This window comes from Juglans microcarpa x Juglans regia, chromosome 4S (genome assembly GCF_004785595.1).
Source record: "Juglans microcarpa x Juglans regia isolate MS1-56 chromosome 4S, Jm3101_v1.0, whole genome shotgun sequence".
Taxonomy (NCBI): domain Eukaryota; kingdom Viridiplantae; phylum Streptophyta; class Magnoliopsida; order Fagales; family Juglandaceae; genus Juglans; species Juglans microcarpa x Juglans regia.
This window is the reverse complement of record NC_054601.1, coordinates 17,465,974-17,748,403: the sequence shown is the minus strand read 5'-3', so window position 1 is coordinate 17,748,403 and position 282,430 is coordinate 17,465,974. Positions and strand designations below refer to the sequence as shown.

Here is a 282,430-nt window from a genome sequence, read left to right as displayed (position 1 = left end):
ATTAGAAAAATTAAACATTAATAATATCGCATCTACTTCAAAACAACCTCATATTAATGTATTAAGTAAGACAAACTCACATATATTATCTGATTCTGAAATTAGTAATATTGAAAACCAATTTAAAAATTTAGATTTACAAATAAATAAGATTAGAGAAGATCATGTTAATAGTTTTTTGGCTAGAGATTCTGAACATTATGTTTCTATTACTCGTAATTGGTATTTGAGGCCTACTCCACTGAAGAAAAAAAACATATAGTAAGATCTGCTTTTTCACCAGATGTATGAAAGAATATTTCTGTTCTTTATAATGTTTAATAGCTACTTTTGTTAATAATTGTAATGATTCATAATTATTATTTAAACTAATAGTTTTTTCTACCGTTTTAATAGTATAATTAGTAAGAAATGATAATTTAGAAGCAAAAGTGGATTGTTTGTATATTTGATTTTTTGGAACATTAGAAATTATCCAATTTTGTAAATTTTTTTCTATATCTATTATACTATAATCTTTTTGATTGATGTTATTAAGTTTTATGGGAATACTAGTAGTGGATTCATCGGATTTGAATAAAGAATTCATTGAAACAGGTTTTTAATGCAAAAATTTCCTATATTCAAAGAGAAATATGTAGAATAAGATCTTGAGGGAACACCGACGGGATCACCATTAAAGCTCTCCAGCATAAATGGGCTGACCAACGGGTTTTTCATGGCTTACCAAAACAAGCCTCCCAATATACTTCATTTTTTTTTTCTATAGATTATCTTTGTTAAAAATTTGTATCAATCATTCTTTTTTTTTTTATAAAGCAAGGATACTCAAATGGTATCTTATACTCAAATGATTTATCCATTCCTCTATTGTCGCTTGTCTACTTTGAAATACATGATATTTAGTCATAATTAATATATAATTTTGTTTCATTAATTGTTGTTTTCTCTTAAGATCTTTTATATTATTCATTATTACTTTTGATTCTAATCTTGTATTATAATCTATTCATCTTAAATCATATAAATCTCGATAACCAGCACTATGAGCAAAATAATATTCCATAAAAACAGTAGATATCATAACAACAATAAAATAAATAAATACTAATATCAATTGCTATGATACCAAAAACGTAGAAAAAATCTCGAGAACATATAGTAATATCTATTTTTTCATCAGATGTATTATATGAATAGAATATAGATGGATTATCCAAATATGAAATATTAAATCATTTCTAAGAAATGATTATGATTACTAATGTTTATAAAAGTAATAGAAAAACTGATCAAGTAGCTCATATTATTGTTACAGGTTTTACTGACCAATTAAAAGGCTGGTGGGATCATTATCTTTCACATGAACAAAGAATAAAAATATTAACTCAATGTAAATATGATGAAAATATGAAAATCATTAAAACAGAAGATGGTCAACCATTAGAAGATACTGTTAATACTTTAATATTTGTATTAACCAAGCATTTTGTTGGTGATCCGATTCAATTTAAAAAAAGAACTAGTGATTTGTTAATTAATTTAAGATGTCCTTAATTATCTGATTTTCGTTGGCATAAAAATATATTTCTAACTAAAGTTATGATCAGAAATGACTGTCAACAACCATACAGGAAGGAATAGTTCATAGTCGGACTTCCATATTACTTCGCCCAAAATGTACGAGAATCATTAGTAAAACCAAATGGTACTATTAATTTTATTAATCTCACATATGTTGATATAATAACTACTATCAATATAAATGGTTTAATTATGTGTAATGATCTAAAATTAAAAAAGTAAATGGATAAAGAAAAGAAATTTGCTAAGAAAAAATTAGGGACCTTTTACGAACAGTTTGGTTATACTCTATTATTGACTCTTTCAAGAAGACACAAAAAGGGAAAAATGATTTATAACAATTATTCTAATAAAAACGAAAATATAAAAGACATTATAAAAAGACAAAAGATAAACAAATATATAATAAACCAATAAAAATACAAAAAAATATAATAAAAAGAAAAAAACCGATTGTTTGTTATAAATGTGAAAAAATTGGACTTTACATGTCAAATTGATAAATTAGATATACCTGAAACATTAAAAGAAAAATTATTAAATAACTTTATAATACATTCAAATGAAGAAGAGGAAAGCTCTTTAGAAGGAGAAGAAATCTATCAATTAAAAGAATCAACATTTTCAGAGCAATCTTCTGATAGGGAATCAAAAGAAGATAAGGTACATATTTGTAATTGTCTAGATAAGAATAATTGTATTTGTAATAAAATCATTAATGTACTCTCAAAACATGAAGATATTATATTAGAATTAATTGATAAAATTAATGATCCATAAGAGAGAAAAGATTATTTGGTAAAACTTAAAGATAATTTTACTAATCAAACCACTTCAGTAACCACTTTAGCACCTTATAATTTTTCAAAAATAGTAAGTAGATTTAAAATAGAAAAATAAAAAAGTTACATTACAAGATCTACAACAAGAAATTAATGAAACAAAACAAGCAATTAGAAATTTGAAAGCAATATCTAATCTTAGATTAGTGGTTTCAAATGAACAATTACTATAAAAAATTATATTATTAAAAATAGATAAAAACATAAATACTCCTGGTAAAGAACAATAAGAATGTTCAACAATAGTTATTAAAGATGAAATGGATAATTTTATTAATATCCTTAATAGGATAAATTTTCAAAAACTGTATACTGAAGTAACAATATCTATTAATCAAGAATTTTCTTTTACTACAATTAGCTTATTAGATACAAGAGCAGATTTAAATTGTATACATGAGGGATTATTACATTTTAAATATTTTGAAAAAATAAAAGAGACATTATCCCAAACTAATGGAATAAAATTAAACTTAAAGTATAAATTATCAAATGCACATATTTGTGACAACGGAAATTGTTTTAAAACAACATTTACTTTAATAAAAAATATTAACATCAAAGTAATATTGGGATATCTATTTCTTGCCTTACTTTACCATTTCTCTGTAATAGAAGAAGGAATTTCTACTAAAATACTTAGACAAGAAATTCAATTTAAATTTTTATTTCTCCTCGTATCAAAAGAAATTAACTCCTTAAAAGAAGTTTCATTAACCAAAAAAATTAATTTTTTAACAAAAAATAAGATTAAAAGAAAAAGAAAAACAAATAAATTTCTTAAAACAAGAATTAAAATATAAAAGAGTTGAAGAACAATTAAAAGATCCGTTATTAATTCAAAAAATTAATAATTTTAAAACTATAATTGAAAAATGAGTATGCTCTAATTTGCATAATGCTTTTTGAAATAGAAAATATTATATAGTTGAATTACCTTATGAAAAAAGAATCTTCTAAAAATAATATTCCTACTAAAACTTAGACCAATTCAAATAAACAATGAATTATTAGAATTCTGTAAAAAAAAAAATTAATGATTTATTAACAAAATGATAAATTAGGAAAAGCAAGTCGTCATGAAGTTGTGCTGCCTTTTACGTTAAAAAACAGACAGAATTAGAAAGAAGAGTTCCTTAGTTAGTTATCAACTATAAACTATTAAATAAAGTATTACAATGAATTAATAAAAAAGATTTATTATCTCGTCTTTATAATGCTATTGTATTTTCAAAATCTAACATGAATGAATTTTGGCAAATCCAAATTGCTAAAAAAGACCGGTATAAAACAGCATTCATGGTTCCATTTGGACATTATGAATGGAATGTTATGTCATTCGGATTAAAAAATGCTCCTAATGAATTTCAAAATATTATGAATGAAATATATACTTCTTTCACTTATTTTTCAATAGTTTATATGGATGATGTATTAATATTTTCCTAATCTATTGAACAACACTAGAAACATTTTAATATTTTTGTTCAAGTTATTAAACAAAATGGATTAGTTGTTTCATCACCAAAAATAAAATTATTTCAAAATAAAATTAGGCTCTTTGGACATGATATTTATCAAGGAACTATTACATCAATTAGTAGCGTAATAGAATTTGCTAATAAATTTTCTGATGAAATAAAAGTTAAGCAACCGTTACAAAGATTTTTGGGAAGTATTAATTATGTTGTAGATTTTTATAAATCTCTCAGACCATTATATAAACCATTATTCAAAATCTTAAAAAAGAATCAAGCCCCATAGATAGAAAAACATACAAATATTATAAAATAAATTAAGTCTCACGTTAAGAAATTACCATGCTTAGGACTCTCAATACCTCATACTTTTAAAATTGTTGAAACAGATGCATTGATCTTGGTTATGGAAGAATTATGAAGCAAAAGTTATCAACTGATTCCGAACAGATTATTCGATTCTATTCAGGATGTTGAAATCCTACCCAAAAGAATTATTATACTATTAAAAAAGAAATTTTAGCTATTATATTATGTATTTCTAAATTTCAAGATGATTTGTTGAATCAAAATGTTAGGACCCTGTTGTGATGGTGATGTATGATTGAATGTAAATAGGGAATGATGTATTTACATCTGGAATGTTGTAGGGAATGGAATGGAAATGAATAGAAACTGTTTGAAGAAATACCTCAAAGGGGCATACGTATATTAATAATGGGAAATAGTTCGAGGCAAATTCCAACCTCTAGATGATCAAGCTCTTACAAGCAAATTCATAATAATCCTTTCATGCCATCACTTCCTTTCTTATGCTCTCCAGGAATAACAAACTAAACTAATCAACACAAGACACATGTACTGTAAAACTAACAAACTACTTAGAACAAACTGGTAATTGAATAACACTCTGAAAATAACTATATTCTAGATGACTCCACTGAACACAATGTTTTATTCTTCTCAGCATGTTCACTCTTTTCTGCACCTCAACACTATGTTTTGACTCTAAAGCTTTTATGTAATGGAATGGACTAGTGGCATAACACTTGAGCTCTCTCGTGATCTGCTTGTTCCAACTGAGCTTCATTACAAACTCCCCCACTTAAAGAACCTTGACCTCAAGGTTCCATTTTAGCATTTCGTAATCCACAGCTTGTTTCTTCTCTTTTGACAACAGCTACTGTTGTCCTCATTGCCATGGAGGGTCATAAGATCCTCTCCCCTCAAAAAAACCTTGTCCTCAAGGTTAATAGCAATGGCGCAATTGTCACCCACACTCCAAGATAAGAATATTGAAAGGTATAGAATAGTGTAGAAGAGTATAGATTGCAGACTCTATGCAATCTTCTGAGATCAAAATCCAATCCTCATCCATGCACCAAAATCATTATGAATCATCTATCAAACATAATGCCAAGCTTCCCAATCACATCAACTAAAACAAGAGGAGGAAGGAAAACACAGGTTTCTTTAGCATGGATTCTTCAACACAAACTTTTCAACACCGAACATTGCCAATCAAATTGCGGCCCCCTAGCCAGAGCACGAGGCTAATGCTTTTAGATCAAATGATCAAGAACCTTGCAGCTCCATCCATTTTCTCAAGGAATTATGGCCTACTGAGTAAAGAAGATGTTGAGGAAGATGCCAAGATATTTCTTTTGGTATTGCAAATCAACAATCTGTGAATGAGCCAGATGGCGATGAGAATTCTATTGTGCAAATTTCTGCTAAGGAATCAAGTAAGCTTATGCTGGAAGTTCTTAAAAGAGGCCCCAGAACAAAGGAGGATGGAGAGGTTATGATATGTGAGAAAGTTATTGCTGCTAATGAAATAGTCTTTGATATATCTGGTGGTCGTAGGGCTTTTATTGAAACAAGAGGAGGCAAGTACTGGTCACTAGCTTTAAGTTTCTCCCTCCATTTCTTGAGAGCTTCCAACTCATATCCAAATAAGCACACATGGCCAAAAGTGTACTGTAGAGAAACTACATTTAACCTCATTTCTTTTTCCTTTCCTCTGTCAAAGGGCCACAATATTTGTTCCTCTATTAGTTCCCAAAGTTGTGGCAAATTCATCTCATACCACTCAAAAACATCCTTAAGTGGCAATATACCAAGCAGTTGAGGGGCACTATTCACCCCTCATCCAATTTGTCACCAACATTCGAAAGAGATACTTGCCACATAAACTGTGAAAGAAGCAAGTGTATAGCACCAACATTGAAATTTTTACGCTTCAAATGGACACGAATCAGACCAAGAAACGTCTTCCCACACAAAGTCAACTGCACACATGAAATACCACCCGTATCCAAATCATTAAAAGTGAATGCTAGTCCTTTATCACAAAAAACTTCACCTCCATCATTACAATACTCACAAATCTCTCTACTAATCCCAGAAAAATTCCATTATCCCAGGGTCTACCTCTATCAAAAGGTGCAAAAAAAAAAAAAAAAAAAAAAAAACTTAAGGGGCAAAATATCAAGCAAGTGAGGAGCAAGGGTCATATCTACTGATACTTGCTACCCTCTCCTAATTTTCCATTCCCCTCCACCAAAGATTACCAACAAAGTGTAAGAGACCACATGTATCTCAAAATTACCTTCAATATGTCGTGCACTCGAATTTCGACAGACACTGAATATGTAGATAAGGTAATTGTGCTTCAGATCTTCACTGTAGTCCTGCTTGTGCATGAATATAATCCCACCAATCAACCTCAAGATCGAGTTATTTGTAATTGCCAAATCTACTAACCATGCCTTCAGACTAGAGATAGTTGACTCCTTGTTATCAGGGCTAGAGAGATAGAGCGCGAACCATTTTACAGGTTGGAGAGGGGTAGCTACGTAGTTGTCGATCTCGTTGATGACGAGCGGATAGCTGCCGAAGGTGATGTAAGAGCGGTAGACTAGGTAGTCGTACTCCACAACATCATCAAGAGAGAGATTGGGGACCATAACGTAGTGTGTAGTACTTTTCTTCTAGCTACTATCATTTCTATGAAGAAATATGGTCTTGTTGAGATGCAGGAGTGGCTCGAGACCCCAAGCAGCAAAGGCAATGATACCGGCAGCAGGAATCAATTTAAGTGCAGGAGAGATTCCATGTAGAGCATCATATGACCTTTTCAAAACCACAGCTGCAGAGTTCAGAAAAGGAATCTCATTTCCTCCCCCGGGAACTACAATAGAATGACACTACAAAAATTACATTTGGAAGATACAGGAAATATTACATCTGCTTCTTTGAGCTTAGCTGCATCAGACGCCACTGCTTCCTCTTGGATTGGAAATTTCTAGATCTCACCAACTTGCTTGGCTATCTCAGAGGTAAGGTTGGACTTCTTGGCTAGCTCCATCACTGGTGCCTTTTCTTTTCCCTTCTCCACGAGTACATCTTCATTCTTTGCTCCATTTTCTTCTGTCGTCGCAGTTTCCTTCCCTTTTGTGAATTCTTCTAATCCAAAGTTTTCACTCATCATATCAAGAAGAAGATAGCCATCATCAAATACCGTCGTCTCTCTCAACATAACATCATCTTCTAAAAGAATTCCTATGTGCCTCACTTCTTGTTACTCCAATGGATAGATATTTCTCCCGTAAGCATATTCGATATTGAGCTTCACATAGTAAATAATGAACGAAGAATCGACTAAAATTTTTAGGTTTTTACCTTTAGAAGAAGCACCATTTGGCCAAGATATCTATAGAAATCATCACAGAGTGCACGGTGATAATTTTGAAAACATTCATAAAGTTCTTCATTACTCAACCTCCTCCAGAAGAACATTTCCATCTTTCAATATTTGTTGTTCCAGTGGATAGATATGTCTTCCATGTGCGTATTCAATATTCAGTTTCACGTAGTAAATCATAAAGGAATGTTCAACCTGGCTCTGATACCACTTGTAATAGCTCCATTGTATTGATGATTGTAGTAAGGAAATGTAAGGGTTGTAGAAGCTGTTGGTCTGAATCCTGTATTAATGGATTGCAGTAATTGAAATGAAGCTACGATGATGAGATCAAAGGTAAGCATAGCAGGTGCTTGAAGAAAAGCTCAAATGATCCACAAATGTATTGCTACGGGTTCTTCGAGGGACCCAACCTCCTTATAGAAAATTACTTCAAGCTACAAAATATTCCAGATTAAGCTCCATGGCAAGATTATGGGCTCTCTGATACCATTTGTTAGGACCCTATTGTGATGGTGATGTTATGATTGAATGTAAATAGGGAATGATGTATTTACGGCTGAAATGTTGCAGGGAATGGAATGGAAATGAATACAAACTATTTGAAGAAATACCTCAAAGGGCCATACGTATATTAATAATGGGAAATAGTTCGAGGCAAATCCCGACCTCCAAATGATTAAGTTCTTACAAGCAAATTCATAATAATTCTTTCACGCCTTCCCTTCCTTTCTTATGCTCTCTAGGAATAAGACACGTGTACTGTAAAACTACCAAACTACTTAGGACAAACTGGTAATTGAATAACACTCTAAAAATAACTATATTCTAGAAGACTCCATTGAACACAACGTTTTATTCTTCTCTACATGTTCTCTCTTTTTTGCACCTCAACACTGCGTTTTGACTCTGAAGCTTTTATGGAATGGAATGGACTGGTGGCATAACACTTGAGCTCTCGCGTGATCTACTTGTTCCAACTAGGCTTCATTATACAAAAGTTCTTACTTAAAATAGATTGTAAATTAGGTAAGGAAATTTTTATTAAAGATGTAAAAAGTTTGGCTGCTAAACAAATATTTGCTAGATGGCAAGCTATATTAAGTATTTTTTATTTTGATATTGAACATATTAAAGGAGAATCTAATTCTCTTCCTGATTTTCTATCCTGAGAATTTTTACAGGGAAAATCATGTCATCCTCAAAGTCAAGAATAAAATCTAAATCTTTTTATGCTAGGCCATCATCTCCTCTCTATCATTCACCTTGTCCTTCTGTAACTTCAAAACCATACACGGTATTGGTAGATTATCTTCCTAATTTTCTATCCCGAGAATTCTTACAGGAAAAATCATGTCATCCTCAAAGTTAAGAATAAAGTCTAAATCTTCTTATTTTAGGCCACCATCTCCTCTCTATCATTCACTTGTCTTTCTGCAACTCCAAAACCATACACGGTATTGGGGACATTACCACAAAATATTAGGCCATCTTATAACTCATTATCACCATTAAATTCTCCGAAATTACCAACATACTCCAAAGTTGTTTCTCATTCTTCCTCTACCCATTCTCAAATTATTAATCATCCACTATTATCTCAGTCTTCTACATCGCTTATTATCATTAAGACTCACTGGCATCCAATATTCCTTATTGAGTCTGAAATCCAGCACCTGTCTGATCTTCAAAAATTACTTGATGTCTTTCTCTTACCAGATTGGTATTATGTTCCACAAAACATTAAGAAAACCCAGAATTTTTATGAATTCATATTAGTAGACACGTATTCCATTATTTTTTTTGAAATAATTTGTTCTCTTCAAACTCAACATTCTTCACCTTCATCCCAATTATTGTCTTTCACAAAGTTACTATTAAACAAGTTCTCACACTAGAACAATGGAAAAAAAATTCATATTTAACAAGGAAATTTTCTCAACCTTATGATAATCCATATTATGATTACCAGCAAGAATGGACAAAAATGTTTCTTAAACAAAACAAAAATTTGCGTCATTCCTGATTTTTCCACTTTGATAAATTACAAGAAATCATGACACTCTCACGATAGTTTTTACTATGACGGAATTATTATGGACCTAAGCTCCTTCTTCTTCATATCTCTCTACAAGAAAATCCTCAAATTTTTTCTTCACAAAATGATTATCTACTCTCATTAAAGCATTGTTCACCACTTCTTTTTTCTTTCTCAAAACAAAATTAAATTGGATTATGAAGTGGGAATACGTCACCAAACTTCACCCCTCTCTCGAAAAATTATGTTTTTAGCCCGTCAAGTCTCTGTCAATGGTGGAAAAAAAACAATTACGATCATGTTTTAAAAATGTTTTCAAAAAATACCAAAACCTCTGAAGTTCTAGTCCAGTGGAGTAGATTTTAGACTCAATTAGCATATATTACCAGAAAAAAGGACTTGAAAAAATTAGCTGAGGCAATGTCACAAGTATCAGACAACAATGATGAAGAAGATGCACAACATCAAGTCAGATTATCTCCATTACAACAACCAAGATTATCACCAGCTCAACAGACATCTCCTTCTCAATAGGAGTCTCCTTCTCAAGACAACTCATCCTACCATCCAGTATATCTGATGGATTCTCAAGACCCATTTGATCTAGAACTTGTTGATTATGACCCTCAGATTATATGATTCCAAAAGATTACTACTTTCTCAATTATTCAACATGGGAGATGAAAGCTGTCAGAAGTATTATCTCTTCAAAGAATAAAGGCAAACAATTTTGTTCATTATCAGATTATTGTTTACTGTTCAAAGTCAAGACAAAAGTTACTATTCAAGGTCAAGATTATTGTCTACTAAAAGACAAACAAGTTTGTATATACTATTGAACTCCGCTTATTATTAGTTAAGGTAGGAATATAAAATGTCAAGCATGTATTATTGATAGTTATTATTTTAGTGTCTATAAAAAAGAGTCTGTAAACAAATGATGGCATTCAGAAACTTTCATTTGAAGCCAATCCTTCCATTCTCTCAACTCTCACTTCCGAAATACTCTTTCTTTTGTGTAAACTTTCCTTCATGTATTTTACTTCCCAATCCTTTTGTTGAGTTGTAAGGAGATGCCTGTTGAGCAGGTGATAATCTGGGTTGTTGTAATGGAGATAATCTGACTTGATGTTGTGCATCTTCTTCATCATCACTGTATGAGACTTGTGACATTGCCTTAGCTAATTTTTCAAGTCCTTTTTTATATTAATGGAGTCTAATTGAGCCTAAAACCTACTTCACTAGACTAGAACTTCAGGGGTTTTGGTACTTTTTGAAAATATTTTTAAAACATGATCGTAATTGTATTTTTTCCACCATTTAATATAGTATTATCACTAACATATTGATATAGTAATACTACTAGTATACTAGTATAGTTATTAATTATAGTACTATATCGTAGTCTATACTAATAGTATTACTATATACTAATAGACTAAGGGTGTGTTTGGTTACCAAACTCATCTCAACTCATCTTAACTCATCATTACAACTTTTTCAAATTTCAACATAAAATATAATAAACAATTCAACTTTTTCAAATTTTAAAATAATAATAATATTAAAAAATAATATTCTAACAATATTTTATCATCACAACTCAACTCAACTCACTTCAACATCCAAACACACCCTAAGACTGCGTTTGGATGTTGAGCTGAGCTCAGTTCTTTATGAATATTAGTGAGTTGAGTAGTGAAGAGAGTTATGTGGGACCCATCTAACCTGAGTTTAAAGTGTGTTTGTATGTTAAAATGAGTTTAGTACTTTTTATGGGAAGTTGAAAAAGGTCATGGGTCCCACGTGTAAAGAGATTTTAAGTTAAGATGTATTTAATAATTTGAGAGTTGGGTATTTGGATGTTAGACTCAGCTTAAAATGAGACTGAATTCAGTTGAACACAGCTGAGTCTTGTAACCAAACGTAGCCTAATAGTGTAGTGCTAGTATATATTAATATATTATAAGAGTTATAGTATAATATATCATATATGTATAATAGTATAGTTAACTTAATATGTTAGTATTAATATCATTATAGTATTACTATTACTATTAGTATTAATATAGTCAATAGTTATTTAGTATTACAATATATATTAATTTTGATAAATACATTAGTGTATTAGACTTTATTATGTATATTTTAAAGTATGAGGAATTTGGTGGAATGTAATTTTAAAGAGTTGGAAGAGACTGAGGAGCAGGAGGAGGTTATTCTTGGTGCAGGTTCTCTTGCCATGACGAGGTAACACTTGGTGAGTGGGCCTTGTGGAGATCCAAAGTGTGTTGTAAAATTATGATCATAAATGACTGTCAACAACCATACTGGAAAGAAAAATTCATAGCCGGACTTCTATATTATTTAATCTAAAACGTACGAGAATCATTAGTAAAATCATATGGTACTATTGATTTTCTTAATCTCACATATAGTGATATAATAAATATTATTAATAGAAATGGTTTAATTATGTATAATGTTCTAAGGTTAAAAAAGCAAATGGATAAAAAAAAAAAATTGCTAAGAGAGAATTATGTACTTTTTGTAAATAGTTTGGTTATACTCCATTAGTGTATTAGACTTTAGTGTATTACAAATATTTATATATATTAATATGTATATATCAAATATAAATATCATAGTATAATATACTATAAATTTTAGTGTGTATACAGTATATCTATTATCTATTATATAAGTGGCTATATAACGACAATAATGATTTTTCTTGTTTTTTCGTCCATTTGTCTTATTTTTCCGTCAACTCTGTTTATTTTTCCGTTATTCGTTTTCCCTTTTTGTCCCTCTGATTCTTCACTTTTATCGATTTGTCTTTTATCCATCAGATTTACTTTCTTCTCTCTTTCCCTCACCACTTTCTTACAAAACTTTTTCTCTCCTAACACCCTATCTTCCAAATCTCTCTATAGCTTTATCTCCCTCTTTTTCTCTCTGTTACTGAACCACACTACCTCTCTCTCTCTCTCTTTTTCATGTAGTTGAAGCTCGTTTGAGGATTGTAGGTTTTTTTTAATGTTTTGATCTTGGTTTGAAGATTGCAGTTTTTTTGCAGGTTCTTTTCTCTGTAGTCTTCACAAAAACATGCGTAGATCGGCTATGAAGAACTCGCTGGTTTAGGAATCTATAATAAAATTTTGACAATTTTATTTGTTCCAGTTTTGCCGTCATGTTTTAGTTGTTTTCCTTTTTTATCCATCAGTTTTACTTTCTTCTGTTCGCATGTTTACATTTTGGCCCATTTGCTTTGTTTCTTTCTTAAGCCTCTCTCTCTCTCTCTCTCTCTCTCTCTCTCTCTCTGTGCATTGCTCCCAACTACGACTCTCTCTCGTTCACATGTTAACAGTTGCTCTTCGCCTCTCTCTATCTATTTGTCCATCACATATCGATAGGGAAATGGAGAGATCTTCTTCATTTCCTACAGATCTGAACAGATCTCATTGTATTTCTTTTTTTTCCCCCTCATTTTGTTGTTGTTCTTTATTTATTTTTTATTCCTATAGATCTTTTGTTGATGAGGTGGCTATGTGGTTCTTCCACGGCGTCACGCACTCGCCATAAGGAAGACCCATCGACCTGCCAATCACCGTTTGGAGCAGATCTAGCCTCCGGTTTTGGCTTGGACCACCATGAAAGTGTAGCCATCACCCACACATCAAGATGCACCATGAGATCCAGCCCCAACGCCCTTCTCTCCTATGCATAAATGGACGAAATGCAAACCACTCACCAAAATGGAAGCAACAGAAGCAGAGTTTATATGGATCAGAGAAAAAGTTCCGAAGGTCTTCAAAATCGCGAGCACGAGACTGCCATAGAGAGATATTGTCTCTCTCCTGCTCAACCCATGGGTTTGCCGCTCTTTTGTCTCCTATCCCTCTATCTGTTTCGTAATTTTTTGTTTGCTCGTGCTTTTTTATTATTCTTTCTTTATAATGAAAATTATATCTGTCTGTGTGCTTTGGGTTTTTGTTTTACAAAGTGTAGATTTTTCTGAAATGAGTTTCTTCGGTTACAGGACGCGAATCTGATGAAAATGTATAGCAAAGTCTTCAAATCCCAATTCAAGTTCCCCATTTGGTTTTCGTGCGAGTCGAAGCGATTGATCTCCAAGCTCCTTATCCCTGACCCAGATAGACGCATCACGATCCCGGCCATAATGTGCATCCCTTGGTTCCGTAAAGGGATTACTAGGCTGGTTTGACCGGTCGTTGCCTTTGAGATTATCAAAGAAACAACGCAATTAGAGGTTGTGGGGTATAATCACAATCGTGCGCCTCCGAAGACTCCAACATCATTAATCGAAATCATGGAGCAAAGTTTTATAGTCGTCTTGACATAAAATACGGTACTGTAGCAGATTGATTTGGTCAAATAAGTTTACTAGGATTGAGATAAATGTTGTCGGCCCTTACAAAAACTTTAATGCTTGTCAATCAGCCCTTACAACAACTTTAATCCTTGGTCATTATCTTTGGTCATCATCTTTCTCAATGCAATGAAAGCATCTTTATTATATATTTTAATATGCTTACTTTTTTTAAATGGAATGTACGAGGTTTACCAAAATATCATTTCTCTTTTAAAAAAAAAATACATTTAAAATAATCTCTCTTTATCAAATATCCGGTGACAAAAAACAAGAATATAACTACTTCAGAAAATCACTTAGAGCCAAAGTAATTGAGTAATTGTCTGCTTATATGTTAAAGTTTGTATATTTTTAATTTTTTTTTTGTTGGATACATATGTCAATTTTTTTAATTAAATTGCTTGATAGACATCATTAAAAGACTAATTGGGACTAAAAGCTTACACTTCACTCATAAAAAGGTTAGGCATAGCTAAAGAGAAAAAGGGTCATCATTTTAAAATTAATTATGAAGAAAAGTAGTTTTGACATATCCATTTTTATACGAGTAGCGTGGCCATGATCATTCAAGTTGGCCAAAGATGTTCTTGAATGGAAAGAAGATTTGCCAAAATATTGAAAAGATAACCCAACCTGACAGCTTGTGTGGTATCCAACGTACTCAAAAGCAATTAAGCAGATAATATAGTTAAAATGACTACCTTTTTATGTACTATCATAATTAAATAGAAAAAATATGTATTATGAAATGAAAAATGATACTCTCACCCAACTCTAATTGGATCTTAACAAATTTTATTTATTTATTTATTTATTTTTAATGATTTGTTTCAGATAAATATATATTTATTTATTTTTCACTTTTTAAAGTAGGGTTCATGATCTAAGCAATAATAACAAGAAAACAAAAGGGTAAATCTAGGTAGCTCCAAATTTTGTAGCATTTATTGGGTTGCGGCATTTTTTTTTTGTTCAATAGTGCAGCAGGCACCTCAAGTCCCACCCATATCCCGACAAAAGCTTTATAGCCTCGAGCCGTCGGATTATATTAGTCATATTAGCCATAAGAAATGCCCTGCTTTGTCTTTTATAATCATATTAGTCATATTCGTAAAAGCTTATGAAAATGAAGATACATATCTTTGCAACCCATGGACTTTACTGTTTACATTCGCGATCACTCATAGAAAAAGGAATGCGGCCCTAACATTTAAATCATTGCAAATTTAAGTTTTTTCATGCCTTTTTTTTTCTTTCTTTTTACATGCATTATGTACCCCATTAAATGGACCACTTAATAGAAGCTTTGTCTTTCTCTTTCTCCATCAATATTAATACATATGGCTACTGAATTAGTAAACTCATTGTACTCCATTTATAATCAATATTTTGATTTCTCTCTCTTTCGATATTAATACATATGACCACTAAGTTATTAAACTAATACTTGTGAAATCTTGGAGTGGAGGGCTTCAAAACCATCAAAACATTATCTTATCACTCGCTGCACATTGGTTGTCTTTCTCATGTATGCTCATGAGCCAGAAAATTATTATTAATAATAAAGTGGACATTTTACTCTTCTCATGATAACTTGACCTTGATTACCATGATCGATCTGTTTTACCTAACCTAGATTAAGGTACATGACCTATATCTGATTTACCATCATAATGAAAATTTTAATATTTTGTAAGATAAAGACGCTATTACTTTTTTTATTATTTAAGAAATTATTTTTTAATGAGTTTGTAATTATTTTTTAAATATTTAAAATGATATAAAAAAAGACAAAAAAATAACATACAAAAATAAAGTAAAATAAAATACACTTACGGACAGAACCCTCAGGGCCAACCTAACAGTTCCCTCTCTTTAATTCATGTGGACGATATAGTTATTTTATTCTAACATTGTGCACAATAGCTGTATGTGAAATCCAACAACTGTATGTTAAATAAACCATTATTACAAAATCATCACAGTTGAGGCAGAGGCGGAGGACGAGGGAAAGCGTCTGGCATTTGAGTGAAAGATAGCAATTGGCCGTGTTGTGATTTATAGAGAGAGGACCGGAGAGCAACACGAACTGTACTATAGTCTATCGTCAAAAGCCTACCACTTTCTCTTTTCTACTTTTATTTTACCACTACTATTCCCTCAGGGATGGCCGACATGTTGGAAAGCCCAAATATTTGTCAGCATTGTCGCTACCAATTAAGATAAACATATAACTCGAAAGGATATTATTGATCATCTAGAATCATTATTATTGAACACCCACCCGTGTATATAAAATATGTCTTGTCAATTTATCCTTAATCATTTTTTTAAAAAGAAGTTGCCCTTGAATTAAATAGAGACATCAAAGAAAAGATAAATGATGACGTTCTATATTTGTTAAAATTTATTTTTTGTTTTCATTCATTAAATTATTTATTAATCTTTTATTTTAAATCATAATATTTTTGTAAAAAAAAGTGTTTCACCCAACTAGGCAACGTGCCTCCTACCTAGTATATGTATCATATATGTATATATACTGCATTAAATATGTATATATTTATATAGGTATTAAAGAAAAGACCAGCGGGCCAGAAAGCCCAGTGGACTCAAAAAGCCCATCTGCCCAGCAGCCCAAACTACAGGAAACAATAAACCCTAAAATCAGCCCCAGGCCCCGAGTTGATTCCCCTCAGTTCCCTTCCTTCCTCTCTGCCTCACTCGTCACTCACGCAGCCGTCGGCCCGTTGCACATAGACCCTCACATCTCGCCGTTGCCCCCTCAGCCTGAGTCCCCTCACCTCTCGCCGTCGCACCGCTTCACACAGACCCTTACTCTCGCCGTCGCACCTCCCCTCACCTCTCGCACCAATCGCCGTCGCACACAGCCCCTCTCACAGCCACGTATTTCTCACGGACCCACGGTACTTTCTCTTCCTCTCTCTCGCATTTCTCTCCCTCATCAGTCATCACATGAGCCACGATTATTTATGATTTTTTTGTTGTTGTAATGTAACTTGTATTTGCTATTTAGTATTTACATAGTCACTACTCATTAATCTGCTACTCTGCTTGTTCATTTTAATTTTTGTCAATGATTCTTGAATTTTTTTCATTCTGTGACTGTGACTATGTTTGGTTGGTGAGAAAGCGTTAGAAATGTGACTTTGAGTCTGTGACAATGTTTGCATTGTTTGGTCCAACCTTGTAAACAATATATGATTGGATTAATGCTATCTACTAATCTTTCTGCCCCTTTGTAACAAAATGAAATTATTTGTAAAATTATTTAATTACCATCTGTTAATTTATTTAAAAATGGGGTGTCATGACTGTTTTTAGTGAAGAAGGTTCAGCCATTAAATATGCTCGTAGGCACCCAAATTCCAAATATCTGTTTTTTGTGAATCATCACTGTTGTTTGATTATGCACTATTATAGCTCAATTTCACTGGACCCCAATTTCAAATTCCATATGCACTTCTAAATTAGTTATTGGATTTTTTTTAGTAATGCAGATTTTTGTAATAGTAATAGATTTTGGAATAAAACAGATTTTTTTTAAAGCAGTTTTTTTTTTTATATATATTTTTTTTTATAAACACATTTTTTTTTTACAAATTTGCATTTTATTAAAATTGGATCGAACTGGACCGGAACCAGTAAAACCGGAAGTACCAGTTTAGGGGGGTAACTAGTGCGTAATCGGTTTTTGAAAATGCAAAACCGGTACATATCGGTTCGGTCTTAAATTTTGTCCAAAACCGGACCAAACCAGACCGGTTACACCCTTATTGATGGTGCACTTAGAAAAATGAAGGCTTTGAGGCTGGATGGAATACATAAAGAGAAGAAGATTTTCTGCAATTTGATATTTTGCTTTTATAAATGAGATTTTGATTATATACTGTAATGTTGATTGTGATGAAATATAATTGTGGTCTTTATATACCCAAAAAATTATTGATTTGTTTATGCCTCTCTGTTGTATTCACTTCAATTAATATAAAATTTGCTTTCCAATTTTGCTCACTTTTGAAGGAAGTCCAGTTTCTTTGCTATCTTGCAGTTGTTGCTGGTGATTTAATTCAACATGTCGTCTCTAAGGAATGCTATCAGTAGACGAGCTCACAAAGAAAGATCTCAACCGTGAGTCGGCAGACTCACCCTTCGCTGCACATTTCAAATATATAAGGGGAAACTATATTTTTCAAAATGAACTATAAATATTTTTTTTTTTTACAATTTGTATTCCAAACTACCAAAATTTTCAATTTACACCATAAGACTTGATGGTTTAGAGTGATGTTTTTTCAAAGTTTATGGCTGCAAAATATTTTTTTATTGATATATAGTTATTTTTCATTAACTACTTATAAAAACAAAATAGTTATTTTTCATTAACTAATAAAACACTTAATTGTTTCCAATAATTGTTGACGATCCTTGTTCTAATTTTTAGGCATTCAAGGAGAAAATTTGGTCTTCTTGAAAAGCACAAGGATTATGTCGAGCGGGCACAAGTTTTTCACAAAAAGGAGCAGACTTTGCAGGTAAAGTTTCAAAGTTATTCATGCTGTTTTCTTGATGTTTAGCTGGTCAATGGGCTAAATATATATATATGTTAACTATTTTTTATTCTGAACATATTTGCTCAACAGAAACTTAGGGAAAAAGCTGCTTTCAGAAACCCAGATGAATTTTACTTCCGGATGATGAAAGCAAAAACTGCTGATGGAGTCCACAAATTAGAGTAACATATGAATAAATTATGATGCTTTGATGTTTTGGCTTCTTAGCTGTGAATTGTAGTTGATTTGTAAGCTTCTGTTATAGGAATGAGACAAACAAATACAATGCGGAAGAGCTTATGCTTATGAAGACCCAAGATATGGGATATATTCTTCAAAAATTGCAGAGTCAGAAAAAGGTAGATGAGTACTTTTACTGTAAAGCTTATGGTTTTTAGATTACATTTGTTTTCAAGTAGGTTTTAATTATGGATTTTCATTGTCCAATGAAGAAACTTGAAAAGCTTACTGCCGTTCTGCACTCTCTTGATAGTCAGCCATCTAATAGACACGTTTACTATGCTGAAGACAGGTTTGAACTTCCTAAATTATAATTATTATTTGTAATGTGTTCATATCCCTTATTTGCATATTTGACAAATTGAGGTATTATTTGAAGCATGGGATTTTTTTTCTCTTTTTCTAAAATAACTGCGGCATTTGTCTTTTCTCAGTTTTCTCTCCGTCGTCTCTCCGCTTTTCTTACACGTAACACCAATTTGTTATAAATATCTGGTGTTTTCATAGATCATCTATAGTGGAAACTTCCCAATTATGCTGTCAATAAGAAGAAAATTGCTTTTAGGAGTGCCTTGGTTCTTCGTATACTCCATGGGAATGGGTTTGCATTATGCATAATGTGAGACCTATAGAACAAGCTGACAGTTAACTTCCTTTTTTTTGAAGGACTCCCAATAAGCCTCTGTTTCTCCCACCCTCACGCTTATCTTGTAGTTAGGGGGATCTTGTTAACAGAAGGTGCCCTATTGCTTGGAGAGTAGTGCCTCCATGTTTGATGTGGAGCATTTGGTTTTAACAAGCGAACTAGCAGTCTTGGGGGAAACTCAAAATGGGTTTCCTTGTGTTTATTTTCTAGTTTTCTTGATGCTTTAAATCTTATGCCTTGATTGTGAACTTTCCTTTTGTTTTTCTTTGCAATTTTATTAGTTTCTCTTTTGGGGGCGTTAATTTTGGGTATTCTTGTCACTTAGTTGAGTTTTAAGCTAAAGGAAAAGAAGTGGAAATTCATCTCTTGGCTCACTCTTGTTGTCATTAAAGTCATTTCTAACCCTCCCTCATTTTCCAAATTATTTGCGGTGTCAATATTATTTTCAAGTCCTGCTTTTTTATTTTGAAGTTGAAATGAAGTATTTAGATCTATTTATCCATTTCTTATCCTTGCAGGGAGGAGGCTAAAGAAATACAATCACGTTTAAAGAAAAGGGGAAAAATGCCTACTTCTGATAATGTTTTCGATGATGATATTAGAAGGTAAAGGCAAAATGTAACAAATTATTGATATAGATTGATTGACAAAATTATTTTTATTCATTTGGATCTTGAAATTTTGCTCCTCTTACATGTGATCATTCTAGGATCTAATTGATTAACATTGTATTCATCTTTCAGTTACATGGTAAATGGAGTAGAATTGTGAATTTATCTCTTTTTTTCTCGACTTTCTATAGTGGAAGTTAAATTTCCCTTTAAGAGAGTCCGTCAAATGTATTTTCCAATGATTCATATGCACCTCTTCTTTATGAGTACACTGTCAATTAAAGGCTCTGTGAAGTTATGCTTGGTTCTTTATTAAATTAGCCAAGTTCAACTCAAAGTTAGGCCCATTTATTTTGTGCCTCAAGCCAAAGTCAAAATAGGCTTGGCTAGGAGGCTCATGAGTCATAATGGAAGTCTAAATATTCTTGAGATCTGACGTATAATGAGTTAAGTAACAATTGGTACCTCTCATTTTTTCTTCTGCTACTCCAATAAAAATCCTTTCCTCCCTAACACCAAAAAACTCGAGCAACAAATTCATACTCTCTCTTTCACTCCATGGTTATTCTATCTCTCTCTTTTGCATGCATATCAAACAAAAATCTCTTTTGCTTGATTTTTTTTCCCTCCTTTTCACTGTTGCTATCACCCTCTTCTTGTTTTGAGTGATGACACCACTGTTAGGACATAGAGCTGGAGCAATGACGGTGGTGAGGTTTTGCAGATATTGTATGACTGGGTTGCGAGGATATGTTGTGTGTTATGTAGTTGTGTAGGGTAGGACCAGTGGAGTGTTGGGATTGAAGAATAAAACACAATGGAGAAGCTATAGGGTTTTCATGTTACTACTGTACCATTTTGGCCTTATCCTCATAAAGCTCCAACTTTCCGATTAAAATTACTGCATGGCCAAAATGTATCTATGTATGCTGCACACGTGTCTATGATAGCAAGGCAGTGGTAATGAATCCCGACAGTGTTGGTTGCAGCAACCATATTGGAGAGAGTGACTATGGGTGTTGGTGTATGATTAGTGTTGATTGCCATAATTTTGTTTTGGAGTTATGTTTCCATTAATTTATGTTTTCTTTTTGTAAAATTTATTACATTTAGTAATTGCTTTTGGTTCTATTGTTGCCTTTTTATGGAAACAAGGCAAAAAAAACATAAAATATCAATGAGGCGAAATGAACCCGAATTTTTCATTTCATAGGGGCAAAAGTTGCATAGTGTTCTTTAAAACCTTGAATTCTAATGTCTATTTGATGTGTGAAATGCTTCTTAATTCCTATATTTCGTTTCTCAACTCTGTTTAGCTTTATACTATTGTTGTTGTTCGCATGATGATTATTAGGAACCAGTTGTTTGTTAGTGACATAACCTTGATTTCCACATGTAGCAAAACTGCTGTTTCCTATAGAGAACTGGAAGCAAGGAGGAATAGAGTGAGTCAGTTGGAGAAACTCTATATGGATATGGCATTGCAGAAGGAACTACAGGTATTTACCTCTTAAACTCCTTGCCTTTAATTCTCTATTGGTTGGCAGGTTGAAGTTTTGGAAATAAAAACATCTCATTTAATAAACAGAAAAAGGGCCGGAAGCGCAAATTACGTGAAGATGAGCTTGCTGGTCCCACTTCTAAACCAGTATACAAGTGGCGGTCAGAACGGAAGCGTTGAGAAGGTAGTTATATACTTATTTAATGATATGGCCTCTGTCTGCCTTTTTATCTTTGTCGAAATAATTGTTATATATACTTGGTACTAACCCTTAAGGGTTTGCTCAAGTGGTAAAGGTCTTGGGCTTTGGGATATGCTCCCCCTAGGTCTAAGGTTCATTTTATTCTTGGGTGTAAATAATTTTTAGGGGCCATCGGACTGGGGGGTTTTTCCCTTGAATTACCCTAGGTGCACTTGCTGGAAACCTTTAGCCGAGGGCCTGTGCACCCCCGGGATTAGTCAGGATACTGTTCCCTAACACCCGGTGCCAATAAAAAAATATATATACTTGGTACTTATACTGATCTAATATTCTGAGAATGCAGTGTCTTTAGGCCACTGAGATTTGAATTGTTATCAGTAAAAGAAAATGCAAACAATTAGATAAATTGGTTTGTCACAAATTTTTGCTTGCATTTTCTATAGCTTACATCTCTAACTTAAATGTAGGTGTTTGGTGGGGTTTTTATAAGGATGCTTCGCATCTAAAAGAGCAGAAGGCACCAGCATTTTGTTTGTCAGATTGGAGGAGTTTCAGTTTTTCCTTAATTTTGTAAAGTAGCTTGTGCATTTCTTGCGGCTTTTCAGAAACAATGATTGTCCAATCATCTGAGAATTCTCATATTTTTATAGAGTAATGATATTCATTATCTCAATTTTCATCATTCTCTCATCGTCCCTTGATGTGGCATTAGATGATTGAAAATTATTTGTTATATTTCACTTGCGAACCTATTATCTAATGCCCCATCATGGGATGATGAAAAAATGGATGATGAATAGATTTTTTTTTTCTTTTTAAAATCTGCTAATCAAACTGCTTGGAAGAAACTTGAAAATGAGTGATGCATCTTCTATCAAGATTTAGGGGAAATTATAACTTGCCTCAAACTATTATCTCTTTTGCAACATGACTTCCTAACAAAATTGCGAATTTATTGACCGTTAAAATAGAGAAAAATTAATCACTGTATGGAGTAAAATCCTAACATAGTAATATTAACAAATTAAACTTATGTTTTGACTTGGAAATCCAAGTAGCTTATGTTTTGATTTGATTACACGAATTGCCTAGTTTGTTTTTATCTCAACTCATTTTATTTAATCATTACAATTTTTTTAAATTTTTATATAAAATAAAATAAATAATTCAATTTTTTTAAATATTAAAATAAAAATAATATTAAAAAAATAATATTTTAATAATATTTTATTTAACGTTTAATTTTAATTTTAATTTATTTCATCTACAAATCTTATCTACGAAAATAAATGAGAATTTATTTCGTCAGGATGTTTATTTTTCTTGGAAATGAAGGTTGAATCAAAGCCAATGAGAAACAGAACAGAGATCACTTCCTCTCCTTTTACTTTACTTTTAGTTTTTCGGCTCTCATGCATGACTTTGATTGTTCTTTGGATAATTGTTAAGGTTTTCATATATCTCTATGTACAGTGGATGATACTTTGTAGGGATAAATATATAAAGTCGCCTTGAAATACGATTAAAATTGCAATCATGTGACAATCATTCCCCCTTGGACTACCAAAAAAATTGCGGGGTATCCACTTTTCCCTTCTAAAAAAATTACCCCTAAAACTACTAAAAATGTTACAAATAATCCTATTAAGAAATCTTAATTATATATCTTTTTAAAACATTTTTAATCTTTTTTTTTTCTAAAAAATCATTTTATCTAATTTTTATCAAGGGTATTTATGTCAAATTTTTATGGACGGGTACATTGTGATATTTTTTTATTGTTTGAGGGGAATTGCCAAAATTAATAGCTTATGGGTGATTACAAATTGGTTGGTAGTTTGAGGATGTTATTTATATTTATCCATGTTTTATTTATTTGATTATGAAAAATAAACCTTTTATACGCAAATCGTTATTGATTATGAAAAGATCATTACTGAGACTATACCTCATCATATGAATGTTGGGGCTACAAAGGAAATTTAAGAAATGCTACTTATCATCCTCATACCACATACCAACATGTGATTTATCATTTTTGTCTTTCTATTTAAATACAAATATTTATACATTAATACATATGTCCATGATGTCAAAGAGCAGTATAGGAAGGAAGCCTTATATTAGTACTTCCTTCCGAGGCGGAGAGAGAGGCATTGGAGCGGAAATCTAGGGACATTTTGGTTCGTTTAGGATATGGGTATGCTGGGGATGGAGAGGATTTTAGAAGGAAGGCGGAGACGTTTGGTTCTCTAAACGTGAGAGCCATTATCAGAGATGCAAAATGGGCTTGGTAAGCACATATAAGAGCATTCGCATCCCCTTCTTCATAAAATTTCTCAAATTTTAACTAAAATACATCATTCCCTAAATTTTATCCCAAATCGCCAATGGTAACATTTTTTGTACTTTATGCAATGATAACGTTCTTCTCAATTTCTCTAACGGTAACATTTTGATGATCCTTTCGCCAACGGTGACATTTTTTGTCTTCTCTATAACGGTAAATAAGACTTGACACCATAAGCAATGACACAACACATAGCATTCAAACAGCAAATAAGCATTGACACAGCACAAGGGCATTGAAACATAACACAGCATTGAAACATAACATAGCAATGGGTCTGCATAGACCAACCCAAAGCATTGACATAGCACATGGCATTGAAACATAACACATCATTGAAATAGACCATAGCAATGGGTCTGCACAGACCAACCCAAAGCATTGAAACACAGCACATAGCATTGAAATAACACATTGCATCGAAACAACACATAAGAGCATTCGCAGCCCATTTCTGTATCGACACAACACATAGCATTGAAACAACAAATAAGTATTGACATAACACATAGCATTGAAACATCAAATAAGCATTGACAGAGCACAAGGGCATTGAAACATAACACAACATTGAAATAGAACATAGCAATGGGTTTGCACAGACCAACCCAAAGCATTGACACAACACATGGCATTGAAACATAACACATCATTGAAACAAACCATAGCAATGGGTCTGTACAGACCAACCTAAAGCATTGACACAACACATCGCATTGAAACACAACACATAACATTGAAACAGCACATTGCATTGAAACAACACATAAGCAATAACATGACACATACCATTGAAACAACAAATAAACATTGACACAGCACATAGCATTGAAAGTAGCAAATAAGCATTGACAGAGCACAATGGCATTGAAACATAATACAACATTGAAACAAAACATAGCAATGGGTCTGCACAGACCAACCCAAAGCATTGACACAACATATGGTATTGAAACATAACACATCATTGAAACAGATCATAGCAATGGGTCTACACAAACTAACCCAAAGCATTGACACAACACATAGCATTGAAACACACACAAAGCATGCAAACAGAACATAGCAATGGGTCTGCACAGACCAACCCGTGGGTGTACAGACTAGTCTTGGCATCAATCGAAACATCACATAGCAATCAAACCAAACAGAACATGAATAATCTCAATGGACATAGCAGTAATACCCATTTCCAACAAGAAAAATGTACAATCGAAATCACAGGTGAAACCCGAGAGAAATCTGGGGTTTTTTTTCAACCATGGAGGAAATCCAGCCTAGATCTCAAAATACAGCCATGGGGGAACCGTATAGGGGGTCAAATGGGGTAGAGAACCTCGGTGCAAACAACCATGGAGGATCCCAGATGGAGAAGAGTTCTCCATGGAGAAAGCCAAACAGTCGTGACTACACAATGGGCATGGGGGAACCCATGAAATGGAGGAAACCGAATGTGAGGGAAGGGATTGGACTTACAGTGATGAGAGCATGGAGATGATGCCGTCGATGGTGGCCATGGTGAGAAGGAGGGGCCAAAACAACGAATGCAGCCAACAGTCGAAGGAGGGGGACGCAAGAGGGAACCCAGAAACCAACCAACAAGAATGGTTTGGAGATGAACAGTCGATCCCCATATTTGGGGATCACTGTAGCATCCCCATCCATTCACCACAAAATGGGGAATGGGATGGGGAGGGGTTTGAGGCAAAATTCCCAAATTTTTCTCCAAAATTTGGGGATTTAGAGAATGGGTTGCGGATGCTCTAAACAACGTCAAAACTCTAATTGAAAGAGGGAAAATCGTATTTAGGCGGACTAAACAATGTATTATTCCCACGAGACACTGGTGTCGATTTATAATTTATATTTAGGAAAATGCTAGTCATCCTGCTTGTAGCTTTTACTGGATGTTTTTTAATTTTTTTTTATTTAATGATTAAAGAAGTGATTTTTAATGATATTGTAAATTTTTTTTAATATTTAAAAGTGTTAAAAAAATACATATGAAAAAAAAATAGATAAAATGTACTAGCGGGGGCCCCTTAAGCTTCCAACCTACCGCCACCCTTACATTTAACTGGCTAGTAGACCATTCGCATAATTTTTTAGCTAAAATTTAGCCACAAAAGCCATCTTGACTATTCTATATAATCTATTTTCTATTAAATAGAGGTAAATGTGACGATTGTATCATTTGGATTCTTGTCGAATTATTTGAGTTTGGGTCTCTTGAAAGTGTAAATCCTAAACAAACTCGAATAACTTAATATTCATACTCGTACATTTATTTTTCAATAAATCTATTTAAAAACACAATTATTGTATGATTTAAATTATTACTATGCATGGATAAAAGATCTAGTTTCTCCATTAATACTTATTAATTAATAAAAAAAATTAAAATTGACAACAAAGTATAATTTTTTTATTTGAATTTTTATAGTGTCCACTGTCCAATGGATTTATATATTTTTTAACTTACCAAACATGACCTTGATTTTTTTTTTTCATTTTCCATGGAAGAGATGAGAAAGAGTAATTAAAATTAAAATTGACAACAAAGTATAAGTCTTCTTCCTATAACTTCTCGCCCTTATTCACACTTTTTTATGTGACAAAATTTTAAGTAGTTTCATTTATTAGCTACTTAAATAGCAGGTGCTTACAATATAATACGTCAACAAGTGTGATTGAGGATTAAAAAATTTGAAACGAAAAAAAAAGAAGAATGAGCTTTTATTGTTTATTTCATCTCTTAATTGAGTAATATTTACTAACTTGATAATGCCAAAATGAATAGTCAATTCATAAACTTTTTTTAATTTAATTATGCAAAAAGTGACAAATAAATAGGAATACTAAGAATATCATGTGCCATAAAATACTTTCGGAATAATGAAACGATTTTATTTTCAAAATACAAAAATTTCTAACTTTGCACTCCTCTCTCTATCCTAGGTTCATCCATATATATTTAAAGAGAAACTCTACTTACAACCACCCTTGCGGAACCCGTGCAACCGGCGCTACTTTTCATGAAAAATTTTATTTTTTAAAGTCATTATCATTTCGTTCCCTCTCTCTTTCTCTATCAATTGTTTTTGACCTTATTCTTCTTCCTTCCTCTACATTTCTCTCCTCTGCGCATGTTTATGTTTCATGCACGACTTGTTCATCTCAGACGCTCTCTATCTCCTATTTTGCAGTAGCACTGAAGAAGAAGAAGATGAAGAGGATCTTCCAAAGCACACTATCTCAAAGTAATTTTTGGCTGCGGCGGCCTTGCCGCCTCTCCCAGCTAGCCCATAACCATACCCAAAACACACTCGAAGAAGAAGATGATTTTCTCGTGCCCAAAATACCCTATTTCGACTACATTCCTCCCCCTTACACTGGCCCATCTGCATCTGAGATCTTGGAGAAGCGTAAGGAGTACCTCAGCCCTTCTATATTGCACTTATAGAAGTACATCTGCATCTGCGAATGATATTTGGTAGTGAAAAAGTTTGTATCTTGTTTTACAGTTAAATTTGGTAGATGGGAAAATGCAGTATTTGTTTGATGAAACTAGCCGTAGATATTTGGATGCCTTCAGTGGGATAGCCACTGTCTGTTGCGGGCACTGTCACCTGGATGTGGTGGAAGCAATTGTTAACCAAACAAGGCGCTTGCAGCGCTCTACGGTTCTGTATGTGCATCATGCCATTGCAGACTTTGAGGAGGCTCTGGAGGCTAAGCTGCTCGTAGATCTCAAGCCATTGCAGACTTTGGAGTTTGGATGACCATTCAGATTGTTTTCTTCTTCGTCGGGAGGAAGAAGAAGGTAAAAAAAAAAAAAATTGATAGAGAAGGAGAGAGGGAACGAAATGATAAGGACTTAAAAAAATAAATTTTTTCATGAAAAGTAGCGCCGGTTGCACGGGGTTCTGCAAGGGCGGTTGTAAGTAGAGTTTCTCATATTTAAAATATAATTTATAATGTTTTGAAACAAAACATTTATATAAAATTGAGCCGTATGAGTTGACTTGAAAATCATCAAGTCAACTCGAATCTGATCCATTTAGTATCCCGGCATATTGGGTTGATTGGATTGACCCAAATTTGAATATGCAGAACTTCAACCCAATTATTTCATGTCATGTTTGTATCAGTTTTACGAGTCTTCTCAAATATTACAAGCCCTACCTATACATCCCAAATTAGATTATCTACAAAATTGATTAAACTATTAAAATAATGTTTTTAATATTTCTTTCATATTTTTATACTTTAAATATTTAACAGTCATATTCCAAAATTTAACGGTCATGTTTTTAAATTCCAATAGTTATATTTGTTATTTTATCTAACCATCTTTTTATATAATGATCATTATTTCTAACGGCAACTTTTATATAATAGTCATTTTTATTTAATGGTAATTTTAAATACATATCAAGTCAGAAGAGATTGTGATTGTAAATTTATATCATTTGATGACGTGCATTCAACTATGAATATGAATATATTGTACTATTTTTAAAATTTATATTTAATAATATAAATATTTTTGAATAATATAAATGGAGAATTATATAGATTCCAGAACTTAGGATTAAAGAAACAAAATAAGATAAAATAAAGATTCAATAATATGAGATGGGGAAGTGGAGGAGTGAGTAAAGAAGGGAAAAAAAAGATTAGAGCTATAGCATCGAACAAATTTGTTAAATATTACATCACAAAGTTAAATATAGCCACATTTTATATATATATATAAATGTTGAAGGAATTTGATATATTTTTTTTCCTAAAATTAACCTTGGTATGTATCATACACATGCCAATACCACTCGGAATGCTATTTTTGTTTATGTAACCCTCATCACAAGTATCACGCTAGTGACGCTACAACTCCACCAAATACCTGGACTCAAATGTACTCGCAATAAATAAAATGTCAAATGAGTCTCTCTAAAAGGGTAAGAGAAGGCTATGTGTAGACTAGGGCAGTGCAAAAATCCAACTCCACTCCGTTGCATAGTTCGATAGAATGGAGTTGGAGTTAGAGGATTTTTTCATTTAAAGTCGGAGTTAGAGTCGAATTTGTTGTCTGACTGACTCTATTCTGACCCAAGTTTTGAAAACCGCTCCGTTCAAGCCAAAACGGCTGGAATTAGCCGTACCAGAACAGTAATTGAAATGGTGACAGGATATTTTGTACCAAGTTAAATTTCAGTCATTTCAGTGCATTTTGGATAATTCTGGCCAGATTCCAAAATTCCGGCCTTAACGACTATTTCAGTTCCGAAATCTAACTCGTGATTTTTTGTAATTATCTTGAACCCCATGGCATATCCGTAATTTACCTCATTTTCTTATTTCCCTGCACCGATTTCTTTTCTGATTTCTTTCTCCCCTTTCCCCTTACGAACTCATGTCTCAGACTCAGAAAATAAAAAATAGATCAAGCCCTAGGTTTTGATATGTGATTTTCACCTCTCCACACTCCGACAACCGGTGTCTACTCGACAATGCCACCTCCACAACGTCGTAGCGCCCTCTTGTTGCTCCACACCCTCGTGAATCGTGAGTTGTAGGCTTGCAACTCATGTTGCTCTATGATGCCACTTCCACCGCCACAACTTGTGTCTTGGACTCTGCTGTTCCTCTGCCGTAGCCTGTAGATCCCCTTTTTGCTCTGTGTATTGAGAATTTGAGATTGATGTGCATGCTATTATGGTTTTTTAATTGATCAAGAACCCACATAGAGCCCCTGGATAATCCCTGAAATTGCTTTGTAATTTTTTATTTGTACGCAATGCTTATAAGATCAGAACAGAAATAGCCATGGGGAAAGGTGGATGGGACTATGCTAGTATACTGTTAAGATCTGAATAAATATGATCAGTTGAATATGGTTTATCATCAACATTATGATGGAACCCTACTATATATTTGTGTGTATGTATATGTATATTCAAGGTCAAAGTAATTATTAGCTATATATCACACAGAGTAGATTTATAGCTGACATATATGTATATATGCATGTGATATTATATATATATTAGCTATAAGCTGGAATCCATGCTCGATCTTTTAGCATATATAGTGCATAATTGGGAGATTTGACCAATCGAGTTCTACTCAATATATATATATATATATATATATATATATATATATATATAATACAAATTAATTACTGATTCCCACCCAATTAAAGTAATCTTTGTCCTGCGTCTTGCATGTTTGGATCAAAAGTCCTTGCTTGCTCTTGGTCAATGGTTGAAATTGTCTGCCATTTGGTTATGATTAAATTTTGGTTAAATGTGAAATGTCAAACTATAAGTTTCTCCCTGTATAAATTATTTGCATAATTTTCATTTCCCTTACCATGCATTCTTGAGTATACCAGGTTTGGAGTACGGGATGAGAATTTTATGTTTTGTTTAAAAGTTTAAAATATTATATTTTAATATTATTATTATGTTGGGATTTGAAAAAGTTGAATTGAGATTTGAAAAAGTTGAATTGTTATTATATTTTGTTTAAGAATTTGAAAAATGTGTAATGATGAAATGAGATGAGAATTTTGTGTCTCATCCATTAATGGAGATAATGGATATGGTGATGGTTACAAGCATGGAGGTTTGTCTTGTAATTAAATGTTGTTTTTTATTCTTTGTAATTAGACTGATGACTGTAATGTTCTATTGCTTATGGGTTGAGACAAGTGATTTACTGATAATTTATAGTGATGCATTTAAATATATTCTAGTACTATTATTTAGATTTAATGACTCATTTCATTTCTGCTGCAAATTTTAACTGCACACCATCTTTTTGCATGTACACACATTTATCACATAGTGCAAGGGGTGTATGACCCATGTGGCCAACATCCCAACGTCGCGGTCCTTGTTGAGGTAGGGGCCGGGGGCGCCACACATTGGTTAAAGCATGAACTTGATGGTGTACTTAGAAAATGGAAGTCTTTGAGGTTGGATGGAATACATAAAGAGAAGAAGATTTTCTACAATTTGATATTTTGCTTTTATAAATAAGATTTTGATTATGTATTGTAATGTTGCTTGTGGTTAAATATAACTGTGGTCTTTATAGACTTATAAAAAAATATTGATATGTTTATGTCTCTATGTTGTTTTCACTTCAATTAATATAAAATTTGCTTTCCGATTTTGCTCAGTTTTGAAGAAAGTCCAGTTTCTTCGCTATCTTGCTGGTGGTTTAGAGCATTGGCATTGGATTAGTCAAATGCCTTTTCATCTTTAAATTTAGCAAATATCATCCATATTTGCTCCACATTGAATTAGCTAAATTGTTTTCATCCAAACTATAAGCTACAGTAAATCCATTCTTCTTTTCAAATATGAAAAGAACTATAGCAAGTCTAAAAGTATTTTTTGAGATTATTATATTATAGATATGAGATTTTTATTCATATGAAATTTTACCATCTATATACATATGAGATTATTATATTATAAATTGTTAGATTGTGAAAATAAAAATAAATATGATTTATTGGAGGTTATTGAAGATTATGAAAATAAAATAAAATAATATAAATAATAAAAAATAATAAAATTTTATTATTATAGAGAGTGTGATGACTAATCCAATGTAGACTTCAAGTTTTGAATGATTAGCTAAAGGTAAAAAAGTTACATATTAGTCAAAATTTAAAGAATATAATGGCCAATCCAATGCTAATGCTTAAATTCAACATGTCGTCGCTAAGGAATGCTATCAGTAGACGAGCTCACAAAGAAAGATCTCAATCGTGAGTCAGCAGCCTCACCTTCACTATACATTTCAAATATACAAGGGGAAACTATATTTTCAAAATGAACTATAAATATTTTTTTTTCCAATTTGAACTCCAAACTACCAAAATTTTCAATTTACACCATAAGTCTTGATAGTTTAGGGGATACTTTTTTCAAAGTTTACGGCTGCAAAATATATTTTCTTTGAAATATAGTTATTTTTATTTAACTAATAATACACTTAATTGTTTCCAATAATTGTTGACTATCTCTATTCTATTTTTTAGGTATTCAAGGAGAAAATTTGGTCTTCTTGAAAAGTGCAAGGATTATATGTCAAGCCACGAGTAGCCACATGTTTTTAAAAAAAAGGAGCCGACTTTGCAGGTACAATTTTAAAGTTCTCCACATTGTTTTCTTGATGTTTAGCTTGTAGATGGGCTAAATATATATATATATATATATATATATATATATATATAATTTGTTAACTATTTTTATTCTGAACATATTTGCTCGACAGAAACTTAGGAGAGAAAGATGCTTTCAGAAACCCAGATAAGTTTTACTTTCGGATGATGAAAGCAAAAGCTACTGATGGAGCCCACAAATTAGAGTAACATATGAATGAATTCTGATGCTTTGATGTTTTGGCTTCTTGGCTGTGAATTGTAGTTGATTTGTAAACTTCTGTTACATGAACGAGACAAACAAATACATTAAGGAAGAACTTTTGCTTATGAAGACACAAGATATGGGATATATTCTTCAAAAATTGCAGAGTGAGAAAAAGGTAGATGAGCACTTTTACTGTAAAGCTTATGGTTTTTATATTAAATTTGTTTTCAAGTAGGTTTTAATTATAGATTTTCATTGTCCAATGAAGAAACTTGAAAAGCTTACTGTTGTTCTGCACTCTCTTGATAGTCAGTCATCTAATAGACATATTTACCATGCTGAAGACAGGTTTGAGTTTCCTAAATTATAATTATTATTTGGAATGCCTTCATATCTCTTATTTGCATATTAGACCAAGTGAAGTGTTATTGGAAGCATGGGATTTTATTTTCTCTTTTTCTAAAATAACAGCAGCATTTGTCTTAGTTTTCTTTCCATCGTCTCTTTGCTTTTCTTACGCATGTAACCTTCCCTTGAATTATCTCTTTGCCCACTTATGTTGTCATTAAAGTCATTTCTAACGCTAACTCCTTTTCAAAATTATTTGTGGTGTCAACATAATTTTCAAATCCTACCTCTTTATTTTGAAGTTGAAATGACGTATTTAGATCTATTTATCTATTTCCTATCCTTGCAGGGAGGAGGCTAAAGAAATACAATCATGTTAAAAGAAAAGGAAAAAAATGCCTACTTCGGATTATGTTTTGGATGATGAAAAAAAATAAACGTGATTGTATTTCTTTAGCTTCCTCCCAACAAGGATAAGAAATGAATAAATAGATCTAAATACTTCTTTTCAACTTTTTCTCTATCCTTTTTCAATACCCAATAAATACTTAACTCAAACTATCTCACTACTATTCACAGACCTTCTTACTACTATTCACAAAATTCTCATCTCATTTCATTCCCAAGCATCCCTAATAAGCCTCTCTATGTTATCGACTTTACGCATACAATTTGGAATTGCATCCATAGAAAGAATGCCATTTTAGATGGCAACCCTACTCACCATAAACAACTACAAGGGAACATCTCTCTTGCAACAAATAAGTCATATACAAACCATTAATCTCAAACCAACAAGCCCCACTCGGCTTCTAACTCAACACGAGACACAGTAAAATTTAATCGTAGGGACTTTTCATATGATCCCAAGGTAGATAACATTTGTGAGGTTCCCATACAACCATTATAAGCTAGAGAAGCTAGATAAACAACCAATGGTTACAATTAAAATCCCAAGAAAAGAGAAAACTAAGAAAAGACAAATGCTGTTGTTTTTAGAAAAAGAAAATAAAATCCAATGCTTCCAATAAAACCTCACTTTTTCAAATATGCAAATAAGGGATATGAAGGCATTACAAATAATAATTATACATTAGGAAGCTCAAACCTGTCTTCAGCATAGTAAATGTGTCTATTAGATGGCTGACTATCAAGAAAGTGTAGAACAGTAGTAAGTTTTTCAATTTTCTTCATTAGACAATGAAAATCCATAATTTAAACCTATTTAAAAACAAATGTAATCTAAAAATCATAAGCTTTACAGTAAAAGTACTCATCTACCTTTTTCTGACTCTACAATTTCTGTAGAATATATCTCATATCTTGGGTCTTCATAAGCATAAGCTCTTACTTATTGTATTTGTTTGTCTCATTCCTGTAACATGAGCTTATAAATCAACTACAATTCACAGCTAAGAAGCCGAAACATCAAAGTATCAGAATTCATTCATATGTTACTCTCATTTGTGGACTCCATCAATAGTTTTTGCTTTCATCTTCCGGAAGTCAAACTCATATGGGTTTCTGAAAGCAGCTTTCTTCCTAAGTTTCTGTCGAGCAAATATGTTCAAAATAAAAACTCGTTAACATACAAACATATATATATATAGCCAATCTACCAGCTAAACATCAAGAAAACAACATGGAGAACTTTGAAACTTTGCCTGTGAAATCTACTCCTTTTTGTGAACTTGTGTACGCTCGACATAATCCTTGTGTTTTTCAAGATGACCAAATTTTCTCCTTGAATGTGAAAAAACTAGAATAGGGATAATCAACAATTATTGGAAACAATTAAGTGTTTTATTAGTTAAATAAAAATAACTATATATCAAGGAAAATATATTTTGCAGCCGTAAACTTTGAGAAAAAATCACCCTAAACTATCAAGCTTATGGTGTAAGGGATAAAGTATCAAGAACATCAAGGAAATGCCACACACCCAGAACAAAATCAGTCTAATGCAAAAAACAGAGAAAAGAGATGGAAAAGAAACCCAAGAATCACTTGTATTAATTCTTGGACTAAGTTTTCGAGGAACCTTCAACCTCTCATACAATTAACTTCAATACTTCAGAGATGAAACTTATCAGAGTTCCCTCTAGGCTTTTATACCAGTTTCCTTTACTAAGAATACAAAAACTACAACGTATTGGCAGAACAACATCCTACGACTCTTATTCTCCTAACGGCAAAAAACACCGTATCACTAATGCCTTCAACGCACTGCTTAATCTTTCAAGTCGTTAATCTCTTATTCACTTAATGAAGTGCAGCATTTTGTTCACCACTTAATATGTTGAGGGATGCATCAATCACTCTCCAAGAATCAGTAGTAAGAGCATTAGCATTGGATTATGCAAATGCAAATGTAAAATTTGCTTAATATGATATGATTTTACATTTGGCTATTCCACTCAAAACTAATTCCCACATTAGATTATCCATCTATTAGCCAAAATAATGATAAAATATTATTAATTTAATATTTTTATTATTTTTTTACCTAATTTATTTTTATCATATTTTACAATTCTACAGTTCATATCTTAATTAACAATCAAATCATAATTAAATTATTTCATCTAATTGCACAAATTCGAGCAAAACATACGACCTTAAGAATTTAAGCTCCGAGGCCTTGGGTTTTGGTAGGGGTGTTAATTGAAACAAAGACTATATCAGCCTCAGCAACATGTTTCTCCACATCAATAGAGTAGAAGAGGTTCTTTCCTCTGCACTGCTTCAGTAGATTTTAGTTTAAATTAGAAATATATGATATAATTGAAAGTGAAATTGAGTAATACTAAGAGAGAGGGAGCAATTTTTCTATCCCCAAAGTGGAGATCACCATAAAAGTTACAGATTTAGAGTTTTCAAGTAGAAGCACATGAATAGGTAATATGTAAATGAATTGCACGCGATTGTCTCATCTAACACAACTAAAAAATGACATAAATGAAGTTCAAATATCATATTCACACCAAAAACATGACAAACAGGAACACATTTGCCCATAAACAAACCCATATGCCCACCATAACAAAAACCCAAAATTTCCATCGCAAATAAGACAAAAGAAACACAATATTATAAATCTCTCAAAGCAGAAATCCAAATCAAACACAACCCACGGTAATTAATAAAAAAATATGTAAATTGGAATGCCTAAATATTCACAAAATTTATAACATTCTCGTACAAACCAGACATATTACTAAAAGGGTCTACTGATCATTGAACCAACAGAATCATCAAATACACTTGAAGCTACAAGAACACTTGATAACCACATGGGTTCTTGCTTATCATTTCAACAATAACACATTATAAGCAAATACAATATTTGTTCCTAATGTCACCAGGTTATGCATTTGGTGCAGTACCAGTTTAGAACCATTCGTCCCAAGAATAACTCCATAAACACTGTTGAGCAATATGTTACCATGCAATGTTTGTATTCCATCAAGTTATGCAATATTTGCTGTAAATCTTTTATCCAATTCAAAATCCATAAAACAAAAAATCTAATATAAAAATATAACAATTTCTTACTACCTTAGCATTAGACCTCTCTGTAGTGAGAAAAGAAGTAAGAATGGTAAAAGGGAAAAAACTGCAGCCTCATAGCACTCTTCTAATTTCATGGAATAAACACACATCGAGAATCTAGATTTTCAAAATTCTAGGGTAACTATAGGTTGGGCTTCTTAACAATTTAGTAAGCTACGATAAAATAAAGGTCATCCGGGAGTGGTAGATTATGGGACTTTTAGAACTATACTGTGCAATTTCCTATAAACCCAGAGAATCCAGAAACACAAAGCAAATAGATCAGCAAAGATCATCAAATCCGAGCAATATCAGATTCATCACCCAAAGAAAAAATCGATAACAACACCGTGACTAGAGCACAAATCGATATGAAAACAACATGTTCAACATTCTGATTATTAACATCATCAAAATGTATGATTTTGGGAGAAACATTAAGGGAAATGCTGTCTGTAAACAAGGGGATTTTTTCTTAGATTCTTCCAAAGCACAAAGAAAAAAGGTAAAAAATATTATCGAAAAATCATCATCATTTCTTGTAACGAGCTACCTCGTCATCGTTGGGTAAGAATCCCGTGATTCGACCTGCCGAATTCTGGTACGCATACATGTTAGGTGCGGCGCAAAAGGAGGAAGATGGTCTAAACTCACTCAGGACTGTTCATCCTGGTTTCGGACAGGATATCCGGGTATACCCAGCCCGGAACCTGAGTTTCAGACCCGGTTTGGAACCCAGGTGAATCTGGATTTTTTGAAACTCAAAATCCGGGTTCCGGCCTATACACTTATATATATATATATATATAACAAAAACCCATATCATTTAGATGCATTTTTTATTATTATTCTAAGAGCCTATATTCTATTGTAAATTTTTCAAGAAAAAATGTTCATATTCTTTTATATATAAAACTAATTACCTTTATAACTAAATGCATCTAAAAAAAATATAATGCAATCACTACATATTTCATTATTTAGTATTTATACATTAGATTACAAAACACAAATTACAATATATAAAATTACATATCAAAAGTGGATTACATAGAGCCACCAATACATAATATGTCTGCTGCATGCAATCAATGCATTCCTCCACAATTGAGTTTAGTTTCTGATGAATTTCTTCTCTCAAAACAGCCATTGTTGGCCCAAGCTTATCAGCAAGATGTATTCAACAGAAAGGTAAAAACTGCAACCCTGTGGCATTAGTTGAATTGGGGACTACATGACCATTCCTTCATTAAAGAAATAATTAAAACATCTATACAAAGGAACAGGAAGTGGGAAACCAACCACAGGTAAATAATTAAAACATACTTAAAGAGACTAGAGAAAGAGGGAGACAAAGACCCGCAACATATTGCTGACATTGTTAGTGCCAAAAACCTTGTGAACAATGACAAACTTTTGAGGGTCATCAGAAGGGACAATGCGGACTCCATTTGGGTCTTACACTTGTACAGTTACATGTGTCCATTACACAACAAACAACATACTTGGTAACCAGAAAATATGTCCATTACTCAACAAATGAACATAATGGCATAAAAGAGTTCAGAAAATACCGAGTCTCCTACAACCAACTTCTTGTGGTTCATGAATGTACTCCACCCAATCGTCAACAGAGCATAATGGCATAAAAGAGTTCATATAGCAAAATAACAAAAAAATCCATGTTTAACAGCATATACTTTATACCCATGTTTAACAAAATAACAAAAAAAAAAAAAAAAACCCCAGATCTATCAAAGATTATTCCATTCAAACATTTTCATCAAAACAGACCTAAATTAATAAAGTAATAAAACGAAAAAGCCCTAAAAAAACTGTTGCAAAGAAAGCAAGCCAAGACCAGCACTACTTGTTGCTCTGAGGGTGAGTTTTTTTTTCCCCTTTTCATTTTCTATACATCACTCCATTCTGGGTCGTTATTCATTTTCTACACAAATGTTACAAAGAAATATTGCCTTGGTTCTTCGTTTTCTACACAAATGTTACCCAAATCACAGAAAACAAACCTTGGGGTCAAGAGGATGACTGCGAGTCAGCAATGACGATGAGGTCAAGAGGATGACGGGATTACTTCGATCGGTACTGAGGGAGGGAGGCTAGGGTTTCTTCAATTAGCACTAAGAGAAGACCTTCAATTCACTCTCTTCAATGAGCGACGGAGCTTTGCTCAGCAGAGACACTACAGTTTCAACGTGAGCAATGAGAGAGAGAGAGAGAGAGAGGGAGAGGGATGGAGACGGATGTGAGATAGAGAGAGAGACGGATAGGAGTCTAGGAGAGTTAGAGATGAAGGCTGAAGCGGCTAGGCACTAGGGTTACGTCTCTTCGAATTTATATAAAACCAGGGCGGTACCGAGTGTTTATTATGGAACTCGGGTTTCATACCCGGGTCTGGACCGGATGAAAACTGTTATTAGAATGCGGGTTTCGGCTGAAAATCGTAACCGGAACTCGGTTATCCGGGTTCCGGACGGGGCCCAAAAAAATCCAGCGCAGATGAACAATCTTAGTCTTAAGGCTTTTTAGGTTTCTTAGGAGTTTATATATGTTTGGTCATTATTTAATTTCTTATGGGCATTTATGTAAACTCACGCATGAGTCATGTGCTGGGTCAGTTATTAGAAATAAGCTTGGGTAATGAGAAGTGTTGAGAAGAGTTGTGAATAGTAAAAATAAATTAATGAAAAATAATAATAGAATATTGAATAGTAGTGAAAAATAATAAATAATAATAAAAAGTAGGTGAAAAGTAATAATAAAGTAATGAATAATAGTGTAGTATTATGAGAATACTTGAGGTATTCTTAGTATCTAAACCTAAGTCTGAAATCCGTTTAGTTAAGAGGCAATGTTGGGCCACGTTTAGATAGTGGGTTAGTTAGTTATTATTTCAGTTGTAGAGTCCATGTTACAAATAGCAGTCCCTGTTTACAAGTTGAATTAATGAAAATCTCGATTTCATCCAAATGAGTGTGTGGGGTTAGAACCAGAGTTCTTATGTTTTTATATTCATCACTTATGGGTTACACTTAACAGTTCTTAGAGCCACATTCCTGCGACATAACGGAGGGGGCTAGGCATGCCCAGCTCGTGGAGACAATCTTAGTATTAAACGGAGAGAATACGCACCTACGAGAAGAACATGAGAGACAAAAAGGGATGTTAGAAGCAATGTTAGAGCAGCTAAACAATTTGGCTTCCACATATGAGCAACTAGCCGTGATGCACAACTCAAGTGAAGGATCTTCTAATCAGAACCCAAAGATTAGTAACAATCCTTTATTTGAAGGAAATAGGTGTATAGAAGCTAGATCTCTTAGATTGAAACTCCCCAAGTTTAATGGGGCTAATCTAGCTGAATAGATTTTAAAAGCAAACCAATTTTTCTCCTATTATAACACCCTAGAGGACCAAAGGCTTCAAATAACATTCTTTCACATGGAGGGTAAAACCCTCTCATGGTATTCTTGGCTCATGGACTCAAACCCAATTTCTACTGGGGATGCGTTTGTTACTGCATTAAGGGTAAGGTTTGGACCTTCAGCCTATGATTATGGATCCATATGAATGAATTGCAAGAGAAATCCCATTACCTTCACTGACTTAGGTATCTGAGGCGTTCCCCCAAACCCCCAAGCCTATTTTCTCTTTGGTTGCAGGTGATCGTGTGTGAGAAGTTGTGAAACATATCCTTAACAGTTGGCACCGTCTGTGAGATCTGTTTGTCCTACAACCAGTGTGTTTTTCACATGTCCATCACTACTCGATCTCAAGCAACCAGAGACTAGGAAGTGATGTGGCGAAATATGGAGGGAAGGCTCGCATAAATAGAAGAAGTAGTGAAGAAGCTTACTACCAAGGTGGTGGAGTCACTGCAAAAGAGAATGAAAAAGATGCATCATGGCCTGCGCTGCCTAATTGATAGGTATGAGGAGATGGCAAAAAAGATAGGGACATCTTCCTTGGTTGATCAGCTGCTAACCAGCACCAATCTATAGCGTAGAAATCATGGCGATACCGTTGCCACCAAAATTCACAGTCTCATCAATAGATATGTATGACAGATCTAAAGTCCTAGTTGAGTATTTGGAAACCTTCAAAACTCACATGATGCTCCATGGGTTCCCTAGAGAGATTGCATGTATGGCTTTCCCTTTGACTTTCAAGGGAATGGCCTGAGGGTGGTTCGGGGCACTGCAGCCAAGATCCATAAACAACTTTAAAGAACTGCGTAAGTAATTCTTAACCTAGTTTATGGCCAGTAGAAGGCGAAGGAGGCCGGCAGCATACCTACTGACAGTAAAGCAAAGGGAAGAGGAGAGCTTGAAAGCATATCTGCCATGGTTCAATAAGGAAAGAATGACAACTGATGACCAAGATGAAAATATCATGTTGGCCGCTCTACTAGGGTGCATTTGGCCGATGAGTCCTTTTATAGTCGAGTTGGCTAGGAAGACCCCCTCCACTTTACTAGAATTTATGGACAAGACAGACGATTTCGTCAATGCCAAAGATACGCTAATCGCCTTAACTGCTAGATCACAATGAAAGAAGGAGCATGTGTTGAAGGGGGGGGGGGGTCCAAAAAGAGATCGAAAAGGAGGATAGAAGGTGAGAAGAGGCCAACACGAAGGAAGGCGAGACACTCACATAGGGCGACATAGCAGTAATCATGTACACTATTCTAGTGTGCATAATCAAGATAAGGTAAAAGGGTCCAGGTGTGGTGATGATACGAATGGAGTGAGAGCCCAAAAAGAAGGGGATCACCAAAAAAAGGAAGGAGATCGCAAGAATCGTGAGATTGGCGTCCTAGGCAGGACATGGATCAAAGACATCTACCATTGGGAGAGATACCAACGATCATCGGAGAATATGTTGAAGGTGGCCCAACTTCCTCTGGGAGGAAGGCGTATGTTAGGTGGGCAAGGTACGAGAAAGTATACAATGTAGAAAGACCTATCAAGCAACCTCGAATACAATTCTCTCCCACGATCTCTTTTGAAGATGATGATTGACGAGGAGTAGTTTATCTGCATGATGACACGTTAGTAGTGACAATGCTGGTGGAAAATTATGCCACATGGAGGATATTGATCGATAATGAGAGTTTAGCAGACGTCTTGTTCTGGGATGCCTTCACAAGAATGGGAAATCAGTGTAGACCAGCTATGCCCAGTGCCGACTACATTGAAAGGTTTCACTAGGAAAGTAGTACAACCCATAGGGTCTATCACGTTACCGATGTCAGTAGGGGCAGGACCCCCCCGCCCCCCCCCTCCAAAAAAAAAAAAATCGTATAGAGAGTAAAATTCAAGCCATCGTAGCCTTCCTTACACAAATCGAACCACCACCTCGCTAGAAACCACCACAGAAGACGCCGCCAGTAAATCTTTCCTCCACCCATGCGTGCATAGACCCATCTGTAACGTACAGATCCTCAAATTAGGATATAAAATAGTTTTAGTCTATTTATTTAATTTAAGTATAGTTATTATTCAACGTTTTTTATATATCGAATACTATTAATATTATTTAAGAGATAAATGTAAGTAAATTATGAATTTAGATTTTTGCTAAGCTTTTTTTTTTTACTAAACAAGTTTCCCTTAAAATGTACTTCTAATTTTTATGTTAAAGTCTTAGCAACCGGATAAATTTTATGTATTTATTTAAGAAAAAATTTTCTTACAAACGATTTTGTATGCTAATATCACATATAAGATATTCGTTTAATAAAATAATATAAATTAAAGATAAAAATAATTTTCGTAAGATAAAATACTTTATTCTTCTCTCAAATTTTATTTTTTTATTTATTTCTTTATAATAAAAAGAATTATATAAATATTGATATACGGTTTTGGTGCCGCAAACCGCTTCTGAAAAACTCTAAACACTGGTACAACCGTGGATTTAGATGGCCCCTCCATCTCCTGCTTCGCGCACGAACCGTAAGCCCCCTCCTTCTTCGACGCCGAACCCTAACCCTCACCCACGACAGTCGCAACAGTTCTTCTTGGTCATGGATTCATAGTCGGCGGCTTCTACTAGCAGACAGTGAGTACTTCCTCCTTCCTCATGGATTCATTTTCATTTTCGTTCGTTTGTTGGCAAAATGGGGGATGTATTTGTTGTGCCAAACGAATCCAAGGTAACAGGAGCAAATGTTAGGGACGGATTCGTCCTGACTGGTACAATTGGTTTCTATGCTTGCTTCTGGTTCACAAGACTCATCTACTCATCAGTGAAGATTGATTAGTTGTTTTCAAAGTGACAATGGAGTGGCCGTTTGGTACTGGCTGAGGAAGCACACAGTTTCACTTGGGATGGAAAATAGCATGAATCCTTCTGAACTTACCAGTTGGGTTCAGTTTTGAATTTTAAATCACAGAAATTGCTATTATTGTTAGTTTTCCCTATACAGGTTCTTTGGCAGTTCTAGTTCTCACGCTTCTTCCCAAACCCCACCTCTTTGTGTTTTTTTTTTTTCCTCTCTCTCTCTCTCTCTCTCTCTCTCTCTCTCTCTCAATGTTATTGCTCTGTATTAGACATTTGAGGGTGTTGTTAAGCAATCCCCCGTCCAAAATGCTTATTTTCGAATGAAGAATGAATTATTTTGTGTCAATGTTGCTGGTTGTTCTTGTTCTGCCATTCCTTCCCTCTGGATCCTTCACAATATTGTGGTCCGTATTTATACTGGCATCAACACGCTTTTTAGTATGATATAACTGAAAAGTAGTTAGAAGTTTATTCAGTTCAACCTCACAAGCCTCGGGTGTTTTTTTTAATAATATAAGCGCTGACGGCGTGCACATGCAGGCACAACTTGTGCCTGTATGTAGCAGTAGAACCAGTGCTTTCCATAATTACATAGATTCCTTTTAAAACTAAATTACCTTACTGGCCTCGCACCCTTTCTCTTTCATCTGCTTTACTCTCACCGAATACCACTTGCTTTCTTTTGCCTTCATTTGCTTTATTCCAGCATTTGGAGTTTTCTAGAAAGAAATTTTGTGTTTAGGAAAGTGGGCGTTGGGTTTAATTCCCGTCGGTCATCCGGCCGAACCCCTGCTAGTTGTAACCCATTACAATGATGGTGTAAGCTAATTACTATTGTTTAGACTGATTTTTATACACTGGATTTTTGGTTGGTGACAAATGATCGTAGTCTGAATGTGTGTAACTTTTTTTATCTTGGTTTTGTGTTAATTTTTGAGTGATTCTAGTGATTTTTTGCTGCCCATATTGTGTTTGACAGAATGTTTACTTCACCAAATAGATATTGTTTTTGTTGATCGAATGTAGGGATGATGTGTGAGGATGATGGTTATAGTGTCTGATTGTGTGTAATTTTTTTTTTTTTTTTTTTTTTTTTTTTTTTTTTTTTATCGTGGTTTTGTGTTGATTTTTTAGTGATTCTAGTGATTTTTTTGTGTGCACATGTTGTGTTTGACATACTTAATATTACTTCACCTTTCATCAAAAAAAAAAAAATTACTTCACCAAATGGACTTCCATGCCTTTTAACTCAGAAAACAGAAAAGGTAGATTCTTCATTTGGTTCCATGCCTTTTAACTCAAAAAATCAGATTACCAATTGAATAATATCAATCCTATAATATAATTCTGGTCTTTATATACTCATAAAAAAATATTGATATGTTTATGCCTCTCTGTCGTATTCACTTCAATAATATAAAATTTGCTCTCTAGTTTTGCTCACTTTTGAAGGAAGTCCAGTTTCTTTGCTATCTTGCTGTTGTTGCTGGTGATTTAATTCAACATGTCGTCGCTAAGGAGTGCTATCGGTAGACGAGCTCAAAAAGAAAGATCTCAACCGTGAATTGGCAGACTCACCCTTCGCTGTACATTTCAAATATATAAGGGGAAACTATGTTTTTCAAAATGAACTGTAAATATTTTTTTTTACAATTTGTACTCCAAACTACCAAAATTTTCAATTTACACCATAAGTCTTGATCGTTTAGGGTGATTTTTTTTCGTGATTTTTTTTCAAAGTTTACGGGTGCAAAATATATTTTCCTTAATATATAGTTATTTTTCATTAACTAATAAAACACTTAATTGTTTCCAATAATTGTTGATGATCCCTGTTCTATTTTTTAGGCATTTAAGGAGAAAATTTGGTCTTCTTGAAAAGCACAAGGATTATGTCGAGCGGGCACAAGTTTTTCACAAAAAGAAGTAGACTTTGCAGGTAAAGTTTCAAAGTTCTCTATGCTATTTTCTTGATGTTTAGCTGGTCGATGGGCTAAATATATATATATATATATATATGTTAACTATTTTTTATTCTGAACATATTTGCTCGACATAAACTTAGGGAGAAAGCTGCTTTCAGAAATCCAGATGAGTTTTACTTCCGGATGATGAAAGCAAGATCTGTTGATGGAGTCTACAAATTAAAGTAACATATGAATGAAATCTGATACTTTGATGTTTTGGCTTCTTAGTTGTGAATTGTAGTTGGTTTGTAAGCTTTTGTTGCATGAATGAGACAAACAAATACAATATGGAAGAGCTTATGCTTATGAAGACCCAAGATATGAGATATATTCTTCAGAAATTGCAGAGTGAGAAAAAGGTAGATAAATACTTTTACTGTAAGGCTTAAGGTTTTTAAATTACATTTGTTTTCAAGTAGGTTTTAATTATGGATTTTCATTTTCCAGTGAAGAAATTTGAAAAGCTTACTGTCGTTCTGCACTCTCTTGATAGTCAGCCATCTAATAGACTTGTTTACTATGCTGAAGAAATGTTTGAGCTTCCTAAATTATAATTATTATTTGTAATGCCTTCATATCTCTTATTTGTATATTTGATAAAGTGAGTTGTTATTGGAAGCATGAGATTTTATTTTCTCTTTTTCTAAAATAACGAAGACATTTGTATGTTCTTCATTTTCTCTCTGTCGTCTCTCTGCTTTTCTTACATATTTATAACAAACTGGTATTACATGTGTAAGAAAAGTAGAGAGACAACGGAGAGAAAACTAAAAAAAGACAAATGCCACTGTTATTTTAGATGAGAAAATAAAATTCTATGCTTCCAATAACATCTCACTTGGTCATATATGCAAATAAGGGATATGAAGGCATTGCAAATAATAATTATAATTTAGGAAGCTCAAACATGTCTACAACATAGTAAATGTGTCTATTAGATAGTTGACTATCAAGAGAGTGCAGAACGGCAGTAAGCTTTTCAAGTTTCTTCATTGGACAATAAAAATTCATAATTAAAACCTACTTGAAAACAAATGTAATTTAAAAACCATAAGCTTTAAGTACTCATCTACCTTTTTCTCACTCTGCAATTTTTGAATAATATAATCTCATATCTTCGGTTTTCATAAACAAGAGCTCTTCCTTAGCGTATTTATTTGTCTTATTTCTATAACAGAAGCTTACAAATCAATTACAATTCACAGCTAAGAAACCAAAATATCAAAGCACCAGAATTCATTCATATGTTACTCTAATTTGTGGGCTCCATCAACAGCTTTTGCTTTAATCATCCGGAAGTAAAACTCATTTGAGTTTCTGAAAACATCTTTATCCCTAAGTTTATTTCTAGCAAATAAAAAATAGTTAAATATATATATATATATATATATATATATTATTTAGCCCTTCTACCAGCTAAACATCAAGAAAACTGTATGGAGAACTTTGAGACTTTACCTGCAAAGATGTAAATACCAGTTGTTCCGTATCCATATAGAGTTTCTCCAACTGACTCACTCTATTCCTCCTTGCTTCCAGCTCTTTATAGGAAACAGCAGTTTTGATACATATCGAAATCAAGGTTATGTCACTAACAAACAACTGGTTCCTAATAATCATCATGCTGACAACAACAATAGTATAAAGCTAAACAGAGTTGAGAAACGAAATATTGAAATTAAGAAGCATTTCAAATATCAAATAGACATTAGAATTCAAGGTTTTAAAAAGCAGTATGTAACTTTTGCCCCTATGAAATGACAAATTCGGGTTCATTTCGACTCATTGATATTGTTTTTTAGCTTCGTTTCCATAAAAAGGCAACAAATGATAACAAAAGCAGTTACTAAATGTAATAAATTTTACAAAAAGAAAACATAAATTAATGGAAACATAACTCCAAAACAAAATTATGGCAATTAACACTAATCATATGCCAACACCCATGGTCACTCTCCAATATGGTTGCTGCAACCAACACTGTCGGGATTCATTACCACTGCCTCACCATCATACACGTGTGCACCATACATGGATACATTTTGGCCATGCAGTAATTATAATCGGAAAGTTGGAGCTTTATGAGGATAAGGCCAAAATGGTACAGTAATAACATGAAAACCCTATAGCTTCTCCATTGTGTTTTAATCTTGAGTTAGTCTAATTTGAAAACTGCTAATGCAACTCTATGTAGTTATATTTTAAAAAAATTTAAAATTACAATAATATTTATTTTAAAATGATTTTTTTTTTATTCTCATTTATCAATAAGATTGCATACACAATCTCTACTTAGAACTACAAATAGAATTTCTCTTTATTTTTCAATCCCAACACTCCACCGGTCCTACCCTACAAAACTACATACCACACACAACACATCCTTGCAACCCAGTCTTACAATATATGCAAACCCTCACCACCATCATTGCTCCAGCTCTATGTCCTAACACCGATGTGATCACTCAAAACAAGAAGAGGGTGATAGCAACAGTGAAAAGAAGAGAAAAAAAAAAAGAACAAGCAAAAGATATTTTTGTTTGATATGCATGCAAGAGAGAGATAGAATCATAGAATAACTATGGAGAGAGAGAGTATGAATTTGTTGCTCGAGTTTTTTGGTGTTAGGGAGAGGAAGGGATTTTTATTGGAGTAGCAGAAGAAGAAATGAGAAGTACAAATTGTTACTTAACTCATTATAAGTCAGATCTCAAGAAAACAATGTAACTGAAAGACGAACACAATGTTAATCAATTAGATCCTAGAATGATCACATGTAAGAAGAGTAAAATTTTAAGATCCAAATGAATAAAAATAATTCAGTCAATCAATCTATATCAATAATTAGTTATATTTTGACTTTGCCTTCTACTATCATCGAAAACATCATCAGAAGTAGGCATTTTTCTACTTTTCTTTGAGAGTGATTGTATTTCTTTAGCTTCCCTGCAAGGATAAGAAATAGATAAATAGATCTAAATACTTAATTTCAACTTTTTCCCTATCCTTTCCCAAAACTTAATAAATACTTAACTCAAACTATCTCACTACTATTCACAAACCTTCTTACTACTATTAACAAAATTTTCATCTTATCTCATTCTCCAAGCATCCCCTAATAAGCTTCTCCAAATTATCGACTTTATGCATACAATTTGGAATTGCATCCATAGAAAGAATGCCATTTTAGATGGCAACCCTACTCACCATAAACAACTACAAGGGAACCTCTCTCTTGCAACAAATAAGTAAGATAGAAATCAAAGTTTTAAAAATCGTTTTGTACCGGCCGGTACTGCCGATATTTGCCGTACCGGCCACTGGGCCGGTACAGATACTACCTGTATTTCGTACCGGCTTAAATACCGGCCGTACCGGCCGGTACCGACCGTTTCGGTCTAAATTTCGGCCTTCATTTTTTTTTTCTATTTTTTCAAACTACAAGTTCATTTTTTGACCCCTAATTTAGACTAGACTATTTATAATTTATATATATGTATGTATTTATATATAATTTATTTATATATAAACTATTATTTTAGAATATAATTGTTATATATATTTATATATATAATTTATTCATATATCGACTATCCCGAAACGGTACACGAAACGGTATCGGTACCGAAATATTTCGTTCCAGTGCCTTGACCGGTACGCTATCCGGTACGGTATTCAAAACATTGATAGAAACAAGTAATCTCAAACCAACAAGCCCCACTTGGCTTCCAACCCAACACCAGACAGTAAAATTTAATTATAGGGATTTTTTATATAATCCCAAGGTAGATAACATTTGTGAGTTTCCCTTACAGCCATTATAAGCTAGACAAGCTAGATAAACAACCAATGGTTCCAATTAAACTCCCAAGAAAAGAGAAAACTAAGAGAAGACAAATGCCGATGTTTTTAGAAAAAAATAAAATAAAATCCCATACTTTCAATAAAACCTCACTTTGTCAAATATGCAAATAAGGGATATGAAGACATTACAAATAATAATTATAATTTAGGAAGCTCAAACCTGTCTTCAACATAGTAAATGTGTCTATTAGATGAGAGACTATCAAGAGAGTAACCTTTTCAATTTTCTTCATTGGACAATGAAAATCCATAATTAAAACCTAGTTGAAAACAAATGTAATCTAAAAACCATAAGTTTTACAGTAAAAGTACTCATCTACCTTTTTCTGACTCCGTAATTTCTGAAGAATATATCCCATATCTTGGGTCTTCATAAGCTCTTCGGTATTGTATTTGTTTGTCTCATTCTTGTAAGAGAAGCTTATAAATCAACTACAACTCATAGCTAAGAAGCCAAAACATCAAAGCATCAGAATTCATTCATATGTTACTCTAATTTGTGGACTCCATCAACAGTTTTTGCTTTAATCATCTCGAGGTAAAACTCATATGGGTTTCTGAAAGCAGCTTTCTCCCTAAGTTTTTGTCGAGCAAATGTGTTCAGAATATAAAAAATAATTAACATATATATATTTAGCCCATCGACCAGTTAGACATCAAGAAAACAACATGGAGAACTTTGAAACTTTACCTGCAAAGTCTACTCCTTTTTGTGAAAAACTTGTGCTTGCTCAACATAATCCTTGTGCTTTTCTAGAAGACTAAATTTTCTCCTCGAATGCGAAAAAAATAGAACATGGATCGTCAACGATTATTGGAAACAATTAAGTGTTTTATAAGTTAAATAAAAATAACTATATATCAAGGAAAATATATTTTGTTGCCGTAAACTTTGAAAAGAAATCACCCTAAACTATCAAGACTTATGGTGTAAGGGATAAAGTACCAAGAACATCAAGGAAATGCCAGACATCTAGAACAGAATCAATCTAATGCAAAAAACAGAGAAAAAAGATGGAAAAGAAACCCAAGAATCACTTGTATTAAATCTTGGATAAGGTTTTCGAGGTACCTTCAACCTCCCATACAATTTGTTGTGAAATGTTGTGCAAAACACACACACCAACGATGGCAAATAAAGTGAAAGGAACACAATCAAACACACGACGTACAATATACGTGGTTTGGCAAATTGTCTACGTCCACAGAGCTGCAGAAATCTTATTAACCAGAGGAGATTACAATCACTCAATCTCAACTCACACTCTATAGGGTTTTTTGCTCTCTCACACATTATGCACTCACTAGACAATTGTTCTCTCTTAAAATATGCTTGAGGCCGTATAAAACAAATCTAATATGATATATTTATAGAAAACGGCGCTGAAAACCCTAATCTGGCAAAATCTGTGTACTTTGCTCGAGCGGGGTGTTAAGGGAACAGCCAAATCAACATTGGCTCGAGCGGGGTGTCGAGTGGGTGTCGAGCGAACACTAGGATTTGTGTCTCGCTCGAGCAAGGTGTCGAGCGGGACTCAAGTGAACTCTCGAACTTGAAGACTGGGTCTCCACATGCCAGCCATTGTTTTCAGCCAAATCCTATCATCTCTGCAGCTCACAAGTTTCATCTTTAAGCTTGAAGACACACTGAAGTCAAGCCCAACTTCAGTCTTCCACATACATCACCCTTAGTCAACATATCCATAGGGCGACTCACAACTCCCACTGCACTAAGAATATCCGGTCTCGAACCGATCTTGGCAACCTTAGCCAACTTTCCCAGGCTTTAATGAGGAATGACAAAGCTGACTCACTTTGACTTCCTCACATGTTTTGTGCAATTAAGCTTGCCGTTTTGCACTCTTTTATTACCCTGCACTTCACTGAACCCTGATGTTAAATACAAAGAGTTAGATCTCTTACCATACGCTAAGACCAACGCACCTTTAGTTATCTTCCAAGCTCTTTCAGAGAATGCTACTACAAAACCTCTGTCATCAAGCTGTTCCACAGAGATCAGTTTTTTTTTTTCAGATTTGGAACATGTCTGACTTGTTGTAAAGTCCACACGCTCATGTTTGGAAGTGTGATGTGCACATCACCCACTCCCATTACATCCAGTGCCTCTCCATTAGCTGTATACATCTTCCCAAAATCACCAGCAACATAATTCTGCATGATTTCTCGATGTGAGGTGCTATGGAATGAAGACCCTGAATCCAATACCCAATCATCAATCGGATTGTATACTGCAAGAAGTAAAGTATCATGAATTTCTTCTGCGACTACATTCACAGCATCATCCTCAGCACTTTCTTGATTCCTGTCATATCCTCTGCCCCTATTGTCAACAATCAGGGCCGATCCAGAACCCTATGACTCACCCGAGTCTCTCCTACGTATCTCTTTAGCAAGTACCATGTCACGTATGTTGTCATAATTCAGTTTCGTCTTGTCAGCTAAACTACTCACAACTATCCTCATGGCCTCCCAACTATTTGGCAACGATGCCAATAGAATCAACACTCTGATCTCATCATCAAACTCAATCTCTACAGAAGACAGTTGATTTGTGATCGTATTGAATTCAATCAAGTGTTGGGCTACAAACACACCTTTCGACATCTTCAAATTGAACAATTTCTTCATTAAGTGCACCTTATTGTTCGCAGATGGCTTTTCATACATACTTGACAAAGTCGCCATGAGATCCACCGTGGTTCTCTCCTTACTGACATTGTGTGCCACTATTCTGGACAAGGTCAGCCAAACAAACCCTAGAACCTATCGATCTAACAGGGTCTACTCAGCATCATCCATGCTCTCCGACTTTTTTCCCAACAGTGGAAGGTGGAGCCTCTTCCCATAGAGATAGTCCTCGATCTACATCTTCCAGTACCCAAAATCAGTGCCGTCGAACTTCTCGATCCTGGGTGCGATCACTTTATCTCCAACCATCATCCTTTAAATCTAACCTTGGCTCTTGGTACCAGTTGTCAAATGTTGTGCAAAACACACACACCAACATTGGCAAATAAAGTGAAAGCAACACAATTAAGCACACGACGCATAATATATGTGGTTCGGCAAATTGCCTACGTTCACAGAGTTGTAGAGATCTTATTAACCAGAGGAGTTTACAATCACTCAATCTCAACTCATACTCTCTAGGACTTTTTGCTTTCTCACACAATATGCACTCACTAGAAAATTGTTCTTTCTCAAAATATGCTTGAGGCCGTACAAAACAAGTATAATATGATATATTTATAGCAAACGGCGCTGGAAATCCTAAATTGGCAAAATTTGAGTACTTCGCTCGAGCGGCGGATCGAGCGCTCCTCGAGTGAACAACCAAATCAACATTGGCTCGAGTGGGGTGTCGAGTGGGACTCAAGCGAACTCTCGGACTTGAAGTTCACTCGAGCGGTATATCGAGTGATGTCGAGCGAACTTCGCTCCAGCGCACTGTCGAGCCAACTTTCAGCAAACACCTTTTTCAGCTCCAAAACCAGTCTCCATGTACACCCCTACACAACCAACTTCAATACTTCAGATATGAAACTGATTAAAGTTCCCTCCAGGCTTTTATACTAGTTTCCTTTACAAAGAATACAAAAACTACAACATATTGGTAGAACAACATCCTTCGACTCTTATTCTCCTAACGGCAAAACGCACCGTATCACTAATGCCTTCAACACACCGTTTAATCTTTCAAGTCGTTAATCTCGTATTCACTTAAGGACGTGCACCGTTTTGTTCACCACTTAATGACTTGAGGGATGCATCAATCACTCTCCAAGAATTAGTAGTAAAGTTGTATACCTCAACTTGGTAATGCTGCAGAGAATCGAAGTACATGATTTTAACCACCTTGAAGTCATTGGTGTTGAGATCAATACCAAAGTCGAAATCGAAAAACGTGGGGCAAAAATTAGGCGGGCGAGGAACAAACGGAAGCCTTTTTGATTCTCTGGTTGCAGGATTCCAAGGCACTATCTCCCAAGCCCGGTCTTGAGCAATATCAACACTACAATCTATTCCATTACAGGAAGCGAAGAAAAGTACTGGGTCAATATCTTCTGAGAACAATTGTGGGACGAGATGTATGTTGCCGGAAAACTCTAGGGTGTCATTAGAGTGCATGGAGAAACGTGGGGTAGTTGTTGCTCGTCAATGCTCAAGGATGACTCGACGGTAGTGATTGCGATTGTGATCAGAAATGGCGAAAGTGTGGTGCTTTGTGATGAAATGAGGGTTTTTAATGAGAGCATACTAGGCTTTATGTTAAGAACCTTCCCAGTTGATACACTACAGTCTGCTTATGATGTAAAATGCTGCAGAAACAAGTAACCAAATGTTGTAAGCTATAAGGAAATGGATGCAAAGCAAGTGTTTGATAAAAATCCTCAAAGGGAAATTGTATTTTCACGTTGGGAACATTCGAGGTATCCCTTCCTCCAAATTGTTTCTAGAGACAAGAAGATTCTAGATCATTTTCTTCTGATCTCCCCGTCTCTCCTATATCCCCCTTTCCCGTAACTAATTCTTGCCCCTTTAATAAACTTAGATACAAAGCTGGAATGGAAATAACAGTAACTAAAGTGCACTATTTGGGACAACTCTAGAAACGTTGCATTTTACACTTATGAAATAAACGACGGTTGCTAATTAAAAAAGCTAAAAGACAGCAGCTCTCCACTCCCCAAATGGTGAGTTTTGAGTCCCAATTTATTCTTTCATTTCATCCATATTCAACGGCGCCGTTTCTAGTTTAGAAGACTTCAAATCTTTTCACTTCGACTCGTTGAACTCAGAACCCCTTCCCACTTCGACTTCATCACTTCAGTTCCAACCTAGGGTTCCTAACACTTTACTCACAGACTTAAATCGTATCAACGATTTTACCGGCAGTGTTGATAGAATTTCAGTCACCACGTCTTCTGGGATATGACGGCTCAACATTCTTAATTTCACCACCGGTTGAGAGTACAAAAAAGTATTACTTATAGTGGATTTGAATTTAATTTAAAGCTTCCCATTTCTTTATAAAAATATTTGCTACCTGTAATTTAAGATTTTCTGTAAAGACGCTTTGCTGTAATGTTTTAACCCTTTTTTTTTTTTGATAAGCTGTAATGTTTTAACCCTAGACATTAAGCAATTCCATACTTGTCGTTGCGTTGTCAATCTGTGCAAAACCAATGCAATAAATGCTCATATCTGGGCAAGTTTTGTCCTTAATGTGAGTTTTAATGATAGATTTAATGCTGAAAATTTATATAAGATTATTTATTAGAGCTTTCTATATATTAATTTCTCTTTTATTTTACCGATAAATTAATAAGATGCGATTGGTTCAGATAAATAGAAATGTTCTGACTTCAACTTATCATATGAATAACTCATATCTCAACGTAAAATTTTAATACATTATTAGTCCCGTTTGGTTATCCATATGAAATAAAAGTTAAAAGTCGAATAAAATATTCTTAAAATAAATTTTTTTAATATTATGTTTATTTTAAGATTTGAAATAATTGAATTGTTTATTATATTTTATATGAAAGTTTAGAAAAATTATAATAATTAGATAAGAAGAAATAAAATGAGATAATTTGTGTTATGTAACCAAACGATCTGTAAAGTTCGACTTCGAATAACTTGCACAAGATTGATGATTAAATAATTTTGAATAATACTATTTGGTCATTTGAAACTTACCACTCAAATGACCGCTTGAAGTGGCACTACCATATGATGCCATGTGGTTTATTAAAAAAATTAAAAACAAAAACACAAAAATAATAGAGAAAACCTAGAGTTAAATCTTCCCTTTTATATTTTTAGATTCCGTTTTGTTTAGAAGATATATATATTTTTTAATTTTTTTAATAAATTATGTTGTGCTATAGATACTAAGTCAAGCGGTAAGTTTAGATGGCCAGTAGTCGTACTTCTCAATAACTTTTAATATTAGCTATCAAGTTTCATTTATCCTAATATATATATATATATATAATATGTATGATAGTGATAGTGTAGTGTGTACATATAATTTTTTTTTTTAAAGGTGTGTACATATAATTGATTATTACTTTATTAATATTATTTTTAATAGATTATTAGTCTATTAATATTCTTGAATTTAACTATATAAGCTTTAAACTTTTTATATAAATATATATGATCAACATATAAATATATATATATATATATTTTATGAATAGTACAGTCTATTCATATTCAATAGTTGAATACATGTCATGAAATGATATAAATTTAAATTTACAGTCTCTTCTGACTTGATATGTATTTAAAATTACCATTAGATAAAAGAAATAACCTTATAAACGGTCCGACTATCGATTCCCAAAAAGGCCTTCCAATAGAAACGTGTCACGTACGCTTTCCATTTTAGCTACGTTGTGACGGCACCCCAGCAGAAAACCTCTCACACTTTAGAATCTCAGATCTTAGTCCTTTTGTTCCCCCTCGCCCACCCCTCACCTCCCTCTCGGTCGCAGCTCGGCAAAACTCATAACAGAATTGCAACAACCTCTCGCCCACCCCTCGCCCACCTCTCGGCAAAACTCAGAACAAAATCGTTGTTGTTGCTTTTTTGTTGCTGTAATAACTGTGTTTGATGATGAGAAATGCTGAAAGTTTGAATGAGTCGAACTTGAGAATCCATGACATTTTTTAAGCTGATATTGTTTGACCTTCAGTCTAGTTTATTTGTTGATATAAAATTCATGCGTTTTTCAGGTTTTAGAATATGATATCCCAGAGAAACTGCTGTCAAATGAAGAAAGTGCTTTCTCTAATATGGTTCAAAGTACAGGGGCAACAAATGCTCAATACTTACATAGCTTGGTACTTAGGGTAGAAGAAGAAAACAAGTTGGCAAGAGAGAACAACCGGGTTGATAGGCAGAGGAGATGGCTTGCATCTTCCCGACGGGCTGTTGCTACCAAGTTTGTCGTTGCTGTTAGCCTTACCTCATTAAAGAATGATCTTCAACATTTGGAAGGAGGGTAGGAGATGTGTTCGTAGATTTAGCTTGAAGACTTTTCAAGAAAGGTTGAAGAAATATTGGCAGGAAAAAAAAAAAAAAGGCTCCAATTGATCTAGTGTAATAAGCTTCATGCTGGTTTGGTAGACTTGCTAATGTGTTGTAATTCTAACTGAAGGATGTTAAGGCTAAAAAGCAGCCCGACCGGTCCAAAGCAAACCTGTAGATGAAAATGACTATTATATAAAAGTTACCTTTAGAAATAACGATCAATATATAAAAGATTCATAAAATAGCAAATCTAACTATTGAGTTTTAATGTTTCAAAAAATAAAAAAACTATTGAGTTTTAAAAACTTGACCGTTAAGTTTTGAAATATGACTTTTAAATATGTAAAATATAAAAAAATATCAGAGAAATATTAAAAACATTATTTTAATGGTTTAATCAGTTATAGATAATCTAATTTGGGATATATAGGTAGGGCTGGTAATAATTTATACGACTCGTTAAACAACATGACACGAAATAATAGAATTAAAGTTGTGCATATTTAAATTTGGGTCAATCCAATTAACCCAATCTGACAGGATACTGAATGGGCTAGATATGAGTTGACTTCGGCGATTAATAAGTCAACTTATGCGACTGATTATATATAAATGTTTTTTTTAAATAAGATTATAAATTATATTTTATATAATATATATATATATATATATATGAGTCGTGTTATACAGAAGAGTAAAGGAGTAAAATATGGAAATTAAATTATAAAATTAAATATTTTTAAATGATATACAAAAATGTGAAATTTATGTCAGAATTTTTCGGTGAACCTACTATAGAGAGGAGTGCAAAGTTTGAAATTTTTGTATTTTCAAAAGAAAATCGGTATCAATATTCTGAAAAGTATAGTTACTTTTTGCATAGTTTTGATATCGATTTTCTTTTGAAAATACAAAAGATGTGATTTCAAATGAAATCATCGAGAAATGCTTCTTTTTTTTTTTCATTTCAAATTTTTTAATCCTCAATCACACTTGTTGATGTATCATATTGTTAGCACCTGCTATTTAAGTAGCTAATAAACGAAACCACTTAAATTTTTAGTATTTCTCTTTTCCAAGCCAATGCCATTTTCTTGTTGACCACATCTAGAGCTAGTTTCCATGATTTTGTCTTGCCTTCGGCTGTGGAAGGACTTTATTACACCACCATAAGGGCCCGAGGGATAGTATCATGGGGCTTAGGTCTCAGTAGCCCCAATAGGGTAGTCCATTTGGGGCCCAAAACACCTCCGGCCTGACAAAGTTCGTACCAGCTTGCTAACCGCCTAAACGCCTGCCCATTTATCTTGGGAAAGTTGGGATATTCATTAAAAATAAATATATAGCCCGAATATCCCATGGTTCAAAATTCAAATGGTTGTTCCAGATGAACAAAAGTCCTATTTAAAGAGTTCAGGTACGCTAATACGCCTCTGGGATATCTATTGATACGAACTTTGGCATCGGAGGTGTCTTCTAACCCCCCAAGCCACTTTACTCTTTGGTTGCAGGAGGTCGGGAGCGCATAGCAGTGAAATATGTCCTCAACAATTGGCGACATCTGTGAGATGTTCTATCCTAAAGATTAGTGTGCTTTTCACATGCCACCATAATTCGATCTCAGGCAACTAGAGACCAGGAGGAGACATCTCGAAACATGGAGGGAAGACTCGTAGAGATGGAAGAAGTGGTGAAGAGGGTCACCACCGAAGTATAATTGTTGCAAAAGGAGAATGAGGTTCTTAAAGCAAAGAATGGGTCATCAGGAGAAGATGCAATGCCCAGCTAGGCTGATAGAGTGGAAATGGAGGGCCACAGCGCTGGTGTAGGCAAAACACTCCAAGAGAACGAGGAGACAAAGAAGATGCACCATGATTTGCGTAGCCTGATGGACAAATATGAAGAAATGGCCAAAAAGATAGGGACCTCATCTTCAATTAATCAGCTGCTGACCAGCACCAACTTTCCATACAACGCAGAGATCATGGCGGTACCACTACCACCGAAATTCAAAGTTCCTTTGATAGAAATGTACGACGGCTCCAAGGACACAGTGGAGCATTGGAAACTTTTAAAACCCACATGACTCTTCATGGCTTCCAAGGGGATATCGCATGTAGGGTTTTTCCTCTTACATTCAAAGGAACAGCTCGGGGCTGGTTTGAATCATTACAACCAGGCTCTATCGAGAATTTTGAGGAATTGGGAAGGCAATTCATCACTCAGTTTATGTCTAGCCGGTGACGAAGATGACCAACAACATATTTGTTAACTGTAAAGCATAGAGAAGACGAGAATTTGAAGGCATATTTGGTGCGATTCAATAAGGAAAAAATGACCACTGATGACCAGGATGAGAAAATCATGTTGGCCACACTGCTAGGAGGAATCTGGCCAAGGAGTACTTTCATGGCCGAGCTAGTAAGGAAGACCCCCTCCTCCACTTTGCGGGAATTCATGAATCGGGTGGATGACCTTGTAAATGCCAAAGATACTCTGATTGCCATAACCACAGGCTAGGACAAAAAGAGGGGAGCACATTGAAGAAGGGCCCTAGGAAGAACCAGGAAAATGGTCAAAAACCAAGAAAGAACCAATATGAAGGTAGGTGAGATACTTATGTAGGGCGATACAGTAGAAATGATGTACATTATTCAAGTGTAAAAAACCATGACAAAACAAAAGAAACAAGGCGTGAGGAGGATTGCGGGTGACAGACTCAAAGGTATTGTATGTACCACAAGGTGAATGGTCATCAAACCGAGGATTGTCACACACTCAAACAAAAAATTGAGGAGATGAAGGATAATGGGGAGTTGGAGCGCATTGTCGCTGAAAACGCTTCTCCACCACGGCGTTTAGACGATTGGAAGCAGGGGCGTAAACCTAGACGGAGCGAGAGCTCAAGGAGGAGAGAATCATCTAAAAGAACAAGGAGATCGCAAGAACTAGGAAACCACGGACCTAGACAAGAAACGAATCGAAGAAACCCAACTTTGGGGGAGATCCGTACCATTGCTGGAGGTTACGCAGGAGGAGGACCGACCTCGTCGGGAAGGAAAGCCATTGTGAGATGGGCGAGATATGGAGAAATATACAGCGTGGAAAGGCCCATGAAGTAGGCGCGAGTACATAACTCTCCCCCAATCGTTTTTTATGATAATGATTCTAGGGGAGTGGTATACCCACATGATGATGCGTTGGTAGTGACAATGCTGATAGCAAATTACACAATACGGAGGATATTTATAGATAATGGTAGCTCAGCATACATCCTGTTCTGGGACACTTTCACGAGGATGAGGTTGAGCATGGATCAGCTTCGCCCAGCACCGACTACATTAAAGAGGTTTACAAGAGATACAGTTCAGCCCATGGGGTCTATTACGCTACCTGTGTCAGTGGGAGCTGACCCTTACCTCACCACCACCATGATTGATTTCTAGTGGTAAAGACACCGTCCGCCTATAATGCCATTATAGGCCGACCATTGTTGAATGCCTTAATGGCAATCACATCAACTTATCATCTGAAGATGAAGTTCCCCACGAAAGCAGGAATTGACGAGATACGTGGCAAGCAAGTACTCTTCCCGGGAGTGTTATGTGTAGGAGCTGAAAAAACGAGAGCAAGATTTGAAAGCTGTAGAGTCACAGGAATGCAACGGTGGAAACCTCCCACCCCTACCACCTGAAGTTTTCATAACAAAGGCAGAAACAAGGGACAAGGAAACACTGAGACAAGGAGAGGTCGACGAGCCACTGGAACTCATCCCCTTTGATCCAACCCAGCCGAACAACCACATGAGGATTGGAACGACGATGGCGAATGAGTAAAGGGACCGGCTAATCCAACTCCTCTTTGAACACAAAGACATCTTTGCATGGAATCATCAGGATATGCCAGGGATAAACAAAGAAGTTATAGAGCACCAATTGAACGTAAACCCAAACGCAAGGCTTGTGAAACAGAAGAAGATAAATTTCAGCACTGAGAAGTATAAGGAGATGGTAGAGGAGGTGAATCGACTTTTAGCAGCGGGATTATCAGAGAAACCCAATACCCTGATTGGTTGTCAAACGTTGTATTAGTGAAGAAGTCCAATGACAAGTAGCGAATGTGCATAGACTTCACAGACCTCAAAAAAGCCTGCCCAAAGGACAACTTCCCTCTTCCTTGGATAGACTTGATAGTCAACGCCATGGTAGGTCACAAGGTGTTGAGTTTCATGGATGCATACTTTGGATATAATCAAATTAAGATGAGTTAGTCAGACCAGGACAAGACGGCTTTCATAACTGATTGGGGCTTGTACTATTACACAGTCATGCCCCGGGCTGAAGAATGCAAGAGCAACTTACCAGAGGCTGGCGAACAAGATGATCAAGAGTCAAATTGGCCAAAACATGGAAATGTATGTGAATGACCTTTCGGTAAAGAGCATGGAGTTTGGGCAACACATGGAAGATTTAAGGGAAGCTTTCGGGGTACAATGTCAATACAGGATGAAGCTCAACCCAACCAAGTGTCCATTCGGGATGCAATCGGGTAAGTTCTTGGGCTTTATGGTGTCCGAGAGGGGTATCAAACCAAATCCCGAGAAGCTCAGGGCGATTATTGAGATGAATTCGCCCACGACTTTTAATGAGGTCCAAAAGTTGGCAGGGAAGATAACGACCCTCAACAGGTTCGTGTCCCGATCATCGGATGCACGATGTGAGTAAGCGTTTACACATCTAAAAGAGTACTTGACCCACCCGCCGCTACTTAGTCAAACCAAGCAGGGGGAGCCTTTATCATTGTATCTAGCCGCCACCCCAGACTCTGTTTCAGCTAAAGAAGCAAAAGCTGGTGTATTATGTCAACAAATCTTTGAGGGGGGCTAAGAGGAGATACCCGAAGATAGAGCTAATCGCTTTCGCCTAAGTAAACAACAGGCGATAGCAGAACAATCAAGACAGATGGAGATGTTTGAGCATCTTTGCACTCATGTGATGGATGCGGATGCTCGAGGAAGGCTTCATTTTCGACGAGCATTACCACATGATGAACGACAACCGTGGAGTAGCTCAAAGGAAGTAGAAAGAAGAAATTGGCACAATTTCGATCCAAAAGCATAATCGAGTCACGTAGCAGAAGAACGAGCAAGTCGGTTTGTACCCTTCGAGACCTTAGATACGTCTGCGGATCGTATTTGTTTCCATGAAGAAAGTCAACTAATCGAGGACACGGAGCTTGAGATAGAGCATAGGTTAAACGAAATGCGAGTCAATATGTATTTTGATCACAATTTGGAAGCTATATTTTACTTTTCACAGGATTCCATGACTGTGGAGGTAGATGAAATGCCCTCATCCTCAACATCGTCTGAGAAGTCTATGGCCGCTTATGAAAGAGGTAGTAGCTTGGTATTCTTCTTATGAGTGTTTTGATTAATGGTTGCGGTGCCGATTTCGGGGACAAAATCTTTTTCTAAGGAGGGGAGGATGTGATGACCCGAGTTTTGTCTAGGCTTGGCTCTTAGAATTTGTTCTAGGTTGCCATGGCATTTTAGGAGCCTTAGTTACTTTGGAAGGCCTTAGAACTTTTGATGTGGTAACTTGAGCCCAAGAGGAGAGTGGCCCTAGTTTTACTTTGTAATTTCGGCCCTATTTAGAAACCCAGGTCCAATGGTTTAGGCCCATGACCCAACTCTAAGTCACTAGTGCCATGTGTCATGAGAATGTTACACCTTGAATCTAGTCTTGCTAGTGGGTTAAGGGGGAACGAGAGGTGTAGGAAAACACCAAGAATGGCTTGCACACCTAGCCCATTATTTTGTCCAGAATTCGAGTTCCAATGTAGATTTCTTGGAAAGAGAAGTCCAGGGAAGTGAAATGGAGCTTTTCTAGAAGTTTTGCATAGGAGACTGAAGGGAGGCACACAAGATTTTGAATTTAGTCAGCTTTTTCCAAGTGTCAAGCATGCACTAAGATTCTAGAAGATTATGTGAAGTGACTTTTGTATCAAGGACAAGTTTGCCCTTAGGGTTTTGGCTAGCACACTCTCAAGCATCCCATTCACTTTCCACTTGTCACTTAGTGTATTTTGGACCAATGGTACATGAAATGTCACCTAGGGAAGGATTACTTGGAAGATGAAGCAACATTTTGGGAAAGGAAGATGGAGAGGACGGCTAGGGCTATGGCACACGCCCAATATCACTTGTCATCCATGCCAAATGTTACATGTTGGGAAAAAAAAGGCATGTATTGTTTTACCAAGTTACCCTTGAAAAAATATTTACTTGTTTAAGGAAAGAAAGGACATAAAGGGGAGAGAAGGAATTTCGGCCAAGGAGGAGAAACCCTACACGCCACCCTCTAAAATGTCCCTTCCTAATGCAATCCAAGTGGGAAACTCCAAGAGGCATTTCGACAAAAGGGAAAGGGGGAAGAAGAAACCTTCCCACTTGTCATCCATGCAAGGATTTTGGATGTAACCAAGGAGGGAAGTGAATGGTCTCCTATAAAAAGGAAAGGGTTCACGCCAAGGGGCTTTTCCCTTGCCATTTTTCAGAATTGCATGAGCTCTCACTCTTTCCCCACATTTCTCTCATGTTCATTTGAAAGTTCCTTCACTTTTTTGTATTTTCTTTCCAACCAAACAAGGAGGATCCTTGTAAGAGAAGGGATTTCGGCACCACCAAGGATTAGCAAGGTAAGGATCAATTTCCTCTAAGTCCTGCACACACATGTCATTTCTCAATCCGAAAATGAGATTCAAATCTCATTAGATTTTGAGAAAGATAGAACACACACACTTTCTAACGTTTTCTTGGAAAAAATGACTTAGGATTTTTAAGAAAACCCTTGAAGCAGATTAGTAAAGGGGGAGTTCATCCTCCATGTTTTCGACCACCACATATATCTTTGCTTACTTTAGGTTTTGTTTTATTTCGTGAGTGAAATGACGGGGTTTAAACCCAAAAACCTTAGAAGCCGAATGGTTTAAGACCAAGTGATGCCCTAGATATCCATACACACACTCAAGAACATGAGGTAGGGTTTTAGATACTCTCTCTAATATAGTATGTTCTGATTCACAACTTGTTAGTATTTCTTTACATGAATTTTTGTAAGTATACACTCAACTTAATCTTGGCTAATGCTTGTATATATTTGTGTAAATCATTTCATCGTTGTGTTTGCTTTGTTTGCTATCTCTTGATTGTTTGTTTGAATATGCTAATATGATCTTGAGTAACTCTGTGGAAGGAATTATATGTTTTGGACTTGTAATGAAAATGCCATGAAATACTCCTATAAGTTTCGGTTTTCACTTGATTAAGGTTGATGGTTTATGCAATATGATGTTTTGGTTCGCATATGTCTTGGAAGTTTTGGACCTTGGTCAAAAACCTATGATTTCATGTTTTGTTTCACTATGCCTTGATTTCTATAATATATGCTTGAGGTTTGGAACATGTTTAAGTGATGAATTTTCATGTTTTTGTATCTATGAGTTTCGGCCTAAGCAAGTTCCCATGGTTCCATGTATATATTTTGATATCCCTTATGGTTTATGTTATCATGCTATGAAATGAACATATTATGCTTGGTTATTTCATGCATGGCATTTCATATGTCATATGTCAAGTATAAGTAAGCATGTCATAAGTCTCATGTTACATGCATTTGAGGAAAAAGTGTTTTCAAAGAAGTGTTTTCAAAAAGTGTTTCCAAAGAAAATGTTTTCAAGGAAAAAGTTTATAAGTTTTATCACGACCCCAAGTGCTAGGGCGGGGGAATGTCCTAGTGGAACTCTTCTGTCCACTCTGTAGTATTTAAGAATGGAGTGGTAACCCCTGGGTCGACAAAGTACCGTCGACGAGTCTCGAATGGATTCTTTTCAATGGATACCGGAGCGAGGAAGCGCCTAACGCTAGTGGGTGCATAAGGCATGTAACCTGACGAAGTAAGGTCGAGTTAATATGAATCTCTGTTTATGACGTATTCATCATGGTGCACGGACTGTTGATGATGCAGTAACTAGCAAGAACATACGGTGCTAAGAAGAACCATGTTGTATCCACCCTCTGAACAAGAATATGAGCCTAAGTGCTAAGGATCACTCGATGCAAATATTGTGATGTGTTATGTTATGATAAGGCAAGTTCTGAATGAGTTCACGTGAACAAGAAAAAGTTAAGAAGTTTTTATGAAAAGCTTAAGTCTCTGTTACAAGTCTTTTGAAAATAGTCAAGTGCAGAAGTCAAATTCTGGTCAAAGGCATAAGTCAAGTACATGTCCATGCATGCATTTCATAATATACCTTTTGTATGCTTGTGTTAACTGTGGTATGTTGTGTGATTACTTGTTGAGATTTCTTGAAATCACATTGTGGTAGTTTCCACTACCATTCTATAACCGGAATGATAGAAGTTGTGACAGATTTAGTAAACGACGACCATGACCAAGAGGAAGAGAATGGCACCTCCTCCTCTAGAGAGGATTGTGCCTAAGATAGTTGTGAATTGGCCCGAGCCCTCCATCCTGGAGCAACTCGAGGCCATTAACTGGGAGATTACTGGTACACTTGAATTCATTGTGGAGTACAAGCGATGTAACAACCGGGACAAGGACAAGGCTTTGGAAAAACGTGTGAAGCCCGAATCTTTTTGAAGAATATGGGAGCTTAAGTTATTTTGAAAAAAAAAAAAAGAAGAGAAAAGGAAAACAGTACTTAAGGCAAACTTATGTGGAACTATGTTTTTTGAGGAGATCCCTTGTTTTGGGAGTTTTAAACTATGCTTTATGATTTTGGGATATTACACATTTATGGCTCATGTTTACGTTTGGACAATGTTTGGGATATAAATTAGTATGGTGCCATATATTTTGCAATTGCTTATCGCGTTGCTTAGTTTATTTGACTTTTACTATTTTTTTCCACTGCTATGTTATTACATATTGCTAGTGTACTTAGGTGCATAGTATTTATCTGTCATGTACGAGGGGTGTGTAGCCTTGTGTTACATGTCTCGTCGTTTCAGTCACCGTTCAATCCCAAATGGGGGTTGGGGGTGCTACATGTGCAAGGTGTGGAGCTTATGTCTAGAATTTTTCTTTGCAGAAACCCATAGGGGTGGAAAAATGGTGCCAACCCTCTTCAAAAAGAGTACAATTAGAGAGTACATGATTAGAACTGTTCACAGACCATCCATGCAATTGTTACACTTAGAAGCCAAATAAATACAACAATGTTGGATCTTGTCATCAAAAGTAATACCTTTGTTGCATGGTTTTGGTTAGAATATTACTATATTTACGATAGAATATATTCATAATATTTTAACATATGTATGATAATATGACATATTCTCTAACATAGTTAGTTTATTGTATAAATGAATTATTATCAAACAGCATATTTGACTTATTGTAATTTCCTTCTTTCTACGCCTCATTCATCTATAAATAAGGTCTTATATTTAGGGCTGAACATTTAAGTTGTGATTCCCGACCCGACCCGACCAGACCCGAATTAACCGACCTGAAACACAAAACGAGTAAATGCTTCCATGTCCTTTTTGTTCCGTTTAAAATGGTTTGGTATGGGGTAATTCCCCGATACCCGCAATACAATTTGGCGATGGGGAGTGGGGGCTCCACCACCTCCTGTTCTTCTTTTACTTTTTTTTTTTAAGGGGCCCTCTGCCATACACAACTATCATTTATTTATGGGCCACATCACAGCTTTTATTTACTTTTTGTTCATTTTATTTTCTGCAATTTTTTTTTCTTTTTAAGTATTATTGAAACTCGACAACTATTCCATTGCCCCAAGGAATTTAATAAACCTAACGTTTTGCTTAGAAAAAAAAATAATAATGATCTCATTTCAGTAGTCATATTTCATTCTTATATTAGAGTAATAATATCCATAAAACTTTTTATATAACTATATTTTAAATTGAAGATATTTTTATAAATTAATTTTATTTTTATAAATTTGAATTTAATTTAAAATATAATTGTGTAAATAATTTTAAATAATTATTTTAATTACATTGAAATTTACAAACAAACAGATTCTGCAAACTAATGCACGATCACAACCTCTTATATAAAATCACAAAAGAGCATTGAAAGAGACTATTTCAAATTTTTGTATAGAATAGTAATCAAATTTTTCTAGTGTATATATAGATCATTTAAAAAAAAAAAAAAACAAATTGGGTCTGGTCGGAATACCCATTTCTTCCAAACGGAATGCCCCTAGGTCAGGTCGGTTGGGTAGGAATGTTAGTTTTTAGACCAGGTCGGGTCGGGTGAACAGTCTTGCTTGTATTGTATAGTTTGACACATAAAATACAAGTTATTGTCTATCAGTCTCATTTCAACTTGTATTCATGACATTAGGCAACTAATTTTCTAATGTCTTTTGCCGTATTTTTTTCCAATTCGTGATACAAACGGGCCCTAAGAGCACTGATATGGGTCTAGACTAGTCAAAATTTGGTTAGGTAGCTCAAAAGTGGGTTGCATTGGACTAGGCAAACATCCAAAACTCCACTTTTAAACTACAGTAAATCTATATCTTTCTTCAAATTTGACTAGTCACTGTTTATCTCCAAATTATTATTTCACTCTATAATTATTCCAAACCCGTAAGCACCATAGTCCTCCATGGTTGGAAAACAATAAATTTAAGTAAAAATAAATTATTAATTAATATATGGGGTGTATTTACAAAATATAAAAAAATATTATTAAAATATAATATTATATTATTATTTTGGCTTTAGAATGGCTTGTCCAATGTGGATTACCCTTTCCAAAAGTTTTGGCTATAGCCAAAACCTCAAATTTTAGTCAAAATTTAGACTTAGGCCATTGCCAATGCTCTGAGACCTCTTATAGTTTTTCTAAAGATTGTGGGGCCTACCAAAAGACTTTGTCTCTAGCAATATATCATCCGCATCTATCGTTTGACTCTGCCTTGATCCATTTTTTTTCTTCTAAATTTTCAAATTTTAACTAGTTTTTATTTATAAAAAATTTCAATAGTAAAAAAAGTAAAAATAAAGGGTTGTTTGGGAAGTTAGATGAGATGTCAAAATTTATCATAATTTTATTATCAAACATCACTTAAACATAAAACACATTTCAATTTCAAATTTTAAACTTTTTTATCTAAACATTATCTAATCATTACAACTTTATCAAATTAAAATTAAAATTTAACTTTATAATATTTTTATATGATCTTTTCTTATCCATTTTCTAAAACTCAATAAAATATCTTAACTTAAACAATTTCATTACTATTCGTAGAATTTTCATCACATCTCATTACACAAACATGCCCTAAATCTGTCAAGCATTAGGTACAACAGGGCTGAATCTGGTTCCTCGTATAAAGCAAGCATTAGTTACAACGGGGGCTGAATCTGGTTCCCGATATAAAGTATATATACTCCTTAACAAAGTGGGAGAAAGAATGACCTAAATCGGTCAAGCATTAGGTACAAAGGGGCTAAATCTCATTCCCTGTATAAAGTATGTATATATATATATATATCTATATATATATATATATATTATTTAACAAAGCGGGAGGAAGCATGCCTTAAATCCGTCAAGCATTAGGTAGGGTTGACAATTAATGTCGTCGATGCAGCTTCGTCCAAAACTGACGCCACACCGACAACTTTTTAAGATATTTAGAATCGGCCGGAGCAAACTAGCAACCTTAGTGTTGACGTGATTTTGACTGATTCTTCGATTTGCTTTCGGTGGTGCTATGAAGGAGGAGGGGAGCTGAGGGCTATGCTGTTGGTGGTGCCAATTCTAAACTCTGAAAGAAGAAGTAGAGGGAAGAAAAAGAAGAAGAAGGGGGGGGTTATTAATCCCAAGTCGAAACAACACCGTTTCACATAATTGTTTTTTATAAACTTCAAAACTAAAACGATGTCATTTCACTTACCGTTTTATATACGTATAATAATAATATATATATATATAATCAGCCGGTTCGGCGGTTTGATATTGGTTCAAATCGGAACCTAATCAGCCGACATCAGTTTGAGTTATTTCTATCGCTGATTTTGGCCGGTTCCGTATTCTGGTGGCCGGTTCGCTTTGGTGAAGGCCAGTTTCTCAGTTTTTGTATAGCCCTATCATTAGGTACAACTATGATTGAATCTTGCTCACCATATAAAGATATATATTCCTTAACAAATTAGGAGAAAGCATTCCCTATATCAGTCAAGCTTTGGGTACAACTTGGGCTGAATCTCATTTTCCGTATATAATATATATATATTTCTTATTGTTGAGTCATGCGGTATAAAGGTCGTGTAAACACTCAGATCCTTTAGAGAAAAGAGAAAAAAAAACATTGAAGAATCTAACATGCATCCAATCAACAAAGAAGATAGATACATGCATTCTCTCTAATAAGACTCCCCATTTGGTTACGCAGTTCAGATGAGATGAAATGCGATGAGATATTTTGAATAGTAAAATATTTTTGAGTTAAGATAAGATGAGATGGTTTGTAAAAAAATGTGTGAGAGATGAGATATATTGTAAAAATGAGTGTGTTTGGATAGTGAGATGAGATTGTTTTAACTTTTTGGGGATTTGATAAAGTGGTGGGGACAACCAATTATTAGAAAGTAAATTTAATATTGGATGGAAAATATAATGACTATATATATATATATATATATATTTAAGAAGAGGACAGTACTCCAATTTTATTAAATGCCCTCACTTGTGACAGAAGAAAGCCATGGTTACAATTAGACACCTAGGAGATACAAATAATCATAAAAGGCAAAAATCCAAGCATCAAAAATCTAAAACACCCAACCAAAATGCAAAATACTAATGAATTTCAGGGTAAACACAAAAACCAAATCTATACAAAGGAGAGAACGAACCCTAGACAAAAATAGATAAAAACCCTGCAAGAAAAAGGCATATGCAATTAAGAGTAACAAAGCAAATAAACCAAAAGCATCTTACCAGGAAGAACACTATGAGATCTGTAAGTAAGGAAGATCAATTATGTCCATACGAAGAAGACCTCTTAACTTTCTGGGCAACATATATCACTATTATCAGACCAATCCGAATTTAAACCATCAGCTCCCCGCTTGGCAAGAAAATCAGCCACAATATTTCCTTCATGAAAAACATGACTCATTCTATACTCCATGCAAGCAAAATAAACATGTAATTCTTCCCAAAAATCCTCTAAATAGCAGATATTACAATCACCCATAGGCCTCGTTTATTTTCACAATTCCTCTCAACTCATCTCATCTCATCTAATCATTACAACTTTTTCAAATTTTCACACAAAATAAAATAAACAATTCAACTATTGAAATCCAAAAATAAAAATAATATTAAAAAATATATTCTAATAATATTTTATTCAACTTTTAACTTTAATCTCAACTCATCTCATCTCATATGCGAAAACAAATGAGGCCTTAGTAATCTAATTAACAAAAATTTGAGAATCAGTTTCAATCTATACCTGAGAGAAGCCAAGCTGATAGCACCTTCGAACCCCTTCCAACAAACTTCTCATTTCAGAAAATTGTTTGAACCCTGGCCCAAAAACACAGAATAAGTTGCATGTAACCTACCACAGTCATTACGAATAATACCCCTTGCTCCTGCCGGGCCAGGATTTCTAAAACTACTTTCATCAGAATTAAGTTTCACCCAACCCTGTGAGGCCGAGTGCACCTCACCACACGAACCTTCTTAGGTTTAGGTAATAAGACCGGAATATCTAGTCTATTTAAAATAGAAACATCTTGGGTTGAGATCCTAGAAACTTTCATGATCAAGTGCATATGAGGTCAAGGCAACTTTGGATCAAATGGCCCCAACAAAATCTCCTGGACCTGATGGAATGGCGCCTGTCTTCTTTCAACAATATTGGCATATTGTGGGTAATGAGGTTACAAATGGAGTGTTGTCCTCCCTTAGAACTGGTACTCTTCCTTCCTCTCTGAATCATACTTTTATAGTTTTGATTCCAAAGAAGAATAAGCCTAGGAAAATTTCTGAGTTTAGGCCTATTAGTTTATATAATGTTTTGTATAAATTAGTGGCTAAAGTTCTTGCAAATAGGCTTAAGAGTGTGCTTGATGTAATTGTCTCAAAAACTCAATGTACTTTTGTACCGGGAAGGATCATTACTGATAATATTCTAGTGGCATATAAGGTGATGCATTTGCTGAGAAATAAGAGACAAGGCAAGAATGGTTCTATGTCCATGAAGTTGGAAATTAGCAAAGCTTATGACCGTGTTGAATGGCCATATTTACAAGCGGTTATGGAGGCAATGGGATTTAATGCTCGATGGATCCATCTCATTATGATGTGTATCAAAACTGTTTCATTTTCAGTTTTGATTAATGGTGAGCCAAAAGGTCCATTTGCTCCTTCTAGAGGTTTGAGACAATGTGATCCTCTTTCCCCTTACTTATTCTTTCTATGTACTGAATGTTAGATTTCATTGATCAAACATGTCGAGAGAAGAGGAGAAATTTCAGCTGTGAAGATTTGTAAAGGTGCTCCGAAGATCTCTCATCTACTTTTTGTTGATGATTGTATTTTATTTTGTAAGGCTAATATGCAAGAAAATCAGAAAATTCAGTCCATTCTCAACTGCTACGAAGCATCTTCTGGTCAAATGATAAATAGAAGCAAAACAAGCCTTATGTTCAGTTCAAATGTGCAACCACCAACTAAGGATGCAATTCTGGAATTTTGGGGAGTGAAACAAAGTCAGGAGTATGAAAAGTATTTAGGACTCCCATCATTTGGTTGGAGGTCTAAATCTAGAGCTTTTTCTAAAATAAAGCATCGAGTGTGGAGAAAGTTGCAAGGATGGAAAGAAAATGTACTCTCGGCTGGTGGAAAGGAAGTTTTGATTAAAGCTGTAGCCCAAGCTATTCCTACCTATTCTATGAGCTGTTTCAAGCTTCCCTCTTCCTTGTGTCATGATCTTGAACAAATGATGGCAAAATTCTGGTGGGGGACAGAAAAATGAAGAGAAGAAAATTCATTAGAAGAGTTGGCCAAAGATGTGTGCAACAAAAAAGGAAGGTGGGATGGGATTCAAGGATTTGAGGATCTTTAATGATGCTCTTTTGGCCAAGCATGGATGGTGAATAATGTCAAATACAGATTCATTGCTACATAGTTTGTTTAAGGCTAAATATTTTCCATAGAACCATTTTCTAGATGCTAGTTTGGGAAGCAATCTTTCCTACGTATGGAGAGGAATTTGGGGCACAATTTCAAAGCTGAATGATGGGTACAGATGGAGAATTGGTTTGGGGAACACAGTGAAAGTATGGACTGATGTATGGGTACCAGGGTTTAAAAGGATTGCTGATATGAACTCTATGTCTATTATAGGTGCAAAGGAAGCTACTGTGAATTCATTATTTGTCCCTGAGTAGACAGAATGGGATGTTAACAAAATTACAACCATGTTCCCTCTTGCAGTGGCACTACATATCATTAAGATTGTGCTTAGTCAAGGAAATTCAGATGTGATTTGTTGGACGCTTGAAGCTCATGGGAGATACACAGTCAAGAGTGGCTATAGACTTTTCAGATCAGCAAATATGGTGACACAAAGTGGTGAAGCATCAAATATTGCTCTTATCAGGAAATTGCAGAAATCTATCTGGGCTACAAAACTCCCTTCTAAAGTAAGAGTGTTTGCATGGAAGGCTGTCAAAGGAGTATTAGCTACTAAGCATAACCTTTGGAAGAAACATGTTAATATTGCAGAAAATTATGTTTTCCGTGATGATAGTAGAGAAGATACCTTGCATGTATTACTCTCCTGCCCATCAATTAGAGAAGTTTGGATTAAAAACTTCCCAAAGCAGTTACAGATTAATGAGTCCAGCTTTTTTATTGATGTTGCTCTTAAACTGCTACATTATAATTGTGTCGAGTTACTGGAGTTGTTCTTTTTAATATGTTGGAGCTGCTGGTATAGAAGAAACATGAAGATTTTTGAGGAAAAAGATGTACATGTTGATGCTGTGTTGGGAAGTGCCTTGGCTATGCAGAAAGGCTTTCGTGAATTGAGGAACAATCCTCTATCTGTAATTAGGCATCATTACAGATGGAAATTCCCACCACCTAGCACTTTCAAATTGAATATAGATGGAGCCTTTTCTCAAGATGGATCTGTGGCAGGTATAGGTGCTGTATTGAGATATTCAAATGGTGAAGTTATAATGGAGGCAACAATAAGAGAAAGGGCAAGTCAAAATGTAATCGAGCTTGAAGGCCTTGCAATCCTTAGACGGCTACAACTATGTCTTCATCTTGGTATCCATCATATATCAATTGAATCAGATTCTCTCTTGGTTGTAAATGAGTTCAATCGAAATGGACAGTCTATGCCCACCATGGGGAACATTGTCAGTGAAGTTAGGAAGTTAATGCATCGATTTTCAAACATGTGTTCTAAAACATGCAAACAGAAGTTGCAATACAGTAGCTCATACTCTTGCCAAGCTTGGTTTGAGTGTCTTGGAAATTAGTTTATGGTGGGGTTCTTACCCGGATGTAATTGCTAATTTCCTTTAGATTGATTCTTCTTTGTAATTTGTTTATTTTATGAATGAAGATTGGTTTTCCCTATCAAAAAATAAATAAATAACATGCCAAACTGACTCAACCATGTCAACCTTGTCTTCGTACAGGTCTTTGCAGTGCCTATCCCAAAGCTTCCAAGAGACAATTGATGGGAGAAGACCAAATATAATTCACAACTGGGAAGACTTGCCAGCATGGCGAAACCAAAAATTAATTTGTTCCTACCAAGTTTGAAAAACTTCCATATGCACACCTAATTGAACCGCAGCCAAGTGCCAAATTTGTCTAGCAAAAAATCAGTACAAAGCACATGATTCAGATCCTTAATATTACCCATAGAACAACAATTACATTTAGAAACTATAGGGATGCAAATCATTTTAATCTTATCATCAATGCTCAAACAATTATTAGAAGCCTTCCACATTATAATGAAATTTTTTTTAGAAGGTTGGTATGTCAAATCCATTGAGCCCAAGGTAATGGAGGTGCCCAAACCCTAATATAATCCCAAGCACTTCCAGTAGTAAAATTACCACCATTGTCCTTCAACCAAATTAAGACATCTTGCTCACCCTTCCGCCTAGCCAAGAACTAATACAATTCAGTAGCTTTTTGTTGACCCACTAACCTCTCTAAAAGAGGAATATCCTATTCATTTTCAATACAACACTCTTTTTGCTCAAGCACGAGGTAATGGCTACTAAGTGGACCTCCCTCCTCCCAATTATCATACTAGAAAGAGATATTACCCTCTCTCACAATCCACTTAGAGCTATTTAAAACTTCCGGAATACTACAGACAATAGATTTCCAAAAACGAGTACCCTTATTAGGCACCAAAAGGGATAAATGATTACCCTTAGCATACTTGCCTCTGAAAAAATCCGCCCATAAAGATTTACCCTTAATGTGATGCAAAGCAAGTTTCTTCAATAGGTCTACAAATATCTTTCCAAGCAATCTATTTCCTCTTACATTTTCCTTCAGATTCACCCTAAAAGAAAGAGCTCAGAAGCCTGTTCAATGCTATGAGAACTACATTTGGGACATGTAAAACAACATGAAGATGAGTGGCCATACTCGACAATACATGACGCAAAAGAATAGTTCTACCGCCTGCAAAGAGCATTTTCATCTTCCAACCCACAATTTTCTTTTTAACTTTCCCAAGCAACTCACCAAAGTCACAAGCCTTCAGTCTACCAACCACAATAGGCACACACAAATACTTAAAAGGAAATGACCATTCAGAAAAATAAATAGCTCTTTTATCTTTATTAAGGACTTGACCCATCCAAGTTGCATAAAGATTTAAAACCTTCATCAAACCTCTCATAGACCTCTTACCACCATTAGCAAAATAACAATATCGCCAGCATACTTAAGATGGGAAATAAGAGGGTACCTCTAGTTTGAGTAAACTGGCCAATTTTTCCAATCTCAAAGAATTGCTTGAGAAGGCAAGAGAACACCTCTTGCATAATGATGAACAAATAGGGCGAAAAAGGATCACATTACCTTAGACCACGTTCACCTTTAAAGAACCCCACGGAGGTGCCATTCATCATGATAGAATACCAAGGTGTAAAAATGCACAACTTAATCAGATCACATATTTGAGAAGAAAAACCAAAAGTAGCCAAGATATGTAATAGAAAACTCCAATCCACTCTATCATAAACCTTAGACATATCAAGCTTAACCAAAACATTACCACCATTAGAACTTTTGTGGATAGAGTTGATCATCTCCTAGGTTAAACTAATATTCTTAAAAATACTATGACCAGGAATAAATGTCCCTTGCTCCTGAGAAATCATCTTAGAAAGCAAGTTCTACATACGGCCCATAATAATCTTAACGCAAATGTTGTAAATCACCGAGCAGAGGCTAATAGGCCTGAATTTATCAAAACCAATAGGCCTATCCACCTTAGGGATCAAGACTATAGAAGAAGCAGTATAAAATCTAGGAAGCGAATGATTTTAGAAAAAAATAAGAAATGGTTTCCAGTAAATCATCTTTAACAAGATCCCAACAAACTCTAAAGAAACCAGAACCAAAACCATCCGGACCAAGACTGCTATCAATGGGAATACTAAAAAGAGCATCCTTTATTTCATCAAGGGAAGGGTCTCTACAAAGCACCAAGTTCTCATCATCTGTGATCATAGAAAGAATCAAATCACTTAAATTCGGCAAATCACGATGACTACTATGACCCAAAAGTTGTTGAAAACACTCAACAACATCCTGATGAATATCAAAAGGAGTATTTAAATAGTACTATCAGCCAAGCACATATCACTAACCCTTTTATGATTCTTAGCATTCAGATAAGCATGAAAAAACTTTGAATTTTGATCCCCTTTTTTCAGCCAACTTTTCTTGACCATATGAGAAAGACACGTGTCCTTTCTTTCCATCCAGGTTAACAATTCCAGCTTAGACACCAAGAGATCATTTTCATCTTCAACATTAAAACAAAGTTGAAGGCAATTTTCCAGTCTATCAATGTGTTGCTCTAACTCTTTGATAATGACATTAGTCCTACAAAAAACATATTGATTCCACTCCCTTAACGTCACCTTAACCCTTTTCAACTTAAAAGATAAATTAAAAAGCCCAAAACCAAGCCCCTCTTGCTTCCACACCCGTTCCACAAGACGAAAAAAGTTCATATGATCAGTACACATAAACTGAAACCGAAAGGGACTAGGCCCATACCTAAAAGGGTCCTCACCCATTTGAATCACCAAAGGGGAATAATCTGAGGTGGTACGAGTCAAAACTTGGTAAAAGGCATTAGGAAAACCATTAAGAAAATTAGAATCAATAAAAAATCTATCTAACCTTGCCCAGCTATGAGCCAAACCGCCTTGGCCATTGCACCAAGTCATCCTCGGGCCTTTAGAACCCATATCTAGCAAACCACAATTTTGAATGCACAGATTAAAGTCTTCCATCGCAGCAAATTGACGGGGATGACCACCTCTTCTTTCCGAATCATCTTTGATAATGTTAAAGTTAGCACAAAGAACCCACGGAAGACTACCATTACTAGTAGCCTCCAGATCCTCCCAAAGAGTTTCATCTCTAACTGATTGCACTTATCATAAACAATGGAAAGAATAATGACATACTCATTCCCCTCAACTTTTGCAGTCAGAAATTGACTAGACCTTGCTAGCCATTGAACTGAAACTGCCGACTTCCACAACAACCAAATTTTTCCATCTTGCGCTTCATTAGTGACAAAGAACTCACAACTGAACCGGCCTAAAAAATTAAAAAAAAAAATTCCTCCAACAAGAAAGGCTCAGCCAAAGCTAAAATATTAGGCCTATATTTTTTAATAATTTTTCTCAACCGCAACTGAGAAGTTCCAACTCCCCAAATATTCTAAAAAATAATAGGACTAATCATAGATTAATCGTATCCCTCATAAGCCGAATTCTCAACACTATCATCAACATTTCCCACAATCATGATCTACTCCACTCGAACATGCAAACTGGGCCCATCCTCACCAATGTCCGTGGTAGCGACCAAAAGCCTAGGACCTGCTGAAAACATCTTGATGAAAACATGTGTCAAACGCTTCATAGATGAAACCACATGCACACTGGACAGACCCCATCAACTGAGGATAAAGGATCTAATAGCATCTAAAGATGGCCGCTACCGGAGGAACTTAAGCACCATAGAATAGAGGAAAGTTTGGGCCGTTTTTTCAATCTCCTCCACTGAAAATGTAAAACAAAACTCACCATCAATGATCTTCAGTGGACGAAAAGGAACATCCATCGCTGGCAGTGGTTGCGGCACAACAGAAACTAGGTCGGTGAACGATTGAGGATGGCCTGTCATGAGCAACAAGGCATTGACGGCCGCCATGCAGCCTACGTAAAAACCTTAGTAGGAAAAACAAAAGCGCAGAAAAACCCTAGTGGAGCGTTTTTTGTATTTTTTGAAACTTTTTGGTACATTTTTGCATGATAGTGGATTTTGAAATTTTTGACCCATTTGGGCTCTTGAATTGACTCGATTCGTTTGTGTAACCCCCGCTCCTTTCTTCTTATGTAAGCTTTTTTCTTTTTTACGTAAAACTCCTCCTTTCTTACATAAGCAAATTCCGATGACGGAATTATGCAACAGTCTGCCATTCTTTCTGGCGACTGCGAGCATCGTCATGTGTGCCGAATCATGACGACGTGACTCTCGAGATATTATGTGACTTCTAAGGCACGCCCAGTGTTTTAAATGTACTAAAAATATTTATATGAGGTATTTCTAGTATCGTTGAGTTAAAACTTGTTTTTAAATGAGACAATTATAATATTTTAAAGAGCTCCAAAATATTATAATTGTCGGAGATCATTTTAATATTAATTATTAAAATGATTCCAGTTATTTAAAATATTATGGGATTTAAATTATATTGAAAGCTTTAATTAATTTAATGGTTTTATTCTCTTAAATATATTAAATAAGACTTCATCATTTATTAATGATGAAGAAATATTATTTTATAAACTAAAATTAGTTTAAAATAATATTTACCTTAATTCCTCTAAGTGCTTTTAATTAAGTTAACGTTTACGCATTTTCAAATCAGTATTTTAATATCTCAACGTTAGATCGTTTTGAGGACCCCCAAGACGAAGGGACAGGATTATATATTTAGACCCCTCTATCTTTCCCTCACTTTTCCCTCCCCTTTCTCTCTCCTCCTTCTCGGCTTGCACAGCACGCAGCACCCCTCTCTCCCTCGCCGAATGCTCCATGCCTCAGCCCGGCGCCGCCATGCGTCGGCAGCCCTCACCGCCAGCACCACCAGCTCCACCTCACTCTGGCGAGCTCCCCCATCCCGATATCTCTCCCACACGCTCTCTCTTCCTTTCACTTGGAAGTGCAAAGCCCGAATGAGCTTGATGCACATAGCGCCGCCGTGCACCACCTACTGGCGCCACCACCGCCACAACAGCCTCCCCTCTCACTGGTGAACCCCTCCCATGGAACCCAAGCCTTGGGAAGCTCCCCTTCCCCTTCGTCGCACGCACGCATGAAACCCATTTTTGGGTTTTGCACGGCTTCAAGCTACCGATGCTGCTAGCGCTGCCGTGCACGACTCCCGCAGCCACTAGGCACCACCATGAGCCTCCATTTCCCTTCCTCTTCCCCCTTCACGTGACCCATGGCCAGTAGCCCTCCTCCATCACACGGCCTCCCTCTCTCTCTAACTCATGGGTTGCACACCGTGCACCGCCACCCACGGTGGGTAACCACCGTCATCAGCCTCCTCAGGCCACCACCAAGCCAACCCAACCTCCCACGGCCCAGATCTATCACCCATGCATGCACACTCTCTCTCACTTTCCCACGGCTTCTCTTTCATCGTGCGCCAGATCTGCCGCCGTGAGCCACCGTGGTGCCACCTTGACGCCACCACGAGATCCACCGCATTTCCCTTAGCTAAGCTCAAGGTCCAAACTATCACTTTACGTGGTGGGTAATTACTGCACGTGATGGACAGTCACTGCGCGTGACTGACCGCCACTGTACACGGCTAGAGCCTCCATGTAATGCCCTTCACCACCATCACGAGCCCTTCCAAGACGACACTTAGCTATCCAAAACGCTCAAACGGTTCCCGTACGTGGTGTAGCCACCCCGTACATCTTTTTCGACGTCATCGACCATGACGGTCAACGGGCAACGCACGGGTTATCCTGTCAATGGTATAACTCTCTATCCCTCGTTACTTATGTTAGATATTGATTAGTGGACTAAGTTGTGGACTGTGCTATTAGTATTAGGGGAATGACTGTGTAGTATTGAGATGCGCTGTGTAGTGCGCTGTGAAGTGTTGGGCATATCTGTGTAGTGTGGTGATGTGATGTGCCGTGTATATGAAGTGTTGGGATCATTGTGTAGTGTGATGTGAAGTGTTGGGCATTCTATGTAGTGAAGTGTTGGGCTTATCTGTGTAGTGCGCTGTGAAGTGTGGAGCGTAGTTGGGAATTGTGCTGTGCAGTGTTGTGGACTGTGCAGTGTAGTGTGGTTGCGGACTATGTGTTGTATTGGTGTTGTGGCATGTGGAGTGGGAACAGGACACGCTGAGTGTACTTTGTGTGTGGCGTAGTGTGACATAAAGAGAGTGTATGTAGAATATACTCTCCTGGCGTATTGTGGAATGGGAAGAGTACACGTAGAGTGTACTCTGTATGGCGTGGTGTGTGATTTGAGTACACGTGGAGTGTACTCTTTGTAATGGAGTGACGCACCATACGGCAGGTACGCCATAATGGTGATGTGGCTTGGTGTGTATGAAAGGAGTACATGTAGAATGTACTCCGTATGGTGGAGCGATGCACCATACGGCGGATATGCCGTAATGGTGATGTGGCGTAACGTGTATGGAGTATACTCGAAGTGTACTCCATGTGGTGGAATGATGCATCGTATAGCGGGTATGCCATATTGATGATAGGTTGTAGCGTGTGGAAATGGAGTATACGTAGAGTGTACTCCACGAGGCACCGACTCCGTGTGGCGTGTTATAGAGATAAGGATGGTTGTGCAGTTGATGGGCGTAGAATGTGGTGATTAGTGTCGGGAATTGTGGAACAATGTCCCGAAGTAGTTGTGGCGCAGCCTGTAGTCTAAGGTGACAAGTGTCACCGTGATGGACGTATGGTTAAGAGTATGCGTGAAGTAGCAGAACAAGTATAAGAGTACGCAGTAGAAGCATGACTGGGCAACATCACGAAGTGACGAGGTTATTGACAGTCATGCTTATGATGGGTGAGGAATTAGTGCAGAAATGGCGTAGCGGGATCGTGACGAGATGTCACGATGAGATAGGATTACGTGAGGAATTATACTCGTGATGAGTTAGAAGTTGGGGTAGAAATGACGTAGCGGGGTGTCAGGTGATGTGACAAGGTCACTGTGTAGCTTGGGAATAGTCTTGAGCTATATGATGTGATATAAGGCGTAGTTGTGAATGGAGCCTTGTCGCACTAAGTGTTGGGATGAACTGTAAGAAGGGACGGATAGCATGAAGAGTCATGCTAGCCGAGTTAAGAGAATGTTGGTATCGGAGTATGACCCTTGTCCTTCTGAGCAGGTGATCAACATGTTATATGTTGATCTTAGGTGATAAAGGGGTAAGGTACATGTGTAATCTGGTTAGACACATGTGCCGGACGGATTCACCATATGTAATGGGTAATCTATCCTAAGCACAGTTACACAGTGCTTAACCCTCAGAGTTGGCTATGGATGGGAATGAGGATTAGTATGGGCTAGGATGTATGAAGGTAGTGACGAGTGTATTGTCAAAGATTGGGATGCGTGACTTAGTAAGTTGGAGTCATGCATCAAGATGAGTTCAAAAAGGAGAATAAGACGAATGTCTTAGTGTCTTAATCCTAAGGTGAATCATAGGTTCACTTTAGTGAATGGGCACTCGAGGCAAGACGTTGAGTTGGAAGATGTGGTGACCGTAGTGGTTCCCGAAGGTTTTAACGTAGTAAAGGGCACGTAAGTGCATGGGATAGAAGGAGAGTGTTCTAAGTATAGCGTAGTTCTATTTATAGTTTATATTGCTTATGCATTAGATAGAAAATGACGTTAAGGTTATGTACGCATGTAGGTTGCCAGCTGACACGCGCATGAATGGACTGCATGGTATGAAAGTAGCATGGGGTCCAGGTAAATATTACGTTCATGCCCTTCTGGAGTTTTCTAGAAATTACGAAACAAAAATGAAAAGCTCTTCTCTTTAAGAAAATGTTTTCGAAAGAAGATGTCATGCTTTCAAACGTATAAGTACGTACGGCCCCTCCATGAAAGCCCCTTTTTATGCACCCAAAGTTATTAATTGTACGCATGTGAATGGATGACTATAAGATGTATCTATTGTATGTATTTTCAAATAAATGAACTGATGAAAATGCACGAAAGATGAGCTTGAGCCGACGCCTTCAAGGATCCTACGGACCGATGCTGTCGCGAGCGCCGCGAGGTGATGCTCATCGACGCCGCGAAGGCCGACGTTCAAGGTGATGCTTACGGATGCCGCGAAAGGTGAAGTTTGAGCCCGTGCTTTATGTTTTATGGACGGTGCGAACTGACACTTTTGTGAAGGCCGCGAGGTGATGCTCGTGGACGTCATGAAAGAGGACGTTCAAGCCCATGCTCACGAAATGACATTTTCTCATGAAAAGAAATGTTTCTCATGTTAAATGAAAGAAAGAACTGAATGAATGCTCCAACTCTTTAGAGCTGGCATGAATGAATGAATGAAAGAATGAAATGAAAGCATGAAATGTATGAATATACGTAACGGCCACATGAATGAATGAAAGGGTACCAATGAATGGGCAGATTGCAATGCCGGGCAATAGTACTGGTAGTGCACCCAGTGCTGCACCCTAACGGAATGAGATTCCAACCCGCGGCCACGGGCGAATCCATTAGTCATAGGGCCGCTAATGCTAACACATGGAGTGTAACAGTGTGTACCGGCCTATGAAAGTGAAAAAAAAGGATGTATGTATGTACGTATGTACGCATGAATGCATGAACACACTTTAAGAAATGAAGGCACTGACGGGTGACACGTTTTATGAAAAGAAAGGAAAATCTTGTCCAGTGACGTTTTCAAATGAACGCACGTATGCACACATGCATGTAAGTATGGTATGTACGAATGATGAATGCATGAATGAAAACCTATGTTATTATATTTTAACTGCATGAAGTAATGCTTACGAGTCTTCGACTCATTTTAGTTTTTATGCAGGTCCCTCCCTCCCCCCCAACAGGGAAGGAAGTGAATTACACATCAAGACGGACACGGCCCATAGGGAAGAGCATGGAAGTCTAGGCACGACTTTTAAATGTAAGAGAGACCTTTTTATTATTAAAATTGATGTTTTCCACTGTAAACCTCTTTTATTGTAAAAACACATTTTTATTTTATAAACGTAGAGTCTTACACCCTGGGAAGAAGCAAAAAGTTTTAAATCTGACGGTAATTCCCGTCATCCTTTCTCAAAATATTTTATAAAAAGACCCACCACAAGGACGAAGATTTGTCACAACCCCGTCCTATTACTAGAATGGAATTGCGATGCGTGACCTGTTCTTTCCCTATTACTATTAGTGCTATTTTATTTATTATTATTCTTACGTCTATGTATATACTTATGTATATTTTTTTTCCTTTTTTTTTTTGTAGAAAGGGACATGCGTGAACATGTCGTGCCTGCACTCTATACTTCTAATTTAACAAGGATACCTGATAAACAGTTTCGTTAATATTCTAAATAAAGGACTCTCAGAGTCCATCATCCATTTACCAAACATAACAGTCCTAAGGAAAGGGGACTCAATCCCTACAAACCATACAAAAGGCATTTAACCATCTTATGTGGGGTTACCATCACCCCACCATAGAAGTTATGTCATTACCATCACCCCACTATAGTATTTACATCATGCCCATAGGCATATTATTTATAAGTCAAACCAACAAAACGTCCCAACATGGGACCCATCATAGAACCTAAAAAGAAAACATAACCATCCTCATCATGGTCAAACCATTAGGGAGACCCTAAGTATCAGCCCCACCCTCCTCCGCAGTGCCCTGCTCCACAGCCTCATCGTCTGTACCTGGACGTTTAAAACATAAATACAAAGTGAGTCTAATACCATGTCGTTAACTTATTACTCACATAATCTTTTCTTTTGAAAACATGCATACATAACATTTACAGTTCTTGCCATTACTTCCATGCATAAATAATTTAAGAATTAACTATCTTTTCATGCATAAACAGTCTAAGGTATAGCTATACTTTCATGCTTAAACATTTCCTAAATGCATTCTTTACTTTACATTCCACTTTCATAGGCCAGTACACACTATTACGCCTCGTGTGTTGGGGTTAGAGGTTTTTTGGACTTGGATCCCGCCCGTGGCCACAGGTTAGGAATCTCTTTTCATAGGAGGCAGCACTGGGTGCACTACCAGTACTACTTACCCGGCATTGTAATCTGCCCATTCTTTTGGTACCCTTTCATTCATATGGCCGTTACGTACATTCATGCATTCATGCTTTCATTTCTTTTCCTTTCCTTTCATTGGAAAAATCACTTTTTCATTATCTTCATTTAATGCTAGTGCGTATGCGTTTCTTTGAAAAGAATGTTTCATGTCATGCTACATATAGGTAAGGCATAATTACTTAAGAGAGAGCATGCATAAAATCTCATGATGCATTACCTTATATACACACAATGGTAATTATTAAGGTACTTAACAGGGGTTACCAAGAAAGGCTTATACATACTATACATGCATCTATTCTTTCATAAGAGAAACATTTGGAAGGAGAGAGAGAGAGAGAGAATTTTTCATAAAAGAGCTTTGTGTGTAAGGAGCATGGTCATAGCTACTTACCTCGATGCTTTACACTTAAGTTCCTTGATTCTTGAAATAGACTCCTATCCAATAAAATGAAATGAACGTATTAAAAATTCGTTTCATATCAGTCTCGCTATCCGACATCCTCACGTGCTCACTTAATCCCATATTGGAACCAAAATGTTTTCCTTAACCCACTTAGCTACAACATAGCACTAATTCAACCCTTAGTATCCTTATTCCAATCTTTAAGAAACCCATGAAAGTACGAAGCTTGCTTGCTGTCCCTTTTTAAAGACTACTATTTTATACACAAGGGATCGGTAGGAATCATGAGTCAAAATGTACAGGACGGTAGGGATTTATTTAGGAAGAGGTAAGGAACGAAGAGGTACTATAAATCTGGAATTTTCATAAGGAAAGGCATTTTGACAGTTTTGCATCATCATGTGGAAGGTAGATCCAACAAGGGGTAATGCTCATAAAAGAGTCGACTTATGTCACTTATTCCTCAATGGTTTTTCATGCTAAAGTTTATCTTTAGTTAAACCAAAAAGGGGTGAAGTTAAGCAAGGTTAAGTGGGCTGGTTTAAGCTTTCAAAACAGAATATATTTCCAAGTTTCCGTAATACATGGACAGCTAGCAATCTCAGTGCATTCATGGTCTTAAACATCCTTTATTTAACCAAGTCTCAATCATATAATTTAATATCTCAAGAGTAGTAAAAACTCAAGAAACCTTATGTACATATATTCTGAAAACGGTAAAAGAGACACAACTCTTGGCAAAATAAGAATTCTTGAGATAAGCTTACTAATTTGATTTGAAAGTCTTAGTGGCTTACTTAGGCCATAAATCTTAGGGAAAATATGCCTAAACTATAAGCTTTAACTCCATTAATAAAGAAATGACTTTAACAAGATTTGAAACATGGCTTGAGCTTGATAAAACACAAGGATGGACCAAAATCATGCTTTGTGCAACACACCGTGGAATACCAAAACAAAGCCTAACACACACACACGGCTTCTTGGTCCACATAGATATATCTATATATTAACATACCAATTAATCAACACTTGAGGCCAACTAAACTAACTAAGAAACATACCATTTCCATAATAGGGAACACACGGCAAAACACCTTCAAGGTGCTCGGTTTGCCCAGAAAACAGAGGTTTTGGTTGCTGCCCACTAGATCAACTAGTAGAGGAATTTAAATAGGAAATTAGTGTAAGAAATACCACACAAAGTCAGTTCACACGGAGGTTTTGAAACTCAAATCACAAGAAAATCCCATGGAAGGTGTAATACCTGCTTGGGTCCCTCTTGAAGCCATGGAAACGCACAGCAACAAGAAGAGGAAGAGAAAATCCAAAGGATTTAGGGCTGGAACACAGCAGAAAATTTTTTAAAAACAAACCCTAGATTAAACCTATAAATCCGAAACTTCAACTAGAGATTAGAGCCATAGAATTTACTTATAGGGTCAATTTTCCTTGAGGATTTAAGGTGGAAAATCTTAGATTTACGATGATAGAGATCGGCTTTGAGAGAAGAGAGAGACCGCACTGTTTGGAGAGAATTGAGGGGTGAATGGAGAAGAGAGGGGAAATCACTTACTTGCCTCGAAAGCTTTCGTGTAGGGGAAGAAAATGAATTCACTTGAATTCTTGTGGAAGCCGACGGTGAAGAGAGGGATGAAAAAGTCAATAGGCTTGTCTCATAAGCCAAGGGGCTGAACGGTTAGGATTAAACCTTGGGAGATAATTTCTCCCACCTACCCATCCAAGGGTTGAAAGGGTTTGGGTCACTTCTCAATTAAATAAAAGTAAAAGGCTTTAAAGAAAAATATTATAAAATCTTAAAACATATCCTTAAATTATTTTTAATGACCTTCATAAAATAAAAGCACACACTCCTTAAAATAAATAATGAGATAATAAAATAATAAAAATCCTTATTTCAAAATATTGACTTAAAAATATTAGTAGATGACGTAAAGACCTACGTAGTAGGATTCGGATATTACAACTCTTCCCCCCTTAAAAATAATCTCGTCCTCGAGATTAAACATACCTCAAGGAAAAAGGCTGGGATATTTATTCTTCATGTCATCTTCGTGCTCCCACGTCGCCTCCTGTTCCATATGGTGGTTCCATAGTACTTTAACCATCGGGATTGATTTGTTACGAAGTACTCGAACCTCCCGATCCAAAATTCGAACCGGCGTTTCCTCATATGAGAAGTCCTTATGCACCTGGAGAGGCGCATATTCCAACACATGGGTAGGGTTGTGCACATATTTCCGGAGCATAGAGACATGGAAAACATCGTGCATGGCTGAGAGCTGTGGAGGTAGTGCAAGCCGATATGCCACTGCTCCAATCCTTTCAAGAATTTCAAATGGGCCTATATCTTGGAGCTAACTTGCCCTTCTTACCGAATCGTATAACTCCCTTCATTGGAGCCACCCGTAGGAACACTTTATCTCCTACCTCAAAGTGTAGATCCTTTCTTCTACGATCGACATATTTCTTCTGTCTTTCCTGGGCCAGAGCAAGCCTTTTCCTGATGATAGCCACCTTCTCTTGCATGTTTTGAACCAAATCAGGGCCTAGAATTCTTTTCTCACCAACCTCATCCCAATAAAGGGGCGATCTACATTGGCGTCCATACAAAACCTCGTATGGTGCCGCGTTAATGCTCTCTTGATGGCTATTGTTATAGGCAAACTCGACCAATGGCAAGTATTTCATCCAGCTCTCCTTGAAATCCAAGACGCATGCCCGTAACATATCCTCTAGAATTTGAATTGTCCTTTCGGACTGGCCGTCTGTCTAAGGATGGAAAGCAGTGCTATAAGCCAATTCTGTTCCCAGGTTTCTTTGCACACTCTTCCAAAAAGCTAAAGTAAACCGTGAGTCCCTATCTGATATTATCTAGGACGGGACTCCGTGTAGTCTGACTATCTCTCTGACGTACAACTCCACCAATCTACTCATTGAGTAGGTCATCTGGATTGGTATGAAGTGGGCTGACTTCGATAATCTATCGACGATCATCCACACTGAATCTTGTCCTCCCTGGGCTTTAGGAAAACTCGTTACAAAATCCTAACTAACTTCATCCCATGGCCATACTGGGATTGGCAGTGGTTGTAGTGCTCCTAAGGGCCTTTGATGTTCAGCTTTAACCTACTGGCACGTTAGGCACTGAGCTACGAAATTTGCCACGTCTCGCTTCATCCCGTTCCACCAATAGTGTCGTCGCAGGTCTCGGTACATTTTGGTACTGCTCGGATGCACTGTGTATAAAGACCTATGCGCTTCCCTTAGTATTAGGTCTCGTAACTCCTTCTTAACCGGCATGCACAGTCTTCCTCTGAATCATAGAGATCCATCTTCAGAAACCACAAAATCAAGGTGTTTCCCTTCTGAGACCTCTTTCTTAATCCTTTGGAGGTCAGTGTCTTCGCCCTGAGCGGCTTTGATCTGATCCAATATTGTTGGACCAAGGACTAGGCTACCCAGTCTTGCTTGCACATCTCTCACCATCTCTACTCCCAGTTTTTCCATATCCAGGATGATAAATTTCTGGGGAGTGTACATACTTGTGCCAGAAGAAGACTTTCTACTGAGAGCATCTGCAACTACATTGGCGTTGCCCGGGTGGTAATTGATACTGCAGTCATAATCCTTTAATAGCTCCAACCACCTATGCTGCCTCATGTTCAATTCCTTCTGAGTAAAGAAACATTTAAGGCTCTTGTGATCTGTATAGATTTCGTAGCATTCCCCATAAAGGTAATGTCACCATATCTTCAAGGCGAACACCACGGCAGCCAATTCTAAATCATGGGTCGGGTAGTTGTGCTCATACTCCTTAAGTTGCCGTGAAGCATAAGCCACAACTCTCCCATGCTGCATAAGGACACACCCTAACCCTTTGCGTGAGGCATCACTGTATATCCCGAATCCCTCCGTTCTTGAAGGTATAGTGAGGACAGGTGCCGTCACGAGTCTCTTTTTGAGCTCTTGGAAATTCTCCTCACATTCCACAGTCCATATAAATTTCTCCCCCTGTCTGGTCAGATTTGTTAAGGGAACTGCAATGCAGGAAAATCCTTCAACAAATCTCTGATAATACCCCGTAAGACCGAGGAAGCTTCTGATTTCGAAGACTGTCTTTGGTCTAGGCCATTCTACTATGGCCACCACCTTTGCAGGATCCACCAAGATACCATCCTTGGACACTATATGGCCAAGGAAGGAGATCTTTTGTATCCAAAATTCACATTTACTAAATTTGGCGTAGAACCTCTTCTCCCACAGCACTTGTAATACAATTTCCAAGTGCTTCGCGTGCTCTTCTGGGGTTCTTGAGTAGATAAGAATATCATCAATAAATACGACCACAAACTGATCAACATAATCTTTAAATGTACGATTCATCAGGTCCATGAAAGCCATTGGTGCATTAGTCAATCCGAAGGGCATCACCAGAAATTCGTAGTGCCCATATCTTGTTCTGAACGCGGTCTTTGGAACATCCTTTGCTTTAATCTTCAACTGATGGTATCCCGAGCAAAGATCAATCTTTGAAAATACTCGGGATCCCTGTAGTTGGTCAAACAAATCGTCAATTCGAGGTAAGGGGTATCGATTCTTAACGGTCGCCCTATTCAGCTCTCTATAGTCAATGCAAAGCCGCATCGACCCATCCTTCTTCCTTACAAAGAGAACCGGTGCACCCCACGGTGATACGCTAGGGCGAATAAAACCCTTCTCTATCAGCTCTTGCAACTGTTCCTTCAGCTCCTTGAGCTCCACATGCACCATCCGATATGGTGTTTTGGAAATGGGCGCCGTACCTGGAATGAGATCTATAGCGAACTCGATCTCCCTATCCGGAGGTAAGCAAGGCAGCTCATCCGGAAAGACATCAGGAAACTCCATTACTACTTCAATGTTTTGTAACTTGTGTTCGTTTGGTGGCGGCGTTACCAAACTAGCCAGGAACCATGTACAACCCTTCCTTAACATGGTGGTAGCCTTCATTGTAGAGACTACCCTTAGCATAGGGCGCTTACCCACAACACAGAAATGGAACTCTGCCTCGCCTGGGGGTTTGAAGATCACTTCTTTTCTGAAGCATTCGACACTGGCATGGTATCTGGACAACCAATCCATGCCTAAGATCACATCAAATTCCTTCATGTCGAACAATATCAAGTCGGCAAGGAGGTGTTGACCTTGTATCTCTATTGCGCAGTCCTTTAGCACAGACTGACAATCTACGGACTTCCCAAGGGGTGAGGAGACAGACATCACAGACTCTAAAGATTCAGGTACTCTCCCACTCAGACAAGCATATTTACGAGATATAAATGAATGTGTAGCACCAGAATCGAATAGCACTAATGTGCGATGTGAGAACAGGGGAAGGATACCTGTCACCACATCGGGAAAGGCATCAGCATCATCCATGGTGAGAGCAAAAACCCAAGCTAGTGCCAGGTTCTTCTGCCCTGGGTTCAGTGCTTGAACATTGAGAGCTGTAGACATTGGACAATCTCGTACCACGTGGCCTGTCTTACCACACTTGAAGCAGGTGTTAGTCCCCATCAAACATTTTCCCGCATGAGGTTTGCCGAAGGTTTGGCATGTAGGACGAGGAGCTATGATACCACGCTGAGAAGCTTTAACCATCTGAAGAGGCCTGGGTGCTTGGCTGTGCATGGGCCTCTTGCTCTTATTCTGTTCAAAGGCCTGGAATTGTCTTTTCCTTTGATTAAATTCCCCCGCCTGGACACGTAGATTTTCCTCCAGAATTACTGCCCGATCCTCTAAATCAGCGAACTTCCTAATTTTTAGTGCTAGGAGGGAGTCCATGATCCGAGGGCTCAGACCTCGCTCAAATTTCTCGGCCTTCAACGACTCTGTAAGAACCAAGTGTGGAGCAAACCTTGACAGCTCTACAAATCTAGAGGCATACTGCCTCACAGTCATGGATCCTTGCTTGAGATCAGTGAACTCTCTAGCTTTAGCCTCCCGAACTGATAAGGGGAAGAACCGATCATTGAAAACCTCCTTAAATTTGTTCCATGTAATTGGGACGGTCTCACCCAACTCTTGTTGCAGAAGCCCATGGGTGGCCTTCCACCACCCATTGGCTACATCGGCCAGATTATAAGTTGTGAACTCCACTTTCTGCTCTTCCGTGCAGGTAACTACACTGAAGATCTTTTCGAGGCGTTCAAGCCAATTGTCAGCTTCTATCTCAGTACCCTTGCCATAGAACAATGGGGGGTGCTGTTTACAGAATCTGTCAAAGGCAGTTAGGTGCGGAACTTGCACCTGTGTTGCAGTCTGTCCACTAGTAAAAGCCTCAAGAAGGCGTGTCGCCACATTAATGAGGTCTCTAGAATCTCTGGGGGCCTCTAGCTGGTCATCAGAATCGCGAGCACTGGCCCGCCCTCGTCTCTTATTATTGGTGTTCCGGGTTGCAATACTGGAATATGTATGACAATAGTATTAGCAATAACTTGCACAAATAGACATACGTAACTGGTAATCCTTTACAAAATTCATAACGTGTAATAAAATAACATATGAACCTGCTGCGGAGCTTGGCATACTTTAGATAGGGGGCTTCAGCCTAGTTATCCCTAAAGTCTATAGGACTCTTTAACCTTTGCTCTGATACCAAGATTTGTCACAACCCCGTCCTATTACTAGAATGGAATCGCGACGCGTGACCTGTTCTTTCCTTATACATACAGCAATAGCTGCATGCTAAATGAGGAACGGATTAGAAACGTTAGGAAGACTGTAATAGTAAAGAAAATGCATAAATGACTACGAGTTAAGTTAGGACTGAAACAGAAAACGAGATGACGACTTCAAGTTTCGCCATCGAAAATGTTAGAGTGGAAGGTACGAACGCTATGTGATGAAGGGACTCAAGTACTATGGACTGACACTAAGCATGTCGATGGAGGAATGACAAGACGTGAAGGCAAGTATCGTACAAGACATGACGAGATACCGAACGTACGCGGTGACGCGTCAAAACAACGGGATGACATGTACGAATGGATCCCTAATAAAGATGAGCAAATCCTTAAAATGCTGCGCAAATTCCTAGAATGCTAAGCAAAATCTTAGAGCGTTAAGCAAACTCCCTATAACCTTAAGCAAATTTCGAGGATGAAATTTATATAAGCTGGGGAGAATGTAACCCCCGCTCCTTTCTTCTTACGTAAGCTTCTCTCTTTTTTACGTAAAGCTCCTCATTTCCGACGTAAGCAAATTCCGATGACGGAATTATGCAACAGTTTGCCATTCTTTTTGGCGACTGTGAGCATTGTCATGTGTGCCGAACCATGACGACGTGCCTCTCGAGATATTAGGTGACTTCTAAGGCATGCCTAGTGTTTAAAATGTAATGAAAATATTTATATGAGGTATTTCCAGTATAGTTAAGTTAAACTTGTTTTTAAATGAGACAATTATAATATTATGAAGAGCTCCAAAATATTATAATTGTCGGAGATCATTTTAATATTAATTATTAAAATGATTCCCTTTATTTAAAATATTAAGAGATTTAAATTATGTTGAAAGCTCTAATTAATTAAATGGTTTCATCCTTTTAAATATATTAAATAAGACTTCATCATTTTATTAATGATGAAGAAATATTATTTTATAAACTAAAATTAGTTTAAAATAATATTTACCTTAATTCCTCTAAGTGCTTTTAATTAAGTTAACGTTTAAGCATTTTTAAATCAGTGTTTTAATATCTCAACGTTAGATCATTTTGAGGACCCCCAAGACGAAGGGACTGGATTATATACCCAGACCCCTCTCTCTTTCCCTCACTTTTCCCTCCCCTTTCTCTCTCCTCCCTCTCGGCTTGCACAGCACGCAGTACCCCTCTCTCCCTCGCCGAATGCTCCATGCCTCAGCCAGGCGCCGCCGTGCGTCGGCAACCTTCACCGTCGACACCACCAGCTCCACCTCACTCCGGTGAGCTCCCCCATCCCGGTATCTCTCCCTCAAGCTCTCTCTTCCTCTCCCTTGGAAGTGCAAAGCCCAAATGGGCTTGATGCACGTAGCACCGCCGTGCGCCGTCCTTCGGCGCCACAGCTTCCACGGCAGCTTCCTCTGCCACCAGCCTTCATCCTCCACCGAAGCTAGCCCCTGTTACGCAGCCCTCCCTCTCCTTCGACGGCAAGTACCCAAAATGGGTTTTAACCCATTTCTCCACCGTGCGCGACTCCCACGGCCACCAGGCACCACCGTGAGCCTCCCCCTTCCTCCTCCCTTGGACCCGAGGCCCATAGCCTCTCCTCCATGCACGGACACTCCTCACGCACGCACGACTTTGCACTCCTCCACCATCGTGCACCGCCACCCACAGAAGATGACCGCCACCTTCAGCCTCCTCAGGCCACCACCAAGCCAACCCAAACACCCACGGCCCCGATCTGTCATCCATGCACGCACACTCTCTCTCACTCTCCTACGGCTTCTCCTCCACTTCACAGCCTTGAACCGCCACCATGGCGCCACCTCGATGCTCCACGAGTTCCACCGCATTTCCCTTAGCCAAGCCCAAGGTCCCAAACCACCACTTTATGTTGTGGGTAACCACTGCACATGATGGACAGTCACTGCGTGTGACTGACCGGCACTGTACACAGCTAGAGCCGCCATGTTATGCCCGTCACCACTATCATGAGGCTATCATGAGCCCTTCCAAGACCACACTTAGCTATCCAAACGCTCAAACGGTTCCCGTACGTGGTGTAGCCACCCCATACATCTTTTTCGACGTCATCGACCGTGACGGTCAACGGGCAACGCACGGGTTATCCCGTCAATGGTATAACTCTCTATCCCTTTTAATTATGTTAGATATTAATTAGTGGACTAGGTTGTGGACTGTGCTGTTAGTATTAGGGGATTGACTGTGTAGTATGGAGATGTGTTGTGTAGCGAAGTGATGGGCGTTTTATGATGTGTTGTGTAGTGAAATGTTGGGCTTATCTATGTAGTGCGCTGTGAAGTGTGGAGTGTAGTTGGGAATTGTGCTGTGCAGTGTTGTGGACTATGCGGTGTTGTGGCATGTGGAGTGGGAACAGTACACGCTGAGTGTACTTTGTGTGTGACGTAGGGTGGGATAAGGAGAGTATATGTAGAATATACTCTCTTGGCGTAATGTGGGATGGGAATAGTACACGTAGAGTGTACTTTGTATGACGTGGTGTGTGAATGGAGTACACGTGACATGTACTCCATGTGGTGGAGTAATGCACCATATGGAAGATATGCCATAATGGTGAGTGGCGTGGTGTGTATGAAGGGAGTACATGTGGAATGTACTCCATATGGTGGAGTAATGCACCATGTGGCGGATATGCCATAACGGTGATGGGTCGTAGCGTGTATGAATGGAGTACACGATGAGTGTACTCCATGTGGTGGAATGATGCATCGTATGACGGTTATGCCATATTAATGATAGGTTGTAGCGTGTGGAAAGAGAGTATACGTGGAGTGTACTCCATGAGACAGCGACACTCCATGTGACGTGTTACAGAAATAAGGATGGTTATGCAGTTGATGGGCGTAAAACGTGGGAAATAGTGTCGAGAATTGTGGAACAATGTCCCGAAGTAGTTATGGCGTAGCCTATAGTCTATGGTGACAAGTGTCATCGTGATGGACTTATGGTTAGGAGTATGCGTGAAGTAGCAGAACAAGTATAAGAGTACGCAACGGAAGCATGACTGGGCAACGTCACGAAGTGACGTGGTTCCTGACAGTTAGGCTTATGATGGGTGAAGAGTTATTGTAGAAATGGCGTAACGGGAACGTGACGAGATGTCATGATGTGACGAGAGTGCGTGAGAAACCGTACTCGTGATGAGTAAGAAGTTGGCGTAGAAGTGACGTAACAGGATGTCAGGTGACGTGACAAGGTCACGGTGTAGCTTGAGAGTAGTCTCGAGCTATGTGATGTGACGCAAGGTGTAGTTGTGAACAGAGTCTGTCGCGTTAAGTGTTAAGATGAACTGTAAGAAGGGACTGCTAGCTTGAAGAGTCATGCTGGCCAGGTCAAGAGAATGTTGGTATCGGAGTATGGTGCTTGTTTACACAAGCAGATGATCAACGTGTTATATGTTGATGTTAGGCGATAAGGGCAAAATACATGTGTAATCTGGTGAGACACGTGTACCAGACGGATTCGCTATATGTAATGGGTAATCTGTCCACAGCATAGTTATACGATGCTTAAGCCTCAGAGTTGGCTTAGAGCTGTGTGGCTTGTATGAATGGGAATGAGGATTAGTATGGGCTAAGATGTATGGAGGTAGTGATGGGTGTATTGTCTAGGATTGGGATGCGTGACTTAGTTGATCTAAGTCATGCATCAAGATAAGTTCAATAAGGAGAATAAGACGAATGTCTTAGTGTCTTAATCCTAAGGTGAATCATGGGTTCACTTTAGTGAATGAGCACTCGAGGCAAGACGTTAAGTAGGAAGATGCGGTGACCACAATGGGTCCCCGAAGGTTCTAGCATAGTAAAGGGCACGTAAATGCATGAGATAGAAGGAGAGTGTTCCAAGTATAGCGTAGTTCTATTTATAGTTAAGTTGCTTATGCACTAGATAGAGAATGATGTTAAGGTTATATATGCATGTAGGTTGCCAGCTGACACGGGCATGAATGGACTGCATGGTATGAAAGTAGCATGGAGTCCAGGTAAGTATTACATTCATGCCCTTCTGAAGTTTTCTAGAAATTACGAAACGAAAACGAAAAGCTCTTCTCTTTAAGAAAATGTTCACGAAACAAGATGCCAAGCTTTCAAACGTATAAGTACGTACAGCCCCTCCATGAAAGCCCCTTTTTACACACCTAAAGTTATTAATTGTATGCATGTAAATGGATAACTATAAGATGTATCTATTGTATGTATTTTCAAATAAACGAACTGATGAAAATGCACGAAAGACGAGCTTGACCCGACACCTTCACGGATCCTACGGACCGACACTGTCGCGAGCGCCGTGAGATGATGCTCGTGGACACCGCGAAGGTCGACGTTCAAGCTGATGCTTACGGATGCCGCGAAAGGAAAAGTTTGAGCCCGTGCTTTATGTTTTATGGATGGTGCGAACTGACACTTTTGTGAAGGCCGCGAGGTGATGCTCGTGGATCATGAAAGAGGATGTTCAAGCCCATGCTCACGAAATGACATTTTCTCATGAAAAGAAATGTTTTCTCATGTTAAATGAAAGAAAGAATTGAATGAAAGCTCCAGCTCTTCAGAGCTAGCATGAATGAATGAATGAAAGAATAAAATAAAAGTATGAAATGTATGAAGATACGTAACGGCCACATGAATGAATGAAATGGTACCAATGAATGGGCAGATTGCAATGCCAGGCAGTAGTACTGGTAGTGCACCCAGTGCTGCACCCTAATGGAATGGGATTCCAACCGTGGCCACGGGCGAATCTATTGGCCATAGGGCCGCTAACCCTAACACACGGGGCGTAACAGTGTGTATTGGCCTATGAAAGTGAAAAGAAAGAATGTATGTATGTATGTATGCATGCATGAATGCACGAATGCACTTTAAGAAATGAAGGCACTGACGGGTGACACGTTTTACGAAAAAAGGAAAACTCCGTCCAGTGACGTTTTCAAATGAATGCACGTATGCATGCATGCATGTAAGTATAGTATGTACGAATAATGAATGCATAAATGAAAACCTACGTTATTATATTTTAACTGCATGAAGTAATGCTTATGAGTCTTCGACTCATTTTAATTTTTATGCATGTTCATCCCCCCACAGGGAAGGAAATGAAGCACGCGTCGGGACGGACACGGCCCATGGGGAAGAGCATGGAAGTCTAGGCACGAGCATTTAAATGTAAGAGAGGCCTTTTTATTATTAAAAAATGATATTTTCCGCTGTAAACCTCTTTTATTGTAAAAGCACATTTTATTTTATAAACGTAGAGTCTTGCACCCTGGGAAGAAGCAAAAAGTTTTAAATCGGACGGTAATTCCCGTCGTCTTTTCTCAAAATATTTTACCAGAAAACCCACCACAAGGACAGGCGTTACAGTTTGGCCTCCTATCCTCCTTTCATGTCAATTTCATATCTATTTTCTACAAAATCCCACACGGATCAATTTTCAGGTCTAGAAAATATAATGAATATATTAAAAATAAGTAATATCTATTATTAATTTAAAAACTCATAAATATTTTGACTTTCCCAAAATATAGTTTTTATACTTGGCCATGATTATTTCAATATTCCTAAATATGAACGCATTTCTTTGTTAAACTAAATTATTCTAATTATGACCTTTTTATTATACTATATTTTACAAAATTTGAAATATATTTTTCTAATTATATATTACAATAAAATAAAAAATTCTAATACATAATTATATATATTAAAAATATGGTAGTTAGCATTATTGTAGCGGTTCTGTAAAGGTAGATGAAACTTTGTAGCAGATCAAGTGTAGCGATGGTTGAAAAATAAGAGATGTGATTAAATTTTGTATTCTACCACGTGGATAGGCAGATGAAAGATGAAGTACAACTCAGATTATCTCATCTGGGCATCCAAACTGAGCCTTAACAAAATTAAATTTAAAAATTAATATAATTTCCTGTGGTGCATTAAATTGAATCATTTTATTTTTTTTATAGTAAAATAAATGTGATGTATCATATTAGACCACATTAATTTATAAAATTATTTTATATATAGATGTAATCTTTCTAAAAAACTATACCTACTACAAGGTGTGATTTGTAGATCCTTTGTCATATATAACAAAGGGAAACGTTTATCAATAACACCTCGGGGATGACATTGAAATGTTTTATTTTTTGAAAGAATAATGTGGAACATGATTATAGGACACAATATAAATCGAATTCGATATTGACTTAAAAAATGATCATTGGTCGCAATTATATATAGAGAGAAATACTTTATCTAGATACATTTTATTATAAAAAAAAAAAAAAAAACTTACAAAATAACGTGGTTTGATATGATATATTGCTAAGAATATAATAGAAATAATTAAATCTATCTTAAGTTTTTGGGACAAGTAGTGCTTTAAAATGGTATCGGAACAGAGGTCTTGAATGTACTCTTGATTTTGAATCTTGATTCTATACTCTATACCAATTAATTATAGATTCCATGTGTTGAGCTCACTTATTGAGATAAAGTGTAATGACCCAGCCCAATAATTTTAAGGTTGGAATATTGGTAATTTTACTAGGCCTAAATTATATTTAATGGGCCATATTGGATAAGCTCACGAGCGATAAATTAGTGAGGTTGGTTTGGAGTTTTAATTAGGCTCAATAATTAGGTTAAATCTCATTTATTATTTATTGAATGAAATAGACTTTTTTTAGAATTTAAAGATCGGCCATTAAAAATCTATTTCAATTTAAAATCATCACTGATTAAAATCCCCTATGCAGTCTTAGTCATTGCTAATCGTACATTGAATGAACTACTTGATTATATTTTTAAATTCAAGCTCTCTTCTTGAATGATCATGACTGAGTCCAACTCAAACTCGAACTTGTGGCACCCTCTCTCAAATTTCTCTTTAAATGTCTCTATTCCGTGTATTATTTGGAAAAAACCATAACCCTCTGTAAGTGCAGCGCCTGAACCCAAGATACCCAATCCAGCACCGTGCGTCTCGCACGTTCACGGCGCCAATAGTTGACTTCCCCATTCCTCTCACAACATCCCTCACATTTTCTCTCTCCTTCTAGTTCACATGATCGATTTCATACCGAAAATATTGGATTAATGCTATAAGATAAGTAGTTTGATTATAAATTAGGATTAACATACGTTAACTAGTTATGTGTATATATATATATTATTATTAAAGCTAGTTTTTTGAAAGCCAATGTTTATGTACCACGCACGTCATGATATTTGCAAGCCTGTCAATAATCATGTTTTATTCTACACGTTATAGTTATGTATGTATTGTTGCATAACACATGCAAGCTTTCATAAGATCAAGTGTAATATCAGAATAGGTTGATAAGATGATCATTTAGATGGTACCGATGCAATTTATGGGTGGATGTACAAGCCACGGAGCTAAGTGTGGTTTACCATAATATGCTTGAATACCATCAGTGGCTCCCTTTGCGGTCGCGGGATGTGAGGTTTGTGCACAACTTTGCACACATAGCTAAGTGTGTGAGAAAATATGATTAGTAAGATAAGTCAGATAAGCCAAGATAAGTCATGCATGTCATAGCATAACATGCATGTTAAGTATGATTTTAACATGTCATAGCAGAACATGCATGGGTGGATGTACAAGCCAAGATAAGTCAGTTATGATTTTAAGTTCTCAACATAAAATATTTTATGAAAAATCTTATGTTAAGTATGTTTACGTCATAGTGGGTTTCTTACTGAGTAATCAACTCATTTTAGTTTCTTTTTATGTTTTTAAACCACCCAAAGTTGGAATATTTATTAAGGTAGAGTGGTAGGATGAGACTTAGATCAGGGTGGAGTGACAGTGGCCTAGATCATGTGCACAGATGTGAAGTTATGATTTTATAGCACATAATTTGATAAATTTTAATAACTGCTTCCGCGCACTCTCATTTATAATTTCTGTATTTTTAATACAAAAAGAATCTATTTATTATAGGGAATGTTTGTATCTGAAATTTCTGTAAGAAAAATTTTTAAAGTCATGGTCAATACTAGCACTCTGGTTCCCGAGAATTTTAAAAGTGACTTTACTCTTAACCTTGGGGGAGTGGGGTGTTACAATTGGTATCAGAGTTAGGTTGAAGGTTCTGTAGACTTTTCTAAAATAAAAGAGGAAAAAGTTTTCAAAGAAAGAAATTTTAGGAAAAAAAAGAACTTTTGTTGAAAAACCGAAAAGAAAAAAAATAAAATAAAATCCAAGGCCGAAGTCTCCCTATAACATGTCCTGCTCTGCAGTAAGTATTTTTAACTGTTACTATTTTATTTTTTTAATGAAAATTATGAATGAAAATGTTTTCAATACATGCATGTCAAAGTGCATTTACTACCTGAAAGGGTTTTAACGCATAAGGTAAGGAAATTTCTAAATATAAGGTTAGGAACATTTAGTTTTAAGATTGATGTTGCATCTTGTTTATGAGGAAATAGTCTTATATTTTGTAGATTTTTATTTGAAGAAATTAGTAATGAATTAAGTAGGTTTTGAAGTTATGATATAGATTAATGTATAGTGTTTGGTATTTCATGATGATTGGTTATACTCTTATGTTTTATAGGTAACACGATTCTATTGCCAAGTATGAGTTGTAAGATTTAGGACTCAGACTTTGGAGAGTCTAAGACCCTGTACGGATACAGAGATGGTTTCATCTCATCTTATCTCATCATTACAATTTTTTCAAATTTTCACACAAAATATAATAAACAATTCAACTTTTTCAAATCTCAAAACAATAATAATGTTATAAAATAATATTTTAACAATATTTTATTCAACTCATTTAAAACCATCTCATCTTATCTCATTTCATCTCACTATCCAAGCGAGCCAGGTTACGATTTATTGAGATTATTATTTTAGGTGGAGAATTTTATTATTATTATTTCATGTGGAGAGTTTTATCTATGTGAAGATCGATACTTACTATTGTACGTGGAATTAAGATGATTTTTGGGTGAATCTATTATTAGGCTTTTAAATCAATCTCATTGTTATGGTTGATATTTGTTGAATTGAATTTGGAGTGTATGATGGTTGACACGTAGCGTGCTAATGTGTGCGCCTAAAGGATTGGTAAGACATCGGATCAAAATATGAGACGATCATAATTTTTTTTAATATTAGGTTCGACTAAATGATTGAGGAGTCAAGAGATATTAAAAACATCTGGTAGATAAGTACGTAAGTTATTTGAGGTAAAGAAAATTCCAAGGACATAATTTCTATAAGGAGGGGAGTTTGTAATGACTCAACCCAATAAATTTAAGTTTGGAATATTGATCATTTTTATTGGGCCTAAATTATATATAATGAGCCATATTGGATAAGCTCACGAGCGATAAACTATTGAGGTTGATTAAAAGTTTTAATTAGGTTCAATAACTAAGTTAAATCCCATTTATTTTTTTATTGAACAAGTTAGACTCCTTTTAGAATTTAAAGACCGGCCATTAGAAATTTATTTCAATTTCAAATCATCACTAATTGAAGTCCCCTATGCAATCTCAATCATTGTCAATCCTACATTGAATGAACTAATAGATCATGTATTTAAATTTAAACTCTCTTCTTGAATGATTGCTACCGAGTTCAACTCGAACTCGAACTTGCAGCACCCTCTCCCAAATCTCTCTTTAAATATCTCCATTCTGCGTGTTAAATGTCTACAAGAAATAAAGCATCTTGTATTTCTTCACCCATCTTGTTCATGGCATCATTTTTAGTACTTTTTTTTATTTCGGCAGTCTCTCTTGATGTGGCCCGGCTTGCCACAACTCCAACAAGTGATATGCTGCCAATATCTCATCCTGCTCCTGCCCTTATTCTTGGACTTGACAAGTTCCTGGCCCCGATCGTAACACTTAAAGCCAAGCCGGTACCAGAAAACTCCCTAGAGTCCTTTCTACATACATCATTTGCAAGGATCATGTCACGTACGTCATCGTAACTCAGTTTCATCTTGCTGGCTGGGTTACTTATTGTCATCCTCATGGTCTTCCAACTAATAGAATCAATGCTCAAAATGTATCATCAAACTCAATCTCGACCGACGACAATTGATTTGTGATAGTGTTCAATTCATTCAAGTGTCAGGAAACAGGCATACCTTCTGACATCTTCAGACTGAACAACTTTTTCATTAGATGCACCTTGCTATTCGCATACGGCTTTTCGTACATACCAGACAAAGCCGCCATGAGATTCGCTATGGTTATCTCCTTGATAATGTTGTACGCCACTGATCTGGACAAAGTCAGCCGAATAACCCCGAGAACCTATTGATCCAACAGATTCCACTCAGCATCATCCATGCTCTTCGACTTCATTCCCAATAGAGGAAGGTGGAGCCTCTTACCGCATAAATAATCCTCGATCTTTATTCTCTAAAAACCAAAGTTCGTGCCGTCAAACTTCTTGATCCCAATCTTCATGTCACGTCTTTTCTAGACATCGTTAAGCCCCAAACTCCAACTTTGGAGCTTTGATACCAATTGTTGTGGTATAAAACACCAGAGTTACCACACCCACACACAAAGATATCGAGATAGACAATGAAACAAATTTGAAAACACTGGAATCGAGCACACACACACGACACACAGAGCTGTAAGAGATTTTTTTCCAGAGGATATTACTATCACATAGTAAGTTACAAGAGCATTTCTCTACTAAAAAAAAAAAGAGCATTTCTCTACTCACACAATCTAAACTCTCTCTTTAAGGCTTTTTCTCTCGCACAAAATGCTCTCACACCTTTGTCTCTCTTTGTTCTCTGTGAAATTGCTGAAATTCATATACAAGAGATCAAAACATTATATATTTATAGAAAAATGCATTGGAAACCCTAAAACGGCAAATTGGGATTCTTCGCTCGAGTGGCGTTTCGAGCGCGTCTCGAGCGAACAACCAATTGAACATTAGCTTGAGCAATCTATCGAGCATTGCTCGAACGAACACTAGGGTTAGTGCTTTGCTTGAGTCTACTGTCGTGCAAAGCTTGAGTGAACAATCTGTCTAACCTTCGCTCAATCCCACTGTCAAGTGCACCTCGAGCGAACTCATGGGTTGAGCTTCACTGGAGCCAATGTCATGGGAAAATCGAACAAACTCTATGTTTGTGCCTTTTCTACTCACAAACTAGACTCCACATACAACCCAACATAGGCCACACAATAGGGAAATTGATAAGAATATAATACAAATAATTAGATTTTTATTTTTCCATTAATTTAAACTTTTAGAATAAAAAATAAATTCACAAAATGATAAATTGTAAAATATATTTTATTATAAAATAAATTTAATGATTATTAATATGTAAATTTACTTTTATAATATCTAACACTTTTTGAATATATCGCAACTGTCATTAGTCTTTGAAAATTATATCGTAGGCAACGACTTTTTGGTTTGATGGGTGGTTGTTAATTGCAACCAAAAAAGAACCAAAACAAAAGACTGGTGGATGGTATTTTTTTCTCCATTGACTCTTTGGTTTTTGTTGGTCGTGATCTGCTCGTTTCTCTCCCTGATTCATTGTTCACGTTGGCTGCTATAGCCATTTTACCCTATGCGCTGCTCCAACAGTTGGACTTGCGAACACTGACCCTTGGCGTTTTAAAATCGATTCCATTGAGCGTCATTGTTTGGCAGTCTTGATATTTCAGAGCAGCAAAAGAGAGGTACGTACGTGCTTCTAATTTTGTCCATCTCTATAACTTGCTTTGGTTCCCAAATTTATTGTAGTCATCACCAGATTTAATATATCGGTCGAGTCCTTTAAATAAAATGAAAAAAAAAAAAACAACATGCTTTTCTTCGATCGATTGGGCTATAGAGTTTTTCTAGATTACTATATAACTCAAGTTTGTTTTTTGTTTTCTATATATGGTGATACCTTGATTGAATGTGTTAAAGTGATCGCAAAAACCACAAAAAAAGTACTAATTTAGACTTTTGCCTCAGTACAGTTCCCATCGGTGAACATGTATATAAGTTACATGGATTTGTGGGTACAAACTTGTTTTCAGAGATGAACTTCTACAGACGTTCAGGGGAGTCTTTGTTGCATGCCTCATAGCTCGTTAATTAGTGAAATACTTTCACCAACTTCTTCCTGGAAGGGAAATCCTGATTATATGAGGCTTCACCCATGCAGTACCATTCCCCGGCCCCATAGGCAGACTCAATTGCAGATCTAGTTTGTGAATATATATATATATATATATATATATATATATATATATTAGGTGTTTTATGCCTACTTATAATGTCAATTTAAATTATTCAACACGTCAGTCTCTATAACATATGTAAATATCCAAGCAGAAGCTCAACTTTTGTTGAGTAATGCAATAAATTATCATGAATTTGGTTATTTATGTTTAAAAGAACTTGAAAATTCATGTCAATAAATATTAAACAAACTAGAATTTTGAAAGTTTGATCGATTAATTCATATATTTTTTAACTTAATTATGAGCTCTAACCCAACTCACGACAAAAAGAGTGTTAGATTAATACAAACTTAAATTTATCTCTTCTCAACATACTGTTAGGACAAGTGATGATTGTTTACATGGTATTAAAACAGGAGTTTTGAGTAATCCTGAGGCCTCGTTTGGTTATGCAGATGAGATGAGATGAGATGAAAGTTGAATAAAATATTATTAAAATATAATTTTTATTTTGAAATTTGAAAAAATTGAATTGTTTATTGTATTTTGTTTGCAAGTTTGATAAAGTTGTAATGATTAGATGAGATGAGATAAAATGATTTGTGTAAACAAATTACCAGGCTTGACTCTATATTTTACTCTATTTAATTAAATATTTCACTTGTCTTGAACCAACTCATTAAGTAGTACTTCATGTGCTTCTCACAGCTACATCAAAAAGTTAGCAAATAATGACCCTTTGGTATAGCTTTCCAATTCAAAGGGTTATTCAGCTGTTTATTGCCCCCCAAGCATTACAACGTTCTTTGAAATTCTTTTAAGGACACCATCAACTCTCAAGTTTGGATTGAAGGAATCATACACAACTTTATTTCTGGAAATTACCATATACTGTCCGTGGCAACAATAGCAAAAAGTTGAAACTGGTGCTCTTCAAGTGAAGGGATGTCGAGGGAATTTGAAGGGCTTAATAAGCACTTTAACCAAGTAATAATCCTTAGAGCTGCAAAACAGGAAATGTCCAGGGACCCTTTAGAAACAAATGAGTGGGAGTTAAATGTGTGAGTACTCTCGCTTATGGAAAAGTAATTTTTCAACAAAGACTTTGTAGGAATAATATTGAGCTGAAACAATTAACGAAAGTAATTAACTGCAACAAATAATAATAATAATAATAATACGGTCATGACCTTGTTTTCGTTGGCATCCTCCGTAATCCTTAGCTTTTAAATTATATTCTCGTATTACCAATAGATTGTTTTTTTTCTTGGAGCATATTTCATTACATATATATATATATATATATATCGAATTCTAGTGTTTATAATTTTGCCACCAGCTTGATTTCTGAATTACACACTTTGAATCTACAGAGCTACTCTGGATTGAAGGGGATGACGAAGAATTGATGGAGTACTTCATGTGAAAGTCAAGTTCTGTACCGTGTTCTAGTATTTGTTTTTTGTTTACTAAAGAAAAGAATTACAAAAGAGATCAAAAAAAAAAAAAAAAAGAATGGAGATTTTTGTACAAATTGTAGCAAAAATGGCCGAGTACACGGTGGCACCAGTTGGACAGTGGCTAGGTTATTCGTTTCGCTACAGCAGCAACGTTGCGAAGATGAAGAATCGGGAAGAGAAGTTGCGGGGTGTTAAAGATAGCGTGCAACATTCCATTGACGCTGCTGTCAGAAACGGTGAAGAAATTGAAGATGGCGTTAAAAGGTGGTTGACGGAGGTAGATGACATTACAGAACAGGCAAAGAAAGTTCATGAAGGCCAAGGAGAAGTGAAGATGAGGTGCTCTGAAGGGGTGTACCTGAGCTTGAAGTCACGACATCAGCTAAGTCGGAAGGCTAAAAATCTAGTGAAAGTTATTGGCGAAGCCCTGGAAAACGGCAAATTTGACAGAATTTCATACCGACCTGCTCCACAAGGGATAGTGACTACGAGATACACTGAATGCATGGAGTTTGTGTCAAGAATGCCAACTTTGAAAGGACTTAAGGATGCACTCGGAGATGCTAATATCAACGTTATTGGTTTATGGGGGATGCCTGGTGTGGGAAAGACTACATTGATGAGAGAAGTTGCCAGGCAAGTCAAGGAAGATAAGCTATTCGACGAGGTGGCTCTGGCAGATGTCACACAGAGCCAAGACCTGGGACGAATTCAAGGAGAAATCGCAGACATGCTAGATCTCAAGCTTGATGCGGAGACAATACGCGGACGAGCGATTCGTCTACGGGAGAGGTTAACAAAAGAAAAAAGGATACTTGTTATCCTAGATGATATATGGGAGAAACTCAATTTGGAAGCAATAGGTATTGATCCTTATAAGGGATGCAAAGTAGTGCTGGTATCCAGACAACACGATTTATTATCTTGTGAAATGGGTACCCAGAAGGATTTTGGAATTGAAGTGTTACCCAAAGAAGAAGCATGGGAATTATTTGAGAAGATGGCGGGTGATTCTGTTAAAGACCCCAATTTACGATTTATAGCAACCGAGGTAGCTAAAGAATGTGGAGGTTTGCCTATTGCACTTGTAACAGTTTCTAAGGCATTAAGAAATAAGAGTTTATATGAATGGAAGGATGCCTTACAGCAACTCCGGCGTCCTGCTCCCGAACATCTCACAAGAATGCAGTCAACTATATACTCTTGTATAGAGTTGAGTTATAGACATCTTGAAAGTCAGGAGATTCAATATTTATTTTTGCATTGTGCTGAAATGGATTTTTGCATTGGCCGTCAGGACTTGTTGAAATATTGTTATGGTTTAGGTCTATTTCATGGAATTAACACATTGGAAGATGCGAGAAATAGACTATATAGACTATTTCGTAACTTGAAAGATTCTTGTCTGTTGCAAGATTGTCCTCACGAATCTGAGCTTTGCCATATGCACGACGTTGTTCGTGATGTTGCTACGTTAATTGCTTCAAAGGATTGCGATATGCTTTTCATGAGAGATGATGGAGGGCTCAAAGAATGGCCAGATATGGATGCACTAAAAAGATGCAAGGCATTTTCTATTCGTGGTGGAGATATTCATCAACTTCCAAATGAATTGGAATGTCCTGAATTAAGATTTCTTTATGTTAATGGCAGAGATCGTTCTTTACAAATCCCAGCCACTTTCTTTCAAGGGATGGAAAAGCTCAAAGTTTTGGATTTGACGGCAATGAAACTTTCATCACTTCCTTCGTCACTTCTTCTTCTTAGCAACCTGCAAACATTGTGTCTTGATCAATGTGAGTTGGGAGACATATCTGGGATTGGAGAACTTAAGAATTTAGTAGTACTTAGTCTTCTCGATTCCGACATTTCAACATTGCCAAGAGAAATAGGGTTGTTGAGTCATTTGCGGTTGTTGGATCTGACTGATTGTTCCAAACTTAAAGTGATTCCACCTAATGTCCTATCTAGCTTGGTGGAATTAGAAGAATTGTATATGGAAAATAGCTTTGTTCAATGGGAGGCTGAAGGACTCATCACTGCAAGATCAAACAATGCTAACCTTGCTGAGTTAAAGTATATGTTACGTTTGACTACTTTGGAGATACATATCCGAGATGCCTGCATGCTACCGAAAGATCTGCGGTTTGGAAAATTAGAAAGATACAACATATTGGTAGGAGATGTCTGGGACTGGTCTGATAAGCATGAATGCTCAAGAACATTAAAACTCAAGCTGAAGACAAGCTTTCAATCAGAGGTTGGAATTAAAATGTTGTTGAATAGAACAGAATGTCTTTATTTAGATGAGTTAAAGGGTGTTAAGAGTGTTCTACATGAATTAGATCGAGAAGGTTTTCAACAACTGAAGCATCTTCATATACAAAATAATGATGAGATCCAATATATAATTATTAGCTCTCCAATGCATATCTCAATCATTTCCTTTCCTGCCCTGGAGACATTCCTTCTAAAAAATATGACTGGTTTGGAAGATATTTGTCATGGCCAACTTCATTCAACATCCTTTCGTGACCTGAGAGTTGTAAAAGTGGAAAATTGTGAAAAACTAAAATTTGTCTTCCCATCATCCGTAGCAAGGGGCCTTTCACAACTCCAAGAATTGCAGATAAGAGAATGCAGCATCATGGGTGCAATAGTCGTGAAAGAAGAAGGCGAAATAGAAGACACGGATATGATCTTTTTCCCTCAACTGCATCACTTGGCATTAGAGCATCTTCCAAAGCTTATGAGCTTCTTAAGAACAAAAAATTCATTGGGAACTGAAGCTGGAGAAATAGTTTCGGAGGGCACACTTGATTTTGACATGCCAATTCTACAAGAACAGGTATGCTAATGTTTATTTTCCCAAGTAATAATTCCACATGCACAACATCTGTCAAAGAAAAATGCTACAAGCCACACTCAGTTTTAATTTAGTCTTTTTCTCAAGGCTCAAATGGAAGAACCTGTTGTGGTATAAAGCACCAAAGTCACCACATCCACAGACAATGATATTAAGATAAACATTGAAATAAATGCAAAAACACAGGAATCAAGTGCGCACACATGACACAGAGTTTAACGTGGTTTGGCAACAACGTGCCTACATCGATTGAGCGGCAGGGGATTTTATCCCAGATGAGATTACAATCACACACAATTAGTTACAAGAGCACCTCTCTACTCACACAATTCCAACTCTCTCTCTCTAGAGCTTTTTCTCTCTCACAATATGCTCTCACACTTTGCCTCTCTTTGTTCTCTCTGAAACTATTGAAATTCATATACAAGAGATCAAAACATTACATATTTATAGAGAAAATACGTTGGAAACCCTAAAATGGAAAATTTGGATTCTTCACTCGAGCGGCGTGTCAAGCACTCCTCGAGTGAACAACCAATCAAATATTGGCTAGAGCGGTCTGTTGAGCGCTGCTCGAGCGAATAATAGGGGTAGTGATTCGCTCGAGCCTAGCATCGCGTGAACTTTGAGCGAACAATCTATCTTACCTTCACTCAAGTCCACTGTGAGCGCACCTTTAGCGAACTCACGGATTGAGCTTTGCATCTAGTGCGAACTCAGGGGTTGAGCTTTGCTCAAGCCAAGGTCAAGCAAACTCTATGTTTGTGCCTTTTCTGCTCCCAAACTAGGCTCCACATGTAACCAAAAACAAAGTTTTTATGGATATAAAAATTAAATGTTGTTGCAGGTTGTGTTCCCCAACTTGGAAAGGTTGGAACTATCCTCAGTAGACTTGGAAGAGACACATCACAACCAACATGGGGCAAGTTTGTCTTGTAGATTAACAACCATGGAAGCAATGTTGAGGTTTCAGAATTTGTCAAACTTGGAGGTGCAGGGCTCTTGTAATATGAAATATCTACTGTCATTCTCTACAGCTAGATTTATGGTGCATCTGAAACATCTTCACATATCGGAATGTAAGGCTATGGAAGAGGTCTTAGTCACAGAAGAAATAGCAGCTGCTGGTGAAATTACAAAGGAGGTGTTCCCTCGACTAGAATGCCTGAGGCTAATAGATCTTCCGAACCTCAAAAGATTCTGTGTAGGATGTAACATCCAATTTCCATCCTTGGAGAACCTGTGGATAGACCATTGCCCTAAATTAGTGACATTTATATTCAATCCTGCTAGTTCAGGCGCAACAACCTGCCAGGAGATCATTCAAACCAATGCAGAGGAGAGGCCTCCAACTGCTGTGCAACCTCTCTTCAATGTAGAGGTAATATCTGGCTCCTTTTTTTTTTTTTTTTTTTTGGATAGATATCGTTTTAGATCCTGGTTACTTATTAGATCCTCTATTATGTGAGATATTATGCTCAGGTATATTATATCATTGATATATGGGATTAACCTTGCAGGTTGCATTCCCTTGTTTGAAGAGAATGGCAATCCGTCGCATGGATTACCTAAAACTCATATGGCAGAACCAATTTGTGGAAAATTCCTTTGGCAATCTACAAATAATAAAAGTTGAACTTTGTGAAAATCTTGTGAGCATCTTTCAATCTGATATGCTGACAAGATTCCAGAGTGTAGAGGAACTTTTCGTAGCTGATTGCACCTCACTACAGCAAGTATTTGAGCTGCAAGAGCTAAATGTTGATGAAAATCAAGCTGTAACAACCATACAGCTGAAAGAGTTGTCATTGGCTCGTCTTCCACAAATGAAGCATGTATGGAGTAAAGACCCCAAAGGAGTTTTCAGCTTTAAAAATCTAAAACGAATACAGGCTGGTGGATGTGAGAGTTTGAGAAGTTTCTTTCCAGCCTCTATTGCTAGAAGTCTTATGCAATTGGAGAATCTTGTGATTATAGATTGTGGGGTGGAAGAAATTGTTGAAGGTGAAGGGAGAGAAGATGTAATAGAAAGGTTTGTGTTCCCTCAAGTAACTCTCCTAACTCTTGAGAGGCTACCAAGACTCAAGTGGTTTTATCCAGGAGTGCATACTTTAGAATGTCCAATGCTGAAAGAGATGTGGGTGGAAGGATGCCAGAAAGTTGACATATTTGCTTATGGACTTCTGAGCTTTCAAGAAACACTTCGAGAGAGCCGGCATGTGATCTCCACTCAGCAACCCCTTTTCTTGGTTCATGAGGTAAAAAGGGCTTAATTAATTAATCTCTATTAAGGTAGAAATCTTAGAACTGACAATGTTTCTAAACGTAAGAAAAGTATAGAAAGAAAAGTATACTCATAAATCTTGAACATAATAAAGGGCCACAAAATTGAGCAAAATTTACTTGCATCGAACTTGATAATGAATTAAAATGTCATATTTTGTCATCAACATGCAACATCACACAACTATGGAAGAAATTTATAAGCCAAATTTGTAATCAATGAGAAGACGGTACTCCTTTTGCCAATCAACAATATTATAATACTATTTATTTTATTGAAGTAGCATAAACCTGTAATCCACTGTTATCAGTTTTTATTTGTCTAGATCTAAATTATCTAATACGAGAGACAGAAGTATGGCTGGGTTTCTTAGGAAAATTGAGGAACGGGGAGGAAAAAATAGAGGAAATGCTTGTAGATATATAGCTAGAGGTTTTTTGAATACTCCAAACCTGTCTTCAGGGGTTTTTCCAAAGAGATTTTCAGCCAACAGAGTTAAGAATGCTTGAACACTCCATAACTTGGGGGGTGTTTGCTTGAATACCGATCAAATCATCAAGAAACGGTGGGGAAAAAAGACTTCGATTAATGTAAAAATTAACTGAATTATCAAAAAGTAATTCAGTTTCCGTTTGGCATTTTATTTCGGATTCCAACACTTCAATGTCTTGTTTATTTTGATGTCATGGCTAAAAGAGATCAAAATTAATCAAATCGATGCTTTGGTGGATGGGAATATATAATATTTTAACACATTAATTGGGATGAATTCACAGGTGGCATTCCCAAGCTTGGAGAATTTAGTAATTTCACATATGGATAACTTGATAACCATATGGCACGACCAAGTCGCAGCAGATTCCTTTTGCAATATTCAAGAACTTGTGATTGAGTTTTGTGAAAATGTTTTGCACGTATTCGACTATGATATGCCTAGAAGATTCAAACACCTAACGGTTGTACGTATTAGTGACTGTGCTTCATTGGAGGAAGTATTTGAAGTAGCAGTGCAGGGGCGGAATAGTAGTGTCGAAGCGCATGCTGTGACAACCACTTATTTGAGCAAAATGAATTTGGTGCGTCTACCAAGATTGAAAAATGTATGGAATAAGGATTACCCAAATATTTGCAGCTTTCAAAATCTACGTAAAATTTATGCCGAGGGATGTGAGAGCTTGAAAAGTTTCTTTCCAGCAGTCTCGATGGCTACAAGTCTCACGCAATTGGAGGATCTTCAGATAGTCAATTGTGGGATTGAGGAAATTGTCGCAAGAGGACTAGGAGAAGAAGCAACACCAAGGTTTGTGTTCCCTCGTATGACTACACTAAATCTTGGAGGGCTGGCAAAACTCAAGTTGTTTTATCCTGGAGTGCATACTTCAAGATGGCCATTACTGAAACATATGAGGGTGGATGGATGTCAAAAAGTTGAGATATTTGCTTCAGAATATATGAGCTTTCAAGAGGCACTTGAAGAAAGTCGACAAAGCAAGATCTCAAGTGACCAACCCCTTTTCTTGGTTGATCAAGATCAGGTAATAGCTTCTCAACTAGTACTCTTTTAAGATGTTCACATTTGAGTACAAGATGTAACAAGAATGATGAAAAACGCAAAAAATGATTATAAACTTCGAAATATTTGGCCCTTTTAATGTTATATATATTGATTTATGTCAAGTTATGCAAAAAAAAAAAAAAAAAAAAAGATTTATATGAAGTTATGATGCATGCTTAGATTTGTCACTATTTTGACACCTATTGGATGAATCCTACTCCTACAGGTCGCATTCCCTAGTTTGGAAATACTGATAATCTCCCACATGGATGACATGAAAGTTATATGGAATACCCAATTCGCAGCAGATTCCTTTTGCAAACTTCAGATGATGAGAGTTGAATCTTGTGCAAATCTTAATAGTATCTTTCCGTTTAAGATGCTTAAAGTCTTCCAGAGTCTGAAGTTGGTGAATGTAGTCGGTTGTTGTTCTCTAAAACAAGTGTTTGACCTACAAGGGCCAAGTTTTCAAGAAACAGGTGCCGTAACAGTCACGCAATTGAATGACTTATATTTGAGTGATCTGCCAAAGCTGAAGCAAATATCGAATAAGGATCCCCGTGATATTTTGAGCTTTCAAAATCTACGTGATGTGCGTGCCAACGGGTGTGAGAGCATGGAATGTCTCTTTCCAGCTTCCATGGCCAGAACACTCACGGAATTGGAAACTCTTGAGGTAATTAATTGCGGGGTTGAGGTCATTGTTGAGAAGGAAGAAGCAGAAGGGAGACTTGTGTTCCCTAAACTAACTTCTCTGGCACTCGGGGCATTGCCAAAACTCAAGTGGATTTCCCCTGGGGGGCATAATTTAGAATGGCCAGTATTGAAAGAATTGAAAGTGTGGGGATGTGATAAAGTTATCATATTTGCTTCCAAATTCTCGAGCTTTCAAGAAAAAAGTCAACAGTGTCTACCTGAGAGTTCCATTCAACATCCTCTATTCTTGGTTGAAGAGGTAAGATGCCAATCAATTAACTCTTTGAAATAGCACGAGTCATATTGTATTCTTCCCTCTCTCGAGAAAAAGAGTCCCGTAATGGATAGTTCTCTAGAAAATTGGATGCTAACTTCATTTTTTTTTACAGGGTACATTCCCGAAATTGGAGGCTTTGAAATCGAACGTTCATCAAACCACTTGGTGTGACCAGTTTTTGGTAGAGTTCTTCTGCAAGTTAAAAGTTTTAGAGGTGAAATGCAACCATGATACATCGGTTCTTTCTTTGCCTAATTTACTAAAAAGATTACAGAATTTGGAGAAACTTGTTGTGAGCTGTACATCCTGGCAAGAAATAATCCAGTATGAAGATTTTATAGGCCCAGAAAAGCATGCTAGGATATTCCCACAACTAAAAGAACTTAGGGTGTCTAAAGCACCAATGCTGACACATTTGTGGAAAGAAGATGTCCAGGAATCTCTAGTTTTTCATGAAGTACTGGAAATTCTAGCAGTGTCAGAATGTCACAAATTGAAAAGTTTAGTGCCATCATCGGCACGTTTCCACAATTTGACAGATCTTGAGATATTGAGTTGTAATGGATTGATCAGTTTAATAACATACACGACAGCCAAAAGCTTGGTGCAGCTGAGAAAAATGAGTGTAAGTTCATGCGAAGGAATAACAGAAATTGTGGCAAGGGGGGATGATCAAGCCAAAGTGGTGATTACATTCAGCAAATTGACTTGCTTAAAATTTGATTGCTTACCAAACTTCACAAGCTTTTGCTCGGGAAGTTATTCTATTATGTTCCCATATTTGGAGGAAGTAATTGTGGGAGAATGCCTTGTGATGAAAACTTTCTGTCACGGAGTCCTAAGCACACCAAAGCTAAAAAGTGTACAAGTAACAAGAGGAGAAAAATCACATACCCATTGGAAGCATGACCTGAATATCACAATACATTCGCTTTGGGAGGACAAACCAGTTTGACAGCCAGCATGTAGTCTATTCGAAGAAAGGCAAGTCGTATTAATATTTAATGCATTTCATATTTCCAGCACCACTAATTTTTTTTATAATCCTTAATCCTCCCAAAACATGCCATGGTACTAAAAATATTGTAATATTTTGAATTTGGACACTTAAATTAGGTAGCAAACATAAATTTGTAGGGTGTAACCGGTCAGGTCCGGTCCGGTCCGGTCCGGTTTTAGACAAAATTTAGGACCGAACCGGTATGTACCTGTTTTGTATTTTCCAAAACTGATTACGCACCAGTTACCCTCCTAAACCATTATCTCCGGTTTTACCGATTTCCGGTCCAGTCCGGTCCGGTTTTTCGGTTTTTTAAAATGTAAGTTTGTCATTAAAAAATAAAAATATGTTAATAAAAAAAATTGCTTCAAAAAATCTGTTCCTATTACAAAATCTGCACTACTAAAAAAATATGTTTTAATAAAAAAATCTGTTTTAGTAAAAAAATTAGTATTAGTTATAAACTTATATTTTAGTATAGCTATATAATACATTAGACTATATAATAGTATTAATATTATACTATTAGTATAGTTATATATTAGTATTAGTCATAAACTGAAATATTAGTATAGTTATATAATATATTAGACTATATATAATATAATTTAATATATATATTTTATATTTAAAGCATATGATCAATTAAATTTTCATCTTCAAGATTAAACTTTTATTTTATAAATTATAATAACATTATCTTATATATAATTATATTAATAACATATAATCAAACAGATTACAAATGTTCATATTTAAGATTAACATTTTATATTATAATTTATAAATTATAATATGAAATTATTTCATATATGATATATAATTATATATATTATATATAAAAATTTCACATATAATTATATATTATATATAAAACTTATATATAAAATATTAATTTTTATATTTTTTTCCCCCAACCGGTCCGGTCCGATCCCGGAAATCGTAAAACCGGAACCGGACCGGTTCCTGCCGGTTTGCATAATTTAAGAACCGGTTCCGGGCTGGACCGATTCAAAACCGGTCCATTCCGGACCGGTTTTCCGGATTAATTTACACCTCTATAAATTTGTATCTTTCTCCGACTTCTGAGGAAATCAACGAAATTAATAATTACACGGAGGATTTCGATAGTTGGGGCATGGGAGCCGATGCACCTATCATTCCTCTTATTGTTTGGCTCACTGTTAACACTTTTTTTTCTAAATAAATATTATTTAAAAGATTAATTATTCTTGAATATTGTTGGAATTTTATTGATAAATTATGTATAAATCAATTGTGTTATACAAGGCAGCCTATATATAGGAGGCCAAAGACTATACACGAGCATTACTAAACCAATGTGGGACTCACATAACACATATACACTAACAGCCCCCTCAAACTCAAGATGGATGGGAAACTACATTGAGGTTGTCAACCAAATAATGAAACCGAGCTGTAGAATGAGACTTTGTAAATATGTCGGAAAATTGATCTTGAGAGGAGACAGAGAGTAACTGAAGAAAACCCTGTAGCAAATTATGATGAACGAGATAACAATCAATTTCAATGTGCTTGGTCCACTCATGAAAAACATCATTATGAATAATCTAGATGGCACTGCGATTGTCACAATAAAGAGAAGTGGCAGAGGCAATAAAGAGGAGTGGCAGAGGTAAGAGGTACCCCTAAATCTTGCTATAACCATTGGAGCCGAACGAGTTCAATGGTGGTGTCTACCAAGGCACGATACTCGGCCTCAGTGCTGGATCGAGACAGATTTGGAGATGTTGGTTGTGTTATGCTTTTCTAATTGTTTAAGTGTGGTGACTTGGGTTGATGTGTGGCGAATGGAGTTGATTGGTGGTTGTACGGGGTGAAATCAGGTAGCCGGGGTTGTTCTTGGTTGCTTGTGAGATGATATATTTTGGGTTGTTTGTGTTGGACGTGTGGTAAGTTGGGTGGATGCTTGCAGTCAATGAATTGGTTGTTTTGGGGGTATATGTGGGCTGTTGAGTTGACGAGTGGTTGGGTTTATATGTTAGTAGTTGAGTTGATGAGTGGTCTTGGGTTTATATGCTGTTTGAAATGATGTTGGTTATTTGGGATTGATATTCATGGTTGGTTGATGATTAAATAAGGCGGTTGTTGGGCTGTTTATAAGTTTAACGGCTTATACGCTTGTTTTGCTCTATTCTTAGAATGATGGAATTCAGTTAGCTAAGGTTATGTGCTGGTATGGGTTAATAACGTGTGTACAAATATTTTTGATTTAGGTTATCATGATGCAACTAGACTACGGTCTCAAAACATAGAGAATACACTACCAGAGTTAGGTAAGCGAGTTTCCTATACCAGTATTTGCATAAAAGAAAAGGATTGAGGTTGATTTCAAAAATATGCATGTTTGTTTTGAAAAGAAACATGAAAATAACCTCAGATATGTGTTCTGCATACTCATGAAATTTGTATAAGAATGAAGTACTTTCTGCCATGACTGATGTAGACATGAGTTTATTTTAGCATTTTGTTTTCTAAACTGCGAAAAAGGGCGAATATGAGATTTAAAATGTTTTTGCTTTGATTAAATGAAAATGCTTTGATTTCTATTATTTTGAATATGTGAAATGATCTAAAACTATTCAGTACTCTATTTTGATATGATGTGTCATATGGAAAACCTTGGCAAGAATATCTTATTTATGTTGCTTCCATTCTGTTTCTTTAAAGCTCTGCCACAAGCATAATAGTGGTATACGGCCTTGTTACGGGTATAATAGTGGCATATGGCCCTGCCACGGGTATAATAGTGGCATACGACCCTGCCACAAGTATAATAGTGGTATGCGACCCTATCACAGGTATAATGATGGTTTATAACCCTACCATGGGAGTTAAACATGGTATACGGCCCAGCCACAAGTATAATAGTGGCATACAGCCCTGCCACGAGTGTAATGGTGGTTTATAACTGTACCACGGGGGTTAAACATGGTATCTAGTCCGATTTGATGCTCGGATACGATATTGTGGATGACATTTCAGTTTGATATGGGAAATGATTTTTGAAATAAGATTGTTTTTTGAAAGTTTTCTCTTTGATATTTTGTAACATTTTTTATTCTGCATTCTGGAAGTAAATGTTTTGTTTCTCATTCTGAACATTATAAATGCTCATGTTTACATACTAGTATATGTTATTTGCTTACTGAGTTGTTCATAACTCACCCATTTATCTTCATAATATTTTAGATGATTTTGATGGTTCAGCTGAGGATGAGTGATAGAGGGCATGGGCAAGATTAGCTGAGGATAGTAGTTGAGTACCTCGGGGTAGTATTGCTGTAGGGTGATTTATTTTATTTAGTAGATGGGTTTTAGAATGTTTAGATAGTTTTTGGATACTTATGTAAACTCTATTTCAACTTGTTATGTAAATTAAGACATGGAGAAATTGATATATTTTATTTGGGTTACTGTAATTGAGGATCTGATATATGGAATTAAATTAGAGGTATTTATTTTTTATTTTGGAGTCTTTAGAAGTATATGTATAGATTTGAAAAATATACATTAGCATTGTTGAAGTTGATTATCAGGTGACAGGAGTTAACTCCTTAGATCTCTAGGCTCCGAGAGTGCCAGAGGACGAAAGAAGGAGAAACAGATATGATAGCAGAAATACCAACGGGTGGGCCAGGAGGAATTGAAGGAAGATGCAAAGTGTTAATTGGAAACATACGCTCCACTCTAGAGCCTGTCTTAAGTGCCTGTCTCGTCCGTGGATCCTGCATAGTACAACCAGAGTAGTAAAAAATAACACGGTAGCCAAGTTAAGCCAATTGCCCCCACAAACATCAAGTTATAAGAGAGTTTAGGAACATGAAGCATTTTAGAAATGGAAATGTTGGATGTAGAGATAGAGCCTATACTAGGAGCAAGCATAGTGGATCCATTGGCAGTGTGTATAGCAAGTGGTGGAAGTGCATAATGCATTTTAAAGAACAAGGATGATGAGAGTGTTATATGATTGTGATAGGCAGAATCCATAAGCCAAGAGAGAGACTTACCAGACAGAACAGAAAGAGTAGAGGAGGATGATGCATTACCAGACCGGATCAGGATCTAATTAAGGAGGTTCTCCAAGTCAATTATGGAGAGAGTGACAATGGATCCAGAAGATTGAGGCGCATATCTAATGGATTTAGAGACCTGAGGAATGTCTGAACTAGCAACAACAGTAGTAGGAGTTCCTTTCTTCTTACGACGGAAACAGGTCTTGATGACATGGCCAGGATGTTTACAATAACGACAAAAAAACTTATTGGAGCGGTGGTGGCTAGGACCATGCTTTCTAGAACCAAGAAACTGAGTTTGTTCTGAGTCTGTAATATATGCAAACGAGTTTCCTCATAGATAAGCTCATTGACAATAATATATAGAGAAGGAATCGGAGTATGATTAAGCAGTTGAGCACGGATCGACTCAAATTCATCCTGTAGGGCCTTGGGAAACTAGTAGAGACGATGCTGATGAGATGAATGGCATACATGTCAGAATTAGTGGGATTCTTCCAGAGTGGGTCAGAGAGATCAATCTGATTCCAATATGACATAGACGATCAAAGAAGTCATTGATGGATCGACTAGGCTCCTGTCTAAGCTGATATAACTCAACCAGAATTTGGTACTCTCTAGACCCATGAGGAGTAGCATAACGCCTGGCTAACATGGTCCAAGCAGTTAGAGCATCATCATAGCTACCAAGTAGATTGGAGATAGTCGAAATGGAGGTGTTGCGCATCCAAGTAAGGATATGGTGATTATGGCTATCCCATTTAAAAAGGAACTATAGAAATTGTTATGCACGTTATCTCCTTTTTGCAATGATTTTTTTCAATCACCCGTGCAATAAAACCAAAGTTCACGGCCTTTAAGAAAGCTGTGAAAGGACTGAGACCACACCAAATAATTTCTACCATCTAATATAACATGAATAACACAAAGAATCTCATTTTTTTTTAGCCATTATGAGGCCAGATGTGCAAAAATAGACTAGAAAAATGAGATTAGCAACCAAAAATATGCAGAAAACACCTGGATAGGAAACATCAACGTAGTAGTCAAAGTCAAAGGTCAACAGTGCTGACGTGGACGACTGCTGATGTGGCACTTGGCGGCTGATGTGGCAGCTGACAATACTAAGGTTGACGTTAGCGACATGTGGCGGGTGTGTGCATGTGTGGCTCGTGGAAGTAGAGCTGCAGAGCGCATGTGGCGCGTGGGCAGCACGGCAGCAACTTCCGTCTGCGCATGGTGGCGGGTGTGAGCTCCAATCTAACTGATTTTTTCGGCGTTGAGTCGGTCTCAACGAGATCTTTCCAAGGATATTTTGCGTAATCAAAACAAAGCTCCAGGCAAGATGATTCCGAAATTTTGTAGTAGTCCTCACAACAATTGCAACTATCTGACAACAGTAAGCAACACTTGAATGGCTTAGCCATAGAAGACAGAGGAAGCAGAAGAATGCTTAGAAGGATGAAAACTAGTTTTACTAAAGGGATCAGAGTAGTGGCTCTGATGCCATGTTAGAATTGTATTGGTCAATTCTATATATATCAATTGTGCTATACAAGGTGGCCTATATGTAGGAGGCCAAAGACTATACAAGAGCATTACTAAATCAATGTGGGACTCACATAACACATATACACTAACAAAGATTAAATCAATGTGGGACTCACATAACACATATACACTGACAAATAATTGTAAGCATTTGTTTCTAGATAAGGAGAATTAAACTACAGTCACTACAATTGGTTGTTGACTTTTTTATTTTTTAATTTTATTGCAGAAAGGTTCCTGCATGAATATAACATTTGGAGTTTTGGGTGAAATTCTTTCAAATGTGCAAGCTTTGTATCACTTTATTTTGTAATATTCTTTTGTGCAATTATTTTGCCTCTGTTTCGAAGATGAACATATTATTTATTCCCCCTTTTTCTAATATCCTGAACTGGAGGTAACCAGGCCTTGTATTTCAATGTAGGTAGGTAAAATGAAACTTTTTCATATGCTTGGGAAGTTCAACCATTCGTTACATCTCCTAGAATATGCAAGCACAAGGGTGGAACTATAAGAGGCTTGGGGAGCAGCTTGGCTCCACAAAATTTTACTTGTTTGAGGGGTTTCATTGAGTTTAGGTGAGCTTGAGGCAAATTAGAAGGTCGAAGTGGTCTTCAACTAATGAAAAGAAAAAATGGTTTGGAAATGTGATTTCAAGGTTGCTGCCTCTACTTGAGCCTAGAGGCAATTTGAGGCAAATTGGATCTTATTAAACCTAGATCCAAATGTGCTTCTAAGTGTAGAAGTGTCAAGTTGTATCAAGGATAAGTCTAGGATCGTATTCCACAGGGACAAAGGATTATCAAAGCATTTGTGAAATTTAATTGGAAAGTATGATGATGTATGAGAACTGTGAAGAAGTAAAATGAAGTATAAACTCTTTCTTTTTGTATTTTTTTTTTATGTATGTATAAAAAATGGGCAAAAAGGATTTTAATATATTTCTTTGAAAAATGATTTAAGAAGATAAAAAAAGTATGAATTTAATTCCCGTAAAAAATAAATCAAAATTGAAATTAAAGTTTCTAATCAAAGAGGCAAATTAACAAACACTTGAGTTGGGTATGAAACTCTCCTTGTTTCGGTTTCTGAAATATTTTCTCGATTAACAATCCACTCAAGGCATTGATAAAAGGAAGATAAAAAGTTATGCTCAAGTTTTGCAATATTTCCCTAAGGGATTCACAACTTTACTAACCAAACACACTTTAACAATCAACTGAGAGAAGCCTTGATAATTTTCAAGCATTTGATGTGCCTTACGTCAACAACAAATCAAGAGCAAGAGCCGCACTCTATTTTCAATTCAAATCTGACTAGAAACAAGTGAAATCAATATTCATCAACAAAATATTGCATTAAACTAGAACCCAAAACAAGTCAAGTCTCATTCCACAACCCAAACTTCAGAAATTAGCTACACATGGTATTTCTAATAGTAAAAATTAATCTAAATAAAGTCATCACAAAATCTGAAAGCAAAAGAAACCCAAATGAATTAAACCCTAGAATGCATAAATTAACTTCTCAAAGAAAATGTTCTGGTTAAAATGAGCACGAAAGGAAATGAGATCCAAGTCGTGAAACTCAGTTGTCCGAAAAGAACCAAAGTGAAATATGAAGAGCCCCCTTTCCCCCAAGAGGAAACCGACGTCCAGTGTATGAATGAAAAGAAAAACTCTAAAAAAGATAAAATCCTTTCAGGAATCCAAAGGCAAAAAAAGTAAAAAAACAAAAAACAAAAATAACTATGCCCCAGGCCTGATTTTTTTCTTTTCCTTTTATCTCTTATCTCCGTGTGTTCGTTGCGTCTGTCGCTGCTTCTCCAACGTCCAGCCACGAACATACACATCCGCACCTCCCAGTTGCAGTCCAGGACTTGAGGCATTCCCTCTCCTACCGCACGTTCCATTCCCAAAGTGCAGTACATCAGCAAATCAATTAGGCCTTCACGTAGTAGTGAATTGTGTCTATCATGTCTGGTAGTAAGTTGGTCCTTCACGTGGCCTTCAAATCAATTCCTTCTCAGGTTGCCTTCTCCACATGGGCTTCAAATAAAATCACGTATGGGCTGCTTGTAACAAGCTTGAACTTAGCAATTGACTTGAGCTTCTCATGGGTTGATTTATTCACAGATGTCATTTGTGGGCCACAATCCTGCATGAACCAAAATAAATCTTAACTTTAGTTAAATTTTAGCTAGCCCAAAAAAAAAACATAAACCCATCTATATTTAATTAGAGGTAAAATATTATTTCACATGCCAAACAAAGTTAATTCATATTATCTAATTAATACTCTTATTTTAACACATAAAACTCTTTTAACCCAAGATATTTAAGAGTATTAATACCGCATAATTGACAATTTATCACACCCCCCAACTGACTTTTTGCTAGTCCCTAGCAAATAAAGTGAATGAAACATACCAAAGGAAAGTTACTGACCACAATTTCAATAAATCTGAAAATCACATATTATGAAATAAACTTGTTGAGTTTAAGAACACTGGAGATAGATTAATCTGAATTTTTGTATCAACTGGAAGATTTATACACTATTTGGTTAATCAACCAAGGGAATTAAATGTAACAAAGTTGCTTTCCTTTAAGTGCATAGGAATAAGGTTAGAATTCTAGGATCGACTACCAAGAGGCATTAACAGTTTCAATCACAACATCTAATCTGAAATAACCACATGGTCTTACTCTAATTCAAAACTATTGTAGTGGTGGCTTTCACGCTATTACACTTTAAAATGCACCTATTCTTTTATTTAATAAGGACCCCGGTAATAGGCAAACTTTTCCAAAACACAAATGTAAACCATGTATGAAAAACTTTTTTTTTTTTTTTAATCCCTAGCTTGTCCATTTTCTCATTTAATACACTTCAGATTTCTTCCTAAGCCATTAGAATATAGTTCATTAGAGTCTCAAATAACCGAAGTGAAAATCAACAAATAATGACCCAATGTAGTCTTTCTAAGCATTTGGGCATGTGTTATGTGTTTTAGCAAAGCTTTTGACATCTTTCCCTTGGTTTAAAAACTAAATAAAATGGATAAGTCCCTCTTTTGACCTATACTCAGATTTGCACTACATTCCACATGTTCCATGACCTCAACAAATAATTTTTCAGTTCACTTTCCAGCATGTAAAATTCAAAAATAGGGAGTGCACAGCCCGAATGGGCTTGGTGCTCACTGCACCGCCGTGCGCCATCCTCCGGCAACACCACCTTCATGGTAGCTTCTCCTCCCACCGGCAATCACCCTCCAGCGAGCTTCGCCCCCTCCATGTGTATTTCATCAACAATACATGACATTAATCCTGCAAGTTGCCTTCCCTAATCTGAAAATACTGCGTCTGGATGGTGGATCCAAAATAAAGTATGTATGGAGTAAAGACGCCCAAATAAGTTTCATGTTTCAAAATTTACAAGTAGTAAATGCTTGGAGATGCGAGAGTTTGATAAGTTTATTTCCAGCCTCTTATCGTTAGATCATGTCTCGAGCAATTGAAGGAAATTGTGATTGTTGACTGCGGGATGGAGGAAATTGTTGCAGCTGAAAGAGGAGAAGTAGCAGTAGCAAGGTCGTTGGTGTTTCCTCGAGTAACTTGTCTGCATCTTATGCAATTATCGAGACTCAAGTGGTTTTACCATGGAATGCATATTTCAAAATGGCCAATGCTGAAAACGTTGTTGGTCATTGAATGCGAGAAAGTTGAGATATTGACTTCCGGACTAGTGAGCTTTCAAGAAACAGTTAAAGAAAGCCCGCCTGAGACGTGCATTAAACAACCCCTTTTCTTAGTGAATGAGGTACGAGATTAATTTAATTAGCTTTCTCAAGCTTTAATTTCCACATAAAGGACATAGAAGATGTAGAACGTTTTCAAACCGAGCGGAATGATTTTTACATCCCAATATTATGAAATCATTTTGAGTTGATAAATTTAATTAATTAGTGTTTATATATTATATATTGAATTACAATTTTCATCACTGAAAGAAAAAGATTTTTTAAATTTTTTTTATTAAAGTTAAATTTCACTGCAAATAATGCCTTATTTGCAATCATTTTATCATCTAAAATAGCATTTAAGACCACATGTTTGTACTATTCTGTGGTGCGATTAACGCCTCGTTTGTATTTTTGCCTAATTTTGTCTAGTTTTGTGATTTTTCTCGGCGATCTCCGGAAAAAACCCTTTAGGGTGCGTTTGGAACATAAACTACTCTCAACTCATTTCAACTCATCATTATAACTTTTTCAAATCTCAACACAAAATATAATAAACAATTCAACTTTTTCAAATCTCAAAATAATAATAATATTAAAAAATAATATTCTAATAATATTTTATCATCTCAACTCAACTCACTTCAACATCCAAACTCACCCTAGTGTTATAGTGCATACTCATTAAAGAATACTTTAATCTCGTTTTTTTGTTTATAACATGCCCAAACTGAAAGTCACCTCTAGGAGTACATGCAAGAAAGTATTTATTTCCATGAACAACCGAATGTAATACGTATACTAAAAGAATAATGCTACTTGTCCTGGGTCCCGACAAATTTTTTTTATTTTTTTATTTTATTTAATGATTAAAGAAGTATTTTTTAATTATGTTATAATTTTTTTTAATGTGTAAAGTATAAAAAAATGAATGAAAAACATTTAAAAAAATAAAAAGGCCTAATTAATTGCCTTATCAGGACCCATCTTCGGGCTACTGGTGGGTGTAGCATTGACTCATACTAAAAGGAAGTCGTCATGTATTCCTTACAAGAAATGGTTCGTCTATAAAGAATTGTTATAAAAACTAGTAGTGATGAAACTGGGGACAAAATATATATGGTCATTTTATATATATATATATATATATATATATATATATATATAAAAATAAAAATAACAGAATTGCATTATAAAAAATATATATTTTTTCTTACAAATTTATAAATCATATAACAATAAAAAGTTATAACCTAATTGGAAAAAAAAATCAAATGTGAAAGAAAACAAATAATATATACAAAAGAAGCTTGATACCAACCTGAAATGAAAGGCCAAAACCAATTAGTCATAATAACATTAAATAAAAAAGACAACAATTTAATAAAACAAAAAAAAAAAAATATATATATATATATATATATATATATTCTACATTTGTTCAATATATATATTACATATAAAAAAATCAATTTTAAAACTTGAAACAAAACCATATATTTCACAACATAGCAAAAGAAAAGAACCCATGTATTTCTTCCACAAACAAACAAATGAAATATAAAATCCATGTAATAAATATACATAGATTTATTACATGTATATAAATCCAATAAATCCAACAAATATATTTATTACATGTAATAAATATAAAATCCAACAAATCCATGTAAAATTACCAAACTAACAGCATCCAAAAAATGCACAATAAATGAATAAGAAGAAATCTTGATAGATAAGTAACCGCATATTTCTAGAATGAAATATAAAATTATAACAACAAATCATTAAAGATTTATATAGAAATGAAAAAATCTATAAACACAATCCTCAAACTAAATAGCTCAAACCTAAAAAATCTTAGGTTCTAATATAATGAATCAAAATTCAAAAAATCAGCAACTCAAGAAATTTACATGTAATGCAAAAAAAGCTAGAAAAACCACAACATGAAAGCAAATAACATATAAAAGGAAAGCAAATAACCAAACATAAACTGACTTCCATCTAACTACACAACCAAACAAAATCTTCAACGCACAACATTCAAATCTACATCGAAAAAAACCCACCAAACATAAAAAACAGAGAAAAAAATCCAAAGACAAAGCTCACAACATGCAAACCTACAAGGAAAAAAACCCATCAAACATAAAATAATAATAATAATAATAATAATATTTTTTCAAAAACATCTAAATAACAAAAGCAGAGAATAGAAAATAACTCAACATGAAAATCTACAGGAAAAAAAATCGACAAAGACAAATCCAATGCTGCAAATAATAAACGTAAAAAGAGAAAACTCAAACTCAGAGAATCCACAACATGTAAAATCCACAAAGAAAAGAAAGAAAAAAAAAACCACCATCAAACAACTAAAAAAGCCGAAGACAAACTATCAACAAAGACAAAAAAATAACTCACAACATGCAAATCTACAAGAAAAAAAAATAAAGAAGACAAACCCAATGCTGCAAATAACAAATTCGAAGAGAAAAAACCCAAAACAGATAACTCACAACGTGCAAATACACAAAAAAAAAAAAAAAACCACCATCAAACAACCAAAAAAGCCGAAGACAAACTATCAATGAAGACAAAAAATAACTCACAACATGCAAATCTACAAGAAAAAAAAATAACGAAGACAAACCCAATACTGCAAATAACAAATCCGAAGAGAAAAAACCCAAAACAGATAACTCACAACGTGCAAATACAAAAAAAAAAAAAAAAAAAAAAAAAAAAAAAAAAAAAAAAAAAAAACCATCAAACAACCAAAAAAATTATATCTTTTAAAAAAACGAAATGCAAAGAAAAAAAATCGAGTTAAAATAACATGCAAACTCACAGGGAAAAAACTCTCATCCAACATAAGAAAAAAAATATAAACAAAAGCAAAGAATATAAAATAGATAACTCACGACATGCAAATCCGAAGAAAAAAAAATCAAAAAAATTGCATCTCTTAAAAAATCTGTAAATAACGAAATGAGAAAAAAACCATCAATGAAACGGAAAATACAAAAAAATAAACAACAAACAACACCAAAAAAAACCTAACAAACCTACAAAAAAATATATTTTTTCACAAAAAACACAAAAACTCACAACATGCAAATCTGAAGAAAAAAGTTAATATTTTTGCAAAAAATCAAAAATACAAAAAATCCACAACATGCAAATGTGAAGAAAAAAGTTTATTTCTTCACAAACAAACAGTACCCCAACATGCAAACTCATGTAAAATCTCCAAACGAACGGCACAAAAAAAAAAACCCAACAAACCATTGTAAAATCTCGAAACTAACAACACCGAAAATGGAAAAAAAAATGCAAAAAAAAAACCAAAGAGAGAAGCCAAAGAAAGTGCGTCGCTTTCGGAGATAAAAACCAGAAAGAGAAGCCATGAGAATACAACGCAAATGCAGAGAGAGAAGAGAGAGCGTCGCTTTTGGAGAAGAGAGAAGAGAGAAGAGAGAGCTTTTCGGGAAGGGAAAATGGTAGAGCGAGAGTTAAAACAGAAGAATAAATGCAGAGAGAGTTAAAACCGAAGTATATATCTCGAGAATGGAAAATTAAAAGACTAAAATACCCTCGAAGATTAAAATACCCCCAGTTAAACGGACACAAAACGCTAAAATAAAAAGAGAAAACACACAAAAAACGGATTGCAACACGGAAGACGACAAAAATTACTGTTCATGGCTATCCACACTTATTATATATAGTATAGATATGCTTATAAACAAACGTGACTTGATGGAATAAGTTAGACGTAACATTGTAAGAATCCTCGAATGATTTGAGTTTTTCTACCCAATCATTAATTCTACTATATATATGGAAAAATGCCAATCTCTATAAAACATTGTTAAACACTCAAACACTCCTCAGGGTGGGTTTAGATACACAAAACATCTCATCTCATCTCATCATTATAACTTTATTAAATTCTCATATAAAAATATAATAAACAATTTAATTTTTTTCAATTTTAAAATAAAAATAATACTAAAAAATTATATTTAATAATATTTTATTTAATTTCTAACAAAATATCTAATCTTACCTCGTATGAATTATGTATCCAAACCAATGCTCAGGAATCATTTTTAGTTTCTCGCATTATGTGCACTATTAAACTTTGTTAAAGCATGGTTAAGTGATGCACAGCCAGATAAAGGATAAGGCTGCAAGCTGATCATAAAGAGATTTTGCCTAATCAAAATTAACGATGATGATGAAACTATTATTCTACCTTCAATAAACAATAATTTTTTTCTCAGGTTCAATAAACAAAATATTGTACCTAGATAATATATATATATATATATATATATATATATATATACACACATTAGGCCTATGCAAAATATATATATATATATAAACATTAGGCCTATGCAAAATATCTGCTGGGCCGCACAATCCGCACAACCCAAATCTACTCATAGGTGTAGATCAAGATCAGCACCTTGCAGGGTGGCTCGCAACCAATCCACGACAAGGGGTTTCCTCTCCCCAAAGATTTATTATTATTTTTTTAATTTTAGATTATATATGATTTAATAGTTTTTAGATCTTGAAATAAATTTATATTTTTATTATAATTAGTTAAATATATTAACGTATTGATAACAAAATGTGGCATGCCAAATGTAACACTCCGTATTTTAGTGTATTTTTAATTGAATGATTATTTTTATTAATTCAAAAATTTATTCTCTTGTTTTAAAATTATCGGATTTTTAGTTGGTTTATTTTTATGATTTTTAATTTTGTGAAAATTATTTTGATGTGCTTTCTTAATATTAATTACTGTTATGCATTTAAATTTTTTTTTATTTTAAATTAGTTTATTGTTGGGTTTAATTATTTTATTTTCATTTTATCATTACGTTTAAATTATTTTATTTAACTCGTTGTTTTGAAATCTTTCTCGTTGAATCATTTTTGTGACCCAAGATGTAAGGATTAAATCTCATTTCTTTCCCTCCATTTTTTCTTTCCTTCTTTTCTTTTCTTTTCTTTTCCTTCATTTTCTTTTCTCTCCCCTGCTCTTCCCGCACGCAAAGGCCCTCTCTCCCTCTCTCCCCGTGCGTGGCTTCTCCTCCACCCAGCCACTGTCGTGCACCGTCGTATGCCTCACCGCCCCTCTCCTTCGCTTCCCCACCAGTCGGCGACCACCTCCCTCCATTCTCAGCTCTTCTCGCGCTGCCGTTTATCCCCATGCTCAACGCGAAGCCGTTGCCTCCATTTGCTCCAGCGCCACCGTTGTGCCACTTCCGGCCACCATTTCTTCACCACTTCATCCTCGACCTCATAGCAACCAAATGCACCCATCCTCAGCCCCGATCCGCCACCGGTGAAGCTCTACCATCCACATTTCCATTTTGTGCATTTTGACCTTAAACTGCCCTTTACGCTGCCACCCACGGCCAATCACTACCACCATTAGCTTCACCGACATCCCTAAGCCCTACCCTATCAATTTTGGGTTTTGGTTTGTCCCTGTTGAAAAGTGAGTTTTTGAGACCCACGGCCACAGTGCATTCGGCACTATTCTGTTGCTGTGTTGCTGTTTCTTGCACCTCCAAGATCCTTCAAAAATTATATTAAAGCGCTGTAAGTATTTTTTCAAAGAATTTTCGTGATTTAAATGTATTTTTGTACTAACCCATTTTTATTGTGAACTGGTTGGTTATGCCGGACTGAGTCCGAGGAGTAAGGGGGTCGGATGGATTGGAGGATGGAGTTGTTTGGGTGTTCTGGATTGTGTTGGTAATTGTTGGTTGTTGGTTATTGGTGTCGTTTCATGTACATGGCATTTTACATGCATGTTCATGTTTGTAAATGAAAATTGGGTTTTCGTGTAATTGTATTCATGTTCATGTATATTTTTTATGAAAACTGAGTTTTCATGTGATAAATAGATTTTGGGTGCATATGTATCACGACCCCAAGCCGAGATTGGGTATTATCTCGGTGGAGCTCCTCTGGTCACTCGGGAGCGGAATATACTGAGTGACGTCCCTGGGTTGTCGCTGGGCGACAACGGAATCGGACGGAATGGTCTCGTGCTGACTCCATGGCCCCTTTGCTGGCGGGGGCTAGAGGATGCTTGGCCACGAACTCGCTGGGCGCGGAACTGGGCATCGCTCGTTGCGTAGAGGATGCTTGGCCATGAACGCGCTGGGCGCGGAACTGGGCATCGCTACGAAGTCAGGACGTGCGGATGGTCCCTATGGGAGATCATGGTGCATATGGTAAAAATGGATTAATGGGCTATTTTCTGAGAAAATAGCGTGTGTTGAATAAATGGATTTTTATGTGATTCATTTTCTGGGAAAATTGATGGTTTATTGATTTGGGTCATTTTCTGGGAAAATGACAAATTATTATTTTTGGGCCAAATGGAATTTTGGCGTGTGTTAGAAAATATTCATTTTCGAAGAAAATGATGTTTTGAGAATAATGCATATTTCATCATTTGCATGCATGTTGGTAGCATTAATGCATTTTTATTCTCGTGAGTTGTTTGGTTTATACTTACCTAAGGTACCGTTTTATGGTAAAGCAGATTTTGATGCAGAGGAAGTCGAGAGTGAGCCTGAGGATTCAGCTCCGCCCGATGAGTGATTATGATCACTCGTATTTGTTTTGGACTTGTATTATATTTTATTTTAGGATGACTGTATAACTCTTTTTAATCGTTTTACTTATGTAAATTTGTATTAAAAATTCTGGTACTTAGTTGACTTATTTAAATTATCCGTTGCGTTGTTTATTGTACAATATTGCATATATACACACTTAGCACTATCGTTGGGATGCGTGCCTGTGTTGTCATAATTCGAGTGTCTCGATTTCCGTGTTCCCGTATATGGGGTCTGGGGCGCCACACCAAATTTTATCAACTCACATGCCAATTTTTAGACCAAAATACTTGATTATAAGTTTTTTTCTTTATTAAAAAATAATAGACATACAATTATTTCAGAACCATTTACAAAACCTTATTTTAAATATGGGCATTTTTGTAAAATAACTCATAAAAATAGCATTGTTTTACAAAATTACTTTCAATTGAAAACATGATTATATAAAAAATTAAAAAATAAATTGCACGTATATCACTACTCTTTCTAAAACTAAAGACTACTCTTTTGTGAAAGTCGAAAACTTATCTAATTTTCCACAAGAAGGTATAAAGCCAAGCCAGAAAATATACAAGTGGCAGATTTTTAACCAAAGGTCATCGAGTAACAATATAGATTTTAACTCTTTTGCAGCTCTATTTTAAATTAAGGATATTTTTATAAAATAAGTTAAAAAATAGTTATAAGAGCATTATATTTTGTAAAAATATGCTTAATTTAAAACAAAATGTAAAAGGATTGTGCTCATTCATTTGATCAGAACTAACAACAGAAGTATACTGGCAAGTTCACAATACTCTTGACATCAGCCTGTGCCGACCAAAGGGAATGAAACAGTATAGGATGAGCACAGAAATACCTCAGTGTAAGAAATTAGTTCTAATTGCTGAAAAAGGAAAATTTTTTGGATATTTTCAACTGGCCCCAAATTATATATTGATAAAATTCCTATGACGGGCTTCCAAGAAAAAAAAAATTAAGCTACAAATTTTGAATAGGATGGAAGAAAAAACAAAAGAAAAATGATTGTCTATAGTATGTTACAGCTCTCCAAAGTCTCTACAATGACCATCTTCTGCAGAAGGGAGAACAATTTACATTATATACATATTGAGCATGCCAACATGCCATTCGTCTGTACTAAACCCTCTTCTGAAGACCTCTGCCTTGTAGTAAAGTAAATGAAGAAGGCTTTTGGACAATCAGACATAACCCAGATAAAAAATCCAAATCTTCTTATGCTAGGCCACCATCTCCTCCCTATCATTCACTTTGTCATTCCGCAACTCCAAAATCATACACGGTATTGAGATATTACCATAAAATATTAGATCATCTTACAATTCATTCTCACCATTAACTTCTCTGAAAGTACCAACATACTCCAAAGTTGTTTCTCATTCTTCATATACCCATTCTCAAATTATTAATCCTTCACTATTATTCCAGCCTTCTTATCGCCTATTATCATTAAGACTCACTGGCGTCCAGTCTTCCCTATTGAGTCTGAAATCCAACACATGTCTGATCCTCAAAAATTATTTGATGTCTTTCTCTTACCAGACTGGCATTATGTTCCACAAAATATTAAGAAAATCCAAAATTTTTATGAATTCATATTAATAGACACAAATTCCATTATTCTTTTTGAAATCCTTGTTCTCTTCAAACTCAACATTCTACACCTTCATCCCAATTATTGTCTTTTACAAATTTACTATTAAATAAGTTCTCACATTGAAATAATGAGAAAAAAATTCCAATTTAACAAGGAAATTTTCTCAACCTTATGATCCTCCATATTATGATTATTATGATTACTAGCAAGAATTGACAAAAATGTTTCTTAAACAAAACAAAAATTTGCGTCATTCTTAGTTTTTCCACTTTAATAAATTACAAGAAATCAATACACTCCCATGATAGTTTTTACTATGGTGGGATTATTATAGACATGAGCCCCTTCTTCTTCCTATCTCTCTCCAAGAAAGTCTTTAGATTTTTTTTTTTCACAAAATGATTATCTACTCTCATTAAAGTATTGTTCACCACTTATTCTTTTCTTTCTCAAAACAAAATTAAATTGGATTATGAAGTGGGAATACGTCATTAAACCTCACCCCTCTCTCAAAAACATTATGTTTTTAACTCGCCAAGTCTCTGTCAAATGGTGGGAAAAATATAATTATGATCATGTCTTTAAAATGTTTTCAAAAATTAACAAAGCCTCTGAAGTTCTAGTCCAGCGGAGTAGATTTCATGCTCAATTAGCATCCACCAGCAAAAATGACTTGAAAAAATTAGTTGAGGCAATGTCACAAGTCTCAGACAAGGATGATGAAGAAGACGTACAACATCACGTCAGATTATCTCCCTTACAACAACCCAAATTATTACCAACAGGCATCTCCTTTTCAAGACAGCTCATCCTACCATCCAGTACATCTGATGGATTCTCAAGACCCATTTTATCTGAAACTCGCAGATTATGACCCTCATATTATGTGATTTTAAAAAATTACTACTTTCTCAATTATTCAACATGACAGATGAAAACTATCAGAAGTATTATCTCTTCAAATAATAAAGATAAACAACTTCGTTCATGATCAGATTATTGTGTACTGTTCAAAGTCAAGACAAAAGTTACTATTCAAGGTCAAGATTATTGTCTACTAAAAGACAGACAATTTTATATATACTATTGAACTCCACTTATTATTAGTTGACATAAGAAGATAAAATGTCAAGCACATATTATTGATAATTACTATTTTAGTGTCTACAAAAGGAGTTTATAAACAAAGGAGGACATTTAGAAACTTTCATTTGAAACCAATATTTCCCTTCTCTCAACTCTCACTTCCGAAATACTTTTTCTTTTATGTAAACTTTCATTCATGTATTTTGCTTCCAATCCTTCTGAGAACAATAATGTATCCCAGGTAATATAATTAATGATAATAGCTTAACAATAATAATATGCGGTATAATCAGCCCTATGCATGATAGCAATTAATACAGGCGGTATAACCGACCAATAACGTATCCCAGGTAATATAATTAATAATAATAGCTTAACAATAATCATAGGCAGTATAACCAGCCATATTCATGATAGTAATTAATACATCAAATATAACCGACCATATGTATGAATAAATATAAAAGATGGAAATTAAAGATGATAAAATTGACTTTATTAAAAACATAATACTTATAATGAGATTAATTCTCAGAAGAATTGGAAGCAAAAGACATGAAGGAAAGTTTACACAAAAGAAAGAGTATTTCCGAAGTGGGAGTTGAGAGAATAGAATATTGACTTCATATGAAAGTTTATGAATGCCCTCATTTGTTTACAAACTCATTTTTATAAACACTAAAACAGTAATTATCAATAATACATGCCTGGCATTTTATCTTTTTACGTCAACTAATAATAAGTGGAGTTCAATAGTATATACAAAGTTTTATGTCTTTTAGTAGACAATAATCTTGACCTTAAATAGTAACTTTTGTCTTGACCTTGAACAGTACATAATAATATGATAATGAACGAAGTTGTTTGTCTTTATTATTTGAAAAGATAATACTTCTGACAACTTTCATCTGTCATGTTGAATAATTGAGAAAGTAGTAATCTTCTGGAATTACATAATATGAGGGTCATAATCTGCGAGTTTTAGATCAAATGGATCTTGAGAATCCATCAGATGTACTGAATGATAGGATGAGTTGTCCTAAGAAGGAGATACATGTTGAGAATGAGAGGCCTGTTGATCTGGTGATAATCTAGGTTGTTGTAATGGAGATAATCTGACTTGATCTTGTGCGTCTTCTTCATCGTCGCTGTCTGAGATTTGTGACATTGGCTCAACTAATTTTTTCAAGTCCTTTTTTCTTGTAATGGATGCTAATTGAGTCTGAAATCTACTCCGCTGGACTAGAACTTATGGGACTTTGGTAATTTTTTTAAACATTTTTAAGACATGATCGTAATTGTATTTTTTCCACCATTTAATATAGTATTATCACTAACATATTGTTATAGTAATACTACTAGTATACTAGTATAGTTATTAGTTATAGTACTATATAGTAGTCTATACTAATAGTGTAGTACTAGTATATATTAATATATTATAAGAGTTATAGTATAATAGATCATATATATATAATAGTATAGTTAGCTTAATATGTTAGTATTAATATCACTATAACTATATAGGGTATTAATATCATTATAGTATTAGTATTAGTATTACTATTAGTATTGGTATAGTCAATAGTTATTTAGTATTACAATATATATTAATTTTGATAAATACATTAGTGTATTAGACTTTAGTGTATTACAAATATTTATATACATTAATATATATTAATATGTATATATCAAATAAAAAATCATAGTATAATATACTATAAATTTTAGAGTGTATACAATATATCTATTTCTATTATATAAGAGCCTATCTCGTGTGAACAGTAATGAACAGTAACTTTCTTGTTTTTCAGTGTGCCGTCTGTGTGTTGTATGTTTATATTCTTTTGTGTCTGTTTATATAAGGATATAAATGTCTTTTAATTTATTTTTTTTTCAATTTGTATCAATGGGTCAGTAAGTCAGTGTCTATGTATTATTTTAATTATGGGAAAGGGGATGGGTTGTGTCAGTGATTTTATGTATCCGAGTGCTTGTGTTAGTGTAAATTTTTTTTATTTACTTCTTTTTTTCCAGTAAGTGTCAGTGCATAATTTTAATTATGGGGAAGAAAATTGCTTATGTTAGTGATCTCTATATCCGTCGAGTGCTTGTGTCAGTACAATTTTTTTTTTTATTTACTTCTTCTTCTCTTCTTTTCACTTTATGTTTTCTCCGTTTGAGAGCATACACAAATCCCTCTCACATTCACGATTCCCTCCCTCCCCTGAGTTCTCTCTCAACCTAACATGCTCTCTTCTCTCTCTCTTTTCAACTCGCAACCCTTGCCACCATTAGCAACCACTTTTATTTGACTCCTGAGCAAACAGCCACTGTGGAATAGCTTATTGACACACTACAAGGTATTTCTCTCATGTTATTATGTTATTTAGGTTATCTATGGCAGTATCTTGTCATACTTGCCAGTATATATAATGGAACAACACAAAAATATATATTATTTTTTTTTGGCAGGTAAGTTATTAACATAAATAGAACATTAGATTTTGTTGCCTGCATTCTCTTTAGATAAGTATTTTCTTATTTGCAGCTTAAGTGATCTTAATATAATATATGCCTATACAAATGACAAAACATTAATTTAGTATATGTTTTAATGCAGGTCCTACAAAGACAATCACTCCCCTGCTCCCTGCTTTGCTGGTCCGCAATCTTCCCCTTCACACAGGGTCTATTTCTTTCTTCTTCAAGTCTTTTTTCCACGACTTATAAAAAACAAAAAGTCTTTTTCTCAAGACAAATTTTGTATTATTATCATGTTGGTGTTGTCTGATTGTCGTAATATTTTGTATTATTATCTCAGCTTCTCATTTATATGCAGTAAGTTTGCCATTCTCCTTTCTTTGATTCCTTTACCATAGCAAAGTCCTTTTTTTTCCTTTTATATGCAATAGGATCCTATCAATTAGCTAAGCTAATTGCAATTAGATTCGGAATCGATGAAAATTTTATATTATATCATTTGTCTATATTACTCTACTCCAACTTGTATTAAACTATAGCATATTTTGAACTAATCTTTTTTTTTTTTTTCTTATATATCCAAACATGTAATTATTATACTTTATTTATAATTTTTTGTAAAAAAGTTTTATTATCTTTGAATAATTATCTGTTTCACCCAACTAGGGAAACGTGCTCTTTGCACGATGCTTTCAGCCTAGTATATGTATCATGTATGTATATATAGTGCATTAAATATGTATATATTTATATAGGTATTAAAAAAGGCCAGCGGGCCAGAAAGCCAGTGGACTCAAAAAGCCCATCTGCCAGCAGCCCAAACTACAGGAAAGGGCGCCGTTTCCTCTCCAATAAACCCTAAAATCAGCCCCAGGGCCCCAGTCGATTCCCCTCAGTTCCCTTCCTTCCTCTCTGCCTCACTCGTCACTCACGCAGCCGTCGTCGGTCCGTTGCACATAGACCCTCACATCTCGACGTCGCCCCCTCAGCCTGTGTCCCCTCACCTCTCGCAGTCGCACCGCTTCACACAGACCCTTACTCTCGCCGTCGCACCTCCCCTCACCTCTCGCACCAATCGCCGTCTCACACAGCCCCTCTCACAGCCACGTATTTCTCACGGACCCACGGTACTTTCTTTTCCTCTCTCTCGCATTTCTCTCCCTCATCAGTCATCACATGAGCCACGATTATTTATGATTTTTTTGTTGTTGTAATGTAACTTATGATTATTTATGATTTTTTTGTTGTTGTAATGTAACTTGTATTTACTATTTAGTATTTACATAGTCATTACTCATTAATCTGCTACTCTGCTTGTTCATTTTAATTTTTGTCAATGATTCTTGAATTTTCTTCATTGTCTGTGACTGTGACTATGTTTGGTTGGTGAGAAAGCGTTAGAAATGTGACTTTGAGTCTGTGACAATGTTTGCATTGTTTGGTCCAACCTTGTAAACAATATATGATTGGATTAATGCTATCTACTAATCTTTCTGCCCCTTTGTAACAAAATGAAATTATTTGTAAAATTATTTAATTACCATCTGTTAATTTGTTTAAAAATGTGGTGTCATGACTGTTTTTAGTGAAGAAGGGTCAGTCATTAAATATGCTCGTAGGGACCCAAATTCCAAATATCTGTTTTTTGTGAATCATCACTGGACTGTTGTTTGATTATGCACTGTTATAGCTCTATTTTACTGGACCCCCCAATTTCAAATTCCATATGCCCTTCTAAATCAGTTATTGGATTTTTTAGTAAAGCAGATTTTTGTAATAGTAACAGATTTTGGAATAAAACAGATTTTTTAAAGCAGTGTTTTTTTTTTTATACAAATTTGCATTTTATTAAAACGGACCGAACTGTACTGGAACCTGTAAAACCGGAAGTACCGGTTAGGGGGTAATTGGTGCGTAATCAGTTTTTTAAAATGTAAAATCTGTATATACCGGTTCGGTCCTAAATTTTGTCCAAAACCGGATCAAACCGTACCGGTTATACCCCTGTTGATGGTGCACTTAGAAAAATGAAGGCTTTGAGGCTGGATGGAATACATAAAGAGAAGAAGATTTTCTGCAATTTGATATTTTGCTTTTATAAATGAGATTTTGATTATATACTGTAATGTTGATTGTGGTTAAATATAATTGTGGTCTTTATATACTCATAAAAAATATTGATATGTCTTTGCGCCTCTGCTGTATTCACTTCAATTAATATAAAATTTTGCTTTCCAGTTTTGCTCACTTTTGAAGGAAGTCCAGTTTCTTTGCCATCTTGCTGTTGTTGCTGGTGATTTAATTCAACATGTCGTCGCTAAGGAATGCTATCAGTAGACGAGCTCACAAAGAAAGATCTCAACCGTGAGTCGGCAAACTCACCCTTTGCTGTACATTTCAAATATATAAGGGGAAACTCTATTTTTCAAAATGAATTGTAAATATATTAGGGTGATTTTTTTTTCAAAGTTTACGGGTGCAAAATATATTTTCCTTGATATATATATATATTTTTCATTAACTAATAAAACACTTAATTGTTTCCAATAATTGTTGACGATCCCTGTTCTATTTTTTAGGCATTCAAGGAGAAAATTTGGTCTTCTTGAAAAGCACAAGGATTATGTCGAGCGGGCACAAGTTTTTCACAAAAAGGAGCAGGCTTTGCAGGTAAAGTTTCAAAGTTCTCCATGCTGTTTTCTTGATGTCTAGCTGGTCGATGGGCTAAATATATATATATATATATATGTTAACTATTTTTTATTTTGAACATATTTGCTCGACAGAAACTTAGGGAGAAAGCTGCTTTCAGAAACCCAGATGAGTTTTATTTTCGGATGATGAAAGCAAAAACTGTTGATGGAGTCCACAAATTAGAGTAAAATATGAATGAATTCTGATGCTTTAATGTTTTAGCTTCTTAGCTGTGAATTGTAGTTGATTTATAAGCTTCTGTTACAGGAATGAGGCAAACAAATATAATACGGAAGAGCTTATGCTTATGAAGACCCAAGATATGGGATATATTCTTCAGAAATTGCAGAGCCAGAAAAAGGTAAATGAGTACTTTTACTGTAAAGCTTATGGTTTTTAGATTACATTTGTTTTCAAGTAGGTTTTAATTATGAATTTTTATTGTCCAATAAAGAAACTTGAAAAGCTTACTGCCGTTCTGCACTCTCTTGATAGTCAGCCATCTAATGGACACGTTTATTATGCTGAAGACAGGTTTGAGCTTCCTAAATTATAATTATTATTTATAATGCTTTCATATCTCTTATTTGCATATTTAACAAAGTGAGGTGTTATTGGAAGCATGAGATTTTATTTTCTCTTTTTCTAAAATAACAGTGGCATTTGTCTTTACTTAGTTTTCTCTCCACCGTCTATCTGCTTTTCTTATACATGTAACATCAATCTGTTATAAATATCTGGATTTTTCATCAATTATCTATAATGGGATCTTTCCAATGATGCTGTCAATAAGAAGAAAGTTGCTTTAGGAGTGCCTTGGTCTTCCGTATACTCCATGGGAATGGGTTTGCATTATGCATAATGAGAGACCTGTAGAACAAGCTGACAGTGAACTTCCCTTCTTTCGAAGGACTCCCAATAAACCTCTGTTTCTCCCACCCTCACTCTTATCTTGTAGTTAGGGGAATCTTGTTAACAGAAGGTGCCCTATTGCTGGGAGAGTAATGCCTCCATGTTTGATGTGGAGCATTTGGTTTTAACAAAATTAGGCAGGCATCCCAAGCAAACTAGCAGTCTTGGGGGAAACTCAAAATGGGTTTCCTTGTGTTTGTTTTCTAGTTTTCTTGATGCTTTAAATCTTATTCCTTGATGGTGAACTTTCTTTTTGTTTTTCTTTGCAATTTTATTAGTTTCTCTTTTGGGGGTGTTAATTTTGGGTATTCGTGTCACTTGGTTGAGTTTTAAGTTAAAGGAAAAGAAATGGAAATTTATATCTTGGCTCACTTCTGTTGTCATTAAAGTCATTTCTAACCCTTCCTCCTTTTCCAAATTATTTGTGGTATCAACATTATTTTCAAATCCTGCCTCTTTATTTTGAAGTTGAAATGAAGTATTTAGATCTATTTATCCATTTCTTATCCTTGCAGGGAGGAGGCTAAAGAAATACAATCACGTTTAAAGAAAAGGAGGAAAATGCCTACTTCTGATTATGTTTTCAATGATGATATTAGAAGGTAAAGTCAAAATGTAACAAATTATTGATATAGATTGATTGACAGAATTATTTTTATTCATTTAGATTTTAAAATTTTGCTCCTCTTACATGTGATCATTCTAGGATCTAATTGATTAACATTGTATTTGTCTTTCAGTTACATGGTAAATGGAGTAGAATTGTGAATTTCTCTCTTTTTTTTTCTTGACTTTCTGTAGTGGAAGTTAAATTTCCCTTTAAGTGATTCCGTCAAACGTATTTTCCAATGATTCATATGCACCTCTTCTTTATGAGTACTGTCAATTAAAGGCTCTGTGAAGCTATGCTTGGTTCTTTATTAAATTAGCCAAGTTCAACTCAAAGTTAGGCCCATTTATTTTGTGCCTCAAGCCAAAGTCAAAATAGGCTTGGCTAGGAGGCTCATGAGCCATAATGGAAGTCTAAATATTCGAGATCTGACGTATAATGGGTTAAGTAACAATTGGTACCTCTCATTTTTTTCTTCTGCCACTCCAATAAAAATCCCTTCCTCTCCCTAACACCGAAAAACTCTAGCAACAAACTCATACTCTCTCTTACTCTCCATTGTTATTCTATCTCTCTCTTTTGCATGCATATCAAGCAAAAATCTCTTTTGCTTGATTTGTTATCCTTCTTTTCACTGTTGCTATCACCCTCTTCTTGTTTTGAGTGATCACATCAGTGTAAGGACATAGAGCTGGAGCAATGATGGTGGTGAGGTTTTGCAGATACTGTATGACTGGGTTGCAAGGATGTGTTCTGTGTGGTATGTAGTTGTGTAGGGTAGGACCGGTGGAGTGTTGGGATTGAAGAATAAAAAACAATGGAGAAGCTATAGGGTTTTCATGTTACTACTGTACCATTGTGGCCTTATCCTCATAAAGCTCCAACTTTCGATTAAAATTACTGCATGGCTAAAATGTATCTACGTATGGTGCATACCACACACGTGTATATGATGGTGAGGCAGTGGTAATGAATCCCGACAGTGTTGGTTGCTGCAACCATATTGGAGAGAGTGACCATAGGTGTTGGCATATGATTAGTGTTGATTGCCATAATTTTGTTTTGGAGTTATGTTTCCATTAATTTATGTTTTCTTTTTGTAAAATTTATTACATTTAGTAATTGCTTTTTGTTATCATTTGTTGCCTCGTTTCAATGAGTCGAAATGAACCCGAATTTGTCATTTCATAGGGGCAAAAGTTACATACTGTTCTTTAAAACCTTGAATTCTAATGTCTATTTGATGTGTGAAATGCTTCTTAAATTTCTATATTTCATTTCTCAACTCTGTTTAGCTTTATACTATTGTTGTTGTTAGCATGATGATTATTAGGAACAGTTGTTTGTTAGTGACATAACCTTGATTTCCACATGTAGCAAAACTGCTGCTTCCTATAGAGAACTGGAAGCAAGGAGGAATAGAGTGAGTCAGTTGGAGAAACTCTATATGGATATGGCATTGCAGAAGGAACTACAGGTATTTACATCTTAAACCCCTTGCCTTTAATTCTCTATTGGGTGGCAGGTCAAAGTTTTGGAAATAAAAACATCTCATTTAATAAACAGAAAAAGGGCCGGAAGCGCAAATTACGTGAAGATGAGCTTGCTTGTCCCACTTCTAAACCAGTATACAAGTGGCGGTCAGAACGGAAGCGTTGAAAAGGTATTTATATACTTATTTAATGATATGGCCTCTGTCTGCCTTTTTATCTTTGTCAAAATAATTGTTATATATACTTGGTACTAACCCCCAAGGGTTGGCTCAAGTGGTAAAAGTCTTGGGCTTCGGGATTTGCTCCCCCTAAGTCTAAGGTTCATTTTATCCTTGGGTGTAAACAATCTTTAGGGGCTATCGGACTGAGGGATTTTTCTCTTGAATTACCCGAGGTGCACTTGCAGAAAACTCCTAGACGAGGGCCTGTGCACCCCCGGGATTAGTCGGGACACTGTTCCCGGACACCCGATACCAATAAAAAAAATATATACTTGGTACTTATACTGATCTAATATTCTGAGAATGCAGTGTCTTTAGGCCACTGAGATTTGAATTGTTATCATTAAAAGAAAATGCAAACAATTAGATAAATTGGTTTGCCACAAATTTTTGCTTGCATTTTCTGTAGCTTACATCTCTAACTTAAATGTAGGTGTTCGGTGGGGTTTTTATAAGGATGCTTCGCGTTTAAAAGAGCAGAAGGCACCAGCATTTTGTTTGTCAGATTGGAGGTGTTTCAGTTTTTCCTTAATTTTGTAAAGTAGCTTGTGCATTTCTTGCGGCTTTTCAGAAACAATGATTGTCCAATCATCTGAGAATTCTCGTATTTTTATAGAGTAATGTTATTCATCATCTCAATTTTTCTTATCCTCTCATCATCTCATGACGTGGCATTAAATGATTGGAGACTATTTGTTATATTTCACTTGTGAACCTATCATCTAATGCCACATCATAGGATGATGAGAGGATGATGAATAGATTTTTTTTCTTTTTAAAATCTGCTAATCAAACTGCTTGGAAGAAACTTGAATATGAGTGATGCTTCTTCTATCAAGATTTTCATAGTTTTGATTTTGTGGGTTAATTTAATTGTCAAAAGCGAATTACATAGGAAGTGATTGTACAATTGGTCATCTTGGTGAGCTGTTCTTTGATTTGATGAATGCATTCAAGTCTGCAGTTAATAATATATTTAGGGGAAATTATAACTTGCCTCGAACTATTATCTCTTTTGCAACATGACTTCCTAACAAAATTGCGAATTTATTGTCTGTTAAAATAGGGAAAAATTAATCACTATATGGAGTAAAATCCTCACATAGTAATATTAACAAATTAAACTTATGTTTTGACTTGGAAACCCAAGTAGCTTATGTTTTGATTTGATTACACGAATTGCCTAGTTTGTTTTCATAATTTTTTTCAACTTATCTAATTATTATAATTTTTAAAAATTTTACATGATAAAATAAATAATTTTAACTTTTACAAATTTCAGAATAAAAATAATATTTTATTTAATGTTTAATTTTAATTTCACCGAGAATTTATTTTATGTTTATTTTTCTTGGAAACGAAGGTTGAGTAAAAACCCATGAGAAACAGAACAGAGATCACTTCCTCCTCCTACTCTATTTCTAAGTTTTTCGGCTGTCATGCATGACTTTGATTGTTCATTGGATAATTGTTAAGGTTTTCATATATCTCTTTGTACAGTGGATGATATTTTGTAGGGATAAGGAAAATGATTTATACACAATATTTTTTATAATATTTTATACAACAATATTTTAAATAAATGATATTTTTGTAAAACATTTTATAAAAGTAACATTATTTTATAAAAATACCTTCATTTTATAACATTGTTGTGTAATTGTTGTGTGTATATCATTACTCAATCCTATTAAGAAATCTTAATTATATATCTTTTTAAAACATTTTTAATCTCAGTTTTTTTTTTTTTCTAAAAAATCATTTCATCTAATTTTTATCCAGGGTATTTATGTCAAATTTTTATGGATGGGTATATTGTGATATTTTTTTTATTGTTTGAGGGAAATTGCCAAAATTGATAGCTTATGGGTGATTACAAATTGGTTGGTAGTTTGAGGATGTTATTTATATTTATCCATATTTTATTTATTTGATTATGAAAAATAAACCTTTTATATGCGAATTGTCATTGATTATGAAAAGATCACTACTTAGGCTATACCTCATAATATGAATGTTGGGGTTACAAAGGGAATTTAAGAAATGCTACTTATCATCCTCACACAACATATCAACATGTGATTTATTATTTTTGTCTTTCTATTTAAACATAAATATTTATACATTAATACGTATGTCCATGATGTCAAAGAGCAGTATAGGAAGGAAGCCTTCTATTAGTACTTCTAGCCGAGGTAGAGAGAGAGGCATTGGAGCGGACATTTAGGGACATTTTGGTTCATTTAGGATATGGGTATGCTGGGGATGGAGAGGATTTTAGAAGGAAGGCGGAGACGTTTGGTACTCGAAACGTGAGAGCCATTATCAGAGATGCAAAATGGGCTTGGTAAGGCACATATAAGAGCATTCACATCCCCTTCTTCATAAAATTTCCCAAATTTTAACTAGAATACATCATTCTCTAAATTTTATCCCAAATCGTCAACAGTAACATTTTTTGTATTTTATGCAATGATAACATTCTTCTCAATTTCTCTAACGGTAACATTTTGATAATCTTTTCACCAACAGTGACATATTTTGTCTTCTCTTTAACGTTAACTTTTTTTGTCTTCTTTACAACGGTAAATAAGATTTAACACAACACATAAGCAATGACACAACACATAGCATTGAAACAGCAAATAAGCATTGATACAACATAAGGGCATTGAAACATAACACAACATTAAAATAGAACATAGCAATGGGTTTACATAGACCAACCCAAAGCATTGATGAAACATAGCACATCATTGAAACAAACCATAGCAATAGGTATGCATAAACCAACCCAAAGCATTGAAACACAACACATAGTATTGAAGCACAACACATTGCATTGAAACAACACATAAGAGCATTCGCAGCCCATTCTGTATTGACACGACACATAGCATTGAAATAACAAATAAACATTGACACAACACATAAGATTGAAACATCAAATAAGCATTGACAGAGCAAAAGGGCATTGAAATAGAACATAGCAATGAGTCTGCATAGACCAACCCAAAGCATTGACACAGCACATGGCATTGAAACATAACACATCATTGAAACAAACCATAACAATGGGTCTGCACAGACCAACCCAAAGCATTAACACAACACATCGCATTGAAACACTGCACATAACATTGAAACAGCACATTGCATTGAAACAACACATAAGCAATGACATAGCACATAACATTGAAACAACAAATAAGCAATGACACGACACATAGCATTAAAACAACAAATAAGCATTGACACAGCACAAGGGCATTGAAACATAACAGAATATTGAAACAAAACATAGCAATCGGTCTGCATAGACCAACCCAACGCATTGACACAACACATGGCAGTGAAACATAACACATCATTGAAACAGACCATAGCATGGGTCTGCACTAATCAACTCAAAGCATTGACACAACACATAGCATTGAAACACACACAAAGCATGCAAACAGAACATAGCAATGAGTCTGCACAGACCAACCCGTGGGTGTACAAACTAGTCTTGGCATCAATCGAAACATCACATAGCAATCAAACCAAACAGAACATGAATAATCTTAGTGGATATAGCAGTAATACCCATTTCTAACAAGAAAAATGCACAAATCGAAATCACAGGTGAAACCCGAGAGAAATCTAGGGTTTTTTTTCAAAACCCTAGATCTCAAAATCCAGCCCTGGAGGAACTGTATAGGGGGTCAAATGGGGTAGAGAACCTTGGTGCAAACAACCATAGAGGATCCCAGATGGAGAAGAGTTCTCCATGGAGAAAGCTGAACAGTCGTGACTACACAGTGGGCATGGAGAACCCATGAAATGGAGGAAATCGAATGTGAGGAAAGGGATTGGACTTATAGTGATAAGAGGATGGAGATGAGGCCGTTGATGGTGGCCGCGGTACGAAGGAAGGGCCAAAACGACGAACGCAGCCAACAGTCGAATGAGGGGGACGCGGGAAAGAACCTAGAAACCAACCAACGAGAATGGTTTGGGAATGAACAGTTGATCCCCATATTTGGGGATCAATTGTAGCATCCCCATCCATTCACCACAAAATGGGGAATGGGATGGGGATGGGTTTGAGGCATAATCTCCAAAAATTTTTCCAAAATTTGGGGATTTAGAGAATGGATTGCGGGTGCTCTAAACAACGTCAAAACTCCAATTGAAAGAGGGAAAATCGCATTTAGGTAGACTAAACAATGTATTATTCCCATGAGACACTGGTGTCGATTTGTAATTTATATTTAGGAAAATGCTAGTCCTCCTACTTGCGGCTTTTGCTGGAATTTTTTTTAATTTTTTTATTTAATGATTAAAGAAGTGATTTTTAATGATATTGTGATTTTTTTAATATTTAAAAGTGTTAAAAAAGTACATATGAAAAAAAAAAAGATAAAATGTACTAGCGGGAGCCCCCATAAGCTTTCAACCTACATCTACCCTTACATTTAACTGCCTGGTGGAGCATTCGCATAATTTTTTAGCTAAAATTTAGCCACAAAAGCCAACTTGACTATTATATATAATCTATTTTCTATTAAATAGAGGTAAAGTGGCAATTGTATCATTTGGATTCTTGTCGAATTATTTGAGTTTGGGTCTTGAAAGTGTAAATCTTAAACAAACTTGAATAGCTGGCCCGTTTGTTTTTGGAGATGAGATGAGATGAGTTGGGATTAAAGTTAAAAAGTTGAATAAAATATTGTTAGAATATATTTTTTAATATTATTTTTGTTTTGAGATTTGAAAAAGTTAAATTGTTTATTTTATTTTGTATTAGAAGTTGGAAAAGTTGTAATAATTAGATGAAATGAAATGAGATATTTTCTGAAAACAAACGAGGCCTAAATATTCATACACGTACATTTATTTTTCAATAAATCTATTTAAAAACACAATTATCGTATGATTTAAATTATGGGTGAGGCTACTATGCCGCCCAGACTTTATTGCTGGGCGTATCGCCCAGGTATTTTTTTTTCTTTTTTCTTTTCACATTTATTTAATAAATTTAAATATTTTTAAAAAATAAAAAATATACCAATACACTTAAAATCACTTCCTTAATCAATAAGTAAATAATAATAATAATAATAATAATAATTTGACCAGTGGTCAAATAGGGCGGTCAAACAAAGTGGGCAAAGTAGTGTTTTGGCTTCTTAGCTGTGAATTGTAGTTGATTTGTAAGCTTATGTTACATGAATGAGACAAACAAATACACTAAGGAAGGGCTTTTGCTTATGAAGACCCAAGATATGAGATATATTCTTCAGAAATTGCAGGGTGAGAAAAAGGTAGATGAGTACTTTTACTGTAAAGCTTATAGTTTTTATATTACATTTGTTTTTAAGTAGGTTTTAATTACGGATTTTCATTGTCCAATGAAGAAACTTGAAAAGCTTACTATCATTCTGCACTCTCTTGATAGTCAGCCATCTAATAGACATTTACTATGCTGAAGACAGGTTTGAGTTTCCTAAATTATAATTATTATTTATAATGCCTTCATATCCCTTATTTGCATATTTGACCAAGTGAGGTATTATTGGAAGCATTGAATTTTATTTTCTCTTTTTCTAAAATAACAGCAGCATTTGTCTTAGTTTTCTTTGCGTCATCTCTCCGCTTTTCTTATACATGTAACCCTCCCTTGAATTATCTATTCGCCCACTTCTGTTGTCATTAAAGTCATTTCTAACCCTCCCCCCTTATCAAAATTATTTGTGGTGTCAACATTATTTTCAAGTCCTGCCTCTTTATTTTGAAGTTGAAATAAAGTATTTAGATCTATTTATCTATTTCCTATCCTTGCAGGGAGGAGGCTAAAGAAATACAATCACGTTTAAAGAAAATGGGGAAAATGCCTACTTCAGATGATGTTTTCGATGATAAAAAAAATAAACGTGATTGTATTTCTTTAGCCTTCTCCCTGAAAGGATAAGAAATAGATAAATAGATCTAAATACTTCATTTCAACGTTTTCTCTATCCTTTCCCAAAACCCAATAAATACTTAACTCAAACTATCTCACTACTATTCACAAATCTTCTTACTACTATTCACAAAATTCTCATCTCATCTCATTCCCCAAGTATCCCCTAATAAGCTTCTCCAAGTTATCGACTTTACGCATACAATTTGGAATTGCATCCATAGAAAGAATGCCATTTTAGATGGCAACCCTACTCACCATAAACAACTACAAGGGAACCTCTCTCTTGCAACAAATAAGTCAGATACAAACCATTAATCTCAAACCAACAAGCCCCACTCGGCTTCCAACTCAACACGAGACACAGTAAAATTTAATCATAGGGATTTTTTATATGATCCCAAGGTAGATAACATTTGTGAGTTTCCCTTATAGCCATTATAAGAAAAGAGAAAACTAAGAAAACACAAATGCCGTTGTTTTTAGAAAAATAAAATAATATCTCATGCTTCCAATAAAACTTCACTTTGTCAAATATGCAAATAAGGGATATGAAGGCATTACAAATAATAATTATAATTTAAGAAGCTCAAACCTGTCTTCAGCATAGTAAACATGTCTATTAGATGGCTGACTATTAAGAGAGTGCAGAACAGTAGTAAGTTTTTCAATTTTCTTCATTGGACAATGAAAGTCCATAATTTAAACCTATTTGAAAACAAATGTAATCTAAAAACCATAAGCTTTACAGTAAAAGTACTCATCTACCTTTTTCTGACTTTGTAATTTCTGAAGAATATATCCCATATCTTGGGTCTTCATAAGCATAAGCTCTTCCATATTATATTTGTTTATCTCATTTCTGTAACAGAAGCTTACAAATCAACTACAATTCATAGCTAAGAAGCCAAAGCATCAGAATTCATTCATATGTTACTCTAATTTGTGGATTCCATCAACAGTTTTTGCTTTCATCTTCTGGAAATCAAACTCATATGGGTTTCTGAAAGCAGCTTTCTCCCTAAGTTTCTGTCGAGCAAATATGTTCAGAATAAAAACTCGTTAACATATATATATATATATATATATATATATATATATAAGCAATGCTACACAACCTCCCCAACCTCCACACACCACATGTTTTTAAATTTTAATATTTTTTAAAATTTTTTTAAAATTTTTTTTGAGTTTATTCTTTTTAAAATAATTTAATTTTTTTATTCATTATTCATATATTAAATATTTAATAAAAGAAAAAAATAATAAAAATTAAAAAATATGTGGTGTGTGGAGGTTGTGTGAATCGTAGGATGTTGAGTAGATTTTTTCTATATATATGTATATAAAAAATCTACACAATCTCCTACTATTCACACAACCTCTACACACCACACTTTTTTAAATTTTTATTATTTTTTTCTTTTATCAAATATTTAATATATGAATAATGAATAGAAAAATTAAATTAGTTTAAAAAGAATAAACTCAAAAACAAATTTTAAAAAAAAAATTTTTAAAAAATATGGTGTGTGGAGGATGGGAGGTTGTGTAGCATTCCTCATATATATATATATATATATATATATATATTTACACATTTAGCCAATCTACCAGCTAAACATCAAGAAAACAGCATGGAGAACTTTGAAACTTTGCCTATGAAGTCCGCTCCTTTTTGTGAAAAACTTGTGCCCGCTCAACATAATCCTTGTGCTTTTCAAGAAGACCAAATTTTCTCCTTGAATGCCTAAAAAATAGAACAGGGATAGTCAACAATTATTGGAAACAATTAAGTGTTTTATTAGTTAAATAAAAATAACTATATATCAAGGAAAACATATTTTGCAGCCGTAAGCTTTGAAAAAAAATTCACCCTAAACTATCAAGACTTATGGTCCATAGTAAGGGATAAAATACCAAGAACAGCAAGGAAATGCCAAGAACAGCAAGGAAATGCCACACACCCAGAATGGAATCAATCTAATGCAAAAAAACAGAGAAAAGAGATGGAAAAGAAATCCAAGAACCACTTGTATTAATTAGTCTTTGTTTCAGTTAACACCCCTACCAAAACCCAGGGCCTCGGAGCTTAAATTCTTAAGGTCGTATGTTTTGCTTGAATCGGTGCAATTAGATGAAATAATTTATGATTTGATTATTAATTAAGATATGAATTGTAGAATTGTAAAATATGATAAAAATAAATTAGGTAAAAAACTAATAAAAATATTAAATTAATAATATTTTATTATTATTTTGACTAATAGATGGATAATCTAATGTGAGAATTAGTTTTGAGTGGAATAACCAAATGCAAATTCATGTCATATTATGCAAATTTTACATTTGCATTTGCATAATCCAATGTTAATGCTTTTACTACTGATTCTTGGAGAGTGATTGATACATCCCTCAACATATTAAGTGGTGAACAAAATGGTGCACTTCATTAAGAATAACGAGATTAACGGCTTGAAAGATTAAACGGTGCGTTGAAGGCATTAGTGATACAGTGTTTTTGGCCGTTAGGAGAACAAGAGTCGAAGGATGTTGTTCTGCCAATACATTGTAGTTTTTGCATTCTTTGTACAGGAAACTAGTATAATAGCCTAGAGAGAACTCTGATCAGTTTCATCTCTGAAGTATTGAAGTTGATTGTATGGGAGGTTGAAGGTTACTCGAAAAACTTGTATACGTTTGGGTAGTGAGAATACTTGAGAAGTGTTGAAAATGTTTGTGAATAGTTATGAGTAGAGATTGGAGTGAGTTTGTAGGTCCCATTGAGCGTATTTTGAGTTGTTTGGATGTGTGAAGTATGTTGAGTTGTTAACTTTTGGATAGGTAATTGAAAAAGGTGTGGATCCCATAAATATTATAGTGATTTTATTTTTAGTAATAAATATTATAGTGATTTTATAATATTAATAAATATTGTAGTGATTTTATTTTATTTTTATATATAATAATGATAAATATTATAATGATTTTATTTTTAATTTATATATAATAGTGATAAATATTATAGTGATTTTATTTTTTATTTATATATTATAGTGATTTTATTTTTTATTTATATTTAATAGTGATAAATATTATAGTGATTTCATTTTTTATTTATATTTAATAGTGATTTTATTTTTTATTTATATTTAATAGTGATAAATATTATAGTGATTTTTGGAAAGATTTTGATATGAAGATGGTTCATTGCATTTGACATGTGAAGTATTTCCAATAGTACGAGAATACTTAGAAAGTGTTGAGGTATGTTGACTACCCAAACGTAGCTGCCTCTGCAACATGTTTCTCCACATCAGTAGAGAAGAAGAGGTTCTTTCCTCTACATTGCTTCAGTAGATTTTAGTTTAAATTAGAAATATATGATATAATTGAAAGTGAAATTGAGTAATACTGAGAGAGAGGGAGCAATTTTTCTGACCCCAATGTGGAGACCACCATAAAAGTTACAGATCTAGAGTTTTCAAGTAGAAGCACATGAATAGGTAATATGTAAATGAATTGCAAGTGGTTGTCTCATCTAACACAGCTCAAAAATGACATAAAGGAAGTTCAAATATCATATTCACACCAAAAACATGACAAACAGGAACAGATCTGCCCATAAACAAACCCATACGCCCACCATAACAAAAATCTAAAATTTCCACCGCAACCAAGACAAAAGAAACATAGTATTACAAATCTCTCAAAGTAGAAATCCAAATCAAGCACAATCGACGATAATTAACCAAAAATATGTAAATTGGAATGCCTAAATATTCACAAAATTTATAACATTCTCGTACAAACCAGACATATTGCTAAAAGGGTCTACTAATCATTGAACCAACAGAATCATCAAATACACTTGAAGCTACAAGAACACTTGATAATCACATGGGTTCTTGCTTATCATTTCAACAATAACACATTATAAGTAAATACAATATTTGTTCCTAATGTCTCCAGGTATATGCATTTGGTGCATTACCAGTTTAAAACCATTCGTCCCAAGAATAACTACATAAACACTGTTGAGAAATATGTTACCATGCAATGTTTGTATTCCATCAAGTTATGCAATATCTGCTGTAAATCTTCTATCCAATTCAAAATCCATGAAACAAAAAATCTAATACAAAAATATAACAATTTCTTACTACCCTAGCATTAGACCTCTCTGCAGTGAGAAAAGAAGAAAGAATGGTAAGGGGGAAAAAACTACAGCCGCATAGGACTCTTCTAATTGCATGGAATAAACACACATCGGGAATCTAGATTTCCAAAATTCTAGGGTAACTACAGGTTGAGCTTCTTAACAATTTAGTAAGCTACGATAAAATAAAGGTCATCCGAGGGTGGGAGATTATGGGACTTTTAGAACTATATTGTGCAGTTTCCTAGAAACCCAGAGAATCCAGAAAACACAAAGCAAATGGATCAGCAAAGATCATCAGATCCGAGCAATATCAGATTCATCACCCAAAGAAGAAATCCATAACAACACTGCGACTAGAGCACAAATAGATATAAAAACAACATGTTCAACATTCTGATTGTTAGCATCATCAAAATGTATGATTTTGGGAGAAACATTAGGGGAAATACTGTCTGTAAAGAGGGGGATTGTTTCTTAGATTCTTCCAAAGCACGAAGAAAAAAGGTAAAAAATATTCTTGGGAAATCATCATCATTTCTTGTAACGAGCTACCTTGTCGTCGTTGGGTAAGAATCTCATGATTCGACCTGCCGAATTCTAGTACACGTACATGTTAGGTGCGGCGCAAAAGGAGGAAGATGGTTTGAACTCACTCAGGACTGTTCATCTGGATATTCGGGTATACCCGGCCTGGAACCCGGGTTTCAAACCGGAGCTGGTTTTCGGCCCAGGTGTATGCAGGTTAGGACCTGGTCCGGAACCAAGGTGAATTCGGGTTTCGGCCTGTACCCTTTTTTTTTTTTTTTTTAACAAAAACCCATATCATTCAATTTCTTTCAAGATGCATTTTTTTTTATTATTCTAAGAGCCTATATTCTATTGTATAATTTTCAAGGAAAAATGTTCATATTCTTTTATATATAAAACTAATTTCCTTTATATCTAAATGCATCTAAACAAACATAATGCAATCACTACATATTTCATTATTTAGTATTTATACATTACATTACAAAACACAAATTACAATATATAAAATTACATATCAAAAGTGGATTACATAGAGCCCACCAATACATAATAGAGCGGTGCTACTCTGCCCCCTGAGTAGCATCATTCGTTTCTACCGCTTGTTGCTATTTAGTTTTTATTTTTTCATTTTTATTTTTATAATTTTTTAATATATTTAAATTTTTAAAAAATAAAAAAATATACCAATACACTTAAAATTACTTCCTTAATCACTAAGTAAAAAAAAATAAAAAAAATAAAAAAATTTGCAGCGGTACACTAGTGCGGTACATTTTGGGCGGCATACAAGCTTTTCCCTACATAATATATCTGCTTCATGCAATCAATGCATTCCTCCACAATTGAGTTTAGTTTCTGATGAATTTCCTGTCTCAGAATAGCCATTATTGGTCTAAGCTTATCAACAAGATGTATTCAACAGAAAGGTGACAACTGCAACTCTGTGGCATTAGTTGAATCTGGGACTACATGACCATTCCTTCATTAAAGAAATAATTAAAACATCTACACAAAGGAAAGGGAAGTGGGAAACCAACCACAAGTAAATAATTAGAACATGCTTAAAGAGACCAGAGAAAGAGGGAGACAGAAACTCGCAACATTTTGCTGACATTGTTAGTGCCAAAAACCTTGTGAACAATGGCAAACTTGTGAGGGTCATCAAAAGGGACAATGCGGACTCCATTTGGGTCTTACACTTGTACAGTTACATGTGTCCATTAAACAACAAACATCATACTTGATAACCAGAAAATATATCCATTACACAACAAACGGACATAATGGCATAAAAGAGTTCAGAAAATACCGAGTCCCCTGCATCCAGCTTCTTGTGGTTCACGAATGTGCTCCACCCAATTGTCAACAGAGCATAATGGAATAAAAGAGTTCAGATAGCAAAATAACAAAAAAAACCCATGTTTACACCCATGTTTAACAGCATATACTTTATACCCATGTTTAACAAAATAACAAAAAAAAAAAAAAAAAACCCAGATCTATCAAAAATTCTTCCATCCAAACATTTTCATCAAAATTGACCCAAATCAACAAAGTAATAAAACGAAAAAATCCTAAAAAAACTGCTGAAGAGAAAGCAAGCCAAGACCAATACTACTTGTTGCTCTGAGGGTGAGTTTTTTTTCCCCTTTTCATTTTCTGTACCACACTCCATTATGGGTCGTCATTCATTTTCTACACAAATGTTACAGAGAAATATTGCCTTGGTTCTTTGTTTTCTACACAAATGTTACCCAAATCACAGAGAACAAACCTTGGGGTCAAGAGGATGACGGCGAGTCAGTGACGATGACGAGGTCACGAGGATGACGGGGTTTCTTCGATCGGTACTAAGGGAGGGAGGCTAGGGTTTCTTCGATCGGCACTGAGAGAAGACCTTTGATTCACTCTCTTCAATAAGTGACGGAGCTTTGCTCGGTAGAGACACTACGGTTTCATCGTGAGTGAGAGAGAGAGAGAGAGAGAGAGAGAGAGGGGATGGAGATGGATGTGAGATAGAGAGAGAGATGGATGGGAGTCTGGGAGAGTCAGAGATGAAGGCTAAAGCGGATAGGCACTAGGGTTACGTCTCTTTGAATTTATATAAACCCAGGGCAGTACCGGGTGTTTATTATGGAACCCGGGTTCAGACCGGATGAAATCGGTTATTAGAATGCAGGTTTCGGGCCGGATCAGATCTGGGCCGAAAACCGTAATCGAAACCCAAGGATCGGGCCGGAAAAAAAATCTGGCCCGGATGAACAGTCTTAGTCTTAAGCCTTTTTAGGTTTCTTAGGAGTTTATATATGTTTGGTCATTATTTAATTTCTTATGGGTATTTATGTAAATTCACGCATGAGTCATGTGCTGGGTCAATTATTAAAACATGTTTGGGTAGTGAGAAGTATTGAAAAGTGTTGAGAAGAATTATGAATAGTAATAATAAATTAATGAAAAATTAATAATAGAATATTGAATAGTAGTGAAAAGTAATAAATAGTAATAAAAAGTAGGTGAAAAATAATAATAAAATAATGAATAGTAGTGGAGTAGTATGAGAATATTTGAGGTATTCTTAGTACCTAAACCTAAGTCTGAAATCTGTTCAGTTAAGAGGCCATGTTGGGCCACGTTTAGATAGTGCGTTAGTTAGTTATTATTTCAATTGTAGAGTCCATGTTACAAATAGCAGTCCTTGTTTACAAGTTGAATTAATGAAAGTCTTGATTTCATCCAAATGAGTGTGTGGAGGTTAGAACCAGAGTTCTTATGTTTTTACATTCATCACTTTTGGGTTACACTTAACAATGGTCTCAGAGCCGCGTTCTTGAGACATAGCGGAGGGGACTAGGCATGCCCAGCTCGTGGGGCAATCGCAGTATTAAAGGGAGAGAATACGCACCTACGAGAAGAACATGAGAGACAAAAAGGGATGTTAGAAGCAGTGTTAAAGCAGCTAAACAATTTGGCTTCCACATATGAGGAACTAGCCGTGATGCACAGCTCAGGTGAAGGATCTTCTAATCAGAACCCAAAGGTTAGTAACAATCCTTTTTTTGAGGGAAATGGGAGTATACAAGCTAGATCTCTTAGATTGGAATTCCCCAAGTTTGATGGGGCTAATCCAGCTGAACAGATTTTAAAGGCAAACCAATTTTTCTCCTATTATAACACCCTAGAGGACCAAAGGCTTTAAATAGCCTTCTTTCACATGGAGGGTAAAACCCTCTCATGGTATTCTTGGCTCATGGACTCAAGCCCAATTTCTACTTGGGATAAGTTTGTTACTACATTAAGGGTAAGGTTTGGACCCTCAGCTTATGATTATGGATCCATCTAAATGAATTGCTAGAGAAATCCCATTACCTTCACTGACTTAGGTATCTGAGGCGTTCCCCCCAACTCCCAAGCCTCTTTCCTCTTTGGTTGCTGGTGATCGTGTGTGAGAAGTTGTGAAACACATTCTTAACAGTTGGCGCCGTCTTTGAGATCTATTTGTCCTACAACCAGGGTGTTTTTCACATGTCCATCACTACTTGATCTCAAGCAACCAGAGACCAAGAAGTGACATCGCGAAATATGGAGGGAAGGCTCGCAGAGATGGAAGTAGTAAAGAAACTTACTACCAAGGTGGAGTCACTGCAGAAGAGAATGAAAAAGATGCATCATGGCCTCTGCTGCCTAATTGATAGGTATGAGAAGATGGCCAAGAAGATAGAGACATCTTCCTTGGTTGATCAGCTGCTGACCAGCACCAATCTACAGAGTAGAAATCATGGCGATACCGCTGCCACCAAAATTCAAAGTCTCATCGATAGATATGTACGACAGATCTAAAGACCCAGTTGAGCATTTGGAAACCTTTAAAGCTCACATGACGCTCCATGGGTTCCCCAGAGAGATTGCATGTAGGGCTTTCCCTTTGACTTTGAAGGGAATGACCCGAGGGTGGTTCGGGGCATTGCAACCAAGATCCATAAACAGCTTCGAACAACTGGGTAGGCAATTCTTAACCCAATTTATGGCCAGTCGAAGGTGAAGGAGGCCGGCAGCATACCTATTGACAGTAAAACAAAGGGAAGAGGAGAGCTTGAAAGCGTATTTGCCACGGTTCAATAAGGAGAGAATGATAGCTGACGACTAAGATGAAAATATCATGTTGGCCGCTCTACTAAGTGCATTTGGCCGATGAGTCCTTTTATGGTCGAGTTGGCAAGGAAGACCCCCTCCACTTTACAAGAATTTATGGACAGGACAGACGATTTCGTCAATGCCGAAGATACTCTAATCGCCTTAACTGCTAGATCACAATGAAATGAGGAGCATGTGCCGAAGGGGGGGGGGTCCAAAAAGAGATCAGGAAGGAGGATAGAAGGCGAGGAGAGGCCAACACGAAGAAAAGCGAGACACTCACATAGGGCAACATAGCGGCAATCATGTACACTATTCTAGTGTGTATAATCAAGATAAGGTAAAAGAGACCAGGCGTGGCGATGATATGAATGGAGTGAGAGCCCAAAACGAAGGGGATCACCAAAAAGAGGAAGGAGATCGCAAGAACCGTGAGATTGGCGTCCTAGGCAGGACACAGATCGAATACATCCACCACTGGGAGAGATACGAACGATCATCGTAGAATATGCCGGAGGTGGCCCAACTTCCTCCGAGAGGAAGGCGTATGCTAGGTGGGCAAGGTACGAGAAAGTCTACAACGTAGAAAGACCTAACAAGCAACCTCGAATACAAGTCTCTCCCGATCTCTTTTGACAATGATGATTCACGAGGAGTAGTTTATCTACATGATGACACGTTGGTAGTGACAATGCTGGTGGAAATTATGCCACATGGAGGATATTGATTGATAATGAGAGTTCAGCAGACTTCTTGTTCTGGGATACCTTCACAAGAATGGGAATCAGTGTAGACCAGCTACACCAGCGCCGACTACATTGAAAGGTTTCACTGGGGAAAGTAGTACAACCATAAGGTCTAACATGCTACCCACCCCCCCCCCCCCCCCCCCCCACAATCGTATAGAAGTAAAATTCAAGCCATCGTAGCCTTCCTTACACAAACAAACCACCACCTCGCTGGAAACCACCACAGAAGACGTTGCCGGTAAATCTTCCCTCCACCCACGCGTGCATAGACCCATCTGTAACATATAGATCCTCAAATTAGGATATAAAATAGTTTTAGTCTATTTATTTAATTTTAGTATTGTTATTATTCAACATTTTTTATTTATCGAATACTATTAATATTATTTAAGAGGTAAATGTAAGTAAATTATGAATTTAGATTTTTGCTAAGTTTTTTTTTTCACTAAACGAGTTTCCCTTAAAATGTACTTGTAATTTTTATGTTAAAATCTTAGCGATCGGATAAATTTTATGTATTTATCTAAAGAAAAATTTTTTTGCAAGCGATTTTACGCACCAATATTAAATATAAGGCATTGGTTTAAGAAAACAATGTAAATTGAAAACAAAATTATATATAAGATATTCGTTTAATGAAACAATACAAATTGAAGACAAAAATAATTTTCATGAGATAAAAAATTTTATTTTTTTCTCAAAATGTATTTATTTATTTATTTTTATAATAAAAAAATTATATAAATATTAACACATAATACACCAAACCGCTTCTGCCTAGTAATTTTCCGAAAAACTCTAAACACAGGCACAACCGTGGATTTAGATGCCGCCCAATCTCCTGCTTCGCGCACGAACCGTAAGCCCCCTCCTTCTTCGACGCCGAACCCTAACCCTCACCCACGACAGTCTCAACAGTTCTTCTTGGTCATGGATTCATGGTCGGCGGCTTCTGCTAGCAGACAGTGAGTCCCTCCTCCTTCTTCCTCATGGATTCATTTTCATTTTCGTTCGTTTGTTGGCAAAATGGGGGATGTATTTGTTGTGCCAAACGAATCCAAGGTAACAGGAGCAAATGTTAGGGACGGATTCGTGCTGACTGGTACAATTGGTTTCTATGCTTGCTTCTGGATCACAAGACTCATCTACTCATCAGTGAAGATTGATTAGTTGTTTTCAAAGTGACGATGGAGTGGCCGTTTGGTACTGGCTGAGGAAGCACAGTTTCACTTGGGATGGAAAATAGTATGAATCCTTCTGAACTTACCAGTTGGGTTCAGTTTTGAATTTTAAATCACAGAAATTGTTATTATTGGTAGTTTTCCCTATACAGGTTCTTTGGCAGTTCTAGTTCTCACGCTTCTTCCCAAACCCCACCTCTTTGTGTTTTTTTTTTCTCTCTCAATGTTATTGCTCTGTATTAGACATTTGAGGGTGTTGTTAAGCAATCCCCCGTCCAAAATGCTTATTTTCGAATGAAGAATGAATTATTTTGTGTCAATGTTGCTGGTTGTTTCCTTCTTGTTCTGCCATTCCTTCCCTCTGGATCCTTCACAATATTGTGGTCCGTATTTATACTGGCATCAACACGCTTTTTAGTATGATATAACTGAAAAGTAGTTAGAAGTTTATTCAGTTCAACCTCACAAGCCTCGGGTGTTTTTTTTAATAATATAAGCGCTGACGGCGTGCACCTGTATGTAGCAGTACCGTTTAGTTCCTCTGAAAAAGAAATAAAACAAAGAACCAGTGCTTTCCATAACTACATAGATTCCTTTTAAAACATAGATTCATCTGTTTTACTCTCACCGAATACCACTTGCTTTCGTTTGCCTTCATTTGCTTTATTCCAGCCTTTGGAGTTTTCTAGAAAGAAATTTTGTGTTTCGGAAAGTGGGCGTTGGGTTTAATTCCCGTTGGTCATCCGGCTGAACCCCTGGTAGTTGTAACCCATTACAGTGACGGGGTAAGCTAATTACTATTGTTTAGACTGATTTTTATACACTGGATTTTTGGTTAGTGACAAAAGATTGTAGTCTGATTGTGTGTAATTTTTTTTTTTCTTGGTTTTGTGTTAATTTTTGAGTGATTCTAGTTATTTTTTTATGCCCATATTGTGTTTGACAGAATGTTTACTTCACCAAATAGATATTGTGTTTGTTGATCGAGTAGGGATGATGTGTGAGGATGATGGTTATAGTGTCTGATTGTGTGTAATTTTTTTTTTTTCTTTTATCTTGGTTTTGTGTTGCTTTTTTTGTGTGCACATATTGTGTTTGACATACTTAATATTACTTCACCAAATGGACTTCCGTGCCTTTTAACTCAGAAAACAGAAAAGGTAGATTCTTCATTTGGTTCCATGCCTTTTAACTAAAAAAATCAGATAACCAATTGAATAATATCAATCCTATCTTACTTATAAAAAAAAATAATAATATCAATTCAATCTATTCTTGATAGTCCCAAAGCTCCCCTCTCTCTCTCTACAAAGGAGTTTCTTATAGCTCTTTCGAAGTCTCCCGTGTATAAACATTCATTCATAACAAAGGTGTTTCTTTCTATAACAAAGCATGAACTTGATGGTGCACGTAGAAAAATGAAGGCTTTGAGGCTGGATGGAATACATAAAGAGAAGAAGATTTTCTGAAATTTGATATTTTGCTTTTATAAATGAGATTTTGATTATATACTGTAATGTTGATTGTGGTTAAATATAATTGTGGTCTTTATATACTCATAAAAAAATGTTGATATGTTTATACCTCTCTGTTGTATTCACTTCAATTAATATAAAATTTGCTTTCCAATTTTGCTCACTTTTGAAGGAAGTCCAGTTTCTTTGCTATCTTGCTGTTGTTGCTGGTGATTTAATTCAACATTTTGTCGCTAAGGAATGCTATCAGTAGACGAGCTCACAAAGAAAGATCTCAACCGTGAGTTGACTCACCCTTCGCTGTACATTTCAAATATATAAGCGGAAACTATATTTTTCAAAATGAACTGTAAATATTTATTTTTACAATTTGTACTCCAAACTACCAAAATTTTCAATTTACACCATAAGTCTTGATGGTTTAGGGTGATTGTTTTTCAAAGTTTACGAGTGCAAAATATATTTTCCTTGATATATAGTTATTTTTCATTAACTAAACTTAATTGTTTCCAATAATTGTTGATGATCCTTGTTCTATTTTTTAGGCATTCAAGGAGAAAATTTGGTCTTCTTGAAAAGCGCAAGGATTATGTCGAGCGGGCACAAGTTTTTCACAAAAAGGAGCAGACTTTGCCAATAAAGTTTCAAAGTTCTCCATGCTGTTTTCTTGATGTTTGGCTGGTCGATGGGCTAAATATATATATATGTTAACTATTTTTTATTATGAACATATTTGCTCGACAGAAACTTAGGGAGAAAGCTGCTTTCAAAAACCTAGATGAGTTTTACTTCCGGATGATGAAAGCAAAAACTGTTGATGTAGTCCACAAATTGGAGTAACATATAAATGAATTCTGATGCTTTGATGTTTTGGCTTCTTAGCTGTGAATTGTAATTGATTTGTAAGCTTCTGTTACAGGAATACGACAAACAAATACAATGCAGAAGAGCTTATGCTTATGATGACCCAAGATATGGGATATATTATTCAGAAATTGCAGATTCAAAAAAAAGGTAGATGAGTACTTTTACTGTAAAACTTATGGTTTTAGATTACATTTGTTTTCAAGTAGGTTTTAATTATGGATTTTCATTGTCCTATGAAGAAACTTGAAAAGCTTATTACCGTTCTGCACTCTCTTGATAGTTAGCCATTTAATAGACACATTTACTATATTGAAGATAGGTTTGAGCTTCCTAAATTATAATTATTATTTGTGATGCATTCATATCCCTTATTTGCATATTTGACAAAGTGAGGTGTTATTGGAAGTATGAGATTTTATTTTCTCTTTTTCTAAAATAACAGTGGCATTTGTCTTTTCTTAGTTTTATCTCTGCCGTCTCTCCGCTTTTCTTACACATGTAACACAATCTCTTATAAATATCTAGCGTTTTAATAGATTATCTATAGCTGGATCTTCCCAATGATGCTGTCAATGAGAAGAAAGCTGCTTTTAGGAGTGCCTTGGTCTTCCATATACTCCATGGGATTGGGTTTGCATTATGCATAATGAGAGACCTATAGAACGAGCTGACAGTGAACTTCCCTTTTTTCGAAAGACTCCCAATAAACCTCTGTTTCTCCCACCCTCACTCTTATCTTGTAGTTAGGGGGATCTTGTTAATAGAAGGTGCCCTGTTGCTTGGAGAGTAGTGCCTCCATGTTTGATGTGGAGCATTTGGTTTAACAAAATGAGCAGGCATCCCAAGCGAACTAGCAGTCCTGGGGGAAACCCAAAATGGACCCAAAATGAGTTTCCTTGTGTTTATTTTCTAGTCGTCTTGATGCTTTAAATTTTATTCCTTGATGGTGAATTTTCATTTTGTTTTTCTTTGCAATTTTATTAGTTTCTCTTTTGGGGGCGTTAATTTTGGGTATTCTTGTCACTTAGTTGAGTTTTAAGTTAAAGGAAAAGAATTGGAAATTTATCTCTTGGCTCACTTCTGTTGACATTAAAGTCATTTCTAACCCTCCTTCATTTTCTAAATTATTTGTGATGTCTACATTATTTTCAAGTCTTGCCTCTTTTTTTTTAAAGTTGAAATGAAGTATTTAGATCTATTTATCCATTTCTTATCCTTGTAGGGAGGAGGCTAAAGAAATACAATCACATTTAAAGAAAAGGGAAAAAATGCCTATTTCTGATGATGTTTTCGATGATAATATTTGAAGGTAAAGTCAAAATGTAACAAATTATTGATATAAATTGATTGACAGAATTATTTTTATTCATTTGGATTTTGAAATTTTGCTCTTCTTACATATGTGATCATTCTAGGAAGCAACTAGAATAAGATCCAAATGATTAAAAATAAGAGGAGCAAAATTTTAAGATCCAAATGAATAAAAATAATGCTGTCAATCAATCTATATTAATAATTTGTTACATTTTGATTTTACCTTCTAAGATCATTATCGAAAATATCATCAAAAGTAGGCATTTTTTTTATTTTTATTTAAACGTGATTTTATTTCTTTAGTCTCCTCCCTGCAAGGATAAGAAATGGATAAATAGATCTAAATACTTCATTTCAACTTCAAAATAAAGAGGCAGGATTTGAAAATAATGTTGACATCACAAATAATTTGGAAAATGAGGGATGGTTAGAAATGACTTTAATGACAACATAAGTGAGCCAATAGATAATTCAAGGGAGGGTTACATGTGTAAGAAAAGCGGAGAGACGGTGGAGAGTAAACTAAGAAAAGACAAATGATACTATTATTTTAGAAAATGAGAAAAGAAAATCTCATGCTTTCAATAACACCTCACTCGGTGAAATATGCAAATAAGAGATTACAAATTATAATTTAGGAAGCTCAAACTTGTCTTCAGCATAGTAAATGTGTCTTTTAGATGGTTGACTATCAAGAGAGTGCAGAATGGCAGTAAGCTTTTTGAGTTTCTTCATTGGACAATGAAAATCCACAATTAAAACCTACTTGAAAACAAATGTAATCTAAAAACTATAAGCTTTACAGTAAAAATCATTTACCTTTTTGTTACTTTACAATTTCTGAAGATTATATCCCATATCCTCGGTCTTCATAAGCAAAAGCTCTTCTTTAGTGTATTTGTTTGTCTTATTTCTATAACAGAAACTTACAAAACAACTACAACTCAAAGTAAAGAAGTCAAAATATCAAAGCATTAGAATTCATTCATATGTACTCTAATTTGTGGGCTCCATCAACAGCTTTTGTTTTCATCATCCGGAAGTAAAACTCATCTGGGTTTTTGAAAGCATCTTTCTTCCTAAGTTTCTTTTGAGCAAATATATTCAGAAGTAGTTAACACATATATATATATATATATATATATATATATTATTTAGCTCATGTATCAGCTAAACATCATGAAAATAGCATGGAGAACTTTGAAACTTTACCTGCAAGGATGTAAATACCTGTTGTTCCATATACTTATAGAGTTTCTCCAACTTACTCTATTCCTCTTTGCTTCCAGCTCTCTATAGGAAACAACAGTTTAGCTACATATCGAAATCAAGGTTATGTCACTAACAAACAACTAGTTCCTGATAATCATCATGCTAACAACAACAATAGGATAAAGCTAAACAGAGTTGAGAAACGAAATATAGAAATTAAGAAGCATTTCAGAGACATTAGAATTCAAGGTTTTAAAGAAGAGCAATGTTACACAACCTTTTTAACCTTTACACATCATATTTTTTAAAATTTTTTATTATTTTTAATTTTTTTTTGAATTTATTCTTTTTAAACTAATTCAATTATTTTATTTATTATTTATATATTAAATATTTGATAAAAGAAAAAAAATAATAAAAATTAAAAAAATTGTGCCGTGTGGAAGTTGTGTAGATTTTTTCTTTAAAGAACTGTATGTAACTTTTGCCCCTATGAAATGACAAATTCGGGTTCATTTCGAGTTTCGACTCATTGATATCTTATGTTTTTTTGCCTTGTTTCCATAAAAAGGCAACAAATGATAACAAAAGAAATAAATGTAATAAATTTTACAAAAGAAAACATAAATTAATGGAAACATAACTCCAAAACAAAATTATGGAAGTCAACACTAATCATGCGCCAACACCCATGGTCACTCTCTCCAATATGGTTGCTGCAACCTACACTGTCGGGATTCATTACCACTGCCTCACCAACATAAACACGTGTGCACCATACGTAGATACAGTAGTAACATGAAAACCCTATAGCTTCTCCGTTGTGTTTTTTTCTTCAATCCCAACACTCCAGCGGTCCTATCCTACAAAACTGCATACCACACACATCACATCCTTGCAACCCACTCTTACAATCTCTGCAAACATCCTCACCACCATCATTGCTCCAGCTCTATGTCCTAACACCGATGTGATCACTCAAAACAAGAAGAAGGTGATAGCAACAGTGAAAAGAAAAAAAAAATACAAGCAAAAGATATTTTTGTTTGATATGCATGCAAGAGAGAGATAGAATAACTATGGAGAGAAAGAGAGAGTATGAATTTGTTGCTCGAGTTTTATCGTGTTAGGGAGAGGAAGGCATTTTTATTGGGGTAGCAGAAGAAGAAATGAGAGGTACAAATTGTTACTTAACCCATAATACATTATATCTCAAAAATATTTAGTCTCGTTTATTTTTACAAATGAGATGAATTGAGATAAAAATTTAAAGTTAAAAGTTGAATAAAATATTATTAGAATATATTTTTTTAATATTATTTTTGTTTTGAGATTTGAAAGAATTGAATTGTTTATTTTATTTTAAAAAAATTTAAAAAAATTATAATAATTAGATAAAATAAAATCAGTCGAAATTTTTTTCAAAATCAAACGAAGTCTAAGACTTCCATTATGGCTCATGAGCCTCTAGCCAAGCCTATTTTGATTTCGGCTCGAGGCACGAAATAAATGGGCCTAACTTTGAGTTGAACTTAGCTAATTTAATAACGAACGAAAGCATAGCTTCACAGAGCCTTTAATTGACAGTGTACTCGTAAAGAAGAGGTGCATATAAATCATCGGAAAATACGTTTGACAGGGTCACTTAAAGGGAAGTTTAACTTCCACTATATAAAGCCAAGAAAGAAAGAGATAAATTTACAATTCTACTCCATTTACCATGTAACTGAAAGACGAATAATATTAATCAATTAGATCCTAGAATGATCACATGTAATAGAGCAAAATTTTAAGATTTAAATGAATAAAAATAATTCTGTTAATCAATCTATATCAATAATTTGTTACATTTTGACTTTACCTTCTACTATCATAAAACATATCATTAATAGGCATTTTTCCACTTTTCTTTGAAAGTGATTGTCTTTCTTTAGCGTCTTCCCTGCAAGAATAAAAAATGAATAAATAGATCTAAATACTTCATTTCAACTTTTTCTCTATCCCTTTCCATAATCTAATAAATACTTAACTCAAACTATCTCATTACTATTTACAAACATTCTTATTACTATTAACAAAATTCTCATCTCATCTCATTCCCCAAGCATCCCCTAATAAACTTCTCTAAGTTATCGACTTTATTCATATAATTTGGAATTGCATCCATAGAGAGAATGCCATTGTAGAAGGCAACCCTACTCACCATAAACAACTATAAGGGAACCTCTCTTGCAACAAATAAGTCAGATACAAACCAGTAATCTCAAACAACCAAGCCCCACTCGGCTTCCAACCCAACACCAGACGGTAAAATTTAATCATAGAGATTTTTTATATGATCCCAAGGTAGATAACATTTGTGAATTTCCCTTACAACCATTATAAGCTGGAGAAGCTAGATAAACAACCAATGGTTCCAATTAAAATCCCAAGAAAAGAGAAAACTAAGAAAAGACAAATGTAGCTGTTTTTAGAAAAAGAAAATAAAATCCCATGCTTCCAATAAAACCTCACTTTGTAAAATATGCAAATAAGGGATATGAACGCATTACAAATAATAATTATAATTTAGGAAGCTCAAACCTGTCTTCAGCATAGTAAATGTGTCTATTAGATGGTTGATTATCAAGCGAGTGCAGCACGATAGTAAGCTTTTTAATTTTCATCATTGGACAATGAAAATCTATAATTAAAACCTACTTGAAAACAAATATAATCTAAAAACCATAAGCTTTACAGTAAAAGTACTAATCTACCTTTTTCTGACTCTTGTAATTTTTGAAGAATATATCCCATATCTCGGGTCTTCATAAGCATAAGCTCTTCTATATTGTATTTGTTTGTCTCATTTTTGTAACAGAAACTTACAAATCAAATACAATTCATAGCTAAGAAGCCAAAACATCAAAGCATCAGAATTCATTCATATGTTACTCTAATTTGTGGACTCCATCAACAATTTTGAAAGCAGCTTTCTTCCTAAGTTTCTGTCGATAAATATGTTCTGAATAAAAAATAGTTAACATATATATATGTATATATATTTAGCCCATTGACTAGCTAGACATCAAGAAAACAGTATGGAAAACTTTGAAATTTTTTCCTGCAAAGTCTGCTCCTTTTTTGTGAAAAACTTGTGCCCGCTCGACATAATCCTTGTACTTTTCAAGAAGACCAAATTTTCTCCTTGAATGCCTAGAAAATAGAACAAGGATCCAACAATTATTGGAAACAATTAAGTGTTTTATTAGTTAAATAAAAATAACTATATATCAAGGAAAATATATTTTGCATCTGTAAACTTTGAAAAAAAAATCACCCTAAACTATCAAGACTTGTGGTGTTAGCATGAGGGCAGAAGGGGCGGCCACGTGGGTTGACCCCCTCCCTTCATTCTTAGAGTAACGGATGGCTTAAATGCCATATGTTACATTGCAGCTTGCAACATCTACAATTCGATTGTAGTATAATGGAAGGCCAGCTGTGTGTTGGTGGATTATAAATAGTCCCCCTCAGTTTGGTTTTGACATCATCTGAAATATACAAAAGCTCTCTCTTTTTTTATTCTCTCTTGATAAGATATTTAGGCTGTGGATTTGTTAAGTGTTATTCTAATTTTTTACTAGGTAGTACACTTCACCACTAAGAGGAAACGTTGGAGATTTGTCAATCTGGAGAAACTTGTGGAGTAATTTTATAAGCTGAGTTTGAGGTATTTTTTCCGCCGTGATTTCTTATATTGGTATTAGAGCTTTTATAGTTGCTTCCAGTTTATAATTTTTTATTTTCTCACATATGCTTGAGATTTGTCTGGGTGTCATTTTTATCCCTCTTTTTTTATCTGGTTTTTTTAAAAAAAAACCTCTATTGGAGGTGCTATGGGCACCTTCGGGAGTGCCGCGTGCACCACAGGGGTCCCGCTAGCACCACAAGGGTGCAGCGGCGACTTCAAACATCCTTCTTCCGGCGATGGGTAGTTGTTTGAGCCGCTGCAAGTCGTTGATGAAGAAGAGGCACTATTCACATGAACAATGCCCTAGCTGGAGGTAGAAGATGATCTTAGTCATCTATCTTTCAAATGGGCCTGGGCTCACAACTCTTTTTTTTTTTTTTTATCTAGAGTTGGGTTGGGTTTTTTCGATCCAAAACTTTGTTTTTTTTTTTTTTAAATAAAAGGGTGTTTGGGCGTTTATTTTTTGCCGCCCAGATAAGTATGAGCTCATTTTTTTGTACAAGGAATTAAAAGGGATAAAATTGACACTCAAACCCATGACCACCTAGTGAAATTAAGGTAATAGACAAACCATTGGGCGGCGACTTCCCTTTTAATTTTTTATACATTTGTTTTGTTTTATACAAAGAATAATTTTTTTTTGCATGATTTAATATATGCTTAGATATATTGTTATATTACATGTGATCTTTTATTTAATTTTTTAGATTTAATGTGATTACATGTGAATATATGGTTATATTTATGCTATTTTTTTTAATTCCATAATGTTATATTACATGTGATCTTTTATTTAATATTTTACATTAAATGTGATTACATGTATATGTAAATTGAACATGTAGATATGTGATTATTTTATCATCTATGAATGTTAGGCTTGAATGTTTAGACATTACTCTTCATTTCTTTTAATGATAAAATAGAAAAATTCCTACTAAGTAGTCTTAGTTAGAATTGTCAGTGTAAATGATAGGCTGAAAGAATTGCAGTGACCCCAGTAAGAACTGTAAATGCTCTGTATAGCCAATAAGACCATGGTGGCTCCAGTAAGAACTGTAAATGCACTGATGAAACAAGAAAAATGGACTGTGATGGTCTTATATGAATCATCTTTGTAGACTAGCCCAACAAGTTGTGGTTGGAGTAGCTATCCTTGTAAACTAGCCCAAAAGGTTACTACAATTTTAGTAGGATCTGTCTTTACGCGTGACAGGACTAGGTGACTACTTAAGATAGTGTGAGTATGATTGAGATTTATGATGATTAATTCTCCCATATTTGTTTTAAATTTGCGCGGGGATTAGGTTAGAAATTTAATAATTGGATATTATGGCGCAAGAGGTGATTCTGAAGCCTAGCGATTTTTCGATTTGCGACATGTCTAAATTATTCATTTTCTAGCTTGGATGAACGCGGCAGATTTCTTAGGTGTGTGTGTAATATCCTTTTTTTGTGTATTTTAGTGAAATGACATCCAAGAGTATTGTTGCCGACTTAAACAAATGGGAGAAATTAGATGGGAAAAACTATGACATATGGCATCGCAAGATCCAATATGTCTTAGATGAGTAAGAGGTCTTGGAGGCCTTATCTCACTCCCTTACTGTGCCAGGGGAAGGGACCTCGGATAACACAAGATAGATCAACTAGTCTATACTCAATGGGCTAAGAAAAGTTAGTGCGCTTGCATAATAATGTTAAGCAGCATGCACAATGATCTAATGTGTGAGTTCGAGATTATGACACTACCCAAATCATGTGGGAAGCTTTGAAATTGAAGTTTGGTGGAACTTTAGCCACTAGGTTGCGTGGATTAACCATGAGGTTTGACTCCTACAAGATACGCTCTGACCACACGATGAAGCAGCATCTTAGGGCTATGTCGACCATGATCCGCGAACTTAAGTCGGCAGGAAACAATCTGACCGATGAATAGCAAGTCCAGGCAGTGATAAGATCATTGTCGAATTCTTGGGAGAATGTGAGCCAGAACCTAACACATAACGAGAATATCAAAGACTTTGATGATGTCTCGCATCACTTGGAATTAGAGGCTGAGCACCTAGAGGCTGCTAAGCCCAATCATATGGCATATGTGGCTGATTCTGGTTCGCGTAAGGCATTAAAATTTAAGCGCAAGAAGTCCAAGAATGGGGTAGCAGCGTAGCAAGAGGGGCAAGCGCAACAAGTTCTCAGCGCAGCAAGAGAGGCAAGTGCGGGAAGAACAAGTAAAAATTAGAGTGCTTCAACTGCGGAAAGAATGGCCACTTCGCTCGTAACTGCATTGAGCTGAAGAAGGTACACTCTGACTTTTCTTGCATTGTTTTTTTAACTAGCCATGTGATGGTTGCTCACTCCTATCTTGTGTGGACTGTTGATTCAGGAGCGACCAAACACATAGCACGAGACAGAGTCGGATTTGTGTAGTATCATCGGATTCTAACTGGGAGCCGTGATATCAAGGTGGGAATGGAGTTGACGTGAGGTATTGAGACTTGGTACCTACAAGCTAGACTTGCGGGGTGGCCACACTCTTTTCCTCCACAATGTGTTATACGCTCCAGAGATCCGACGAAACTCACTTTTTGTAGTCACTCTACTAAGACTTGGTTTTCGAATTGAATTTGAAAACAATTATGTTACCTTTTATTTGGGCCATGTGTTTTATGGTAATGCATTTGTTCAAGATGGTTTTATGATATTGGATTTGGATGACATGCTAGGCTTGGCCATATAGGGCAAGATAGAATGACTCAGTTAGCTAGAGAAGGCCTGATAGGAAATCTCGCTAAGGTCATCCTGCCCACATGTGAACATTGTCTAATGAGAAAAGTTAAGAAAAATCGTTTGGAAAAGCCATTAGGGCGTCTTTTTCATTGTAATTAGTTCACTCAAACATCTGTGGTCTAATGAGTGTGAGGGCAAAATACAGAGGTGTCTACTTCATCATATTTATAGATGTTTTTTTACGTTACAGTCATGTATACTTAATCTCCCATAAGTCTGAAGCATTGAAATGTTTTAGGCGATATCTAAGAATAATTGAGAATCAGCTAGACAAGAGTTTAAAAAATCTAAGAACTGACCGAGGACGAGAATATCTCTCTGAGCAATTTAAAAGGCTCTGTGATGAAAAATGAATCAAAAGACAGTTGACGATGCCGAGTATGCCGCAACAAAATGGTGTGGCGGAAAGAAGAAATCGAACACTGCTTGAGATGGTTAGGTCAATGATGGATCAAGCAAACCTACCAACTTCTTTTGGGGGAGATGTACTTTTGACTGCTTCCTACATTCTTAACCGAGTGCCCTCCAAATCAGTAACTTCCACTCCATATGAACTATGGACCGACGAGAAATCCAATTTGAGTAACTTGCGGTCATGGGGTTCAACGGGTTTTGTTCACGATCTTTCTCATAAATATGAGAAGTTAGGCTTTAGAGTGAAGAAGTGTATCTTTATAAGGTACTCAAAACACTCTAAAGAGTATGTGTTAATAGGTGAACATTTTGATGGAAGTGTGACTGAGATTGAGTCACGAGATGTGGATTTCATTGAAGATGAGTTTCCAAATAGATGTGAGGTTGATAGGAGTTTAGAACTTCATGAGATTGTGGAACAAGAGGAAAGTGTTCCAAGCAATTTAGTTGAGAATGATGAAAAAAATTTTCAAACTCCTACAAATTATAAAAATGATTTGAATCCGAGTGGGAACACACCACTTGTCAATCAATCACAACAACCTCAGCCATGTATAAGCACATGTGAAAGTATTCCCCGTCATCATTTTGAGATTGAAGGGAAAACTTTTATGGTAGCTCCGCATGATGATGACAAGCCTAGGACAATCTCTCATCTTTTACTAAAGATGAGTGAATGAAAGCTCTTAATGATGAGATTGAGTCTATGAAGACTAACTAGGTTTGGGATCTAGTTGATCTACCGACAGGACGTAAGACTATTGGAAACAAATGAGTTCTTAAGGTCAAATGCAAGTCAAATGGATCAATAGATAAGTACAAAACTCGCTTAGTGGCGAAATGATATACTCGACATGAGGGTATAGACTATGAGGAAATATTTTCACCAGAGGTGAAGTTTGCCGCAATTCGCCTGATTCTAGCTATAGTAGCAAACATGGATTTGGAACTCTACTAGATAGACATTAAGACAACATTTCTCAATGGAGAACTAGATGAGGAGATCTATATATAGATCAACCAACGGGTTTTGTGGTCAAAGGTCAAGAGCGCAAAGTGTGCAAGCTCAAACGATCTATATATGGCCTAAAACAATCATCTAAACAATGGTATCTCAGATTATATCGAGCCATTCTCTCGAATGAGTTTACGATAATCACAGATGATCATTGTGTCCATGTCAAAAGGTCTAAGAAGAGTTTCATTATATTGTCATTGCATGTTGACGACATACTACTAGCTGGACATAATAAAAGGGTTGATAGTCGCTACAAAAAAGTGGTTATCCTTCAATTTTGAGATGAAGGATATGGGTGAGGTAGAATACATTTTGGGAGTTAAAATCTACAAAGATCACTCAAAGAGACTTTTGTGTTTGTCCCTACAGACTTACATAAAGAAAGTCCTCGAGTGCTTCCTAATGAGTGGATGTAAACCCATTGACACCCCTGTTGCAAGAAGCGAGAACTTGTCCAAATAGTTGTGTCCTAAGACTCAAAGAGAAAAGGAAAAGATGGCCCGTGTCCCTTATGCTAATGCTGTGGGTAGTCTGATGTACGCAATGATAGGTTATGCGATATCTCAAGGGAATTGCGGACTATGTGATGTGCTATCAGGGGGTTAGATTTGCAGCTAAGAGGTTACATTGATGCCAATTGAGACAGTGACCTAGATGAGTGCAAATTAACCACTGGGTATGTCTTTCTACTCAACAAATGATTCATTACATGAAACAGCGAGAAACAACTCTGTATAGGTTTATCCATCATGGAGGTAGAATATATAGCTTGTTCTGCAGCAGTTCAAGAAGCTGTTTGGTTATAGAGGTTCTTCAAACATTTAGATATTGACGCAGATACTTTAGATCCGGTGACGATATTCTGCGATAGTATAGCAGCTCTCGCATATGCTAAGGACTCAAAGTATCAAGGAAGAACCAAACACATAGATATTAGATATCACTACATTAGAGACATGGCAGCGCAAAAGGAAGTGGTTCTGAAACACCTTTCTACGAGTCACATAGTTGCTGATCCCTTAACGAAGCCTATTTCAAGAGATGTTTTTAAGGCTCATGTTAGGAATCTAGTACTGCGTAGACTATAAATGTAATTTGTGTTTCAAATGACATTGAGATGTAACCTTTCCTTTGAGATATTAATACAATATGATTCAATTATTGTCTTTACCGTATTTTTTTTCTAATACACACACAAAAGATATGTCAACAGGCTTAGATCGACTCACTCACACGAACTATCATCTCTAGCGCTTGAGTAGCGAGTAGAGATGAGACATTGTGTCCCTAGGTACTTGTCCAAAGGGATAAGTTGGTTGACAAAAAAGTTATGTCGCCTTAGTAGTACTAAGATGAGGTCCATTGATAGGACTATGCATGGGTTATCCCACCATTTATGTAACCTGTAGTTAGCCAGATGTGAGTTCCTCTTTGACGCCTTGGAGGAGTGCAAATAGAGGAATTCAGGTTAGACGCTTAAGGAGTGGCTAGACTAAGATCTGTACGGTGTTGATATAGACATATGCTCTTTGAGAAAGAGAAATCCACCATAGCATGTGTTTCATATTACATGTGCTTATACAATCATATGAGTAAGTGAGTAACAGGTTCCCCGCTTTCTCACTGTGAGTCTCATTTTTTTAAATGTCCTTTACTTTTGACTATGTCACGAGATGGAGGTTGTGATGTCTGCCACTTTGGCATGCTATCTATAGCCATGATTGATACGGTCTAAAGAGACATTGCTGGGAAAGCGGTTCGACCAAAATTGAGTGATATGAATGCAAAGGGAAGACTCTTTGATATCGTATATTTGATAGTGTTTGCTGACGTCAAACTATGACGCTATATCTTGGTAGCGGCTAAAGGTTGTGAACACATTGAAATGATTTGATAGTAGTTAAGCATTGTTCTCAGTTTTTTAACTCAAGAGGATTCGAAAATGCTTGATCTTGATGCGATCGAATAAGTCCAGGACATGACCAGACACTTTAGGGATGTTACTATGTTGGTCTTCTTTGGGAGAGATTTGGTGTATGTACTCCCACCTTTCTACAGATGTGCTTGGTGGTAGCATGTCCTATTTACTTGTATAAATAAGATTAAGAACATTAAAGAGATGCAGACCTGGGGTCATGCCCACAGTGTGCGAGTGAGAGATGCTAGCAGGAGGGCAGGAGGGGTGCCCACGTGGGCTGACCCCCTCCCTTCATTCTTAGAGCAACGTATGGCATACGTTACTTGACTTGTAACGGATGACTTAAATGCCGTATGTTACATTGCAGCTTGCAATGTCTGCAATTCGTTCAAGGCCAGGCGTGTGTTGGTGGACTATAAATAGTCCACCTCAGTTTGGTTTCGGCATCATCTGAAATACATAAAAACTCTATCTTTTATTGTTCTCTCTTGATAAGATATTTAGGCTGTAGATTTATTAAGTGTTACTCTAATTTTTTACTACGTAGTACACTTCACCACTAGGAGAAAACGTTGGAGATTTGTCAATCTAGAAAAACTTGTGAAGTAATTTTATAAGCTGAGCTTGAGGTATTTTTTCCGCTATGATTTCTTACATATGGTGTAAGGGATAAAGTACCAAGAACAACAAGGAAATGCCACACACTCAGAGCAAAATCAATCTAATCCAAAAACAGAGAAAATAGATGGAAAAGAAATCCAAGAATCACTTGTATCAATTCTTGTACAAGGTTTTCGAGGAACCTTCAACCTCCCATACAATCAACTTCAATACTTCAGAGATGAAACTGATCAGAGTTCCCGCTAGGCTTTTATACTAGTTTCCTTTACAATGAATACAAAAACTACAACGTATTGGCAGAACAACATCCTTCGACTCTTATTCTCCTAACATCAAAACGCACCGTATCACTAATGCCTTCAACGCACCGTTTAATATTTCAAGCCGTTAATCTCGTTATTCACTTAATGAAGTGCACCGTTTTGTTCACCACTTAATGAGTTGAAGGATGCATCAATGACTCTCCAAGAATCAGTAGAAAGGTTATATACCTCAACTTGGTAATGCCGCAAGAGAATCGAAGTACATGATTTTAACCACCTTGAAGTCATTGGTGTTGAGATTTATACCAAAGCCGAAATCGAAAAACATGGGGCAAAAATCAGGCGGGCGAGGAACAAACGAAAGCCTCTTTGATTCTCTGGTTGCAAGATTCCAAAGCACTTATCTCCCAAGCCCGGTCTCGAGCAATACCAACACCACAATCTATTCCATTACAGGAACCGAATAAAAGTACTGGGTTAATTTCTTTTAAGAACAATTGTGGGACAAGATGTATGTCGCTAAAAAACTCTAGGGTGTCGTTAGAGTGCATGGAGAAACGGTGGGGTAGTTGTTGCTCGCCAACGCTCAAGGATGACTCGACGGTAGTGATTGTGATTGCGATCATAAATGGCGAAAGTGTGGTGCTTTGTGATGAAATAAGGGTTTCTGATGAGAGCATACCAGGCTTTATGTTAAGAACCTTCCTAGTTGATACACTAGAGTATGCTTGTGATGTAAAATGGTGAAGAAACAGTTAACTAAACGATGTAAGCTATAAGGAAATGGATGCAAAGCAGATGTTTGATAAAAATCCTCGAAGGGAAATTGTATTGTCACGTTGGGAACATTCGAGCCCACTTCCTCCAAATTGTTTCCAGATACAAGAATATTCTAGACCCTTTTCTTCTGATCTCCCCTTCTCTCCTATATCTCCCTTTCCCGTAACTAACTCTTGCCCCTTCTCTCTCTCTCTCTCTCTCTCTCTCTCTCTCTCTCTCCTTTTCATTTTTAATTTGCAACTCGGATTTTAAATGACTTGGATTTTTGAATAATTGATCAAATTTTGTGTGTTTTACATAGTAATTAATCATTTTATTTACCACTTAAAAAAGAAGAGAAATGTCAATTGTAGTCCTGAGTGCGTGAGTGCGAAAGTGCCGTGCAATTAGTTTGAAAAAGTGAATAAATACGAGACCCACATGAAAAAATAATAATTTTTTAATAATAGACTATTTTTTTTAAAAAGATTATACGACACTTATATATTTTATGACTGCATGTAACTTCTCACTTGAAGGGTAAAATCTGCCCAAAGTAGTAAGGGCAGTTACTGCATTTGTTTCCGCACATGATAAGATTTACAACCTAACAACAAAGTATGTAATCGCTAAAGGTAAGGAAAAATATTTAGAGCAAAGCATTAAATTAAATTGGCCCTCTCTCGATTTCGAGTCCAAGTACGTGTCTCCCTTCTCTTCATACTTTTTCATTGCCTCTTTTTTTTTTTTTTTTTTTTTTTTTTTTTTTTTTTTCACATATTTAGAGCAAAGCATTAAATAAACGACGGTTGCTAACACTTTACTCACAGACTTAAATCGCATCAACGATTTTACCGGCAGCGTCGACAAAATTTCAATCACCACGTCTTCTGGGAGATGATGGCTCAACATTCTTAATTTCACCACCGGTTGAGAGTACAAAAATGTATTACTTATAGTGAATTTGAATAAAATTTAAAGCTTTCCATTTATTTATAAAAATATTTGCAACCTGTAATTTAAGATTTTCTGTAAAGACGATTTGCTGTAATATTGTTTTACCTTAGACGTTAAGCAATTCCATACTCGTTGCGTTTTCAATCTTATCTGTGCAAAACCAATGCAATAAATGTTCATATCTGGGCAGGTTTTGTCCTTAATGTGAGTTTTAATGATAGATTTAATGCTGAAAATTTATAAAAGATTATTTATTAGAGCTTTCTATATATTAATTTCTCTTTTATTTTACCGATAAATAAATAAGACGTGATTGGTTCAGTCAAATGGAAACGTGGACTTGATCTTATCATACGAATAACTCATATCTCGACGTAAAATTTTAATAAATTAATAGTTTCGTTTGGTTTTAGAAATAAATGTTGAAAGTTAACTAAAATATTTTTAAAATAAAATTTTTAGTATTATTTTTATTTTAAAACCAAATGATCTGTAAAGTTTGACTTTGAATAACTTGTACAAGATTAGCCATTGAATAATACTATTTGGTCATTTGAAATTGACTCGTTTGTTTTTAGAGATGAGATAAAATGATATGAGTTTAAATTAAAGTTAAAAAGTTGAATAAAATATTATTAAAATATATTTTAGGGTTAATATTTTTGTTTTGAGATTTGAAAAAGTTGAATTGTTTATTTTATTTTGTATGATGATTTGAAAAAATTATAATGATGAGATAAGATGAGATGAAATATTTTCTAAAAATAAACAATGTCATATGACCTATTTGAAGTGACAGTACCATATGATGTCACGTGGTTTATTAAAAAAATTAAAAACAAAAATACAAAAATAATAGAGAAAACTTAGAGTTTAATCTTTTCTTTTTGTATTTTTATATTCCGTTTTGTTTAGAAGATATATTTTTTAATTTTTTTAAAAAATTATGTTGTACTATAGATAATGCTACGTCAAGCGGTAAGTTAGATGGCCAGAAGTCGTACTTCTCAATAACTTTTCTAAATCAGTTTATATCAGTCGGCGATTGAAGAGAGCATGGCATTAATGTGATCGACTGATAGATATTCTAGGGATAGGCGTAATTGGTCCAACCCAAGTACTCAATGGATGTACAACAAATGCATATATTATATGATTCTTGGATTTGATTTTCTATTAAATTTTTCACTTAGTTTTTTATTTTTAATTTTTATAATCAAGAGAGAGACATATCCTACGGCTAAAACTTTTTCCAGCACCTACAATTTGGACACAAAAATAAATTCTTAATGTTTTGAGAAAACTTTTTTTTTTTCGTCGATACTATTGCCGTTGCAATTTGTTTGGTTGGAAACATTCTATTGCGGCGCTTTTTAACTTTTTATGGCTACAATAGACCGCCGTTGAAGAAATGTCGTAAATTGACACCATTTGTAACGGTCACGATTTCAGTCTTGTATCTCCATCCATCTCTTTCTCGCAAGATTCACGTCGGACCGGTGCTGCCCCTTCCCACACTTTGCTCGCTACTGCATCATCGCTACCTCATCTAACTGGTCTCTCTCTCTCTCTCTCTCTCTCTCTTTGTCTGCCTCTCTCTATAACAATCACAGGGAAGAAACCTAACCATCGGCCCCCCTCTCTCTTTCCTCTCTCTCTCTCCTTTTCTATCACTCTTCCTCTCTCGATTTCTTCCTTATCTTTCTCTCCGATCATCTCTCACTCTACCTCTCTCCAAGGCTGAGCTTGTGTTCTTTGGCAATTCCAAACCATTTCACCCTTGCCGAATCGAACTCTCGATATGGTCATCATGTGGTTCCAGTATCTTCTTCTCTCTCAGCTACTTATAGTGATTCTGCTCTCAATTCCTACTCTTGGTTTCCTTGTCCCGCATATGGTATATGCCCTGTTTATAGATTTCAACTTTTCCTCTTGCTGATGTTATTTTAAGTTTGTTCTTCATGAATTCCTGAGTTTATTAGTCTGATTTTATATAACCAAAATGATTCCTATATATTAATTTTTCTTTTCTTTTATCAATAAATGAATAAGACGTAATTGGTTCAGTCAAGTGGAGGTGTTCTGACTTCATTTTATCATATGAATAACTCATTTGTGAACGTAAAATTTTAATAAATTATTGAATAATTTTGAATAATGTTATTGGGTCATTTGAAACTTAACGATCATATGACCCTCTTGAAGTAGCACCACCACATAGTTTATTAAAAAAAATTAACAATGAAAACATACATAGTAGAGAAAATTTCAGTCTTCCCCTTTTGTATTTTTAGATTTCGTTTTATTTAGGAGATATATATTTTTTAATTTTTTAATAAATTACATATTACCACAAGGTAAATGCTATGTCAAAAAGAGCATCCGAGACGTAAGTTTCAGATGGCAAGTAGTCGTACTCAATAATTTTTTTAATATTAGATAGAACTGGTTTTTATTTTTGTCTTATTGAGATAATACTATCCTTAGTATCAACTATGTTATGCATTTTATTTTATTTTATTTTTTATTTCTTTGGAGAAGAGAAGCCAATTAAAGGAGATAAGATACGGGCCCTCTACTATTTTTTTTATTGGAATACTTTTTATAAATCAAATAAAGATAGATATATTATATGAATCTCATGACATTGTATGATGCCCCCAACCTCCGCTTGGGATGGAACGGAGACTTGTAGCGTCAAAACATGCAATCCAAGATTACATATTCCTGTTCATGACAGATATTATGCAATACATCCTATAAGTGCAACTAGCAGAATGCAATATTCGTAACGAATTAAGGGTGGCAAAATAAAATTTATGCGAGTGTAACTAAAAACATCCCAATTCATTAATAATCGTCATGAGTTCAAGCCAAATAGTAGCATAATCTTAGTACAACTAATCATAAAAAAAAGTCTCCAAAATTAGATCAACTGCTTCACGCGTTCCAGAGCATGAAGGGTTAGTGCTATGAACATCAAGATAATGTCTTGTCTTTTCTCGAGGTCTGACTTCTCCTCAATTAGTTGGATCTACCATTCCATCCAGTCCGTCCTCCTCGAGTCCTGACACAACTTCTATCATTCCGAGTGAAATGATAATGGGTCCACAAAGGGTGACATTTACTCGAAATTTCAGTAAGTTAAACAACCAATATGCACAAAGATAAATTATGCATGATAAATGATAAATATGAGATGCATGCAGTGCAGAAAATTAGTATATGTCTCCCATCTAGGTTCCTCAATATTTTCAGAAAAACGGGAGACACACTTTCTTACAGAGAACATTTTTTTCACTTTACTGGCAAACAAAATCATATTGTTTTATTATTATTAGCAATTCATACTTTAATCGTAATATCATAACGTATAGTATCGTTACAGTTCCTCATATGCACTGCGAGCACCTGCTGGTGACCGTAGTACAACTCACGTTGAAACTACGTTGTCTATAGACTCGTTCTCAATGCATTGGTAACATAACATAACATCATAACATGTATACCCACCAGCCGTAGGTGTTATAACATTTGATTTCGCTATGAAATTATTTAAAAAGAACCCATTTGAAGTCTATTGATTGTTTTTCGTCAATCCATGGGTTACCACTCCATTCTTAAACACTCCATAGTGGACAAAAGAGTTCTACTAGGATAATTCTCCATCCTAATCTTTGGGGTCATGACAACAATTGTTTTCCATGCTATGTTGAAAAATGTAGTTCATAACATGTGCATATGTAGCAAGCTTTTATGTGAAAATGACATTTATATGCAATATGTTAAAAATGGTGAAAATATCACGTCATGTAAGTATGCACTCAATGTATTATACAACATGCTATTTTATGCTCAAAATGACGATTATAACATAAATGTAACATTTATCAATAAATCATAAATAATTATCCATTCTAAAAAAATTACCCCTAAAACTACTAAAAATTTTACAAATAATCCTATTAAGAAATCTTAATTTTGTATCTTTTAAAAACATTTTTAATTTTAGTTTTTTTTTTTTTGAAAAAATCATTTTATCTAATTTTTACCAAGGGTATTTTTGTCAAATTTTTATGGACAGGTACATTGCGATTTTTTTTTTTATGAGGGGATAATTGCCAAAATTGATAGCTTATGGGTGATTACAATTTGGAATTTGTGAAATCTTACTGTGGTAGTACTGTAGCATACGGGTCCTACGATTAAGATTTAAATTGGATTATTATTATTATTATTATTATTTTTAGTAATGTTATATATATATATATATATTTATATATATCTATTTTGAGATGGTAATTGTTTTTGAATGGGATTCTTCCACCCTTCACGCCCAAAGGCCTCTCTGTGTCTATTTCCTTGTGGGAGTAGTTTCCTAAATTGTAGCTAAATTCAAACTTCAATAGCCACAAGGTAATGCAATGTAAAAAAAGCATCCGAGACGTAAGTTTCAGATGGCAAGTAGTCGTACTTCTCAATAATTTTTTTAATATTAGACAGAACTGGTTTTTATTTTTGTCTTACTGAGATAATACTATCCTTAATATCAACTATGTGATGCATTTTATTTTATTTTATTTTTTATTTCTCTGGAGAAGAGAAGCTAATTAAAAAGATAAGATAAAGGCCCTCTACTATTTTTTTATTGGAATACATTTTATAAATCAAAGAAAGATAGATATAATATATGAATCTCAAGACATTGTGTGATGCCCCCAACCTCCGCTTGGGATGGAACAGAGACTTGGAGCATCAGGACATGCAATCCAATATTACATATCCCTGTTCATGACAGATATTATGCAATGCATCTTATAAGTGCAACTAGCAGAATGTAATATTCGCAGTAGATTAAGGGTGGCAGAATAAAATTTATGCGAGAGTAACTAAAAAATCCCAATTCATTAATAATTATCACGAGTTCAAGCCAAACTATAGCATAATCTTAGTACAACTAATCATCAAAAAAAGTCTCCAAAGCTAGATCAACTACTTCATGTGTTCTAGAGCATGAAGGGTCAGTGCTATGAACATCAAGATAATGTCCAGTCTTTTCTCAAGGTCTGGCTCCTCCTCAATTAGTTGGATCCGCCGTTCCATCCAGTTCGTCCTCCTTGAGTCCTGACACAACTTCAATCATTTCGAGTGGAATGATAATGGGTTCACAAGGGGTGAGATTTATTTTAAATCTCAGTAAGTTAAACAACCAACGTGCACAAAGATAAATTATGCATGATGAATGATAAATATGCATGTAGTGCAGAAAATTAGTGTATGTCTCCCATCCAGATTCCTCAACATTTTCATAAAATTGGAGACACATTTTCTTATAGAGAACATTTTTTTTTCACTTTACTGGCAAACATAATCATATCGTTTTATCATTTTTAGTGATTCATACTTTAATCGTAATATCATAACATATGGTATCGTTACAGTTCTCCATATGTACTGTGAATACTTGTTGGTGACCGTAGTACAACTCATGTTGAAACTACATTGTCTGCAGACTCGTTCTCAATGCATTGGTAACATAACATAACATCATAACATGTACACCCACCAACCTTAGGTGTCATAACATTTGACTTCACTCTGAGATTATTTAAAAAGAATCCATTTGAAGTCTGTTGACTATTTTTCGTCAACCTAGGGGTTATCACTCCATTCTTAAACACTCTAAAGTGGACAAAGGAGTTCTACTAGGATAATTCCCCATCCTAGTCTTTAGAGTCGTGACAAGAATTATCTATGTTAAAAAATATAATTCATAACATGTGCATATGTAGCAAGCTTTTATGTGAAAATGATATTTATATGCAATAAGTTACAAATGGTGAAAATATCACATGTCATGTAAGTATGCACTCAATGTATCATACAACATGCTATTTTATGCTCAAAATGACAATTATAACATGAATGTGACATTTATTAATAAATTATAAATATTATTCATTCTAAAAAAATTACCCCTAAAACTACTAAAAATGTTACAAATAATCCTATTAAGAAATCTTAATTATGTATCTTTTAAAAACATTTTTAATTTTAGTTTTTTTTTTCTAAAAAATCATTTTATCTAATTTTTACCAAGGGTATTTATGGATAGGTACATTGTGATATTTTTTTTATTGTTTGAGGGGATAATTGCCAATACTGATAGCTTATGGGTGATTAAAATTTGGATTTTGTGAAATCTCACTATGGTAGTTCTGTAACATACGGGTCCTACGATTAGGATCTAAATTGGATTATTATTATTATTGTTGTTGTTGTTGTTGTTGTTGATGTCATGTTTCGCAAGCTTGGGTAATTTCGCTCGGTCAATGCTTGTACGATCACCTGCATAGTAACTAAAGAGGGAGGGGGGGAGCTCGGGGTCCATTGATGCTCCAATGCTTAAATCAGTATAGTGCTAAGGTTGAAGATGAAGTATATTGATGATAATTTTCTCTCACATGTGCTGTAGACAGTTTTATTTATACTTGTCGACCTGGTCTTCACCATTGTGGAGCGTTGCATAGCAGGATATCATATATTCATGATGTCAACTCGTCGAGATATCTTTTGCCCTTGGTTCGCCAAGCTATGGAGTACTTAGTGTCACCGTGTGTTGTTCGAGCCATGGGCCACATTGAATGTGGCGTATATTCTGTCTTGGGCCTTTTCCATCTCATTAATGCTGGGTATGAACACCACATGTTTTCTCGTTTGGCATTGAATACTATATTCCTTGACTAACTCAATCCGACTCAGGCCTAATACTCGAGCCTTGACCCAGGTGCTACCGTTTGACTCGGGCGATATTATGCACCTAGGCCTTAATCTGGGCTTTATGGTCGGCCCAAACCCAAGATCTGAGTGTTATCTTGGGCCCTACCTTTAGCCCAATCCAAGGGATTTTCCCCCTTCACAGTATCCCACGAATTTTTAGCACACTTGCAGGCTGGAAATTAAAAGAAGTTTTTTTTTGGCTAATCCTTGTGAAGATCTCCAATCTCGGCGAATGTGTGAAAGGTGAACAGGTTTGCATGTACTTACCCGTTCCTTTGCCATATCTAAGGGGATGCGAACCGATCTTTGTCATTAATGAATAATCATTTGCTTTACTTTTATTAACTGAAGCTGCTCCTCGTGTGAACCCCAACATTGTTCGGGATTGGTCCGTTTCGCACAAGCGAGTAAGCATCGTTCTGTTTCTTAATGGCGTGTGTATCCCTTCACGCTTCGTGCCGTCGTTTCAGACACCTAGCCGTTCCATTGCATCATTTTATTTATTTCCTCCCCCCCCCCCCCCCCCCCCGCGCCCATTTCTTCTTCTCTTTGCCGTTTCAATTTCACTCGCTTTCTTTATTTCTATAAAAAACAGTACCCTGAACTTCCATCTGCTTTTATCATGGCCAAACAAAACAAGAACGATCCCCGCTTTAGGTATTTTGCCAGAAAAGGTTGGAAGTCGGTCATGACTAATAATGAGTTTCGTGCGTTTTGCAGAGAGTACCCTATCCCTCCAAAAATAGTTCTTGAAATCCCTAGCTCTCGCCTTTCGATGGTGGATGAGGATGGGCTGGTGACAAAGGTGGCCCTTTATCCCCACTTGTTTTCCAGTGGACTGCGCTTGCCATTTTGCCATCCGGCGCTGACATTATGGATTTGTTGCAACTAGCCCCAGCATAGTTAAACCCCAATGCCTGGTGTTTCACTACGGGGAGTTATGTGGCCTTCCGAATCGTCCTAGGTGACTCAGAGGACAACCCCGATCTTACTGCTCGGGAGTTTTTGTCGATGTACTGTGTTAATCAGATGCCTAGAAACATTTGCAGTTTCCAGTCTCATTTCTGCCTGGAAATGTTTCACAACCCTGGAGAGGCGCTACTATTCAATAAAGGATGGCACCGATGATTCTTTTTTGTAAGAGGCTCTGAGTGGAAGTACCCAGAAGAAGAGCGTGAATACAAGGATTCCCTGTCTGATTTGTCTGGGGCAGGGTTCCGACGACAAAATCTCTCTCCATAAAGTTGTCAGAGAGAGAGGAGTCCAGGGTTGCTTCTGTAATATCCTGGGTAGCAGCTAATCCAACCCTGGCCGAGTCCAATTTGTTGTTGAGCGATGAGAACATTTGTCGTTACATTGTTCTTCCTCACCGCGCACATGTGTTAGGTCGGGACTTCTTACAAGTTCTCCCTTCTTCGCCGAGGAAGAAGCGCCACGCAGCTTTTCCTTCTGAAGACAATCGCGCAAAAGGGTCCCGCACAGATGCAACTGCTCCTGTGCCCATTCAACTTGCATCTTCCCGAGCCATTGCTCTGAAACCCTCGCATCCTCCCCCCCCCCCCCCCCCACCCGGGGCGAGTGTTCCTCATAAAGAGAAGAGGGATTCCCACCGAGCGGCTTTGAAGTCTAGCTCTTACCCCGCTACCAAAGAGAGCAGTCCCCATCGAACTGCTAAAGAGGGCAGTTTCCATCGTATTGCTAAGGAGAGTAGCTCTTGTCGAGCTGCTGAAGAGAGCAGTTTGCACCAAGTTGTGAAGAGAGCAGTTCTCACCGAGCTGCTCCAGAGAGCAGCTCACATTGATCTTTGATTGAGGTTAATTATTGCATATTTTATACATCTAGAACCCATATAGTTGAATTATTTCATTACATTATTATTGGTTTTAGATGAAAAATGGTTAAGATGCATAAATCCAAGTTGTGATTTAAATTGATTTATAGCATGGTTTATGCTTAATTTTCTAACTTGTGATTTAATTTGACAATGTTTCTCACATGCACAATACATCTTTGATATATTTTTATTCTTCATTTTAATTTATTTTCTATTTTCTACTTTTTGAGATAAGCCAAAAACTAAAGCGAAAAATATAGAAGGGCTAAAACTCACGTTGGGCGGAAAAGCGAAAAAAAAAAAAAAAAGGAATGAGAAAAGTCAAAAAGCACTGAAAGGGCTCTTTCTCAAAACGTAGCTGGGCAAAACACAAAAAAAAAAAAAAGTAATGGACGTGCACACGCACACAACAGACAACTGCTAGCTAGGGGCATTTTGAAAAAGCAATTTACGTGGGACATGGACACAACGTAACGCTTCTTCTTGGTTTTATTTTCATACGGACGCAACACAAAAAGAGACAACACACAGCAGTGCCGCACATTGAAGAACCTTGAGGGTCCAATGTCTGCCGCTGCCCAGCCTATTTCCATTGCCTACCACCTCCATCTCCATCAATTTGACTTGCTCTTTCCATTCTCTACTATTTATTTAATTTTAATTTAAAGTTTATGATGTGATTTTGAGATATTTGACTTAGACCTTTAGGCATTTTATTTGTTGTTTATTTACTTGATATTAGTTATTTTTCTTGCTTCTTTAATCTTCCATTAAATAGACATTACAATTGTTATGGATTGATTTTGAGAATTTATGATTCAAATACAAGGATGAACCCTAGAATTTTTTATTTTGGGGCTTTTCAATTTTCAGCTCATATTGCATTAATTATTTTCTAATTTAGCTTAGTTGTTAGTTTAGTTTTGTTAATCTTTTAGTTCCATTGCATATTAGGTTAATTAGGACTTAATTAATTTAAGTTTTATTAATTAATTTTTTGATTAATTGAGATTGTTTAATTAGTTTATTTAGTTCCTTGATTATTAATTTCAATTTGTTAGTCTCTTATATTTCATTTCGACACTCAAAAAATCTAAAAATATGAATCTAGTTCATGACTAGTGCCATTTTTATTCCCGTTGCACTCTTTCATTCATTGCACATACCACCACTTTTATTTTCTCTTTGTGAATATTTTTACCATTTTAAGCAAGTTTGATTTTAAGTAACTTTCCTTGAGGAGACGATTTAGGAATTTATTTCTAATTATTATGCGACATCCTCCTGCACTTAGGACATCCTTTGTACTGCTAATTTTTGAGTGAGTCAAGCTCCTCAGGAGAGCAGTTCTCACCAAGCTGCTCCTGGGGGAAGTTCCCACTGAGCTGCTCCAGCAGGTAACCCTCCAAGAGGTAATTTTTTTAGATTTCTAAGATCCTTCCTCATTTTTATTGCATTTGTTTAAACCAAAGATAACAAAATCCCCCCCCCCCCCTCTCTCTTCAGGTCCTGCTAAGGGAGATGAGGTTGACGTTGTTATCGCCTTTCTTTTTGCTTCGACCTTTGACCAACCATTGTCTCGAGGTTCTTGCACAACGTTGGGAACCTTTCTCTCCTTTGAGGAGCTTCTTAATCAGGGGGAGGTTCCACCACGCAAGTCGCCAACTTCTTTCGACCAAAGACTTGTTGAGGTTGAAGCTTCCTTTGAGGAATGTTTGACCAACTCCCCCGTTCCGCCTCCAGAACTCTTAGGTCTAACCCCCCAAGCTTTCCTTTGGTCCCCATTTTGACTGTTGAAGCCACTCCTCCAGTTCTTCCTTTGGGGTCATACTTGAAGGTTACTCCTTTTGGAGACAAGATGCTAACTCCTCCCGAGGCTATGGAACCTCGTTCCGAGGAGACAGTAGAACTGATTTCTTCTAACGTTCTTGTCCCTTCATCAGTATTGGAACTGACCCCCGAGCCGGTTCCCCCAGTAATCGCAAAAGTTACCTCCTCTCCTCCAATCTTTCAGGTATTTGCTTCTTGCACCTTTGCTTGAATCTTCTTCTTCTTCTTGTTTTTTTTTTTAAAATGATTGTATCTGATGCCGAGTTGCTTACTTGTTTCAGGAGTGCCCAATCCCTCAAGTCAAGACGACTCCACTGTTACAGGAAGATGTTGTTATGGTGGAGGCCAATTCTTCATCCGCTTCCCCTTCATCTGGGAACAGTTCTCCCTACTTTGGTGCTGCTCAGGGTGAGAGTTTGACTCAGAATGTGGAACAACCAAGCTCTCCACCTGTTGTTCCCCAAACTTTCCAAGTCGAAGTTCCTCTCCAACGTGAGGAGGAACTTGGCCTGCCTTCCATACCCATTGAAGTTATTCTACTATTGGTATGCTTAGAACCCTCCTTTTCTTTTAGGAAAAAAAATTTGCAGGAGCCCGGGCCAGGTTTCAAGGAGCTTCAGGCCAAATATTTTGAGCCGCAAGCTTGAAAGTTGTAACGCCCGTCCTTGTGGTAGGTCTTTTTATAAAATATTTTGAGAAAGGACGACAAGAATTCCGATTTAAAACTTTTTACTTTTTTCCAAGGTGCAAGACTCTACGTTTATAAAATAAAATGTGATTTTACAATAAAAGAGGTTTACAGCGGAAAACATCAATTTTAATAATAAAAGGCATCTCTTACATTTAAACCTCATGCCTAGACTTCCGTGCTGTTCCCCATGGGCCGTGTCTGTCCCGATGCGTACTTCATTTTCTTCCCTGTGAGGGGAGGGACATACATAAAAACTAAAATGAGTCGAAGACTCGTAAGTATTACGTTCATGCCCTTCTAGAGTCTTCTAAAATATATAATGAAACGAAAATAAACACTTTTCCTCATGATGCCTAACGAAATGAAACGAAAGACGTTTTACTGAAGAAAATGCTAAGTGTTCAAATGTATAAGTACGTACAGCCCCTCCATGAAAGCCCCTTTTTACGCATCCAAAGCTATTAATTGTACGCATGTGAATAGATGACTATATAGCGTATCTATTGTACGTATTTTCTAAGAAAATGAAATAATGTAAATGCACGAAAGACGAGCCTGAGCGGACGCCTTCGGGGATCCCACGGACCGACGCTGTTGCGAGCGCCGCGAGGTGATGCACGTGGACGCAACGAAGGCCGACGTTCAAGGTGATGCTTACAGATGCCGTGAAAGGCGAAGTTTGAACCCGTGCTTTATGTTTTATGGACGGTACGAACTGACACTTTTGTGAATGCCACGAGGTGATGCTCGTGGACATCATGAAAGGGGACGTTCAAGTCCATGCTCACGAAATGATGTTTTCTCATGTTAAATGAAAGAAAGAACTGACTGAAAGCTCCAGCTCTTTAGAGCTGACATGAATGAACGAAAGAATGAAAAGAAAGCATGAAATGTATGAAGATACGTAACGGCCACATGAATGAATGAAAATGGGTACCCAATGAATGAATGGGCAGATAGTAGTACTGGTAGTGCACTCAGTGCTGCACCCTAACGGAATGGGATTCCAACTCGTGGCCACGGGTGAATCCATTGGCCATAGGGCCGTTAACCCTAACACACGGGGCGTAACAGAGTGTATTGGCCTATGAAAGTGAAAGAAAGAATGTATGTATGTATGTATGCACGCATGCACGAATGCACTTTAAGAAATGAAGGTACTGCACTCTTGTAGAAATGAAGGCACTGACGGGAGAAACGTTTTATGAAAAGAAAGTCTCTTTTCAAAGGAAATCCCCGTCCAGTGACGTTTTCAAATGAACGCACGTATGGACGCATGCATGTATGTATAGTATGTACGAATGATGAATGCATGAACGAAAACTTACGTTGTTATAGTTTAACCGCATGAAGTAATGCTTACGAGTCTTCGACTCATTTTAGTTTTTATGTATGTCCCTCCCCCACAGCGAAGGAAATGAAGTACGCGTCGGGACGGACACTGCCCATGGGGAAGAGCACGAAAGTCTAGGCACGAGATTTAAATGTAAGAGAGACCTTTTATTATTAAAATTGATGTTTTCTGCTGTAAACCTCTTTTATTGTAAAAGCACATTTTATTTTATAAACGTAGAGTCTTGCACCCTGGGAAGAAGCAAAAAGTTTTAAATCGGACGGTAATTCTCGTCGTCCTTTCTCAAAATATTTTATAAAAAGACCCACCATAAGGACGGGCGTTACAAAAGTTCAGGCCCCTGTTTGCCCACGTAAGTGTTTCTTCTTTGTATGTTGACTTTCACTTTTTTCCCTTGTGCCCCTAAATCTTACCTTTTCCTGTCCTTTTAGGCCACAGACCAACTTACTAATATGGTCTCCAGAGAGCGGGAGGCTCTTGAAGAGGATTTTAGAGCCTAGAAGGCTTTAAACACCCTTATGCACCTGCAAGGGATGAAAATGGGCGAAGATCTCCACAATTTGATCGTGGAGAATAATTCTTTGAGGGAGGAGAATGAGTCCCATCATCAGAAAATCCGTGCTCAACGAAAGAAAATGGAAGAGGTAGCGCGGTTCATAAAGGTTCTGGATCATAAGCTTGAGACGATGGCTTTGGAAATCAAGCTCAAGGATAGGGAGATTCAGTTAAGGGAGTTGGAGATCCTTGAAAGCAATAAGAAGATTTCTTCCAAGGTTCAAGAGTTGGAGTCTGCCCAGAAGAAGATTGAAGATCTCCATGTCCACTCCGAGCTTCTCCTAGCCAAAAGGGATAGTGCCCCAGCCGAGGTGCAGGGGTTGGAGTGTGAGTTAGAGCCTCTTCAAGAAGAGCTGAAGTGAAGCAGAGAAGTCAGAGAGACATTGGCGAAAGAAAGGAGGAGCGCCATTGAAGTTCATTGCCGGATGTTCCACAAATACATGGGAATTGCCAAGCAAGGAGATAAAACAAGAGCTACAGCTCGGGTCAGGGTTTCTCACCTAGAGTCTTCTTTAGAGGAGGCTTGACTTCATGTAGAACTTGTTGATTCCTAACTCAGAAAAGCCCTCGCCCTGTGCAATAAATCCAGGATTTATGGGTACTGGGAAGGTCTTGAGCTTCTAAGAGAAGTGTTGCTTGAAGATCCTCATATCAATCTTCGCACTTTAAATCTTCAAGGAGTCGCTCCGAGTAAGTCTGCCTATGAAGAAATGTTGACCTGGGGTGTAAACGACATGCCTCTGGCCTTTCGCGATGCTCCTCCTTAGACTTCAGATTTCCTTTTTGTTTTTCTGTTTCCAGACTTGTACTTGGTCTTTGATGTAATTTTGATAATCTATACAAAATAATGTACCTCTAGTTTGTCTGAATTTGGCTGATTCGAAGCCTTTGATTTTTCTTATTTTTCTGCCTACTACATTCTGTAGTTCTCCATTGTTGAGCCCATGTTCAAGCGTTTGCCCCACGACAAGCTTCTTGCTGAAAGCATGTCGGACGGCACAACTTTGCTGAGTGTTTACTGCACGACACCACTTTGGTAAGAGCTTACTGCGTAGCACCACTTTGCTAAGTGTTTACCATGCAGCTCCACTTTGCTGAGTGTTTACAGCACATCCAGACCTATACTCACCACTTTGATGTAATTTTGATAATCTGTACAAAATAATGTACCTCTAGTTTGTCTAAATTTGGCTGATTCGAAGCCTTTGATTTTTCCTCTTTAACTACATTTTGTAGTTCTCTATTGTTGAGCCCATGTTTAAGCGTTTGCTGCGCGACAAGCTTTCCTCTAAAAGCATGTTGAACGGCACACCTTTGCTGAGTGTTTACCGAACGACACCACTTCATTGAGTGTTTACCGCATAGGATCGCTTCACTGAGTGTTTACAGCTCTACACCACTTCGCTGAGTGTTTACCACACAGCACCACTTCGCTGAGTGTTTATCTCACCGCACCACTTTGCTGAGTGTTTACTGCACAGCACCACTTCCCTGAGTGTTTACTGCGCAGTACCACTTTTATGCACGTGGGCGTCTCAACCTACTGTTCATTCCATGTTGATCCCTTTATGCACGTGGGCGTCTCAACCTACTGTTGATTCCATGTTGATCTTGAAATTTCTTTTATTAACGTCTTTTCATTTCCTATTTCCTTTGAATGTTGTTTAATCATGTCAGTGTAGTTACACCTACTGTTAATTCTGTCATTAACTTCTCCACGAACTTTGTGTAGCACGTTGGTCGTAGTTTCTGCATTTAACCCTGTCATTAACTTCTCCATGAACTTCGTGTACCACGCCAGTTGGAGTTTATGCATTTAACCCTGTCATTAACTTCCCCATGAACTTCGTGTAGCACGTCGATTGGAGTTTTTGCATTTAACCCTGTCATTAACTTCTCCATGAACTCCATGAAGCACGTCGGTTGAAGTTTCTGTATTTTTCGAATCTCAAGGGACTGCAGTTTTCCATGAGAGACATGTGGACATTCAGGAAGGTCTCGAAGACATGTGACCGCCCAGGGAGGTCTCAGGAGTTATGGTGCCCTGGGATGCCGAATGTCGCTCTTGCCTATAAAAGGGGCTTTTCCCACCCCTTGAGAAATTCATCTCATTCCATTCTTTACCCTTTCTTTCTAAGTTCAGGTGACTTCCAAATTCTCATGCCTTTCCCATTTCATACTTTTCATCATAAGGGGCGACTCCTTCTTCTATGGTGTTCAGGCTGTCGCTGGTTATGGCGATTTCAATATCGCAGAAGAAATAAGCTACACATACTCCTTGTCCTTCCCCTTTTGCTTATGGTGCCTCGCTTGTTCATGCCCCCTTGCTTACGGGGGTCGACTGTCGTAGCTGTTGTACAGGAACTCACTGCCTACGAGTCCTGTATAGAGCAAGAACAGGATAATGGCATGGCGGTGGTGATTGAGGAGGACAGGAATAGATGGTTCAAGGTGGCAATCAAATCTTTGGAGTTGATTCCTCTTGTCGCTCCACCATCCATTTGTTCCTTAGGACGTCCACCCTGGTCAACCCCGAACCCGGTTCTCTCTCTTGAGAACCTGGGTGGGGCGCCACTGGACTCCCCTCTTCCTAAGAAGGAAGATACAGCAGTGGTGAGCGTCCCATTCGGTGTTGTGTGGGGATAGTACTACACTGTTGAGCGTTCTAGTTCTACTCAGAGGAACCTGGATCTACTGGGCTCCCGTCTTCTTTAAGGGAGAAATCACTTTGTCAATCCCCCTGTTCTGTCTGGCCAGAACGGGATTCCACTGGATGCCTTCCTCCCTGATGGAAATATTGCACTGTTGATCATTTTGCTTTTATTTGGACGAAACTTTTCTTTCTACTTTTTGTAACTCTTGCCGATGTAATACTCTTTTTTGTAATCTTCTTTTTGTAAGATCCTAAGTGGTCCCTTTGTTCCTTGTAATCCCATTTGGGCAATAAAATGACTTCGAGATATATATATCTATTATATATATATATATATATATTTACTTCACACTTGCTTGTACGGTTCCATTTTTGTATACCGACCAGCTTTTGAGTGGAGTTTATACATATGTATTTTACCGAGCTACAACCTTCTTTTGTTTCGGTGCTTACCCTTATGTTTTCTTTCATTTCCTTTGTGGCCAATCAAGTGCCTGGGCTTGCACCTTGCAAAGGTTGGGCGGTTTATAACTAATAAAATAATTTTGTGTACCTGGTTGTATGGTCTCCTCTTTTCTTTACAGTCTTTCCTTTTAGCGCTTATAGGTTGGCAGAGTCGAAACTCTGCTCCCTCACCAATGCTTTCCTTTTGGCACTTATAAGTTGGCAAAACCGAAGCTCTGCTCCCTCACCAATGCTTTCCATTTGGCGTTACAGGTTGGTAGAGTTAGAGTTCTTCTCCCTCACCAATGCTTTCCTTTTGGCACTTATAGGTTGGCAGAGTTGAAGCTCTGCTCCCTCACCTATGCTTTCTATTTGGTGCTTATAGGTTGGCAGAGCCGAAGCTCTGCTCCCTCACCAATGCTTTCCGTTTGGCGCTTATAGGTTGGCAAAGCCGAAGCTCTGCTCCCTCACCAATGCTTTCCTTTTGGCGCTTATAGGTTGGCAGAGCCAAAGCTCTACTCCCTCACCAATGCTTTCCGTTTGGCGCTTATAGGTTGGCAGAGTCGAAGCTCTGCTCCCTCGCTAATGCTTTCTAAGTAGCAACCTTGCACAAAGTTTTGACAAGTCATTGGTACTTGTATTTTGAATGGCTGTTAGTAGGGTAGAGTTTATGGTCCTGGCCTTGTATGATACACTTTGTGGCTGATCTAGAGACCGAGCTTGTCCTGATTTCTAGCTGTTTGTTGGAGACATAATAATGCAACATTCAAAATTAGTATATAAAAATTCAATTGACAAACCACAACCTTACATAGTTTGAACTAGCCTTTGGGTTTTTCACACAAAATACTTAGGTGCTCAACCTTCCAAGGGTGGGGTAATTTGTGTCCTTGGTTCTTAAGTCGATAAGAACCAAGTCTCCCCATGGCCGTTACCAGATACGACCATTCCCATATGGGGCCTAGCTTGCCTTCTTCCTGAGTGGTAACTCTTGTTTATTTTAAAACCATGTCTCCTACTCTGAAGGTGCGGGGTTGGACCTGTTTGTTAAAATATTGTTCAACTCTTCGTTTGTTAGCTGCCGCTCGGCTTATAGCTTCCTCCCCCATTTCTTTTAAGAAATCCAAGTTTTCTCTCAATCTCTCGCAGTTGCTATCGGGGTCGAAATGTTGTACTCGATAAGTGGGTACTGCCATGTTAGCTGGTATTATGGTTTCAATGCCATAAAAGAGGGCAAAAGGAGTTTTCCCGGTGGGGGTTCTTACAGATGCTCGATATGCCCAAAATATACTGGGGAGTTTCTCAGCCCACTCCCCCTTCTAGCTTCCCACTTTCTTCTTCAAGATATTAAGCAACATTTTGTTGGTTGCTTCTACTTGCCCATTAGCTTGCGGGTGTCTCAGAGAAGAGTACTTAGTTTTGATTTTCAGTTATGAGCACCATTCTTGATAGTGGGAACAATCGAACTGTCTTCCATTCTTTGATATGAAGCTCTGGGGAATCCTGAAGCGACAGATTATAGATTTCCATAGGAAATTTGTAATTGCCCGCGTTGTGATTGTTGCTAGGGCTTCTGCTTCATCCCATTTTGTAAAGTAATCCATTGTTACTATGACAAACTTTACTCCCCCTTTGCCTGTAGAGAGGGGGCCAATAAGGTCTAGCCCCCATTATGCAAAGGGCCATGGGGAAGTTATAGAGGTGAGCCTTTCGGGTGGGCTATGGGGAATAGGAGCATACTCTTGGCATTTGAGACATTTTCTCACAAAATCTTCTACGTCTCTGAGAGAGTTAGGCCAATAATACCCTGCCCATGTGGCTCGTGCAGCTAGCGTCCTTCCGCCGGATTGATTCCCACGAATCCCCTCATGTATCTCAACTAGTACATATTGGGCTTGCTCGGAAGAGATACATCTTAAAAGAGGCTTAGCAAAACCTCTTTTATACAGGGTTCCTTCTATTATTGTGAAGCGAGCCACTCGATTCCTAATTTTTCATGCCTCTTCTCAGTCCTCTGGAAGAGCTTGCTTCTAAAGGAAGTTCAAAATATCAACGGCCCATTTTGGTGGTTGTAACCTCTGGATTGTGGACATTCGAATCCCGACAGCTGCTACGTCAATGGTTCGAATTATGGTATGACTCAGGAGGGGCACTTCTTCTTGACTTGAGGCAGCTTTTGCTAGACTATCTGCTTCCTGATTTTTTCCTCTCGGGATTTGATGGATGGAAGAATACTGGAAGAGATCCCGCTCCTTTCCTACCCGTTGGAGATATCTCTTCAAATTTTCTCCTTTTGTGAGTAATTGTCCGGATACTTGCCCCACTACTATTTGAGAATCAACTTTTACTTCAACTTCAGTGGCGCCCAACGATCTAGCAATGGTCAGATCCGACAGTAATGCTTTATACTCAGCCTCGTTATTGGTGACCTTGAATCATAGCTTGAGTGCGTAATCAAGCTTTTCTCCCAAATTTGTTATTATATGCACCCCACCCCTCCTTCGGTCCGACAAGACGAGCCATCAACTTAGACTTGTTAAGGCTCGCCCTAGGGCATGATGATTATATCTTCTGGAAAGTTTGAAAATTCAGCTACAAAATTTACCAATACCTGGCCGTTAATCGTGGAGCGCGGAAGGTATTCGATCTCGAACTCACTTAGCTCAACTACCCAGTTAGTCATCAGGTTTTTGCAATATTTTCCTTAGGGGGACGTAATTTTGTACTTTTATTGGGTGAGCCTGAAAGTAGGGCCTTAACCGCCTGACAGCAATTACTAACACAAATGCTAGCATTTCCGTTCGAGGATATCTGGCCTCTGCACTCCGAAAGGCTCTGCTTATATAGTAAACGGGCCGTTGAACTCCTTCCTCTATTCGAGTTAATACGGCGAACACCGCATTGGGTGATACTACCAGGTAGGCAGTCAGATCTTCCCCAGGCATGGTTTGACTGAGCAAGGGTGGATGGATCGGGTATTCCTTCAATTCACCAAAGGCCTTTTCGCATTCTTCATCCCATTCTTGCGCTTTCCGCAAGTCTTTGAAGAATGGGAGGCACTGATCGATTGATTTTGCAATGAACTAGCTCAGGACAGCTATCCTCCCAGCGAGTCTTTGAACTTCGTTGATAGTTCGAGGTGGGGGCATATCCATAATGGCTCTAACTTTTTCAAGGTTGGCCTTGATTTCGCGCCGAGGTACCATAAATCCCAAGAATTTCCCCAACTCCACCCCAAAAACACACTTCAGTTGGTTGAGCTTCATTTTATACTTTCTAAGTATCGCGAAAGCTTCCCGGAGGTCATCAAGATGCTGTTCCGATTTCTTACTTTTAACCAAGAGGTCATCCATATAAACTTCCATGTTCCTTCCGATCTGATCTTTGAACATTCGGTTGACCAGTCGTTGGTATGTTGCTCCCGCATTTTTTAGATCGAACGACATTGCTCGGTAGCAGTAGAGGCCTCGATCTGTGATAAATGCTGTCTTTTCTTCATCATCAGGGCTCATCCTGATCTGATTATAACCAGAGTATGCGTCCATAAAGCTAAGTAAGGTGTGCCCTGGTGTTGTGTCCACTGTTAAGTCTATCCTTGGGAAGGGGAAACTGTCTTTAGGAGAGGCTTTATTCAACTCGGTAAAGTCTACACACATTCTCCACTTTCCACTTGCCCTTTTGACCAAAACAACTTTTGAAAGCCATTTAGGATAATGAACTTCTCGAATGAACCTCGCGGCCAAGAGGCAATCCACTTCCTCGGCGATGGCCGCATACTTTTATGCACTGAAGCTGTGATGCTTTTGTTTGACTTTTTTTGCCTTGGGGTTCACACTGAGGCGGTGCTCGATTACTGACACATCGATGCCAAGCATTTTTTCGTGTCTCCAAGCGAACACATCTCGGTGTTCAATGAGTAGTCGCTTCATGGACCAGCTTAGTTCGATAAGCATCTTAGATCCCATTTGGATAGTTCATTCTGGTTATTTGGGATCCACTGGTTCCAAAACCATTGGTTCGTTGGGTTCTGCCTGCTTTAGTGCCTCTTTGTCTCTCACTTCTCTGTCCAATTCTATTAGCATCGGAGGTGGCAGAAGGACTGCTTCTCCATGGTCTTCCTCGAGAGCCTGTATAGCTATTGCTTTAGACTTCATTTCTCGGGTATAGCAGTCTCTTGCAGTCTATTGTTCACCACACATTTCACCCACTCCGGATGGGATCGAGAATTTTACCTTTAGGTGATACGTGGAGGTTACAACCTTCATCTGATTCAAGGTTGGACGTCCAAGAGTTACATTGTATGAAGACGAGGCTTTCACCACCAAGAAGTCCACCATAAGAGACGCTATTTTGGGAGTCGTTCCAGCTAATACGGACAAGGTGATTACCCCGACCGGCTGGATTGTGTCCCCAGTGAAGCCTTTGCGAGGCGTAGGAGTAGGTCACAACTGATCTGAGGTGATCCCCATTTTAGTGAATGCTTCCCAAAACAGGACGTCGGCAAAGCTGCCGTTGTCAATCAGTACTCTTTTAGTCTGATAGTTAGCAATTTGTGCCTTCACTACTAGAGCGTCATCATGGGGGTGCGACAAACCTTCTCCATCTTCTTTGCCAAAAGTTATGATACATTCCCTGGCCCGATCCTTGTCGTGAAGGGATGGTTTGGACGTAGAGAATACCTCTTCATATCAGGCCCTACTTGCATGGGCCTTCTGTACCGAGGAGGTGGTTCCCCCTTCGTCATATCCTCCATCTATGGTGCTAATTTCACCTATTGGAGGTTCCTCTCTTCTTGAATCCCTTTGATGCGGGCTCTCCCAGCGTGGATTCATGGCCCTTCTCTCTTCAGGCTTCTATTTCTCCTTATGGGACTTTGACTTCTCCTGGCGTCACTTCTCCGAGCAGAGTCTTGATTTCTACGTTTCAGGCTGTGATTCCTGTGGGGTGGACTTTAGTTTCTCCGAATGGGGCTTCGATTCTGGTCTCTCTCAGAATAGGGTCGGTGGTTGCGTTGCGGTCCATCCCTCTCGTTTTCGTAACGGTCAGCACGAGTCCTTGTGTCTCCCATCTTTTTCTTCCACGTGTAGCAATCTTCAGTATTATGTCCGCCACTCTTGTGATATGAACAGTACCTGGGACGAGAAGGACCTCGCTTTTGTTCTTCTCGTGGCTCTTTCTCAACTTCAACCGTTAGGTTGGAACATTTAAGAGGTTCGAGCTTCCCTGTCGAACTTGTTTGCCTTTGACTTTATTTTCATAAGTCCTTTTTTTGTGGTCCCCTTAGTTCGATCCTTTATGTCGGTCTGCCATCTTCTTGTATGCCCTTTCCAGGTCGCACTTCCTGGGGGCAGTTAGTGCTCGGAGCGTATCTTCTGCATTTACGAAACCGTTTACGCGGTCCATAAATTCCCTTAGGGTGGCCGGGGTTTTCCGAGTGATTTCAGTCATGAAGGGGTTACAGGGCCAGACCCCTCTAATAGTGCAGCCAAGGTGATTTTCTAAAAATATTTTTAATTTTAGTTTTTTTTTTCTAAAAATTCATTTTATCTAATTTTTACCAAGGGTATTTATGTTAAATTTTTTTGGACAGGTACATTGTGATATTTTTTATTGTTTAAGGGGATAATTGCTAAAATTGATAGCTTATGGGTGATTATAATTTGGATTTTGTGAAATCTCACTATGGTAGTTCTGTAACATATGGGTCCTACGATTAGAATTTAAATTGGATTATTATTATTGTTGTTGTTGTTGTTATTGTTGTTGTTGTTGTTGATGTCGTGTTTCGTGGGCCTGGGCAATTCCGCTCGGTCAATGATCGTACAAGCACCTGCACAGTAACGAGAGAGGGAGGGGGGCCTCGGGGTCCGTTGATGCTCTGATGCTTAAGTCAGTATAGTGCAAAGGTTGAAGATGAAGTATGTTGATGATGATTATGTTTTTTTCTCTCATCTGTGTGTTGTAGACAGTTTTATTTATACTTGCCAACCTGGTCTTCACCATAGTGGAGCGTTGCATAGCAAGAGATCATATATTCAAGCTGTCCCCATTTCCAAACCCCCTTCGTTTCCTCTTCCGATTCCTTCTTCCCCTCAAATCTCATTCGACGCGCTATCATCACCATCATCATCATCGCAGCGAGGGTGGTGACGGAAGGTGGAGATCCGCTCCCTTTACGCATGCTTCCACCTTTGATACCATTGCTGTGGAAGACGACCTCGAAAACAAGGTGAAGTCCGATCTCGAATCCTTCATCAAATACAAACATTATTATCACCGTCAGCTGCGTTTGGAAGTGAAGCTTTCTCTTATACGTTCCGTCTGAAACTGGGGAGTTGTCCTCGACGATCTGGTTGGGGTCGAGGCAGAGAACGATGTTGTTAGGCTTCTTGCCGATGACAAGGTTGTTGAAATCCAAGTCTTCAAGACTAGACAAGGAGTTAAGGTAGAGGGAAACCCTTCGATAAAGCTGATTCTCTTGCTTACTTTCATTGAATTCAGAGACTTTGAGGAACTAGTGAACATGAAAGCAATCTTCGATCCATCTCTACCATTTCTTCACGACATAAATCAATCCAGTTTTGAATAGAAGCACCCGAATCAACATGAGAAAACAAACAAGTACTACATCGAGAAGAGTCAAGGTTTGAACACCCATAAAAAAAAAAAAAAAAAAAAAATTCTCTTTATGAGTGTTTTGAATTTTCCTTTTGGGTTTTGGGTTGAACGATCAAAGAGAAAAATATGTGATAGAGAGAGAGAGGTGGACAGGGGAGTGTTTGTTTTGCTCCCACCCACTACCACACATAACTGAACTGAACTTGCGGCAGAAGACAAATTCTGGAACTCGATGAAACTAGGGAGAAGACGATCTTTGGGCCAAGACGAGGAGAAGACGAAGTTTGAGATTTTGCAACTCGAAGATGAAGCCGACGGCATTTATTTTCATTTCCTGCTTTTTTATTTTGTTTCCATTCTTTTTTTTTTTTTAATAAGGCAACTGACGTGGCGATATGCCACATTAGTCGTGAGGCCAGACGCACGCGATTGTCCATAGAATTTCTAATTTAAAAATAAAGAGACGTTGGAAGTTGTGGAGGAAAAATAAGAGTTCAGGATTTGATTCTATCTACCACCGTACGACGTGAATAGAGAAAACAAAAAGAAAAAAAGAAAAAAAAAGGAAGTTGAACCTAGGGGTGGGCAGCGGGGCCCCGCCCCCCGTAAGTCCCACATTGCTTAAGGATGACTATTGTATTGCCTTGGCCTCCTATATAAAGATTGGCCTAGGAGGCCAAATCAATTCAAAATCTAACTCTAATGAGTTTAAATTTTTTTATATTTATAAATTTTAATTTATTATTTAAAATATATTATAATTTTGGTCTAAAAAAATATTTTTAGACCAAAAAAATTTTTTTTTTAACATAATGGCGGGGGGCCGGGCGGATGGGGGTTTTTCCCCCGCCCCCCGGCACCGGGGCGGGGGACCCCTAGTTGAACCTAGAGAAGGGACGCCAACCAAAGGAAAAATTAAAAAAATGGTGAATGACGCGATCTAGAGTAATGTTTTAGTGTTCATTTTCTTTATTTTTTTTCAAAAAAATTATGGGTAATTCGTTAATGTTAAATTTAAATTTTAACAGAAATTCATTTTTTTTTTATTTTAAAAAAACGATATAATCTAATTTTGAAAATATGCTTGCTTTAATTTGAAGTAATTCTTTTTTATGTTTGTTAGATTTATTTTGAGTTTATTTCTTCTAATTGACTGTCTATTAATTAGATAATTTTGATCTTGTAATTTACTTTCAAAAGAAGAAATTATAGGATAGACTTTGGATATTTCAACATAAGTAAATATATAAATCGAAAGACTTATATAAATCTATGTAGTCTTAAAATCGTTAATCTTAATACTTTCTTGCTTCATTAATTTGTATATTTTTGTGTAAAATAATAATCAATAATATGTCTAATTGACTATCAAAGAGGCTTTTGAATGACTTTAGAGACTTTGCTAACAGTCATAAAGAATTAAATTCAATTAGTTAGATTAGAAAAGCATAATGAGAGATTATATGAAATCGGTTTCTTAAAATTCTTTTTTCTCATTAATTTGATCATCAATCAACGACTTTCTTTTTCTTTAAAAATTTTTTTGAATTGATTTTATTCAAATTGCAATTACAAAGATTTTAATAATTTTTCTAAATAAAATCGATATTTATATAATTTCGATACTAATCAAAAGTGAGTTACGCGGTAACATTCTTCTCGTCAGTTACAATTTTGGAAGGATTTCTGGCTGTGAGGGAGGAACAATAAAATTTGTTTAGCGTCAACTTTTTTTTTTTTTTTTTTCTTTCCTTTTCAGCGTCAACTTTCCGAATATCTCGTTCCCCCTTCCAAATCCTGCCGTTTTCTTTTTGAAAATCTGCTTTCTCGTATTCTCGAAAAATCCGCTTCATAAAGTGATTCGAATTTCTGCCGTATCCCAGCGTCCGCAAATTTTCAGCGTTTTCCTCGGTTTTTCTTCAACGTCTTCAAAATCTGCCGTTCTCATATATCTCCGCTTCCAGATCCTGCCATTTCTCTCTTATCCCCGAAAATCTGTCCTTCATATTTGGATAAATCTTCATTTATATGAGAGAATCTTTAGATGATAGGTTTCTAAACTTTGAGTCCTCCATTCCTTACACAAATCAAACCACCACCTCGCCGGAAATCACCACAGAAGACGTTGCCGGTAAGTCTTCTGTAACATACGGATCCGGATATAAAATAATTTTAGTCTAGTTATTATTCAACATTTTTTATTTCTCAAATACTATTAGTATTATTATATTTTATTTCTCAAATAGAATCTCATTATAAAAAATATATTATTATAATTTTAAATTTTTTTTAAGCATACGAAGTTATATGAACGGTCTTTATTTAAGGATATGTAGAATAACTTATTTAGGGGTGAAAACAACACCTTTGGCGAGGTTTTCGACCAACGAGTGGAAATATAGAGGAGCAATCGGCCGTAATCGGTTGATGGAGAGGGAAAAATCGGCCGTATCGATTCCGGCGGTTCTCTGACGATTCACAATTGGTTTCTCAGTTTGAGCTAACAATAATGGTGGTATGAGAGAGTAGAGAGAGAGAGATAGAGAGTTATAGAGGAGAGAGAGGATGAAAGAAACTGGAAATCGATTGGAAAAGAAGAATGGAGGTTGAAGACAATATAATATCGAAACGACGCCGTTTGATTTAAAATAAACGATGTTGTTCTACTTAATTTTTTTTTATTCATTAAGGCTAAAACAACGGGCGTTGTTTCAATTGTGTTTAAAACATAACTTAAGTGGAACAACGTCGTTTCATATATAAAATTGAAACATAATATACCATCGGCTGGTTCGACAGATTGACAGTGGTTCAAACCAGGACCGAACCGATCAACTTTGGTTTGAGCAAATAATCACTACACACTTGCCAGTTCTCCACCACTTCCTGACACTGTCTGTCGGTTTGCATCGATGGTGGCCGATTTCATCGGGGTCTATTCAGCCCTAAATTCATTATGAATTTAGATTGCCAAGTTTTTTTTTTTTTTTTTTTTTTTTTTTTTTTTTTTTTTTTTTAACTAAACGAGTTTCTCTTAAAATGTACTTCTAATTTTTAACATGTATAAATTTTACGTATTTATCTAAATCTCAAATTCCCAGTACCAGCCACCGTCATCTCCATGCAGAACCAATTATACGCACTCCTCAATTACAACCTCGTCATGTTAGTTACTTAGATTAAACATCAAACTCCCAAACCAAATCAAACACGTCGAACAATTCCCTTTCGTCTATATATATCGGTCCTCTCCCTCTACGATTTCAAAACACAAGCATTCTCACAACAAGCCTCTGTACTGCCGTAGCTTTCGAGTGGATCTCCATTCGTCGCGGGATCTCTCTGCCCCTCTCGGTAAGTTTTTGATCGGCTCTCTCTCGATTCCTCCCTCTCTTTTTATTTCTCTCACTTTTATCTCACAGCTCTCTCTCTTCACTCTCTCGGCACCGAAAAGCATATGGTTTCCATTAGTTCCTCTGAAAAAGAAATAAAACAAAGAACCAGTGCCTTCCATAATTACATAGGTTCCTTTTGAAACTAAATTATCTTATTGGCCTCGCACCCTTTCTCTTTCATCTGCTTTACTCTCACCAAATACCACTTGCTTTCTTTTGCCTTCATTTGCTTTATTCCAGCCTTTGGAGTTTTCTAGAAGGAAATTTTGTGTTTAGGAAAGTGGGCGTTGGGTTTAATTCCCGTCGGTCATCCGGCTGAACCCCTGCTAGTTGTAACCCATTACAGTGACGGGGTAAGCTAATTACTATTGTTTAGACTGATTTTTATACACTGGATTTTTGGTTGGTGACAAATGATTGTAGTCTGATTGTTTGTAATGTTTTTTATCTTGGTTTTGTGTTAATTTTTGAGTGATTCTAGTGAATTTTTTATGCCCATATTATGTTTGACAGAATGTTTACTTCACCAAGTAGATATTGTGTTTGTTGATCGAGTGTAGGGATGATATGTGAGGATGATGGTTATAGTGTCTGATTGTGTGTAATTTTTTTTTATCTTGGTTTTGTGTTGATTTTTTAGTGATTCTAATGATTTTTTTGTGTGCCCATATTGTGTTTGACATACTTAAGATTACTTCACCAAATGGACTTCCATGCCTTTTAACTCAAAAAGTCAGATAACCAATTGAATAATATCAATCCTATCTAATCAAAAAAATAAAAAATAATATCAATCCTATCTATTCTTGATAGTCCCAAAGCTCCCCTCTCTCTCTCTCTCTCTCTACAAAGGAGCTTCTTATAGCTCTTTCGAAGTCTCCCGTGTATAAACATTCATTCATAACAAAGGTGTTTCTTTCTATAGCCTAAGTGAAGAAGACCAGAACAAACAAGATGATAAACAAAACCACCAAAAACAATATCATCATAATCTGGCCCTTTTGCATCCTTTTTCATAACCATAGCAACCTTTTTCTGCAATGAGAGAATGAAAAAACACATTCTCATCTCTTATTCCATTCAAAAAGATTTAGAAAATTATATAAAATTTATTCTGAAGCTGATTTTCACAGGACGTAGTGTAGATTAAGTCACAAATTTCAGATCACTCGTGGGAAGCTCCTTTTTAGCAGAGTGAATATAAACAACTATAGTTATTACAGAGGCTCACCTGAACAAAATCACCAAGTTGACAAGCATCCAAAATTAAAAACAGTGAAAATACAGATTAGATAGGATGTTTCGAAAAAAAAAAAAAAACAACATTAGGAATGTATAGCGTGTGCGTATTGCTTGCTCCATTAATAATAATAATGGTCCATGCAGTTTGACAGATTCGAATAATGCTTGAAGATTGAACATTAAGACTCATGCATTCTTTGGGAGAAGAAAGCAGCAAACTGCATGTTTTTGTAAGGTAGATAGCCTTAAAATTATCGCAAAATTATTAAATCTTTTCTTTTATGGATGAGTAATATTAACTTATTGTCTTTCCTAGTCCTACAAGCATCACTTTAAAATATCTTTAAAGTAGTAGCAATAATAAACATAGCATTATGAATTTAAATACATTACACACAGTGGAAGTAAAGATGTTAACAACAGAACCTTCTTAAAAACACTATTAGGCACAAGCCAAATAAGATGATAAGTGGTTGCAAGCATTATAATAGTCATCAAATACAAATGTTACATGGTATCAACTTCACAACTGGATATGAAGTTGTGGGCGTGATATGAAGTCGTGAAATTGAACCATGTATCTTTCTTCTTCGATATAAGTGCTTGGAAGCACCCACTCCCATGGTGAATCGGTGATGGCTGCCTTTATTGCAGGCCATTGCATTGGGTTAAAAAAAGAAAGAAAGATAGTTGAATGAAACAACAATCACCAAGGAAGGTAATTGTGGTTACCACTAGACCGCTGAACCAATGTATTCTTTATTATGTTTCTTTCTATAACAAAGCATGAACTTGATGGTGCACTTAGAAAAATGAAAGCTTTGAGGCTGGATGGAATACATAAAGAGAAGAAGATTTTCTACAATTTGATATTTTGCTTTTCTAAATGAGATTTTGATTATATACTGTAATGTTGATTGTGGTTAAATATAATTGTGGTCTTTATATACTCATAAAAAAATATTGATATGTTGATGCCTCTATGCTGTATTCACTTCAATTAATATAAAATTTGCTTTCCAGTTTTGCTAACTTTTGAAGGAAGTCCAATTTTTTTGCTATCTTGCTGTTGTTGCTGGTGATTTAATTCAACATGTCGTCGCTAAGGAATGCTATCAGTAGACGAGCTCACAAAGAAAGATCTCAACCGTGAGTCGGCAGACTCACCCTTCACTGTACATTTCAAATATATAAGGGAAAACTATATTTTTCAAAATGAAATGTAAATATCTTTTTTTTACAATTTGTACTCCAAACTACCAAAGTTTTCAATTTACACCATAAGTTTTGATGGTTTAAGGTATTTTTTTTCAAAGTTTACAAGTGCAAAATATATTACCTTGATATATAGTTATTTTTTATTAACTAATAAAACACTTAGGCTGCATTTGGTTGCAAGACTCAATTGGGATCAGTCTAATTTTAAACTAAGTCTAACATCCAAATACTCTCAAATTACTAAACTCATCTCAACTAAAAACTTCCTTACACGTGGAACTCACAATCTTTTTCAATTTAACACATCTTTATACGTGAGATCCACAACCTTTTTCAAATTTCCATAAAAAGTACTAAACTCATCTTAACATCCAAACACACTTTAAACTTAGTTTAGATGGGCTCCATATAACTTTTTTCACTACTCAACTCACTACCATTCATAAAGAACTAAGCTTAGCTAAACATCCAAACGTAGCCTTAATTGTTTCCAATAATTGTTGGCGATCCCTGTTCTATTTTTTAGGCATTCAAGGAGAAAATTTGGTCTTCTTGAAAAGCACAAGGATTATGTCGAGCGGGCAAAAGTTTTTCACAAAAAGGAGCAGACTTTGCAGGTAAAGTTTCAAAGTTCTCGTTGCTGTTTTCTTGATGTTTGGCTGGTTGATGGGCTAAATATATATATATATTAACTATTTTTTGTTCTGAACATATTTGCTTGATAGAAACTTAGGGAGAAAGCTGCTTTCAGAAACCCAGATGAGTTTTACTTCCGGATGATTAAAGCTAGAACTGTTGATGGAGTCCACAAATTAGAGTAACATATGAATAAATTCTGATGCTTTGATGTTTTGGCTTCTTAGCTGTGAATTGTAGTTGATTTGTAAGCTTTTGTTACAGGAATGAGACAAACAAATACAATACGGAAGAGCTTATGCTTATGAAGACACAAGATATGGGATATATTCTTCAGAAATTGCAGAGTGAGAAAAAGGTAGATGAGTACTTTTACTGTAAAGCTTTTGGTTTTTAGATTACATTTGTTTTCAAGTAGGTTTTAATTATGGATTTTCATTGTCTACTGAAGAAAATTGAAAAGCTTATTGCCGTTCTGCACTCTCTTGATAGTCAGCCATCTAATAGACACGTTTACTATGCTGAAGACAGGTTTGAGCTTCCTAAATTATAATTATTATTTGTAATACCTTTTATTTACATATTTGACAAAGTGAGGTGTTATTGGAAGCATGAGCTTTTATTTTCTCTTTTTCTAAAATAATAGTGGCATGTGTCTTTTCTTAGTTTTCTCTCCACCGTCTCTCATCTTTTCTTACACATGTAACACCAATATGTTATAAATATCTAGCATTTTCTTAGATTATCTATAGTGGGATCTTCCCAATGATGTTGTCAATAAGAAGAAAGCTGCTTTTAGGGGTGCCTTCATCTTCCGTATACTCCATGGGAATGGGTTTGCATTATGCATAATGAGAGACCTGTAGAACGAGCTGACAGTGTACTTCCCTTTTTTCAAAGGACTCCCAATAAACCTCTGTTTCTCCCACCTCACTCTTATCTTGTAGTTAGGGGATCTTGTTAACAGAAGGTGCCCTATGACCAAAATGTATCTACGTATGGTGCACACGTGTATATGATGGCGAGGCAGTGGTAATAAATCCCGACAGTGTTGGTTGCAGCAACCATATTGGAGAGAGTGACCATGGGTGTTGGCATATGATTAGTGTTGATTGCCATAATTTTGTTTTGGAGTTATGTTTCCATTAATTTATGTTTTCTTTTTGTAAAATTTATTACATTTAGTAATTGCTTTTGTTATCATTTGTTGCCTTTTTATGGAAACAAGGCAAAAAAAAGATAAAATATCAATGAGTCGAAATGAACCCGAATTTGTCATTTCATTAGGGGCAAAAGTTACATACTGTTGTTTGAAACTTTGAATTCTAATGTCTATTTGATGTGTGAAATGCTTCTTAATTTCTATATTTCGTTTATCAACTCTGTTTTGCTTTATACTATTGTTGTTGTTAGCATGATGATTATTAGGAACCAGTTGTTTGTTAGTGACATAACCTTGATTTCCATATGTAGCCAAACTGCTGTTTCCTATAGAGAACTGGAAACAAGGAAGAATAGAGTGAGTCGGTTGGAGAAACTCTATATGGATATGGCATTGGAGAAGGAACTACAGGTATTTACTTCTTAAACTCCTTGCCTTTAATTCTCTATTGGGTGGCAGGTCAAAGTTTTGGAAATAAAAACATCTTATTTAATAAACAGAAAAAGGGCCGGAAGCGCAAATTACGTGAAGATGAGCTTGCTTGTCCCACTTCTAAACCAGTATACAAGTGGCAGTCAGAACGGAAGCGTTGAAAAGGTATTTATATACTTATTTAATGATATGTCCTCTGTCTGCCTTTGTATCTTTGTCAAAATAATTGTTATATATATTTGGTACTAACTCTTAAGGGTTGGCTCAAGTGGTAAAGGCTTTGGGTTTCGGGTTATGCTCTCCCCAAGTCTTAAGGTTTATTTTATCTTTGGGTGTAAACAATCTGTAGGGGCTATCGAATTGGGAGATTTTTTCCTTGAATTACCCAAGGTACACTTGTGGGAAACTTCTAACCGAGGGCCTGTGCACCCCCGGAATTAGTCGGGATGCTGTTCCCGGACAGCTAGTACCAATAAAAAAAATATATATACTTGGTACTTATACTGATCTAATATTCTGAGAATGCAGTGTCTTTAAGCCACTGAGATTTGAATTGTTATCAGTCAAAGAAAATGCAAACAATTAGATGAATGGTTTGTCACAAACTTTTGCTTGCATTTTCTGTAGCTTACATCTCTAACTTAAATGCAGGTGTTTGGTGGGTTTTTATGAGGATGCTTCGCATTTAAAAGAGCTGAAGGTACCAGCATTTTGTTTGTCAGATTGGAGGCGTTTCAGTTTTTCCTTGATGTAGCTTGTGCATTTCTTGCGGCTTTTCAGAAACAATGATTGTCCAATCATCTGAGAATTCTCAATTTTTTTTTTTTTTTTCATTTTCCATGTATGAGATGAGAAGGAGTTTTTAAAATTTAACAGTCATATTACAAAATTTAACGGTCACGTTTTTAAATTCCAATAGTTATATTTGTTATTTTATCTAACCATCTTTTTATATAATGATCATTATTTCTAACGGCAACTTTTATATAATAGTCATTTTTATCTAATGGTAATTTTAAATACATATCAAGTCGGAAGAGATTGTAATTGTAAATTTATATCATTTGATGACGTGTATTCAACTATCGAATATGAATAGATTGTACTATTTTTTAAATTTATATTTGATAATAAAAAATATTTTTTAATAATATAAATAGAGAATTATATAGATTCCAAAACTTGAGATTAAAGAAAAAAAAAGATAAAATAGAGATTCAATAATATGGGGAAGTGGAGGAGTGAGTAAAGAGGGGAAAAAAAAAAAAAGAATAGAGCTATAGCATCGAACAAATTTGTTAAATATTACAGCACAAAGTTAAATGTGGCCATATTTTAAATATGCCAATGTTGAAGGAATTCGGTATTTTTTTTTTTTCCTAAAATTAACCTTGGTATGTATTATACACATGCCAATACCACTCGGAACGCTATTTTTGGTTTTGTAATCCTCATCACAAGCATCACGCTAGTGAAGCTACAACTCCACCAGAGACCTGGACTCAAATGGACTTGCATTAAATCAAATGTCAAATGAGTCTCTCTAAAAGGGTAAAAGAAGGCCATGTGTAGACGAGGGCAGTGCAAAAATCCAACTCCACTGTTGCATAGTTCAATAGAACGGAGTTAGAGTTGAGGTTTTTTGCATTTAAAGTCGGAGTCAGAATTGAATTTGCTGTCTGACCAACTCCATTCTGACCCAAGTTTTGAAAACCATTTTGTTCTGGCCAGAACGACCGGAATTTTCCATACTAGAACAATTGAAACGGTGACGGGATATTTTGTACCAGGTTAAATTTCGATCGTTTCGGTAAACTTTGGATAATTCGGGCCGGATTTCGAAATTTCGGCTGTAACGACTATTTTGGTCCCAAAATTTAAGTCGTGATTGTTTTTGTAATTATCTTGAATCCCATGCATATCCGTAGTTTACCTCATTTTCTGATTTCCCTTCACTGATTTCTTTTCTGATTTCTTTCTCCCCTTTCCCCTTACAAACTCAAGTCTCAGACTCCGAAAATAAAAAAACAGATCAAGCCTTAAGTTTTGATATGTGATTGTCACCTCTCCACTCTCCACTTTCCACACTACGACAACCGGCGTCTACTTGACGATGCCACCTCCACAACATCGCAGCTCCCTCTTGTTGATCCACGTCGTTGGGAATCATGAGATCCACGCTGTTGTGAATCATGAGTCACAGGCTCGCAGCTCCTATTGCTCCGTGACGCCACTTCCACTGCCGCAACTTGTGTCTTGGATTCTGTTGTTCCTCTGATGTAGGTCCCCTTTTTGCTGTGTATTGAGAATTTGAGATTAATGTGCATGCTATTATGGTTTTGTAATTGATCAAGAACCCACATAGAGCCCCTGTATAATATCTGAGATTACTTTGTAATTTGTTATTTGTATGCAATGCTTATAAGATCATAACAGAAATAACCATGGAGAAAGGTGGAGGGGACTATGCTAGTATGCTGTTAAGATCTAATTAATTATCATCATAGAAAAATTTATACGAATCTGAATAAATATGACCAGTTGAATCCGGTTCATCGTCAACATTATGAAGGAACCCTACTATATATATATATATATTCAAGGTCAAAGTAATTATTAGGTATAAGCTGGATATATATATATATATATATATACAGTAGATATATAGTTGATATATATGTATATATGCATGTGATATTATATATATTAGCTATAAGCTGGAATCCATGCTCGATCGTTTAGTATATATAGTGCATAATTGGGAGATTTGACCGATCGAGTTCTACTCAATATATATATATAAAATACAAATTAATTACTGATTCCCACCCAATTAAAATAATATTTTTCCTCCTTCTTGTATCTTTTGGATCAAAAGTCCTTGCTTGCTCTTGGTCAATGGTTGAAATTGATTGCCATTTAGTTATGTTTAGATTTTGGTTAAATGTGAAATGTCAAATTATCAGTTTCTCCCTATATAAATTGTTTGCATAATTTTCATTTCTCTTGCCATGCATTCTTGAGTGTTAGTCTTAGCCTCACTTACTAGAATTTTGTGAAATCTCACCGTGGTAGTCCCACCTACTATCCTGCTCCTCAGAACCTTAGATTTGATGCAGATGATTGATATGGTGATGGTTACGAGCATGGAGGTCTGACTTGTAATTAAGTGCTGTTTTTGACTCTTTGTAATTAGACTGATGACTATAATGTTCTATTGCTTGTGGGTTGAGACAAGTGACTTATGGATAATTTGTAGTGATGCAATTTAAATATATCTAGTACTGTTATTTAGATTTAATGACTTATTTTATTTCTGCTACGAATTTTAACTGCACACCATCTTTTTACATGTACACACACTTATCACATTGTGCGAGGGGTGTATGACCCGTGTGGCCAACATCTAGGCGTCGCGATCCTTCTTAAGGTAGGGGCCGGGGGCGCCACACATTGGTTAAAGCATGAATGATTGAAAAAAGAGAGCCGAACTATGTTTGTTTTGGGATCGGAAAGGTCGGCCGATCAGGATCAAAGATAACTGCCTAGTGGCGACGCGCCCACTAGGAAGACCCGCTGATAGACACAAGGAACATGAGGAAGAGGGCAACATGAAGAGGAAATCGCCCTACAGAAACGGTATCCTCGTACGGACTTGACAGCTTCAGCGTACAAGGACCCGGGCGGAGACTAGAACATGGAACACATCACCATAAGTCCCAGGTGGGGTCATCCCCATGGTAGGAAACACGTCCCAGTTCCTTACCGCAAATAACCCGCCTAGACTCCTTACCCCTTACCCCAACCAATACCATGAAAGCCCTATTTTACCATACAACTCAAAAAATAGAAAATCTGACCTTCCCCCCAGAATCCAAGAAAAAATAGCGGTAAGTGCAAGCCCGAATGAAAAAACTAACTATTATAAGTGGGTTACCTATCCTTTTCTAAGTCACCTGGCATACGCCCCAGCCCTGATCCGAAAAGGACAACAACAATTCCAGGAGACAGGCGTCCTGTCTGTTCTGGCTGCTGAGTCGAGAATCCATTTTTTGGTCTGGACGGAGAGAGGAATCATTCCAATAGCTGCCTTGATTTGGAACTAATTCTTTCATACACTTCTGATACATAACTAACTCACTAGTATGGATGGGCCCTATCATAATGGTATCCTCGAGTGCCTCTGAGGGGCTTCTAGTCCTTCCTTCTTGACTCGTTTCGCAACGACGAAGTAAATTCCATTGATTCTTTGGCCCCGGGCCTCGCTAGTGAACTTGAGGGAGCTGCTAGCTTCAATTCTTTACTCAGCCTCAATGGGAGTGGTTCAAGCCAAGCCAATATGCCTTGATCCAATCCGAGTGAAAGCAGCAACCAGAGTGATAGTAGCATGTGTCAGCAAACAACTCTAAGCTGAACTGATTACAGAAAAGTAGTTTAGCCAACCTGATAGGAAGCGAAGCCCTTGTTGAAAGGTTGCTTCTTGGGTTAAATAGCTTTAGTTAGCAAAGTTATTAAAGTTGGGAACTAGACCCGAAGCTAAAGTCTAAGACTAATTCGATGCCAAAGTCAAACCTTAAACCTTAAGTTGTAGCTGGTGCAAGAGTTAAGGCTTAAGAAAGCGAGTGCCAAGGCCATTGCTAAAGATGAAAGTACTATTGCACTCAACAAGGGTGGCGGCTACAGATCAAGTTTAGGAAGTGGGCTATACTTAATTCATCAAATGGAAATAATAAAGCAATGCTTACAAATTTCTAGGTATATCATCAATCAAAGAAAGTACTAGTCGATCAATTCAGAAGGTTTTATAGACAGTGGAAGGGAACTTCAACAATTAGTCTAGTCTTGGCATAATGCTATCACATTGGAATCTAATGATAGAAGTTCAGCAGCTCGAGAAAGGTAGCGGTAGATTACAAGGTTTTGATCCCAAAGCTCGAGGACTACTTTAGCTTCCTCTCCCTTGGCTTTGTTATCAGCCCGGTTATAATAAGGAGATAATGCGCACTGAACAAAAACACACGTCATATCGGATTTGACTAAAATGACACTCCCACTCGTGAACTCTTGAACTAAAGGAATGCAACCAGCAATTAGTAAAGTTAGAAGGTAGTGGGATATCTTGAATATGGATCGAGCTTACTTTATAGTAGACAGTAGACCAGCTCTCTTCTCCCCTTGGCCCTATGGTTGAGCCTGCTGACTCACTCAAAAATGAGTAGTACAAAGGCTATTCCAAGTGCAGGGGATGTCGCGTAATAATTAAGAATAAATTCCTAAATCGTCTCTTAAGGGACAGTTACTTAAAATCAAACTCGTTTAAAATGGTGAAAATATTCATAAAGAGAAAATAAAAATGATGGTATGTGCAATGGATGGAATAGTGCAACACGAATGAAAAAGGTACTAGTTATGGACTAGATTCATATTTTTGAATTTTTGAGTATCGAAATGAATTATAAAAGACTAACAAATTGAAATTAACAATCAAAGAATCAACTAAACTAAACAATCTTAATTAATCTGAAAATTAAACAATAAAACAGAAATTATTTAAGTCTCAATTAAGGTTTAATTAATTTAATATGCAATAGAACTAAGAGATTAATGAAACTAATCTAAGAATTAAACTAGATTAGAAAGTAATTGAAAAAATACGAATTGAGAATTGAAAAGTTTCAAAATCAAGATTCTAGAGTTCTTCCTTGTACTCAAATCACAAATTCTCAAAAACAATCCATGGCAATTGTAATCACTGTTCAATAAAAATTTAAAGAAACGAGAAAAATAAATAACACGAAGTAAATAAACAGTAAATAAAAATGCCCAAAGATCTAAGCCAAATATCTCAAAAATATTCCATAAATTTTAAACTAAAATTAAATAAAAAGTAGAGAATAAAAAGAACAAATCAAATAAATGAAGATGGAGGAGGTAAGAAGTGGAGGCAGCGGCAGATGTTGGACCAAGAGAAGCTCTTCAACAACGGCGCTATTGTGTGTTTTTCTTCAAGCCAAAAAAAAACTCTTTCGTGCGGCGTTCGTATGAAAAATATATATATATCCTTTGCTAGTGTGAGTCCCCCGCATTTAACGAGCCGTGTGCCTTTTTAATTCCCTTTGCGTTTGCATGTAAAACCCAAAGATCAGCTCTCCTTTGCGTACGGGTAGCTAATCCGTTTCAGTCCAGCGTCCAACTCCATGAAGACCAAGTCAAAGCATGTGCCTCCCATGTCCAAATATACTTTTCAAGTCCTTCAACCTTTGACTTTTCTCATTTGCATTTATTAGGTTGAAAAGATAATAAAATAAAATAAAATATAAATTAGAGATAAATAAAATATAAATTAGAGATAAGTAAAATAGAAAGAAAGAATAGAATATATAGAAAAAAAATGTGTTGTGCATGTGAAGAAATATTTTCTAATTAAATCACAAGTTATAAAATTAAGCATAAACTATGCTATAGATCAATTAAAATCACAACTCGGATTTATTCATCTTAACTATGTTTCCATCTAAAACCAATAATAACGTAATGAAATAAATAAAATATATTTATTCTAAATGTATAAAATATGCAATAATTTAGCTCAATCACACCCCCCCAACTTGCGTTTTGCTAATCCTTGAGCAAAATAGTGAAAATTAATTGAGATGAATATTGCATAAAGATCGAAATCCAAACAGAAAAAATCAAACACAATTATGAATTCTCACAAAAGTGACACGTTACTACTCAACCCGCAAGGGCTATACCCACCAAGACTATCTCAATAATCTTTCACATAGAATTGAGGCAAATGTCCCAGAACTCAAATGTGTGTGTGGAGCTAAACTGGTTGTGTGTTTCTCATTACTAGCCATGATTTGTCATAGGATATTTCAACCTTAAAATTAATCATTGCTGATTCTAACTACTTGAAAGCCCAAGGGACTAGCAGTTTTCACGCTAGCTCTATTTTTAAGGTTGAACACTTAACCCTCAAAGTCTTGGGTAACTGTTTCTAGCCCTTTACTTAGGAAATCTCACTAAGCTGCCTTTATCCATTTTTTTTTATTCTTTTCAAATCTCTTTTCTTTTTCTTTTCTTTTCTTTTTTTTTTCTTTCTTTTTTTTTTTCTTTTTTTTTTTTTTTTAAGAATGACTTGGTAGTCCTGCAGTTTACTTCTCCTGTATTAAATCAATGAACAGTAAATAAGGCACACTACAAACATAAGCATGTACAAAATGTCCTTCAAAATTTGCCCTTCATTCTACAAAAATCTCACCAAGTCTCATCTCAATGAGTATAGCATCCCGGTGTTTCAAGCCACACATGAACAAAATATGATGCATCAAAATCATGCTCTATACTTAAGTTTGAAAATAAATCTTCACAAAATGATTCCGTTCAACTACTCCACCAAGATGCTAAGATTTCGCAAAATACCAGAAATGAAGTGTATGTCAATCATATGTGTATCAATGCACATCACATTATTACAATTTTTTTTTTAAATCTGTGCACACACGCTACCCCCCAACTAGTGAGAGACATGGTCCTCAATGAATCGAATAAAAAAAAATAAAAAACAAAGTGCACAGAAATAAGCAAGCAAAACAAAAGATCAACATGAAATATAAAATCAAAGCAAAACAACAAATAAAAACAAACAAAATGCAAGTAAAGAAAACTGTAAAGAGGAAAAAAAATCAAAACACTTCCCTGGAATCTTGCACAAGCAAGATCTCTTCGTGTGGATCGAAGACCTTCAAAAACGGCTTTAGACGTTGTCCATTGACAATGAAGCAATTTCTATTCTTCAAATTGACAATGTCTACCGCACCGTGAGTATGAACATTCTTTACAATGTACGGCCCACTACATCGGGATTTCAATTTACCAGGAAAAATATGTAAGTGATAGTTGTAAAGAAGAACTTCCTGACCAAGTGTAAAATGCTTTGGATAAATTTTCTGATCATGTAGAATTTTCATGCGTTCCTTCACTAGCTGAGCGTTGTCATAAGCATCCCGACGAGCTTCATCCAATTCATTGATCTGCAATTTTCTTAACCCTGAAACTTCATCAAGTGACATGTTAACATGCTTTATAGCCCAAAGAGCTCGATGCTGAATATCAACAGGTAAATGAAAAGCTTTACCATAAACTAATCGATAAGGGGACATCCCTAGATTTGTTTTAAAAGCTGTCCTATAAGCCCACAAAGCATCAAGAAGCTTAATTGACCAATCTTTCCTATTAGGATTGATAGTTTTCTGCAAAATAATTTTTATCTCTCTGTTTGCCAATTCTGATTGCCCATTTGTTTGAGGGTGATAAGGGGTAGAAACTCGGTGTGTGATACCATATTTCTTCAAAAGTGTAGAAAATGGTTTGTTGCAAAAATGAGAACCTCCATCACTAATGATAACTTTGGGCATGCCGAAGCGAGCAAACATAGATTGCAAAAAGTTTAGGACAACACGATGGTCATTTGTTTTGCAAGCGACGGCCTCCACCCATTTTGAAACATAATCCACAGCTAATAAAATATATGTGTTTCCAAAGGAAACTGGAAAAGGTCCCATGAAATCTATTCCCCAACAATAAAAGATTTCTAAGATAAGAATAGGGGAAAGAGGCATCATGTCTCTTTTGCTAATGAATCCCAATTTTTGACAAGGCTCACAAGCCTTACAAAATTATAAGCATCTTTAAACATAGAAGGCCAGTAAAAACTGCTTTGCAAAATTTTAGCGACTGTTTTCTTTGTTGAAAAATGACCACCACATGCACCCATATGACAAAATCTCAACACAGAAGAAAACTCATCATCAGGAATGCATCTTCGAATCAATTGATTCGAACAATATTTGAAAAGATATGGATCATCAAAGTAAAAGTGTCGTACCTCAGAGAGAAATCGACGCTTATCTTGGGTGGACCATTCAGAAAGCATTCGCTCAGTCACCAGATAATTGACTATGTCAGCATACTAGGGAGCTCTTTTAATCACAAACAGCTGCTCATCCGGGAAACAATCATCAAGAGGAAGGCTGACATTTGAAGAGGAGGATGATGGCAATCTAGAGAGGTGATCAGCTACCACGTTTTCAACTCTTTTCTTGTCCTTAATGTTGATGTTGAACTCTTGAATTAGTAGAATCCAGCGAATCAAGTGTGGTTTTGCATCTTGCTTAGCCAACAAATACCACTAAAGGGCTGAGATGGGGTAAATGATACCCACTGCGAGCAGCTTAAGCACTTCCTCTTTGACAACTTCCTTCATGGTAGGATTGAGCCTACGTTGAGCATCACGAACTGGTCTAGCATCATCTTCAAGATGGATTCTGTGGGTACAAACAGCAGCATCAATACCTTTGATGTCGGCTATTGTCCAACCAATTGCGTCTCAATGCTTTTTTAAGACTTCAATCAACTGGGCTTCATCTTTCTGATTTAACCTTGAGGAAATCACCACAGGAAAAGTGCCTTCTTCAGGACCAAGAAGCACATACTTTAAATCTTGAGGAAGTGGTTTCAGTTCCAACTAGGGAACTTCTTCCTCTGAAGATTTAAGTATGTCTGGTGATGGTAGAGTTTCACACTGGAGTTTCCATCTTGCGGCTACAAATTGTACTTCAAGTGGTAAGGAAGAATCTGCAAAACAGTCCAAAAATTCAAAAACATTTTCATCAACATGGTTAGTTTTTTCATCAAGTAAAAATTCATGTGACTAAAAAATGGAATCATTATCATAGAAAGGAAAAGTTGAGCAAATAAATTCTTTTGGTGTCAAACTCTCCACAACATTCAAATCACTTGTGTCATCAAAATGTGTTGGCATCTTGCAAGCATTGAAAACGTTCAATTCAAGTGCCATGTTTCCAAAAGTAAGCTTCAGAACTCCACTTCTTTAATTAATTAAAACATTTGATGTAGCTAGAAATGGTCTTCCAAGAATAACAGGAGCTTGGTAAATAGTGGAGGCTGGCTGCTGCATATCAAGAACTACAAAATTCACTAGGTAGTAAAATTTGTCCACCTGGACTAGCACATCCACTACAATACCCCTCGGCTCCTTAATTGATCTGTCAGCCAACTGTAGCATGATGGAGGTCTTTTTGAGCTCACCCAATCCCAACTGCTCATACACTGAGAATGGTAGCAAGTTCACACTACTCCCCAAATCAAGTAAAGCTCTCCCAATGCGTGACTCACCGATCATAATGGAAATGTTGGGAGAGCCGGGATCTCCAAACTTCTGAGGAGTCCTTTGGAAATTTTGCATATGAAAGAACTTGTTGTATGGCATCCAAGAGTGGAATATTAATCTTTACTTGCTTGAAGATTTCCTGAATCTCATTGTGGTATTTGTTCTTTTGGCTAGCTGCCAATCTCTGAGGATAGGGAACCACAGGTTGGTACCCCCTACTAGCTTTAGCATCTGCACTCACAAACTTCTTTGACTCTAGTCTCACTACCTCTGGTTCTTTTTCAGCTTCACCAGTCTCTGTTGCATCTTCAGGTGTAGGAGCAACTACCTATGTGTCCATAGTCATCTCTGGTTGGGGAACTTCCTTTCCACTTCTCAAAGTCAGAACGGCCTTCGCTGTCTTAAAAACCTCTCCTGACACATTATGCACTTGTTGTTGTGGTTGCCGGTATACTTGAGGATTAGGCTGAGGCTTTGCTGGGAATTTTCCTTTATCTAGAGTGCTCAATGTCGTGCTCATCTTATTAATGGTGCAAGTCATTTATGGCCTAAGTGTTCTGATTGTTTGTGGTGGCCTGAATCAGCATGAATTGCTGAACTGTATTGGCCATTTGTGCCATACTGTCATCTAGAGACTTCCTCGCAGATGATTGAGGCTAAGAACTCTGTGCAGCTACATGAGGCTGAAATCCTGGAAGTGCTACAAAAGGATAGCTCTGAGAACTCTGATATGATTGATACTGGTGCTGAGGAGCAGCCTGATGAAATGGCTGCTGAGAAGGTGGTGGAGACTGGCCAAACTGATCATTCCTGCATGAGAAATTTGGGTGATTCCTCCACCCCGCATTATACGTATTGGAGAAAGGTTGATTTTGTGCTTTATTTACCCAGTTCGCTGATTGCATCTGCTTAAAGCCACTCTCCTGAAATACTGGCATAATCGGGCAAGCTTGGGTCTTGTGGTTCGAATCAACGCATATAGAGCATGCCTATACTGTTTTCACTGCCTTCACCTTTTCCATCTCCATGACCTCTAATCTTTTAGTCAATGCAGCTATTCGGGCTTGAACGTCAGTGTCCTCCTTAAGCTCATATCTACCCCCACCAGCAATAGCCCTTAGTGGCTGTGCTGTCAAAGAAACTCGATCAGTCTAAGTGTTCTATAGTTGTGCGCTCTAAGCAAGATAGTCAAAAAATGGCAATGCTTCATCAGGTTCCTTGCTAAAGAATTCTCCATTGCACATAGTCTGAACAAGCTGCTTGTATTGTGGAGTGAGACTAGTGTAAAAATAATTCACCAACCTCCTGGATTCAAAACCGTGATGTGGACAGATGTTCACCAAATCCTTAAACCTTTCCCAACTGGCCTGGAAAGTCTCGTCAGATTTCTGATTGAACTGACTAATCTGCTCTTGTAAATACTGAGTTCTCTGAAAAGGAATTTTTTTTTTGTAAGAACTCACGTTGCATATCAGACCAACTAGAGATAGAATTAGGCCTCAAAGAATTAAACTAAATCTTTGCTTTATCCTTTAAAGAGAAAGGAAATAAACGAAATCTAATAAATTCATCAGTAGTGGCTCTATTGATAAAAGTAGTACATGCCAACTCAAAATCTGTCAAGTGTTGATAAGGATTCTAAGAATCCATCCTGTGGAACTAAAGTATCACTGACATCATGCCATGCTTAATGGAAAAATTAGGTGCATCATCAGGTAAAATAATACATGATGGTGTAGTGGTGCGAGTGGGCTGCAAATAATCCTTAAGAGTGCGTGGTGCAGGTGCAGCCATGGTTTGTTCAATTTCAATGTCCTCGTCTGTAGAAAAAACAGAAGAGCTATCTATCTCTGGGCTGTATATACTACTCTCAGTGCTCGATGTAACTCTAACCAACCTATTTGAATTGTCTCTCACCCATGACATTAAACATCAATCCAAATAGCATAAGTAAGGTTCAAGTGATTGAGTAGTAGGTGACAAGTAAAATATGTAATCAGAGATAAGATAGTGAAAGAAACATTTGAAATGAAAAAAAAAAATAATAATAATGAGTCTAAATTTATGTCAAGCAACTATCCACGACAACAGCGCTAAAAATTTGACTCACTCAAAAATGAGTAGCACAAAGGCTATCCCAAGTGCAGGGAGATGTCACGTAATAATGAGGAATAAATTCCTAGATCGTCTCCTCAGGGAAAGTTACTTAAAATCAAACTCGTTTAAAATTATGAAAATATTCACAAAGAGAAAATAAAAATGATGGTATGTGCAATGGATGGAAAAGTGCAACAAGAATGAAAAGGGCACTAGTCATGGACTAGATTCATATTTTTGAATTTTTGAGTGTCGAAATGAAATATAAAAAACTAACAAATTGAAATTAACAATCAAAGAAACAACTAAACTAAACAAACTTCATTAATCTGAAAATTAAACAATAAAACAGAAATTATTTAAGTCTCAATTAAGGTTTAATTAATCTAATATGCAATGGAACTAAGAGATTAATAAAACTAATCTAAGAATTAAACTAAATTAGAAAGTAATTGAAAAAATACGAATTGAGAATTAAAAAGTCCCAAAATCAAGATTCTAGAGTTCATCCTTGTTTTCAAATCACAAATTCTCAAGAACAATCCATGGCAATTGTAATCATTGTTCAATGAAAGCTTAAAGAAATGAGAAAAATAAATAATACGAAATAAATAAACAATAAATAAAAATGCCCAAAGGTCTAAGTCAAATATCTCAAAAATATTCTATAAACTTTAAATTGAAATTAAATAAAAAGTAGAGAGTGAAAAGAGTAAGTCAAATAAATAGAGATGAAAGTGGTAAGAAGTGGAGGCAGTGGCAGATGTCGGACCAAGAGAAGCTCTTCAACAACGGCGCTACTGTGTGTTTTTCTTCAAGCCAAAAAAAAAAAAACTCTTTCGTGCGGCGTTCGTATGAAAAATATATATATACTCTGCTAGTGTGAGTCCCCCGCATTTAAGGAGCCGTGTGCCTTTTTAATTCCCTTAGCGTTTGCGTGTAAAACCCAAAGATCAGCTCTCCTTTGTGTACGCGTAGCTAATCCGTTTCAGTCCAGCGTCCAACTCCATGAAGACCAAGTTAAAGCATGTGTCTCCCACGTCCAAATATACTTTTCAAGTCCTTCAACCTTTGACTTTTCTCATTTGTATTTATTGGGTTGAAAAGATAATTAAATAAAATAAACTATAAATTAGAGATAAATAAAATAAAATAGAAATTAGAGATAAATAAAATAAAAAGAAAGAATAGAATATATAAAAAAAAATGTGTTGTGCATGTGAAGAAATATTTTCTAATTAAATCACAAGTTATAAAATTAAGCATAAACTATGCTATAGATCAATTTAAATCACAACTCGGATTTATTCATCTTAACCATGTTTCTATCCAAAACCAATAACAACGTAATGAAATAAATAAAATATATTGGTTCTAAATGTATAAAATATGTAATAATTCAACTCAATCACCTGCCCTCTTTCATCTATCAGGACGTCAAGTAGCGCACGCATTCCTAAGTGAAAGGTCGGATTCCTTCATTTTTGTCTATTAGATTCGGGAAAGAGCGCAGACCACGTTAGAGGGTGAAGGACTTCAATGCACAGTGAGAGATGGACCGAGATAGGAGTCGGAATGGTAATAGACAGGCTTACCCTCTTGTAGTAAGACAAAGATGCATGCGGTAGAACTGTTGACAGAGTGGTCCAGCTCCGATCTTGACTTTTAGAGTTGAGTCGCGCCTTTCAAGGTCCTATTTCTGCACGAATCCAGGAGAACAATATGATGTGACGAATAGAGCCCTTATATCAATACCACTTCTTGCCCTTTGTTTCAGTGATCAACGACCCTGTAACGGCGAGAGGAGGTCCCGCACCAAAGGAATAATAGTTAACAACTTTGATCGTGTTTGCTCCATTGTTGTAAGTCTATCCGCTTTTTAAATGAAATAATATGTTAAGTTACATAAAGCTATAATATATCGGTCCTATTCCTAATCAATAACTTTAGGGGTAAATTTGGCTAATTGATCATTCTATATAAAGATATGTTTTTTGTGCGCCTTCCCTAGACCTTTTGAATAAGCTACTACTGCAGTTATAGAGAGAATTCCTGCTGCAAAAAAGAGATCTTTTGTTATCTTTCCACCCATTTACCTACATGCGATGCTGGAGATTCAGTTTCACAGATCAACTCTGATCCTAGCTGAGCACCTACTTTGCTGTATTCCTTGCCCTGGGTTCACTCCACACCAAGACTTAGGAGCTATAGTTTCCCACTTGACTGTGATGAAAGATGTTCCCCACCTCACCCTTTATAAGATAAGAGCATCTGAGAATATATCCGTCCCTCACTTCTTCGATCGATCCTGTTAGCAGCTACTTCGATCCAGTCGAGTAGGTCTCAACTTGATACGGAATTATCTGCTCTCTCTGCTCTATCTGATTTTGCTACTGAGCTATCGATAGAGTTCGAATCCCTGATCCCAGTGTGCTTCCTGTCCTAATACTAAGACTCAGTTGTGAGCTTAGCCCTATCCCTGCCGGTCTAGCTGGTCCCCCCCCCCCCCCCCCCCCCCCCCCCCCCCCCCCCCCCCCCCCCAAACCTTATTAGTCGAGCTAGCTTCTCATTAAGTTGCTTTCACTTCTAAAATGTAAGATTCAAGCGGCTTGAGGAAAAGAGTTCCTTTCTTCATTCTACTATTGTTGGGCTTTGTTGTCATCTCAGTCAACTTCTTGACTTCAAGAGATGCACTAGCATAAGGCAGTTCTCCTGTAGTTTCATAGGAGAGTTCTGCTGGGTAATACCTCGATCTAAGACTACGTGGGCCAGTCTTTCCTTCGTGTGTTCCCTGTCAAAATGAGATCTATTCTATTTGGAAAGAACGTGACTCAAGAAGCTCGTGCTCAGTATTAGGAATATCAACCTCTTTGACAGCAGCTTGCTGAGTCGGGGGACTTTGAATTAGGCCGAAGAAAGGCTGAACGACCGTCGTGTGGTTACATCTTACCCAAAAAGTTCCACAACATGTCTTTCGAGCGTATTGAGGCTGTCACTGCTATAAGTGTACTAAAAAGGCAAGCATCTCTCTATTGATTAAGCTATAACGTCCATATTCTGAAAAGTGGTATAGATATGGAAAGAAAAGCAATTGGTGGAGTGACAGCCAAAACGGCATCCAAAAGCAAGGCAAAAGGCGTCTCTAAGCTAGCATGCCCAATCTGAGTTGGGATTTCATCTTATATATATACGCAATTTGAACTTGCATTACATAATAGAATACAGAAGCCCGAGCCAAGGAGGAGATCATAAAAACTATAGCCCGAGTAGGATGCATCCTCTTTAAAAAAAGAATTGCTTCCACAACCAGAGCTTGAAACTTTCTCTATGGGTTCTACCCCCTTTTTCTGCCCACAGAATGACTCAAGATAATAGTAATCAACCTTGTCTAAGAAAGCTAACCTTACTGAGGAGCTAAAAACCATTCACATGGGGCAGCTGGCGTTGAGGCTAGATGGAATACATAAAGAGAAGACATTTTCTGCAATTTGATATTTTGCTTTTATAAATGAGATTTTTATTATATACTGTAATGTTGATTGTGGTTAAATATAATTGTGGTCTTCATATACTCGTAAATAAATATTGATATGTTTATGCCTCTATGTTGTATTCACTTTGATTAATATTTTTTTTTGATAGGTAATCATAAAAATTATATTCATAGAAATAGACAAAACCTAGTTATACAGGAAGTATACATAAAGAACGCCTAGCTAGAGGTTACAATAGAAAGAAGAAGATCATGGACACTAAGTCCGTTACAAACTATGGCTCCTGCCCATAAGAGCAATGACTTAAAAAAGAAAACTTTTAGCTCATCCATTGTTCTCTTTTGATCTTTGAAACTTTTAGCATTTATCTCCCTCCAAACACACCAACACATACATATTGGTACCAATTTCCAAATTGCTGCAACTTGAGAATCGCCTTGTAGTCTTCTCCAGCTTGCGAGGAAATCCACTAATCTACAAGGCATTACCCAAGGCAATCCAACTCTTGTGAAAAAATCATCCCATATGACCTTGGCCACCTCACAATATAAAAGCAGATGATCAACTAATTCCAATGCTTCTTACACATACAAAACCAATCTAGGACAATTACCCATCATTTTCTCAAATTATCTGTAGTGAGGATCTTGCCCAAAGCTGTTGTCCAAACAAGAAAAGCTGCTTTTGAAGGAGCTTTCGTCTGCTATATGCACTTCCACGGGAAGATAAACGTTCCAGAGTTCATAAGCTTTTGGTAAAAAGAACTGACAGAGAAAATACCTTTCTTAGAATAATTCCAATGCATCTTGTCTCTGATACCCCCTGAAATACTTGTCGAGTATAATGACGCAAAGAACTCCGTAATAGACTCCAACTCCCAACTTTGGCTGCCCTAATAAAGTCAATATTCCATTGAGGGAAGCCATTTGAAAAGACCAAAAGATCGGCGATCGATGCCTCCTTATCTCAAGCGAGGGCAAAGATAGCAGGGAAGGTATCTCGTAGACAATGGTTGCCACACCATTTATCAAACCTGAAACGAACATGTGAACCATCGCCCACAACAAAATGTTCATGTCCTCGAAAGGTCCCCCAAAGGCTCCTAATATTTTTCCACAACCCCACTCCATAAGTGCCTCGAACCTCATTCGAGCACTATCCACCCCAAGCTTCCCTGAACTGTGAATCTATAACCGACTTCCATAAGGCCTCCCTTTTGATTTTGTACCTCCACAACCACTTATCCAAATGAGTTTGATTGAATTTCATCAAGTGGTGAATCCCCAACCCTCCTCCCCCAGAAATTGGGGTACAAACTGTTGACCAATTGACCAGATAGAATTTGAACTCATTCCCTAATCCACTCCATAAGAAATCCCTCTGTAACTTCTCAATGCGGTTGGCCGCCTTTGTGGAAAGTAGGAACAAAGACAAAAAATTGGTGGGTAAATTTGAAAGGGTGCTTTTAATCAAAGTCAACCTACTGCCTTTAGACAAGTATATCCTCTTTCACCCAGTCAATCTGTGCTCCACCGTTTCGACCACATCATTCTAAATCATTTCATATTTAAAGGAGTCACACAAAGGTAAGCCAAGATACTTCATAGGAAGCGAAGATATCTTGCATCCTAAGGTAGTAGCTAAAATCTCCACATCAGGGACAGCCCTCATTGGCACTATTTCTGACTTCTTAAGGTTCATGCTCAAGCCAGGCATACCTCACTGGCACTATTTCTGACTTCTTAAGGTTGATGCTCAAGCCAGGCCACATCAGGGATAGCCCTAGTCTACACACAGCCTTCTTAATTTTACCCTTTTAGAGAGACTCATTTGACATTTGATTTATTGCGAGTCCATTTGAGTCCAGGTCTCTGGTGGAGTTATAGCTTCACTAGCGTGATACTTGTGATGAGGATTACAAAACCAAAAATAGCGTTCCGAGTGGTATTTGCATGTGTATAATACATACCAAGGTTAATTTTAAGAAAAAAAAAATACCGAATTCCTTCTACATTGGCATATATAAAATATGGATACATTTAACTTTGTGATGTAATATTTAACAAATTTGTTCGTTGCTATAGCTCTAATCTTTATTTTTCCCCCTCTTTACTCACTCCTCCACTTCCCCATATTATTGAATCTTTATTTTATCTTAGTTTTTTTCTTTAATCTTAAGTTTTGGAATCTATATAATTCTCCATTTATATTATTAAAAAATATTTTATATTATTAAATATAAATTTTAAAAATAGTACAATCTATTCATATTCGATAGTTGAATACACGTCATCAAATGATATAAATTTACAATTACAATCTCTTCTGACTTGATATGTATTTAAAATTACCATTAGATAAAAATGACTATTATATAAAAGTTGCCGTTAGAAATAATGATCATTATATAAAAAGATGGTTAGATAAAATAAAAAATATAACTATTGGAATTTAAAAACGTGACCGTTAAATTTTGTAATATGACTGTTAAATATGTAAAGTATAAAAATATGAAAGAAATATTAAAAACATTAGTTTAATGATTTAATCAATTTTATAGATAATTTAATTTGGGATGTATAGGTAGGTCTAGTAATATTTGAGAAGACTCGTGAAACTGATACAAATATGACATGAAATAATAGGGTTGAAGTTGTGCATATTCAAATTTGGGTCAGTCCAATCAACCCAATCAGCATCCCATATGACGAGATAATGATTGGGTTAGATTCAAGTTGACTTGGACGATTTACAAGTCAACTCATATGGCTCAATTTTATATAGGAAAATGCTAGATGTCCCACTGGAGGCTCCCACTAGGAGCTAGCAATGTATTTTTGTGTTTTTCTAAAATTTTTTAATAATTTTAAATATTTTAAAAAATAAAAAAATTATAATATTATTAAAAAGTATTTTCTTAATCACGAAGTAAAATAAAAAATTATAAAAAAATATTTTTTATAATTTTTTATTTTACTTCATGATTAAGGAAGTATTTTTTAATGATTTTTTCTTTTTTTACTTTATGATTAAGAAAGTATTTTTTTAATGATGTTTTACATTTATTTTATTTTTTTAAAATATTAAAAAATATTAAAAAATCTATATAAAAAATAACTTAAAAAAAAACACATGTAAAATAATACTACACCCCAGCGGGAGCCTCCAGCGGGGGATGTAGCATTGTCCTTTTATATAAATGTTTTGTTTCCAAACATTATAAATTATATTTTATAATATATATGGATGAACCTAGAATAGAGAGGAGTGCAAAGTTAGAAATTTTTATATCTTGAAAAGAAAATCGTTTCATTATTCTGAAAGTATTTCATGGCACATGATAACTAAAAGTCTGGAATCTTGGGTTACAAATTGGTGGGATACTATAGAATCCAAAATTTTCTTTTATATCATTCAAGAAAAGCGTATTCCAAAAAAATCATAGAATTAGAGGAGCTCGTCCTCTTGGACGAAATGATAAAAGAATACCTAGAAACACATCTAGAAAAGCTTCGTATCGAAATCTACAAAGGAACGATCCAGTTGACTCATTTTTTTTTTTATTGTTTATCTCATTTCATCTCTATCCAACGTTGGTCCAATAAAAAATCATTCTATCATTTCTCTATCCTCAATTCAATATAGATGTATATATACCAATATATATTATACATGCCAGGTCCAGGAATACTCACCAGGAGCCCTCAATGTCAAAAAATTCCTATTCTTAATAGGGTAATTTCTAACCCAGCTAGACCAAATGGAATGGTCACTATCCGTGCATACATGCCATATCATAAGACAATCTACGTTTACTCTTCCTTGCTTTTATAGAACTTCCTTCTTATGTCATCAAACCGTCACCCATTAATACAACACCAACATTGTTTGATTCCAAATTCAAAGCAATGCCTATTGTACCCTCTTCAAATTCTACTAATTCACCCGCCATTACTTCATCAAGACCATAAATACGGGCAATGTCGTCGCCTACTTGAAGTACATTATCGGTATTTACAACATTTACTTCTCTATTATATTGCTCATACGTTCACAAATAATATTTCTAATTTCATCTACTCGAATGGTTACCATGAGCATTTCTTAATTATTATTTTTTTTTCAAAAAAAAAAAAATAATGCCTAGAGTAGGACTAACTATTTGTTGTTCAAAATGAATGGTTTCATTTTTGTAAATTTCTAATTGTTCCAAAGTTTTATAAGTTGAATTAATCAAATTCAATTTTTCTCGTTCTATATCAGAGTATCCATTCACTCAAGACTGATCTGCTTCCATTTCCACTTTCCTTAAACTTGCCCAGGCTTTCTCCAACTGTCTGCAATAAAAAAAAAAAGAAAAAAAGAAAAAAAAAAGATTAGAGGACTCACTTGACGTTGTGTATAGGGTAAAGAGCTCTTTTTAGGATCAAAATATGTTGTTTCTAAAACCTTTTCGTTCTGATTGGAAAATCCATTTAAGAGAAAAAGAAGGGATTTTCAAAAGTATGATCGTTCTGATTGAACTCCACAGGCGGAATCCGTCTTTAAGCCAAAAAGACGATCTTTATAAAACCTTCTCATTTTTATTTAACTATTAATTATGAGATTTTGAAATCTAGTTTTGATCCACTTTTTGGCATCAAAGAAGTCAAGTCAATCAACCAAGAACGGCGGCATCCAATAATAGAAAGCTACCTAGTCCATCTATCATATTCGTCGAGTCGAAATAATAGTGTTCTCCAGACTATTAATAAAAATTACGACACGTTTGGATTTTCGTGAATTAATTTGATAATCCTTTGCCCCACTTTCCTTAGTTACTATTTCATGTTGTTCCAATTCGTCGATTAATTTATATGACCATCAATAAACCTTTTTATTTATTTCTTTTATTCCAATACATTCTTTGCTATTTCATTTCTATGTAAAGATCATTTCCTTCACAAGTACGTTCACCTACTCCGCTAAATACGGAAACACCCCATGAGTGTTGGAATATACAAGAGCAAATTAAAGCATTAGAGTTAAAGTCACGTGAAGCCAAACTCAGAAGATGAGAAAGTTGTTATATGACAGTTAAATTAGTTAAAGTTAATTAAAGTCAGATGGCTTACATTGCCAATTCGTGTATATAAATAGTAGTGATGTACAACATTTTAATTCAAGCAATTCAATACAATTTCAATGAGAAATCACATTGATTTTCTCCAAGAATTCTTTCTCAAAGCTCTAGTTCTCTGTTTCTGATTCACATATTTTACATGGTATCATTGAATATCAAACTTCCGCTGCTTTCTTGATCCTTCTTTACCTTTCTTTATCTTTTTTGCTATTTTTTCCTACAATAGAATCTCCTGCCAATATGGAATCTTCTGTCAATATGGTAAAATCTTCTGGTTCATCTTCAATGAATCCATCTGATGATTCATCAAGCCCTTACTATCTGCATCCCAGTGACAACCCTAGAGCTCTTCTTGTTTCTGAAATTTTCAATGGTGTGAATTATGTTGCTTGGAGTAGATTGATCTCGATTGCTCTTACTATAAAGAACAAGCTTGCCTTTGTTGATGAAAGTCTGCCTCAACCCAGTCCTGACAACACTAAACTTCAAGTTGCTTGGCTGCGAGCAAACAACCATGTTTTATCTTGGTTGATGAATTCAATTGCAAAAGAGATTCGGGGAAGTCTTCTCTATTTCAATACTGCTTTTGATATTTGGGATGAACTAAAGGTTAGGTACCTTCGAAGTGATGGCCCACGAGTTTTTACATTAGAGAAATCTTTAAGCTCTATTTCTCAAGGTTCAAACTCAATCACTGAATATTTTAGTGATTTCAAAACTTTATGGGATGAATACATTAGCTATCGCCCCCTTCCTAAATGTACTTGTGGAATCATGAATACTTGTACTTGTGCCATCTTAAAGAATCTTGCTGATCGCCAACAAGCTGACTCTGTGATGAAGTTCTTGGTTGGTTTGCATGACTCTTATTCAGCCATTCGAAGTCAACTACTTCTTTCTCCTTTACCATCAATGGGGAAGGTCTTTTCTTTGTTGTCGCAAGAAGAAAGTCAAAGATCTTTAACAAATGCAGTAGGGCTTCCTCTTGATTCTCATGCTATGGCTACTGCACAACCACCCAGACAGATTTTTTCCAATGCCTTTAAGTTCAGTAAACTCAAAGGAAAACCTGATGTTACTTGTTCCCATTGTGGATTCTCTGGACACCTTGCAGACAAGTGTTTTCAGATCATAGATTATCCACCAGGGTGGAAAGGCCCTTGAGGAAAAAGATTCAATTCAACACGATTGCCCAATGCAAACAGTGCATCTTCTTTGGAGCAAAACTCAAACATCCCAAACATACCTTTTTCTCAAGAGCAAATACAGAATCTGATCACTCTTGCTGATAGCTTGTCTACTTAACCTATTAATCCTAATCATGCAGTTAATACTGCCTCCACATCAGGTAATCACTTCACCTCATGCTTGGCTGCTGATTCTTTGAACAATAATTCTCCTTGGATACTTGATACTGGAGCAACAGATCATATGATCTGTTCTCCTCATTTTTTCACTTCAATAAAAATACCCACCAAACCCTCTTCAGTCCAATTACCAAATGGTCAATCTATTCCTATTAGTTTTACAGGGACTGTCAAATTCTCTTCTGATTTGGTGCTACATAATGCTCTCTACATCCCTTCTTTTTCATATCAATCTTATCTCTGCTTCAAGATTGACTAAAGAAAACTCTATTGCTTTGTTTCTTTTTCAATCTAAATGTGTCTTGCAGGATCTCAACAAATGGAAGATGATTGGGCTTGTTGAAGTTAGAGCTGGCCTATACCACTTCATTAATTTTCCTGCTAACACACAGAAGGGATTACCTGACTCAAACAACTCTTTTTTGGCCAACACATCTACCATCAGTCCTGACATATGGCATTCTCGGTTGGGACATCTTTCTCCTGCCAGATTGAAAATCATTAGTTCCATTGATCCGTCTATAAAATCATCTCACAAGCTTGTTTGTGAGATTTGTCCTCTAGCTCAACAAAAGAAACTATCTTTTCTTGCATCACAAAACAATGCAAATAAAGCTTTCCAATTAGTGCATTGTGACATTTGGGGTCCATTCTCAACCATTTCTTATTTTGGTTACAGATTCTTTCTTACAATTGTAGATGACCATACATGTTTCACTTGGCTTTATCTGATGAAAACAAAATCAGAAGCTAGATCCTTACTTATCAACTTCATTGCTTATGTTCAAACTCAATTTAATACCCAAATCCAAACACTTAGAACAGATAATGGCCAAGAATTCAACATGCCTACTCTTTATAAAAAATATGGCATGATTCATCAACTATCTTGTGTAGAAACTCCTGAGCAAAATGGCAGAGTTGAAAGAAAACACCAGCACTTGTTAAATGTAGCTATAGCTCTCCTTTTTCAATCAAAATTACCTTTATCATATTGGAGTGAGTGTGTGTTAACTGCCACACATCTCATTAATCGAATTCTCTCACCTATGCTAGAAAACAATACACTTTATGCCCTTCTTTTTCAAAAACCAATTGCATACAACTATCTCAAAGTTTTTGGTTGCTTGTGCTTTGCTAGCACTATCCAAAACAATCGGGAAAAATTTCAACCTAGAGCCTCAAAATGTTTGTTCCTTGGTTATCCACCTAATACCAAAGGATATATGGTGCTTGATCTTCTTACTCTTAAAAATTTTTGTTTCTAGAAATGTTACATTTCAAGAATCTGTCTTTCCTTCCATACCAAACACCAATCACATACCTTTTGTATTTCCTGATTTTCCTTCACTATATGACTTCTCAGTACCTTCCATTTCACTTCTGATATTACAGTACCTCCCATTTTATCTTTTGAAACAACAGTACCTCTTATCTCACCCTTATCTCAAATTGCAACACCTGAAATTCAGGAATCAGATTACATACCTTCTCAAATTACAACACCTTCCAATTCATCTCCTGAAATTACAGCACCTCTCATTTCCCAAATTAACCATGAACCTATAAATACTAGAAGATCTGAGAGAGTAAGAAATCCTCCTCCATATTTGCAGAATTTTTATTGTGGTAATATGGTCAAGTCTGCTTCAACATCTCAGACATTTTTCAATTGCTGTCTTCCTTCTCCTGGTAAGCCATATTCTATTGCACATTTTCTTTCCACTACCAAGTTGTCTCCTAAACATAGAGCTTTTTCTTCTACTTTCGAACCTAAGACTTTCAAACAAGCTAGCTCACATCCTCAATGGCAAACTGCCATGTCATATGAGATTAAAGCTCTTGAATTAAATAAAACTCGGGAACTTACAATTCTACCTCCAAATAAGACTGGAATAGGATGTAAGTGGGTTTATCATGTTAAATACAAAGTTGATGGCACAATTGAAAGATACAAGGCTAGATTGGTGGCAAATGGGTACACTCAACAAGAAGGCCTTGATCTTTTTGATACATTCTCCCCAGTGGCTAAGATGACAACAGTACGCACTTTATTATCAATTGCTACCATTAAGCATTGGCATTTACATCAACTTGATGTAAACAATGCTTTCCTCCATAGAGACTTGAATGAAGAGGTATACATGCAGTTGCCACCGGAGTACTCCTCACCAACTGATCCTAGAGTTTGCAAACTCAAAAAGAGTCTATATGGTCTCAAACAGGCCTTAAGACAGTGGTTTTCTAAGCTGTCATCCTTCTTGCTTCAGTTTGGTTTCACACAAGCAAAGTCTGATTCCTCTTTATTCACCAGACACAATTTAACCAGTTTTGTGGCACTTTTGATCTATGTTGATGATGTCATCATAGCATCTGATAATCTTGATGAAATAGCCACTGTTAAACAGTTTTTGCGTGACTCTTTTACAATAAAATATTTGGGGAAACTGAAATATTTTTTGGGGATTGAAGTGGCCAAATCAACCAAAGGCATTTCTTTGTGCCAACGCAAGTATGCTCTGGACATCTTGCAAGACAGTGGATTTTCAGGATGCAAACCTGTAGCTTTTCCTATGGAATCTACCTTAAAGCTTAGTGCTAATGATTCATTTGCTCCTCTATCAGATCCTGCATTATATAGAAGACGTGTTGGTCGTCTATTGTACCTTACTATAACAAGACCTGACCTATCTTACTTAGTTCAAGCATTAAGCCAATTCATGGCTAATCCTAGTACCAAGCACCTTCAAGCTGCTGAGAGGGTCCTTAGGTACATCAAAGCAACACCAGGTCAGGGCATTTTTTTGTCTGCAGATTCTCCTCTTCACTTAAAAGCCTATTCAGATAGTGACTGGGGTGGATGTATTGACACTAGAAGAAGTATCACTGGCTTCACAATTTTTATTGGAAACTCTCTCATCTCATGGAAGTCAAAGAAACAACCAACTGCTAGTCGATCCTCAGCTGAGTCTGAATATAGAGCTCTAGCCTCTACCACATGTGAACTTCAATGGTTAATCTATCTACTGGTTGACTTGCACATTCCCTATCCACAAGCTGTTTTGCTCTATACTGACAGCAAACCAGCTTCTGAGATTGCATCAAATCCTATTCAACATGAAAGGACAAAACACATCCAGCTAGATTGCCATCTGGTTCAAGAAAAATTGCAAGAAGGACTGATCAAAATCATTCATATCCCTTCTAAATATCAACTGGCAGACATACTGACTAAACCACTTGGCTCTTTAAATTTTCATCATTTGATCCGTAAGATGGGAATGATCAATATCCATTCCGCTCTTGAAGGGGGGGGGGGGTGTTGGAATATACAAGAGCAAATTAAAGCATTAGAGTTAAAGTCACGTGAAGCCAAACTCAGAAGATGAGAAAGTTGTTATATGACAGTTAAATTAGTTAAAGTTAGTTAAAGTCAGATGGCTTACATTGCCAATTCGTGTATATAAATAGTAGTGATGTACAACATTTTAATTTAAGCAATTCAATACAATTTCAATGAGAAATCACATTGATTTTCTCCAAGAATTCTTTCTCAAAGCTCTAATTCTCTGTTTCTGATTCACATATTTTACAAGCTTTGGCAATGTTGTTGATCAATTCCATAATGAGTATTGTTTTACCCACTCTAGCTCCCCCAATTCTTGGTATTCCTATTCATTTGTCACTTTTTGCAAAATTAAATTTAAGAAAAAAAACGTTTATGAATTGACTATTCATTTTGGCTTTTTAGTAAATATTACGAGATGCAATAAACAATAAAAGATCATTCTTCTTCGAAAAATGCTTCTTTTTTTTGGGTTTCAAACTTTTTAATCCTCAATCACACTTGTTGACGTATCATATTGTAAGCACCTGCTATTTAAGTAGCTAATAAATGAAACTACTTAAATTTTGTCACATAAAAAGGTGTGAATAAGAAGAGAAGTGATAAGATGAAGACTTATACTTTTTTGTCAATTTTAATGTTAAATACTCCTTGTGAAGAGGAAAAAATTCCCATAGCCCATAAATTGGGCCAAATCCACAAAGCCCTCACTAAGAACAAAAAGGAAGACTAGAAAGAGATAAGAAGGGACAAGAAAAAAATATGAGGGCTGCAAATGTCAAAGGGAGGTAGGGGACAAGAGGGGAATGAGAGGCTATAAAGTGTCAGAGGATTAGGGGAGAGAAGGCAAAGGGTTCAAGCAAGAGAGACTTTTGAAAGAGGATGTCCAGACAATATAGAAAGAGACTTTTGAACTAATGAAATAGAGAGAATGACGAGGAAGAGATGAATGGATAAAGAGGGATTTTTTACAGATAGGAAGAGCTCCAACCTTCTCTATACAGTGAGATATGAGGATCCATAAGTGATTGTAAACAGATATATTATATTGGAGACTTCCCTCCCTAAACCCCTGTGGACGGAAGCATATTGCCGAACCACGTAAATCTTGGTGTCATCTCTTTTTACTTTCACAACACTTATTTCCATTCACCTCCATATACGTACGAACCGTCACCATACAGCCGCACTGGAACACTGTCGTGGGCTTCAAAAAATTCACATCGCGACACTACCTGCGTGGATTTGGCAAGGCCCGCGAAACACGATATCAATAGTGGCGCCTTCTGTGGGATCTATATTGTCCCATAGCTAGCGTGTCATTCGTAGGCCGGCAACAACACACTCTCAGAGCTTGCGTTGTGGAGAAGAACAAACTGAAGGGATGGAAGGAAGAGCTGATGAACAGTCTACGAAAACACAGAAGAAGGATGATTCTTTGGTGCACTGAATAAATTTCGAATAAAGAAGGGAGCTTCATCCAGATAAGTATTCTTAGCTTTCTTGAATTTTTATATTTATAAAAAAAGGACAAGTATATCTTTACACGCCCAAGTGGAAAGCTGAGCTCCATTACATTCAGTTCATTCTAATGAACTGCACAATGATTAAAGCACTTGATAAAGACCGAATGCGTAAAGATCACACTGATTGGACATTACAAGTGGAATATTGCCTACAGTAAACACACAAACACTCCTCTGGCCTGCACAGTATTCAGATAAAACACTATGCACTTAAGTGCACTGTGCATGAGCATGCACGTTCAACGTGCATACATGCACGTCATCATGCATGCATAAACAGTACCCGAATGCAAGGCCCCTTTGCACTCGCACAATGCATGGGGCCCAGCCTCCTATGCGCCTGGAGCTCACGGCACCAAGCCGCGAGCCCAGTCACCTATTAGTGGTTATCTCTTGGACCGCCAGTGGGCTCTGGCTACAGAACCACGGCCCCCACCAGGGGGGTCGTCAACAGTGGCACCGTCCCATGCGCACCACATCGTGCGCATGCACGGAGACCATGCCGTGGCCTAGCCATGAGGTGCGCTGGGACTGTCTATCTCCTCTGGGCTGGTCAATGACCGCCCACTCCCTCCAACGTGGTTCCGCACGAACCACATCCAGTAGCACCAAAAACCAACGCATGGCCCAGCCGTGCTGCGGATGGAAGAGGTACCGACAGAGGTCCTCTTGGTCTGCCGGCAACTTCTGACCTCATCGGTGTTGTCTCCAATACCTATGACTAGCCCACAGTGGCTATTTGTCATGCACCCAAGCACATGGTGCTGTGCACACAAACAAAAAATTGTCGGTGTCCAATCATGAGCACGGTTGTCTCGTCGGCGGTCAGTATGTGAACAGTCGGCACTTTCTCAGCCGCTACTTGAAATGCCGACGGGGGCCCTTGTCTACCCACCCTGTGTGCACCCCGTTGTGTACACGGGGGTTCTACGGTGGCACTGTGACCAAGCTTGGTCTCTAGCTCAGTCTCTAGCTCCGACACCACCTGCTCGGAAGTTAGTAGCTCGGAAACAACTGCTTGAAAAACACTAGACGGCCTGCTCAAAACACACCCTCATGGAAAACTATTATTCGGAAATCACCACACGGGAGTATACATATCATTGCACAAAAGACATGCACTATATACACGGGAAGCACCAGCTTGGGAAGGTTAAACAACAGAAACCACCACCTCGGAAGCATTAAAACAACGAAAACAACCAAGTCAGGAAAGTAAGATCTAAACCTGCTCATGCTCGGGAGTCACCAACTTGGAAACAGTTTACCAGAGGAAAAAGGCTTGTTGTAAATGCCTGGTGCAAACGCCATGCAAAAGGGGCTGACGTGGAATCCACTCATCCCAAACCTCCCGAATTCGAAATACTACCTAGCTATGAGAGAGAGCTGATGAGAGAGAGCTGATGAGAGAGAGATGATGAGAGAGAAAGAGAGCTGATGAAAGAGAAAGACCGAGTTGATGAGAGAGAGCTAATGAGAGAGAGACGACTCGAGGAGCGAGAGATAGAGAGAGTTGATGAGAGAGAAAGATAGCGCTGATGAGAGAGAGCTAATGAAAGAGAACATGTGCGTTTAGAGAAAGGAAAAAATAACAGTTCTTCTATATACAGTCGTTAGATACAACCGACGTACAATCGTCTATGCCACGTTAGACGCATATTATTATTTTTTCCTTTCTCTAAATGCACATGTTTTCTCTCACCAACCCTCTCTTTCTCTCATCAACTCTCTCTATCTCTCGCTCCTCGGGTCGTTTGGGTCGTCTCTCTCTCTCATCAACTCGGTCTCTCTCTCATCAGCTCTCTCTCTCTTCAGCTTGGTCTTTCTCTCTCATCAGCTAGATCTTTCTCTCTCATCAGCTCGGTCTCTCTCTCATCAGCTCTCTCTCACAGCCAGGTAGTATTTCAAATTCGGGGGTTTGGGATGAGTGGTTTCCACGTCAGCCCCGTTTGCACGCTGTTTGCATTAGGCGCTTGCAACAAGCGTTTTTAAACAAAAAAATAATAATATGCGTCTGACGTGGCATGGAGGACTGCACGCCAGTTATATCTAACGATTGTATATAGAAGAACTGTTACTGGAGAGTCACTATCACGAGAACCCTCCTTAGGGACATACCCTCATCTGCTCAAAACTCTCAACTCTTCATGGAACAAACTTGCATTTCCATCTGCATGAAATTTGGACACCATTGGTGAGCTCGGACAGTGAACAACTACGCCACATGGTGCGGTTTCTCTACTCGATTTGGTTTCTCTGCTCAGTTCGTTTTCCTTCTCGGCTCGGTTTACTTGGGATGTTCTACTCGGATCGGTATTTCTGCTCTGCTCGGGTTTTCTGCTCGGCTCAGGTATCCTGCTTGGCTCGAGTATCCTGCTCGGCTTTGCTCGCAGGCAAGCATGGACACTCCTTGACTAATCAACAATTCCAAGTTCGTTACTCAAAAAATTCATGTGAAATTATGTTTCTACTAACAAAGTTATTTTTATCATTGGAACGAGATGCCAGGAGCTAAAGCTCAAGAACCGCCCGACCTACCAGAAACAAGCCCGATCTCTAGATCGGCCACGAAGTATAAAGCATAGGAACCAAGCCATGAGCTTTGACCTGCTAATAGTTAATCTCAATGCAGTCTAAATGACTTGTCAAGCTTTGTGCAAGGATGCGAAACGATGCATTGGTGAGGGGAGCAGGGCTCTCGGCTCTGCCAACCTATAATGGCCAATCCACGAAGTATAAAGCACAGGAATCGAGCCATGAGCTCTGACCTGCTAACAGCTATTCTCAACGCAGTTTAAATGACTTGCCGAGCTTCGTGCAAAGTTATTGATGCATTGACAGTGACAAAATCTCCATCAACGGAATCGTCATCAAATAGAATCTCCATAAAATGAAATTTCCATGAAATAGAATCTCGTCAACGGAATTTTCATCAACAGAATCTCCATCAATAAAACTGAGTCACTAGACTCTCGCGAGCTCCATGCTAGCGCCTTATGCGGTCGAGTCCATTTGAGAAAATAGGAGCGAAAAGAAATTGAAGAAATAGGAGCAAAAAGAAACTGAGGAAATATGAGCAGAAACAAAACCTAAGGAAATAGGAACGAAAAGAGCCTAAGGAAATAGATAAGCAAGAAGAAACCGAGGAAATAGGAATGAAAAGAAACTAAGGAAATAGGAGCAGAAACAAAAATTGAGGAAATAGAAGTAGAAACAAAACCTAAGTAAATAGATGAGCGAGAAGAAACTGAGGAAATAGGAGCAGAAACAAAACCTGAGGAAATAACGGAGCGAAAAGAAACTAAGAAAATAGGAGCAAAAACAAAAACTGAGGAAAGAAGAACACGATAAAATTTTCTTTATAACTTCCAGCCCCAAAATGATGCTAAAAATTAGCGGAGTTCTGTGAAGGGGAAAAAATACTCATAGCCCATAAATTGGACCCAGCCCACCAAGCCCTCACTAAGGACAAAAAGGGAGACTAGGAAGAGATAGGAGTGCTACCCACCCTCTACGAGGCGGGGCCACCCCTTCCCCGTCCCTCGCCCCCACATGGGCGGGGGTAGTGAATTTTTCTCAGTAATTTGCCCCCGCTGATGCAGGGGCGGGGTACCCCGTCTGCTGCACGAGGTGCGGGGGTGGACCTCTATTTGTTCGCCCCCTCGCCCCTCCCCTCCCCTCCCCAACTACTCTGCCCTTTGTGGAGCTCGCAGACATATACTTGGTGTCATATGGAAGAAACAACACCACAAGCAAAACAAAAGTTCCAAGAATATGAAGATGATCATAGTAGAAGGTAGCCCTTCCAATTGAAAGAGAGACTGCAAACGAACCTGGTTGTTGGTAGTTGTTTGTATCAAGGGAAAGTGATGACATGGTGCGTAGTAGCTCAACACGAAACGGTGCGCATCACCCTAACATAAACGATAGCTTTGACCAAGGTACAGATTGCTCCATGACGTCGTATCCTTTGGACCCCTTCTTCTTCAAACTTCATCACTTCGCAACACACACACACTTTAACAGATCCTCCAGAGTCCAGAAGCCTCTTCTCAAATCCGAAGTCCTTGTCTTTCTTCTTCATCCCTTCTGTCGGAACCTTACGAAATCATAAGGATATCATAAAACTGTGGGAGAGAAATTGAGAGAGAAGAGGGACGAAGGCTATGATGTCTTAGCGTAGGTGCAATTAGTCTGGGAGAGAGATCAACAGAGAAGACTCAGAAGAGGTAGAAGATTCGAGAACAGAAAAGTGAAGGGGGGGTTTTCCCCTTCTATATGCAGGGGAGGGGTGGGGGACACCCTCATCCTGCCCCTGCTTGGGGAGCCAGATGCAGGCGGGGCCACTAGCCCCCCGCATCTGGGGCACAGGGGATTTGTCCCGCCCACATGGGGTGGGGCGGATGGGGGGCCCGCTATCCACCCATAGGAAGAGATAAGAAAGGACAAGAAAGAGAGATGAGTGCTGCAAATGTCAGAGGGAGGCAGGGGACAAGAGGGATATGAGAGGCTATACAGTGTCAGAGGATCAAGGGAAGAAGACAAATGGTTCATGCAAGGGAGATTTGCCAACTCAAGGTAGGTAAACATGTATGGTAGGGGAGGTCAAGCAAACCTATAAAAAGGGATGCCCAGACAACAGAAAGAGACTTTTGAACTAATGAAATAGAGAGAACGATGAGGAAGAGACGGACGACCAAAGAGGGATTTTTGACAGATAGGAAGAGCTCCAACATTCTCTATACAGTGAGATATGAGGATCCATGAGTGATTGTAAACAGATATATTGTATCAGAGACTTCCCCTTCCCAAACCCCCGTGGACGTAGGCATATTGCTGAACTACGTAAATCTTAGTGTCATCTTTTTTTACTTTTACAGCACTTATTTTCTATTCACCGTCATAGACGTACGAACCTTCACCATATAGCCGCACCTGAACACTATCGGGGGCTCTGAAAAATTCACATCACGGCACTACCTGCATGGATTTGCCCAGGCCCGCGAAGCACGACATTAACACTCCTCATCTCATACATGGAAAATGAAAAAAAAAAATCAAGGTCATGTTTGGTAAGTTAAAAAAAAATATAAATCCATTGGACACCATAAAAATTCAAATAAAAAAATTATACTTTGTTGTCAATTTTTATTTTTTTTATTAATTAATAAGTATTAATGGAGAAACTAGATCTCTTATCCATGCATATTAATAATTTAAACCATACGATAATTGTGTTTTTAAATAGATTTATTGAAATATAATTGTACGAGTATGAATATTTAGTTATTCGAGTTTGTTTAGGATTTAAACTTTCAAGACCCAAACTCAAATAATTCGACAAGAATCCAAATGATACAATTGCCACCTTTACCTCTATTTAATAGAAAATAGATTATATAGAATAGTCAAGATGGCTTTTGTGGCCAAATTTTAGTTTGAGTTAATTACACTTTGTTCCTTCAAATTTTCACTCAATTCACAATATGTTTTCAAAACTAATAATTGTATCAAGTAGACCCCCGAACTTTTAAAACTTCTTAATTTTCCCTTCCGTCTACCATCAGTGTTAAATCTAATGGAAATTCATTGCACGTGCTGCTCATGTGTATAACATTCACTGTGAAGATGTAATTTTCATCTAATTTATTATCATTGACCACGTAAAATATAAAATAATATGTGTTATCAATTAATAATAAATCATAAATCATTAAATAATTTTTTTTATTAATTTTATATATGGTTAATGAATATCAAATAATTTCATTGTATACGTAGATTGTTCATACTTGCTTGCAACTTAGGTATAAAATAATTTTATATATGGTTAATAATTAATAATTTATTATTTATTGATAGCATATTTTATTTTGTATTTTATATGGTCAATGATAATAAATTAAATAAAAATTACATCTTTGTAGTGAATTTCCGTTAGATTTAACACTACTGATAGATGGAAGGAATGGATTGGAAAATTTTGAAGGTTCGAGAGTCAACTTTAATGTAATTATTAGTTTGAGAGACATTATAAATCGAGTGAAAGTTCTAGAGAGTAAAGTGTAATTACTTCTTTAATCATTAAATAAATAAAATTTAAAAAAACTCCAGCAAAAGCTGCCCAGCAAGAGGACTAGCATTTTCTTAAATGTAAATTACAAATCGACGCCAGTGTCTCGCGGAAATAATACATTATTTAGTCCACCTAAATATGAATTTTTGGAGTTTTGACGTTGTTTATATGTGCCTTACCAAGCCCATTTTGCATCTCTGATATTGGCTCCACGTTTAGAGTACCAAACCTCTCCACCTTCCTTCTAAAATCCTCTGCATCCCCAACATACCCATATCCTAAACAAACCAAAATGTCTTGGTAAGTTTGGATAGCGACATAAGAATGCTTGATTTTAAATAAAAGTTTAAAATATTATTATTGTTTTAAAATTTAAAAAAGTTGAATTGAAATTTAAAAAAAGTAAATTGCATATTATATTTTGTATAAAAATTTAAAAAAATTGTACCGATGAGAAGAGAATTTTATGTCTCATCCTAATTGCCAAGCATACCATTATGTCCGCTCCAAATTCCAATGCCTCTCTCTGCCTCGGCTGGAAGTACTAGTAGAAGGCTGCTTATACTACTCTTTGACATCATGGACATACATATTAATGTATAAATATTTGTGTTTAAATAGAAAGATATAAATGACAAATTACATATTGGTATGTGGTATAAGGATGATAAATAGTATTTCTAAAATTTCCTTTGTAGCCCCAACATTCATATGATGAGGTATAAGCTCAATAGTGATCTTTTCATAATCAATGACAATTCGCGTATAAAAGGCTTTTTTGTCAAAATCAAATAAATAAAATATGGATAAATATAAATAACATCCTCAAACTACCAACCAATTTGTAATCACCCATTAGCTATCAATTTTGGCAATTATCCCCTCAAACAATAAAAAAATATCACAATGTAACCGTCCATAAAAATTTGACATATATACCCTTGGAAAAACTGAAACGCCTCCAATCTGACAAACAAAATGCTGGTGCCTTCTGCTCTTTTAAATACGAAGCGTCCTTATAAAAACCCCACCAAACACCTACATTTAAGTTAGAGAAGTAAGCTACAGAAAATGCAAACAAAAATTTGTGACAAACCAATTCATCCAATTGTTTGCATTTTCTTTTACTGATAACAATTCAAATCTCAGTGGCCTAAAGACACTGCATTCTCAGAATATTAGATAAGTACCAAGTATGTATATATATATATATATGTATATATATATATATTATTGGTACCCGCTGTCCGGGAATAGCGTCCTGACTAATCCCGGGGTGCACAAGCCCTCCGTTAGGAGTTTTTCACAAGTGCATCTCGGATAATTTAAAGAAAAAATCCTCAAATTCGATAGCCACTAAAGATTATTTGCACTCAAAGATAAAATAAACCTTAAATCTAAGGAGAGCATACCCCGAAACTTAAGATCTTTACCACTTGAGCCAACCCTTAAGGGTTAGTACCAAGTATATATAACAATTATTTTGACAGAGATAAAAAGGCCGACACAGGCCATATCATTAAATAAGTATATAAATACCTTTTCAAGGCTTCCGTTCTGACCGCCACTTGTATATTGGTTTAGAAGTCGGACAAGCAAGCTCATCCTCACGTAATTTGCGCTTCCGGCCCTTTTTCTGTTTATTGAATAAGATGTTTTTATTTCCAAAACTTTGACCTGCCACCCAATAGAGAATTAAAGGCAAGGAGTTTAAGATGCAAATACCTGTAGTTCCTTCTGCAATGCCATATCCATATAGAGTTTCTCCAACTGACTCACTCTATTCCTCCTTGCTTCCAGTTCTCTATAGGAAACAACAGTTTGGCTACATATGGAAATCGAGGTTATGTCACTAACAAACATCGGGTTCCTAGAATGATCACATGTAAGAGAAGCAAAATTTCAAGATCCAAATAAATAAAAATAATTCTGTCAATCAATCTATATCAATAATTTGTTATATTTTGACTTTACCTTCTAATATTATCATCATCGAAAACATCATTAGAAGGAGGCATTTTTCTCCTTTTCTTTAAACGTGATTGTATTTCTTTAGCTTCCTCCCTGCAAGGATAAGAAATGGATAAATAGATCTAAATACTTCATTTCAACTTCAAAATAAAGAGATAAGACTTGAAAATAATGTTGACACCACAAATAATTTGGAAAATGAGGGAGGGACATAAATGACTTTCATGACAACAAAAGTGAGCCATCAAGGCATAAAATTTAAAGTTCACCATCAAGACATAAGATTTAAAGCATCAAGAAAACTAGAAAATAAACACAAGGAAACGCATTTGAGTTTCCCCTAGGACTGCTAGTTTGCTTGGGATACCTGCTTATTTTGTTAAAACCAAATGCTCCACATCAAACATGGAGGCACTACACTCCAAGCAATACGACACCTTCAAAAGTGAGCAAAACCAGAAAGCAAATTTTATATTAATTGAAGTGAATACAACAGAGAGGCATAAACATATCAATATTTTTTTATGAGAATATAAAGACCACAATTATATTTAACCACAATCAACATTATAATATATAATCAAAATATCATTTATAAAAGCAAAATATCAAATTGCAGAAAATGTTCTTCTCTTTATGCATTCCATCCAGCCTCAAAGCCTTCATTTTTCTAAGTGCAACATCAAGTTTATGCTTTAACCAATGTGTGGCACCCCCAGCCCCCACCTCAACAAGGACCACGATGCTAGGATGTTGACGACACGGATCATACACCTCTCGCACAATGTGATAAGTGTGTGTACAGGCAAAAAGATGGTGTGCAGTTAAATTTCGCAGCAAAAATAAAATGAGTCATTAAATCTAAATAATAGTACCATAATATATTTAAATTACATCACTACAAATTATCCATAAGTCACTTGTCTCAACCCATAAGCAATAGAACATTACTGTCATCAGTCTGATTACAAAGAGTCAAAAATAGCACTTAATTACAAGTTGGACCTTCATGCTCATAACCGTCACCATATCCATCATTTGCATCACAATCTACGGTTCCAAGGAGCAGGACCGTAGGTGGAATTGCCACGGTGAGATTTCACAACATCCTAGTAAGTGGGGCCAAGACTAACACTCAAGAATGCATGGCCAGGGAAATGAAAATTATGCAAACAATTTATAAAAGGAGAAACTGATAATTTGACATTTGACATTTAACCAAAATTTAAACATAACCAAATAGCATTCAATTTCAACCATTTGACACAAGAAAAGAAAATGATAGTTTATACAACACAATTTGCCAAGTTAAACATAACCAAGTAGACCTCATGATTATCTCCGGCGACCAACTATCCGAACGTGTCTAGCCTCCACCAATCAAGAGGCACCCACTGGACCTGAGACATTTATTCTCTAGGTCTCAATTGGGTTCACTTGGCCAGGGACATTTATACCCTCTAAAACCAAGCTAGTTACTAAACCGGATATATTTATAACCCAAAGACATTTACACCCTCTGAATCTCCATTTCAAGAGGCAAACACTCCATTTCAAGAGGCAAACACTGGACTCGAGACATTTATACCCTCTAGGTCTTAGTTGGTTTGACTTTGCTAGAGACATTTAGGCAATGTTTGGGATGTGATGACTGATGAGTTGAGAACATCTCATCTCTAAAACTTCTCATAATTTCCTTCCCAAACATTACTCAAACATAAAACACTCTTCAATTTCACATATTCAACTTTTTCATCTAAACATTACATATTTATTACAATTGTAACACCCCGTACCCGAAGGGTCAGGAAGTTAGCTCCTGTCTCTTAAAATAACAACCCAACAATACTGATATAAACTCCAAATGACAAAAAGAGCAGCACTATAATACATAAAACTCCTTTAATCAAAGAATACATTCCTCCACAAAGACATCCCAGAATTCCTCGAACATAGATAATAAAAAATATCCCCAAAGTCTCAATAAAAGTCATCAATATCCAAAATACTACTCAAAGAAAAATAACAAATTTTCTGAACAAGTCTCTCCACTAATCAATTGTACCCTTTGGCACTCATTTCTCCACAAATTTTCTGAACAAGTTTCTCCACTAATAAAAGTCTCGATGATGGAACGACAAGAGTTGAATGGTGTCGTATGGCTGGGCATGTGGCGTAGCAGCCTCCACTGGTTACAATGGCAGGCTTAGCAAGGAAAGAGGGTTATTGAGAGAGAGTCGAAACCATATACAGAGAGAGCGAGAGAGGGAGACCGAGACAGAGACAGAGAGGTGAGGATTGAGACTTACTAGCGGTTTCGTGCGATATCGTGAGTGGCGGAGGAGCTGGGTGTGTAAATTCTGTAATGCCTGCAATGTGCTAGGATTGAGTGTTTCGATTTATATAACTTTACATATTACAATGTGCAATTAATGAAAGAATAAAACTCAGCTAAGTAACGTACAGAAGCTAAACATATATAGAAAGTGAGAGAATAAAGGAGAGAATAAGATAAAAATGATCCAGCCGTTTATGGAGAAATATAAGGCGTGGATTATGGAAGGATTGTATCTCTGTCATTCCCCCTCAAGCTCAAGTCGCTATTGGTCTGATGCAGAGCTTGTCTCTATTGGAACTAAATTGTGGACTGCATAATGGCTTTGTGAAGACGTCTGCTACTTGTTCTTGACCTGGAACATGTGCAAGATTAATAATTCCCGCTGCCACTTTCTCACGAACGAAATGTATATCAATTTCGATGTGCTTTGTTCGTTGATGAAAAACTGGATTTTTGGCCATGCAAATTGTACTAATATTGTCTGAGTGTAGTGTAGGTGACGAAAGCTTGTATCCCAAATTCTTTAATAAATTCATGAACCAAAGAATTTCAGCAGTTGTTGTTGCAAGACTTCGGTACTCTGCTTCGGCAGTCGATCGAGCAACTGTGCTTTGTTTCTTTGCTCCCCACGACAACAAGTTTGATCCCATGTAAATGGCAAAACCTGATGTTGAACGTCTATCATCTTTTGACCCTGCCCAATCTACATCACAGTATCCTTGTAGAGGAGAGATTGGTGATTTTGTGAAGTGGAGACCAAGATGTATTGTGCCTTTTAGATACCTGAAAATTCGTTTGATAGCTTGTAAATGTGGAGCTCGTGGAGCCTGCATAAACTGAGAAACAAAGTTAACAGCAAAAGCCACATCCGGTCTGGTGATGGTGAGATATTGGAGAGTTCCCACCATCTGTCGATAGCATGTGGGGTTGTCAAGAGGACTTCCTTCGTGAGCCGAAAAATGTTGTCCTGAAGCTAGGGGTGTTGACACTGGTTTGGCACCATCTAAAGCAAACCTTTGTAGCAGTGACAGTAGATAGCTAGATTGATGCAAATACATATCTTCACTTGTGCGATATACTTGTACCCCAAGGAAATAATGGAGGTGGCCGAGATCCTTCATGTGAAAAGCTATTGATAGTTTTTGAATCTGTTCAGCAATCGATGAAGAGGAACTGCCTGTGAGGATTATGTCATCCACGTAAATCAAAAGCATAAGTACCTCAGACTTTTCATGCCGAAAAAATAATGAGTTGTCATATGGACAACTTTAAAAACCCAATTTCATAAGATAATTGCTAAACTTAAGGTACCATGCACGAGGGGCTTGTTTAAGCCCATACAAGGCCTTGTTTAGTCTACAAACATACTCGGGATGTTGATGATCAATGAATCCTTGTGGCTGAGTTAAATAAACTGTTTCCTGTAACTCAACATGTAGAAAAGCATTGCTAACATCAAGTTGCTTGAGAGGCCACCCTTGAGATAAAGCCAGATGAAGAATTAATCTGATTGTGGCAGGTCTAACAACTGGACTAAATGTTTCATCATAGTCCAGGCCTTGAAGTTGTGTGAACCTGCGAGCTACAAGTCTTGCTTTGTAGCGTTCTATGGAGCCATCAGCCTTTGTTTTAACTTTAAAGACTCATTTGATTGTGACTAGATTCATGTTTGGAGATGGAGGAACAAGATTCCAGGTTTTATTTTCATGAAGAGCAGCAATTTCAGACTTCATGGCCTCTTGCCATTTTGGATCTTTTTCAGCTTGTTTAAAACTTTTGGGTTCCAAGTGTGCTGTTGCAAGGTCAGTTGTAAAACAAACTGGTATAGGATGCCGTGTAGATAAATATACCTTTGGTCTTCTTGTTCCATCTTGATTCCGTGTGATCATGTGATGTCTTCTTGTAGTTGCAGACTCAACATTGGGCTGTATTTCTAGTGCACGAGAGTCATGAAGTGATTCCTCTGTATGCACATTTTCGGCCTGCAAAAGTGGACCTGTAGTTGCAATTGGTGTTGTGATCTCTTTTTGTGATTCTTGTGCAACAACTTTTGGTAGAGGGCGATTTGTAAACCAGTTTGGTTTTGCCGAGATCAAAGAGTTTCCTGAGATCAATCATTTTTTTGAAAAAGGAAATTTTTCTTCATTGAACACCACATGTCTAGAAATATAGATACGACCCGTGACTAAATCCATGCACTTATACCCCTTATATTGAGATGTGTATCCAAGAAAAACACAAGGAGTGGACTTAAGTTGAAGTTTGTTCCGGGCAAAAGGAGTGAGAAGTGGATAACACAAGCAACCAAAGACCCGTAAGGAATCATACGATGGATTTGATTTAAACACCATTTGATAAGGAATATTTCCATTTAGTGCAGAACTGGGCAACCTATTAATGAGGAACACTGCAATGTGAAACGCTGTTGTCAGTATTTTTTAGGAAGGGAGGAGTGATCCAAAAGTGCAAGAGCTGTCTCAACTATATGGCGATGACGCCTTTCAGCAAGACCATTTTGCTCGGGAGTGGCTAGACAAGAAAATTTTTGAATTATGCCATGAGATGCAAAGTAACTTTTCAAGGAATTATTGACAAACTCTCCACCACCATCACTTTGAATGCATTTGACAGTAGTGTTAAATTGCAGTTCAACCATCTTAATGAATTTGGGAAAGATATCAATAACATCCGACTTGCGAGATAAAGAAAATAGCCAAACGTATCGAAAATATTCATCGATTATGATTAGATAGTAACAATAGCTATCAAAGGATGTTGTAGGTGCCGGACCCCATTCATCAGTTTGAAGAGTGTGTAGAAGTATTGGAACATGAGAACTACTATTTTGAAATGGTAATTTAGTTGATTTTCCCATAACACAACTTTCACAAAAATCTACTTGCTTATCTGAAATAGAAAGACATGGAAACAAAGTTCTAAGAGTTTTGATGTCGGGATGGCCGAGTTTGGTATGCCACGTATTGCCAGAAATTTTATTTGTGAGAAGAGCCATTGGATTGAGACTTTGAATGGATGAAGACAAGGTGTATAAACCATCGTGCACGGTTCCTTTAAGCATCACCCGATTCGTCCGTAGGTCCTTGATCAAAAAACCCCAAGGATAAAACATGAAACAACACTGATTGTCAGTTGTAAATTTTGAAACCGAAAGCAGTCTTTTCCGTAAGTTTGGCACAATCAAAGTATTGTTCAACTTCAATGAGGTATTCGAAATAGTAAATGTAGCAATTTTGATATAGGAATTTTTTAGCCATTACCAACCATTACCATATCAGTGCCATTGTATGGTTTAATACCTTGTGCTTCGGTTGTTGTTGGTGCCATGTGATGAGTTGCTCCAGTGTCTGGAAGCCAAGATTCGTCAATATTTTCACCAGCTTAAATAGCTAGAAAAGCATGGTATTGTTCGGCCTCTTCATCTGATGCACAACATGCATCAGCTTTGTGATTAGGACCACCACAACGAAAATAGGTGATGCGGGATTCTCGACCACCACAATTTGCATTTTGATTGTTATGTCCTCTGTTTGAAACTTGAGAAACACGACCCCCATTTGAACGTTCATTGGAATGTTGGCCTCCACAATTTCCTCTTCCACGATAGTTAGGCCCTCTGCCACGATTATACTTGTTGCTAGTAGGCTTGGATCCAGAAGATCGATTTGTATACAAAGCAACAGGAGAGGAATATGTGTGAGAGGAAATACGTAACTCAAAATCTCTTAGCTTACCAATAACATTTTCCAAAGAGGGAAAATCATCCCTTGCATTTATAGCTACTACAATAGGATCAAAGTTTGATCCAAGTCCACGAAGAAGGCAATTGATGAATTCATCATCATCATTTGGCTTTCCGGCACCACGGAGTGAAAGAGCCAACGATTTGGCCTTGTGTAGGTACTCTTCCATCGACGAAGCACCTTTGGTGAGAGATTGTAACTCTCCACGCATCTGTTGAACACGATCGCGAGTATGGCTTCCATACAAGGTCTCAAGCACTTCCCAAACCTCATGAGAAGTCTCACAATTTATCACCTGTGAGAGAGGAGCTTCCGACAATGAGCTATTGATCCAAACGCAACCATTTTATTGCCACTGGATTTGTTATCGATTGATTATTAACATCAATGATGATGGGCAGGGCAAGTCATTTGTTAGGTAGCCTAAAAGGCCATGACCTCGTAGGATTGGAAGGACCTATGCTTTGCATAGCAAGTAGTTTTTGGATGCAAGTTTGGTGGGGATATCAGGTAGATGTGTTTTGGTGGAAAATAATTCAATTGAAGAGATGTCATGCGAGAAAGGGACGTTTGAGGTAGAAGAAGACGACATATTTCAAGATTCTCCCTAGACTCTTGATACCATGTAAATTCTGTAATGCCCGCAATGTGCTAGGCTTGAGTGTTGCCATTTATATAACTTTACATATTATAATGTGCAATTAATGAAAGAATAAAACTCAGCTAAGTAACGTACAGAAGCTAAACATATATAGAAAGTGAGAGAATAAAGGAGAGAATAAGATAAAAATGATCCAGCCGTTTATGGAGAAATATAAGGCGTGGATTATGGGAGGATTGTATCTCTGTCAGGGTGGTGTGGACGAGTCATGCTGGCTCCAATGGCCTTCGTTGGTCACCGCGGTTAGTCTAACAATGAGACAACGTGATGTGGATGGAGTGAGAGAGACAGACAGAAGGAGGGTGTAGGAAAGTGGAGGTGAAGTAACTTTCCGATGTCAGAAACCGAGCGGGAGGAGGCGATGCTGGACATTCCACGGTGAGTGAGGGTGCAGACGAGAGAGAGAAGTTGGACTAGGGGAAATAGAGGCTCGGTGTGCCGAAGCCTTATGGGGCACGACGATCAGCAGAGCTTCACGGTGTCTACAATTGGAGCTGTGGAGACCAATGCAACAAGAACCAAGATGAATGGCATGGAGCCGAGCACGATAGCTAGTGACAAATCACAAAGAAGAGAGAGGGAGGCATGGGGGCCGGGTTTGTGTTGATGTTGCAAAACGGGGAGGAATCAATACTCAACAAGGTATCGAGGGCTGGGGGGAAGAAAAGGAGGTAACACAAAAGGGCTTGCGGAAACGATGCATTTTGTACCATTTTTTCTGTTGGATTGAGTTTTTGGTTTAGAACTTGGGCTTCACTCAAAACGTGGCCCGATTATTACAACAACTTTTTTAAATTTTTAAATAAAATATAAAAATTCATGTAATTTTTTTAAATTTTTAAATTAAAAAATATATATTAAAAAAATATATTCAAATCATTTTTTAACTTTATATGAGAAATGATATTTGCAGTTATAGATTATACTTATGCTGCGCAATCCCTTTAAAAAAATGAGTAAATATAGAACTCACATGAAAAAAAAAACTAATCGTTTTAATAGTTGACCCCTATTTTTCAAAACGATTACGCAGCGCTTACGTATTCAATAACTATATGTAACATTACTCATTCTATAATACATCTTAACTCAAATCATTTCACTACTATTCATAAATAATTTTACTACTACTCATAAAATTATCATCTCATCTCATTATCAAAACATGTCTTTATACACTATTGAGAAAATCCAAAAAAGTTTTTTAATAAAATAAACAATTAATTGAGACGAAAGTTTACAGATGTTTTGAAAGTTGCAAGTCTCACCTTAAAAATATGTTTGAATAATAAGTTTATGAATTTCTTGGTTAAAAAATATTATTTAAATGAAAAAATCTTTAAAAAAAACTTGGAAATAAATTTGGGATGGCCACCATGGGATGGCTGGCTACAACCACCCAAAGGCATTTAATGGCTGATAGCACTATTGATGGAATTATCATAGATTCATAACGCTTTTGTGTTTCAGATTTGCCGGACTGATGATTGACCCAGACTCCTAATCACAATCGACATAAGCCCTCAAAAATTTAACTAATTATCACTCTTTGCCTACCAAATTCTTTGCTCCTTTATTCCCCCATGAAATGATTGTGGCCTACAAGAAGGATGATTGCAAAGTTTAAGAGAGGTATTTTTTAAGTTTTTAGTATTTCTCTGTTCCAAGCCAACTCCAATTTCTTGTTCACCACATCTAGTGCTAGTTTCCATTACTTTGTCTTGCCTTCGGCTGTGTCTCTTCATTTTTCTTATGATGACACTGTCCAACTAGTCACGAGTTTTTATTTGTCTAGTGTGAAGGTTGTCCTGTCTTTTGGAGATTGCCTCTTCATTGTAATGCCCATGAGATAAGATGAGTGGGAATGTTACTTGGTCCATTGAGCAGTCACCTTTTTGTAATGTGTCATCTAATCTGCTGACATCCAACTCCTCGTGGTCATGCCCCTGAGATTGTGTATGAGAGAGCCTTATCCGATCCACGAGCATATACTTCCTCGTTGTAGACTTGTATATATGGGATTCTTATCTAGTTCTCAAGGCATTCATGCCTTTGCAAGTAGGCTCTTGAGATGTGATGTGTGCGAGTGTTGCATGATTAATGAGCTTCTCATTTACGTGCAGCTATAACCCCACTATCCAGATATAGCAGAGGTGCCATTCGTTTCTTGGTTTGGAATTTAGCTTCTGTGCAACTGAGGCTCCGTTTGAATTTAGAGTTGATCTCAATTTATCTCATCTAATCATTATAATTTTTTTAAATTTTTACATAAAATATAATAAATAATTCAACTTTTTCAAATCTCAAAATAATAATAATATTAAAAAATAATATTCTAACAATATTTTATTCAATATTCATCTCATTTTAACTCACTATCCAAACCTCACCTGAATTTGCACTATAGAATTGGGCCTATGATGAAATATTGTCTACTCTAAGTGTAAGGCGTGCCCACCCGGTTCTTTTACTATTGATCCACAACATAATTTATCTTGGTTGTTTTGTTTCCCTTATTGAGGCACGTTTGAATAATAAAATGAGATGAACATTTATGATTAGTAGTGAAATGATTTGTGATAGTAGTGAAATGATTTGTGATAGTAGTAAAATTGGTTGAGTTAAAAAATTTATTGGATTTTGAAAAATGAGAGAGAAAAAGTTACATAAAAATATTATAAAATTAAAATATAGTTTGAACATAATTTTTTAATATTATTTTTATTTTGAAATTTGAAAAAACTCTATTGTTTTTTGTGTTTTGATTAGAAATTTGAAAAAGTTATAATTATTAGGTAGTTATTACATGAAAAAGCTGAAAAGTTAAAATTGAAAAATATTTTGTATTTGAGTGATATTTGAGAAAGAAATTATGAGAATTTTTTAGATCTGATGAAATGTTCTTAACTCATCTCACTTTCCAAATGACCTAACCATAATATAGTTGTTGTCACTTGAACGTGACTGCCTGTCTGCACTAGGGCCGAGCACCAAGTGATTCGGTGTCGATGTTTAGAAAATTCGTGGAGTTCGACTCTGAACTCCAACTTACATAGGTTCCAATCTGACTCCAATGGAGCAAATTCGGATTTGAGGGTTTATTGTGTTCATATTTAGTCCATTTTTAAATAAGATTTTACATATAATAGATCTTTTTTGTTGGCTTTCAAGTTTCAAGTTTACTAAAAACATTATAAAAAAAATAGAGAAAAAGAAATGGAATTTAGATATGAAAAAACCAAATACATAACTAAAAATATTTCATATGTTGTGCAAACATGAAAAATAAAAATTTAAAGAAAATTAAAGATATATAATAGGCCCTTTAGGCTATTCTTGATATGCCATCATTTATAATTTCATATTAGAATCTTAGACTTCCAAATCAACTAAAAATAATAAAATGATGAGGAGTGCTACATCCACAAAAAAATTACACAAATGTAATATCATAAATTGACGTGGTTTCATCTTATCTGTTATATATATTTTACAATAAAATTAAATTTACAATATGACGAACTATATCAAGTCACGTTAGTTTGTAGAATTACTTTTGTGTAATTTTTTGTGGCTAGAATATTTTCCTAAAATTATTGGTCAACCCTCTAGCCAAGGGGCCTAAGCTAACACCCAAGACCTCAAATAAAAACTAACAAGAGCAACCATGAGCCATCTCGGTTATATCCATCATCCAATCATTCAATGTTGAATATATTACAAATAGGAAAAACAACTAGCCATTGAAATACAAGCCAAATATTGTATTAGAATTTAGTTACATACTACATTAGAATTTAGATAATAAATTAATATTTTTACAATATATACATTATACATTGTACATGACTCACTATTGGCTATCAAGTTTCATTTATTCTAATATATATAATATGTGCGATAGTGATACTATGATGTGTAGTGTGTACATATAATTGATTATTACTTTATTAATATTATTCTATAATATATTATTAGTCTATTAATATTCTTGAACTATATAAGTTTTAGACTATTTATATTAGTATATATGATCAAAATATAAATAATATATATTTTATTAAAGTTAGAGGACAAAGTCGGATTCAGAGTTGAAATCAGAACGGAGTCGGTCAGACAACAAATACGACTCCAACTTTATATGCAAAAGACCTAACTCCAACTCCATTCTATCGAAGCTTTGCATCGGAGTGGCTTTCAAAATATTTTCAAAATATTTTGGAGCACTTTCAAAGTATTTTCACCTCTTCCAATCCTCCCCATCTGGACAATTTGGATCAGCTCTTCCCAAGGAAAATTACTGATGCTGAAAATGAATATCTTTGTGATATCCCTACCGATGAAGAAATTTTTCTTGTTGTTAAAGCTCTTCCCTCCTCAAAAGCACCTGGTCCTGATGGCTTCACAGGCCTATTTTATAAAAAAATATGGAAAATCATTAAATCTGATGTTTTGGCTATTGTGAAAAGCTTCTTCATTCATGGGAAACTCTTAAAAGAGCTCAATCATACCAATGTTGTTTTGATTCCCAAAGTGGAAAATCCAAATGATATTAATCAGTTTAGACCTATTAGCCTGTCAAATGTTTGTTATAAAATTATAGCAAAAATTCTTGCCAATAGGTTTAAAGCTATTCTTCCAAGCATCATTTCTCCCTATTAATCTGCTTTTTTGCCAAACTGACTCATTCAAGAAAATATGATCTTGGCTCAAGAGATTTTCCACCTCATGAAAAAAAGAAGAACCAGAACCTGCACAATGGCTATTAAAATAGATATGGCCAAAGCTTTTGATTCTATGGAGTGGTCATTCATTTTGGATATTCTTCATCATATTGGCTTCAATCACAAATGGATTAATTGGATTAGAGAATGCATTTCCATTGTCTCCTACTCAATTATCATCAATGATTCTCCTCATGGTTTCTATCAACCCTCGAGGTTTAAGATAGGGCGATCCACTCTCTCATTTCCTCTTCATTCTGGGAACTGAAGTACTCTCTAAACTTATCATCCTCAAAGAAAATCTTGGCAGTCTCAGAGGTATAAAACTGTCAAGAGGGGGTCCTCCATATCCTATTTGCTCTTTGCTGATGACCTATTCCTGTTTGGTATGGCCAATTCTCATACAGCAAAAGTTTTTGCTGATTGTATTGCCATTTATAATTCCTCATCAGGGTAAAATATCAATCATAGGAAATCCTCTCTTCATTTCAGTGCTAACATCTGTCCTGCCTCCATCAATGCTGTTAAAAATTTATTCAATTTCAGAATTTCACTTCCAAATTCTAAGTATTTGGGCATGCCCCTCAATAATGGTACTGAAAAAATGAAATTCCTTTTTGATCTCATCGAAAAAATCAAAATCAAACTTCAAGGTTGGAAGGCAAAAATTCTCTCTTAGGCTTCAAAAACTGTTCTCATTAGGTCAGTGGCGAGCTCCCTACCTTCTTATGTTATGTCCACTTTTCTCTTCCCTCAGGAAATGGCAAAAAAAAATTGACACTCTGCTGAGGAGATTTTGGTGGGGTTATGCTGACAACCAAAAAAAGAAGTTTATCACAAAATCATGGAATTCAATCTGCCTACCCAAATCTATGGGCAGACTGGGCCTAAAAAAAACTGTCATTTTCAATTCTGCCCTCATCTCCAAATTTGCATGGACTTTCATCAATGGATCTACCAGCTAGTGGAAAGATGTTCTCTCAAAAAAATACCTAAAAATAAACTCTTTCCTAGAGGTAGCCCCAAAGTCTTCGGATTCCCGGTTCTGGAGAAGTCTTTTAAAGCAAAGAGATTTCTTAAAGTCTAGCTTTTGTTATTAGATCAACAATAGAACTACAGTTAGAGTTTGGAGTGATCCCTGGATTCCCACTCTCCCAGCCAATACTCCTCAACCCCATCCCACAAATCCTTTTGTTGATCATTCCATGACTGTTTCGGAGCTCATATTAGAACAGTCAAGGCGTTGGAATACCCTCCTCTTGAATACTCTATTCTCAAAAAATGCTACTAGAGAAATTCGAAAAATTTCTTTATCCAATCATAATTTCCAACACATTTCTGACAAGATCAATTGGGTTCACCATACTTCTGGGAAATTTTCTGTCAAGTCAGCCTATGCAGCCTTGGTTCATCAGAATGATGTTTCTTCTTCCAGTGATCTGTCCACCAAATGGAAATCCCTCTGGAAAATGAGAATCCAGGATAGACTCAAATTACTCATTTGGAAAATTAGTCATAACATCCTCCCAACAAAAGCCAAGGTCAATAATGTTATTCCTCCTGATGAAGATCAAATCCTTTGTCCCCTTTGCAAAACTGAACCTGAAGATCTCCCTCATCTCTTCCACAATTGCATTTTTTCCAGAGTAATGTGGAGACATTCCAAGTGGCCGATTGATACCTCCATTTTTGCAAGGCAACCCATATCCAACTGGATCAGTAACATCATCAATCCTTCTACAAGTCTAAAAATTCTTGCAGAAGAGAAACATGACTTCCAGATTTTTGCAACCGTGGCAATGGATCATATTTGGTTTATTCGAAATAAGCTTGAACATGATTTGGTATTACCCTCAATTTCTGTGTATGTTGAAACTGTTCTTAAGTTATTCAAACAGCACTCAAGAGCATGGGCAGAGAGAGAAAATCAGATTGAGGAATATGAAGAAAGACAACCTGATGGATTTCATCTACTCACTTTCGATGTTGCCACGAGGAAAGAAGGATCTATCATTGCAGCGCTTTGCTGGGCGGACAGTGGGGAGTTAATATTCACAAAAACTGACCTCATAAGCAAGGTAAGCTCAAATGTTGGAGAAGCATCTGCAGCTTTAATGGCGGTTAAAGAAGCAGAAAAACTGAAGCTTGAGAAAATAATCTTAGAAGGCGACTCAAATGTCACAATTCAAGCAATCTCCAATGCTTCGGCAATTTAGGAATGGATTATGAGTCCAATAATCAATGACAACAGGCACAACCTCGAGTCATTCAAGGAATAGAAGTTAAGGAAAATTCATCGATTTCAAAATCGATGCGCGCATTGGGTAGCGGCAGCGTAAGCCTTTGGAAACATTCCTCTAATCCAAATTCTGTCATCTCTTCTCAATTTCCATAGTGGAAATGATCTTTCCAACAATGCTGTAATTTATTAATACTTCAGAACTTTGTATGATGTTCCTATTTCATGCTATCTTGCTTATAAAAATAAAAATAGAAAATAAAAAGAATAAAAAAGAAGAAGAAGAAGAGAGACTCATTTGACATTTTATTTATTGCGACTCCATTTGAGTCCAGGACTCCAGTGGGGTTGTCGCGTGATATTTGTGATGAGGGTTACAAAAATAGCGTTTCAAGTGGTATTGGCACGTGTATAATACATACCAACTACCAAGGTTAATTTTAGAAATTTTTTTTTTATCAAATTCCTTTAACATTGGTATATATAAAATATGGCTACATTTAACTTTGTGCTGTAATATTTAACAAATTTGTTTGATGCTATAACTCTACCTTGTTTATTTTCACAGATGAGATGAGATAAGATGAATTGAAATTAAAATTAAAAGTTGAATAAAATATTATTAGAATATATTTTTTTAATATTATTTTTATTTTAAAATTTGAAAAAATTGAATTATTTATTTTATTTTGTGTGAGAATTTGAGAAAGTTATAATGATTAGATATTTAGATGAAATGAGATGAGTTGTGAAAACAAACGATTCTTTTTTTTTTTTTCCGTCTTTACTCACTCCTCCACTTCCCCATCTCATATTATTGAATCTTTATTTTATCTTACTTTTTTCTTTAATCCTAAGTTCTGGGAATCTATATAATTCTCCATTTATATTATTAAAAAATATTTTTTTTTATTTTTAAATATAAATTTTAAAAATAGTACAATCTATGCATATTCAATAATTGAATACACGTCATTTCAATGTAAATTTAAAGTTACAATCTCTTCTGACTTGATATGTAAATCAATTACCATTAGATAAAAATGGCTAGCTATTATATAAAAGTTACCGTTAGAAATAACGATGACCATTAAATAAAAGATGGTTAGATAAAATAACAAATATAACTATTGGAATTTAAAAACATGACTGTTAAATTTTGTAATATGACTGTTAAATATGTAAAGTATAAAAATATCAAAGAAATATTAAGAACATTATTTTAATGATTTAATCAATTTTATAGATAATCTAATTTGGGATGTCTAGGTAGGACTGATAATATTTGACACGACTTGTGAAACTGATACAAATATGAGATGAAATAATAGGGTTGACGTTGTGACATTAAATACTAGGGTTAAAGTTATAGAGATGAAATAAACAATAAAAGATCATTCTCCTTCGAAAAATGCTTCTTTTTTTTTTTATTCAAATTTTTTAATCCTCAGTCACACTTGTTGACATATCATATTGTAAAAACCTGCTAATTAAATAGCTAATAAATGAAACTACTTAAATTTTGTCACATAAAAAAGTGTAAATAAGGGCGAGAAGTTATAGGAAGAAGACTTATACTTTGTTGTCAATTTTAATTTTAATTACTCTTTCTCATCTCTTACATGGAAAATGAAAAAAAAGAAAGAATTCAAGGTCATATTTGGTAAGTTAAGAATATATATAAATCCATTGGAGACTATAAAATTTCAAATAAAACACTTATACTTTGTTGTCAATTTTATTTATTTATATTAATTAATACAAAAACTCTATATTCAATCATTTTTATGTACTTTTTATGTATTCTACTAATGTGATTGACTGCATCACATTTTTTTAAAATATAAAACAACTGTTTTGGCTAATCATATTAGTGAAGTGCGTAAGGAGTATGCAAAAGTGACTATATATAGTAGAACTCTTTTAAATAGATTTATTGAAAAATAAATGTACGAGTATGAATATTTAGTTATTCAAGTTTGTTTAGGATTTAAACTTTAAGACCCAAACTCAAATAATTCGACATGAATTCAAATGATACGACATGAATTGCTTTACCTTTACTTAATAGAAAATAGATTATATAGAATAGTTAAAGATGGCTTTTGTGACTAAATTTTAGCTAAAAAATTATGCGAATGTTTTACCAGCCAGTTAATATAAGGGTGGCTCTATGGCCACCATTGGGAGCTCCGGTTAGTATACCTTATCTATATTTTTTTAAAAATGTTTTATATGTATTTTTTAATATTTTTAAATATTAAAAAAAAAATTTACAAGATCATTAAAAATTTATTTTTTAATCAGAAAATAAAACAAAAAATTAAAAACAAAAATCCCAACGGGAGAAATAACATTTTCTTAAATACAACCGCTCGGAGCTCCCGCTAGTACATCTTATATATATATATATATATATTTTTTTTTTCATATACATTTTTTAACATTTTTAAATATTAAAAAAAATATAACATCATTAAAAATTATTTTTTTAATTATTAAATAAAACAAAAATCCCAGCGTGGGAAATAGCATTTTCCTGAATATAAATTACAAATCGACACCGGTGTCTCGTGGGAATAATAGATTGTTTAGTCCACCTAAATACGAGTTTCCCTCATTCAATTGGAGTTTTGACGTTGTTTATATGTGGCTTGCCAAGCCCATCTTGCATCTCTGATAATGGCTCTCACTTTTAGAGTACCAAACGTCTCCGCCTTCCTTCTAAAATCCTCTCCATCCCCAGCATACCCATATCCTAAAATGTCCCAAAATGTCCGCTCCAATGCCTCTCTCTCTGCCTCAGCTGGAAGTACAAATAGAAGGCTTCCTATACTGCTCTTTGACATCATGGACACCCTTGTTCGCGATCCTTTTTACCACGACGTTCCTGCCTTCTTCGGGTACTCAAATTTACTCAAATTTCTCTTTGACCCGTTTCCGGAGTCCGGTGATTCTTCTTCTTTGTTATTTGGTTGCTCAAACAATATGTTGTATGCATTGTTCTTTGGGCTGAAAAATGGGATTTATACTAAACTCTGCTTTGTTTATTTAGTTTTAATTCTTTTCTTGGGATCCAAGATGGGGTCGTGTTTACTTTCGAAGACATGGTTATTGGGTGCAATGAACGCGTAAAATTCTTCCAAAATAAGTTGAATTCATTACTTACTTAAAAAAGAATGTTTAATTCATACGAGTGAAGTTTCCTGAGCCAGTATCGTTAAGTTTTAGCTGCCCTTAAATGCACCAGGGAAATTATTTGAGGATACATGCTTGAAGTGGCGATAAGCTTGAATATGTTTTCTGGGGAATGAAAGAAACTTTATTAGAAGTTTGTAAAGAATACAATTTCATCTGCTTGCCTGACATTAGACTTGTTATAAGAGGGACTTTAGCCATTTTCTACATTTCATGATGCTCATTGTCTTGTATTGATATCGTGTAATTCAGTTGATGTAAATTGGCTTTGGAGGCTAATGGAGTTTCAATTTCCATGGCCCCAAGCTCACTTCCGAGAAGTTCCTCCAGCCCCTACGGATTTAGCCAAAAACTTCTTATAGACCCTTATGTGCTTTAATGGATTTGTAGAACTACCACAAAATATCAGAGGGCCTCATAAATTGAAATGTTTGACAATTATCCCTCTAGTCGTAAGGCAAAAATAAGTGCATAAATTACAACAGAATAGTTTTGTGACTATGACAAGAATATGCATAACTGTTAATGGTAAGAGCAATGACATTAATCATCCACGGCAATAATCACAACCCAAATAATTTACTGGACTCATGGGTGCTGGGTATTACATGTTGTAACTCATTTGAGTTAAGATGCTAACAGACTCTTTATAGGCTTCTAAGAAGAACCTGACACATAATCGTTGTCACACCCTAACCGAGGTTAAAAGCACTATTTTTTCTCAGATAATTCTGTCTTCGATGAATTCTTCCAAAAATTGTTGATTAATTGTTTATACTATTACTAAGATAATCAGATTCAGATTTTATGCTCAGAATGTCGTTGAAGGAACTTATAGAATGCAAGCACCCGACTGCATGGATTGAGTTTGAGAAGGGGATGATTGATGAGGTATGCTCATAACTGGTCATTGGTTTAGAAAAGTATGGTTTTTAAGATCTTCACTACCTCAGACGCCCATTATTAGTGATTTGTATAAAAGTAAGACTCCCATTCTTGTTGGAATGATCTTTATACGTTTTTCTTCTTGTTGCATTTGTAGTAAGTTCTAAAGGAAAAGAAGCATACAGTAGGCTGTTTTGTGGGGTGGGGGCAATAGGACAGTGTGCGAAGGCTCTTCATATTGAAGATTTCTTGGAATTATAACCTTTGTTTGCACACACTACAAATTTGGGTGATATATATATATATATATATTCATTTTTTAGGACATTTAACGTTCTCTTGGGTTTCTTTGATTGTGGCTTTAGATATAATCACAGAAAAAACACTGCCTAATCTGCAACATCAAAGCACCGAAAAACTAGTTTTGTCAATACTTTCCATGCAGGTGAAGATGTCGAAATGGATCTAAGAACAGCACTAATGTATTAACATTTGGATAATAAATTCAAATATGAATCAGGAGTCCATGTAATACCATCTTTTCAGCTTTATGGAATAAGTTACTCAGACCCTTTATCTAACTCGACATCTAATTGTGAGTTGATGTGGCCACTTAATTCTCTTCAGACTATATTTTTTTGATAAGTAATAAGAGAATTTTATTACCAAGTATATAGGCATAGCCCGAGTACACAGGAAGTATATAAGAGAAAACACCTAAATTCAAGCTAGAAACTAGAAAAGTCCAAAAAAAAAAATCATGAAGATTATCTCCATTCAATACAAGAGCCTTAGCCCCAAAACACAAAGTATTAAAGAAAAACTTCCCAAGTTCTCCCATCGAGCATTCTCTTCATACCATATTTATTTCCCTATCTCCACCATCTCAACCTAAGCAGTGCTTTTCAAGGTTCATAAAGGTACATAATAGCCATTTTTTGTCATTATATGAGGAAACTGATCGTGTCTATTGTAGATGAAAAGAGAGAAAATCCAATATTCGATCTAGCTTTCATTATGTCTTTAACTTTTTACTGCTGATGTATGCATAAATGTTACGAAAAGAGCTATTCTTTTTGCGTATTACCTACTTCGTTATGCTTAGTATTGTGATTCTTTTCCATATATTTCTTCAGGAGATTTGCCTGATATTTTTGTATGTATTCTTGAATTTTCTACGTACTTCATATAATCTTTATTACTACAAAATATAGGTGGAGCTTTCCAGAATATTTTTTAAAGATGGCAGATCTTTCGATTTAGAAGGTTGGTGAGAATATTTCTTTTCTTACTTTGCAGCAATCACCACTTTTGTTTTGATTGCATCGTTCTTTATTACAGATTTACAGTACTTATGTGACTATAACAATGCTAAATATTTGGGGTGGTAGGGCAAGGGGGTGGTTTACCAGTGATGTCACCTCAACTTTCGGTATAAAGTGCGGTACAAATTGTAAACTATATGTGGTTACACTTATTTATGAGTATTGAAAATTATATACGGAACCTCATTGTATTTTGGTATACTCTTTCCTTGCCCCTCTATAAAATCTTGTGCATGTTGTAATTGATAGTTTTCTGGCCTCCATAAAATCTTTTTGGCATGCAATTTGAAAATTTTATTGATAAATGTGAGACCTAAGTATACAAGAAGACAAAACAATACCCTAAAGATGTGTAATTGAAGGTAGAAATCAAGTTGTCAAAAGAAGAACATATAAACTCCCAAAAATAGTAGTCGAATCATAGGATAAGTTTAGAAATGACATGCTTGTTTGGGACTGACTTTTGTAGTTTTGTTTTTATTGGTTTTCGAAATTTTGAATGGGGGAATGAAGACAAGGAGTTACATTTGGATGTATTGGTTTCCGTTTTTTATTTTTATTTTTTTTTTAAATATGTTTTCACCCATAAAGTTTTTAGTTGTTTCACACTTTTCTAGAAACTGACGGTGGTACTCTCCAACTACCCCACTTATTATCAAATAGCACTTCCGTTAAGACTGTACCATGTAACCTGTTTTTCGCCATCTTAGTGTTCGTACTTGAACAAAGAGTGCTATTTGTCATTTCCTTGTAGTTTGAATTAAAATGTGTCAATTTTTGTAAAGGTTTAAAGCTATAAACACAAGTGTAAAACTCCTTATAGCTTGTGGGTTAAAAGTGTATCTAACTATTTCTTTGGTTAATGGTTTCAAGATAATCAGTTTTTCTCAAAATCATCAAGATGCCCAATAAAATCTTGGCATGTGTTCACTCCACTAGATCTACGTAAAACCAAAAAGGAAAAACCCAAAAAATGCCTTGAGAGGGCCATTAGGGTTCAATTTGGTTTTGGGTTTGGGGGGGTGGATCCACCCTTCTGCTCCTCTCAGGAATCCACCCTAGAGACAAGGTTCTCTACCCTCCCTTGCAATGGAAGCATAGAGGAAGGGGGAAAGACTCCAAGCGACAACGGTCTCCATTGCTAAATCAAGCCTGCATCCTTTTCCATTGAAATATATATACAAATATGTGTGTGTTTGTTAATGTAATCTTGAAATGGTATAGTGATACAATTAGTATTGAAATATTTCGCACAACAGTGTGCTTCAATAATATTTTATAACTCTTCCCCGGTTTTACATAGTGGGAGTATGAAACGCTAGGACATCATTCAATTATCAATCAAAACTATATAATTTTGTTGCTTCAGAAAGCTGTTCAAGGAAATATTATTGTTCAAGGAAATATTATTTGAGAGCGTCTTTTAGTTAGGTTATATAACAGTTAAAAACATGTCCTGAAAATATGCCATAGTTTCTCAAATTGTTACCTATCAGAAAGATTTTTTTAATTGTCGGGATTGGGTAGGTCTTAAGAAGTTGTCGTTTTACCAATGCATCCTTTGAAGGTGAACATGTTTGAATGAGCATGAGTTTGCAAGAAGTGTTTTCCACCCTTTGTTTCTGAGAAGAGTACCACATGCAATTCCCTTTTGAATTTGTCTCAGTTGAGAGGTGATTGTTGAATATGTATTGCTTCCCAGGTTATTGTGAGTTTTATGTATCATGAGATTTGCTTTTATGATTATCTCAATCGTTTTTTCCTTTTGTTATTGACTGTAACTTGATTGGAGGATCACCAAGCTCAGTTGGTTTATGATTTTTCCTTGTCAACATGCTCTTTGAGCAGATTCTCATTGGGTGTGTGAATTTCTTAGACCCACTTAGGAGCAATCACATTTTTTATTACGTCAATAATTTTAAATGCATACTCCTAGAACATGCTGCATATTATTAACACTCTTGCTGATCTTGTGAAGGTCACGTTCATATGTTGTCGTAGGTCTGAAAAATTGTATGAGAAGGGGATATTCCTACATTGAAGGTGTTGAAGAATTGCTTCACACTTTAAAACAAAACAAATATGAAATTCACGCTTTCACAAACTACCCAATCTGGTACGATAAGATTTTTATTTAATGATTTTATATCCATTTTAAGAGGATTATCTTTTCTAGAGATCTTGTTTTGTAGGTACAAAATGATTGAGGACAAGTTAAAAGTTTCAAGATATTTGTCATGGACATTTTGTTCATGTATAAATGGTATGTGCAATGTTTTGGCTCTCTCTCTCCCTCCCGCTTGCACACGCGCAATGCACTCGTGTGTGTGTTGACTGTATGGGTGAATAATGCATGAGCATGTGTCTACATCCAATGCTATCGTGTTGAGTGAATTATTATTATTGTTGTTAATATTACTATCATTATTATTATTATTATTATTATTATTATTATTATTATTATTATTATCATCATCATCATCATTGTAAGTGTGATGATAGGCACACAACCCTTTTCACGGCTATATTTTAAAATAGAAGTATTTTGGTAAAATGATGAAACTTTTATAATTGTTTTAGGTTATTTTACAAAAACACCCTTCATTTAATTGTAAATAAAATTTTTCACTTATTGAGATGAAGGATTTTTGTCATCCTTTGAGGTCGATCTGGTTTAGTCCAATACTCCAAAGCAAAAGATTTTCTCCGGTAGAATCGTAGATGTTCATATATGAAGAGAGCAGGACACCTACTACATGGACATTGCCATCACTTGTGAGAATGATCCTTTTTACCGTATGTTTCAGGAAAGAGGAAGCCTGATCCTGATTTCTATTTGGATGTTTTGAGCCAGCTTGAAGTTAATTCGGAAAACTGTATCTTCATCGATGATAGGTTGTATTCTTTATATTTTTTTTTTAGTGTTAGACTGTTTTTGTGATGGGATGACTACTTTTACATACATTTGGTGTGCTTTGGTTATTCTTGTCTCAATCTTTTGTATGATCAAAATCATGCAAAGGGATTGTGATGTTTTGGAGTTCAGGAACTAACTAGGATTATTATGGTTTGTCTGACTGATAGACCATCAAGGAGCAGTCAGGTATAAACCGTGTTAGTCCAGTCTCCTAGCTGAACCCATGTTAGGACATATCAAATTGCCATAGGATAGGAGATTTAATTTTGCACCAAATAGTTTCATAAATTTTCTCTTCTCGAACAACTATATTCTACAGTTTCTCTGCATGCAAGACAGCAGAGCAGAGAATGATTGAAGTTTGGGTTCAAATTATGGGTCTTTTTCGTGCAAGAAATTGATGTATACTACTAGTCTTATCCACAAGCCCTATATTCTGTTTCCTTGTTATGACCAATGGGAAAATGCAAATTTATATTTTATGGTATTCTTAATGCTTCCTGTCACAAGAGTCATTGTACAAAACCAGAATTGATTATTTTCTCAATTTCCATGATGGGTTCATCACAGGTTGAAAAATGTAGAAGCCGCTGCGGAAGTCGGCATTGTTAGTCTACATTTCAAGAATACAAATTTACTGCTTCAAGATCTCTCTTCGATGGGAATTGACATCTCAGTAGAAGAACATCACCGTCAGGACTAGCCCAAGCTTGTAAAGGAACACACCTGATTTCTCAGTACTCATTATTCTAATAACTTGACTTGTTACGTTAGTTTTGGTTTTTTATAGACTATATAGGGTACAGGTAATCTATGAAGAGATGAGAATAACGAGTAATTATACTTGTGAAATTGATAGGATGCAAATCCTTCAATACATTCCTACCATCATTTACACGCCATGCAAAGAAATGTTATGCCTTTTTAAAAAATAAAAATAAAACATATGAGTTTCACTAAGATAATTTCCCATCATAGGCTTTGGGGTCGTGACAAAATTTATATTTTCATGTTATAGTTGAAAATGTTTTTCAAGACGTGCGATTGTAAAGTATTCTTCATGGAAAAATGAAAATTATATATAACATGCTCAAATGATGAAAATTGCTTATGTCATGTAAGCAAGTATTCAATGTATTATATAAAATGTTATTTCATGCTCAAAATGATATTTATATTATGAATGTGACATTTATACATAAATTATAAATAAGTTATCAAAGTGTAAGTTAGAGGTTACTTACAATCTCTTCAAAATATAGAGAGTCAATGCAGCTGGAATCAAAGTTATTCTAAGTTAGGATTTGTACCACTAAAGAAGATGTTCATAGTCAAAGGGTTCAAAAATTTGATATTTACAAAACTGTTCTTATACTTTGCAAAAATTGTCACTAAGGCCATAAATTTTCACTATTTGCATTTGAGTTCCAACATTCACCAAATTTTACAAACCTCATATTTTCTATATTTTAAATTATCTATGTCCTCATAATTTCAAGATTCAAATCACGACTATGTCAAACTTACCCAACCTGTGGCATGCATATTTTATGGCCTATATGTGATTTCAAGTTTAAAACCTCTATAGATGCATTTGTACTCAAATTTCATCAAGTGGCAACTATAAATATACTTTAGGGACAATTTAAAAACTTGGATTCAGGTCATACAAATTCATCCCAACACTTGAGCATGAATCAAGGCCAAATCATCACTAAATCATCCATTAAGCATATGAATGATGTTTCTAGCTTTCTCTTACCAAAGAAATACTTAAAACCTAATTAAATCATGCATTTTCATTATTATCCCAATCACAAGGCATTTCTAAATGCTCATTACTCAAGCTTAGGCAATTAAATCAAAACTTCATAAATTAATCTTAAATCTAGTGGAAACCGACGCATGCTAGATGATCAACACAATATATGAATTTATAACCTATCATGACATGCTTTCAACCTCAAATTTAAACCTTAAAAAATTATCACAAGATATTAATGAATCATATAAAATCATATTAAGACATGACATGGCTAGAAATTCAACCCAAAGTAATTTATTCATCCAATACTTCCAAATTGACCCGGTTTGCTCTTAGCTTGATAAACCTCAATTAAACTCAATTAAAATCTTATTATCATGCCATAATTTAAAACCTAATATGCCATTATAACATTTAACAAAAGATGGGGCAAGCTTACTTGCAAAATTAGGGCCCTTTGAGCTCCCAAACACACTCACTTCAAGAACACTCTCAAACTCACTCGATTTCACTCTATCTTCACACTAAGAGGGGATGGCTCTCAAGAACTCAAGAGAAAGCTTTGAGGAGTGGTGTGAGGAAGTGAGGAGGTGAAGGGGGTATTTATAGGGCTTCATGGAGGATGAGGGGCATGAGGGAAGGCTTGGGATTGGTGGAAGTGGGTGGTGGAGTGTGGAGGAGCAAAGATTCAACTTGTGTCATCTTTGTGCAAATGAATAGTGTTCCAACTCTCATAATTTTCTACAAATTCAGGTTGTTGTGTAAGGGTGTAGGTGCTGCCATGGTTCAGAAAATCAACACAAAATGCAATGGATTGCAAGGCGATGTCATGCTAGTAGCCGACGGGTAGGGGGCTTCAAAGCTGACCAATTTTCATCACTTGTTTATCTCATTTCCTTGGCTTTGTTTTGAAGGTCTAAAGACTTTATTTGATGGCTTTTTCAGGTGTTGGAAGGTGGAGGGATTGGCCACCAAGTGATCATTTAGGAGCATGCCATGGAAGGGAGTGAGATGGAGGTGGTTGCCGAGTGGCATGTGAAACCTTCTACTATTGTCAATCGATTTAGCATTTCTTTGGGGTATAAAATGGTCAACAAGCTCATGAGTTCTTTGAGGGACCTCTTAGGGATTGGAGGGTATAGGTGGTGGCGTGTGGAGAGGGCTCAAGGAAGAGCAGAAAATTCATGAAGAAACTAAGGTCATTCAGTTTGGTTCCAACTAAATTTCCCAAGGAAATAGTTGGATTTTGGTTTGGTTTCTTGGAGCCATTTTGCCCAATGCTAGGTATAAACCTTGAGTGTTGTGGTGAGGTATGAATGGTGCAATTACAATTGAAAATGTGGTGGAAATGGAGTGGGCTAGGGGCTGGTTTGATGAAGTGCACATGGTGATGCATCAAGGTGCCAATTGGTGATTATTAGGTCATTTACATGGCTTGGTTCCAATTGACATGTGTTGAGTCAAGCCTAACATTCTAGGTTAGTCTAAGAACAATGAAAATAAATAATAAAAACCAAAAATTTCGGATCATAAGTGAAAAAAAAAAATTAAAGAAAACTATGCAAAAATCATGGTTTTGAGGTTACTATTCATGGGTGAGATGAATAGTAATTCTTAACTCAAGTTAGAAGCTTAACCATGGTTGGGAGGGAACCCTAGGGGTGTGTGGTTCACCTTGGGTTTAAGGGAAATCAATAGTATGGTATATGTGGGTCTCATTTGGAAGGATGAAATAAAAGACAAGGCTTTGGGCCCCAGGGGTTGGGCTTGTTGGGCCATTTGTGTAAGCCTTGATTGTGGGCTTTGGTGTGGGTTATTATATGGATCTTATATCCAGATTTGTGGGGCCTACCTATGGACTCAAAGGCCTACTAGCTTGGGTTCCAATCTTAGGTCTTTCATAGGTTGGGCCAATGACTTTTACTCTTATTAAGTTAGGCCCAATGACTTAAGTCCATTATATTGGGCCTAATTTCTAATGTCCTTCAAGAAAGGCCTAGAACCTTATAACTCCCAAATTTGTGATGACTAGAGTTTTGTCTAGACTTGGCCCTTAGAATTCGTTCTAGGTTGCCATAGCATTTTAGGAGTCTTAGTTACCTTGGAAGGCCTTAGAACCTTTGATGTGGTAACTTGAGCCCATGAGGAGAGTCCCTAGTTTACTTTGAAATTTTGGCCTTATTTAGAAACCTAGGTCCAATGGTTTAGACCCATGATCCAATTCTAAGTCACTGATTCTATGTGTCATGATAATGTTACATATTGAATCTAGTCTTGATAATGGGTTAAGGGGGAAAGAGAGGTGTAGGAAGGCACCAAGATTGGCTTGCACACCTAGCCTATTGTTTTTTTTTTTTTTTTTGTCTAAAATTCGAGTTCCAAGGTAGGTTTTTTGAAAAGGGAAGCCTAAGAAAATGAAATGGAGCTTTTCTAGAAGTTTTGCATAGGAAACTAAAGGGAGGTATATAAGATTTCAAATTTAGCTCGCTTTTGCCATGTGTCAAGCATGCACTAAATTTCTAGAAGATTTTGTGAATAGAATTTTGTATCAAGGACAAGTTTACCCTTAGGGTTTCGGCTAGCACACTCCCAAACATCTCATTCACTTGCCACTTGTCACTTAGTTATTCTTAGACCAATGGTATATGAAAGGTCACCTAGGGAAGGAGTACTTGGAAGATGAAGCAACATCTTGTGAAAGGAAAATGGAGAGGACGGCTAGCGCTATGGCACACGCCCAATGCCACTTGTCTTCCATGCCAAGAGTTACTTGTTGGGAATAGGAAAAGACATGTATTGTTTTATCAAGCTACCCTTGAAGAGATATTTACTTGTCTAAGGAAATGAGTGGCATAAAGGGGAGAGAAGGAATTTCGGCCAAGGACGAGAAGTCCTACACGCCACCCCCCAAAATGTCCATTCCCAATGCAATCTAAGTGGAGAACTCCAAGAGACATTTCTGCAAAAGGGAAAGAGGGAAGAAGAAACCTTGCCACTTATCATCCATGCAAGGACTTTGGATGCAACCAAGGAGAGAAGTGAAGGGTCTCCTATAAAAAGAGAAGGGTTCACACCAAGCGGCTTTTCCCTTGCCATTTTTTTTGGATTTGCATTAGCTCCCACTCTTTCCATACAATTCTCCCATGTTCATTTGAAAGTTCCCTCATTTTCTTGTATTTTCTTTCGAACCAAACAAGGAGGATCCTTGCAAGACAAGGAATTTTGGCACTACTAAGGATTAGCAAGGTAAGGATCAGTTTTCTCTAAGCCTTGCACGCACACAAGTCATTTCTCAATCCGAAAATGAGATTCAAATCTCATTAGACTTTGAGAAAGATAGAACACACACACTTTCTACCATTTTCTTGGAAATAACTTAGGGTTTTCAAGAAAAATCCTTGAGGCCGATTAGTAAAGGGGAAGTTCATCCTCCATGTTTCGACCACCACATGTATCAAATGAAGGGGGTTTAACCTAAAAACCTTAGAAGCCGAATGGTTTAAGACCAAGTGATGCCCTAGAAATCCACACACATACTCAAGAACATGAGGTAGGGTTTTAGATACTCTTTCTAATATAGTATGTTCAGAATTACAGCTTGCTAGTATTTGTTTACGTGGATTTTTGTAAGTATACACTCAACTTACTCTTGGTTAATACTTGTATATACTTGTGTAAATCCTTCCATGATTTTGATTCCTTTGTTTGTTATCTCTTGGTTATTTGTTTGAATATGCTAATATGATCTTGAGTAACTCTAAGGAATGAATTATATGTTTCGGATTTGTGATGAAAATGCCATGAAATATGCCTATGAGTTTCGATTTTCACTTGATTGAGGTTGATGGTTTATGCAACATGATGTTTTGGTTTGAATATGCTTTGGAAGTTTCAGACTTAGTAAAAAACCTTTGATTTCATGTGTTATTTTATTATGTTTTGATTTCTATAATATATGCTTGAGGTTTGGAACATGTTTATGTGATGAATCTTCATGTTTTTGTGTCTATGAGTTTTGGCCTAAGCAAGTTTTCATGGTTCCATGTATATGTTTTGATATCTCTTATGGTTTATGTTATCAAGCACAAGCGACTGAGCATGTCCGATTGTGGGCAAGCCAGGCTAGAGATACGCCACATTCAATGCGTGTCAGGGAGCCCAACACGCAACGACGTGCTGCCAAAGGTGTCGTATGACGGCACAACCACAACCTGACATACTGCCATAACAAGAGGGTGGTGGCAGGTCTAATCTGTGCACAGCCTGACATTCCACGATTTACCTCAGCAGTCGAGTTTAAGCAATGTATAAATACAGCCATCCTTTAGGGGAAGGCTCTCTGAACTCTTCGACTACTTAACTCACTTAGTTTTCTTCATCACTCAAATATTCTCTACTGACTTTGGCATTGGAGTGACCCTGGAATCACCGGAACCCATTCTTCTTCTTAGCTATAGGTCCTGAGAGTTTGGTTGTTGTGGTACTGCTCGGACTGCGAAACACGACATCAACAAATAGATTGAGAAATAAGAAAAATTTTGTTAGTCTGATATATGTTTCTAGAATTTTGGTCCTTTTTTCTTGTCGATATTTTTCCATTGTTTCAGCTTGCTTTCCATGGAATTTGATTTTTTAAGGGTTGTCATATTGCTGAGACAGGTTCTTTTCTGTATATTTAAGCAACCACAATATATAGTACTCTACATGGATTGGGGCTTTTAGATATAATACCTTACAACCATAGGATGACAGTTAAAAACATGCCCAACACCAAAACCTAGAGCTACATATATATGAGCTGATCTATTAAATTTACATTACAAATCAGAACGAGTACCGGTTACCAAGGAAAACGCTGTCTTTGCCAATTAGCTAAGAGATTTCAAGTGGCTGCAGAAGTAAGAATAAATATAGGTAAGAATATTTAATGAGAAGTCATATCTTTTTTTTATATATATATAGGTAAGTCAAATCTAATAAACAATTTTCATGCACATACTTTTCATGCATATACCACAAAATTGAATCATAAGTTATAAAGTTTCAACAAATATAAGCAGAAATTAAAATTCAACCATATCATTTGGGCAAAAGTTGTGATCCATCCACTCCAAATTGCATCTGTAAAGAATAAATAACAAATATTAATGTGACATCAATATGACTATTAAAAATATCAAAAGTTTAGAAATATTAGCAATTTGAATCTTTCCTTTTTAATACCAATACAACATACCAATTTGATATGACATTTCATCGTAATTAAATTTTTTATGAATACCAATTTAATTCGTGCAATTTACAAAATACTAAGCAAAAAATTATTGTATAAAAATCACGGAATTGAGGAGGCAAAGAAATAATGATAAAATAGGCCAGGCATGTTAAAGAGCTAGTGCAAACACTTTCTATCTTCTACTTTTCATCATAATTTGTTGGCATTCAGCTGTTCTAATTCCATATTATGCATAAATGCACACTTCATATGGGCTATAGAACAATAAGAAAAGGTGCAAAAGAATTATGACACTATGTAGTGCCGATGCTTCTTAGAAAATAAGTAAATACCGTCTACAAGTTCTTTCTTTCATCTGTAATAAACTAATGGAGAGAAAGGAAATTATGAATTTCGAGGACCATCAAAAGATTGGGTCTTTCTTAAATTCCAGTAGAGGTCTTGTAACATTCGAAGCTAGCCAAACCCTCGATTTTTAAATATTTTTGGACTTAAGCGTATGAAAAATCCAATTTAGTGTTTGAGTATTTTTTTTGGAATAGACTACAGGCTTCAAATCTTTGTTTTGGTGGGTTATGATTTTATTGGGCTTGATAAGTAGGCTATATTTTTTTTAAACCCCCACCACGCATGACTCACTACAAGAAATTGGGTCTTTCCCAGCGCCACCTTTCGCCGCAAATACATATTAGCAGCGATTTATGCGGCACCGGAGGTTCGTCGCAATTCTAGACTCATTTAAAATATTACCCACCGAAATCAAAAAATCGATGCGAAAAAAATTTATTTGCGGCGAAAATACTCGTCGCGGAAATTGTTCTGTCTGCCGCAAATATCCTTTGAATCCAGGTGTCATATTGTTGCGAATATCTTATTACAGCGTTTCATGTCGTCGCTAATAAGTTGAAAGTCGCCGCAATATATTCCTCTTTAGCAGCGTCTGAAGGTTTCGCCGTAAGAAATATTTTTCACGTCACATTAAATTGCCGTAAATATTCCTTGTTGCGGTTAAATTCGCCACAATAGACCCCAAGTCTGCCGCAAATGGTTCAATGGGGCGAATGGTTTTTCATGGCGACATATAATTTGCCACTAAAACTTTTTTTTCGCATCACATTAAATCGCCGTAAATATCCCATATGCATGTATGCCTCTCTTCTCCTCTTTAGGGTTTTGTTTTTCTTTTTTAAAATCACCTATATATTCACAAGTTAAATTCACAGTTCACTCACGATTCCACTCCCGTACGTGCATGACTCTTTTTTTTTTTTTGAAAGAATGCACGACTCTTTTTATCTAGGTTTTCTTTTGGGTTCTCAATCGCCTATTTATAATACGCTCACTCACCCTCTGCATGAAGAGAAAACCCTAAGCCGCACTCTTTGAAGCCATCCCTTCCGTGCACATGCACTGCCCTTGCATGACCGTCCACCAGGGAAACAAACCGTGCACCGCTGCCTCTCCAAGTTCTCGGCTCAGCACCCGTTCAACGTTGAACCGTAGAGCCACCTTGCACAACCTCCATGCAGTCACAGTCGCTGCCTCCCAGCACCTGCTAGCACAGCCACACAAGGTTGCTTCACGGAGTCATCTTTGCACCCCCGTTGCTGTCCAACACCCTCACGGAAGCCCAAACGAGTGCGTCACTACTGCCTCTGTGTTACAACCCCCACAGCGTCATCCCTGCACCACCATCGTGAATGCCCACTGCTCAACCAACCCACTACCCAGTACGCCACCACCCCCAACTCACGGAAACTCAGCCCGTTACACCCCTGTTTTTGCATCTCGAAACAGAGCAAGCTTGTTACATTAGGTGATACCAACCACAGCACAGTGAACTCAGCGACGTCATCATCGCCTAAGCAGAAAGTGCCACCGAGCACCTCTCGTCACCGACGTTGTTGTTCCACTCGGTAAACCCACGGCCTTCGGTTGTTTCTCTTCTCCGTCTCTCCCCCTTTCTGTCACCGTGTTCTCTCTCACTCTCTCTCCCTCTCGTGCTCAGGCACCCAGCTCGACGGCGTCTTTGCCGCACAGCACCCAGCTCCGTCTCAGCTCCTCCTCTCTCAGTGAGTATCTCGCGTTCCCTCCCTTGCCGTATGTACGTAGCCTCACTGAAACTGGGTATTTTTTTTTAGACTTTGATTCTTTAACCACTGTTTTTCATAACTACTAAAATACCCTTAAATCCTTTCTAAGTTGGGTAGCCTTCCGAGAATTTTTTTTTTTTTAATCAAATTACAGTGCTTTTTAAAGAACCCATTCTGCCTTGGCAAAATTTCTAAAATACCACTAGTTTTACTTGAACTATCTTTCCTATATATATGAGAATAAATGAAGTTTTAATTGTATTTTTTGTAACTGTTTAAAATTTTAAGTTTGAGTTGTTTGAACGAAAATTTTGACGACCAGGTTATGAAAATTTTAGAGTTATGAGAAAAAAATAGGTTATTTTAGTATTTCAGATTTGAGAATCGAAATACGTGTTCTTTTAAAAATTTACGGAAGTACGTAAAAATTTTTGTAGGTGACAATTAATTTTCGTTTAGTATTGTTGAGAAGAATTTCTAAAAGGCTAAGAAGTTCAGGTAAGCAAGGTTCCTATGCTAGACTTCGCATAAAAGTAAAATGGGTTGAGATTGATTTTTGAAAATATGCATGTTTTGTTATGAAAAGAAATTTGAAGTACCTCAGTTGTATGCTCTGCATTACTCATGAGATTCTGTTCAACAATAAAGTACTTTCTGGCATGATTGATGTAGACATGAGTTATTTTGACATTTTGTGCATAAATTATGTTTTTGTGATCTGATTTTGTTTTGTTCTAAAGATGTTTTGTAATTTAATATGATATGATGTGATTTCTGAAAACCTCTGGTATAACATTTTATTTCTGTTTCTGTCATACCACTTTCCTAGGGGTTCTGCCAAGAGGGGCTAAAGTTTCCATCTTGGTGTTTTGAGAAGTTCTCACTTCTCTAAGAGGTAAACAATGTGTTAACCTAAAACTTTGTGAATTGGTTGGAGGAGACCCTTGTGGATCCCATTATTTTTGTTGTTGATTGTTGAAGATAGGGGTGTAAATTTAAATGGGGAAACCAGAAAACTGGACCGGACTGGTTGCTCCGGTTTTGAACCGGTCCGGTTCGGAACCGGTTCCTATATTATGAAAACTGGCCGTGGTTTGGTTTCGGTTCCGAAGTTTCCGGGACCGGATCGAGCCAGACCGGTTGGAAAAAATATATATATTAAAATTAAGTTTATATATTATACAAAATATTTTATATATATATAAATTTTATTTATAATATATAATTATATATCATATATGAAATAATTTCATATTATAATTTATAAATTATAAGATGAAATGTTAATCTTAAATATAAACATTTGTAATTTGTTTGATTATATGTTATTAATATAATTATATATAAGATAATGTTATTATAATTTATAAAATAAAAGTTTAATCTTAAAGATGAAAATTTAATTGATCATATGCTTTAAACATAAAATATATATATTAAATTATTAATAACATTTTATCAAAAGAAGTAACACTTTATTATATGTTTTTTACATTTTAAAAAAATCGAAAAACCTGACCGGACCGGAAACCAGTGAAACCAGAGGTACCGGTTTAGGAGGGTAACCGGGACGTAATCGGTTTTGAAAAATGCAAACCGGTACATATTGATTCGGTCCTAAATTTTGTCTAAAACTGGACTGGACCGGACCGGTTACACCCTTAGTTGAATATATGAAGTTTGGGGGTTGAGGTAGAGGACGGAGTAGTGTTTTTGAAGGGATCGACCACCTTTGAAGGTGGGGAATCCGAGGTTGGACCTTTGTGTCGACCACCCTTGAAGGTGGGGCACCCAAGGTTGGATGTTAAGGGAAATGTCGAGGCGTGGCCCGGGGCCATTCTCCTAGGGGTTATGATATTTCCCCTCCCTTCAAGCACATCCTTGCCCTTAAGGATCAATTGAGGAAATTTCTCCCTTAAGGATCAATTGAGGAAATTTCTCCCCTATGTCATCATAGTCTTCCCACGTGGCCTCTTGTCTTGGCACCCCTCCCAATTGGATTAAAACTTGCCACACCTTTCTTCTTTTTCTCCCCCTTGGTACCACTCTATAATCAAGAACCTCCCTTGGTTGTAGAAACATTCGACATTCTTCATCAAATTTTGATAATTCCTCCACAAAAAGCTTTGGATCACCAACTCTTTTCTTCAACATGTTCACATGGAAAACCGGATGCAGCTAGGAGGTTGGAGAGAGTTCCAACCTATAAGCTACCTCTCACAATTTTTCTAACACCTTAAAAGACCAATAATACCTTTTAGATAGCTTCAAACTAAGCTTCTTCCTTATGGTCATTTGCCCAAAAAGTTGAAGCTTCAAATAAACATAATCTTCCACATCAAAGGCCTCTACACGCTTTCCTTGATCATAATGCTTCTTCATTCTTTCTTGAGCTTTCTCTTTACTGTTGTCAAGATTTCATTCTGAGTGAGCAATTCACTCTCAACCTCATCACTTTTGGCCATGCCTTTCTCATAGTTCACCAAGATGGGTGGTGATCTTCCATATACAACTTCAAAATGGCTTCTTTGGATGGAAGCATGAAAAGTGATATTGTACCAATACTCGGTCCATGTCAAATAATCTCCCCATCTTCTTTGCTCCTCATGGCAAAAACATCCCAAGCATTGTTCAAGGGTTCTATTCACAACTTCCGTTTGCCCATTGGTTTGAGGATGATAGGATGAGCTAGCCTTCAACTTACTCCCTTGTTATTTAAATAGTTCCTTCCAAAAAGTACTCATAAACACTCTATCATGATCAGTCACTATAGTTTTGGGAAAACCATGGAGCTTCACTACATTATCCACAAAGACCTTGGCCACACTCTTGGCCGTGTATAGGTGTCTTAGAGGAATGAAGTGAGCGAACTTACATAGGCGGTTCACCACCACCAATATAACCTCATATCCACCACTAATGAGTAAGCCTTCCACAAAATCTATTGTCAAGTCCTCCCAAATCAAGTTTGGAATTGGCAATGGTTGCAAGAGCCTGGATGGGGGTCTTCTATCATATTTGATCTTTTGGCATGTGTCACACTCGGCCACTAGGGTCTTCACGGCTTTCTTAATTCCTTCCCAATAGAAGGAGTGCTTCACTCTAATGTAGGTTCTCAACCAACCCGAATGGCCACCTTCTTTGCCATTATGAAAGTAGTTAAGGATCTCCTTCCTCAAATTAGGTACATTCGGCACATACACATGATCTTTGTAGTATATCAAACCATCCTTTACTTTGAAGCCAACCACTCCATCACCTTGGGCTTCCAAAAGTTCCATAATCTCAATGGCTCTAACATCAATCTTGGTAGCTTCCCGGATTTTATCCCAAATCCTCCATTTGGCCCCACTCAAGGCCAACATGGAAGACTCATATTCCTCATGCGCACTCCATAAAAGTGAACTCCCCTCTTATGTACTCAAAGCATCCGCTACCTTGTTCTCCTTGTCCGGTTGGTACAGAATGTCATACTCAAAGCCAAGCAACTTCACAAGGAATTTTTGTTATTCGGGTGTCATTATTTTTGTTGAAGAAGATGCCTCAAGGCTTGTTGATCTGTCACAATAGTAAACTATCCACCCAACAAATAAGGCCACCACATCTTCACTGAATGTACAACCGCTAGCATCTCTCTAGCATAGGTACTTCAAGGCTTTTTCATTGGCCTAAGTGCTTTGGAAATAAAGGCTAATGGTCTTTTTTCTTGAACCAAAACAGCCCCTATTCCTTCACCATTAGCGGTGGTATACACCTCAAAAGGCTTCTCAGAATTTGGCAAAGCAAGCACGAGAGTGGCGGTCAAATCCCTCTTCAATTCTTCAAAGGCCTCTCTTGCCTCTTAGGTCCATTCAAAATTATTCTTCTTCAACAAGGATGTAAGTGGCTTAATAATAAGCCCATAATTCTTCACAAACCGCCTATAGTAGCCGGTCAATCCCAAGAAGCCTCTAAAAGCTGAAATATCATTAGGTAATGGCCAATCAACCATGGCCTCAATCTTCCTTTGGTCCACTTTCACCCCCTCTCCCGAGATGAAGGGACCAAGATACTCTAGTTCCTTCTCTGTAAAGGCATATTTAGAATCCTTTATGAAAAAGTGGCATTCTTCCAAAATCATCATCACAATTCTCAAGTGGTTCTTGTGTTCTTCAATAGTCTTGGAGTAAACCAAGATATCATCAAAAAATACCAACACAAAATTCCTCAAAAGTGGCTTGAAAATTATGTTCATTGCGGCTTGGAAAGTGGATGGAGCATTACACAACTCAAATGGCATCACAAGATACTCAAAGTGCCCGGAATGGGTTCTATGGACCTATTGTGGACAACTAGGGTTCCTAGGGTTGACAACTCAAACTTTGCAAGTGTTGTCCAATTAATTGGTGCTTTCATTGAGAGGATTCTTGCTTGGTGACTTTGAGAAGTTCTCACTTCTCTAAAGAGGTAAACGACGTGTTAACTCAAAAACTTTGTGAATTGGTTGGGGGAGACCCTCGTTGGATCCCATTTATTTTTATTGTTGATTGTGAAATACAAAGTTTGGGTGGGTGTTGAGGTGGAGGACAGAGTAGTGTTCTTGAAGGGATCGACCACCCTTGAAGGTGGAGGATCCAAGGTTGGACATTTGCTTGTGCAAGAGGGGTTGCCCACCCACAAAGGTGGACAACTCAAGATTGGACTTGTGAGCCCTTTCTACCGTCCATATAATAGTGCAAGTGCTGTCCAAAGCTACACCAACTAGAAATTTCAGTTTGCAAGATTAGTTTGCAAGTGTTTCAAGTGGGTAGTTTGCAAGCGTCATGTCTACAAGCAATCAAGAAGCCGAGTTGAACAAGAGTTCCAACCGGGAACGGATTGAGGTGCTTGAAGAGCACAATGCTAAAGTCATGGACATTCTAAGTGAGGTCAACACCACTATGGCTGAACTTAGAATGGCTTTGAATGTGAATACTGGAGATAGTGAGGAGCATAGAAGAGCCATGGAAACTATGAGAAGAGAAACTCATGAAAGTATTGAAAGAAGAATGATTGAAGGCCAAGCCCCACGACATGAGACTAATGGACAAAGGCAAGAAGCTTTTGTGGATGGCGTTGAAACAAGTGTGACTGGCTCCACGCATGAGCCACCAAAAGTTGAGTTGAGAAGAGGTGGACGTGTTGAGCATGATGATGTCGTGGTTGAAAGATGGATTCATGGTGGAAGCCACCATAGAATCCCGAGCACTAGAGGAAGACATCAAGACGTGAGGTATGAGATGCTAAGATATGAATATGGCCATGAGGCCGAATATGCTTATGAAGATGAGAGGCCTTGGGGCCATGAAAACCGTGAAGATAGAAGACACCATTACTATGATAGAAATGGAGGCAATCATGGAAGAAGATTTGATGATGAATTCCATGAAGAAAGAAGGGGAAACCGGGCTTATGACCGGGGACCCAGGAGACCTAAGGTGGACTTCCCTAAGTTCAATGGGGGAGATTCATATGAATGGCTTGGCGAGGTGGATCACTACTTCCACACTTATGAGGTGCCGAGAAGAGAAAGAGTGTCAACGTCATGTTTTTACATGGAAGGAAAAGCTAGCAAATGGTGGAGATGGATTCGTGACCAATATGAGAAGGATGAGAAGAGATTGGGGTTGACCGCATTTGGAAAAGAATTTTTGTTACATTGAAGAGTTTCGGTAATTACAAACTCTTGTGAGAGGATGGTCTGAGGAGGCTCTTGTGGGTACGTTTATTGATGGGTTGAAGCCTTGGTTAGCCAAGGAAATTAAGTTGAAACAACCTACAAGAATTCAAGAGGTCATGAGGGTGGCTGGGATCCTTGAGGAAAGTAACACCATGGAGAAAAGGTTTTCCAAGGATGTGGGGAGTAAAGCCTCAAAAAGTTTGCAAACCAAAGCACCTTGGAAAAATAAAGTGGAGGTGGATGTTTCTAAACCTAAGCCATATGAGGTGAAGAAACTATCTAGAGAGGAAGTTCAAGAAAGAATTACGAAGGGATTGTGCTTCAAGTGTTGAGAAAAGTGGAGTAAATAGCACTCTTGCAAATCGGGTAAGGCATATGTTATGATTGAAGATGATGAACAAGAAGAATCTTCAAGTCATGAATCTGAAAATGAGGAAGCCGAGCCTAGTAGTGAAGAGAAGGATGCCGAGTTGTCTCTAAATGCCATGTCCTGTGTTCAAAAACCCACTTCTATGAGGGTCATGGCATTGATAGGCAAGTTTGAGGTTACCTTATTAGTTGATAGTGGTTCAACTCACAATTTCATCAAAGCCAACATTGTCACTAAAGTTGGATTGAAGCCGACCACTATTGAACCATTTGAGGTGAAGGTTGCCAATGGAGATAAGCTAAGATGTGAAGTCCTTGTAAGGGAGGTCAAGATGAATGTCCAAGGGGTGAGGATTGTTGTGGATTTGCATGTCCAATCACTTGTGGGATTGGATGTTGTCTTGGGCAATGCTTGGCTTCGAGGCATTGAGAAGGTTGTGAATGACTATGATAAAATGACCATGGAATTTAGATTCGGGTCCAAGAAGAAATTGTGGACAGCTTTGACCTCCAAAGAAGTTAAGTCTTGTGAAGCATTGATGTTTGAAAGATTGTGCAAGGGTAGAGCAAGTTGCTTTGCCATCATTTTAGCTAAGCAAGAGGCTATTTTTGAGGTTGAAAAGAGTGAAGAAGGGGGTAAAAAGGAAGACTTGTCCTTGCTGCCCGTGGAGGTCCAAGAGGTCTTGAGAGACCATTGGAGGGTAATAGTAGTGCCAACTACTTTGCCACCTACTAGATGAGAGTAAACTGGTTAATGTTCCTCCATACCGGTATGCTCACTTTCAAAAAGAAGAAATTGAGAGGCAAGTTGAGGAGATGTTGAAGGGAGGTTTGATAAGGCCTAGTACTAGACCTTTTTCTTCACCAGTATTGTTGGTGAGAAAAAAGGATGGCACTTGGGGGTTTTGTACCGATTATATAGCGTTGAATGAAGCTAGCAATAATGATAGGTTTCCCATACCTACCGTTGATGAAATGTTGGATGAGTTACATGGGGCTAGTATTTTTTTGAAACTTGATTTGGGGGCGGGTTATCATGAAATCCGCATGAGGGATGGAGATGTGCACAAAACGGCTTTTAGAACCCACAATGGCCACTTTGAGTACCTTGTTATGCCATTTGGGTTGTGTAATGCTCCCTCTATGTTCGAAGCTGTCATGAACACTATCTTCAAGCCGTTGTTGAGGAAGTTTGTGTTGGTTTTCTTGATGACATATTAGTGTATTCCAAGACCGTGGAAGATCACAAGCTACACTTGAAAATTGTAATGAAGATCTTTGAAGAATATCATTTTTTCATTAAGGCATCCAAATGTGCCTTCATGGAAAAAGAACTTGAGTATTTGGGACACTTTATTTCGGGAGAAGGAGTGAAGGTTGACCTAAGGAAAATTGAAGCTATGGTAGATTGGCCGTTACCTTGAGGGGATTCATGGGCTTGACCGGGTACTATAGGAGATTTGTCAAGCATTATGGATTGATTGCTAAGCCTCTCACTTCTTTGTTAAAAAAAGACAATTTTGAATGGACACAAGAGGCTAGAGAAGCCTTTGATGAGTTGAAGAGGGCAATGACTACCACCCTCATGTTTGCTTTGCCAAACTTTGAGACACCTTTTGAGGTCTACACCGATGCTAGTGGTGAGGGGATAAGGGTAATTTTGGTCCAAGAGAAACTTGAGGTCTACCCGTGTGGGCTATCACGCATAAGAAACTTCGGCTACAAGTTTCTCTTAGACCCAAACAACCCCTATCCCCTCACCACTAGCATTGGTGTAGACCTCAAAAGGCGTCTCAATGTTTGGCAAAGCCAACACGGGGGTGGTAGTCATTGCCCTCTTCAACTCATCAAAGGCTTCTCTAGCCTCTTGTGTCCATTCAAAATTGTCTTTTTTTAACAAAAAAGTGAGAGGCTTAGCAATCAATCCATAATGCTTGACAAATCTCCTATAGTACCCGGTCAAGCCCAAGAATCCCCTCAAGGTCAAGACATCATTGGGCAATGGCCAATCTACCATAGCTTCAAATTTCCTTTGCTCAACATTCACTCCTTCTCACGAAATAAAGTGTCCCAAATACTCAAGTTCTTTTTCCATGAAGGCACATTTGGATGCCTTAATGAAAAAATGATTTTATTCAAGGATCTTCATTACAATCTTCAAGTGTAGCTTGTGATCTTCCACGGTCTTGGAATACACTAATATGTCATCAAAGAAAACCAACACAAACTTCCTCAACAACGGCTTGAAGATAGTGTTCATGGCGGCTTGGAAAGTTGATGGAGCATTACACAGCCTAAATGGCATAACAAGGTACTCAAAATGGCATTTGTGGGTTCTAAAAGCCGTTTTGTGCACCTCTCCTTCCCTCGTGCGGATTTGATGATACTACCCCTCAAATCAAGTTTCAAAAAAATACTAGCCCCATGTAACTCATCCAACATTTCATCAACGGTAGGTATGGGAGACCTTTCCTTGATGGTAGCTTCATTCAAGGCTCTATAATCGGTACAAAATCGCCAAGTGCCATCCTTTTTTCTCACCAACAATACCGGTGAAGAAAAAAGACTAGTACTAGGCCTTATCAAACCTCCCTTCAACATCTCCTCAACTTGCCTCCCAATTTCTTCTTTTTGAAAGTGAGCATACCGGTATGGAGGAACATTAACCGGTTTACTCTCATCCACCAAGGCAATGCGGTGATCAATGGGCCTAGTGGGTGGCAAAGTAGTTAGCACCTCTATCACCCTCCAATGCTCTCACAAGACCTCTTGGACCTCCACGGGCAACAAGGACAAGTCTTCCTTTTTACTCCCCTCTTCACTCTTTTCAACCTCAAAAATAGCCTCTTGCTTAGCTAAAATGATGGCCAAGCAACTTGCTCCACCCTTGCACAATCTTTCAAACATCAATGCTTCACAAGACTTAACTTCTTCGGATGTCAAATCTGTCCACAATTTCTTCTTGGACCTGATTCTCAATTCCGTAGTCATTTTATCATAGTCATTCACAACCTGCCCAATGCCTCGAAGCCAAGCATTGCCCAAGACAACATCCAATCCCACAAGCGATAGGAGATGAAAATCCGCAACAATGCTTACCCCTTGGACACTCATCTTGACCTCCCCCACAAGGCCTTCACATCTTAGCTTATCTCCATTGGCAACCTTCACCTGAAATGGTTCAATAGTGGTCGGCTTCAATTCAACTTTAGTGACAATGTTGGCATTGATGAAATTATGAGTTGAACCACTATCAACTAATAAGGTAACCTCAAACTTGCCTATCCATGCCATGACCCTCATAGAAGTGGGTTTTTGAACACAGGGCATGGCATTTAGAGACAACTCGGCATCCTCCTTTTCACTATTAAGCTCGGCTTCCTCATTTTCAGATTCACGACTTGAAGATTCTTCATGTTCATCATCTTCAATCATAACATATGCCTTACCGAATTTGCAAGAGTGCTATTTACTCCACTTTTCTCCACACTTGAAGCACAATCCCTTCTTAGTTCTCTCTTGTACTTCCTCTCTAGATAGTTTCTTCACCTCATATGGCTTAGGTTTAGAAACATCCACCTCCACTTTATTTTTCTAAGGTACTTTGGTTTGCAAAGTTTTTGAGGCTTTACTCCCCACATCCTTGGAAAACCTTTTCTCCATGCTGTTACTTTCCTCAAGGATCTCGGCCATCCTCATGACCTCTTTAATTCTTGTAGGTTGCTTCAACTTAATTTTCTTGGCTAACCAAGGCTTCAACCCATCAATAAATGTACCCACAAGAGCCTCCTCGGACCATCCTCTCACAAAAGTTTGTAATTGCCGAAACTCTTCAATGTAGTGGTGGACTTTACCATCTTACCTCAATTTGGCTAATTGCCCATGATGGTTAATGGTGGGCGAGGGTCCAAATTGTAACAAAAATTCTTTTTCAAATGTGGTCCACCCCAATCTCTTCTCATCCTTCTCATATTGGTCACGTATCCATCTCCAGCATTTGCTAGCTTTTCCTTCCAAGTAAAAGCATGCCATTGACACTCTTTCTCTTCTCGGCACCTCATAAGTGTGGAAGTAGTGATCCACCTCGTCAAGCCATTCGTATGGATCTCCCCCATTGACCTTAGGGAAGTCCACCTTAGGTCTCTTGGTTCCCCAGTCATAAGCCCGGTTTCCCCTTCTTTCTTCGTGGAATTCATCATCAAATCTTCTTCCATTATTGCCTCCATTTCTATCATAGTAATTGTGTCTTCTATCTTCATGGTTTTCATGGCCCCAAGGCCTCTCATTTTCATAAGCATATTCGGCCTCATGGCCATCTTCATATCTTGGCATCTCATACCTCACGTCTTGATGTCTTCCTCTAGTGCTCTAGCTTCCAAGGTGGCTTCCACCATGAATCCATCTTTCAACCGCGACATCATCTTGCTCAACACGTCCACCTCTTCTCAACTCAACTTTTGGTGGCTCATGCATGGAGCCAGTCACACTTGTTTCAACGCCATCCACAAATGCTTCTTGCCTTTGTCCATTAGTCTCATGCCGTGGGGCTTGGCCTTCAATCATTCTTCTTTCAGTTCTTTCAATACTTTCATGAGTTTCTCTTCTCATTGTGTCCATGGCTCTTCTATGCTCCTCACTATCTCCAGTATTTACATTCAAAGCCATTCTAGGTTCGGCTATAGTGGTGTTGACCTCACTTAGAATGTCCATGACTTTAGCATTGTACTCTTCAAGCACCTCAATCCATTCTCGGTTGGAACTATTGTTCAACTCGGCTTCTTGATTGCTTGTAGACATGACGCTTGCAAACTACCCACTTGAAACACTTGCAAACTAATCTTGCAAACTGAAATTTCTGGTTGGTGTAGCTTTGGACAGCACTTGCACTATTATATGGATGGTAGAAAGGGCTCACAAGTCCAACCTTGAGTTGTCCACCTTTGCGGGTGGGCAACCCCTTTTGCACAAGCAAATGTCCAACCTTGGATCCTCCACCTTCAAGGGTGGTTGATCCCATCAAGAACACTACTCTGTCCTCCACCTCAACTCCTAAACTTCGAATTTCACAATCAACAATAAAAATAAATGGGATCCAACCAGGGTCTCCCCCAACCAATTCACAAAGGTTTTGGGTTAACGCGTCGTTTACCTCTTCAGAGAAGTGAGATCTTCTCAATGTCACCAAGCAAGAATCCTCTCGATGAAAGCACCAATTAATTGGACAGCTCTTGCAAAGCTTGAGTTGTCAACCCTAGGAACCCTAGTTGTCCACAATAGGTCCATAGAACCCATTCCGGGCACTTTGAGTATCTTGTGATGCCGTTTGAGTTGTGTAATTCTCCATCCACTTTTCAAGCCGCAATGAACATAATTTTCATGCCACTTTTGAGAAAGTTTGTGATGGTATTTTTTGATGATATCTTGGTTTACTCCAAGACTATTGAAGAACACAAGAACCACTTGAGAATTGTGATGAAGATTTTGGAAGAACACCACTTCTTCATAAAGGATTCTAAATATGCCTTTACGTAGAAGGAACTAGAGTATCTTGGTCCCTTCATCTCGGGAGAAGGGGTGAAAGTGGACCAAAGGAAGATTGAGGCCATGGTTGATTGGCCCTTATCTAATGATATTTTGGCTTTGAGAGGTTTCTTGGGATTGACCGGCTACTATAGGCGGTTTGTGAAGAATTATGGGCTTATTGCTAAGCTACTTACATCCTTGTTGAAGAAGGATAACTTTGAATGGACCCATGAGGTAAGAGAGGCCTTTGAAGAATTTAAGAGGGTTATGACCACCACTCCCGTGCTTGCTTTGCCAAATTTTGAGAAGCCTTTTGAAGTGTATACCGATGCTAATGGTGAAGGAATAGGGGTTGTTTTGGTTCAAGAAAAAAGACCATTAGCCTTTATTTTCAAAGCACTTGGGCCATTGAAAAAGGCTTGAAGTACCTATGTTAGAGATATGCTAGCGGTTGTACATTCCGTGAAGATGTGGCGGCCTTATTTGTTGGGTTGAAAGTTTACTATTGTGACAGATCAACAAGCCTTGAGGCATCTTCTTCAACAAAAATAGTGACACCTGAACAACAAAAATTCCTT

General features: G+C 36.3%; 6 protein-coding genes, 7 long non-coding RNA genes and 3 pseudogenes across 24 annotated transcripts; 9 read left to right on the top strand and 7 right to left on the bottom strand.

Moving 5' to 3' along the window:
* The first annotated feature begins 18,001 nt into the window (after nucleotides 1-18,001).
* On the top strand, nucleotides 18,002-29,842 carry LOC121262544 (probable U3 small nucleolar RNA-associated protein 11). 4 transcript variants are annotated; one of them, XM_041165056.1, is made up of 9 exons: nucleotides 18,009-18,196; nucleotides 18,510-18,600; nucleotides 18,709-18,800; nucleotides 18,884-18,977; nucleotides 19,071-19,150; nucleotides 20,023-20,109; nucleotides 21,515-21,614; nucleotides 21,704-21,800; nucleotides 29,285-29,316. In XM_041165056.1, exons 1-8 carry the CDS (start codon nucleotides 18,141-18,143, stop codon nucleotides 21,794-21,796), a joined length of 693 nt encoding a protein of 230 aa, XP_041020990.1. In that variant the 5' UTR covers nucleotides 18,009-18,140; the 3' UTR covers nucleotides 21,797-21,800; nucleotides 29,285-29,316. The 4 variants fall into 4 exon arrangements, with proteins under 4 accessions (XP_041020992.1, XP_041020991.1, XP_041020990.1 ...); XM_041165055.1 differs by lacking the exon at nucleotides 29,285-29,316 and adding an exon at nucleotides 22,286-22,464 and having other exon boundaries at nucleotides 18,010-18,196; XM_041165058.1 differs by lacking the exons at nucleotides 20,023-20,109; nucleotides 29,285-29,316 and adding an exon at nucleotides 22,286-22,464 and having other exon boundaries at nucleotides 18,002-18,196.
* LOC121262549 lies at nucleotides 24,546-25,374 on the bottom strand. The gene is made up of 3 exons (XR_005940123.1): nucleotides 25,174-25,374; nucleotides 24,653-24,858; nucleotides 24,546-24,622 (listed from the first exon to the last, which is right to left on the bottom strand). It is a non-coding gene; the product is annotated as an uncharacterized LOC121262549 (long non-coding RNA).
* A 2,059-nt stretch (nucleotides 29,843-31,901) lies between the features above and the next one.
* Nucleotides 31,902-33,289, top strand: LOC121262088 (annotated as a pseudogene).
* Nucleotides 33,290-43,337: 10,048 nt separating this feature from the next.
* LOC121262546 lies at nucleotides 43,338-44,813 on the top strand. Its single transcript, XR_005940120.1, has 3 exons — nucleotides 43,338-43,583; nucleotides 44,199-44,324; nucleotides 44,613-44,813. It is a non-coding gene; the product is annotated as an uncharacterized LOC121262546 (long non-coding RNA).
* On the bottom strand, nucleotides 43,662-44,110 carry LOC121262547. Its single transcript, XR_005940121.1, has 2 exons — nucleotides 43,989-44,110; nucleotides 43,662-43,958 (listed from the first exon to the last, which is right to left on the bottom strand). It is a non-coding gene; the product is annotated as an uncharacterized LOC121262547 (long non-coding RNA).
* Nucleotides 44,814-46,147: 1,334 nt separating the features above from the next.
* On the bottom strand, nucleotides 46,148-150,562 carry LOC121262086 (annotated as a pseudogene).
* On the bottom strand, nucleotides 74,057-83,418 carry LOC121262550. The gene is made up of 3 exons (XR_005940124.1): nucleotides 83,134-83,418; nucleotides 81,742-81,744; nucleotides 74,057-74,068 (listed from the first exon to the last, which is right to left on the bottom strand). It is a non-coding gene; the product is annotated as an uncharacterized LOC121262550 (long non-coding RNA).
* Nucleotides 100,871-118,152, top strand: LOC121262542. Its single transcript, XM_041165049.1, has 9 exons — nucleotides 100,871-101,264; nucleotides 103,133-106,067; nucleotides 106,933-107,466; nucleotides 107,606-108,343; nucleotides 109,146-109,240; nucleotides 109,502-109,671; nucleotides 110,656-110,879; nucleotides 111,010-111,881; nucleotides 117,736-118,152. The coding sequence occupies exons 2-8, from the start codon at nucleotides 103,275-103,277 to the stop codon at nucleotides 111,850-111,852; spliced, it is 5,397 nt and encodes a 1,798-aa protein (XP_041020983.1). The 5' UTR covers nucleotides 100,871-101,264; nucleotides 103,133-103,274; the 3' UTR covers nucleotides 111,853-111,881; nucleotides 117,736-118,152.
* Nucleotides 134,015-200,131, top strand: LOC121262543 (probable U3 small nucleolar RNA-associated protein 11). Of its 4 annotated transcripts, XM_041165054.1 has the most exons (11): nucleotides 134,015-134,234; nucleotides 135,346-135,471; nucleotides 135,687-135,777; nucleotides 135,894-135,985; nucleotides 136,069-136,162; nucleotides 136,256-136,335; nucleotides 137,229-137,315; nucleotides 138,701-138,800; nucleotides 138,890-139,007; nucleotides 139,049-139,069; nucleotides 199,873-200,131. In XM_041165054.1, exons 2-9 carry the CDS (start codon nucleotides 135,416-135,418, stop codon nucleotides 138,980-138,982), a joined length of 693 nt encoding a protein of 230 aa, XP_041020988.1. In that variant the 5' UTR covers nucleotides 134,015-134,234; nucleotides 135,346-135,415; the 3' UTR covers nucleotides 138,983-139,007; nucleotides 139,049-139,069; nucleotides 199,873-200,131. The 4 variants fall into 4 exon arrangements, with proteins under 4 accessions (XP_041020988.1, XP_041020987.1, XP_041020984.1 ...); XM_041165053.1 differs by lacking the exon at nucleotides 199,873-200,131 and having other exon boundaries at nucleotides 138,890-139,003; nucleotides 139,045-139,353; XM_041165050.1 differs by lacking the exons at nucleotides 139,049-139,069; nucleotides 199,873-200,131 and adding an exon at nucleotides 139,471-139,573 and having other exon boundaries at nucleotides 134,029-134,234; nucleotides 138,890-138,986.
* LOC121262085 lies at nucleotides 159,645-180,549 on the bottom strand (annotated as a pseudogene).
* LOC121262084 lies at nucleotides 183,405-184,170 on the top strand. The gene is made up of 2 exons (XM_041164512.1): nucleotides 183,405-183,707; nucleotides 183,805-184,170. The coding sequence occupies exons 1-2, from the start codon at nucleotides 183,405-183,407 to the stop codon at nucleotides 184,168-184,170; spliced, it is 669 nt and encodes a 222-aa protein (XP_041020446.1).
* LOC121262545 (probable U3 small nucleolar RNA-associated protein 11) lies at nucleotides 198,898-206,111 on the top strand. 6 transcript variants are annotated; one of them, XM_041165063.1, is made up of 11 exons: nucleotides 198,898-199,192; nucleotides 199,510-199,586; nucleotides 201,130-201,193; nucleotides 201,499-201,624; nucleotides 202,220-202,310; nucleotides 202,419-202,510; nucleotides 202,594-202,687; nucleotides 202,781-202,860; nucleotides 203,803-203,902; nucleotides 203,992-204,088; nucleotides 204,575-204,701. In XM_041165063.1, exons 4-10 carry the CDS (start codon nucleotides 201,569-201,571, stop codon nucleotides 204,082-204,084), a joined length of 606 nt encoding a protein of 201 aa, XP_041020997.1. In that variant the 5' UTR covers nucleotides 198,898-199,192; nucleotides 199,510-199,586; nucleotides 201,130-201,193; nucleotides 201,499-201,568; the 3' UTR covers nucleotides 204,085-204,088; nucleotides 204,575-204,701. The 6 variants fall into 6 exon arrangements, with proteins under 6 accessions (XP_041020997.1, XP_041020994.1, XP_041020998.1 ...); XM_041165060.1 differs by having other exon boundaries at nucleotides 199,474-199,586; XM_041165064.1 differs by lacking the exon at nucleotides 201,130-201,193.
* Nucleotides 206,112-208,923: 2,812 nt separating this feature from the next.
* LOC121262548 lies at nucleotides 208,924-217,765 on the bottom strand. Its single transcript, XR_005940122.1, has 2 exons — nucleotides 217,631-217,765; nucleotides 208,924-209,116 (listed from the first exon to the last, which is right to left on the bottom strand). It is a non-coding gene; the product is annotated as an uncharacterized LOC121262548 (long non-coding RNA).
* Nucleotides 217,766-221,491: 3,726 nt separating this feature from the next.
* On the top strand, nucleotides 221,492-253,229 carry LOC121262588. Its single transcript, XR_005940141.1, has 2 exons — nucleotides 221,492-221,579; nucleotides 253,179-253,229. It is a non-coding gene; the product is annotated as an uncharacterized LOC121262588 (long non-coding RNA).
* LOC121262587 lies at nucleotides 237,931-239,321 on the bottom strand. Its single transcript, XR_005940140.1, has 4 exons — nucleotides 239,124-239,321; nucleotides 238,875-238,974; nucleotides 238,689-238,785; nucleotides 237,931-238,187 (listed from the first exon to the last, which is right to left on the bottom strand). It is a non-coding gene; the product is annotated as an uncharacterized LOC121262587 (long non-coding RNA).
* A 2,149-nt stretch (nucleotides 253,230-255,378) lies between the features above and the next one.
* Nucleotides 255,379-262,128, top strand: LOC121262586 (flavin mononucleotide hydrolase 1, chloroplatic). Its single transcript, XM_041165118.1, is given in 7 exon segments — nucleotides 255,379-255,746; nucleotides 256,857-256,932; nucleotides 258,141-258,192; nucleotides 260,253-260,380; nucleotides 260,382-260,514; nucleotides 261,059-261,146; nucleotides 261,739-262,128. Coding segments are annotated over 7 exon segments (831 nt in total). The 5' UTR covers nucleotides 255,379-255,525; the 3' UTR covers nucleotides 261,872-262,128.
* The last annotated feature ends 20,302 nt before the right edge of the window (nucleotides 262,129-282,430 follow it).

Bases quoted from the DNA above. Each gene is read 5' to 3' on its own strand.
- LOC121262542 (XM_041165049.1), top strand. From the start codon at position 103,275: ATGGAGATTTTTGTACAAATTGTAGCAAAAATGGCCGAGTACACGGTG. The intron at 108,344-109,145 runs GTAAAAAGGGCT...ATGAATTCACAG, and splicing joins CCCTTTTCTTGGTTCATGAG to GTGGCATTCCCAAGCTTGGA. The intron at 109,672-110,655 runs TTGTGTTCCCTC...CAGAAGGGAGAC, and splicing joins AGAAGAAGCAACACCAAGGT to TTGTGTTCCCTAAACTAACT.
- LOC121262543 (XM_041165054.1), top strand. From the start codon at position 135,416: ATGTCGTCGCTAAGGAATGCTATCAGTAGACGAGCTCACAAAGAAAGA. The intron at 136,163-136,255 runs GTAAATGAGTAC...TGTCCAATAAAG, and splicing joins AATTGCAGAGCCAGAAAAAG to AAACTTGAAAAGCTTACTGC. The intron at 136,336-137,228 runs GTTTGAGCTTCC...TTATCCTTGCAG, and splicing joins GTTTATTATGCTGAAGACAG to GGAGGAGGCTAAAGAAATAC.
- LOC121262544 (XM_041165056.1), top strand. From the start codon at position 18,141: ATGTCGTCTCTAAGGAATGCTATCAGTAGACGAGCTCACAAAGAAAGA. The intron at 18,197-18,509 runs GTGAGTCGGCAG...TCTAATTTTTAG, and splicing joins CACAAAGAAAGATCTCAACC to GCATTCAAGGAGAAAATTTG. The intron at 18,801-18,883 runs GTAACATATGAA...CTTCTGTTATAG, and splicing joins GATGGAGTCCACAAATTAGA to GAATGAGACAAACAAATACA.
- LOC121262084 (XM_041164512.1), top strand. From the start codon at position 183,405: ATGTTTGACCAACTCCCCCGTTCCGCCTCCAGAACTCTTAGGTCTAAC. The intron at 183,708-183,804 runs GTATTTGCTTCT...TACTTGTTTCAG, and splicing joins CCTCTCCTCCAATCTTTCAG to GAGTGCCCAATCCCTCAAGT.
- LOC121262545 (XM_041165064.1), top strand. From the start codon at position 201,569: ATGTCGTCGCTAAGGAATGCTATCAGTAGACGAGCTCACAAAGAAAGA. The intron at 202,861-203,802 runs GTTTGAGCTTCC...TTCCATATGTAG, and splicing joins GTTTACTATGCTGAAGACAG to CCAAACTGCTGTTTCCTATA. The intron at 203,903-203,991 runs GTATTTACTTCT...TTTAATAAACAG, and splicing joins CATTGGAGAAGGAACTACAG to AAAAAGGGCCGGAAGCGCAA.